The following is a 214,045-nucleotide window of genomic DNA, read 5'->3' on the forward strand; positions in this document are numbered from 1 at the left end:
AAAACCCAGGTTTATCTATAAACCATAAAGCCTTTTTTCTTTAAAACATACTGTGGTAACTTTTCATTATCATTTTAAACTAGACTCACTGGGGGCTAGATTAACAATATACTCTAATTGGAAGAGGGCTGAATATGGAATATTCTGATAAGAATTTACACTGACATAAACATAGCCACAAAAGAAAATGTTAAAATATTCTCACAGATTGGAAGCCTGACCTTGGGTCTAGTTGTTCATTAACTAAGATAAATGTCTGAGTTGTATTGGGAAAAAATTTAAAAGTATTCCAGTAAGTGGACATTAATTCATTTCACAAATGTCAAAGGGTATCAGTTATATACTCATATACTTTGTTTTTCCTATGAAAGTAAAGGGAGCAAGACAGTTTTATATATGGACTTGTGTCTCCCCCAAATTCATGTGCTGAAGTCCTAACCCCCAGTGTGACTGTATCTGGACTTAGGGCCTGGAGGGAGGTAGTTAAGGGTAAACAATATTATAAGACTGGGACTCTAACACAACATGACTGGTGTCCTTAGAAGAAGAGAAGGTGACACCAGAGAGCTCTTTCTCTGTAAAGCCCAGAGGAGAGGCCATGTGAGGACACAAGGAGAAGGCAGCTGTTTCCAAACTAGGGACTGAGTTCTCACCAGAAACCAATGCTGGCACCTGGGTGTTGGACTGTAGGCCTCCAAAACTGTGAGAAAATAAATGTCTGTTGTTTAAGCCACACAGTCTGTTGCATTTTATTATGTTGGCCTGAGCAAACCAATCAAGAGTATAGCACCCTGGAAAGTCAGGATGAGAAGCAAAGAGGAAAGCACCTCAGAGCCAGTCCTTAAAGATGAGCAGTAAGCGGTCATGTTTGGGGAGGAGATAGGACCCTCTAAGCCATGGGAAGAGCAAGAACAGATGCAGAGGACTGAAAAGGCATTTGTGTTTCATGGAGTTTTGCAAAGAGATGTTTGGTCACAGAGTAAGACGCATCCTGAGACAGCCAAGAAGTGATGCTCTGAAATGAATAGAATCTGGGTGGTGAAGTATTGAAAAGCAATTCCAGGGAAGCAGAATTGACCTTGGGAGCCTTTGGCCTGTTTATAATCAGGGGAAGCCTGCCCTCATCTGTGTGTGGCGAGTGCTCAGCTGTGCTCTGAGAAGGCAGGAATGGGGTCAGGGGTCAAGAGCCAATAAGTCAGAATCATCTCCAGGTTTCTCACACCATCATCACATCATCTGTGGGATGATGACTTCTCCTGGACCAGCCCCCAGGTGATCCTGGTTGTTATGAGGCCTGGCTTAATATTTTCTGGTGATTGAAGACCTTGGGAGGGAGAAGGGAAGAGATCATGTTACACAGAACACAGTTTTTACTCATCTTGTAGCTCTAGCTCTCTTCTCAACCATCTTAATCATATTCTCCGTCCTAGACTTTCACCAAATCTCCATTTCTTCTCCCTAAATTATACAAAGCAAATGCCTGTGATGCTATTAGAATCACACACTGAACAAGTAATTTTGCTCCCCAAATGAACTCTCTCTACCACACAGAGAGGCCATCAGCTATTAAGTTACAAACGCTTCCTTTCCCCTGATAGCATTGAGTGTGAGCCAAAGAAAGTCACAGTGGAGGGAACCTGTTGATGCAGCCCCATCCTCTGAACACATCTTCTTGACTTCTTTTCCCTCCCCTGAGTGGCCAGAGAGCACAAGGCTGCTTTCCAGCGCCCTCAAGCATTTTCCTTTCCCACTGCAGTCCCTGGGCTCTCATGCAGCTGTCAGCTCTGAGGTTGCTCCCCACTGGGGAAGGGAGGTTTGTGCACAGGACCCTGGTGACTCAGCAGGGCTGTGCCAACCTGCTGGCACAGAGGTACAGGGCCGAGTCCCTCAGCTCCAAGGAGCTCACATTCAGCTCAGAGTGAGAGTCCTGGAACTGTTGTGCTGAGAATCTATCTGGGAAGTTGCCTTTGGCTCTTTGCGTAGTTTCATAAAACTCAAAGAGGAACTGAGGACCTTCCCTCAAGGCCTGTTGGTACCAAGATACACTGCGGTGCCCTAACACAGGTGAACATCTCAGCATCACTTGGTGTCCTCTTGCTTTAATGAGGTATCTTGGTGTTTGAGTGACTCCAGAATCCACTGGACCTGTGAGGGAAGGACACAGGGGCTGGAGACAGAACGTGGGAGAGAGCCCAAAGGTGCCTTGGATTCAGGCACTGTCAGGCTTAGAACAGTGATGTCTGCCTGTACCAAGGCCTGTACCAAGGACCTACCTGCTGCCAGGAGACACAGAACCACACAGCAGGGGAGGCTGGAGCCCATGGCAGGAAGGGGCAGAGCTGGGCAGGTGTCTCCTTGCTCAGAGCTCTGGTTCTATGAGAGCTGAAGTTCTGGGCATCCTTTCTCTGGAGGCTAGGTGGTGACATCACTGCTCTGATGTCATTGCCTCTACTGGTTCCCATGAGCCTGGCCTCCCTTTCCAGGTCAGCTGATCCAGGAACCCTGCTTTGTCCTGCAAAGCCTCCTATGTGAAACGTGGGATGGACTGGGCTTGTCTATCCAATGCTGGGTTTAGGCCTCGTACCCATCCCACACCTCTTTGTTTTCCTATGAAGCGGGTGTTTCTCTACCTGTCCCTGCACAATCCCAGCTCCACACCCTTCACTTTCCCTGGTAACCTCAAAGACTCCCTCCTCCGTGCATAGTTGAAGGTCATGGCTCCCAGCTGGCACAGGACGCCTGCAAAGTAGTGTCTATGCTATTAAGGCTTCTAGAGGATAAAAGAACCAAAGTTGTTTTTTAACCCTCCTGGTGCCAGGGAACTAGCTCTGTCAGCTTGCTCTGCTCCAGAAACTTCTGGGGCTGAGCAGTTCCACAGCGCCCCCATGCGTTCTATGGGTGGGAACCAAGACATTATATTTGCACTGATGTGATAATTATGGGATGTGTTTAAATTAGAAACTATTTCACTGTTTGCCTATTGCACTGTGTTTTTGTTTGTTTTTTGCTCTGCTTTTGCTAAAGGGACACATACACACACCCCAGCCCTACCCAATTTGTGATTTTGTATTTTAAGAGAAAAAAGAAAACGTGGCCATGACGGAAACGTTTTGACTTTGAGAAGATTTTGATGAGGGAGATGGTACAAACCTGGTGTAGGTTAGGTGAAAGGCTAAAGTTGTTTTTCCTCTGATGACCCAGACAGCTTGCTCCAAGCAGACCACTTAGGCCTATTTGCATGGTTCCCACAAAGGAGTTTACTGAAGAGTAAAGAATATAATACTCCCTGTCTCTGTACTGATGGAGAATGTCTCTATCGTCTCTCTTTTAGAAATCCTTTTTGCCTTAGTTCATTGATGGGAATATTTCATGCATTTCTCCATATATGAGTAAGCATGTATGCAGATAAATTATAATATTTCTCTAGGTTTTTCTTTGATGCCCATGTAAGAAATAAAATATTCTAACCTTCTGCAATTAGTATGCTAGAAAGGAAAGGCCTGTCTGGATTAACGTGGGATAACAAAATAAACAGAGAGATTTGGGCAAATAGAATCTGAGAAGGACTCAATTCCAGAACCAGTACCTCCCATTTGCAACTTCTGACTTAGTTTACTTCCAATCCGAGTTTCTCCATCTAGTTATATTTGACTTACCTGTTATTCAGTTTTACATAGTGCATTAGATAGCGTGAATATAGATATTCTAATGGAATCTATTTCTTGACTTTCAAAGTCCACAGGCAGCAAGCCCATCAAATACCACTGAGAAGAGATCGCTGAGCCAGGGGCACGTGAGACTGAGCAGTGCACCAATGTCATCAGTGACCAAGGAGCCAAGAGTGACCAGCACCTTTTCTTAGATCCCCCCAGTGGCGGAAAAGTCCACCCTGAGTGATGGTCCATGGAGATAAACTAGATATTACTTTCTCAAGCCCAGATGGAAATGTCCTATAACTGAATATTTTTTATGAATTTTATGCATATTTATAACTCAAAACCCTTCACCATAGTAGCTGATGTGTCTTGTGGAGTTTCTGATGGTAGAGAAGAAGTTTCTACACAAAATCATACAAATATTAACAATTATTAAGGAAAGTGTATTTCTCAGTTTAAGGAACACTTGGCATTTTTTTAGCTTCAATTGGGTAAAAGTGCCAGATTGCCAATCAATACTTAACTATTGATATTCAGGAAAAAAAACCCAGAATATCTAAGATTGCTTAAGAGATGCCTGAGACCCCATGATAAATAGCCATTACATTTCAGACAAGAAGAGCCCAGACGATATTATAACAACTGATATTATAACGATGAGTGAAATACGAGGGCACTGACTTCTGGATCCTTCTAAAGTTGCAAACTAGTATCATCTCCTGCCTCCTTCTCCAGGGGAACCTGATGAGGCAAGAACCAAATATGAACACTAGAGACTCAACAAAACCAAGAGAATATTCTGGAAAGACTGAAGCTATTTGGGGCTGGAATGTGAGTAAGATGAGGGGTGACCCCAGGATAGCAGTGAGAAAACAAGATGATAAAAATAACCAAAGCTCTGCTCTTACGTAACCCTTCTTTGCTTTGAGACAATCTTACCTGCATTTTTATTGCAGAAATCAACAGCAGGGTAAGTGATACCACTAAAGGAACGGGGGAAAAAAAAAGATAACCAACTGGAGAGTATATATCCCCAGAAAGTGAATTATTGAACCCGATGAACCAAGAATTTATAACAAGCATGACAAATATACATGAACTCTGCAATAGAAACAAGAATATAGATGTTACCACATAAGAAAATTTAAGGTCAACTTATTGACGATATTACTAGCAGCCCACCTAATATATTTTACATCAGCATTTCAAAGTGTTTTATTATGGGGAAGAATATTCACGTTATCTAATTCTCTAAGAGAAGCCAATGTTTCATATAAACACTGTTTTCCTTCCAATAGGAACAAATATATGTTATCCTTTCCTTAAAATAATGACTCCTATCATCAGGCGATTTTTTTCCCCATTTTTACTTGTATAAAAGCAAGATTTCAGCCAATATATTTATCATCCAGATAAGATCTATGAAGCTTTCTCTTCTTTGAAAACCAGGTGAAATTTCCCAGAGCTTATAAATTCCGAAAGCTATGGAAATGCGAAGCCCTTCCAGAGATCTCTATCCATGATCATGACATTTGTATTCTCCTGGTCTTCTCTAACCCTGTCTCATGACCTAACCAGACAGCTAAGACCTTCTTTGCTTTCCTCCACAAAATTATGTACATCAAGATCCAGTGAGTTTAGTAGAATCTAATGAAGATTTGAGTGGTTCTGTAAAGGAATCATATGATGAATAACACCAGTTTTCACCATTTCCCTCCCATTCTTACCCATTACACCTGCTGCCAAGACTTTCCAGAATCTCAAATTATTCTACCTGAATTGAACAATGCCCTTGGAGATAACCTTCCATATCTAGCACTTATATTAAAATACTCTCATTAACAATACTTTCCTCCCTAAGAAATAGGGTGTAAGCTCTCAAGATGCTAAAATTTAATGTTCCTGCCTTCAAAATTATGGTTAACCAATTCTCCTTTTTCTAGTGGAACTCATCTTTATTCAAAGATTGTCTGTTTCTAAATTTTACTTTAAGCTGTTCTTTCATTTTATTATTGTGAGAAAATATATTTAACACAAAACTTACCATTTTAAGTCTATAGTTTTAATGGCATTCACATTGTGCTACTATCAGCACTATCTATCTCCAGAACATTTTCATCTTCCTAAAATGAAAATCTGTATCTGATAAATACTAATTCCTCATTCCCTCCCTGACAGTGGCTCAAAGATCAGCAACCAAACTGCCAGACAAAACTACAAAGCTTTCTGAACCCCTCTCCCTATTTCATGTAGCTTTTTCTGCCCCTCCCCACACCATCTTTGTTGCAACAAAAATAGGAATGAGGTTTTTTTCCTCTCCTGGTAACCAGGAAAGGGAACAGTGAACAGGCTAGAGAAGAAACATAATCTGTCCTGAAAGAGTTAATCACTCCTTTTATTTTAACTTTCACTAATCTGTAGTGTCTGTAACTAGATTTGTACTTCACAAAGCTAACCTCATTCCCTGACAGTGTGCAAATTACATTCAGCACCTATCACCCCTAACTCTGTGTGAGTTACATCCTGTTCCTCTCACTCCCTAACCTTATTACATCCCAGGGCTTATATTCTCTATGCCCTCTTGTAACAAATCACCCCCTGTAGCTTTTGCATTTCAGAAAGAAGGTCACCAGCCAATAAACCAGAAGCAAATGGACCCCAATTACTGAGCAGCCTGATGCCAGCTATGACTTTTGAAATAATGCAAAAGAAAAAGAATGCAAGACCTTCACGACTTTGATCTTTATGGTATACCCCAGACTGCAAGCCCACGTATAAAATCTTCTCCGATTCCCCAAGAAGAGGGGCACAGTTCTTGAGGCGCTAGCCTACTGTGTCTTTTCTTTGCCTGGCAAAGAAGATGAAAAGCCTCTCTATTTCTTATCTTCCAAAATCTCTGTCTCTGTATTTTTATTTGGCATCGGTGCACAGGGAGCCAGATTTGGCAACATCTTGTGTCTCAGTGGAACCACAGCGCCTCCTTCTAATAAATTGGAAGTGTTTACATCATCAGCTGGCGCAGGAAGGTTCCCAGTGATTTCCTGGATTTCTTATCTCCACCCTCTCTGGAGCCCTTCAGATTTCCCGTGTGGTCGTTCCCAGCTGAGTGTCCTACTAGTCACAGATCCTCTGAATCACCAATATTGACTTCCCTTCCCCCCCATCCTACTTTTTTTCCAGCACAAACTGAAACAACTGAAACTCACCTTCCTGGTAAGAATGTTAAATGGTAATCACCACTTGGGAAAATAATGTGGCCACTTTTTATGAAGTGAAATAAGTACTTACCATACAACCCAGCGATCTCCTTCCTGGATATTTCCGGGAGAGAAATAAAAGTGTATGTCCCCATAAAAGTCTTGTCACAGACACTAGCCAAAATCTAGAAACAACCTAACTCTTCATCAGCATGGAAATGAATATAGAAATTGTGGTAGGGTCACACAATAAAAATACATACTATATAAAAGAATGAACTACCAATAACAGAACAGGATGAATAGGATGAATAACAAAAGCATTATGTTACATGAAAGATGCTAGTCACAAAAAGTGTGTGATTCCATTTATAGGAAATCCAAGAACCAGCAAATCTAATCTATGATGATGGACATCAGAATAGTGCTTACCTATTGGGGGGGGGGGTATTGACTGAAAGGGGACAAAACACACAAAGGGTGATGACGTGTCCCTATCTTAATTGGAGTAATATTGCTTGAGTGTGTCTATTTGACAAAATGCATGTAATCAACAGTTAATATTATGCATTTCATTGCATGTAATAAAAAAACATATCCCACCACCTAGAGTCAACAACCATTAAGTTTGTATCATCCTTTCAAACAGTGTTCTTTCTAAAGTTACTTATGAAATATACATGTTATCCGATATTCAGAGTTCCCTACTCTGTAGTTACTGTTGACCTGAAAGAGACTGCCAGGTATTTGTCCAGCCAAAGAATATCACTAAATATTTCTGCAGCTGAAGAATATCCCTCACCTTCTGCCTCTACAAGGATTAAGTCCTTAGCCACTGCAGCTTCTGACCTTCAATACCCCCTGAAAGGAGTTCAGGGCAGAGATCAGGAATGAGGCACTCTGTGCTCTGGGAGAACTGGCAGAACAGTCTTTCAGATAATTAGATATTTTCAGGAGAAACTTTTAAGAACCTGGATTCTTGCATCTTCCCATATGTAGAAAAGCACTAAAACAATTAACTAAGATACCTGTTCCTGGTGACTAGCAGCAAACTTTTACCAAGAAGTGAGCTTGGTTGCACACACCCCCTTACCAGAACCACATATATACTGACTCCCAGCCCCCACCCTGGATCTTTCAGGACAGCTTCTCAGAGCTATCTCAGAGCCTGCCTCCCTGGCTGTAGCCCTCAGTAAGACAAGGAATACACCTGACTCACAGCTTTTCTGCCACCATGGTGAGCCACAGGCAAGTTCCTGCACGACACTTTTATACAGAGGAAAAGGGAGATGGGAGGGCTGTAGTAACAAAGGGTCCTAGGCTTTTCACTGGCTGAGTCCTTGCCAGGAAAGAAGACGAATCTTTCTTCTTCCTGTTGGGCTCTGCTACCATCATGGGGCTTAAGAGTTCCCTCTTCTGGTCTCCCAACTCTATCTAATTGAGGTTTCTCTTTATTAACTTTTTACATCACAAAAGAAGGTCACATATTCATGAATATCCAAAATGTGCTAATTCTAAGCCCTAAGTACCCACATCACCAGAAAGTCCAGCCTTACAGGAAGGTATAGTTACTCCTTCCCTATAAATTCCTAAGGAGTCCCAGGGTTGTTTATTGTTTGTGAATTACCTTAAGCTTTAGGCGGAACCCAGCAGGGGTTGATTCTTCATGTCACCATCTTTCAGGGTGGCCTCAGGGATTTGTGTTTCTTCCCAGCTGCCTGGAAGACTGGCCCTGTCTGCTGCTTCCAGGGGTCAGGATTGGGGAAAACAGGGGGCACTTGCTACAATATACCATCCCCAGAGCCCTGATCTCTGCTTTTGTAACCACAGGTACAGGGCTCTGCGGCATGCTCCAGCTCTTAGTGGTCCCTCGAGGAGGAACGGTAAGTGCCCCTTCACTCCGGGCCATCCTGTCAGGGAAATCCACCAACAAAGTCCCGTGAGCCACCACAACCACCGCTCTTAGCAGACGTGTCTCTCATTCAGCTGTTTTCCCAAGCCTGAAGCCCCTTCCTGCTCAGGACTCTGAGATGAATCCCAGGTTTGGGCCCCAGTTGGGGTAAACATAGGTTTCACTTTGTTATTCAAGGGTAATTATTAACGCACCACTCTCACTCCCCTAAAATATGAGGATACACATCTCCTCCTCATTTTGCATGTTCTCTCTATGGTGTTTCTGTCTTAGCAGCCCCGGCACACCTTTTCTAGAGGAACTGGTGATTTCATAACACGAAGGAGAGTTCTTTAGTGTAGGTTGACCCCTCATCATACGTGACCCTGGATGGATTCTTCCTCTGAGATGTATGGGGTTCCTGCGATGCACTAGCCATAATTTCCATATCTTGGGGTGAGGAATCGTTTGTCAAAAGGAGGGAAGGAAGGGAGGAGGGAAGGAAGGAAGGAAGAGGGGAGGAAGGGAGAAAGGGAGGGAAGGAGAGGGAGGGAGGGAGAGTCAGAGGAAGGAAGAAGAAAGAAAGAAAGAAAGAGGAAAGCAAGCAAGCGTGTAACCAATACAAAATGCTCAATTCACTAGCACACCAATACCAATTTATTTCTCTAACTGAATATTTGAGGTCCGCCTGCCTGATTAGTGGGACATCCAGTACCTCCCCTGGGACACAGTCCCTGCATCATCCCTGCGGCCAATTGTTCAGGAACCCTCAGGTCTGAGCCTCTGAGACGTCAGTCCTGTCTTCTCCCATCGTGCCCAGAGCGAGCAGTTCACGCCGGGTGTGGGCACAGGATGCCCTGTGGGCGTCTGCTCTTGCCCAGCGTGTCCTCTGTGGAGACCTTCTGTTGGCCTGGATCCCTGCTGACCAGAGAGCATGAGGTCAGATTCACAGGGGCGACCCCTGTTCCCCAAAGAACCTCCCTGCCCTGGCTGGCAGGGTCCTGAGGGGCTTCCGCCTCGGCTGCCTACTGTCCCAGCACATCCCTCTCCCTCCAGTACTAGGCTCTGGTGTTGAGATCCTTCACCTTCTGGAAACTTCTTAGCTGGGGCTCCTGTGTATCCCCATGCAAGCCCCTCCCCTTCTCTCCAGTAGCCAGTCTCCACTCACAGATGGAAAGAAAGCAAGTTTTGCTAAATAGGAAATAAACAGAGACCAAAAGAGAATACAAAGTCTTCTCTGCAGGCTCCCAGGTCACTCAAGGGCCACGTCTGTCCCATCAGGTGGTGCCTGAGAACGTTTCCCGAATACCACAGCCCCAGGCATCCTGTGCAACATTTCCTCTTCTGCAAATTAAAGTTAATTTTGGCCTCTGCTACTGGGAAGCAGCTGCAGCCCCACACACATCCCCCACCCGCCTCGAGCAGGGCAGAGCTGCTGAGACCTGGGGAGAGCAGGGAAGCTGTAGAGTTTGTGTAAGGAGAGGAGGTGTCTCTGCCAGGCTGTGGCTGAGCTGCTGGCACAGAGGAACATGGCCGAGTCCCCCAGCTGTGCAGGCTGGATCTTCAGAGTGAGGTACACGCCGTCTGGCATCTCAGCTGAGAAGCGAGCCTCCAAAAAGTCCGCCTTCTCTGAAGGCGCTTTGTTATAGATGGACATCAGAAACTCCATGCCCTTTCCCGGCCTCTGTCGGTACCAGCAGAGGTACAAATGACCAGGCACGGGGTCACATCTCAGTGTCACGTTCCGTCCCATCTCTGTGATATAGTGGCTAGGGCTTTGGCTGACACCAGATTCCATGTGTCCTGTGGGAGGACACAGAGGCCAGAAAGAGAATGAGGTAAAAGTCTGGAACCTGCCTTAGGTCAAGGGAATGGGATGGGAGTTTCCCACACACTCCTGGGACTCACCTACTCCCAGGAGACCAAAGATCGCCCAGCAGAAGAGCCTGCTATCCATGGCAGGGGCGAGGCAGGGCTGAGGCCTCTCCTAGTGGGGCATCTGGTCTTTAGCAGCCCAAGGGAGGAGGCCCTGTGATGTCACAGACTCAGGAGCGCCCCCCACAGGATGGAGCAGGCAGCCGTAGTGCCCGCGTGGACTTGTGATGCTCCAAGGCTCAGCCCCCACGAGTCCTGGAGGATTCAGGCTCCCAGGCCCTGAGGGAAATACTGCAGCTGCAAAGGGACCCTGGGAGAATACAGGCTTCAGGACGGCTAGACAAGGTACAGAGACCTGAACAGACAGGGGAGACCCACTTCCCTCTCTAACGGCCAATTCAGAGCCACAATCCAGAGGCGTGGACTCTGTGTGTCCTAATTCTGAGCCTGATAATTAAAACATTAGAATGAAGAGACCAAAGGAAAACAAAAAATAACCCTGCAAGTGTCAGTATGGAGAGGAAATTCAGTGAGAAGTTGAGACCGGAAACCTAAAAGGACATCCCCATGCAAGGGAAGGAGAGTGGAGGAGAAGGTAAGCACCAAGCCCAGTGATCTCAACTGAGGGGCGCAGAGGCCCACTGGCTGCCTGAGCAAATGCCTGTGCAGATCTGGGGCTTTGATCAGGGTGGGACTTAGGGTCTAGCTGTGGGTGGGAAAAAGAGAAATCAGAGAAAAGAGTTGGATTACAGAATAATAGAATTGGTAAAAACAGAATAGAAGAGACACATACTCCTCACACCTGTTTCCCAAAGGGTGGGTCTTTTACTGTCCTTTGAGGGGACTCCAGCCTGGGACCTCTGCCTGAAAGTCCCTCTCTGATTCCCCAGATCTCCATGCTACTCGGCCCTGGGCGGCACAGCCTCGGCAGCAGGGGTTACCGTAAAGGAAAGGCTCAGAAGCCAGGCACCTGCTGAACTCCAAGCAAGGCACCTTTTCACAGGGCGGCATCCTTCTTCTGCACTGGTCCCATGTAGGGTGTGAGTCCTGGGGTGCAGGTGTCTGTTTAGAGGATCCGTTATGAAACCTTAAACCAAACCATACACTTTACAGCAGGCTTGTTTATTTCACGATAAATAAGGCATTAAAGTACTAGATCCGGATGTGTTTATCTTTTAACCAATCGACAGGACAGAGTCACACTCAGGTGAAAACACACACACAAACACACACACAATCTAAAGACATAGAATAGAGAGGTTGACTTGGCTGGCGGTACTATGGTTTGAGGCTCTTTCAGGGGTCCCCCTGTCCCTGGAGCACCCTCTGTAGGAGAGAGAAGGGAGCCTTTGTGTCCATGCAGACAGCTGATCCTCCAGGACGCAGGGCTCTGCACTTGGCTGCTGGTATGTCCAGCCCTGAGGGCCATTACAAGGTGCAGAACTGGAAGATACAAAGTTCAGCAAAGATAGCCCTGGTACAAAAAGTCCTGCTCTGAAATAACAGAGGTTGTCACATCTCACTGCCCGTTATAAGCAACAATCCGAGAGCATCACACTCAATGGCTGGTAATGCAGGATGAGAAGACCTGAAGAACTAGAGTTAAGGAAACTGAAAGAAAAAGAATCAAGCCTGAAAGCCTGGAGAGGAAGAGAAGCCAGCGAGGGGCTGAGCCCCTGAACGTGCAGCCCGGAGAGTGAACTAGAGAACAGGGATATCAATCGGATAGGGGATCTGTGGTCCTCAGGGGTAGGAACGCACGGACGGAGACCCTGGTGAGGGAATGGGGTGCTTTGAAAAAGGTCTGAGCATAGTTGCAGCTGGGATCTGGGCTGAGAGGCAGGGTCTAACTCAGATGGAAGGAGAAGTCAGAGAAAGGCATCTTTTAGAGAGAGGATTGGTAGGACTGCTGTGGCCAGAGGGTCAAGTGTCTCACGAAAGACTTTCTAGGGGTGCCAGCCAACTGGAAAATGCTTGGGACAACTTAAACTTGAACATCTGTCCTACATTCACCCATGGGTGCAGACTTGTTCAGAACGAGCTGGGCACAGACTGTTGGTGTTTGTAGAGAAAGTCAGCACCGCCATGCCCTGTGAACCCACAGGCAGATAATACTTATGGCCTGAGATTTCTGTCTAGGGTCTAATGGGAAATAAACCTAGCCTTAGTTGGCCCCACAGCTTCCTGGCTGGACCCTGGAGGTTTGTGTACAGGAAGGAGTTGGCTCTGCAGGGCTGTGTCTTTACTGCTGGCACAGAAATAGACAGCAGAGTCTTCTGGTTTCAGGGCATCCACGTGCAGGTACAAGTGGGAGCTGTCTGGACATACAGGCCAGAAGCGACTTGGAACCGTCTCATTTTCAGCGAGTTCCTTGTAGTTGTAAATGAACATGAGCTCCAGCGGCTTCTGGGCACTCTGTTTATACCAGTACATAGAATTATGTCCCAGATGTTGTTCACATTTCAAAGATTTATTATTTCTTGTTCCCATGACTAGGTATTTTGGTATCTGAGTAATTCCAGTGTCCGCGGAGACTGCTGGGAGAAAAGGGCAAAATTCAGACAAAGCCCAGAAGGGAAGGAAATGGTTCGGGGTCCAGGGGCAGCCCATGTGAACCCAAGACTCACCTGCTCCCGTGAGACAGAGGACCAGACCACAGAGCAGCCCACAGCCCATGGTGGAGTCAGGGTCGATGTGGCGTCATCTAACTAGGATGCCCTGGGTCCGGGACCGCAGTCGGGGAGGGTGGGGCGCCGGGACGAGGCTGGGCTCTGGTCTCCTCAGCCTTGGTTGGCGGTTTTGCCAGTGATGTCAGTGTCCCTGTCAGTTTCCCCAGATACAGGGGATGTTTCTTCCTCCCCCTTTCATGCCTTATATAGATGCCAATAGAAGGTGCATTTCAGTTGACTGGGCTGCGATAGTCCTCCGACAGTGGCTCTTTTGCTATTAGCTGCCCTCCTCATTACATAGATTCTCCCTCTGACCCCTCCTTTCCAAGACCCCCTCTCAGCAACAGACCATACCCCCTTCAAGAGAGCTCCATCCTCCCCGGCTCAGTCAGGCAAGACAACACTTAATGCGTCCTTTCCCTCGGTGTCTAAGCTCCCTGGAGCCCCTTTGCCCAGCTGCATGGAGGCAGGAAGATTGGAAGGCTGCGGTCCTGTTCTGGACAAGTGCCCATCATTAAAAAGGCACGACCGTGATGCCAGCCAGGAACCAGCTGTTGGGAAGAGTGCTGAGAGGACCACACAAGGGATAAGCCATCCTTTGCCCCTGTATCAAGGGTACAGGGCTTGGCTGGGCTTAAAGGTTGTGGCAAGAAAACAACACAAGACATTCAGTGCAAGACAAACGGAAATCAATTTGAAAATGACTTTAGTATCTTTGAGAAGTCTACAAGTGATGTACCCAACTGATGTAGGGACGGATCCCCAATGGGGCGCTCCCCTCCTCACCCCCTCCCTCTACTCCCTCCCAGCTCCTCCCCCACCCCAATCTCAGAGGTTTCAGTGGAACCACAGCTCCTCCTTGTGGCCAAAGCAGCACATTTCCCAACTCACAGGCCTCTTAGCAGCCAGCCCAGATCTCACTCATGCCACAGACCCGGAGCAGCTGTGATAGATACGAAACTCCAGGGAATCATGAAGAAGAAAGAAGCCCCTGAAACAACCAACACAGTTGGCAACAATCCCATCCATCCGCTCACCTAGGACATTCCATTTGCACTCAGCAGAGATTGGTTACGTCCGGATTCTTAGAAATGAACAAAAATGCAGCCCTGCAGATATTTCCCTAGACCCTGTGGAGCTTATAGACCACCTTGATTTGTGCAACAAATACTCACTGAGCAACGGCTGGGAGTAAGCACAAACCTTCACCACCTCCACCCACAGAATCCTGTTGTGGTGGGTGATTAAGCACAGCCACAGACACCTGCTAGGGAATCCAATGCAGCTTATGTGAAGTTCAAGAACTGTGTCCAGTGTTCCAGTATTTAACTCACTTCATGAACGTGACAGCATATTTCCTCAGCTATTACAACAAGAGGGCTGAACAGAAATGATCTCCAGAGCCCTGTGCTTTTGCAAAATGTTAGAAACCAAACCAGGCCCATTGGTCCTACTGACAGTTTTCCAATCTGGGACTAGCTTAGATGAGCTACTGTGAGTCATTCCTACTTCACACGATAAATTGTTTATGCTTTTGGTCCACTTAGTTATTGGAATATCATCCATTTTCTTAAAACATGCTGTTATGCCAGTATCGCGTTTTCATTCTAGAAAATTTGAGGATATGAATAAACACAAAACTGAAATGATCTATAGTTGCCAAGTATAACATTTATTTGTTATGTTAGATATTTATTACCAAGTTGGAATAAGAAGAATCTATATAAGTCTGTGTTGGGAGCAGGGAGGGTGAATATCCATGTGTAAAGTCAAGAGTTGATAAGTAAAATGGTTTTCAACCCAGGGATGTGCTGGGTCAGGAAGAAAATCTTAGCGTTTTTCTAATGTGATAGATTTTATCAGATTTTCACTGTGGCTCATAAAACAAAAAAATGTAAGAGTATGTGCATTAGAATTTTAGCAAAGTGGGTCAGATATTCTCCTCCTGAACAGCTTGCATGTAGGATAGACCTTAAATCCACTGCAATTGGAGATATTCCATTGTTAGTTAAGAACCGAAAATTAAGCCTAGTTAAAAGGCTAACCTTGGTCCGAGAAGATCCCACGTGCCACGGAGCAACTAAGCCGTGTGCCCCAGCTACTGAGCCCGCCTGCTTAGAGGCCCTGCTCCGCAACTAGAGAAGCACTGCAGTGAGAAGCCCGACGCACCACAAGGAAGAGCAGCCCCCACTCGCGGCAACTAGAGAAAGCCCGCGCACAGCAATGAAAACCCAATGCAGCCAATAAATAAATTAAATAATTAATTTCAAAAATACCATTAAAAAAAGGGCAGCACTGTTACTGTTAACATTATGATGGCCATTCCCTGGAGTAAGAAGACACTGATTGGCCCTTCTACAACAAAACAGAAAAATGTGAATAAATAAAATTTTATTGCGTTGTTAGGCCCTTGATACATAAGCAAAATCTCACAGGTGACAATGGAAAACAATGGAATTTAAACCAAAGCCTCAAACAATGAGTAAACGTGAAAGGCTTGGGTGCCCTGAGACCATTAGCTAATATAAGCATTTCCCACAGCAAGGAATGGGGTAAAAGGTGAGTTTAAGTTACCTGAATTAGGGATGTAACTGAAGAAAGAAAATGATCTAAGGACAGTCTGCATTGAAAAAAAAGGAACAGTCAAGTGGAATGGTAAACATGTAGGTGAATTCAAACACTGTCCATATCAAATAGTAATAGCATATGTTCCTTGACAATATATAGAAAAGACATAACTGATTCAAGACAGCTGGGATTGGGGTTATAAGAGCCCTAAGAATACATGAAGGGAAATGACCTTTTTTCTTAGCCAGTTGTGTCTATCCAGGGTGGGACTCCAGGAGGTTCTGGAAGGCTATAGGACTGAGCAGAGATTTCAGAAGGCACTCAGCAGGAAGACACTGGCATTCAGACCCAGTTAGAGTAAGAGATATTGGTGAACGTGCTGTGATTCCCACGGAGACCCCAGAAAGGCTAGGCACTGTAACAGTGAACCCACATGGTCCCCAAGGGATTTGCTCCCAGCAAATCCTACGTTCAGACCTGCCAGGACGGATCCAGAGCTCCTGCTCTATATCATCCACAAGACCCCACATCATCCCCTTTGTAATCTTTCACGTAGAATATTTCAGTAATCTTCTAATTGTACATTCCACCCAGACTCTATCTCCCTTCTGATCCATACTGCTACCAGTGTTCTTGTACCAAAACACATATTTGATTTGCGAGAGAGCCTATCTCGCTTAAGGTAGGACCACCAGCTAGCTCCTGCCTAGAGACTTGTGGCCAAAGTCCTTTCCGTGCCTCCTAATATACTCCATCATCTGGTTATTGCCTGCTCTTGAGGAAGCTTCAAAGATGACACTCAATCAGAATTGGGAAGAATGGCACTCGTGCCCCTTCTTGGAGGGAGGAAGTCTGCAGTGCGCAGGTCTACCTCGACTGGTGCATCTGCCCCACCCTTTCTTTCTAGTTTACCTGTTGTTGGGCTGCACCCCACGGGCCAGCAAGCCTTGTGGTTGCCCAGCCTCGAGACCAAAGAATGAGCCTGGAGACAGTGACAGAGGCATCAGTGGTTTATTGGACAGGGGATTATACACAAAGGATTCTGGAACGACACCCCATCGCATGTAGGCATGACATGGCAGCAATCTTATCTACTCGGGGAGAAGGAGGCTACCATTTCCAGGGGGAATTGATGTCAGGTGGGCTCATCAGTTACCAGGGACTGATTGAGCCCTATAATTAAGTGGATTGGATAGTCACGTGAGTGAAGCAGGGCCTGATTGAGCAGCAGATGTACAGACAACAAGAGAACAGCTACCTTAAATGGTCTAACCATGCACCTGTCACCCTGAACTTTCATGCTTCTCCAAATATTTTTCCATTAAGTGGTGAACTCACTGACAATCTGAATTTTCTTTTGGTCTTAGAAATTTTATCTTCACCTTACCTTCTATTAGGCTTTTCCTCAGCCAACATCCTTAGCAAATAGTGTGTTTTCAATCATAATGTTATGTACAGTACGTACCAATGTGTACAGCAGAGAAAGGCAAGGAATGGCTTCTTCCATCAGTTAAGATCTTCAAGGCATGAGCCAGGGTCTTATTTGTGGAGTCCTGAGTACTTCAGTGAAACTGAACCCCCTGCTCTAGCTGAGAAGTAGAACTCTGTAAGACTTCTGTGTGTCTAAATGTAGAACTGCCCCATCAGGTGTGCTGGCAGGCTGTGCTGGAGACTGAAACTCACGGTGGTAAAGGGAGCCTTGAGTTGGGTGAATCCGTTGCCCTACAGCTTCCTGCCTAGGCCAGGGGTTTGTGCACAGGGAGGCAGTGACTCTGCAGGGCTGTGTCTTTACTGCTGGCACAGAAATAGACAGCAGAGTCGCCTGGTTCCAGGGAGTCCATGTGAAGGTTTAAATGAGCTTTGTCAGGAGATTCCGGTGAGAAACGACTTGGCACCGTTTCATTTAGAATGAGTACCTTATTATTGTAGGAAAACATAATCTTCAGCAACTGCTTGGAACCCTGCTTAAACCAGGACATAGTATCATGGTTCAGCTTTTGTTCACATTTCATGGACTTCTTAGTTCCCATCTGTGTGATGAGATGTTTCGGAGTCTGGAAAACTGCTGTGTCCCAGGCACCTGAGAAGGAAAGAGGCAGAATTCAGATGAGGCCCGGGAGGTAGCCTGTTTCTGGAGGCCTGATGAATGGGCTTAGAGACTCGAAGAGGGATCCAGCTCCCTGGACGCAGGACTCACCTGCTCCCAGGAAGCAGAGGGCCACACAGCAGAGGAGCCTGGAGCCCATGGCGGAGTCTGGGCCGACCAGGCCAGACCCTGGCCTGGGACGCTAGTCCTCAGTGGTGAGAAGACCAGGCTGCCGTGCTCACTGCCCAGCCAGGTGCTGTGCCTGTGACGTCACAGCCCAGAATGACTTCCTCACCCTCAGGCCTCCGCTAACCTGCTCTCCTCCCTCCGCCTGCCCTGCCCTTGCTCTATCCAAAGAAATGTTCATTTCTACTCCTTTCCAAGGGGTCTGGAGTTTCTGGGCACAGTTTGAGTATGGCGAGCGTGTTGCCTCAAGGACGTTCCTCTGATGGTCATTCTGTGCCAGCCGCTGCCTCCCTCCCCTTTCCCTGCCCCAGGACCCTGCCACCTCCTCCCTCACACCCCATTCCAGGCCCCTCTCTCGGAATCGGGCTGCTTCCCCTCCTCTGGATCTTCTGCTTCTCCATCACGACAGTGCAGGACGATCCCACTCAGATCCTGGGTCCCCTGAGTGTGTGGTTTCCACGGAGTGCCCCCCTTGATTAGTGCAGTTCTGGTCAAGAGGGTGACTGTGAGGTCTCCCCGAGAACCAGCTGCAGAGCGTACATCTCATGCATGGCTCTTAGGAGCACACTCCGTTGATGGGCCTTTGAGGGGGGACACGCGGCGGTCCCCCTCCCCGTGGCGCTCTTTCTGTCCGAGAGGCAGAACCACAAGGCAAATTGGAGGAAATAGGTCAGGATGTGAGAGGAGCGATGGGGTTACAGAGGAGAATAATAGCACGGAGTTGGGGAAATCCAAGCGGGACGATTTTACTGCCCTTGCTTTGTGTACAGGTCACCTTCCCTTCTGGTGTAAAGTTTACAGCTCCATGCCTAGCCCCGTGGTTCTCGACCTCGGTGCTACTTACCTACGGCACGGATAATTTTTGGTTGTGGGGACTGTAGGATGTTTAGCAGCATCCCTGGTCTCTGTCCACTGCCTGCCAGTAGCACTCCCCACTGCCGCTGTGACAACCAAAAATGTTGAGAACCTCCCTCCCAGGTATTCCTTCCCACAGTCCTTGCTCTTCTTCTCAAGCAGCCTCTGGGTTTCCGCGGGGGTGGCAGCGCCTTCTAGTGGTCAGGAAGGCACAGTACTCAGATCTCAGTGCCCCCCGGCTCCCGCCCCAGCCCTTGGTAAAACCCAAGTCATCAAAGACCCAGAGTAAAACCAGGGCACCAAGTGCCACGGAGGCATCTCCCCCTCTCTCTCTTCCCCCCCCCCATACACACACACGCGCACGCACAAAATACTGCAACACTGTCAATTACTGGTGAGACCCCTTCAGAGACAGACCCAGTGGTTCATTTGTTTTTCGTGGAGCACAGAACAAGCCCTAGAGACACAGCAGTGAACAAAACAGAAACAGCCACCGTTCAGGAACTTCCTGCTGCTTTGTTTGTTGGCAGTCATTGAATGTCTGCTTAGTGCAAAGCCTAAGATAATATTCTCACTCTCATGATGTTTACATTCTGATAGGAGCAAAAAGAAATTTACTGATGACCCTAGACCAGAAATAGAAGATAGATGTTATACAGAAATATAATCAGTTAGAATATGTTAGAAATATAATCAGTATTAATACAGTTAAATACTGTCCTGCACACGGCTTCCCATGTTCTCATCTACTAAACAATGGGCTGAAATAAATAATGTCTAAGTCTCTTGTCCAGTTTTAAAGTTGTATGATCCTAACCAGGGCACCCATAGGTGTTTATTGGCTGGTGTGTCTTGTGTACACAATATCCCAAGTATCTACCTCATTGTACCACACAGCTTGCATGTAAAGCTTTTCAAAAAAAAGAGGTAGGGAAGAAGGGAGAGAGGAAAAAGGATAGAAGGAAAGAGTCAAAAATGAAACTGACAGGAGGCTACATATATTAGTGATTCTGAGCATACAAAGAAATAACCATTCTTAAAAAGTAGATTTTGAATGAATTGTTTACATTAGTATTTTATGCACGTGCTCTTGAAAAATCAGGTGCACATCATCCAAAGAGATGATGGAATGAAACTGATGGAGAGAAACGTGCCTCACATGAGGTATGTCAGTTCTGGGTGTTGTTTTCTGTTTTTCACAGGAGAGTTTGAAAGCACGATTTTTTTTCATGTCTATCAAGAATTGTCTAAAGAAAAGACAGGAACAAAGAAATAGCTTCTTTGCACTTCCTTTCTGACAGGTCCAGCTAAACCAGAGAAGGGGAAGCCTCTGCAGAGAGAACAGGAGGCTGATGCTGGGATGCCTGGGAAGCGCCAGGTTTAATTACAGCGAGAAAGTAAATGAGGGAAGAGAAATACAGTGATTTTATAATGAAGATAACTGTATCCACAAAAACGTGAAGAGTCATAGGACTCTGGTGATGAGGCATAATGCTGGAGAAGAACTAGAGTAAAAAATGGGAAACAGGCTGAAATGATATCAGGATGTATGTTTTGGACGTTGCTTGTATTTTTGACTATTGGATATTTAAACTCCTTCTCATGTTTGGACATTTTCCCAGAGTTTGGGTGTTAGTGGGAAGAGGCATGTGTTAGTATGTTTTGGAAGTGAAAACTTCCTCCCATTCTAGAAATAAAACTTCCACCACTGCCTCTGCTTTTTGTGAATTTCATGAGACCAGTATTCCTCCCTGACAGAGCTGTCTTTTTACCAGCTCCCTAAGAACTTGGAAGTTGGCATGGGGTGGGGGGTACTGGGCTATGCCCTTTGGCAGAATGGGATGGAAGGACAATCTCTTGATCCCAGTTCTGTCCAATTTAGTTACCTGGGCACAGGGTCCCATGAAGATTTCAGTTTCATCAAATTTTATCTCTTTCTTTACTGGTGTTCAAAATTGGTTTCTCAGGTTTGTGAGGTTGACAAGGACCATGATTTCCCTTCCATTCTGCTCACCTGGCTGCTAGTTGCTGGTGGCTCTGACCTTGAAAAAATCCCCTTTCTTACTGACAAGAAAATACAAAAGCCGACGTACATATTAACTCCTGCAAACATATGCCTGCAGGTGGACCAAAGGCCATTGGTTTTCCAAATGAAAATCCAGATCAGAGTCAGATGGAACAGTCTGCACGTGATTCACCCTTCACCTTTCAAGTCATCAATTCATGCTATTTGCCTACTTAGCCTTTGAAATCTCATCTAACTTAAAATATTTACATTTACTATTTCTATTATTATTTGGATCATAAATGTTTAATCTTTAAGTCATTTGAAAGTAATGCAGCAACAATTGACAAAAATTAAGTGTACTACTATGATGTGCAGGCATTACTTATTAACTTTCAAAAATGATTAGATGTCACCTTATTTTTATTTTTAGGAAGAGGCTGTAGATGTTTTGTGGAGGTGGGAATGGGGAAGGTCCAGGGGACCCTGACTTCTCAAGCCTTAAGTTAAAGGTAGTCACTTAGAATATTCAGTACTGAGCTTAGAACTGTGTGTCTCTGTATTTTCTACTGTTTATAACTTCCAACAGATTTCAAAAATGGCTTATAATAAAATTAAGACATTTATATTTGAGCATGGACAAATGAGTTGGCTTTCTTTAGCAGGTTCCTCTATTCCATCTTGAGATGAACTGCAAAATTAACCTTCACCAAAGGGCTAACAGTTTTTCTGTTACTGTTTGGCCAACCAGACTTTCACTTCAGGCAGAATGGGAGACTATATACTGTAGAATACATAGATATTCTGAAGCTTCCTCCTGCTATATACAATTAGAGTTTACACCAAAGGGAATTTTATGGCATTCTCGGATTTCCAAGAAGAAAGGGAAATTCCAAATGTTTTTTAAAAATGAAACAGGAGCCTCGAGTTAAAACAAAGTGAAAAGTCACATTTAGATCTGTCTTTGGGATGCCTGTCTCTTCTATCTCTTGGTGTTTTGGTATCAGGTGTTTTTGTGTCTGGGCAATTCTAGGTTCCATGTGTAGACAGGGATGGAAGTTGGAGGCAGAGTTGAGGAGGAAGTTTGTTGCTGTTATTTTGCTGGAACCTGTTTATCAAGCCCAGAAGAGGGGTTTCCTATTGTTGTTCCCCATGCTTTTGTTCCAGGAAGGAAGAGGACTACCCAGCAGAGGGCAACAGTCAAGCCCTTTCTGCTGTAACTCCCTGACACTCTGGAGTGAGAGATGGGGCTCCAGGTCTCCTTTGGCCTGGTAGGCAGATGTCCCTAGGTTATTACTGTCTCTGCAAGCTCCCCAGGAACCCTCTGGCCTGTCAGGCGTCCTGCCTGAGCCCCAGCAGCCCACAGCACACACTCTCCTGTTCCTCTCTGACCGGGCCCTGTGCCTGCACCTGCCTAAGGGCTCCCACCCTCCCCACCTCATAACCCTGTCCTTTCTACTCCCATGCAGGCTCACAGGCAATGAGTCTGACAGTCCAGGCCTTCGCTGGGACAAAAACACCTGCAGATCAACACAAAGCGAAGAGTCTGTGTTTAACCCCTCCCATTTCAATGCTGACTCACAGCCTCTGCAAACCACATTCTCCTGTGTTGTGAACAAACCCAGACTCTCTCTTTACCCTCTCCCATCCTGCGAGTTCTCTCAACCCTTCCTCCCTCTTCTCCCTGAATCTCAGGAGAGTCCCAGTGCCCCCTTGTGGCCAAAGGGAAAACTCAGCTCTTCTGTCCTGGACCAAGACAGGAAGGCGGTAAGAGGTCTTAAGGGGCCTGATGGTCAGAGGTTGGGATTAGCCCCTGGCCCTCCCATCTCAGACTGATCTCTCAATCTAGATGAGGCTAATTGTTAGAAAAACAGGTGCTCCAGTGATTTCTCAGCATTCTGTGTATAATGTATAGAATTACATCTTAGATGTTGTTCATATTTTAGGGTCCCTTCGCTCCCCATCACTGTCACCATGAGTTTTGGGATCTGGGTAATTCCAGTGTTCATAGGGCCTGTGGGAGCAAGAAACCACATTGAGGGAGTCTTCTGAGGCAGCTCTGTGAAAAAAGCTAGAAGTCCAAGGACAAAGATGTCCCACCTGTTCCCAGGTTACACCTGCTCCCAGGAGACAGAGGACCACACAGCAAAGGAGCCTGGAGCCCTCCTCAGCTCAGACAGCATGGGACCCGGGGTCTTCCTGCCCAGGTCCCTGTCCTCTGAGTGTGTTTCCCCAGTCCTGAGGGGAATTTGCTTAGGGAGTCCCTGCCCCGTTAGTTTCTGTGGCTCACATTCCCTCTTTCCCTCTCATGCCCTGCGCCAGAACCTCAAGAGGTGAGTCGGGGCTGGCTTGGCAGGACTGGGTGTACAGAGGCAGGGTCAGAGGAAAAGACCCACCACCAACCCCCACAGCTTCTCAAGGGGGTTTCTCGGCTGCTGTTTTTTTTGCAATTAGCTCCCCGTCCCGAACAAATAACTGAGTCTTTCCTCCCTCTTTATATTATATAGCTCTTCCTCCTCCCTCCCACATGCATCCCCTCCCTTTGGGAAGAGAGCCTCCCCTGCTGCCTCTCAGGGATGCAGGGCAATCCCCCTCAAGCCTCATCCTGATTTAACTCAGTCTGCCTTGCTCAGGTCCTCTGAGCCCCTCCCTGCAACCAGCTGTATGTCATTTGAAGACCCAGGAATTTGGGGCTAACTAGGTAGGAAGCACCCCTTAGTGGGTGCTGGGGGGAATATGAGACAAATACGCTGCAACCTGTACCCCCAGGGAGCCTCTTACCTCCTTGGGTTGCTGAGCCTGAATATGGAGCAGATGCATACAGAGGAAGATGTGGGGTTGAGGGGGGAGGGTGGGCTGCAGACAGTGCTCTTCAGGCTGGGCAAGTCCCACATGCAATGGTCCTTAGTGCTCTCAACTGTCCACACACCTTTTCCCAATGCCCTCCACCCCCACCCCCAGCCACCACCCAGGTCTAGCCAGGAGTTTTGGTAAAGTCACAGCTCCTCCTAGGGGTCAAAGAGGCACATTAACCTCATCTCAGTCATGGGACCCCGGTCCTCCTGATAGAGCACCGGGAGCAGAAGTGATGGACGGGAGCAGAAGTGATGGACAGGAGTGAAGCAGAGACTTTTAAGGCAGGGAAATACACAAGCAAGGAGACATTTGAAGCACCAAATAAACCTTTAGCAACTATTCCTAACACCTGCTGGTGAAACACCACCAACCACCACCACCATATACACTTGCTTAGCATATTCTTTTTTTTTTTTTCCTGTTTTTCAATAAGTGTTTGTTGAGCATGTACTACATATGCCAGGTATTGTTCAAGAACTAAGAATAGAGAAGCGAGTAAAACAGATCCTCATGGAGCACACAGACTATTTTAATTTATTCTACAAGCATTCGTGAAAAAAGACAATGTTCTCAACCTCAAAATGCGATGAGTCTTAGAGGAGCAATAAGACAGGTTTTTCAGGTAATGTCTAGTTTGGAGAGTTTTAAAGCACATATTTTAGGAAGGTTAAAATATAATTGGTTTTTAGATGGCTCAATCATTTCATTTTCTCACCTCCTCATTTCCTCATCCAGGAAACCTGATGAGGGGAGAGTCAAATAATTGTCTCCAAGCCTCTGTCCAACTCTGAAACGGCACGAGCTGATCAGGACAAACCCCCATCCAGATGTGTACAAGGCTTCTGTGCCCGGATCCCCCCTGTCCTCAGCTCATCTAACCACTCAGCACTTCACAGGTACTTAATACGTGCTTATTTAATGAACACATGTATAAATGAATATAATGGAAAAAAGTAAGAGACCACCTGTAATTAGTCAATGTAACTACTTTAAAAATGTGTTCTAAATGTGGTATGGTTAGTGTTAGTGTATTTTTACTGGCAGCTTTACAGAAATCAGGGTACAAGGCTGAAATGTAAATGATAAAAATTAATTTGTGTGGCATGAGGTGAGCTTTGGTACTACTTTTAAAATTTTTAAAGGATAGGTATAGAATAATAATTTTCCAGTGTGTATCAAGTATTACCCAAAGGAGACGAGGAAATAGGGAAATTGTTTCCCTTCTTAAACCGTCCTTCCCGTCAGGGTCTCCATTGTTCTTTGAGTATTTCCTTCCTTTATGACACAAGAAGACATTCAAGTCTCATCTAGTCTTTTCCCTGTCCCCACCTTGGTATCAGCTGTTTCTGCAGAGTCCTGGTTCCTTTGAGTGGATTATGGTATTTATTTATGTTTTTAAATTAATTAATTTATTTAATGTTATTGGCTGCATTGAGTCTTCGTTGCTGCACATGGACTTTCTGGAGTTGCAGAGAGAGGGGTCTACTCTTCGTTGCAGTACACAGGCTTCTTATTGCAGTGGCTTCCCTTGTTGTGGAGCATGGGTTTCAGTAGTTGCTGCGCATGGGCTCAGTAGTTGTGGCTCGAGGGCTCTAGAGCACAGGCTCAGTAGTTGTGGTGCACAGGCTTAATTGCTCTGAGGCATGTGAGATCTTCCCGGACCAGGGCTGAAACCCGTGTCCCCTGCATTGGCAGGCGGATTCTTAACAACCGCTCCACCAGGGAAGCCCTATGGTATTTATTTTTGTGTGTTTTTTATTCCAGCTTTAGTTAGATATAATTGACATACAGCACTGTGTAAGTTTAAGGTGTACAGCATAGTTATTTTATTTATATACATCATGAAATGATTTTCACACTAAGGTTAGTAAACATCTACCATCTCCTACGGATAGCAAATAAAAGAATGTTTCCTTGTGATGAGAGCTTTTGGGATTTACCCTTTTAACAACTCTCATATATAACATAGAGCAATGTTAATTAACATTCATCATGTTGTGCATCACAGCCCTAGTGTTTGTTCATGTTATAACTGGAAGTTGGTACCTTTTGACCACCTTCATCCAATTTCCTCTTCCCCAACCTCTTGTCTCTGATCTCTTTTTCTATGAGTTTGTTTGTTTTTTCATCTGTTTGGTTTTGAAGTATAATTGACCTACAACACTGTGTTATTTCCTGGTGTATAACGCAACAGTTCAATATTTATGTACATTACAAAATAATCACCACAATGAGTCTAGTTACCATCTAGCACTGTACAAAGATATTACGTTGGATAACAGTATTTAGAAAATAAGACATGAGCACTAGATCTGGGCTTTGGGGGTGACTACTCTCAGGTCATCACAGTGGACAGAGCTAGGGAATACACATATGTATATATGTACATACATGTACACACATTTACAAGTATCTTTAACTCTATATTTAGCTATATATAATGAAAAAACCGTGAGTTTACAGCTTCCAGTTCCAATGCCAATATTGCAAGGTTCATTCTAGTGTCCTGCCTTTCCATATTTGCAATCCCCTTATCCAATACTGAGAAACCTGGTTCCTGTTATCCTTCACAGGTTTACATATTTGATCCTTGCAGGTACCCAATTGTCCATCACAATGGCCACCTACACTCCTTTGTAAATACCCTTCTCCCCCTGCTTGGATCTGACACCCTGTGTCAGAGCATCTACCCATGTTGGAGCCCTCCTTACCTCAGTCCCATTTCTGATACCCCACAACAGGCATGCCCTGCCCCTCATGGATGCCCTTCTCAATCTGCTGGGGCTTCACCAGCCTGCTGTTCTTACCCCACTTGGGCTCTGACACCCCACTCACGCGGGAATGCCCTCCTCACTTGGCATAGTCTCTGTTGTCTTGCACTGGGCCTCCTTCCTGCACAGGTACAAAGAAACGCACCAGTTCAGTCCTCTGACAACAGAGATATTTCACTTCACAGGGTGCTTATTGCATGATTTGAGGAACCTCAGACAGGCCTTGTCTGTCTCCCACATGCTCTAGACAGATCCAGACAGGGTGATGACTGTGGCTAACCATATATGCACTTAACTTACCTGGGCTTCTCTGAATAATTTGCATTTCTCATTTTTTCACACCCTCTTCTCCAGGAAGCAATGCCAGTTTCTTGGTTCCAAAAGTCCTAGATTTTCCCTTTTTTTCCCCTCCTATAATAACACATGTTTGTCACGTGGGTACTTGTCTTCCCTGCTGAGTTTGCTCTTTTTAAGGTCACAGGCTATATCTTTTATTTCCAATTCCTTCTTAAAATTTCCTGCATATTGTTTCCATAATTTGATTGACTGACTGACTGATTGATTGATTGATGATTGATTGATTGATTTGGCTGCACCACACAGCATGTGGGATCTTAGTTCCCCAACCAGGGACTGAACCCACATCCCCTGTGACCAGGGATGGAACCTGTGTCCCCTCACTGGAAGCGCGGAGTCTTAAACACTGACCACTGGGGAAGTCCCTATTTTATTTATTTTTAACAGCTTTATCGAGGTACAATTGATATGGAAAGAACTGCACACATTTTCTGTGTACCATTTGATGATTGTGGACATATGCAAATACCCATAACACCATCCCCACAATCTAGATAATAGACATATCTTAATTAATTTTTTCCTCCTTCCTATCAAAACCCCTCTTTGTACCTGTCAGTCTTGCATGGCATATTAAAGGTGTACTCCATTTGCCTGAAACAACAGCTGTTCCTAAGAGCCCACCACATGCTTCTCACTATTCCCTCTCCTAAAAGTGGGAGCTTCCAACATCTGCAGACGAGCAAACAGTCTAATCACCACCCATTCATCTTGCTGGGATCCCAGGCTTTAGAATCACAACCAGATGCTTTTTTCCCAGCATCTGAGAGCCTGCCTGAAGTCTCAGCTTCTCCAAGGACTGGTTCCATACTATGTTCTGGTCACCAAACAGCCACTGACTGTGAATCTATAGAATTTCCCTGATAGCAATGGGTTCTGTGTGGAAAGGAGAAATAAAACAGTAAAACCCCCAAACTGTAGAATATACAGCTTTGTTTTTGGTGTGTGTGAATATTCTAGAGAGTAAGATGGAGCCAATATCAAGATGAAGCACCTAAAGGAAGAAATAACTATATATTTCATCAATCATAAAATAATGGGGTATATAATACATCCTTGTTGCTTATCTAAATATAGTCATTATTTTGTAATAACTTCGAAAGGAATATAATCTATAAAATATTGAAACATCTGTACACCTGCAAATAATATAATATTGTAAATCAACTATATTTCAATATAAATAAATTAAATTAAATAATGGGGTATAAACTGTATTTACCAGCATTGAAAGGATATATAGAAAAAGCAGTTATTATTTGAGGTCTGCCAGAGTTGGAAAAGGTTTTTCAAAGGAGAGGAGTTTAACCAGATCTTTAAGCTGTCTAACTAGTCCCATACCAATTTCTTTTTTCTAAGAAATAGCTCTACTAAGTTGTCTAAAATAAAGCTAGCCTCTAGTTTCAGCTAGTACTATCTGGCATGCTTTTCTCCAGCAACATGAAACAACTTTTGAGATCACCTTTAGAGATGTGTTCCTGCTATATAAAGAGGTAAGGGAGTCTCTAATGGACTGGAACCTTGGCTTATCTTGACTGTCCTGTGTACTATTCTAGAACCCACAATCTTCTGCTGGCTTTGGCCTCTAGTGACCACTTTTCTTACTATGACTTTCCTGGTTCTATCTTTCCAAGTGGCAAGACTAAGAAAAAAATGGTCAGATCTTTAAATGGACAGATTCCTGGTGCAACACAAGGAAGATTTTTCTGACTGGATGTTTGAGGAGAAACCATGATCTCCTCTCTGCAATAGAGGCAGGATGAACTTTGGTGGGGATATTGGGGATATTGTCAGCAGGGCTAAAGTGTCCAAGGGGCAAAGAGGAGCTTCACCATCTATTCTGTTCCAGAGATAGAGTTACAGACTGGGGATTTCAACACAAAAGGTCTGCTTCAGGAGCTCATGATCTAGTTGTCTTCATGACAAGGAAATCAAATCTTGCAACAAAATTCTAAAGTTATAATAGTGATATAATTCCAGTGTCCATAGGGCCTGTGGGATCAAGAAACCACATTCAGAGAGTATTCTGAAGCAGCTCCATGAAAAAGCTAGAAGATCAAAGACAAAGATGTCCCACCTCTTCCCAGGACTCAGCTGCTCCCAGAGACAAAGGACCACACAGCAGAGGAGCCTGGAGCCCTCCTCAGCTCAGACAGGAGGGGATCCGGGGTCTCCCTGCCCAGGTTCCTGTCCTCTGAGTGTGTTTCTCTGGTCCTGGGGGGGACTGGTGTGGGGAGTCACTGCCCCTGTTAGTTTCTACAGCTCACATTCCCGCTTGCCCTTTCATGACCTGTGCCAGCACCTCAAGAGGTGGGTTGGGACTACTGTGGCAGGACTGAGTATACATAGGCAGGGTGAGAGGAGTAGACCCATCCCCCAACCCCCCAGGAAGATGGATGTCAGCCTCAGAGGGACGGGAAGGAGGCAGTCAGTTGTGCTCAGGGATGACAGTTTGGCTTCTGACTGATGAAACTGAACATTTTTCTAAGGAGTTAGGATACGAAGCAGGTACTGATGCAAAAACCTGAGAACAAGAGGAACCCATTTATTAGAGATGATGATCAAATGGGGACTTGGTCAGAAGGAAATGGTGATCACCAAGATGCTTGAGCAGAGAGGAGACGAGAGCCTGGGGGATGACTGGCCAACATTACTTGAACCTCTGTCATTGGCCTTGATCTCTTTAAATTCCATTTGTTCAGGAATGCAATTACATCAAATTGTGAGCCAAAGTTGAGTCTGGTAGTAGCACTTAAGTGATTTAGATGATTGGAGAGCTATTCGGACAAGCCAGGGAGATTTTTACACTGAATGCTATGTCTTTGGTGCCCTGATTCAGTCATCTGTGATGTTGATTCTTCTCAGCTCTGGGTTATTAGCAGATCAGCTACTTGGCTTTCTGTGACCTCAAATTAGAGACCTCAGGGACTTCTTGCTACATTTCATATGGGCTCTGAGACAGCACTTTGGAGAAAAGTTATTAATCAGCTGGGAATCTGCCTCAGAGTGCAGCAGCAAGAGCATGTATCAACTCCTTACCAGCAAAAATACCATGGAAACTGCAAAAATATCATGGAAACATTGTCAAGTACTTTGCTGAAAACAAGACATGCAAGGTTCCAATTTTTCTCTAAACTCCTCAATCTAGTGAGCTCACCCAAAGAAAATAGGGTCAGCTTGACATGACTTGTCATATGTGAACCTGTCTTCTCTACTAAGATTGCTAAATACTTTGGTGACCGTCACTCACAAAGATGAAGTAGGAAAATGACAGTGACTGAGTTCTGAGGGTTACAGCACTTGTGAACGGTTGCTCACCAACCTATGTCCCAGGACCTATGTTCTTCCTCCTAGAGAGGAATCCAAGGCCCCTACTAGTTTTCTTTTCCTAATCCCCCAAACTGTAGTTTCCAAAACCAGAATAGAAAAATATTTCTGAGTTAAGTTGTGGATCTCCTTGGGTATCAATTTACTTTGATTTAGGAAATATATCCCATAAAAGCAAGCTGTGTATATTGAAGGGGCTTGGGATGATGGATCTTAAGACAAATCAGCAAAAAACAAGTTTTCTTGACTTCTTACTGTGGGATCAGCATGCTTGAAGATATGAACATATGTGACAGGGAATTGTCTTTATCAGAACAATGAGGTGGGGTGTGCACTAAGTTTTCCTTGTTTCTCATCATTTTCTATTTATGATGCTCTGTTTTGACCTTTAGCATCACTTTTACCTCCATCCATCTCTGTTTCTCTTCCTAATCTCCTTTCCTTACAATCCAGTAGGATGCTTTCTCTCCATAAATGACTCACCAGGCCATCATACTCAAAGTGGCAAGTTTCCAAATTATTTCATGGTGGCATTTGTACATGCTCTTCTGACAGCTGTGGGTCTCAGGCTACATACCTGAGAATCTCTATGATAAAACTTAATTGTCCTTTTACCAGCTCTGCTTTGCCAGCTAATCTTGTGGGGCAGAGGTAGGATGTGACTGAAAATGGGAAGATAGAGCAATGAAAACACAGTGATCCAAAACCTATGGGACGTAGCAAAAGCAGTTCTAAGAGGGATGTTTATCATGTTAAAAGCTTACCTCAGGAAACAAGATAAATCTCAAACAACCTAACCTTACACCTAAAGCAATTAGAGAAGGAAGAACAAACAAAACCCAAAGTTAGCAGAAGGAAAGAAATCATAAAGATCAGAGCAGAAATAAATAAAATAGAGACAAAAAAAAAAAAAAAGAAGAGATCAATTAAACTAAAAGCTGGTTCTTTAAAAAAGATAAACAAAATTGATAGACCTTTACCAGACTCATCCAGGAAAAAAGAGAGGGACCAAATCAAAAAAATCAGAAATGAAAAAGAAGCTACAACAACACCACAGAAATACAAAGGATCATAAGAGACTGCTACAAACAACCATATGCCAATAACACGGACCACCTAGATGAAATGGACAAATTCTTAAAAAGGAACAATCTCCCAAGACGGACCAGAAAGAAATAGAAAATAAGAACAAACCAACTACCAGTAATAAAATTGAATCAGTAATTAAGACACTCCCGACAAACAAAAGTCCAGGACCAGATGGCTTCACAGGTGAATTCTGCCAAACATTTAGAGAAAAGTTAACACCTATTCTTCTCAAATTATTCTAAAAAATTGCAGAGGAAGGAAGACTTCTGAATGCATTCTCTGAAGCCAAAACCAGACTAAAGCGATCACAAAAAAGAAAATTACAGGCCAAGATCATATATGAACATAGACATGAAAAAAATACTAGCAAACTGAATCCAACAATGCATTAAAAGGGTCATAGGTCATGATTAAGTGGGATTTATCCCAATGATACAATAATTTTCAATATCCTCAAATCAAAGCAATTAGTGCGATATACCACATTAACAAAGTAAAGAATAAAAACCATATGATCACCTCAATAGATGCAGAAAAGGCTTTTGATTAAGTTCAATACCCATTTATGTTTAAAAAAAACTCTCCAGAAAGCAGGCATAGAGGGAACATACCTCATAATGTAATATGAGAATATAATAAAGAGCATATATGACAAATCCACAGCTAACAACATACTCTATAGTGAAAAGCTGAAATCATTTCCTCTAAGATCAGGAACAAGATAAGAATACCCACTCTCACCACTTTTATTCAATATAGTTTTGGAAGTCCTAGCCACAGCAATCAGAGAAGGAAAAGAAACAACAGGAATCCAAATTGGAAAAGAAGAAGCAAAACTGTCACTGTTTGCAGATGACATGGTACTATCATAAAAAATCCTAAAACACCACTAGAAAACTGTTAGAGCTCATCGATGAATTTGGTAAAGTTGCAAGATACAAAATTAATATATAGACATCTGTTGCATTTCTATATACTAACAATGAACTAACAGAAAGAGAAATTAAGAGAACAGTCCCACTTACCATCACAGCAAAAAGAATAAATTACCTAGGAATAAACCTACCTAAAGAGGCAAAAGACCTATATTCAGAAAACTATGACACTGATGAAAGAAAGTGAAGATGACACAAACAGATGGAAAGATATACCATGTTCTTAGATTGGAAGAATCAATAGTGTGAAAATGATCATACTACCCAAGGCAATCTACAGACTCAATGCAATCCCTATCAAAATGTCAATGGCATTTTCCACAGAACTAGAACAAATAATTTTAAAATTTGTATGGAAAAGTGAAGTGAATTCTGACAGAGACATAATTTAGTAATGTTGGCACTTTAACAAAACTCTGATACGTGGATCAAAGATCATGTTAACCTTCTATTTCCCTTTTATTTTCTGTGGGTATTCATTTTACCCATGTAGATATTAAAGTCTAGAAACAAAGAAAAAGGCAAAAAGCAAAAAGCTAGTGACCGAATGAAGGCTAGAACTCTGGTCCCAGATCTAAAGTTTCTTTCCCAGTATGTTAGCAGTGCTCCTACTTTGGTACAATTGTCTGTCTTTGTCAGACTTTTCTTTTTCTTGCACTGCTTTCTGTCACTCCAGTATGCTGCCCCTAAATCCCAACCCCTCTCTTCTTTTCTCCCTAAACATTGTTTGAAGTAAAAACAACAGTGAGATATTCTCTTGAGATTTCTAATTTTATTTCAAGCCATACCTGATCATTGAAAATGAACACCATTTAATTTCAAGTCTGGGGGCTTCCCTGGTGGCACAGTGGTTAAGAATCTGCCTGCCACTGCAGGGGACACAGGTTCGAGCCCTGGTCCAGGAAGATCCCACATGCAGTGGAGCAACTAAGCCCATGTGCCACAACTACTGAACCTGTGCTCTAGAGCCCTCGGGTCACAACTACCGAGCCTGTGTGCCACAACTACGGAAGCCTGCGTGCCTAGAGGCTGAGCTCCGCAACAAGAAAAGCCACGGCAATGAGAAGCCTGCGCACTGCAATTAAGAGTAGCCCCTGCTTGCTGCAAGTAGAGAAAGCCTGCCCACAGCAACAAAGACCCAATGCAACTAAATAAATATATTAATTAATCAATTAATTACTCTTTAAAAATAATTCAAGTCTGGATACAGGGCATTTAAATGGTTTTCCCCCTATCTTCTAAAGCAGGGTTGACAGGCTATGACAAAACAATGACAGTCTGGCCTACAGCCTGTCTTAGTAAATGAACTTTTATTGCAACACAGCAGTACTCACTCATTCACACACTGTTTAGGCTGCCCATGGTCAAGAGCAGAGTAGTTGTGACAGAGACCATATTGCCTGCAAAGACTAAAGTATTTATTATCTAGCATTTTACAGAAAAAGGTTGTTACGCTGCAAACAAAATATGGGGAAAAGCACATGCAGCTAGATTAGAAATGACCCCAAACTAATGCCACCCTCGAGCAGGTTTCTCAAGGAAAACTCAGCCTGGTTCCAGGGTTCCCTTTACCAAGAAAGAACATCCTGTTCACTAACAGTGATCTCCTCTATGGCAAAGATAGAAATTCAGTTTAGCACAAACTCTCAGGTCAGCATCAAGGGTGTTACACAAGCATACGCTGTGAACCTTGAACTTCTTATATTTTTATCACCCTGATTGTTTACTTCCATTTTTTAGTAAGTTTCTTAGAATAACTTTTTTCAAGGAGAAGAATTTTTATTTAAAATTTCCCTATACATCATAGTGGTAAAGAGCCGGCACAGCTTGGTCTTGGTGACTGGTCACATACGAGGGTGAGTCAAAAATTATCCGCACTCTGGCTGTGGAATTTATTTGAATTTACTTTTAGAAAAGACAAATACATCATTTTTCGACATACTCTGCTTGCTTTTCAAAACACTTTGTCCACCTGTCAACAAGCTTTCGTATTCCCCCATTAAAAAATGTTTTAGGCTGAGCTGTGAGCCACGAGTGCACCACTTTCTTCACTTCTTCATCAGAAGTGAATCCGGCTCCTTCTTCATGGCTAACACTTATGCGACCTTCCTTGAACTTCTCTATCCATTCATACACAGTTTTCTCAACAAGACACTTTCTCCATACTGCGCACAAAGTCTTCAATAAATAGCAGCACCAGGTACACCCTCAGACCACAAAAAACAAATCACTGCACGCTGCTCTTCTTTCATGCAAATCACAAGTGGGTCATCCATTTTTGCTCACACCACAGTTACAAATGAACTGATATAACATGTTCGCCCTGCACAGCAGTGACTGGGGAGACAGTAGCCTTGAACAGAAAGCACTGATAAGACAGTGCGGCCAGCAGAAGTTTTAATAAAACCAGAGTGCAGATAATTTTTGACTCACCCTTGTATTAACCAGGAAAATAGCTGAAGAAGCCAAGGAGAAGGAAAAACAGACTCATTGAGGGAAAATTTCCTTTACAAGCCGGTGACTCTTGCTCTTGCCAATATAAATATCAACGTGTTTGCTGGAGGCCAGTCAGCACCCAATTTAGATACGAGTTTAAATAATCCTCCAAGGCCACTAAGCCATGTGCGTGGAAAAGAGAAGTGACAAATACAGGTAGATGAACATAGACACATGCTTCTGGGCCACCATATGTTTGAAGTTAGGAAAAGAAGTATAGGTACCAACCCACACTTTGAGGCAAAAGGAATATGGACATTCCCCATACATAGCTCATGGCTCTTTTATGGGACGAGTCTGAGGAAGGAGACCCACATATGTTGCGGCATGTTCTGTGTTGATTATAAATGAGAATTTATCATTTTCAACCCAATCTCCAGGGTCAAATTTCACAGAAAGTTTTCAGTATCTCAGAAGTATAAGAAATTTTGAAGGTCCATGCTCCCACACAATCATGCAAGGATGTCTTATTCAGATTTGCTCACCCACCTTATGTAGATGACAAACAAACACACATAGATACAGAGACACGTCACACTGACCCAGTATCCCACTGGCCTCTTCAACAGGGAGCTTTCTCCTAGTGACTTGCACTTAGAATACAAAGCTCTTTTACTTAATACAAGACCTACTCTGCTCCCTACCCCTTCCACTCACAGCCACCACCACCATCATTTATCCTTGATTTTTCCCACCTGAATGCTGTCCAACCATCTGTCTGGTACCACGTTCATATGTGCATCATTAGAAGACTTCAGCATGATTTTAGCTAATTCATGGGTGACTATTTTTATTTAAATAGATTTTTTAAAGAATAGCATGTGTTCATTTTAATGTGTATTAGATTAAAATTCACCAACACATAAAATACCAACAACTTATTTAAGAAGGGATTCAGGAAAAGAAGTATAATTTGAAAATAAGAATGTAACTACAGTACAAGCACTGTGCTAAGTGGTTTCCACACAACATGTGAGAGATGCGTGGGAATTACTGAAGTCTGGAAATCATCACTTGGCATTTTCCTCCCATTCCCGCTACTGTGTTAGATGAGTGAAGAGTCATGACACTGCAGCCAGACAGGTCCACGTTCTTTGGTCTCATGAGCATAATTTATACCTATCTGACCTTACTATTTAATTGGCTCAACATAATCTTCTCACGCGAGTGAGATTTCATTATTTACAAAGATAAGTACTGTACACTGTTATTTCAGCACCTTAAGCCTCTTCATTACAGAGATTATATTCAGCATTCATTGTTCTCTTCCAGAGTAGAACACACAACCTTAAAAACATCATAGACACCTATCAGTCGCTTATTGATCAAGACTCACCAGCAGCTCCCAGGAGAGCAAGAAAGATGAAGGACTTCATGGTTGCTCACCAGATCTGGACCAGGGACTAGACTGAAGCGTTTCCATTCACAGCTATTTCATTGACACCCATGGCCACAGGTGCTGGCAATGTGATTTCACTGGAAACTCACAAATCCAAATTTAGAATTCAATTCTGTGCCACATTGAAGATAATTCAGCATCCAATTTAAACATCCACCTTTGTCCACTTTTCTAAAAGGTTATGGGAATGGAAGAAATGAGCCCATCTGGTGGGCACTGTTCCCCATAATAGAAGAGTAAGTTAGAGTAAGGTCACAGAACAGGGCTACAGGTGTCATGATTCCCAGTCAAAAAATGTAGGTCCTTGGTTGTCTCAAGTGTGAACTTTTACCCTGAGGACTATCTTGAGAGCTACACCCTTGAGGTTTAATAACATTGCCTATTTCACAATTATATATTTTGTCTTGTGGTGACTCTGGCCTTGTATACCCATGTTAATGTCTCATTATTAAAAGGAACATTTGCTCTTCTAAGACAAGAGAAAAATTTCTGATTTGAAACCACAGGAGTTCGAAATAGGAAAGGGAAAGAATGAGCATAATTATACTTACCTGAACTTGCTATTTACTAGGCTTATGCTGAATACTTAGCCTATGTTAAGTTACTAAATCTCAAAACAAACCTACAAGATCCCTATTATAATTCACATTGAACAGATGAGAAAACTGAGGTTTACAAGAATACAGGGAACTTTACCCAAATCACAAGGCAAGTCCATGGTAGGGTCAGGATCCCAGCCCCGGGAATCTGGCTTCAGTGTTTGTGCTCTCAACAGCTATGAAACACTTCCCTAGACAGTTCACCAAAGTCTGGAGACCAAGATAATACAGAGCTCTTGGCCAGTGAAAAGCCAGTGGGCATTTACTGACCTCAACATGTATCAGACACTGTGGGTGGGATCCCCATACATCAATGCATTCACTCCTTACAAACAACTTTATGTGTTGTGCTGGGGTTTTTTTGTTTTGTTTGTTTTTTGCCATTTTATACATGCTGCCTTGGGCAATTAACAATTATGCCACTTTTCAATCTCAAAAATGTCTCGATTTGATCGATAAATTGCATCTTTACACTAGTCACATACCACAGTCTCAGGGAATCCTCAGAACTGGATGAGGACAGGGAGGATTTGAGTTTGCTATTTCCTGTTGCATGGCCTTTGCCTCCTGTTAGATACTCTTGAAATTCCCGTGTTGTTTTTGTGGAGTAGAGAGGCCCACATGTTGGCTGCTCAGCTTCTGACCTACACAGGAAACTACATTTCTTGAAAATTAGTTTCTATCCCTGTCACTTCCTTCAATATTGGATAAAAAGATAAAACATCAACAATTATAGGAACATGAGAAAGGTGATGGTCTTCATGGTGGTTCTCCGAATGCACTTGGGGTGATGCAGTTGAATGAGGGGATAGTCTCCTTTATACCCTCCTGCCCCAACCAACAAATCTTATCTCTAGTGCAAGGCCTCTGGGCAACAGGTGGAGTACGAGAGGAGAGACCAGTCATTCATCTGGAGGGGCCTCCATTGCTCAAGTATGGCAGATATTGTTGCTGGGCTGAATCATAAACAGGAGGACAAACGGGAACTGGAATTTACAGAAGTAGAACCCAGATGGTTAAGGACGCCTCAGGGCCTTCTTGGTTTCACACGTTACTGTAATGATGACACAAAGCCCTGTTGAACAGAACTCGACGTCACTTGCACAATGCACTACTTCTAATAGATGGATGTATAGTTTCTGTTCTCAGTGTATATACTCCATCTCTTTGATTTTTCATAAACTGATTTCTTATAATAGATAAATTTCTCTCTAAAGCAAGGCATCTCAGCTTCCTGAACTGTGGAAAAGTAACATTTGTTGTGTAAGAAGCCTAGTCTACATTTTTGTGTTATAGCAGCCCAAACCAACTGAGACAATACCCATCCTTCAGCTTGTCTCTCGGGTGGTAAACACTTTCAAACTTCTTCCATCTGATCCAATGATTTCATGCTCAAACCCCATATATTTTTCCCTGGATCCATGCCAGATGTGCACAGGAATCATGTGCTCCCAACATTCTCTGCAGGATCCAGGGAACCATGGAGAGTTCGGGGAGGGCTGTGGAAGAACTAAAGGGGGGAGTCTGTTCTGCCTTTCGGGATAGGGCTGAAGGAACAGAGCACGCCCCTGCAGCCAAGACCTTTATGACATCAGGGTAATAGATCTATTTGCAGCCAACTTTTCTGCATTTGCACCATTTTTTTGCTAACAATTCAAAATAGTACATACTTTGGGCTGGGTTTGGGGGACCTAGTGTGGGAGAGGGTACAGATTGCTGGCAGAAATCATGCCTGCTCTACCAATAAAACTCCAGGTGGAAAACAAGAATATCTTGGAGAATTAAAGAAATTTGTAGGTGAAACCTTGGAAATACAGGATCTGTAATTTTTAAAACCTTCCCCATCTAGCCTTTCCCCTAGCCCAGCCTCACAGAGTTTCAGGTGGATTAGATACAAAGGGAGAGCACGGGGCCACAGCAGGAGCAAAGCGAGGGGCTGAGGACAGCAGGGGCTTCACCTCAGCTTCCCTGTGACCTAGTCCTGTGACTTTGGGCAGTTGATTCTAACGCTGTGCATTTTAGTGTCATTATCTGTGTAAAAATGTGATGGTAACAGAGACCAATAACCTTGTTCATCTTTGTAGCCTCAACATCCACACACGGTCTGGCACACAGCAGGTGAGCAGTGATGTTTTTTGATGAGGCTGCATGAAGGACTAAATACCCTCGCAAATTCCACCTTCATATAATAGCTCACCTCTATGTGCACCGTCTTCTTAGCCACCAGAATGAAGAGAAAGTACATGAAAACCAGCTAACAACACTTGAACGTCTTTGGCCCAGGAGAGAAGGTTTTTATTTAGGTAGTGTTTGCAGGATGGGAGGAAGGTGAAGCTGATTGACAGGGAGGGTCATGAAGAGCTGTAGCTGTTCAGTTGGCAGCGATGGTCTGCTGGATCCAGCTCACGTAGTTGCAGACCTTGGTGTAGACACCAGGCTTGTTTTTCTGAGCACAACCTTCGCCCCAGGAGACGACACCCTGGAGCTGTCCGTTGCAGACCACAGGGCCCCCAGAGTCACCCTGGGCAGGAAGGAAGAGCTGCTTAGAACTCGCTACTACGCCCAGATGGGAGAAAGGCTCAAAGATGTTGTCCTTCACCTGGGGACCACCTTCCCAGCCTGCCGATCCGCCACGAAACCCTCCTCTTTCCCTGGAAAGCCAACCCTCAGTCTCCACACTGTACCCCTATTCTTTCTCCTCCCTCCTCCTAGCTCCCCTCTTTCCTCACCTCCCCTTGGCCTGTAAAGCCAAGAAGAGGTGAGGACTGGGTCGTGCCATGCGGCCCATCTAGCCAGCATCTTTCAAAGTTTCCTTCTGCTATAGCCCTCCTCAGAAGGGCACCTGGATGTACTGTTTGAATATGATCTCCTGTGTACCTATTTTCCTGAACCTTATCCATTCACACAGCAAAAAGAAAATGTATTATTTATCCCAAATCTATCCCTCAGCCCTCAGGATCAGTCCCAGAGACAGCTTTTCAATGTTCTGTGTTTCAGGAAATGGGAAACACAGTGGAGATACGAGAGGCTGAGCTGCAAGGAAAAGGAGGGCAAAGCTGCTGACCTGGCAAGAGTCCTTTCCGCCCTCCAGGTAGCCCACGCAGATCATGTTGCTGGTGATCTGGCCTGGGTAGGCACTGCTGCAAGCGCTGGCAGATAGGATGGGAGCTTTCAGGCACTGCAAGGTGTCAGGGTAGCTGGCTGTGGGGTGCAAGATTAAAAATGGAAGAGGATTGGCCATACAATCTGGGAAATTTCTTTCTCCATCTCTCCCCCCGCTTCCCAATATTCCCATGCCTTCTCTCCCATTACCAGCAACTTCTCTTCTGGAAGCACAACTTTTATCTGGAGGGTCTTCCAAAAGGTTTTAATCACCAAATTGTTCTCCCTCTGACACTAGCATCAGTGACCACAGATCTCCAATCTAGAGACTTTGTTTGTGAAGCGGGGCTATACTTTGAGAAGTTCCAAATCTCTTAGTCTCTGTTCTGTGTTCCTCCTCGCTTTTTGGTTCCCTGCAAATCACGAGTCACATTTTAGGTGCATACCTGGCAACTTTATCATGGTCCTTTTTTGTTGTGTTCTCCAGCAGAGAAATGTTACCCATTTCGGTTTGTATATTCTAAGGTGCCCTAGAACGCCTCTATACCCTGGGAGCATTGCCTTGAGTGACAGCTAGGGCGAACTGAGGCTCAGCATGCTCTTCACCTCTAGGATTCTGAGACCTGGTGCTTCTGCTCCAGGTGAGACTTACAGCCACTGCTTTTGGTGTTGCCCCAGCCGGAGATGAGACACTGGGTACCAGCAGCTGCACAAGATGTTGGCAGAGAGATAGTGGCTACTCGACTGTTGAGAGTGGCAGCTGATTTCAGTTTGATCAGCATGATGTCGTTATTCAGGGTGTTCTGGTTGTAGCTGGGGTGGCGGATGCTCTTGGCTGCGCTGATGTACTGCTCATTGCCCTCAGCGACGTTGATGTTGTATTCTCCCAGCCGCACCTGGATTCCGCTGGATGAAAGGATGACAAGTTCTTTGAGTCTCCAACGTGAGCTCCTTCCCCTCCCAGCACAGCCCAGTCTGGAGCCTAAGCACAGACACAAGCCCCTTGAAGCAGGCGCACGCGCACACGTGCGCGCGCGCACACACACACACACATGCACACACAGGTGATTGTGCACTTGAGGTAGTCCTACTGCATATGGTGCCAGTTAGAGGATGCCTTAGGTAGGTGTCACTCCAAGGCCAGACTCACAGCCCAACCTCTGCTAGATTCTTTAGGTATAGGGATGGGAACCAAATGATGCCAATCACACAGGAGATGAAAAGGGAACTGGGCTTGATTAATCTGGTCGGGATTATCAATTATTGCAGGGAGATGTGGCAGGCCTCAGAGATATGACCGCGTCTTAAGGGAACAGAATGAGTTGTGTTCATCTTTAGGTTGTGCTGGGAATTTCCTTTGTTTTGTTACTTCCATATGCCAGTTTGTTCCTGGTTGAGCTTTAATGATTAGAGCTCTAAGGCACTCCAGGTATGTCTAATCACTCACTATTTTTCTCCCTACGTCTTTATTTTCCTCATTTGGAAGGCCATCAAGGAACTCTAAGGGCATCTTTTTGTGGGGAAGTCCCCTGATGCACACAAAGCCTAGGGCCAGGGGGCTAGGGGTGGATGATGAGGTCTTGGGATCTGAATCCCCCCGCCTCAAGCATAACTCTATAGCTGACCCTGACTGTGCTTTGGCAGGGCTGGGCGTGACCTGACCTCAGAGAAGAGGGCTGCGCGTCCGGGTTACTTACGACTTGTAGCAGTGAGCCGCGGACACCACCCACTGGCTGTTGATGAGGGAGCCCCCGCAGAAGTGGTAGCCGGCGTTCAAGGACACCTGGTAGGGGACGGAACTCGCTGAACAGGTGTAGCCCCCGACGATCTTGTCATCGTCGTCCGTAGGGGCAGCAACTGACAAAGAAAAGTTGGAGAACCGATTTACTGTGGAATTTCTACTCAGCAGCAAGGTTTTGCAGATTAACCAGAAAAAAAAATAGGTCATGTTTTTGTGTCATGTATATTCAGGAAACAGTGATTTTAACATAAATATTTTCCAAATCTTATCGCCCTATACATTTGACACATATGGTACTTACACTATTGTACGTATCTAATTATTAATTCCTGCTTTAAAAAAAAAAAGAAATAGAGTGTCTTTGCCTATTAAGATCCCTCTTAAGATGCCCTTTAGTATAGAGGAGACTCAGGCTTTGAGGCTCACAGCCTCTTCAAGGAGCACAAGATTAGTCTCTAGTCCGAATTATTAAACCAATTCCTTAGAAAGGACAAAACAACATTTCCTTACTGTTGACTGTCTTTTCTTTTTACTGTTTCTTCATAGATTATACCTTGATGTTCAAGGCAAATTCTTCCCCTTAATACTTTCTACACTAATCACCTCTGTTCACCATAATCTTCTCCAAAAAGTGAGATTTAGTTACCTACAGACATATACCATGCACTATTTCAACATCTTAAGCATCTTGAGTACAGAGATTATATTCAGCATTCATTGTTCTCTTCCAGGGTAGAATGAGCAGCCTTAAAAACATCACAAGACACCTACTGATCACTTACTACTCAAGACTCACCAGCAGCTCCCAGGAGAGCAAGAAAGATGAAGGTCTTCATGGTTGCTCACCAGATCTGGACTAGGAACTAGGATGAAGGGTTTCCATTCACAGCTATTTAAATCTCCAGGTTTGTCATTGACACCCATGTCCACAGGTGCTGGCAATGTGATTTCACTGGAAACTCACAAATCCAAATTTAGAATTCAATTCTGTGCCACATTGAAGATAATTCAGCATCCAATTTAAACATCCACCTTTGTCCACTTTTCCAAAAGGTTATGGGAATGGAAGAAATGAGCCCATCTGGTGGGCACTGTTCCCCATAATAGAAGAGTAAGTTAGAGTAAGGTCACAGAACAGGGCTACAGGTGTCATGATTCCCAGTCAAAAAATGTAGGTCCTTGGTTGTCTCAAGTGTGAACTTTTACCCTGAGGACTATCTTGAGAGCTACACCCTTGAGGTTTAATAACATTGCCTATTTCACAATTATATATTTTGTCTTGTGGTGACTCTGGCCTTGTATACCCATGTTAATGTCTCATTATTAAAAGGAACATTTGCTCTTCTAAGACAAGAGAAAAATTTCTGATTTGAAACCACAGGAGTTCGAAATAGGAAAGGGAAAGAATGAGCATAATTATACTTACCTGAACTTGCTATTTACTAGGCTTATGCTGAATACTTAGCCTATGTTAAGTTACTAAATCTCAAAACAAACCTACAAGATCCCTATTATAATTCACATTGAACAGATGAGAAAACTGAGGTTTACAAGAATACAGGGAACTTTACCCAAATCACAAGGCAAGTCCATGGTAGGGTCAGGATCCCAGCCCCGGGAATCTGGCTTCAGTGTTTGTGCTCTCAACAGCTATGAAACACTTCCCTAGACAGTTCACCAAAGTCTGGAGACCAAGATAATACAGAGCTCTTGGCCAGTGAAAAGCCAGTGGGCATTTACTGACCTCAACATGTATCAGACACTGTGGGTGGGATCCCCATACATCAATGCATTCACTCCTTACAAACAACTTTATGTGTTGTGCTGGGGTTTTTTTGTTTTGTTTGTTTGTTTTTTGCCATTTTATACATGCTGCCTTGGGCAATTAACAATTATGCCACTTTTCAATCTCAAAAATGTCTCGATTTGATCGATAAATTGCATCTTTACACTAGTCACATACCACAGTCTCAGGGAATCCTCAGAACTGGATGAGGACAGGGAGGATTTGAGTTTGCTATTTCCTGTTGCATGGCCTTTGCCTCCTGTTAGATACTCTTGAAATTCCCATGTTGTTTTTGTGGAGTAGAGAGGCCCACATGTTGGCTGCTCAGCTTCTGACCTACACAGGAAACTACATTTCTTGAAAATTAGTTTCTATCCCTGTCACTTCCTTCAATATTGGATAAAAAGATAAAACATCAACAATTATAGGAACATGAGAAAGGTGATGGTCTTCATGGTGGTTCTCCGAATGCACTTGGGGTGATGCAGTTGAATGAGGGGATAGTCTCCTTTATACCCTCCTGCCCCAACCAACAAATCTTATCTCTAGTGCAAGGCCTCTGGGCAACAGGTGGAGTACGAGAGGAGAGACCAGTCATTCATCTGGAGGGGCCTCCATTGCTCAAGTATGGCAGATATTGTTGCTGGGCTGAATCATAAACAGGAGGACAAACGGGAACTGGAATTTACAGAAGTAGAACCCAGATGGTTAAGGACGCCTCAGGGCCTTCTTGGTTTCACACGTTACTGTAATGATGACACAAAGCCCTGTTGAACAGAACTCGACGTCACTTGCACAATGCACTACTTCTAATAGATGGATGTATAGTTTCTGTTCTCAGTGTATATACTCCATCTCTTTGATTTTTCATAAACTGATTTCTTATAATAGATAAATTTCTCTCTAAAGCAAGGCATCTCAGCTTCCTGAACTGTGGAAAAGTAACATTTGTTGTGTAAGAAGCCTAGTCTACATTTTTGTGTTATAGCAGCCCAAACCAACTGAGACAATACCCATCCTTCAGCTTGTCTCTCGGGTGGTAAACACTTTCAAACTTCTTCCATCTGATCCAATGATTTCATGCTCAAACCCCATATATTTTTCCCTGGATCCATGCCAGATGTGCACAGGAATCATGTGCTCCCAACATTCTCTGCAGGATCCAGGGAACCATGGAGAGTTCGGGGAGGGCTGTGGAAGAACTAAAGGGGGGAGTCTGTTCTGCCTTTCGGGATAGGGCTGAAGGAACAGAGCACGCCCCTGCAGCCAAGACCTTTATGACATCAGGGTAATAGATCTATTTGCAGCCAACTTTTCTGCATTTGCACCATTTTTTTGCTAACAATTCAAAATAGTACATACTTTGGGCTGGGTTTGGGGGACCTAGTGTGGGAGAGGGTACAGATTGCTGGCAGAAATCATGCCTGCTCTACCAATAAAACTCCAGGTGGAAAACAAGAATATCTTGGAGAATTAAAGAAATTTGTAGGTGAAACCTTGGAAATACAGGATCTGTAATTTTTAAAACCTTCCCCATCTAGCCTTTCCCCTAGCCCAGCCTCACAGAGTTTCAGGTGGATTAGATACAAAGGGAGAGCACGGGGCCACAGCAGGAGCAAAGCGAGGGGCTGAGGACAGCAGGGGCTTCACCTCAGCTTCCCTGTGACCTAGTCCTGTGACTTTGGGCAGTTGATTCTAACGCTGTGCATTTTAGTGTCATTATCTGTGTAAAAATGTGATGGTAACAGAGACCAATAACCTTGTTCATCTTTGTAGCCTCAACATCCACACACGGTCTGGCACACAGCAGGTGAGCAGTGATGTTTTTTGATGAGGCTGCATGAAGGACTAAATACCCTCGCAAATTCCACCTTCATATAATAGCTCACCTCTATGTGCACCGTCTTCTTAGCCACCAGAATGAAGAGAAAGTACATGAAAACCAGCTAACAACACTTGAACGTCTTTGGCCCAGGAGAGAAGGTTTTTATTTAGGTAGTGTTTGCAGGATGGGAGGAAGGTGAAGCTGATTGACAGGGAGGGTCATGAAGAGCTGTAGCTGTTCAGTTGGCAGCGATGGTCTGCTGGATCCAGCTCACGTAGTTGCAGACCTTGGTGTAGACACCAGGCTTGTTTTTCTGAGCACAACCTTCGCCCCAGGAGACGACACCCTGGAGCTGTCCGTTGCAGACCACAGGGCCCCCAGAGTCACCCTGGGCAGGAAGGAAGAGTTGCTTAGAACTCGCTACTACGCCCAGATGGGAGAAAGGCTCAAAGATGTTGTCCTTCACCTGGGGACCACCTTCCCAGCCTGCCGATCCGCCACGAAACCCTCCTCTTTCCCTGGAAAGCCAACCCTCAGTCTCCACACTGTACCCCTATTCTTTCTCCTCCCTCCTCCTAGCTCCCCTCTTTCCTCACCTCCCCTTGGCCTGTAAAGCCAAGAAGAGGTGAGGACTGGGTCGTGCCATGCGGCCCATCTAGCCAGCATCTTTCAAAGTTTCCTTCTGCTATAGCCCTCCTCAGAAGGGCACCTGGATGTACTGTTTGAATATGATCTCCTGTGTACCTATTTTCCTGAACCTTATCCATTCACACAGCAAAAAGAAAATGTATTATTTATCCCAAATCTATCCCTCAGCCCTCAGGATCAGTCCCAGAGACAGCTTTTCAATGTTCTGTGTTTCAGGAAATGGGAAACACAGTGGAGATACGAGAGGCTGAGCTGCAAGGAAAAGGAGGGCAAAGCTGCTGACCTGGCAAGAGTCCTTTCCGCCCTCCAGGTAGCCCACGCAGATCATGTTGCTGGTGATCTGGCCTGGGTAGGCACTGCTGCAAGCGCTGGCAGATAGGATGGGAGCTTTCAGGCACTGCAAGGTGTCAGGGTAGCTGGCTGTGGGGTGCAAGATTAAAAATGGAAGAGGATTGGCCATACAATCTGGGAAATTTCTTTCTCCATCTCTCCCCCCGCTTCCCAATATTCCCATGCCTTCTCTCCCATTACCAGCAACTTCTCTTCTGGAAGCACAACTTTTATCTGGAGGGTCTTCCAAAAGGTTTTAATCACCAAATTGTTCTCCCTCTGACACTAGCATCAGTGACCACAGATCTCCAATCTAGAGACTTTGTTTGTGAAGCGGGGCTATACTTTGAGAAGTTCCAAATCTCTTAGTCTCTGTTCTGTGTTCCTCCTCGCTTTTTGGTTCCCTGCAAATCACGAGTCACATTTTAGGTGCATACCTGGCAACTTTATCATGGTCCTTTTTTGTTGTGTTCTCCAGCAGAGAAATGTTACCCATTTCGGTTTGTATATTCTAAGGTGCCCTAGAACGCCTCTATACCCTGGGAGCATTGCCTTGAGTGACAGCTAGGGCGAACTGAGGCTCAGCATGCTCTTCACCTCTAGGATTCTGAGACCTGGTGCTTCTGCTCCAGGTGAGACTTACAGCCACTGCTTTTGGTGTTGCCCCAGCCGGAGATGAGACACTGGGTACCAGCAGCTGCACAAGATGTTGGCAGAGAGATAGTGGCTACTCGACTGTTGAGAGTGGCAGCTGATTTCAGTTTGATCAGCATGATGTCGTTATTCAGGGTGTTCTGGTTGTAGCTGGGGTGGCGGATGCTCTTGGCTGCGCTGATGTACTGCTCATTGCCCTCAGCGACGTTGATGTTGTATTCTCCCAGCCGCACCTGGATTCCGCTGGATGAAAGGATGACAAGTTCTTTGAGTCTCCAACGTGAGCTCCTTCCCCTCCCAGCACAGCCCAGTCTGGAGCCTAAGCACAGACACAAGCCCCTTGAAGCAGGCGCACGCGCACACGTGTGCGCGCACACACACACACGCACACACAGGTGATTGTGCACTTGAGGTAGTCCTACTGCATATGGTGCCAGTTAGAGGATGCCTTAGGTAGGTGTCACTCCAAGGCCAGACTCACAGCCCAACCTCTGCTAGATTCTTTAGGTATAGGGATGGGAACCAAATGATGCCAATCACACAGGAGATGAAAAGGGAACTGGGCTTGATTAATCTGGTCGGGATTATCAATTATTGCAGGGAGATGTGGCAGGCCTCAGAGATATGACCGCGTCTTAAGGGAACAGAATGAGTTGTGTTCATCTTTAGGTTGTGCTGGGAATTTCCTTTGTTTTGTTACTTCCATATGCCAGTTTGTTCCTGGTTGAGCTTTAATGATTAGAGCTCTAAGGCACTCCAGGTATGTCTAATCACTCACTATTTTTCTCCCTACGTCTTTATTTTCCTCATTTGGAAGGCCATCAAGGAACTCTAAGGGCATCTTTTTGTGGGGAAGTCCCCTGATGCACACAAAGCCTAGGGCCAGGGGGCTAGGGGTGGATGATGAGGTCTTGGGATCTGAATCCCCCCACCTCAAGCATAACTCTATAGCTGACCCTGACTGTGCTTTGGCAGGGCTGGGCGTGACCTGACCTCAGAGAAGAGGGCTGCGCGTCCGGGTTACTTACGACTTGTAGCAGTGAGCCGCGGACACCACCCACTGGCTGTTGATGAGGGAGCCCCCGCAGAAGTGGTAGCCGGCGTTCAAGGACACCTGGTAGGGGACGGAACTCGCTGAACAGGTGTAGCCCCCGACGATCTTGTCATCGTCGTCCGTAGGGGCAGCAACTGACAAAGAAAAGTTGGAGAACCGATTTACTGTGGAATTTCTACTCAGCAGCAAGGTTTTGCAGATTAACCAGAAAAAAAAATAGGTCATGTTTTTGTGTCATGTATATTCAGGAAACAGTGATTTTAACATAAATATTTTCCAAATCTTATCGCCCTATACATTTGACACATATGGTACTTACACTATTGTACGTATCTAATTATTAATTCCTGCTTTAAATTTGATAAGTATACTGATTTTTTACATATGTAGCATGCGTGCACACACACACACACACACCCCCACACATAGACACAAATCAGAGACACCTGTCATAATAAATGCCTTGAAGCCCACTACCTGAGAATATGAATAGTTTTTACACAAAGCCCTGCTACAGAGACATTTAAGTATGTGTTCAGCAAAGCTTTGCAGTCAGCATTATTGTATTTATTTATAAAGTTCAGTGTAGGATAAACACCACATGAGATAACAGGTAAAGGAAACTTTTAAATGCCACCTGAGTTGTTCTGGCCTGGAAAAAACGGGGAGTTTTGTATTTTTGTTCCCCTAATCTCTTCTTGGTTCTCACCTAAAATGTTCACTAAATAATTTCATAGAATATTTTAAGGTTTCTCTCTCCAACCTTTCCCCTCATCCCAATTGTCTTTCTAACATTTTAAATTTATTCAATTGTGAAGTCAGGACTACTGACATGTTACGTTTTCTAAGGACTCCAGTGTCTGAGATATCGTTGCCTGTGCCCTATTGCTCATGTATTTTCAAGTAATTTTAGGAAAGCCATCTCCAGCGGTACAGATAGGCGTATTCAATTTACAACTATCCAATTTGGGAAAACAAGGTAGTAAGTATGAATTGTGTTAAAATTGGTAGTATAAAAATAGATATAGTCATTTTTCTATTTTTCTTAATTGGACTGGCACATTATATTACATCAGAGAGATTTTTATTAGTGAAGATGTGATAAAACCCAGGCCGTAGCTTTTAATCATAAGAAATAGAGTGTCTTCTCCAATGTTCATTGCAGCACTATTTACAATAGCCAGGACATGGAAGCAACCTAAATGTCCATCAACAGATGAATGGATAAAGAAGATGTGGTACATACATACAATGGAATATTATTCAGCTGTAAAAAGCAATGAAACTGGGACATTCGTAGAGACATGCATGGACCTAGAAACTGTCATACAGAGTGAAGTGAGTCAGAAAGAGAAAAAACAAATATTGTATATTAACACATATACGTGGACTATCGAAAAACGGTGCAGATCAACCAGTTTGCAAGGCAGAAATAGAGACACGGATGTAGAGAACAAACATATGGACACCAAGTGGGGAAAGCGGGGAGGGTTGGGGAGGGAATGAATTGGGAGAGTGGGATACCAAATTGTACACTCTAAATATATGCAGTTTATTGTAAAAAATAAAAAAGTAAAAAGTTAAAAAAAAAAAGAAATAGAGTGTCTTTGCCTATTAAGATCCCTCTTAAGATGCCCTTTAGTATAGAGGAGACTCAGGCTTTGAGGCTCACAGCCTCTTCAAGGAGCACAAGATTAGTCTCTAGTCCGAATTATTAAACCAATTCCTTAGAAAGGACAAAACAACATTTCCTTACTGTTGACTGTCTTTTCTTTTTACTGTTTCTTCATAGATTATACCTTGATGTTCAAGGCAAATTCTTCCCCTTAATACTTTCTACACTAATCACCTCTGTTCACCATAATCTTCTCCAAAAAGTGAGATTTAGTTACCTACAGACATATACCATGCACTATTTCAACATCTTAAGCATCTTGAGTACAGAGATTATATTCAGCATTCATTGTTCTCTTCCAGGGTAGAATGAGCAGCCTTAAAAACATCACAAGACACCTACTGATCACTTACTACTCAAGACTCACCAGCAGCTCCCAGGAGAGCAAGAAAGATGAAGGTCTTCATGGTTGCTCACCAGATCTGGACTAGGAACTAGGATGAAGGGTTTCCATTCACAGCTATTTAAATCTCCAGGTTTGTCATTGACACCCATGTCCACAGGTGCTGGCAATGTGATTTCACTGGAAACTCACAAATCCAAATTTAGAATTCAATTCTGTGCCACATTGAAGATAATTCAGCATCCAATTTAAACATCTACCTTTTCCCACTTTTCCAGAAGGTTATGGAAACAGAAGAAAATGAGCCCATCTTGTGGGCACTGTGCCCCACGATAGCAAGGTAAGTTAGACCAAGGTCACAGAACAGTTGTCATGATTCCCAGAAAAAAATAAAATTTGAGTACGTGATGGTCCCAAGTGTGAAATTTATCCTGAGGACTGCCTGACAAGCTGCAGCTGGTGGACGTGATTGCTGCTGGCAATCTGTACCCTCTCCCACACTAGGTCCCCCAAACCCAGCCCAAAGTATGTACTATTTTGAATTGTTAGCAAAAAAATGGTGCAAATGCAGAAAAGTTGGCTGAAAATAGATCTATTACCCTGATGTCATAAAGGTCTTGGCTGCAGGGGCATGCTCTGTTCCTTCAGCCCTATCCCGAGAGGCAGAACAGACTCCCCCCTTTAGTTCTTCCACAGCCCTCCCCGAACTCTCCATGGTTCCCTGGATCCTGCAGAGAATGTTGGGAGCACATGATTCCTGTGCACATCTGGCATGGATCCAGGGAAAAATATATGGGGTTTGAGCATGAAATCATTGGATCAGATGGAAGAAGTTTGAAAGTGTTTACCACCCGAGAGACAAGCTGAAGGATGGGTATTGTCTCGGTTGGTTTGGGCTGCTATAACACAAAAATGTAGACTAGGCTTCTTACACAACAAATGTTACTTTTCCACAGTTCAGGAAGCTGAGATGCCTTGCTTTAGAGAGAAATTTATCTATTATAAGAAATCAGTTTATGAAAAATCAAAGAGATGGAGTATATACACTGAGAACAGAAACTATACATCCATCTATTAGAAGTATTGCATTGTGCAAGTGACGTCGAGTTCTGTTCAACAGGGCTTTGTGTCATCATTACAGTAACACGTGAAACCAAGAAGGCCCTGAGGCGTCCTTAACCATCTGGGTTCTACTTCTGTAAATTCCAGTTCCCGTTTGTCCTCCTGTTTATGATTCAGCCCAGCAACAATATCTGCCATACTTGAGCAATGGAGGCCCCTCCAGATGAATGACTGGTCTCTCCTCTCGTACTCCACCTGTTGCCCAGAGGCCTTGCACTAGAGATAAGATTTGTTGGTTGGGGCAGGAGGGTATAAAGGAGACTATCCCCTCATTCAACTGCATCACCCCAAGTGCATTCGGAGAACCACCATGAAGACCATCACCTTTCTCATGTTCCTATAATTGTTGATGTTTTATCTTTTTATCCAATATTGAAGGAAGTGACAGGGATAGAAACTAATTTTCAAGAAATGTAGTTTCCTGTGTAGGTCAGAAGCTGAGCAGCCAACATGTGGGCCTCTCTACTCCACAAAAACAACATGGGAATTTCAAGAGTATCTAACAGGAGGCAAAGGCCATGCAACAGGAAATAGCAAACTCAAATCCTCCCTGTCCTCATCCAGTTCTGAGGATTCCCTGAGACTGTGGTATGTGACTAGTGTAAAGATGCAATTTATCGATCAAATCGAGACATTTTTGAGATTGAAAAGTGGCATAATTGTTAATTGCCCAAGGCAGCATGTATAAAATGGCAAAAAACAAACAAACAAAACAAAAAAACCCCAGCACAACACATAAAGTTGTTTGTAAGGAGTGAATGCATTGATGTATGGGGATCCTACCCACAGTGTCTGATACATGATGAGGTCAGTAAATGCCCATTGGCTTTTCACTGGCCAAGAGCTCTGTATTATCTTGGTCTCCAGACTTTGGTGAACTGTCTAGGGAAGTGTTTCATAGCTGTTGAGAGCACAAACACTGAAGCCAGATTCCCGGGGCTGGGATCCTGACCCTACCATGGACTTGCCTTGTGATTTGGGTAAAGTTCCCTGTATTCTTGTAAACCTCAGTTTTCTCATCTGTTCAATGTGAATTATAATAGGGATCTTGTAGGTTTGTTTTGAGATTTAGTAACTTAACATAGGCTAAGTATTCAGCATAAGCCTAGTAAATAGCAAGTTCAGGTAAGTATAATTATGCTCATTCTTTCCCTTTCCTATTTCGAACTCCTGTGGTTTCAAATCAGAAATTTTTCTCTTGTCTTAGAAGAGCAAATGTTCCTTTTAATAATGAGACATTAACATGGGTATACAAGGCCAGAGTCACCACAAGACAAAATATATAATTGTGAAATAGGCAATGTTATTAAACCTCAAGGGTGTAGCTCTCAAGATAGTCCTCAGGGTAAAAGTTCACACTTGAGACAACCAAGGACCTACATTTTTTGACTGGGAATCATGACACCTGTAGCCCTGTTCTGTGACCTTACTCTAACTTACTCTTCTATTATGGGGAACAGTGCCCACCAGATGGGCTCATTTCTTCCATTCCCATAACCTTTTGGAAAAGTGGACAAAGGTGGATGTTTAAATTGGATGCTGAATTATCTTCAATGTGGCACAGAATTGAATTCTAAATTTGGATTTGTGAGTTTCCAGTGAAATCACATTGCCAGCACCTGTGGACATGGGTGTCAATGACAAACCTGGAGATTTAAATAGCTGTGAATGGAAACCCTTCATCCTAGTTCCTAGTCCAGATCTGGTGAGCAACCATGAAGACCTTCATCTTTCTTGCTCTCCTGGGAGCTGCTGGTGAGTCTTGAGTAGTAAGTGATCAGTAGGTGTCTTGTGATGTTTTTAAGGCTGCTCATTCTACCCTGGAAGAGAACAATGAATGCTGAATATAATCTCTGTACTCAAGATGCTTAAGATGTTGAAATAGTGCATGGTATATGTCTGTAGGTAACTAAATCTCACTTTTTGGAGAAGATTATGGTGAACAGAGGTGATTAGTGTAGAAAGTATTAAGGGGAAGAATTTGCCTTGAACATCAAGGTATAATCTATGAAGAAACAGTAAAAAGAAAAGACAGTCAACAGTAAGGAAATGTTGTTTTGTCCTTTCTAAGGAATTGGTTTAATAATTCGGACTAGAGACTAATCTTGTGCTCCTTGAAGAGGCTGTGAGCCTCAAAGCCTGAGTCTCCTCTATACTAAAGGGCATCTTAAGAGGGATCTTAATAGGCAAAGACACTCTATTTCTTTTTTTTTTTAAAGCAGGAATTAATAATTAGATACGTACAATAGTGTAAGTACCATATGTGTCAAATGTATAGGGCGATAAGATTTGGAAAATATTTATGTTAAAATCACTGTTTCCTGAATATACATGACACAAAAACATGACCTATTTTTTTTTCTGGTTAATCTGCAAAACCTTGCTGCTGAGTAGAAATTCCACAGTAAATCGGTTCTCCAACTTTTCTTTGTCAGTTGCTGCCCCTACGGACGACGATGACAAGATCGTCGGGGGCTACACCTGTTCAGCGAGTTCCGTCCCCTACCAGGTGTCCTTGAACGCCGGCTACCACTTCTGCGGGGGCTCCCTCATCAACAGCCAGTGGGTGGTGTCCGCGGCTCACTGCTACAAGTCGTAAGTAACCCGGACGCGCAGCCCTCTTCTCTGAGGTCAGGTCACGCCCAGCCCTGCCAAAGCACAGTCAGGGTCAGCTATAGAGTTATGCTTGAGGTGGGGGGATTCAGATCCCAAGACCTCATCATCCACCCCTAGCCCCCTGGCCCTAGGCTTTGTGTGCATCAGGGGACTTCCCCACAAAAAGATGCCCTTAGAGTTCCTTGATGGCCTTCCAAATGAGGAAAATAAAGACGTAGGGAGAAAAATAGTGAGTGATTAGACATACCTGGAGTGCCTTAGAGCTCTAATCATTAAAGCTCAACCAGGAACAAACTGGCATATGGAAGTAACAAAACAAAGGAAATTCCCAGCACAACCTAAAGATGAACACAACTCATTCTGTTCCCTTAAGACGCGGTCATATCTCTGAGGCCTGCCACATCTCCCTGCAATAATTGATAATCCCGACCAGATTAATCAAGCCCAGTTCCCTTTTCATCTCCTGTGTGATTGGCATCATTTGGTTCCCATCCCTATACCTAAAGAATCTAGCAGAGGTTGGGCTGTGAGTCTGGCCTTGGAGTGACACCTACCTAAGGCATCCTCTAACTGGCACCATATGCAGTAGGACTACCTCAAGTGCACAATCACCTGTGTGTGCATGTGTGTGTGTGTGTGCGCGCGCGCACGTGTGCGCGTGCGCCTGCTTCAAGGGGCTTGTGTCTGTGCTTAGGCTCCAGACTGGGCTGTGCTGGGAGGGGAAGGAGCTCACGTTGGAGACTCAAAGAACTTGTCATCCTTTCATCCAGCGGAATCCAGGTGCGGCTGGGAGAATACAACATCAACGTCGCTGAGGGCAATGAGCAGTACATCAGCGCAGCCAAGAGCATCCGCCACCCCAGCTACAACCAGAACACCCTGAATAACGACATCATGCTGATCAAACTGAAATCAGCTGCCACTCTCAACAGTCGAGTAGCCACTATCTCTCTGCCAACATCTTGTGCAGCTGCTGGTACCCAGTGTCTCATCTCCGGCTGGGGCAACACCAAAAGCAGTGGCTGTAAGTCTCACCTGGAGCAGAAGCACCAGGTCTCAGAATCCTAGAGGTGAAGAGCATGCTGAGCCTCAGTTCGCCCTAGCTGTCACTCAAGGCAATGCTCCCAGGGTATAGAGGCGTTCTAGGGCACCTTAGAATATACAAACCGAAATGGGTAACATTTCTCTGCTGGAGAACACAACAAAAAAGGACCATGATAAAGTTGCCAGGTATGCACCTAAAATGTGACTCGTGATTTGCAGGGAACCAAAAAGCGAGGAGGAACACAGAACAGAGACTAAGAGATTTGGAACTTCTCAAAGTATAGCCCCGCTTCACAAACAAAGTCTCTAGATTGGAGATCTGTGGTCACTGATGCTAGTGTCAGAGGGAGAACAATTTGGTGATTAAAACCTTTTGGAAGACCCTCCAGATAAAAGTTGTGCTTCCAGAAGAGAAGTTGCTGGTAATGGGAGAGAAGGCATGGGAATATTGGGAAGCGGGGGGAGAGATGGAGAAAGAAATTTCCCAGATTGTATGGCCAATCCTCTTCCATTTTTAATCTTGCACCCCACAGCCAGCTACCCTGACACCTTGCAGTGCCTGAAAGCTCCCATCCTATCTGCCAGCGCTTGCAGCAGTGCCTACCCAGGCCAGATCACCAGCAACATGATCTGCGTGGGCTACCTGGAGGGCGGAAAGGACTCTTGCCAGGTCAGCAGCTTTGCCCTCCTTTTCCTTGCAGCTCAGCCTCTCGTATCTCCACTGTGTTTCCCATTTCCTGAAACACAGAACATTGAAAAGCTGTCTCTGGGACTGATCCTGAGGGCTGAGGGATAGATTTGGGATAAATAATACATTTTCTTTTTGCTGTGTGAATGGATAAGGTTCAGGAAAATAGGTACACAGGAGATCATATTCAAACAGTACATCCAGGTGCCCTTCTGAGGAGGGCTATAGCAGAAGGAAACTTTGAAAGATGCTGGCTAGATGGGCCGCATGGCACGACCCAGTCCTCACCTCTTCTTGGCTTTACAGGCCAAGGGGAGGTGAGGAAAGAGGGGAGCTAGGAGGAGGGAGGAGAAAGAATAGGGGTACAGTGTGGAGACTGAGGGTTGGCTTTCCAGGGAAAGAGGAGGGTTTCGTGGCGGATCGGCAGGCTGGGAAGGTGGTCCCCAGGTGAAGGACAACATCTTTGAGCCTTTCTCCCATCTGGGCGTAGTAGCGAGTTCTAAGCAGCTCTTCCTTCCTGCCCAGGGTGACTCTGGGGGCCCTGTGGTCTGCAACGGACAGCTCCAGGGTGTCGTCTCCTGGGGCGAAGGTTGTGCTCAGAAAAACAAGCCTGGTGTCTACACCAAGGTCTGCAACTACGTGAGCTGGATCCAGCAGACCATCGCTGCCAACTGAACAGCTACAGCTCTTCATGACCCTCCCTGTCAATCAGCTTCACCTTCCTCCCATCCTGCAAACACTACCTAAATAAAAACCTTCTCTCCTGGGCCAAAGACGTTCAAGTGTTGTTAGCTGGTTTTCATGTACTTTCTCTTCATTCTGGCGGCTAAGAAGACGGTGCACATAGAGGTGAGCTATTATATGAAGGTGGAATTTGCGAGGGTATTTAGTCCTTCATGCAGCCTCATCAAAAAACATCACTGCTCACCTGCTGTGTGCCAGACCGTGTGTGGATGTTGAGGCTATAAAGATGAACAAGGTTATTGGTCTCTGTTACCATCACATTTTTACACAGATAATGACACTAAAATGCACAGCGTTAGAATCAACTGCCCAAAGTCACAGGACTAGGTCACAGGGAAGCTGAGGTGAAGCCCCTGCTGTCCTCAGCCCCTCGCTTTGCTCCTGCTGTGGCCCCGTGCTCTCCCTTTGTGTCTAATCCACCTGAAACTCTGTGGGGCTGGGCTAGGGGAAAGGCTAGATGGGGAAGGTTTTAAAAATTACAGATCCTGTATTTCCAAGGTTTCACCTACAAATTTCTTTAATTCTCCAAGATATTCTTGTTTTCCACCTGGAGTTTTATTGGTAGAGCAGGCATGATTTCTGCCAGCAATCTGTACCCTCCTCCACACTAGACCCCCCATAATCCCGGTCAAAGTATCTAACAATTTGATTTGTAAGCAAAAAAAAAAAAAAGGTGCAAATGGAGATAAGTTTGTGGAAAATTGATCTGTTACCCTGAGATCATAAAAGTCTTGAACATAAGGGTGTTGTTCTCTGTTCTCTACAGCCCTCTCCCGAGAGGCTGCACCAGACACCCCCCTTTAGTGTCTCAGTATCTTTCCTGCAACTTTTTCCTTTTCCTTGTATCATCTAGAGGATTATTAGGAGTACAGGTCCAGTACATGATTCCTATGTGTATTTGGTATGAATCTAGGGAAAAAGATACAATGTGGTCTAAGCAGCAAAGCATTGGAATAGGTGGAGAAGATCTGAGAGGTGAAAATGTTTGTAGTCCCAGGAGGATAAGCTGATATGGTAAGGGATGGGTGTTATTTCAGTCAGTTGCTGCTCTAAAACCGGAAAACCACAGATTGGGTGGCTTAAACAACAGCAATTAATTACAGTTTTTGAGGCTAGAAAGCCCAAGATCAAGGTGACCCAGGAAGCAGCGGGGGCCCCATTCTGACTTGTAGACAGCTGCCTTCTTGCTGTATCCTCACATGGCTGAGAGAGCTGACTCTAGTATTATAATTGGGCTGCGGCAGGCGTGCAGCCAATAGCATCGGCCGTCAACCCGTTACTGAGCAACCATTACTGGGAGATCATTAGCAGGAGACCCTTCACCTGGCAGGTGGAGGTTGCCCTTGGCCAATGTCATGGTCCTCGCGGTGGGGAGTGCGATAAGAGGTGAATCAAGGTCTTCCCCCTAGGCGTCTCCAGGCCCTCTAGCTTCGGGTGGGCAGGTGAGCTGGGGGTGCCTGGGAGACAGGCTGTGTCCTGCAAAGCTCCAGAGCCCTCACCATGGCCACCCACTGGCCAGGTCCAGGCCATGAGTCAGGGGGGACCTCTCCCCCATCCCCACTTCTGCGACCTAATGGCTGTGGCGGTCTGCATGGGTCCACAGGAGCCACCCCCCCATCCTTTGGGTGGCCTGAGGAGCTTGAGGGCCGGCTGGGTCCTGGGCGCCTTTCTCCCTCAGTGACGACAGCTGAACAGGGTCTGGGGATCTGGCCCTGAGGGCACTGCCAACTGAAATCTGCCTCTTCAGATGGGCCTGGGCACTGGCATGAGGACCCAGACTGGGTGGTGGAGGAACGTCCTGGGCAAGGTAACCTGCCCGTGCAAGGACCCGCTCCTCTTAGCCAGGGCCTGGACCTCGGAGGGCGAAAGTCAAGCCTTGGAACCTTGCCCTTTCTTGTCAGAACAGAGAATAACGTTCGTTTTGGTGGAGGTTTACAGGAACATCACCCCTAACCACAACCTGACCTCAAGAACAAAGGAACTGACAGCAAGAAATTTGCAACAACTAACCACACCCCTCCTTCACCTTTCCAATAAAAGGGCTTTCCTGAAAGCTTTCAGGGAGTTTGGGGTTTTTAAGGCATGAACCACCCATTTCCTTGCATGGCCCTGCACTAAACCTTTCTCTTCTCCAAACTCCAATGTTTTGATATCGTTTGGCCTCACTATGCATTGGGAACACAGACTTGCATCCGTTAACAGTATCTCCCTCTTATAAGACCCCTAATTTCAACATGGGGGCTCCACTTTTATGACCTCATCTAAACCTTCCAAAGGCCCTACCTCCTCATACATCTCCTTGGGTGTTAGGGTCTGAACACATGAATTTTGGTGCTAGAGGACATGAATATGCAGTCCATGACAGGTATCTTAAAAGAGGAAGGTACAGGAAGATACATTCTCCTATTACCAATTTTCTATCCCTTTGTATACCTCTGGATGGCATATTTGTAGGGAGCAGTCCTGAGCCCTTAATATTGCCTTCTCATGCCACTAGGATGCAGCCCAAATTCCTTTGCCTTGTGTTCAAGGTTATTAAATATTCAGTTATAACTAATATGTCCTGTGTATTTCCTTAGTCCTTATTGAATTGCTTTTGTGTTTGCTTATGGCCTGAAATAATTTCACATATAACTCATCTTTTTTTTTTAAAATGTCACCTTATATCTACCTTAACTAAACATCTCAGGGTTCTCTACAGAAACAAATGGATTTAAAGATTTCCTTGTTTCCTATGAAGTGTTTTTCTACCCCATCCTTCACCACCACCAGTATACACCTATTCACCTAATCACCTCAGGTAGAGGGAACATTCAGAGACCTGAAAACACAAGTGAGATTCATAAACGATGAGAGATCAGGGCAGGCCCAAAGTAAAGTACGGAAAGGGCAAATAAATCATTTTTCTTGATGTCATCCAATAGTCCCTTTTCAGCATATCTTGGCATTTTCTATCTCTTATTTTTTTTTAAAATCTCTTCATTATTTGTAAATTTATATTAAAATGTGAAATCTCTATGCTCCTTGGCCCAGCAACTAAACTTCTGGAATGCTATCCTATTAAAAGGTACATATAAAAACGAAAATGTATAAATGTGAATGTACCATTTACAAGTCATTCAGTTGCAAGGAACAGAATGTCCAACTCATGCATTTAAAATGTACTTTAACATGCACTAGTGGAAGCTTAGAAATAGTGAGAACTTCAAGGATGGTTTGATTCAGCAATTCGAAAATGCCATCAAGGACCCAATTAATTTCTGTCTTTGCCCTCTGCATCACGTCTGTTTTAACTTAAGGATGAAGCCTTGTGATCAAGATAGCTGTCAGAGCAATACTCTCCCTTGCCTGTATCTAGGGAGAGAGAAGCTTTTTCCCCAAAAGCCCCTGTCAAATATCACACTGTGTCTCCTTAACTGAATTGGTCTCTTGCACCTCCCTGAGCCCTGAAGGGGATGGTGCTGTTGAACTTATAACTAAGTTACATGGCACATTTCAGAGCAGAGAGTAGACTTTTCATTTTGCAATAAACATGCCCTTCTTGGTGTACATTTGGTTAACTGAGTGATTATAAGCTTAGCTATCAAGAAAAGGAGGTGTGGAGGTTAAGGAGGCACCCACAGTCTCCACTAGAGTAATCAAGGATGCTTATTGATGTATTGTTTATATAACACTGAAAATCTAGAAATAATTCAAATATTCTTTAATAGAGGGTTGATTAAATAAACCTGGTATGTTGTACAGTGGAGACAAGGTAACTCTTCTATTCATTTATCCAACCACTTACTTAACTTATTGGGGCCTATTATGTGCCTAACAATGTTTTATTCACTAAAGACACAGCAGGGAAGAAAATAGTTTAAACCTTGCCTTCATGGTGTATTTATTCTGATTGGGGAAACAGAAAACAAATAAATAGAGACTACAGAATATAATGCTAATTAATGCAAATGCCACAGGAAAGGAAAACTGGATCCAAGAATGGATAAATGGAGGGCAAAAATCTGTTTCCAAAGTATAATCAAACATCAAAAGACCTATGAAAGCATACTAAAATTTTAAAACAAAAACCCAGTTTGTAGAGTCAGAGAGAGATCTCTCACCAAAATACATTTACTACAAACAAATGCCTAATTCATGATTCAATAAAAATCCAGGAAGACATGACATTTCATAGCAAAAATAAGGCAATGTAAAGAGATTACAGTCTGAGATTAACAACCTCATTGCAGTAACAGATAGTTTTAATTTACTTATCACTTGCTCTGAAAACTCTGAGATGGCTCTCAACTGTCAACTTTATGGTTAGGACCTTTGATAGCTATGTAAAATAAACCAATATTTGCGCTTGGAAGTTTACCTACTTGTATAAGTTTTTTTCACGTGCGATTTATAAGCTGGGTAGAAGTAATTTCACTTCAAATTGGTACACTCCGTAATCTGTTAGTTTTCCCATTAACAAGCAAAGCATTTCAAGGTATACTCAAGATGAATTTATCTAAGAATATTTGCTTTAATAAGACAAATGGAAGCCTCTTTTTCCCTAAAAATCTTATTTAATTCATTAAATGAAAATTATTCTAATCATTTATCTTTTATGGCAACAAACTTTAGTATTAAAATAAATTTTAAAAGACCTTTAAAAAATAAAGATATTCACTATCTTGGCATGATTTTATCCTTACTTTTAAAAGTCAAGTAAGAATGTTTGCCTTGTTGAAAAAAATGCAAATACTAAAGTCTTTATTTAGTCTTCAAAATATCCATTCATTCTGAGTAGCTCAGTCTAATCACTTTTTTATTTATACTCCATCTAAGCTGTGGAAACTTTCTGAACATACTCTTGCTATATGATCCAGCAATCACACCCCTTGGTAATTACTCAAAGGAGTTGAAAATGGATCTCCATATAAAAACCTGCACATGAATGTTTACAGCAGCATTATTTATAATTGCCAAAACTTGGAAGCAACGAAGATGTTCATCCTGTGAAGTAGGCACTAATATTCCTCCCATTTTATAAATTAGAATACTGAGGCTTAAAGAGGTTAAATGTTTTTATCAGAACAAGGCAGCTAGATAGTCCTGAAGCCAGGAATTGAACACTAGGAGCTTTACTCCCAAGTCTGTGCTCTTCATTGCTCTTAATAAACATGGAAATGTTACAAAGATTTAAGGACTTACAGTGATATTTGGACATAAAGATAAAAAGGTTATCCCAGAAGCCTGGCAAATATGGGGATCCTAAGGTTATAGTTATTTAACAAGCATTTATATAGCATTTATTATTTACCGTTAGAACTTGCTGTCCCCAGCACTTTATAGATAGGAAATCTGAACAGACCAATAATGAGTAAAGAGATTGAGTCAGTAATCAAAAACCTCTCAACACAGAAATCCCCAGGATCAGACAGCTTCACTGGAGTATTCTACCAAACATTCAAAGAATGAACACCAACACTTCTCAAACTCCTCCAAAAACTGAAGACAAGAGAATAGTTCCAAATTCATTCTACAAGCCCAGCATTACCCTGGTATCAAAGCCAGAGAAAGACAACAGAAGACCAATATCCATACTTGAACCCATTATTTGTTACATATCCCTAGGGGAGACAGTCAGAAAGTTAAGGCTAACATAAAAAGGAGTGGGGTGCATTAAAAAGAGCAGTAAGTGTCAAAACTGAACAGGTAAGGAGATTGATTTTATTCAGATTATTGCAATAAGAACATCCCAGATCTGAAGATCAGAGTGTCTCAGAAGGATGGTTTTGCCTTAAGATTTTTGTAGGGAGATATAGACAATTTACAGGTGTGGAGACTAACAGTTGAGGTTGTTTTGCAATCAGGGGAATTCTCAGTTAGTCAGCTGAGCAGGAGGTGTTTATCTCTAGTTGTAGTTAGATTCGAAGGGGAAAACAGTTCTAAGCTCAGCTAATCATTGATGAGAGGGAGAATGGGGATCTGGAGGGTCGTGTCTGGCCGTGTCAGTGGGTTCAGGCAAAAGGGGAAAGGTCTGTGAATGACCTTGTCACACATCAACAAAGGAGTCATCTAAAGTCTTATGGGAGCCATGAGAAAGAGTGGATGGAGGCTCTTCAAATTCATGTAGGGAAGGGCCATTTCTCAGAATACAGAATTCCCAAGAATTTTTCACCCGCCACTGTTTTCTGGAAGCCCAGGGCTCAGGTAAAGTTCAACACATCAAAAGAAACCTGGAGACCCAGTTCCGCGTCCTGAGGATCACAGCATCCCTGTCACTAAAATGGGGAGAGGAGGAGGATTTGTTAAATTTATCTCAAACCCCTATGTTTGATGAGTCTCTGGGAGGGGCAGAGGGACTCTTGGGGCAAAGGGAGATGGCAAGTGAGGGCAGGGAGAGAGGTTCACAGTCACAAAGGGAGGAGTGGACAACAAAGAAAGACTATGTCACAGAGAGGGGAGGAGAATGTCAGCAGGTACATCAGGACTCCTGAGATTTTTAGGGTCAGAGAAGAGGCACCAGGGCTGGACTTGGTCTGCCCCTTCCTCTTTCACCCACATCAGAGACAGCTCCCAGCTGTGCCTTCCATAACTGGATTTTGATAAGAGCTAGTCTGAAGACTGCTGTAGAAGCCTTGCTTCTCCTTTACCCCCCAAATTCATATTTCTCCCCCTGCTGTTCTTGCCAAGGACACGTGGACTAAAAATTGAGACAACTGACACCTTGATCTGATTTATCTGCTCCTGGTGAAATCCCAGCCTGCCATGAAGAGTTGTCTCATCTTCGCGCTCATGAGCGCAGCCGGTGAGTCTGGGGTCTTGTTGCTGTTTAGGGAGAGATGTGGTGGTGTACAGGAGGGTCAGAGAGAGAAGCAGCTAGCCCCAGTTGAAGAGAGAGGAGGTGGTGGGCATTTCCTTCAATTAACTGTTGATGGAAATGAAAGGAACCACTCTCGATGCATAGCTCACCCCATCAGCAGGTCTCTCTGAGCTTCTCCCGTGCCTGTGAGCATGTTAGGATACATCATTATAAGTCCCCTGCACTCTCCCAGGACTCTTGAGTATGTGATTTCCTAGAATGCTACTTCTCCTGACAGACACCTGAAAAGTATATCTTCCCTCCCTCTGGGTAGATGGACCTTGGAGGAGTGAGTGCAGGAAAAGAAGGGGGACTAGGTCAAGGGTCAAGCTCTTCCATTCCTTTCACCACCAAAGTCAGGTAGTATTTAACTTTTCACTTTCATTCCTGGAAAAAGTTAATTTAAAATAATATTTTTAAAGTAGTAATTCTTTTTTTTTTTCATTTTTATACTACACAGCACTGCCAATCAGCATTTTTGTGCAGCCTCAGATAAGCCTTTGCATTAATTTCACAGAATTTTAATATACCTCCATCTCAAGCAAAGATATGTCGGTTTTCTTAATGTGTAGAGCTCGGGTGACATGCATGATTCCCCTTTGATTTAAAATAATATTTAAAATAATTTGAAGACCTTGACATTGTCTTTGAAACCCTTAGGGTGGGAAAAACTAACCTAGCCAACTCTCACCTCTTGCCCTGTCTCTTTTTCTATCTGTGACCCCACTGATTCTTTAGGAGTCATGCTGGCCAAAGGTTCTCATGCTGAGATGAACACAGCAGAAGATTTTACTATTCCTTACATGGTCTATCTGCAGTCTTTCCCAGAACCCTGTGTGGGGTCTCTCATTCACCCTGAGTGGTTACTGACTGCTGCTCACTGCCCCTTACCGTAAGTATCCCTTTGCTCTTAAGAGCCATGAGGGACCTATTGAAACAAAAGCAGGTCTGGTGAGGCATCTCACCAAGTTCTAATGGCATCCTAGGGAATTAGAAGACCCAGGAAGAGAGAGGGTCATCTTCCCAATGGAGAAAAGACGCGTAATACACATTTGGGCAGTTTAGGAGGAGATGAAGAGGAAGGTGTCAGAAGACTCTTTCTCATGGAGAGTACATAATATTCCTTCATTCAACATACTCATTGAACATTTACCCTATTCCAGGGACTGCTTAATGCACTGAAAAAACAGCACGGGAACAAGATGGAAGTTAGTTTTCCCTCGTGGAGTACACATTCCTGTAGAGGAAGTAAGCCAAAACAAATAAATGTGCCAAAATAAAATAGTAAAAAGAGTGACAAGCTGTAAAATACAGGAATAAGACAAGATAACTACTTTAGTTAGGGTGATCATGTCAGGCTTATGTGAAGAGAGGAGACCAACAGGAAGAGGAGGATGCAACCAAGTGAATAAATTCTGGGGAAAACTCCAGGCAGAGGGAATAGTATACATGGAGTCTCTGAAGTAGTAAAGATAACTGAGTGTTTGCCAAACTGAGAGACCAATGTTGAGTAAGTGTAATGAGTAGTGGTGGGTGTTCACAGGCTGAGGTTAAAGGGTTAGGCTGAAGCCACGTGATGCAGGTAACAGGAGAAGGGCGAAGGAGCTCTACACGAGATGATGCTGTCCCTTTCAAACCTCAGGGTCACTCTTGTGTGTGAGAAAGTGTCGTATAACTGGCGCCTAGTCAGAGATTCAAGAGTGTACAGGGTCATTTCTAACTCAGAACTCTCAGCCATCTGGTTGTTCGAGACAGTTCACTTGGACACAGATTGAAGCCCTGCTCTTTGGATTAATGAGAAATGCAAAGGAAATAAAGACAGTTCATCCCCTCCAAGAACTGGAATTGGTAAATTGGACATTCTTCTCTCAGCCAGGTCTAATGCATGAACGGTTTTTGGTAGGCAGTGGCTCCTGTATCTGTTATGTGACTGGACTCCTGGCAATGGAAGTGGGAAGGTTTGAATCTGTCCAGGAAAGGGGTAAATGGGAGTCCTGATAGACTACTAAGAGTCTAGTGAATCTATGATCCGTGTAGGCAGCACATACAATGATAAGGTCCCCAGAGGACCCGGGAAGGCCCTAAGAGTATCCAGAAACAAAGGGTACAGTATGCTTGCTCAAGAGTTGCTTGAGACAGTGTGGTATAGGCAAAGGCCTCTGGAATAATGGTTTCTGGTGCCATCTCTGTTACCTGTTCATTCAGATTATCCAAACCATCACCATCATCACCATCACTGTCATCACAACAACTAAGTTGCACTGAGCATGTTCTAGGTGGCAGATACCACATAAGGTTTTGTGCATATACATTGACTCTAACACAACAATCCTATAAACCATTGTTACTAATATTTTACAGACCAAGGCAGGTCTCTTCAGTTCTCAGGTCTAAGAGATAAAAGTAAGATGATTAGATGATTGGGGAAAGTCACCTCTGACACTTCTGGCAGTCCTGACATTCTGTGACCCTGTTCTTTTCCATCTCCTTGCATTCCTTCTTCCACAGAGTTAAAATCCGATTGGGAGTTTATCAGCCCAACATCAAAAATAAGAAAGAGCAGACACGGAATTACTCAGTGACCATGCCATACCCTGAATTCAACGCACAGTCTCTGAACAATGATTTGATGATGATAAAGCTGTCCAAGCCTGCTGCGCTCAACAGCCAAGTGGGAACCGTAGCCATAGCTATGGAACCCTTACCATTTAATGACTCCTGCTTTATCCCAACCTGGACCTGGAGTAAATATAAAAACTGTAAGTGTTTGACTCTGTGTTCTTCAACCTGAGAAGCTTTGGGCACTAGGGAAAATGCGGAGAGATCTATCTGAAGGAAATAGCTGCTTTACATTTTACGGTTAAACGTAAAGATGAAGTAGGTGCCAAAAATGAGTCTTTCTTGGGCTTTGTGTGTCTCTTCTCACAATCGTTGCTAATGTTCCTGTGGGTTTTTTAAGCTTTCTAAGTAATGCACAGTACAGAGAATTATAGATCTGATGATATCGCATGTAAGGCTCACGTAATGCTTGAATCCACTGCTCTGACACAGAGATACTGAACAAGGGACTCTAAGAACGATGGACTGTTTGATACCTGCCATGAATATACTCGGGGATTAATGTATTCACAACAGAGAGGCTTATCACAAGAGTATACGTGCTGAGAGTAACCCTGGACTTCATTTCTCTTCCTCACAGTTAGTGACCCTGACATCCTGACTTGGATAAACCAATATGCACTTCCCTTTGATGAGTGCCAGAATATGCAAGATGAAAGAGTGGCAATAAACATCATGTGTGTGGGACAGCCTCTAAAGACCCTAACTGAAAATAAGGTATTTTTCTTTCCCCAGACAGGAAGATAGCAAGGGGTCCATGAGGCAGAGAGGTGCCCATAGGAAACCAAATGGTACCCAGCCAGAAGGCCTGGAGTCTTTCTCCTCTTCCTCCTCAGTCTCTGCAGTCTCTGGATTTGTCATCAACTCCCTGCCTTCCTTTTTTTTTTTCTTCCCTGCCTTCCTTTAGAGTGGGAGAGATTTGAGGGAGAACCATTCATCCTTTCTCCTCCTACTTGCACTCAGGTTGGTCAAATTCAAACCAAGAGAGGTAAGCCCTACATGGATGTGAAGAGAGGCTTGTCACCTCTCAAGAAAAATGTTTCCAGCCCATTAGATGCTTCTGCTATGATAATGTGCCACTTCTTAGAATTAATTCTTGTTCCACAAGGACAAAGCAATATTAACCTCCTGTTCCCATTCTCTGGCAGGAAGTTTCAGCAGCTCCAGCCATCTGTGGTGGGAGGCTGCATGGAATCTTGACCTGGGCAAGAGGAAGCGTCACCCTGGGAGGTGAAGGATTCTTCACAGAAGTTGATCCTTATGCAAGGTGGATCATGAGTGTCATTGAAAGCCACTGAGGCTCCTCTGTTTCTCCATCCCTTCAGTGCAGTATCTTCATGATTTCTACACGGCATCCACAGCTCTATCTTCCTGTTCTTAAACAGAATTCATTAAAAACAAGCGACACTAAAATCTTGGGCTGTGACCCCTAATCTCTTTATTATATAAACTGTAAACGATGAGAAATTTAGCAACATCCCCACCATTTGTTCATTCAAAAATTATTGAGATATCAGTTATTTGATAGGTAGTGAATATGCCGGGGATACCTTAGTGAATATGACACAGGCATTGCCATCAATTAGCCAATACCTTGTGACTACTGCTACAATGGAATGAACAACAAGTTCCATGAAAGTATAGAAAAAAAAAAAACCATTAGCGTGTCAGAGTCACGGAAGGTACCACCCAAGAAGCAGACAAATTAGGGGAGAATATTGTAAAACTGAGGTATAGTTAAGCAAAAGTAAGAAAAGCATGAAAACTGTGATGTGTTTTCTGAAAAATATGTGTAACTAAGTAATACTGGAGGGTAGAAAATAAATTGTTGGCAGAGGGACAAAGAGAATGTGATAAAAGAGTATTATTTATAGAGGTAAGTGTTAGATAGCAAAAGGTCTGACCTGTTTGTTTGGTAAAGGAATTTAGATTTTTATCTCATAGGCATCAGAGAGTGTGTCATTAAAGCCACTATGGTAAATAGAACATCATCAGATATCTGAATTGGGAGACGTAAGGAAGCAGAGTCTGAACATTTTAGACATATTGACTGTGAGTGGAAACCGAAGGGACAGAGTCATGATAGCGCCTGAGTTTCTGACTTACACAATGGGGTAGATGGTAGTTCTAAATGGTAATGTAAAGAGAACCAGTGTTTTCACGTGTAACAGATCAGGAGCATGGTCAGGAATCAGGAGAGATGGGGCATGTTATATTTGAGACCCTGGAAGGAACTAGAGGTGGTCGTTTCTAGCAAAGATCTGGCTCTCAGGTGATATCCAAATAATAACAGCTAGGAAGCTGCTGCTGAGCACAGGGAGATCAGCTCAGTGCTTTGTAGTGAACTAGAGGGGTGGGATAGAGAGGGTGGGAGGGAGGCTCAAGAGGGAGGGGATATGGGGGTATATGTATAAATACAGCCGATTCACTTTGTTGTACCGCAGAAATTAACACAACATTGTAAAGCAATTATACTCCAATGAAGATGTATATTAAAAACAACTGCTGGAGGGGGGGGTGGTCTGTGTTTATAGGTAGTAGGTGCAGACTTTAATAAAGCTCTGTGCTATTGGGAAGAGATTTGATAGACCCTCAATGCCTCTCTCACACTGGCATAAAGTGAGGAAATGTACAGCATCCCAAACCCATTGACCAGGATACCTAAAAATAGAGAATTTAGAGTATGCTGAGTGACCCAAAAGTAGGGGTTCAAGTGATATAGGAGAGGCTATGGAGTTACGTGTAGGGGAGGCAGTGTGACATGGGATTATCTGTTAAAAAGGAAAAGAGGCACAGAGAGGGCCAGTGAGATGAGCAGATAATCGTGCCACAGGAGAAAAAAGACTCTGCAAAGAGTGGAGAGATTTGGAGCTTCATCTCATGAGGGAGGTGGTGAATCTGTGTGTCTGTAGAGATTGCTGAGGTGGGTTGGTTTTTGGACATTGATTTACTCTGAGCGTGGTTGCTTCTTCTGTCCTACCAAAGCACAGCAAAACAAAACAGTAACAAAACAGAAAAGCCAGCTGGGTTATAACTAAGACCACAGCTTATCCTGGCACCTACAGAAAACCCAAACTCTCAAATTTGGACACTAAGCCCATTTAATTCAACTGTGTTTCTTTTTCTTGTAATCTTTGACCCATCCAAACCACTAGCCCCTCTGCTTGCCTGTCTTCTCCAGTGGGCTTGTCCCTAGTTAGGCCCTGCTTCCTGTCTCTGATTCACTGACCAAAGCTCGCGGCTCCCTTTTTTGAATCACATATTTTTTCCAGAGTTTTTAATAAAATGCTCATCTGATCACTTCTTGTACCTTTTTTTTAATTGACATATAGTTGATTTACAACATTGTGTTAGTTTCAGGTGTACAGCAAAGTGATTCAGTTAACCTTGTGTAACTCTTAAATTATGTCTTCAGCATTTATTGACAATCCTATATTTTCCCAGTCAATCATCTATCATTCTCCATAACAACCAGTTCAAATGTTCTCCTCTCTTCCTCCAACTTCCAGGGCTCACCTTCAGCAGATGACCTCTGATTTGGGAGGAGAGAGATTGAAATCCTCAAAAGATACCTCATTCCACTTTCCACCCCCAACTGGAAAACATACCTAGTTTTTTTCTTATTCATTTTTTTCCCATCCTTTCTGGAAATAAAGCTTTATTATCAACAGCTTTTATCTCCACTTGTGAAATGGATCTCCTTTCCTGACCCCTTCATGGAGTTGCTTTATTGATTATTTCAACTTTTCAGTATTTTTCAACTTCCCCTATCAATTGGGTGCTTCCTGTCACCACTTAAGCAAGACAAAGCCTCTCGCATCTGAAATACAGCACCCTTGGACACGTTTCCTTGATCTGCTCTCTGGTTGCCTCCTTGTCTTCTTTGCAGGCAGTTCTTACTTGGCAATTACTGAAAGGTATGTTTTGTAAGATTCTTCTGTGCCTCTCTCTTTGTACTCTCGTGTGTGTGCTCTGCTCTCTTTTGAGTCCTTGTTCATCTTCCCAGAGATTTCTTCCCCACCTTCTCATTTGATTAACTTCTCCTCATCCTTCTAGCCTCAAACATCACTTCCTCAAGAAGGTCTTCTTCTGATCCTTGCATTCGGGTCCCAGCTATGTGTTTTTCTACCTCCCTTTACTTCCCACATTGTGACATTTATGATGGCAAGTCTTACAACTTCTGTCTCCCCTGTTAGTCTTTATGATCTATGTGGGCAAGATCTTCATCTCCCTTCTCACTTACTCATCAATATCTAATAAAGTGCCAGCACATAGTGTACCTTTGTAATAGTTTTCTATTGTTATGCAAAAGCATTACTGAAAATTGTACAGCTTAAGGCAGCCTTTATTATCTCATGGTTTCTGTGAGTCGAGAGTTCAAGTTTGGCTTAGCTGGGTCCTCTCCTCAGGGTGTAACAAGGCTTCAGGGGAAGCATTTGCTTCTACACTTATTCAGGTTGTTGGCAGAATCCATTCCCTTGTGGTTGTGTGACACAGGACCATTGCTTTTTCCCCGGCTGTGAGCTGAAAGCTGTCATCAGGGCCTTGAGCCTATACTTGGTACAGGTAGGTCACCTGTTCTTCGCTATCTGGGCTTCTCAACGTGGCTGCCTACTTTGTCCAGTAGCACGAAGAATCTCTCTTGCACATGCTAGCAAGATGGATATTTACACAATGTTAATGCTATAGATTAGCATAATCATGGGGATGACATCCCATAACTTTGGCCGTATTCTATTTGAAGCAAGTCACAAGTCCCACCCACACTCGAGGGGAGGCACTTGGGGATTACGTAGGGTGTGAAATGGGACATGGGTCTATCCTCTACAATATTTATTAGAACTTTGTGAAATAATGAACTTCTTGGTTCCTTAACTCCTACACCATAAAAGACATTGCAAGTCTTATACATATAAGACTCCAAAGATAAGGTTTTTCATTCTTTAATTCCTGCTTATGTCTCCACCTAGCTCTTAACCCTCCCCCATAATACTTTCCATTTGTGTTTGTTCCACAAACACACCACATTGCTTCACGTATTCATGCCTTTATAGAAGGCTTTCCCTCTTTTTGAGATGTGTTTTCTCTGCTTTGTCAGACAAGCTCCTTCCTCTTCTCTAAGACCCAGGTAAATTTTAACTTCTGGCTAATCCTTCCTGGCACATAATGTAGAAGTGAATGTCTTCACTTCTTATGGTATGCTCCAAGGCACGTACCTCAATTTTTTTAAATGTTTCTCTGACATTTTATTATGAAAATCTTCAAACATACAACAAAGCTGAAAGTATTTTACAGTGTATACCTGTATATACCGCTTGTATTATACCATTGAGTAGTCTACTTCCATATTAACAGCTTGCATAGGTGTGGTACTTTTGTTACACCTGATGAACCAATACTGATACATTATTAACTAAAGCCCATAGTTTACATTCAGCTTTGCTCTTTACGTTATATAGTCCTGTGGGTTTTGATAAATACATAACATCATGTATCCACAATGTGTATCATACAGAAAAGTTTCATTGCCCTAAAGATGCCTTGTACTCTACCTGTTTATCCCTCTCCCCTTCTCCTAAAACTTAGGCAACCGTTGATCTTTTTACTCTCTCTATAGTTTGCCTTTTCTAAAATGTCATGAATTGAAATCATGCAATATATAATACTTTTAGACGGACTTTTATCGCTTAGTAATATGCATTTAAGATTCCCTTATGTCTCTCATCACTTGATAGCTCTGCTCATCATTTCTTTGATTGCTGAATTATATTCCATTGTGTGGATGTAGCACACTTTTTAAAAAATTGGAATATGGTTGTCATACACTTATGCTAGTCTCAGGTGTACTGTGTGATGATTTGACATGTGCACGCTTTATGAAACGATCATTCCAATGTGTTTAGTAACCATCTGTCCCCACACAAACCCATTACAATCTTATTGACCATATTCCTTATGCTGTAAGTTCCATCCGTGTAACGTATTTATTATATAACTAGAAGTTTGTACCTTTTAATCCACTGCACCTATTTCCCCCACTTTCACCCCCCTCCCTTCTAGAAACTACCTGTTTGTTCTCTGTATCAATGAGTCTGTTTTATTTTGTTTGTTTTGCTTTTTAGATTCCACATATAAGTGAGGGCATGGTATTTCTCTTTCTCTGCCTGACTTATTTCACTCAGCATAATACCCTCTAGGTCCATCCATATTGTCACAAATGGCAAGATTTCATTGTTTATGGCTGAGCAATATTCCATTGTACATACAATATATACCACAACTTCTCTATACCTTTGCCTACTGATGGACACTTAGGTTGCTTGTATATGTTGGCTATTGTAAATTATGCTGCAATGAACGTTGAAGTGCATATATCTTTTCAAATTGGTATTTTTGTGTTCTTCAGGTAAATATCCAGAAGCGAAATTGATGCATCATATGGAAGCTCTATGTTTAATTTTTTGAGGCACTGCAAGACTGTTTTCCATACCACATTTTGCTTACCATTCACTTATTTAAGGACATCTTAGTTGCTTCCCAGGTTTGACAACTACAAACAAAGCTGCTGCCAAATTGATGCGTAAGTTTTTTGTGGACATAAGTTTTCAACTCATTTGGGTAATGCCTAGGAGTGTGATTGCTGGGTCAATTGGTAAGATTAAGTTTAGTTTTTTAAGAAACTGCCACGCTGTCTCCCATGTGTCTGTACCATCTTGCGTTATTCCCACCAGCCGTGAATAAGAGTTCCCATAGTCCCACATCTTGCCAACATTTGGTGTTCTTACTATTCTACTAGGTGTATGGTGGTATCTCATCATTGTGTTAATTTATATTTCCCTAATGACATGATGAGAATCATTTCATATGCTGTCTGCCATCTGTATATTTTCTTTGTCATTATGGACTGAATTGTGTCCACCCAAAAGTCACAATGGGGCTGTATTCGGAGACAGGACCCATCAGGAAGTAATTAAAGTGAAATTAGGTCATAAAGGTGGGGAGCTAATCTCATAGAATTAGTGTCCTTATGAAAAGAGATGCCAGAGAGGAAGGGCCACATGAGAACACAGTGAGAGGCTGTTGCCCACAACCTGGGGAGAGAGCTCTCATGGGAAACTGAATGTGCTGGCACCTTGATCATGAAAGTTGAGCCGTTTCGGCTGCAAGATAATAAATGTCTGTTGTTTAAGCCATCTGGTCTGCGGTATTTTGATACAGCGGCCTGAGCAGACTAATGCATTTGGTAAACTGTTCAGATCTTTGGCCCACTTTTTCATCCGGTTGTGTGTTTTCTCATTGTTGAATTTTAAGATTCCATTACATGTTTTGGATACAAATAATTTAACAGATATGTGTTTTGCAAATCTTGCTCCCTAGACAGTGGTATACCTAGATTTTTAGCTCTGAATACTTTATTTTGTAATTGCCTGTTTATGGACCTCTGATTCCCACTGGTCTATAAGCTCTTTGAGGTCAGGGAGAGTGTCTTCACATTTGGGTACCTTTTACAGTGAGCATACAGTCTAGCACACGTCAGACATAATGTAAATCATTGGCTGGCTGGCTGAGTGAATAGATTGATGAGTAGTGACAGGGAAGAAAGGGCTAATACATCTCAAGGAGGAGTGTAGCAGCAGGCAGGTGGGTCAAGATCAGCACCAGAGGGCTGGGTTATAGTCACTGGAGATAAATGTCAGGGTCACACAAACAGGGGTTAGCGTCACAAAGATGGGAGGGGTCAGTACTGTGTGTGTGTGTGTAGTTCAGAGAGGCACATGGTGTCTGAGATTTACAAAGCAAGGACCACTGTAAGCTTCAACATCTCTCAAATTAGGTGCTTCCTTCCCTGAAAGGGGGGGGGGGAGGGCGAGAGAGAAACGTTGAATTCCAGACCATTCTCCACTGTGTCAAGGACCAAGTCACCTGAACTCTGTTCTTGTTCCTCTGACACCTGCACCAACCCCTACCCTGCCTGATGGACGCCTCTTCTTGAACTCAATCCTGCAACTGAAAGAACTTACATGACACATTTTTTCCAACCCTAGAACCCCTTCTTGCGTCGTCGTACTTAGTCTTTTTCTCTCCTTCCTTGCCACCCTTTCCAAGGCATTGAACCTCATCTTTTAAAAGGCTTTTGACATGATTATGAAGTTTATCTTCCTGTGGGCTCTCTTGAACCTGCCTGGTGAGTATCTGTATATCTTTCTCCTCAATTGCCCAAGAGACATCCTGGGGGAGTCATGAGAAATGGGTAAAGACAGGAGGCAAGGTTCCAGACGGCAAGTGCAGGATAGACTCTCTCCTTCACCACTGCTCTATCCCCACCAGCTTTCCTCCTGTAACTTTGCCTCACGTTGATTGCCTGTGTGCTTTTGGGGGAGGCATGGACCTTGAAACCTGACACCAGACCCTCTAAGGGAGACAGTGGCCTGATTCTGGGCCTGTGGAGAACAGGATTGGTGTTGGCATGAGAGAAGGAAAAGTAGAGTCCAGGGTGGAAAACAGGGGTCCCACTAATGGACACAGCAGAGCGTTCAGGGGTTTTGGTCTTGTCCAGACATGGGTCCCGTCATTCAGGCAAAAACCCTGGAGGTATTCATAAATCCCCTTTCTCTCACACCCCATATACATTCTGTTTGGAAAATGTTGTCTCTGTCTTCTAAACAGATCCCAAATTCAATCACATGTCACCACCTCCACTGTACGCTCTGGCCTAAGGCACCATCTCTTGTCTTGATTATCAAATTATGCTCCTAACAGGCCTCTTTGCTTCACATGCCTACATGCAACACTTCTCCATGAGGAAATTATCACCACTTCTTTACACAATGCCCTGAAGCACTTCCATATATCACTCAGAAGACGAGTTCACATCCTTACAACACTACACAACCCTGTATCACCTCTTTGACCTTCTTCCCTTCCCCTCCGGCCCTTCTCCCTGTCACCCACAATGTTAACCACATTGGCCTCTGTGATGTGCCTTAAACAGAACTTAGGACTCTTGTTCTAGCCATTTTCTCTGCCTGGAATTCCTTTCCCCAGATAGCTCATTATCTAACTCCCCCATCTTCATTTCATTGTTCATCTCTCACATTGGACATGAGGTCCACCTGACTGCTGATGTAACACTGCACAATGCCCCCTTCACATACACACGTGCACACACACATGCATACCCTGATACTGCCCTTCCCTCGTCCCCTGCACTAATCACCACCCAACATAGCATATCATTGACTTCTATGGTGTATTTATTATCACTGAACGTGTCTACTCATTAGAATGTGTGAGAGAAGAGATATTTGTCTATTTTGTTCACCATGTAGCCCAAGCCCTTAAAGCCTCACACACTAGATGCTCAATATTTACTTGTTGAATGAATGAATAATTTCCTCCTTTCTCAGACTCAGTTAGCATTTGCTCTGTTCTTTAAATGGCATATATCACTTGGCCTCACATTGTCAGCGGAAAGGGTTAAGATTGGTCAAAGCATTCTAAAAATGGTAAAAATAGTAAGTTCTCCATGAGTTGATTTAACATGTCCACTGAATTGCGGAAGGTATTTAAGGAAGGTTGTTTCTGAAATACGACAGTGAGTCAAAAATTATCCGTACTCCAGTTATATTAAAACTGTAAATTCTACAGCCAGATGCAAATAATTTTTGACTCATCCTCATAGATATATTTCTATCATTTTCCTCATGTTTTAGGACAAAGTAATCTAGTTTACAAATTCAACTTACAGATAAAAGTTCTGGAGAGAAGGGTGGGGGAACTTGAGTCTATTGAGTTATCTTCCTTTGTTTTTTCTAATGATACCTGAAAAACAATCTCAGAATTTTTGGTCTATGTTTCCCTCTCTAGTTGCTTTGACCTTCGATCCAGATTACAAAGATGCCATCACTCCCCCATACATGGTCTACTTGAAATCTGATTACTTGCCTTGTGTTGGAGTCCTGATCCACCCCCTTTGGGTGATCACAGCTGCACACTGTAACTTATTGTGAGTAATAAGTCCCCAGTTTCACCCTATACTTTGGATTTCTCAGGTTGGGCACAGACCAGCATCATTCCTGGGATCCACCCAATTAAATGGGATTAGAGAGCCCTTTCTGGAGATGTTCAGTAGTAGAGAAAAGCTTCGGGGAAAAGCTAATAAAAGCCCATAAGGGTGGATAAGCCGTGTCTGTTAAGTCCTCTCATGAGTATCTCTATTGCTCCAGGAAGCTTCACTTAATCCTGGGGGTTACAAAACCATCAAATCTAAGAGAAGAAAAACATGTACAAGTGGTTGGCTATGAGAAGATGATTCATCACCCACAATTCTCCATCACTTCTATGGAGCATAATCTCATGTTAATCAAGTTGCAAACCCATATTGAACTCAATGACTATGTGAAAGTGGCCACCCTGCCCAAAGAGCCTGTCCCTGAAGACACCATGTGCACTGTCTCCACCTGGGCCTACAACGTGTGTGATCTCTGTGAGTAGCTTTCAGAACCAGACTTGCATCTCTCCCGCCTTCACTCTTGGCTTCTGCAGTTCTTCCCAATGAGCTTTCTTCTAACATTTTCATTCATTCTTTCATCTCCTTTCCCTTCCCCAGAGCCTCACTGCAGGAGTCCTGCAATCTTTGTTCCCCACTGCATCTTTCTACATCTTTGCTTTCATATCTGATAGACATTGTGTTAGTGGAAACAGGGCACTTGTGTTCTGGTCTTAATTTGCTATGTGACAAGTCAGTCACTTTACCTTTAGATCCTTAATTTTCTGAACTCTAAAATGTGGCACAAACTATATCAGATGGTTTCAAACCATTACAGGCAATAAAGAAATTTGAAGCCCTGAAATAGCATGAAATATGTTTATGTATTAAACGTAAGATAAATACATAATATGGTGCTAAGTCATGCAGAACTTCCTTATGCAAAGTTGTGATCACAGATCAACAAAAGTTTAAGAAAATATTTCTCAGGTATTTTTAACTGGTAACATTCTGAAAATGAATATTCACTCACTTCTTCAGGAAATTGGAAAACAACTATTATGATTTTTTTCAGTGGAAGTCTTCTGTATGTAATTTGAAACTACTGGATTTCATGTTCTACCTAAACTTTCATCTACGTCATATGTTTCAGATTCCACGAAAAAACTTTGAGCAAGTGAAGGCAGCTTCCTCTTTTCTGTCTTGTGCCTCTCTTCCCATTATCCCATTCCATACTTTTCATGCAATTTCTAATCAACTATCTGTAACTATTAATCAAGTTGAGAGTGAGTACTGGAGATGTGGGGAGGTGAGTAACAGTAAGAAAAAACTATGATAGAGTCCCTTAGAAAGAATTAATACATTTTTACTCATGAGTAAGTTTGAATTTATTCAATATACAGCATATACTAGACATCATAGTATGGAAAGGAGATTAAGTTTAGACAAGTTTTTCAGATTACATTTCTTCATCTACCTCCACTTTCTTTTACAGAAGTCAAGAGGTGGCTACACACTTATCCTAGCAATCTGCCATCAATCAAACCTTTTTTAAACTACTTTTTGGTAAATACCTTCAGATCTTGGGATACATTTTCTTAAATATATCATAAAAGTAGAATTTTTTCCCCGGCTTTAGTGAGGTATAATTGACAGATAAACATTGTATATATTTAAGGTATAAAAAATCATGTTTTGATACGTATATATTGATACATTGTAAAATGATGGCCCCAATCAAGCTAATTATTCATTGTATATGTGTGTGTGTGTGTGTATGTGCTGAGAGCACTTAAGATATATTCTCTGAGAAAATTTCAAGTACACAATACAGCAATATTACCTATAGTCACCATGCTGTACATTAAATCTCCAGAACTTACTCGTCTCACAACTGAAGGTTTGTACCTTTGATCAACATACACCTATATCCTCCATCCCCTAGTCCTTGGTAACCAGCATTCTACTCTCTGTTTCTATGCATTTGGCTTTTTTAGATTCCATGTATAAGTGAGATAGTATTTGTCTTTCTGTTTCTGGCTTATTTCACCCAGTATAATGTCCTCTAAAACAAGAAAAATGGAGCAGAAGGAATCAGGCTCCCTGACTTCAGACTATACTACAAAGCTACAGTAATCAAAACAGTATGGTACTTGCACAAAACCTGAAATATAGACCAATGGAACAGGATAGAAAATTCAGAAATAAACCCACACACCTATGGTCAACTAATCTATGACAAAGGAGTCAAGAAAGTGGAGGAAAGACAGTCTCTTCAGTAATTGGTGCTGGGAAAACTGCACAGCCACATGTGAAAGAATGAAATTAGAACACTTCCTAACACCACAAACAAAAATAAACTGAAAATGGATTAAAGAACTAAATGTAAGGTCAGATACTATAAAACTCTTAGAGGAAAACATAGGCAGAACACTCTCTGACATAAACTGAAGCAAAATCTTTTTTGGTCCACTTCCTAGAGTAATGAAAATAAAAACAAAAATAAACAAATGGGACCTAATTAAATTTAAAAACTTTTGCACAGCAAAGGAAACCATAAACAAAACAAAAAGACAACCCTCAGAATGGGAGAAAATATTTGCAAATGAAGCAACGGACAAGGGAGTAGTCTCCAAAATATACAAACAGTTGATGCAGCTGAACAGCAAAAAAACCAAAAAGCCCAATCAAAAAATGGGTGGAAGATCTAAATAGGCATTTTCCCAAAGAAGACAAATTGCCAAAAAACACAAACAAATGCTTAACATCACTAATTATTAGAGAAATACAAATCAAAATTACAATGAGGTATCACCTCACACAGGTCAGAATGGCCATCATCACAAATCTACAAACAATAAATGCTGGAGAGGATGTGGAGAAAAGAGAACCCTTCTATACTGTAGGTGGGAATGTAAATTGGTACAGCCACTGCAGAGAACAGTATGGGGCATCCTTAAATTACTAGAAATAGAGTTACCATATAACCCAGCAATCCCACTCCTGGGCATATACCCAGATAAAACCATAATTCAAAAAGATACACACACTCCACTGTTCATTGCAGCACTATTTACAATAGCCAGGACATGGAAGTGACCTAAATTTCTATTGACAGAAGAATGGATAAAGAAGACATGGTACATATATGCAATGGAACATTACTCAGCCATAGAACAGAAAGAAACAATGCCATTTGTAGCAACGTGGATGGGCCTAGAGATTGTCATACTGAGTAAAGTAAGTCAGACAGTGAAAGACAAATATCATATGATATCGCTTATGTGTGGAACCTAAAAAAAATGGTACAAACTTATTTACAAAACAAATAGAGTCACATATGTAGAAAACAGTCTTAAAGTTACCGGGGGGAAATGGGGGGAGGGATAAATTGGGAGGTTGGGGTTGACATATACACACTACTATATGTAAAGTAGATAACTAATAAGGACCTACTGTATAGTACAGGGAACGCAACTCAATACTCTGTAATAACCTATATGGGAAAAGAATCTAAAAAAGAATGGATATATGTATACGTATAACTGATTCACTTTGCTATACAGCAGAAAGTAACACAACATTGTAAATCAACTATACTCCAATAAAGGAAAAAAGAAATTCCTTGTCCTTTGAGAGACGATTTGCGGTTTAGAAATAGGCAAACGTCCTTCTGTTAAGCAGTATGTTTGATTCATCTGGGTTATGTCACTTGAGTCAAAAAAAAAAGATGTAACTTACCAAAAAAACCTCAGTTTATTTTTATCTGGCACATGAAGTCAGTATTTCCTAATAAGGCATTCCCAAAAGAAGTGTTGAGCTATACAAATTATTGCTGGACTGGAAAATAAGGCAAAGAATCTCATTTTCTTTCAATTCGATGATGGGTGATGACTTAGAGGGCTGAGATAGGGAGGGTGGGAGGGAGTCACAGGAGGAAGGCGATATGGGGATATATGTATAAACACAGCTGATTCACTTTGTTGTACAGCAGAAACTGGCACAACAGTGTAAAGCAATTATATTCCAATAAAGAGCTTAAAATTTTTTTAAAAAATAAAAAATTTAAAAAAATAAAAAATTAATATATTACAGTAAAACCTTGGTTTGTGAGCATAATTTGTTCTGGAAACATGCTTGTAATCCAAAGCACTTGTATATCAAAGCAAATTTCTCCATAAGAAATAATGGAAACTCAGATGATTCGTTCCACAACTCAAAAATATTCATATAAAAATGATTACAATACTGTAAATATAAAATAATAAAGAAAATACAAAATATAAAGAAATGTAAACAAATTAACCTGCACTTACCTTTTAAAACCTTTGTAGCTGGTGTGAGGGAGACAAGAAAGAGGAGGGTTATTGTATAGGACGACTTTCACTATCACTAACGGAATCACTGCTATCTATTGGCTCAATGGAATCTTTTTCTTTTTGTGCAGCTTTAACAAGGAACCTATCTAATGACACTTGCTTTTGCCTCCTTTTGAGGATTTCACGGAAATGTGACATTGCATTGTCGTTAAACAGATTCATCGCTCACACTGCTACAGCCTTAGTCGGGTGGTGATTTTCTATAAAATTTTGCACTGTTTCCCACATTTTACACATTTCCCTAATTTCTTTTGAAGTGAGGGATTCCTCCGCCTTTTTCTCCTCCTCTGCAGACGAGATCTCCTCCATAACTTCTTGCTGTTGCTTGCGATGCAGATCCATCAGTTCGTCGGTGGTCAGCTCCATTGGCTCAGTTGTGATCATGTGACATTCGGCGTCACGTACTACTCTTATTGCAAGACATCACTTGTTTATCAAGTTAAAATTTATTAGAAATGTTTGCTTGTCTTGCGGAACACTCACAGAACAAGTAACTTGCAATCCAAGGTTTTACTGTATTTTCAAATAAAGACATTCAAATAAACACACCGTCATTTAAAAAAAACAAAATCTCAAAATAAAACAATTCCTCCAAAAGAAGAATCCTTGGCAAGAACACCTAACATATGTATAGATACTACTTTGTTCTTGTTTTTTTTGTTTTGTTGCAGATTGGAAAAATTTTGTTAAGGGTCTGCACAGTTCATAGTATGTGTCAACCATTGATATAAAGGAAACAACTTGAAGTAGGAATGAGGAGACTTAGTTTCAAATCCTAGTTTTGTGGGTTCAAGAAAACCACTTTTTGAGTGAGTTTAAATGAAAAACTAGGCTTAGAGCTCTCTAAATTCCTTCAAAGTCTCAAAATAGGATAGACCTTGTTTAAAGGTACAAACTTGAAACTAGTACATAAATAAGTTCTGGAAATCTAAGACACAGTATAGTGAATATAGACAGCAATATTGTATTATAATCAAACTCACTGAGGGACTAGATCTTAATTTTTCCCACCACAAAAAAGAAACAATAATTGTGTGAAGTGATAGAAGTGAACTATTGCTACAATGGCAGTCATATTACAATAGTCAAATGTGTCAAATCAATATGCTGTGTACAGTGTTTCATGTCAATATACTTCAATTTGAAAAATTAGAAAGGAGTCAGTGATGAAAGTAAAAAGTAGGACAAAAAAGAAACATGGAAGCTCAAAAAGTAAAATAAAATTGAATTGAATAAATAAAAATGCCAACTCAAAGGACACTTTTAAAATGTTTGAATTGCCAGAAAATGTTTAAGTAATTTACTTCATTTCATTGCAGAAATATCTTATATTTACATCTAACTTCTAAGAATTTAATCTCTTTTGTAAAGTAGAGAGGCACATTGTATCACGAGAAATTGTTAATCTGATCGTTTCTTATTGTCTTAGTGGTCATGGTTCTGATTTCTCTCAGTGTTTGAACTCTTTTCCTTTCTACCAGGAGATGAAATATGTTGAAAAAAGGAAAAGGAAAAAAGAAAGTTTGGTATCTCATAACTCTTAAGGAAGTTCTATTTCTTTCTTTCCTCTAGACAGGGACCCCGACTCACTGCAGAGTGTGAATATCTCTGTAATCTCCAAAACTGAGTGCCTCAAAGCCTATAAAACCTACTACATCAGAGATAGTATGATGTGCTTGGGCATTGTGCCAGGAAGGAGGCTGCCCTGCAAGGTAATTTACTCTCAATGCCCTAATTTTCCCATGTTATTGTGTCCTTTGCCAGAAAGATAACCCGGTTTCCTTTTTCCTGGCAGGAAGTCACAGCTGCCCCTGCCATGTGTGATGGGGTACTTCAAGGAATCCTGACTTTTGCAGACGGATGTGTTTTGAGAGCTGATGTTGGCATCTATACCAGAATCATTAACTACATACCCTGGATTGAAAATACCATCCGGAAGAACTGAGCTCTCATGACAGGAATTCTAGACCATATGACACCATCTGTCCCCAAGTCCAGCCTCAGAATTAAATCTAGTCGGTGTCCTAAGTTGCACCACACACACCTGTCTCACTCTGCCCCACAGAGTGGGTGACTGGTACCTACCTGTACTGTGACTATAAATGGCAGCCCTTCCTCCCCCTCTAATGATGCTGATGGCAAACTCCATACCCCTTAGGCAGTTGGAATTTATGAAGTGGCAATTGTGTTCTAATGAATTGATCATTGACTTACTGGGGAAAAAAAAAGGCCACTTTTCTTGCCATCTTGGACTTCCAAACCCCTACTACTTGTGCAGAATTCAATAGCCTGTGCTTTGGGCAAGTTACACATGCCAACAGGAAGACTGAGAAGGATCAAGCTACAAAGAAGTCCCAGGGAGGGGAGAGGGTTTAAGGAGGGATGCTGTTGGAGGAATGGCACTTGGTTTCTCCTTGCCCACACAACTCTCAGCACCAGACACAGATTCTGGACATTCATTTTGCAGGATTCTCAGTAGGGACTTGAGCTCAGAGAGGTTAACACAAATGTTAATCGGGGCTTAGGACACAGCAGATGAACAGGGAGTCCAGAATGGATTTTGCCAATATACATGCACGTGGACTCTTTCTATTAAGCCAGCTGCCCTAGGAACTCTATTCTCCACCAGTTATCACTCTTGCATTTTTTGTCCTTCCTTCTTTTCCTTTCATCTCACCTCTGCAGCTCCAGTTACCATCTGAGAGTTTTAATTGATAGTTTTCTATGAGGGGCGATGGTGACCTTTGGCCAGTTAACTGAGGAGCAAAACCACAAAAACAAAACCAAGTTCTAGAGAGTTCTGCCTGTGGCCATTACCAGTGGACTATTACAGCCTTATGGTCCAGCTAGACAAGAAGAGAACTCCTTCCAGAAAGCAGAGGTTCCAGCAGTAAATTGTGTCCTGGCTAGGGTTCTAAAACCTGTAAATCAGGAAAGCCTAGCTTGTGGTGTTCAACAGCAACATTGTGTGTGCACTATTCAGTGCCCTTGTGAGCACTTCACCTTCATGTATGTTATTAGTTGAATTTTTTTGCTGTGGGAAAAACAGATGGATTTTACAGGAGAGCACCTCAGCCTCTGGAGATATCTCCCAGCTTGAAATGGTGCAACAATTTCAATAGATCATACTGATGTCTTACAAAGCCAACTGATCCTAAGTGATGAAGCGGGTAGTAAGGTCACTGAATTCCATGGGCATCAGCCTACTATCTCGCCACTGTCACTGTAAGGTAACTTTTGTGGACTATATAAGGAATTCAAGCATGGTGGTGCTGAGAATGATGGTTGCAAAGGAAAAAAAATCCAAATCTAGAATATGTCAGGAATTCCCTGGCAGTCCAGTGGTTAGGACTCCACGCTTTCACTGCCGAGGGCACAGGTTCAGTCCCTGGTTGGGGAATTCAGATCACACAAGCCTCATGGCACGGGCAAAAAAAAAAAAAAAAAGAATATGTCATGTCCAATTAGAACAAATAGCTACTCCCTCCATGACAGAAAGGGGCTCATCTCCCACCAATGGCTGGCGGGAGACCTGGGATACAGTGATATATCAGTATTGTATTAAGGGTGAGATTGGTCACTGACATGGGCAAATTGGGTCTTTATTAGAAGTCTCTGTGTACATTCCATCTGGTCCCATTGCTCATTTTGTTTGCGGAGGCATTTAAAAGCCACTCAGAACGAGGAAGGACTTCAGAACAGACCAGCTTTTCTATCTGATCATTAACGTCTTCTGCAGTGAGAGCATGTTGCTGAGAATTCTTGTGGGAGATCATATTTTCCCGCTCCAAGCTGACCTTGAAAAACCCTTGTAAATAATTCATCCTCAAATAACTTATCCTCATTCCCCCCATCTTGCTCTTTTTGAGCACCTACAAAGGCAGACCACCAGCCACTCCCAAGAAATTCATATAAATCTTGACCTAAGGAAAGAGAACTAGATAATGTTGACTGAACTTCTGTCTCCCGAGAAGAATTCAGCTCTCTTTTGTCCTCCATGGTGTCCCTCTGAAGGGTTTTAATATCACAACAGTACCTGTGCAATTGGACTAATATATCAACCAAAGTTATGCCAAATCAAGGTAAAGTCTTTTCACCCTCAATGAACTGTTCAGGGAGAAATCTCTTTGAGGTCATAAGTGTGGATTGAGGAAAGACTGCCCAGAGAAATTCCTTGTGTAACTTATTTGGACCTTCGGGGCCTGGTTTACCTCTGTTCCATTTATGTTCCTAATTGAGAATGGAATGCTACTGAGCAAATTCAAGTTAATGACAAAGAGCAGCAGATAGTCCCACCTAGAGCAAGAGTCGTGGTCCACCGGTGATCTGCAGTCTGGCATTTAATCTTCACCTGACCCTAGTCACAAACCAGAAGCTATTTCCCAAAAAGCTACCATGACTTTGCTACCAAGTTTAGGGCCCTCTGTATTGATTTTCTTATTAGGCTTTGCCACATGCTTCATTTAGGTTGCTAAAGATACTGTTAGCACTATTAGAGCTACAGAGTTTAAACCTAAGAAACAGAACCAATTGCACTTCAACTTGTGCTGGCTGGAGAGTCTTTTCTGACTTAGTCTCACCCTAAACTAGCAACTTTCTAGATCACTCATTAAATGGCTCAGAGGATGATATCCTAATGAGATATGCACTGCTCATAAAATTTAGAGAGCTTCGGACATCATTCTTAACAGAGAGCACAAGTTTCAACAATGCTTTCATTTCAGTGGAAGAGCCCACCATATACCCACGAGTTTCATTGCAGAAGCAGGTGACTAGTTTTACTGGTTGTGTCACCTACTCATTACCACACATCTATCTTCCCAAGACATCTGGGAGACTTGCTACTTCTTGTAGTCTGGTCCTATCTGCGTGATATCATCAAATACAGCAGACTAGTATGGTACCCTTTAAAACTGCCAAGTCCCTTAAAGACTACATTCAGGTACAGGGCCAGAGCAATGATGTTTTCCTGAGCACCAAGGTAAAAATATACTACTGTTTCTGCCAAATAAAAGCTAAGTAATTCTGAGCTTCTCAAAGACAGTGTACAAAAATGCACTTACTGTGATCATAAATGGGTAGATTAAAAAATATTGTGGTATATCCATACAATAGAATTCTTCACAGTAATATAAAGGAATGAACATTTGATACAACTAGCAACATGGATAATCTTAAAATAATTAAGCTGAGTAAATTAAGTCAGACAGGGGCTTCCTATGTGGCTCAGTGGTTAAGAATCTGCCTGCCAATGCAGGGACAAGGGTTCGATCCCTGCTCCAGGAAGATCCCACATGCCATGGAGCAACTAAGCCCGTGTGCCACAACTGTTGAGCCAATGTGCTGCAACTACTGAAGCCCACGTGCCTAGAGCCCGAGATCAGCAACAAGAGAAGCCATGGCAATGAGGAGCCTGCACACCACAAGGAAGAGTAGCCCCCATTCACCGCAGCTAGACAAAGCCCGTGTGCAGCAACGAAGACCCAACATGGCCAATAAATAAATAAATAAATAAATTTATAAAAAAAAATATAAGCCAGATAAAACGAACACATACTGTATGACCCCAGTGTTATGTAAATGCACACTGATATGCAGGGACTGAAGGCAGATAAATGGTCATCTGTGGAGGCAGGGATGCAGGAAGTGGTGTGAGGGAGAGGTATTGCAAAGGAAAAACAATTTTTTTTAAGCTCCTTATTGGAATATAATTGCTTTACACTCTTGTACCAGCTTTTGAGATACACCAGCGTGAATCAGCTGTATTTATACACATATCCCCATATCCCCTCCCTCCCACGACTCCCTCCTGGCTCTCCCTGTCCTGGACCTCTAAGGCATCACCCATCATCGAGTTGATCTCCACAAAGGGAAAAATTTTTAGGCATGATAAATGTGTTCATTATCTTGATTGTGGTGACGATTTAATCGCCTGTTTAACAAACCTGTCAAAACTTATCAAATTGTACATTTTAAATATATGCAGTTTATTGTAGGCCAATTATACTTCAATAAAGCTGTTAAACAACAAAAATGCACTTGCTAGATGAGTAGTTGCACACCAAGTATGAAGGATTGTATTTATTTCCATGGAACAGTGAATATAATTGGCATTACTACCTGATTACCCAATAACCAAACACTATCCCTCCCCACCGCTCTTTTGACTTGGGCCAAGCGGAAGAACTGAATGGGATTATAATTGAAATTATCACCCAGCACAGTTCAAGTCTGTGTTGGTAGTACTGATCTCTGCAATGTGCTCATGCTTTAGATTTACTAAAGGAAATTTCTATATCAACTCCCTCTCAGCCCTTTCTACAACAAAAGCCCTCAGTTCACAGGCCAGGGAGAGATTGTAATAGTTGTATCGATTCTACCAGATGTAGATAAGAAATTGCTCTTTCCCCGCAACAGGACATATAGGAAATAGGGAAATAAATTCAGAGCCCCATTGAATTGTTCTAGGAAAGACTCAGGTTATAAAAAAATTCATGAATCCTCAATGTTCATAAGCCCCACTCTGATCAGAGGACAGCATTGACAATGTCTTCCCCACCACCACAAATTAGTACTAATTCAGATCCAGCTTCTCTCAAAAAATTTAGCTATGTTCTTGTCTGCAGAGCACAAGTTGCCAAGTAAATAGACGCAGGTCACTTTTATATAAGCTCGAAAGAAGCCTCTCAATGTTAGAACAGGGTCCATTCTCCAGGGTACCCAGGCTCCCTTTCACTCAAGGTGGATTGAATCAGTTAATACAACTAACAGCTTTGTGAGCAAGGGAAGAGGCTGTGATATTTTAGCATACTGACTCAGGTCAGTCCACTGTTATCAAACCTGTTGGTGTTTTTTGGTTTGATTTTTGGTTAGGTTCATCAAATAAGAACTTGAACTTCCAGTCAATTTCATTCCCAGGGATCCCATTTTTTATGGAGAACCCTTGAGAGAATCCTCTTAAAGGCTCCAAAACATCATCATGTAATATCATTCATTTCCATTTTAAGAGTTAGAGGAGGCGAAATTAATAATTTGACATTGTCTATTTCCCTGTAGCAAGTTACATTAAAATGTAAAAAGTTCTTTAGTGGGAGATGACACTGAAGGAGGAGAAAATGTGGCACCTGAAAAGTTTTTCAAGGCTTCTCTGTTCATTTGCATTCTGTGTTTTTAATAGAAAATATGAGAGCATCTACCCCTCAGTATCCTGAAGGGTGGGATAAGTCTAATTTTAAGTTGCAGCATTGGGAATCTTGTTGTTGTGCCATGTCTGAGCCACATTCTCTATCAGCTCTGTAAGTAACATTGCTAGAAATTCCCCTCTTCATCTGCCTTACTCTTTTACCTCTCTCAATGTGTTCAGAATTTGCGTAAAGAAAATAGGTGTCACTCATTAGCCTGCTCAAATCTTAATAACACGTTAGGATTTAGAGAGCATGTTGTTACACAGAGTAAAGGGATACTCCCTATGCCCACCGTTCATTCTCAAGGCTGAAAAGCTATGATCCCCAAAGCTAAATATGAATGGATAGACCAGGATCTCACAAAAACTAGGTGAAGATTAGGCTACAGTTTGTTCTTGTGCACAGAAATGAACACCAGCTACTGCATCAATAAGACTTTTAAGACTTCTTAGAATTTAATTTAGAATGTCTTCCTTTGTGTATTTTCTTCAAGGATGGGAGGATTTGAGAACCCACACAGTGAGCTCTGTTCAACAGGGAACCAGGGTGGGGAAAAAGCCCTGCTTTAAAGTCACCGGCTGTAACAATTGGAATAGAATCAAATTGCCCAGTGGAAGCTAAAGATGGGGATTAGAGAAGCTGGGCCAGGGATTGACACTGACAAGGAATACCAAGGTCATTGCTCCCGGGCCCTTTGAAAACTCACACAGTACTAGGCACCTTGATTATCTTACTTTGGGGTTTCTGGCAGCTACTCTGACCGAAATTAAAAACCAATATGCCATAGAGACAAATGTCTTTCCCTTTTCTTTTTCACAGTTTATACGTGCTCATCCCTGGCTCTCTTTGAAGCCCCAAACCCCTATCTTAACCAATTGAAGCGGCACATCTATAACCTGTAGAGTCCCATCTACATTAGCAGCCCAAGACGTGGATCCAATACTATCCTTTGTTGAAAGGAGTTTAAACACCCTCCTTACTCAAGTGACTCATCCCCAGGTCAAACTTGCTATTACATTTTTCTACCTTAAGAGTCCAATCCTAATGACTGGGCTTCTGTTCTGTTCCTCTGATGAAGTCCCCCTTTGTATCCCAGTACCATTAATGCTGTCTTTGACTTAACAACCCTGTCTGATTCTCTGGCTTCTATAATCCTAACTCTGCCTTACTCTTCCTAGATGGTGCTGGAAACCGATCGGAGGCCAGCTTCTTACTGTCAGAACATCCTGCTGCTACATGGCTGCCAGACACCTGGTTTCCCTGGCCTGCTGCACCTCTACCGGCCACCTGGCCCCAACAGCCTGCCGGGCTGCCCTTCTACCCTCACTTTAATATGCTTTGGTGTTAGCTTAGCTGACTCCCTCCTGATATTACTACCCCCCCCACCCCGACTCCTATCATCAGCCCCCCACTGTGAGTTCATCTAATTTCTAGATCCCCCAAAGAGTGACCTAGGGTTAGTGTAGTTGAAAGAGCGTGGATTTGGGGTCCAAGTTGGTATTTAATCCTAGCTTCAACAGCTACTAGCTGTGTGTCCTTGGGCAAATTAAGTAATTTAACCTCTCTTGCCTTAGTGTATTTCTCTCTCAAATGGGACCAATAATACTTTTCTGGATCGTTAGGATTAAATAACTTATGTAAGGCATGTAGCGTAATACTTGGCACATAGTAGGCACTGGAGAAAGGATAATCCCACAGAAGTCTTTACCAAGGGATACCTGGGAATCTGTCACCATTTCTTTACATCTGTGCTTATCTTTCTTCATTTAGAATGAAAACTAATTTCATGTCCACACATGTCAGGATTCATCCCAAACCCAGTTTATCCAGTTAATCCCAGTTGATCATCAACAAGCACCTACTAGGGCACTCTGTGTGTGGACCTAAGCTCAAGGGATCCTTGGGTGGATACTGAAGCCCCAATAATTATGAACTTATTATCAATGCCCCTCTCCCCAAGCCCACCTGTATCTGATCCCCTACCTTCACATTAGACCCCCTTCTTGTTCCCCTACTCAGAGGCTCTGAAACAATGCATATGGGCCTTAAAGACAAGCTGTGTTTCTGCTTGGGGCTCAGGAATCTGAATTACAACAAAGATGTTATACAAAGACATATAACTCCTTTCTCTGCCTCTCAGAACTGCAAGTGAAATTTTGAGCTCATGCTTTCTGCTCTTTGGGGAATTGCTAAATGAAAGACTAAAGAAGGAAAGAAGAAGGGTAAAATTTGGAGGAAGTAAAGAGGAAACATGCCTCATATCTCTTGAAAGTCACACCCTATCTAGTAAAATACTGAAAACTGAGCAGGCATTTTATACACTGATTGACTGATTGATTGAGAGGGCCACTGAGACAAAGGAGAACAAATAGACGTCTGTGTCTGGTGGCTATATTCACGTGCCAGTCCTACAATTCCACAATCTTCAGGCCAGTCCAAACCATGGAGATAACTATGGGGTAGAAACTGGTTTACACAATCAGAAAATAGATTACTTCTCCCTCCAAGTGATTAGATTTAATCAGCACAGTTTTGTCTATTCCCATCTGGTCCTGCTGAATCCCAGGGTGACTAGCTTGGCCCTTTCCTCTCTCTTCTTCTCAGGCTGCTCACCTGACCTGCTCTACATGGTGTATAGATTTCCCTGTGCTCTCTGACCACGTCCACCAAGCAGCCTCCTCTGATGGCATCACCAGCAATGTGTGTTTTTGGTTTTGGTCGTTTTTTCTTTTTTTATTTGTTGGTGCTGTTGTTTGTCTGTTTTCTGTGCTGCGTGGCTTGCAGCATCTTGGTTCCCCAGCCAGTGTTCAAACCTGGGGCCCCGGCAGTGAGAGCACCAAGTCCTAACCACTGGACCACCAGGGAATTCCCACATCATCAGCAATGGTAGGTACATTGTCTTTCCAGAAGGGGGCAAAGATGCATGCCAGGCACCTCCGCCATCCCAGTAGTAATGTATTCATCATGCAGAAAGACAGCATAATGAGGTGTTGAGAGTCCTAGACATACAATCAGAATTTCTGTTTTCCTGAGACCTGGCTCTACTGCTATTAGCTATGTGACATCAGGGAAGTCATCCAAACTCTTGAGCATTCATTTCCCTATTTTTTTTTTTTAAATGGTGGTATGTACTTGCCTAATAGAGCTTTTGAAAATATTGAAGGAGAAAATGAAGTTAAATATACTTTGCAAAGACATGGAAGACAGGAGACTCACAGGACATCGATCAATATTTCCTATCTGAGTAACCAGGGAATAACACAACCCATTCAGTCACAAAGCTTTGTTTGAACCCCCACCATCTGCCAGTCTGCGAGGGCTAGTTTCATCACCATGGAATCAAGGATCCAGGCAAGAGTATTAAGGCATAGTTCATGGTCTGATTGAGCAGGATTGCATCCAAGAAGCCACCAGAGAGCTCTCAGGGACTGAGGTTGAAGGGAACCCATTAGAGCAATGGTACTTTCCATTGCTCCAGCTAGATGCTTGGTTGTAGTTCTTTCAAGAACTGCCAGCAGAGAGCCTCAGCTTTCCTTTAAGAGCCAGTGGCCCAGGGCCTCCCCTGCCCTATCAGCTCCTCTCCAATAAACAACCTCTTGGCCTCTGATGTTCTCAAACAGAGGTATCCTTCCTAGCGAAATGAGAGAACACAGGTATCCAAATGTCCCCAGGGCTCTGGGCCACGCTCTCGACCTCCTCCTCATCCCTGGCCTTTGCCCCAACACCTGAGAGGTGCCAAGAGAAGACTAACACAGCTGCTGTCATGCCCTCTGTGCAGGTTGTGGAGATCTGTGGGCAGATGGCACCCCCTAATGGAAGAAACTTCTCACGCCCCACAAGTACTGAGGAAAGAGCAGGTGCTGGTATCTCTGCACCGCAAACCACCCACTCACCCACCCTGCCATCAGAAACGGGGCTGCCTTTGAAATGCCTCCCCATTCACTCACTCCCACCCTGAACCCCAGTTACCTGCTCATGTGGTCCACACTGCTGGGATGGAGAAGCTCCAAGCTGGAGGCAGAGTGGATCAGCTGCAGTCCCATCTCCCATCTCTGCAGGGGTCTCAGAATGGGGTCTCTCTCATAACACTCCTCCCGCTGGTTCCCGGCCATTTTCCTGGGGCCGAGCCTCCTCTTTCTGCCCTCACTCCACGTGTGCCCTTCCTCGGGCTGTAGACCCTGTTCGAAGCCATGGCTTTAGGTCAATATTTGGTAAGCCCTCCACTGTGGAACACAGACCCTGGTCCTTTCTAGGTCAGGCCCTCTCTGTGGATCTTACTTTTAAAAACATCAACTCGAAATTGAGGCGGTGAGAAGTTTAGGCAGTGCCGAGTGCTGAGAATGCAGATCTAACTGGAAAAACGTGTGCTTGTTTATTCCGGGGTGTGAGTGGAGGTCATATGTTGAGATATTCCCTCTACCCCTTTTCTGAGCTCCCAGAATTTCTCTGAGTTTCTTTCCAGCACACCTCTGGCCATTGATACTGGTATTGAAATGCAATATGCAGTTTTTATACACATATAGTTTGGAGAAAATAGCTAACAGTGACTAAGTGCTTCCTACGTGCCTCTGTATTTTCCTAAAGGCTTCACCCGAACTGTAGTGTTTAATCCTAGCAGTAACCTTCTGAGTTGGGTAGAGTGACTGTCTGTACTTTGCAGACACAGAAACTAAGTTTCAGGGAGATGAAATCTTCCCCAAAGTTACAAGTGGCAGAAGCAAGGCTTCCCCCAGCCCTCCAGAGCCCGCTGGTCAATTGCTGTGTTCATTCAGTGAGTGTCCTCTGAAACGCAATGGGAAAGCGGCAGAGAGTCTGCTTGTAGTAGAGAGGCCAGAAGGGGGGCTCCAGGTGGGGAGGAGGCAGGCTGGGGGGCGCTGTCAGGGCAGAGGAGGAGGAGGCTGGGTCTGTGGTTGGGAACCAGGGGTAGTTTTTATTCTTTAGTCCAAGGAGAGTGTCTCACTGTGTCTTTACTGCAGGTGCAGAAGAGGGTTCTGCCCTGGGTCACATTGGCCACGTGTAGTCTCAGCTCACTCTCACTGACCCGCGTGGCCCGGTAATCTGCTCCGGGAAGGGATATGACCTCCTTATCCCCGGTACTCCGCAGACTGGCCAGCACCTGTAGTTGCCCCTGGAGATCCTGTTGGTACCAGCTCATCCAGGGGTACTGGGAATCCCTCAGGATGCAGCGCAAGGTTTCAGCCTGTCCGCGAGGTACCAGCACCCATCTGGGGCTTTGCTCCACCAAGCTTGCAGCAGCATCTGAAACACACAGGCAGGCCAGGCTAAAGGTCCTGGGGGTAGTGGTCAGCGTCAGACATAACTAGTTACAGCCAAATCCTGAAGAGGGGGGTCCCATGAGTAAGGCCGAGAGGAAGCCGCTGGGAACAGAAGGGGTACTCTCACAGCGTGAGGAGACATGCGGGAGGATCTTGGCAAAGCTGGCATCAGGGAGCAAGACCTTCTCTGCCTACAGGTGTCCCAGTGACCCAGTCCCTTTTTCCCTCTCTCAGTCCACCGAGTGGCTGTCTCCACCTGGCCTCTGACCTGCGCTCACGGCAGCCGTGAGCACCCAGCCCCACAGGATGAGAAAGGGACTCATCCCCTGGCCTCTCCAGCAGGCAGTGGGGTGGGGGCCTTGGGATGGGGCCACCAGGCAGGAGAGCAGATCCCGGCCTGTGAGGCAGCGATCAGTGGCTGAGACTCGCTGGGCCTGACACTCAAAGGGGAGGGGCTTTTGCCAGAAAGTCAGTATCTCATCTCACCTCCTGGCTGAGGCTCAAACCTCAAACTGGAGTTTCCTGTTTCATCACAAGAACATGCGCGGGCACCGGCACTCACACACACACACAGTCCCCACATCACTGAGGGCCTTAGTGAAGGCACCTGGCCCTGCACCCTCTCAGCTGCTTCGCAGAGATTCCTAGAACCGTGACGCTGAATCTGTGCTTCAGATCTTTGCAATGAATTAACATATCTCAGTGTAACCAAGCCACACTTGCGGATTGAACAAAGACATCTTCACATATGCACAGAGGCTGCAGCAAGGCCATGTTGGGGAGTCGGCAATGGACACTCATCTACAGTGACCTGCGTTTTCCTCTGTAAAAGCAAATACAAACCAAACAGAAGAGGCTCAATTCTCCTGTCCCTCTGCTCCATTTTCTTAGAGCATTTACTTTGGAAAACTTGTCAATTCTTTCTCTGTCTCTTTGAAATGTATATACTCTGCTTAAAAGCTAAATCACCTCTTGCCAGCATTAAGACCCAGGAATGTCTTTCTCAAGGACCTGCAACCATCTCTTTGGAATATAAACATTGAGGAAGATGTGCCTAACTTAGTCTAGAAAAGAGGGCTGGTACCACGCTGCAAAAGGAATTCATCATAAAGATATGACATGTTTATTTTTCCTATGGCGAAGCCAATTAGCCAACACAGGTAGACACCCCACTTACCAAGGGACTTGAGCATGAACTGTGGATTAACAAAAAGCCCTGTTGAGTCCTCTTATTTGAGGACTAGTTATTGCTTATCTTGAGAACATGCATGTAGTGGGTTTGATCTGCTGGTCTGTATTAAAGGCCGACATTTTCTTCCTGTCTCTGCAATCTCTTAACAAGACGCCTGTGATGTGTATCACATTCTGACTTAATGCTTATTCAATAATAAAACTGCTTTCTTTCTCTTGTAACTTTGTGTAGAGCAACCCTGAGTTGGGAGGGGATTTTGTTTTTACTTGTATTTTCCCAACTCACAGTGCTGCCACTTGGTGGTGGTGTGACCTTGGATTTCAGTTTCTTTATCTATAAGACAGAGATAATAATGAAAGCCATTTCATAGGAGTAAGTGGATTAATACATGAACATTTCTGAGAATGAAGCTTGGCATAGACTCATTACTTAAGAAGAGCTGACCTCTATTATGGCATTTATAAACTTCTAAGTCAGTAAAAATATGACAGTTATAGTACCTTCTATTGGTCTTTCATCTCCTATCACTTAGCAATCAACTGAGATTCAAATCACAAGTTCTCATAACTTTTTAACATTGATAAGAGGCCTCATGCTTTGGGAACCAATGATCTGGGAAATGAGATTTAAAAGACCCACACCTACCATGGCTACAACCTCGGCATTTTATAAACGAAGCTAGGGAGACACAGAGCAGTTTAGCAACCAAACTACTATTTCAGGACCTGGGGCTGCACTATATTCAATTGGGGTCAGAACGTTCCATAAATGGAGAAGGGAATTGGAGGACGGCCAGCAGTGACCTGGCGTCCTGGGACTTCTGGCGTCCCAGAATCTCTATATTTTTTTTTGATCTGCTGAAGTGTCAAGACATGCAACAGTACGGTTCACCTGATTCTGGCAAAGGATAACAGTCACCGATGGCATTTGGCGACAGCAGAACACAGCACAGAATTCCCTTGGCTCGCTAACTTTGAAACAGCGTGATTCTTGATTTTTTAAAAATACAGATTTTCATTATGCACAGTTTCTTGTGTAAAGTGACTTCCTTAATATTTTCTATATCACACCATTTCAAATGTGCATGATCTAAATGTGCACAAAATGTCAATTACACTACATTCTAAGTAACATGTGATGATTCCCTTTGGGGGGAGGGCGGGAATCTGATATTTCTGCATGTCAGTTTCAGGTGTACAGCATTACAGTTCAATACCTGTACACACCAGGAAGTGATCTCCACCACGAGTCTGGTTACCATCCATCACGCTGCAGTTGACCCCCTCACGCATTTCACCCACCCCCGTGTCCCCTTCCCCTTGGGTAACCTCTGCTCTGATCTCAAGTGCTGAGTCATCCTTGCCTTTGGCACCCTTAGCTATTCCCAGCCTCGTCTGTCATCCAGAGAGGCAGAGAGATGAGCTCTGGGATGCGTTGCCCAAATCACACCTCTTGAATAACCAGACCAACAGACACCCCGAGATGGTGTGTCCTCTCCCTCACAAGCCTCACGCACTTAATCCTGAGGTTTGCTATAGAAAGAGTCAACTCTGGGGTTTGGATGATGAAAGAAAAGGGGCCTTGGAGAGGGGAGAAAACCATAACTTGGGGGAAAAAAAGGAGAAAAAGTAGAGAACAGCCCCATGGAAAGCCAGACAGAAGGGACCCAGGAGCAGAGATTCGCTGAGTTGCGGTTACTGCCTGTCCCCGAGGACAGCACTCTGGCGGGTGAGCGGATTTCAGGAAGAGGGATCCTGGGCCTGTCTTGGTTTACATGGCTGGCTGTCCTGTCTCCGGGCTCCCTTCTCCCTTCGCCTTAATCCCCAGGTGTGATTGGGATCAGAGTGTCTCTGACACCCCTGTTATCTCCTCCCCAGGTTCCCGTTCCTCAAGGTCGGTGCCTCCCCAGGCTCCTCCTCTGGACTTGGCCGGGCTCCCATCTGGGCCAAGGTAAGCCTCTTCTTTCCAGCTGGCTGCCTAGCTCCCTACCGTCTCTGCCCTGCTCACAGGTGGGCAGTATGGTTGCCCTCTTGGGAACGGTGTGTTCTCCCCACCACGTCCCAGTTACTACTCAGGGGCTCACAACAGCTGCAAACAGCCTCAGCTGGGTCCTTACCAGCTTTGCTGGGCTCAAGAGGTAATGAGAAGCACAGGCGTGCCCCGAATGGGGGTGTAAACAGAGGCTACAGCTTCTTTCCACCCTCACTAAGCTGGATTCCTGTGTGGAGATGTGTGGTCCAGAACCTGTGACGGACAAGGCCCTCCCGGCACGTATCCTTGTTTATCTTTCAGATCCTCTCCATTGTCTGATGGAGGAAGAACACGGAGGGTCGAATGATTATTGGTTCTGCCAGACACCGGGAGAAAGAACTCTAGGGTTAGAGACTGTGGTCCCCTCCCTAAGTCGCAGCCCGCAAATGACACCAGCTCCCTCCCTGGTGGAAATGCTTGCAGGGGCTGTGTGTCCTGTGGGTGTCTGTGACCCAAGGAAATAATGGAAAGAGCATGTCCTGGGGGCAGGGCCCCTGAGGTCTCCTGTCAGCTCTGCTACCGACTGAGTGGGGGATCAGCCACTAGGCCTATTTCTCCTTGGTGCTTTCGTTTCCTCATCTACAAATTAAGTGGACTGGGAATTTTTGAAAATCAAGTGGATCTAAACTTCCTTTTCACTCTGGTGCTCTGATATTTGAATATTCCTTCTATGCTTCTGTTGTTTGCATCATATAGAAGAGCTTGCCAAGAGTTGGCCAAGCCTCCCATGGAGGGTCCCTGAACGTGACTTCTCCTAAAGGGGAGAAGTCCCTAAACGTGACTTCTCCTAAATGGGAAGAAGGGCAGAGTGCAGGGAATCCCAAAGGCAAATTCACGTTTATTCCCCATTTTCTCCCTCTCCTTCCCCTCCTCCTCCTCTCTTCCTCCTCCTCTTCCTCCTCCTCCTCGCCCCTCCCCAGGATTGTGCAGAAACTCGAAGCTGCCCCAGACGTGCCCATCTGGAAAGCTGATTACGGCTCCTTCACCTCTACATGTCCTTCCAGGGATTAGTAGTAAAGACTCCTCCAGGAGATGGAAATCATAGACTTCCCCTCCCCACCTCCTGACACCTCCTCTCCTCCTCTCCTCCTGTGCTGTAGGGAGGCTGGAAGGCGGGGCCATGTGGAGTCCCACCCCCCCACTCCCTGTCTGTGCATCATTTCTGTTTAGAGACAAAATAGAAAACACTCATAAAAAATTGGGGTGAGAGACGAGCCAGAGGCCAAAGTGCTCAGAAGAACATCCAAGGATAAAGGGATGGTGGGGGCAGGAAGGGAGAGAATGGAGGGAGGAAGAGAGAGAAATAGAGGAAAGAGAGGTACGGAGAAACGAAACCTCCTTGATTCTGCAGGGTCCCTATGGGCAGGACACTGTCATGGGGTCGAGGTGGAAGAGCCTGAGTGATTCATTCCTGATAATTTCACGCCAGGTCTCCACTCCAGGACAAGAACAACCTCCTCTGGGCACCTTTCACCTCCCGAGTTATGTAAGTGGCACCACTGTGAACCCAGAGATAATCAGATCAGAAGAGCCCCAGCCTGTCCCTCCCCTGTGGCACGGTGCCTGGCACAGGGAGAGCTGCATATAAGTCCATACTTCTGGAGTGTCCATCTAAGGAGAGATGCTCCAGACCCCAGGAGCCATGGCCTGTGCCCTTCTCTTTCATCTCCTCCTACTTACTGCCCTGGCAACCCCCTCCCAAGGCAACCGTCTCGGCCCCACATCGCATCTGCGTTATTCCAGGTTCCTCGATCCTTCTAATGCCATTTTCCTGCGCTGGGACTTTGACCTTGAGGCTGAGATCATCACTTTTGAGCTCCAGGTCCGGACAGCTGGCTGGGTGGGCTTGGGTATCACAAATCGCTACACCAGAGTGGGAAGCGATCTGGTTGTCGGAGGAGTCTTGCCGGACGGCAATGTCTATTTCTCGGTGAGTGTGAGGGTGACTCCTCCCCAAGCATGAGGGTCTCTTGCTGGGTGGAGTTTGGCTCTGAGTCCAGGAAGGATCCACATTTTCCAAACATATCCAGGCACAGGCCCAGAATACCAGCCTACGGCTGACCTCTCCCTACAGAAACGGTCCATTGGAGAGTTTGAATCTAGGTCTTCCAAACTGCATGTCCCTAAGCTGCCAAGGGAGTGGAGCCATTGGATGGAAAGAGAGAGAGTCCTGGACCACAATCTCGGTGCAGGTCACTGGGGGAGAGTCAAAGCTGTTTGAGACAGAGTCCTCATCCTCAATGACCATCATTCTCAGTCAGACAACAATATAAAATAGTCAAGTAACGACATCAGCACCTGCAGTAAGAATAGCTTAAAATTGTTACGCACTTTGGTTAAGCAGGCATTGGTGCAAATTCTTTGCACGTTAAACCTCACAGCATCACCATGAGGTAGATGATTATTGTCCCATTTTACAGATGAAGAAGCCGCTCACCTGTCTCCCAGTCGTGCTCATTCTGAACTGCATTTATGTGGCAAAGTGTCAATGCTTAGAGCCCCAAGATAGGAGGAACAGCATAGACAGTTCAGAGGATACATGAGCTTTGAAGACTGAGGGATATAGGGTTATTAAGATTCATGGAGATGAGATTTGAAATGGGAGAAGTAAAGCAAGGTCAGGTGGCTAAACTCCATCAGCCACCATCCATCCCTCTTCCCTACGAATCCCCGCTTGATGCCATGCTCTTTCCTAGGAGCAAACTACATACCACGGACCTGGGTACTGCTAATTTGGTACCTTAGTGGGGCTAAAGGGGCCCAGAATACTCCAAAGCCGTGACCACGTAGGGCTGCCGGTTCTTACCCCTTGACCCTCCCTGGACCCCAGGATCAGCACCTGGTGGATGAAGACACCCTGGAGGAGGACAGAAGCCAGGACGCGGAGCTGCAGGCACTGACAGAAGATGCTGTCTACACCACCATGCGCTTCTCTAGGCCATTCCGCTCCTGCGACCCTCATGACCAAGACATCAAGGTAAGAGAGGGAGGGGAGAGGAGCATTTGCTCACAAGCAGACTTTCCTCCTGGGAGGTGAAGTCACCCCCAACCTGGAACGGCCATGCCTATCAGGCAGCCAGTGTCGGTTCCAGGGCCCCCGTCTGTCTCAGCCTCCCCAGGCACGGCCCCAGTCCTGCCACCTCTGATTCCACCAGCCCTCTGCAGGCGGCCTCCCACTGGCTCAGCCCCACACCACCTTCACTAGTGTCCCTCTTGAAGAACCTTGCCTGATCTCACGGAGCTTCAGAGCGTCATGAACCAGATGTTGACATGGGCTCAGGGAGGGGATTCGAGACGGGGTGTGACGTGCCCAACATCTCCAGCGAGTCAGCCTCTAGGCAGAACTGGAACCTGACGAGCTCTGATCCCCAGTCTGAAGCTCTCTCCATTCTGAAACTGCTAGGTAGCATCTTCGCGGGGGCTCTGAGGAGCTCTGGTTCTATATGTCTCAGCGCAGAAAGAACTCAGCAAGAGGTAAAGTGATAGATAAGAAGTGATTTATTACAATAGGATGCTTGTGAGACTTACTTCAGGCGGGCGAGAGGGTGCCGCCCCAGAGAACTGAGTGGGCTACAGTTTTATAATCAAGGGAAAAGTGGGGAGGGGAGAAGACCACCTTCTTCCTCATGCTTGAGTAGGCGTCACACTTCCATCATCAGCTCCTCCTCCGCTCAGGTGGGGAGTTTTCCTGTCCCTGTGCAGTCAAGCCAGGACTGTCATGGCGCTATGGAAAAATCATTTCAGGTCTCAGTACAGTGAGGGTCTTTCACTTTTAAATGTCACCTTTCCATAAATTATTGTTTTTCATGTGTGCAGAGAGCATGTCCTGGGGTCATTAACTTACTGAGCTCAGCTGGGCAGGATGTGGGTCTCAGGCCACCACTGTTTTATTGTTTGGGGGCCTGTCGCATGCTTCTGTTGTGTGGTTTTGTTGCTAAGCAAGCCTACTTGGTTTTGTGGTTAATTAAACCTGCTTTCTTGAGTGATCGTTAACTTACAGGGGTCTCCCATACTTTTTTCTCTACTTACAATCCCCTAGTGGCAGTAACTATTTAACCATCTACTTTGTCCCTTTCCTCTGTCCCTTTCAGTTCCACAGTGTGGACGTGAGCAAGGGGCTTGTGTCAGTGGTTGGGTGTGGGTGTGTGCAAAGTGCTGCTCGTGGGCTGCGGCACCTCGATGCCCTTGACACCCCCAGGGCGACACCATGAGGGTGCTGGCCACCTACGGCCCAGATGACACTCCGAAGCTGGACCGGGAGCGTACTTTTGTAAAGTCCATCTTCCTGCTCCAAATCGTCCACCCCAAAGATCTCGATGTCCCCGAGGACACCACCATCCATGACTTGGAGGTCACTGATGTAAGACCACTCCTCCCCCACCCAAGCGCCTCCAGCCCCCTCCCACCTTCACTCAATCCAGACCTTCCTCTTGCACCCAATGTTCAGTACACTCCTGGAACCGAGGCTCCTCTGACTCCCCTCCATCCCCCGAGGAGGGTCACACTGGCCCTCACGTGGCCACCCCTCCCTGACCTGTCCCTTCCCCTGCTTCTCCGGGAGCCTCCCTCCCACACCCACAGCCTCTGTGTGTCCCACGACAGTTCCTCATCCCAGACGATGACACCACGTACGCCTGCACCTTCCTCCCTCTCCCCATCGTTAGCAAGAAGCACCACATCTACAAGGTACCGTGAACCAGACGGCAGGACGTTGTCAAGGTGGTCGAGACAGGCAGTGGGCATGTTTGACTCAAGAGATGGTGTTCGGAAAGCTGCTGGGAGGATGCAGGAGGGAGGTGGCCAGGAGAACATGGGGGCCAGGTCCGGTTTGGTGGAGGTGGTAGTGTCATCATTCTGGAGCCCAGAACCATAGCTCCCAGCACTGTTTCATTCACGCCCCACAGGGCAGCAGCAATGTTGATGACGGTCACTGGCTAATAAGTATTTGCAAAGAACAAAGTATAAGCCCTGCCCTGGGCCCAGAAATGTGTTCCCTTAGCCCAGGAGGAGGTGTAGGCTGGGGGGACGGGGCCAAAAGTTGTCAGGTTGGCAAAGTCTGGCTAAAGGAAACTCAAATCGGTCACCTGATTTCACATTTGAGTGATGTAAATGTTGATCAAATAAATAAAAGTATGACCTTACAGTAAGTGGCAAATGTGTGGGAGCCATTGATTTCTTTAGAGAGTGAATCCAACGAGGCATTGTCACTTGCTCAGATACAGAGAAATAATGAGGTTATTAAGGGAAAGTCAGAAGTCTTGGGATGTTCCCAGCTAGCTTGAGTGTGCTGTACTCTCGGGAAGGGTTTTAAAAAGAGTGAGAGCTGGGAATTCCCTGGCAGGCCAGTGATTGGGACTCAGCCCTTTAACTGCTGGGGCCCAGGTTCAATCACTGGTTGGCGAATTACGATCCAGCAAGCCCTGTGGTACAGCAAAAATAATAAAATAAAATTGAAATAAAAAGTGTGAGGGCTGAGAGAGGAGTCAAACAGTGCAAGGGAAATGATACCTTGGGGAAGGAAAAAAACAGAAGAAACTAAAGAGAAAGAGAAGAGAGAGAATTGGGGACTGCGCATAGTTTTATTTGGGGAGGAGGAATTGGGGGGAGGGGGATAAGGACGTGGCCCAGAAGATCTTGACGGCACTCTGTCCTGCGTCCCCCACCCAGTTTGAGCCCAAGCTGGTCCATCACAACGAGACGTTGGTACACCACATCCTGGTGTATGCCTGCGGCAATGCCAGTGCTCTCCCAACGGGCATCAGCGACTGCTACGGGGCCGACCCCGCCTTCTCCCTTTGCTCACAGGTCATCGTGGGCTGGGCTGTCGGAGGCACAGTGAGTCGTGTGAGGAGGGAAGTCAGTGGCTACCAGGACGCACGTAGGCGGGCAGCTAGGATTGTTGGACTGATGGAAGGTGGGGAAATAGGGGGGGTCTGGGATGAGGGCCAGAAGATAAGGGTGGGCCCAGGGTCCCTGCACATACTCCCCAGCGGTTCTTGCTGCCAAATCTCCCTCCATCCAACAGAGTTACCAGTTTCCAGATGACGTGGGCATCTCTATTGGGACGCCCCTAGACCCCCAGTGGATCCGACTGGAGATTCATTACAGCAATTTTCACAATCTTGCTGGTGAGCATCTAGATCGTTTATGGAAGAGCAGCTGGTGAGGCTGGCTGAGTCCTCTAGGCGTTGGGAAGAGGCCGCTGACTCCTTTTCCTCGCAGCCCCACCCCTGCTTTCCCCCCACTGTGTGACCCGGTCTCCTGCCTCCTGTGATTGGTCCTTCCTGCACCAGGTGTGTACGACTCCACAGGGATGCGAGTGTACTACACGGCGCAGCTGCGCAAATATGACATGGGCGTCCTGCAGCTGGGCTTCTTCACCTTCCCCATCCACTTCATACCCCCGGGCGCCGACTCCTTCATGTCCTATGGGCTATGTAAGACTGAGAAGTTTGAAGAGGTAAAGCTGAGGTTCCTGGTTCCCCCGTCACAGATCTGGTGTGATCCACCAGCACCCAGCCTGAGCACCAGACTTGGAGAATGGCCACCACCTGGTGCTCAGGGAGACTGCTCACCTGGATGGTACAGGGAAGGAGGAGTCAGGGCTGTGGGGCAGGAAGAGGGACCAGGAGGGGCCAGCAGGGACTGAAGGGGTGTGTCTCAGTCATAAGACGAAGGTGTCAGATATTAAAAGAGGAAACCAAGGAGCGGGGCCAGATGAAAGTTCCTAACAGACCAGGTGGTCTCCTCTGTGCCACAGATAAATGGGGCCCCGGTGCCTGAGATCCAGGTGTACGGCTACCTGCTCCACACCCACTTGGCTGGCCGCGCACTGCAGGCCGTGCAATACAGGTAAGGAAAACGTGGATTGGAAGCTCTCCCTTCTGTATTTGGAAATACATTTTTGGGATAATTATTTATTCTGCAGCATGACGTTATGCTTGGTTGGGAGTAGGAGAAGCTAGGACTATCGGTAGAGATGACAGGTATGTGATGGTGGAGGGAGGAGCTTTTTTGTTTCACGGGCAATCTGTACCCACAGAATGACGGCACACGCTGCTTCTTTGGCGATAGACCCCCCTCCCTGCTTCATCCCCTCCTTATTCCTCTCCCCTCCTCTTGTCCCCCTCCAGAAATGGAACGCAACTCCGAACCATCTGTAAAGATGATGCCTACGACTTCAATCTGCAGGAGACTCGAGATTTACCTTCTCGCGTGACCATCAAGCCGGTGGGAGCCTGGCGGGGAGGCGTGGCTGGCGTCGGGGGGAGGCTGGGTCAGCCCTCACGGTCGTTCGCCGAGAGGACTGTACCAGGCCCCCTGCGTCTTACCTTCTGTCTTTGTTTTACCCTGCACAGGGAGACGAATTGCTGGTAGAGTGTCACTACCAGACACTGGACCGCAACTCCTTGACTTTTGTAAGTACCTCTCTCCCCACTGTGGTCAATGACAATAGCCTCAGAATAGAGCTTCATCCCGGGCCTTGGCCATCATGTGACTCAGATTACTTCAGCTGAAGCCCCTTCTTTCTCCAATGGTGTTACCCATTCACATGAGGCTTCCCATCCCCATGACTGTAAGATGGGTACACGGATTCCCATTTTCTGTGTTAACAGTGCACTAAGAGTATGAAGTGAAAGCATGTAATAGTGCCTAAGAGCATGGACTCTGGGCTGATTGCCTGGGTCTGAATGTCAACATGATCATTAATAACTTTATAACCTTAGACAAATTATTCAGATTCCCTGTGTCTCAGTTTCCTAATTCTTAAAAGAATTAGTACTATCTGTCTCATGAGATTTGAGGAGAGTTGATTAACACGCATAAGACATCTAGACCATGACCCGACGTGCAGTTGACTGTCAGAGTTAGCTGTTATCATTATGGTCACAAGGAGTGCTACCCATTTTGTGTGTCAGGAATGGCTCAGTGCCTGTAGGATTCAAAACGAATTGCATGCTTCCAAGGAAGAAAATACAGCCATACAAACGATTATAACACAAGTTAGAAAGTAAAATACACCGTTAAGAGAAGAATGGAAATAATGCACTAGGGGAATTCGCAGGGAAAACATATCATCAGGTCCTATGACAGCGAACTGAGCATGTGACATATTTGAGTGGGTCCTGCTTTTGACATGTAGAGATGGGGAATTCCAGAGAAGCTCAGCGGGAGTGGCTTTTTCGGGAAACTCGGGATCTTGTCTCATCTTCTCAGCCATCTTGTCTCAAAGGAGAGCAGTAGCAATGAAAATGTCGAGGATGGGGAAGATCTATGGGATATTTCTTCGGCAATAGTATCAACAATTGTCCACCAATTAGAAACAGAGGAGGAGAAAGGAAGTGTGGTGAGAAGTAGTAATAGCAATTAGTGAACTGGCTCAAGGTTAAGGGAAAAGGAAAACAGCCTCATTGGTAGAACGATTACCTAAACTAGTTTCTGCCTACCTTGTTCCCCTCTATCTGCATGCTTGTTTGTCTTTGTCTCTCCATCTCACTCTTTTTCTTCTCCAGGGGGGTCCCAGCACTATCAATGAGATGTGCCTCATCTTTCTCTTCTACTATCCCCGAAACAACATCTCCAGCTGCTTGGGGTACCATGACATCATCTACGTGGCCCATGAGCTGGGGGAGGAGGCATCAGAGTGAGTCTTCCTGGAAGATAAGACCCTCAAGAGTGACCTCTAGAAGTTAGATTAACTTGTGTACAAAGTATTTGTCTGCCTTTTTCTCATGCACTACCTGATTCAAAGACTATTTACTTTCAAGTCGTGACCCTTAATTACATGGGACTAAAGGTCCTCCCTGAGACTCTGATGAAAGTGCTGAAACTCCTTTCCAAGAAAAATGCACATCTTTGCAGGGACATTTCACATATAATTTCAGGACATTTATATGTTCCCTGAAGTTACCCTATCAACCTTCTTGGACTTCATGGCCCCCAGATTAAGAAACACTTCTTTAAGGAGTCAGAACGTTCTCTTTTTCACTTTTAAAAATTCTCATCTCTGAGTTCTAATGGTATTCCTCCTTCTGCCAAGCTCATGTTTGTCTCATTGAGTCATAAGACATTCCTTATGATTTATGCTGATGTGAAACTGATGCTAACAGAAGTGAGCCTATTTTTAATGCATGTTGTCAAAGCTATTAAGTCGATGCTAAACTAGTGTCTGTTCTTTCTGCCCACAACAGTTCCATGGAGGGCATGATGGCCATGAACAATGTGGAGTGGACACCAGAGAGCATTAAGAAGGCTGAGAAGGCCTGCAAGGAGGCCCAGCAGACGGTGATAATAAAAACCATTGATGTAAGTTTCCCAGGAGACACCACGCTCTCAGGGTTAGGATGGAGAGGTGTGGGATGTTAGATGAGGCTGGAAAAGAGAAGAATGAGGGGTGTGAATGACCATGGCAGGAACGCTGGGTCAGAGGAGAAGCTGAGAGAGCAGAAAGAGGGCAGATGCTGCTCTGGGTGTGGATTGGAGACTCCCAGGTAGCCTGTGAGGCTGCAAGGACCAGGGATAACCAAGTGAGGTCTTAGGAGAAGAAAGGAGGTAGTGATGCTTCCACCTTCACCCATTGTTTTCCCTTTCTCCTGCAGGAGCTAGTGGAAAACACAACAGGCTGGATTCCGGAAATCATCCCTACTCCCCGGGGTCCTTGCTTGGAGTCCTCTGGAGGCAAAGTAGAGCCCCAGGACAGGACCCCTTCAGGCTTCAGGGCTGCCCCCATGGCCCTCTCAGGCTCCAGCACTGCCACCCCTAGGTGCCTCCCCCTGGCTGCCCTCTTGTTTGGGCAGGGGTCCCTGTCTTGGCTTCTTGCCACCCTGTGGGCTGGAGTCTGAGGCCGTCTCCTCATGTCACATACTCAGGCCCCTCCCTGCTCAGGCCTCCCCTTATCACCAAACACAGAAACTTCCCTCTGCTTTGGCCCCCAGACGTGCCTCTTCCCATGAGCTCGGCCATAACATTGCAGGCACGGGCGTGACACAGAGTCCATAAGGCCTCTCCCGTGAGGAGCTCGGCAATCCATCCTTTAAAGCTTTAGAAGTATTGGTGGGACCACACGTTTTCTAACGAAACCTGGATTCAAGGCTGGGTGAAGTGATGGGTCTCTGAGCAGTCTGGTGCCCCAGCTTGATTAAAGGGATGCCTCGTGGGGAGGAGGGGGCTTGAATGCAGAGGGGGAGCCCTGTAAGCCCTCCTCAGCCCACGCTGGCCCTGCAGGGTCTCCTGTTTCTCTTTTCTTCTGACATTTTTGCCCAACCCTCCCTGTGAGGCAGAGGCAGGAAGCCACATGTGTGATCTGCAGTAAAGGGAGGGGCTCTGTTTATAAGGGACAAAGTTCAAGACACCAAATTAAATAGAATTCAACTCGCTTCCTGTTGCCGTCTCTTTCTTTTGAGCCTTTGGTCCAGGAGAGACAGCTGGGAGATCTCTTGAATGGCTCAGACTAAGGCATCCAGAGGTCATTTAAGGACCAACATCTAACACAGGCCTTGCTCACCTCACCTGTGCCTCGACCGCCAGATAATCTTTATTTACTCAACAAGCATCAGATTCTCAACACTCAGATCACCAGGTGTCAAGAGCCTACCTGGCCAGGTCAAGGGCATGTTAGTCTGTGAATTGCCTTGCTCATGGCTGGTGTCTTCTGGAAGGGACCCCTACCCTGAATATTCTAAGGTGTTTAGAGGGATCTTAATTCCCTAGAGATCAGAGATCTGGCCTCCGTAAACTCCTCCCCACTTTGAGGGGCTGAGCAAAGTGTCTGTGTTCACTGCTGCGCTTCTCTGTTGTCATCATTCAAGGGAAATGGAGGCTTTTCTTTAGGTAATAATCTTAAAACATGCTTGAGGCCCTGTGGCAGTGGTTTGAGGTACACAACTTACTTTCTACAGCATGAAGAAACAGATAAAAATTAATCTAGATAGACACTTAAAACTATCAAAACAGATCCATTCTTTCTGGTTTGCCCAATTAATGAATGTCTGACATTTCTATGCCAATCTGTGTTACTCCAACTCATCCCTCCTCCCCCCCCCCCCCGCCCCCGCCCCCAGGCAAAGATCAACCCTGATCTTTTAGGTAAAAACAAAAAGAAAAAAAAAGAAGAATCTCCTGGCTGGGTCTCTGAGGCCAAACCTCGGTCTATGCTGCAGCCTTAGTCTCAGGTCTGTCCTGACAAATTCAAATCAGCTGTGCAACTACCCCAAGGTTCAGCATGTAGTCTTCTAATGCTCCGTTTGTACAGCTCATGGCCCATATAGTTCCTCTCCTCGGTGCCCACTTCAATATCTGCTTCTTATTAAGCTTTCCTTCTCTCATTTTATTTTCCTCTCCATCTCCTGATCTCAGCATTGAGCCACCATGCACATATTCACTGAGTGCCACCTGTGAGCTCGACATTTGGTCGGACAGGAGCTACCAAAATGAACAAGAAATAGACAAGCAGCCCCTGCCCCTGTGGAGCTGCAGTCAAGCTCCTATGAGCCCCCGGCTGGCCGTTTTCTCCTTGGGTTCACAGCATCTGCCTCCGAGCCCCTCGCAGTGCCACAGATCATTCCGTACCCCATCCCCGTCCCCCCAGCTGCCTCCAGAGAGGAGCTATATTTATATCAACCTATGGAGAATGATTTGCTTCTATATTTAAAAGGGATGCATTTACATTGATATTATGTGTATATGTTAGACAGGGGTCTTAGAAAATACTCCTGGGGAAATGTTTTAAATCATTCCTACATAGGGTAGGAGCCTGAATTAGATGACCTCAAGGTTTTTTCCAGTTTATGCGTTTTGTGACTTCAGTTTCCAGAAAGCCTAACCACACACTTCAAAAAGAAGGGCTTAGAGTTGAGGTGGAAAGGGATAACCCCAACTTCCTCCTAGAATATTCTGGCAGTTGGGTCTCTGTCATTCCTCATCCCTCAGTGGTCTCAAAGTTCAGGTCAGCTCTGAGTGACTCTGAGACTGTAGCTCTATTTTTATCTCACCTCCTCTACTCAAATCTCCATCTTAAATGTGGAGAGTAAATAAAGGATTTATTCCCTCATTACTTTTTTTCTGTGATGACAAAAGGAGCTACAGGCTAATGTTTACAAGGATCTGGCCTTTCCTGAGGAATAAGTATATTTTTATACAATTTCAAATTTATAGGAAAGTCACAAGAATTCCCATATGCCCTATAATGAGCTTTATCCATTGTTTTTGTATTTTGCCTCATTTCTCTCTCTCTCTCCTCTTTCCATCTCTTCTACTTTTCTCCTCTTCCTCTTCCTTCTGCTTCTTCCTCCTTCCCCTGTCTCTCTGTCTCCCTCTCCTTTGTGAAGCTGATAATTTACTTTCTTACTCCTGTCTGCTGGAATTCTCATCACATCTAAATTCCTGCTATTCTTAGCTGAGACTGAACAAGAAAGCTCCCCAACTCCATTACTCCACCACCCTAGTGGCTCTCAACCTTGACAGCATATTAGAGTCACCTGGGTGATGGGAGCAGCATCCAGGCATCAGTGAATTATTAAACTCTCCAGGTGTTTCCAATATACATCCAAGACTGAGGACCACTGAACCAGAAGTTCAATTGCTCTTAACTAGTCTATATCCTGGATGGCAGGAATCCCATTCTGGCCTCACATATTGAAGCCACGGCACAGGCACTGACCAGTTCGAGTGAACACCAGTGAAGCCCCTTGGAAGTCCCCTGATTTCTAAGAGTTAGACTTTTAGTTGCTGGATTGTATGGATGGGCAGGGATCTCAGAGAAGGGGTGCATTTGGGGGAGGGGGCTCAGGAAAGTGGCTATTTAGCAACCATCACTCAAAAAATAAACAGCAAAGAGAGAAGAGCCCTTTTAATGCCAAGTAATGAATATAGAAAAATATGTGAAGTTAGAAAATCACCATTTAATAAATTTATAGTAATAAATTGAATCAGACAAGTATCACCAATGGATGACAAAATAGGAGAAAAACCCGATAGCCACATAGCCTCAAAGTATCTCCTTATTATATATTTATTAATTATGATGAGAGGAAGGAGTAATTTTACTATGGAGAGACCCGGCAGAGACCATCTCAACCAAGTAAGCCAATTAACATCGCCAGTTATGAACAAAGGGCCATCACATGCCTCCTGACAGGCGTACCAGGAAACACAAAACATCAGTTCTATGTTATATCTATCCAAGAAATGTACAACCTCAGTACAATCATGAGGAAATATTAGACAAACCAAATGGAAATATTCTACAAAGACCTGACTTGTAATTGCCCAAATGTCAAAATCAAGAAAGAAAAAGAGGGGCTGGGGAATAGTTCCACAGTAGACTTAAAAACAAACAAAAATCCAATTCAAGTAGATGCTACATGCGCTCCTCTTCTATATTATTATCTGTTGCTGGTGTCATTGTTGTTGTTTAGTGTTTTTTATAAAGAACATTACTGGGATGATTGGTGAACTTTGACTAATGTGTGTGCATTAGATGGTGGCGTTGTGTGAATGTTAACTCCCTGACTTGGCTGATTATATAGTAGTTATGTAAGAATATGTCCTTGTGTGATGTTGAGACATTGTGTCTACAAACTCTCAAATTATATAGGCGCACAGGCTGTGTGTGAGAGGGAGAGAAAGAGAGAGAGTGACTATTGTAAATAATTTATAATTTATGGATAATATCCGGGAAATCAGGGTGAAGAACATACTGAAGTTTTTAATACTATTTTGCAACTTTTTCCAAGCTCATTTCAAAATAAAATGTTAATTTTAAAAAAGAAACAAGCATAAGATCTATAAAAAGAGACTATGAAAATGGAGCGAATTTTTTTTTAAGGCACATAATGAGATACCTGGAAAAAGAAAAAAGTCAATTTAGAAAAATGTCAACTTTTCCAAGCAAGAGTTTTTGACTGCTCTGAGCAGGGAACTTGCAGTCTGCAAGCTATAGTAGACCTTGGATTAATTTCACTGGCAGAAAATATGTTTCCCATATAAAATAGTGTACATGAACTTACACACACACACACAGTTCATATGAACTCTACTGGCTATGTCAAAATTATTCTTGTCTGTTATTTGTTCATACATTTTGTTCTCAACTAGAGCTCTTTAGAAGGCAAAATATGAATATCAGCAAGTAAAAAAGCTAAAGAAACATAGAAAATATCATATTAGGAAAACTATATCCATTAACCTAATTATTTTGTAAAGTGAGGAAAGATGGACATTATGTAACAGTGAAACATTTTGTCCCAGCTCAAAAAAAATAAATAAAAAAACACAAACACAAAAAGAAAATCTTTCCCCAGAAGCACAGTTTGGGAAACACTGGAAACACTTCTGGGGAACATCTGGAAGACAGCTTTCCTCTGCAAAACTTCAGTTTGAAAAAGGAGACTCAGAATAGCCTTATTATAAAGTATCAGCATTGAGGAGAAATTGCTCTGCTATCAGGAAATCCAAGGGGAAGAAGAAGAAAATGTTTCAATAGATATAAGGACATTCAGGGGAATTATATAATAATAAAAACAATAATAATAATAACAACGAACCTTTGTATAGCATTTTAAAGACTGAAAATGCATGTCCACGTACATTGCAGTTCCAATGCTTACTCAGCCTTGTAGATGAGGAAACTGAGGCAAGTAAAGGAAAGAGGCATCCGTCTGAAACAGTGGACTCTGCGCCAAGCTGGTACCGGTGGTGCTCTTAGAACTGGTCCAGTGGAGGCAACCATATGCGTTAGCGCTACTGTAAGCACAGTTGCCAGCAAAGCTCAAGACTCAGAGGCAGCAAACTGATATTTGCTTTCACCTCTTCCCTCTCCCTGTTTTCTGAACCTGGTTCCAGGACCACATCTTGTGCAGGGACTGCAGTTTCAATTCTCAAGTCTCTTCACATGTCTGACGTAAGCCCAGGTCTTCTTTTTTCCTGTCTGTTGTTGTTGTTTGTGTGATCATGATTTTTTATTTTTTGTTTTATATTGGAGTATAGTTGATTAACAATGTTGTGTTAGTTTCAGGTGTGCAGCAAAGTGATTCGGTTATACATGTACATGTATCTATTGTTTTTCAAATTCTTTTCCCATTTAGGTTATTACAGAGTATTGAGCAGAGTTCCTCCTGCTATACAGTAGATCTCTGCTGATTATCTATTCTAAATTTAGCCCTGTGTTTGTTGTTTTTTTGTGGTGGTTGTTCTTTTTTCAGGTGTACTTACCTTTTCAAAGTTTCAATTACAATTGATTTATGTACACAGAAGAATTGGAGTTCAGTAACTATAGAACTATGGTTGTTTGAACAAATTCCTCCTGAGGGTTCCAAATCTCAGGTGCTTTAAGTGAAGTCTTTGGCCACTGAATCTGCTCCGTTGTGGTCGGCAGGCAGCAGGCTCCCATACGCCTAAGGACACAGAGCTCTTTGTCCAGGATTAGGGTTTTTGGTGCCAACAAGACAAGTGCCCTGGAGCTCCCTCAGTAAACTACAAGGGAGGGAGCCTGTGATCAAGTCCATTGATATAGTTTAGAATGATGAATTTTGTTTGGTTTTCACAGTATATGTTACCAGGACCTGAGAGTGAAACTAGGATATTGTTGTCCTTGGGAAGTGATTCTCAAACTCTTTAGTCTTAGGATCTCTTTACTTTCAAATTTAGTGAAGACCCTGTGCTTTGTTTGGGTGGATTATATCTAATATTTGCTGCATTAGAGATTAAAATGGAGTCATTTGTAAAATATTTTGTAAAATATTTATTTCTTTCTTCATTAAAAATAACCATATATCAAGTACATGCTGACATAAATAATATATTTTTAATGAAAGACCACTGTATTTTCCAAAGCAAAAAAGTTAGTGAAAACAATAACATTATTTTATAATTTGTAAATCTGTTTAATGTCTGACTTAAAAGAAGACAGCTGGATTCCTGCATCAGTTTCTATATTCATCTATTGGGACACCACAGAGCATAGTCTCTGGAAAATGGCACTGACTACTGATGAGAGAGTGAGTGAAAAAGGCAAAAACAATGTAATATTAAGATGAAAAGAGGCTTGACCTTGTGGACCCCAGAAAGAGTTTTGGGGCCTCCCATGGTTCTGCATACTACCTTTTCAGAATACTGTCCTAGGGTTAAGACTTCAATGGCACCCAACTGGCAGTATTTGGTTATGACAGTGAATCTATTCACAGGGGCCTAAAAGTAATAGACAGGAATAAATGGCACATTTGGATACAAAAGACCAAGAACATGCTGAAACTCTTAAAACACTGAAGGAGAATCTAAAAAGTAAAATAAGAAGGGAAAAGCTGGTAAGTAAAAGAAAAAGCAAACAAAAGTGTGAACTCTGATCCCAGGGCAGAGACTGTCTCTGATATGCCATATCTTTACATACTCATCTCTGGGTGATTCTGGTCTGTAGAAGAGTTAGAGATTTGTAAGTGAATGCAGTCATTAACAGAAACAGCAACAGCCTAAGATTATCTCATAAATAAGTACTAATAGCATCAGTTCTTGGAGAAGAACGAGTACTCATAAGGAACAGTATCACCAGTGCTTGTAGCACTCATACTTACAGAAAAAGGAGTAGTCCAAGAGAAAGAATATTAGTGCAAGTAGCATGAGTATCTGTAGGAGAAGGAGTAGTCATTGTGGAAAGAGTATCACTAGTATTATCATCCCCAGACATTGTAAGGGAAGGAGAATTTGTAATAGAATCATCATTACTAGGGCTGGCAGGAGGAGACGTGGTTACTGTAGGAGAATTGGTTACTATAGCAATAGTAGTGTTCGTAGCATAAATACTTTCAGAGAAATTAGTCATAATAGAAAAACTATTGCTAGTAGTATCAGCACCAATATTTGTAGGAAAAAAGTAGTTTTAATGGACCAGTATTATTAGTGCTAGTAGCATCAGTATTTGTTGAAGAATGAGTACCAGCAGCACCAGTGCTAATATCAGTAGTACTTGTTGGGAAAGAAGTAGCTGTGATAGGAAGAGTAGCACTAGTCCTAGCAGTAGCAGTATTTGTAGGGAAAAGTGCAGTAGTATTAGGAACATTAGTACTTGTAATTTCAATAGTAGTTGTTAGGAAAGGCATGGTTGTGGCAGGAAGAGTAACATTAGTGCTAGGCAGCAGTAGTATTTGTAGGGGAAGGTGTAGTGGTATTAGGAACAGTAGTATCAATTGTAGCTTCAGCAGCACTTGTTGGAGAAAAAGAGGTTGTGACAGGAAGAGTAACATTAGTGCCATCAGTAGTAGTATTTGTAGGGGAAGAGGCAGTTGCATGAGGAACCATGGTACCAATTGAAACTTCAGTATCACTTGTTGGGAAAGGCATGGTTGTGACAGAAAGAGTAATGTTAGTGCTATCAGTAGTAGTATTTATAGGGGAAGATGAAGTTGCCTTAGGAAAAGTAGTGTCAGTTATATCTTCAGTAGCATTTGTTGGGAAAGGAGTGATTGTTACAGGAAGAGAAACATTAGTACTCTCAGTAGTAGTATTTGTAGGGGAAGATATAGTGGCTTTAGGAACAGTAGTATTAGTTGCAGCTTCAGCAGCACTTGTTGGGGGAGGCATGGTTGTGACAGTTAGAGTAACATTAGTGCTATCAGTTGTAGTATTAGGGGAAGAAGTAGTTGCATTAGGAACAGTACTATCAGTTATAGTTTCAGTAGCACTTGTTGGGAAAAGCATGGTTGTGACAGGAAGAGTAACATGAGTGCTAGCAGTAATAGTGTCTATAGGCAAAGATGTAGTTGGATTAAGAACAGTAGTGTCAGTTGTAGCTTCAGTGTCACTTGTTGGGAAATGCATGGTTGTGACAGGAAGAGTAGCATGACTGCTAGCAGTAGTAGTGTCTATAGGCGAAGATGTAGTTGCATTGAAAACAGTAGTGTCAGTTGTAGCTTCAGTATCACTTGTTGGGAAAGGCATGGTTGTGACAGGAAGAGTAACATGACTGCTAACAGTAGTAGTGTCTATAGGCGAATATGTAGTTGCATTGAAAACAGTAGTGTCAGTTGTAGCTTCAGTATCACTTGTTGGGAAATGCATGGTTGTGACAGGAAGAGTAACATGACTGCTAGCAGTATTAGTGTCTATAGGCGAAGATGTAGTTGCATTGAAAACAGTAGTGTCAGTTGTAGCTTCAATAGCACTTGTTGGGAAAGGCATGGTTGTGACAGGAAGAGTAGCATGACTGCTAGCAGTAGTAGTGTCTATAGGCGAAGATGTAGTTGCATTGAAAACAGTAGTGTCAATTGTAGCTTCAGTATCACTTGTTGGGAAAGGCATGGTTGTGACAGGAAGAGTAACATGAGTGCTAGCAGTAGTAGTGTCTATAGGCGAAGATGTAGTTGCATTAAGAACAGTAGTGTCAGTTGTAGCTTCAGTATCACTTGTTGGGAAATGCATGGTTGTGACAGGAAGAGTAGCATGACTGCTAGCAGTAATAGTGTCTATAGGCGAAGATGTGGTTGCACTGAAAACAGTAGTGTCAGTTGTAGCTTCAATAGCACTTGTTGGGAAAGGCATGCTTGTGACAGGAAGAGTAGCATGACTGCTAGCAGTAGTAGTGTCTATAGGCGAAGATGTAGTTGGATTAAGAACAGTAGTGTCAGTTGTAGATTCAGTATCACTTGTTAGGAAATGCATGGTTGTGACAGGAAGAGTAACATGAGTGCTAGCAGTAGTAGTGTCTATAGGCGAATATGTAGTTGCATTGAAAACAGTAGTGTCAGTTGTAGCTTCAGTATCACTTGTTGGGAAAGGCATGGTTGTGACAAGAAGAGTAGCATGACTGCTAGCAGTAGTAGTGTCTATAGGCGAATATGTAGTTGCATTGAAAACAGTAGTGTCAGTTGTAGCTTCAATAGCACTTGTTGGGAAAGGCATGGTTGTGACAGGAAGAGTAGCATGACTGCTAGCAGTAGTAGTGTCTATAGGCGAATATGTAGTTGCACTGAAAACAGTAGTGTCAGTTGTAGCTTCAGTATCACTTGTTGGGAAATGCATGGTTGTGACAGGAAGAGTAGCATGACTGCTAGCAGTAGTAGTGTCTATAGGCGAATATGTAGTTGCACTGAAAACAGTAGTGTCAGTTGTAGCTTCAATAGCACTTGTTGGGAAAGGCATGCTTGTGACAGGAAGAGTAGCACTAGTACTCTGAGTAGCAGTATTTGTAGGGAAAGATGTGGTGGTATCAGGAGGCTTGGTACCAGTTGAAACTTCAATAGCACTTGTTGGGAAAGGAGTGGTTGTCATAGGAAGAGTAGCACAAGTGCTAGCAGTAATAGCACTTGAAGGAGAAGAACTAGTGCTAATAGTCTCAGAAGTTGTAGCTTTAGTAGTAGAAGTAGTAGAAGGATGTAAAGGACTCATTGGGAATGTACTCATCATAGGTGTAGTAGAAGCTATAGAACCACCATGAATCCAAGTAACCTCAGTTAACTTTTGCAGGCTGATAATCTTGTCAGTCAAGTTAATAGTTAGTGTCTGCCAGAAAAGAAGAAACAAAGTTGGTATTTTAGAAATTAAATACATTAAATTAAATTATACCTCAAATTACAATATAACAAAAAACAATGTATTCATTATTTTCCCAGAGAGTAACAGAAGGATATGAAGATTCCATTTCAGGCCCCACTGGTTCTGACAGATAAATTTGGAGACATGCTGTGCATATAATCCCTATGCTAGAATCTGTTTCTTTCCACTTCTTTTAATCAGAACCACACTGCTCACAAGTATTTGAGGTTTTGATTTAAACCAGTGTTTATAAAAGTCTCTTTATTTTGCCAGTAGTTTTAACCTCCCTGTTTTCATGTTTTACCATCCCAACACCTAGTATAGTATCTGGCATATAGTAGGCACCTGATAGGCTACAGTGTCCCCAAAAGAAGGTATTAAAAGATTTTCTGCATAGTCTTAACTGGAAGTACTAACTTGCAATGGGGGGTCTGAATTCAATATAGTTCAGGAAAAATGTTTTGAAGTAGCTACCGAGAAGAGACTATGGAGAGAAAAATCTATGTGCGTATTCGAGTTATTTTTCAAAATCCAAATATGAGCAGGACATTCTTTTTTTCACCTTTTAGAAAACAGGAACTAATCTTGTCACTTTTCTAAACCACCCCTGTGTGTTAGGAACCATATTTATAACAGGTCTAGTGTTCTGTAGTGGGGTACTTTTACTAACTCTGTGGTTACTCCTGCTACCTCCACGGATAATTCATCTTCCCATTAGTTGGCTCTGGTAACTAAAGCAGACACTCCTAGAGGGTCTAGTAGGGTCTGCTTTTTATGTCATTCTGTTTTACCAACCAAATAATCTTATCTCACACCACTGGTGAAACATACTCATTTTGATGATTACCACAATTTACTGCCAATTTTCACAAAACTACAAGATCTATCAATTCGACCAGGAATATGAGTAATTTTAGAAAAGTAGGGGGAAATCTCCAACAATCTCAGAGGAGCACTCTTTCTTTGTTGTAGCCTCTGTCACAGAAATAAATGTTGTGTTGCACTAGCCTAGGAGACCATCTTAACACCCAGCACAATTTCTTTGGGAAACGCATGGAAAGGATTTTATCAGACCATTGATCATTTATCCCTGGACTATTCTGGGAGGATCACTAATGTGCATTTTACAATATGATTCAGTACTTGCAGCTTTTCAGGAACATATCTGTTGCACATGTCTGTAACCTTTCAAATATAAGTAAATATAACAATGGCAATAGTGCTAATAACTTCGCAGAAAAATAAAGTTAATGTATGATATGATAACATTCCTTTGAAACATACCTGATTGTAAGGGTCACTGTTGAAATTCACCACGGATTGCTGGTTGTCATAGGTGACAGTGACTTGTGCTACATAAGGAGAACTTATGCCCCAGATTTTAATATATCCAACTTTCAGTGGATTAGAGTCACTCAGATACTTATTGTGTATGGTCTGGATTTGCAATACGTTCTGCAAAGAATGTATAAAGAGGAAAAAATGCATAATACATCTGTTGATAGACTATATTCCCCATTAAAATGTTTTTAAAAATCTCAACTTACTACTGTACTGGCCAGCTGCTTTTATTCTTAAATACTTCATGAAGACATACTTCCTATTTGTTACAATAAATTTGAGGTGCCAAAAATAGGTTTGTGTATCAACATTATGAAAGTTATTTTACCTGTATTATCACTAATTATTACAATGATTTTGAAAAGAAAGCATCGTTATTTCTGTTTTACAAATGAGGAAACTGAGGCTCTGGGAAAGGAAGTGAGCAGCTCAAGACCACATTAGCTAAAGGACATACATGTGGTTGGCATCAAGGTGGGCCTATGTGCATAGTACCGTATAAGTTAACACAGCCTGAACAAAGAATTACGGCAAACAGTCCCTAGACTAAAGACGGTTTGCAACTAATTATAGGAACTTATCTCAATCACGAGCTCTTTTTCATTTCATGATTTCAATCATGATAAAATCATAATACTTTTTAAGTATCAACACAAGGGTTACAATAATGTGAGAGAAGTCATGAGGTGGTATGTGATTAAGGACCGAACGAAAATCATCGTGAATATTTGTTACGGGTGTTAAGAGAAAGAGAAAAGCACTGTGGGAATAGGGTAGTCAAGAAAGGACTTAGGAAGGACATGAAACTTGAGAAGACTTGGGAGGATGGATGGAGCTTATAAAGGCAAAATGGATAGCAAAGGGAATGGGGTGGAGGGAGGCAGGGACACACTGAACAAAGGCACTGAGTTCAAGGGCAACTGTAGCTGGTGCTAAGCAGAGAAATTCCTGGTTAAGTATGAAAGATAAGATGAAGATTTTATGCGATCAGTCAAGGAGACAGTTGTAGTAGAGTGAAGCTATAAACGCCTCCACTCTGATAGCAACAGTAGAAAGAAAAAGATGTTCCGTTGGCATTGTGGAGAATTAACAAGACTTTTGTGACTGATTGAGCAAGCAGGACCAAGAGAAAATGAAGAGAAAGGAAAATAACATGAAGTAAATGGGTATGCTGGAGCTAGCTCTTAGTGATTTGGGAGATCCCATTGTTAAATTGCCTGGAATTTTGCAAGCTAGTCAATAGTTGGAAATTGGCTAAAATGATGGGATTATTTACACCATAGAAATTAGTGAATGCTGCAGATCAGCCCCCAGCCCCCATAACCTCATACCAGACAGAACACCATTGATAAAAATTACTCCCAGGGGAAGTTCTCTTTCATTTCAAGCCACTGATCCTTAGGAACAATTCCATCAAATATCACATAGAAACAAGAATCCATTCATCACTACTTTGGAATAACAGGAGGATGGAACTTCAGAGTTAAAAGCTGTTTATGGGGAATCTAATGTTTTATAATTAAGAAACAGATTAAACAGGAGAAATATCTTCCCTAGGTTGAATAACTATTTAGCAGTAGAAACAGAACTAAAACCCAGGACTTCTAGATCAACGATGTCATTAAAAAGCAATACTTTCAGAGGAAAAATATATAATCTTCAATTCATCTTTTCTTAAATTAGGAATAGAGAAGTTATATGCTTAATGAGTACACAGAGTCTTACATTTATTTTCAAAGAGGCAAATGCAGAATGGAGATGGCATGACCTAACAATCATGTCTATGAAACTAATGTGATACATGTGTTTAAAAAGTTAACATAGAGTGAAGCAATAACAGTAAGAAAACAGAGTCTAGCTAAAAGGAGCTTTTTTTAGTTTTTAGTTTTAGTCTATGAACTAAACAGGTGTTTATTGTTGCATGCCACTGAGGTTTTAAGGTTGTCTTTTTTGCAGTAGGAAGTCCACACTGTCCTATAGAAGTGTCATGCAAACCACATAGGTAATTTAACATTTTCTCATAGTCACTTTTTTGAAAAGTGAAGAGAAACAGGAGAAATTGCTTTGAAAATGTTTTATTTAACCCAATATATCCAAAATATGATTATTTTAACATATATTTAACATAAAATATTAATGAGATATTTTATAATCTTTTAAATATTTCAAATTAAGCTAGTCATACTTCAAATGCTCAATGGCTACATGAAGCTAATGGCTATCATATTGCATACCATAGTGCAGCTCTAAGATAATCTCTCAATCCTGGGCACCATGCTTTAAGAGAAATCTAGAGTAATTGTAGTCCAAACAGAATAATCAAATCTGGAAACCAGTATAAGCACAAAACAGAGGAAGTATGAATTTAGCCTAGAGATATATAATTCCAAGAAGAGAAGACAGGAGGAATATATGACAGATACCTTCAAATACTTGAAACACTGTTATGTAGAAAAAACACAATAGATTTGTGTCATACTATTCTCTACTTAAAAACACAGGTAAAAATTACAGAGATGCAGATAATAGGTTTGACAGAGAATGATCCTCCTACACTAATTAGAATTATATAGATTATCCATGGAATCATTTAACACACTTGGTAGATTGATTGTATTATCACCTCCAATAATTCACCCCTCCCTATCCATACCATTTTCTATGTAATTTTGTAATGTCCTCCCTCTCTGGATGGGGTATTCTACCCCACCTCTGTTGGGGTTGGCGATGTGACTTTGCCTATTTTCAACTTAATGCAAATGGACATTTTAAAAATCCCTCAGGCATTTTCACTTCTGTTTTTGCCCAAATCATGAAAGTTCATGCCCAAACCTGCCCATAAGGCCATCTTAGATCATACAAGAGCCAGCTCACCCCCCAGTATGTGACCGACCCTCTCCAGATATGTGACCATCCAAGCAGCCTAACATTCCCATAAATGACTGCACATGGATGTGAGCCCATCAAGATCAGCCGAGTCCAGCTTAGATCATCTGAACACTGCAAACTTATGAACTAAATAAGTATGAACTGTTACATGCTGCTGCAGTTTTGAGGTTGTTTGTTATGCACCATTGCTGTGCAACAGATAGCTGATTCAGCATTTATTCGTCAAAATTTTATCAGCCAGAAAATGTCTCATCTCCTAAAAACATGTCATACATTTAAGAACTTGTTTTTCCCTAGTATTATATGAATTACAGGTTTCTTTTTATAGAGTGATGATATGGTGGACAATTGTCAAAATAAGAACTGTGTCTTCCTTACTTTAATATCAACAGAACTAATTTATAAATGTAAAGGCAGGAAGATGTGGGATACTATATTTATACAGTTCACTGATAATATTCAGTCTGTGGCTAACTGGGAAAGGATTTATAAAATTCAATAAAACAGTCTTACCTGAGCTGCTGTAAAGTTTGCCAAGAAATAGTTTCCATTTTCATAGGTATCTGCCAGCAAAAAAAAAAAAAAAAAAAAAAAAAAAAAAAAGAATAAGCAACTACTCATTATTTCAACAATAGCAGATAATCCTGCATACAGTCAGAAAATACTTCAGTGGGATCACAATTACTGATCAAGATAATCATGCCCTCTCTGAGGAACACTAAAGATAGTAGCTGAGGGAATACTTCACCCCAGGTTACTGTGGGGATGTACATATGGAAGAGGGTATTTTGAGGTGAGCATCAGGAGGTTGCAAATACAAGAGTAACTGGATTGAACTAAGAATAGACACCATAGGTGAAGAAGCATGGAGGCTACTGATTGCTTTTTTTCTATGCCTACACAGCAAGCACATAGCCATGAGAATTCACATGGCTGTGATGATAAAGGCTCAAAGCTGAGGACAATGGTTAGGAATTCAGGCTCTCAAGTCAGACTGACACGGATTCAAATCTCCACTTTTGTATTATTGTGCAAACTCAAGCAAGTTACTTAACACTTCATCATCTGTAGAATGGAGATAATAAGGGTACCTAGCTCATGACAATGAGGTCCACAACAGGCGATTTGTGCAGAATAAGTGCTCAAAATTTGTTGTTCACGATTATCATCAAAGTCATCACCATCTTCATCTTCCTTATTCTTCTCTCCCTACCCTTAGCTCATCCTTCCACAGTGCTCCAGATCCTAAGCCCTCCTGCCTGTATACAGCTTATGCCATCAATTATTCCTCATACTCTCACTGCTCTCCCAGGTCCCAATTATACTCCAGCACATTCCATTCTGATTCTCTCTACACCAAGCTACCACAGCATCTCCTTTTTAGTGTCATATGTCTCAAAAAAGGTAGCCTCTGCTTGTTAACATCTGTGTGCTTAACTCATAATTCAATCCTACACACACCACTCTTCAGCTCCTGTGTTTCTTTTTTTCACTGAATCTGGTCCTTTCCAAATCACCAGTAACATATTACATTAAATTTAAATATCTCATCACTATGTTCAAGATTTTTAGCCTCTTTGCCTACACATCTCCTTGAAATACTCCTTCACTGATGTCTACTTTACTTCTTCTCCTCATGTGGATTCTTTAACTCCTATTTCTTAAAAATCAGTTTCATTTCATATTCTTTTCTTGGCCCTTGTCAACTTTTCATCTCTAACCAATATTCTAACATAGTCTCTCCTTGAACCAATAACGAGCTTTGTTTTCTAAATTACCTATACTCTTGTGGAAACAAACAATTATAAACTCATATTTTTAAATTTAGCTTTGGCTAGACATTGTAACCTAAGCAAACACCATAGCCTCTTTTAGCAGTTTTGATTTAAATCTTTTTAAGAATGGTATTCTGTTAATATAGGTGATTTAAGATTAACCTTGACCTAGCTACTATTGAATCTCCTTAAATCTAAGTAAAGTTTAACAAGTAATTGCAAAGCAGTTAAGAGAAAAATTAAATTAAATCTATACTCGTATCATCGTATTCAAATTTTTAATTTCTAGGTCTGATGGAAAGGGGCATAGTGCTTCTCTATAGACAATTTTTAAGTGTAAAAAGTTTAAAACTTTCAAGGACTATTGATTTTTATCTTTGAGGCCAAAATATATTTGTTGTAAGAATGAAAATTTTATAGAAAATTGTTTTTTTCCCTCATATTTTTGAAATATATTGCTCATAGGGAGCTGATTTTACACACTAACTGTGGTGCTATAAACCCAGTATGATATCTATGCCCTAGTCCTAATCAGCTCAAGTTGTATAAAAGGACTCTAGATTCCCTTAAAACTTTGGTTCTCAACCAGCAGTAAGTCTGTTGGTGAAACAATTAGCAATACCTAGAGACACATTTCGTTGTTATATCTTGGGGCTAGGGGGCATGCTTTCGGCATCTAGTGGGTAAAGAGAGGGGGTATTGTTAAACATCGTATAATTAACAGTTCAGTCACTACCAATAACAAAGAATTATCTAGCCCCAAATGTCAATATTTTCAAGGTTGAGAAAACCTGCTCAAAAAAAGGCACTTTCTTAAAAAAGAAGAAAGTTAGAGAACACTTGCTTCCTGATTTCAAAAGCAACCGTAATCAAGACAGTGTGGTACTGGCATTAACTGCTTTTGCTATAATATTTTGCTCACGAAACAAATTCTTGATTGAAATTTCATCTTTCACATAGACTTCATTTAAGGAAAAAATATGTACTTCCTAATATGTTCCTAATGTTGCCAATAAGAACATCTTAGCCCGTTAATAAATATAGTTTTTAAATTTAAGAACTGGCATTGTGGCATATTATTCTCTTATAAGGTTTAAGTCCCTCTCTCTTAAAACCTGGTTTGGGTGGCTGGTTAATCTCCTTTCTCTGATTTTTTGGGCATTTTGTTGTTACATTAAGCACCAATGTAAACTATCTTATCTCAAAAGCTTGTAATGGAATTTTATTATCTATCTTGCACGTTAATGATGCATTTTATAACCATGTGCCAGGAATTCTCTCTCTATATTAAATCAATTAAATCTGCATAAAAATCTACATGAGAAGTAGTATCTTGCAGATTTTAAAAGATGAGGAAACGTAGACAGAGATTAATAAACCTATAAAACTTTCCAAAAGACATACAACTAGTAAATGACTGAAACGGTATTGAATTCTAACATACCATATATCTCTCCATAGAGTTTACTTAAAAAAAAAAAAAAAAAAAGCCCAAGACTGAATGGAACAATGAAAACAGAAGTAATCTATCAATAATTCCTTCATAGGAGAGAAAAAGATGGCGGCGAAGTAGAGAGACGTGGAGTGCATCCCTCTCCACAGATGCATTGGGAATGCACGGAAGGACACAGTCATTCCCACAGAGAACCAGCTGAACACCAGCAGACGGCCTCGGACACCGGAAAGGGCTGCGGAGAACCTGACATAGCCGACTGAATATTCGTCTAATCCAATACTTGGACATTAGTCTGAGGCTTGGACAGTCTTCTATAAACACCTCTATCACCAGGACAAGCAACCCCAAAAGCTTGGACAACCATGAGGAAACAAAGAAACACCATGCAGGCAAAGGAGCAGGAAAAAAACCCACAAGACCAAATAAATGAGGAGGAAATAGGAAAAATGCCTGAAAAAGAATTTAGAGTAATGATAGTAAAAATGATACAAAATCTCGATAACAAATTATAGAAAGTACAAGAAACAGTTCATAAGAACTCAGAAAAACAAACAGCAATGGATAACAAAATAACTGAAATTAAAAATACTCTAGATGCTATAACCAGCAGAATGACTGAGGCAGAAGAACGAATAAGTGAGTTGGAAGATAGAATGGAAGAAATAAATGCCACAGAGCAGGAAAAAGATAAAAAAATAAAAAGACTAGAAGACAGCCTCAGAGACCTCAGTGATAACCTTAAACGTACCAACATTCGAATTATAGGCATCCCAGAAGAAGAAGAAAACAAGAAAGGGTCTGTGAAAATATTTGAAGAGGTTCTAGTGGAAAACTTCCCCAACATGGGAAAGGAAATAATGAACCAAGTCCAAGAAGCACAGAGAGTCCCATACAGAATAAACCCAAGGAGAAATACACCAAGACACATATTAATCAAACTAACGACAATTCAACACAAAGAAAAAATATTAAAAGCAGCAAGAGAAAAGCAACAAACAACATATAAGGGAAAACCCATCAGGATAACAGCTGACCTTTCTACAGAAACTCTGCAGGCCAGAAGGGAATGGCAGGATATACTGAAAGTCCTGAAAGAGAGAAACCTACAGCCAAGAATACTTTACCCAGCAAGAATCTCATTCAGATTTGAGGGAGAAATCAAAAGCTTTCCAGACAAGCAAAAGTTAAGAGAATTCAGCACCACCAAACCAGCCTTACAACAAGTGCTAAAGGAACTTCTCTAAGTAGGAAACACAAGAAAAGGAAAACACCTACAAATACAAACCCAAAACAATTAAGAAAATGGTAATTGGAACACACATGTCAATAATCACCTTAAATGTAAATGGATTAAATGCTCCAACCAAAAGACACAGACTGGCTGAATGGATACAAAAACAAGACCCTTCTATATGCTGCCTACAAGAAACCCACTTCAGACCAAGGGATACATATAGACTGAAAGTGAAGGGATGGAAAAAGATATTCCATGCAAATGGAAGTCAAAAGAAAGCTGGAGTAGCAATACTCATATCAGACAAATTAGACTTGAAAGTAAAGACTATTAAAAGAGACAAGGAAGGGCACTACATAATGATCAAGGGATCCATCCAAGAAGAACATATCACAATGGTAAATATCTATGCCCCCAATATAGGAGCACCTCAATACATAAGGCAAATGCTAACAGCTATAAAAGGGGACATCGACAGTAACACAATTATAGTGGGAGACTTGAACACCCCACTTACATCAATGGACAGATCATCCAAACAGAAAATAAATAAAGACACACAAGCTTTAAATGACACATTAGACCATCTCGACTTAATTGATATTTATAGGACATTCCATCCAAAAACGACAGACTACACTTTCTTCTCAAGTGCACACGGAACATTTTCCAGGATAGATCACATCTTGGGTCACAAATCAAACCTCAGCAAATTCAAGAAAATTGAAATCATATCAAGCATCTTCTCAGACCACAATGCCATGAGACTAGATATCAATTACAGGAAAAAAACTGCAAAAAATACAAACACATGGAGGCTAAACAATTCACTCTTAAACAACCAAGGAATCACTACAGAAATCAAAGAGGAAATCAAAAAGTATCTAGAAACAAATGACAACGAAAACACAACAACCCAAAACCTATGGGACGCAGCAAAAGCAGTTCTAAGAGGGAAGTTTATAGCAATACAGTCCTACCTTAAGAAACAAGAAAATGATCGAATAAACAACCTAACCTTACACCTCAAACAACTAGAGAAAGAAGAACAAAGAAACCCCAAAGTGAGCAGAAGGAAAGAAATCATAAAGATCAGAGCAGAAATAAATGAAAAAGAAAGGAAAGAAACCATAAGAAAAATAAATAAAACTAAAAGCTGGTTCTTTGAGAAGATTAACAAAATTGATAAACCATTAGCCAGACTCATCAAGAAAAAAAGGGAGAAGATGCAAATCAACAGAATTAGAAATGAAAAAGGAGAAGTCACAACGGACACCTCAGAAATACAAAACATCATGAGAGACTACTACAAGCAACTATAGGCCAATCAATTGGATAACCTGGAAGAAATGGATACATTCTTAGAAAAATACAATCTTCCAAGACTGAACCAGGAAGAAATAGAAACCATGAACAGACCAATCACAAGTACAGAAATTGAGGCAGTGATTAAAAATCTCCCAACACACAAAAGCCCAGGACCAGATGGATTCACAGGCGAATTCTATCAAACATTTCGAGAAGAGTTAACACCTATCCTTCTCAAACTCTTCCAAAATATTGCAGAAGGCGAGCACTCCCAAACTCATTCTATGAGGCTACCATCACCCTGATACCAAAACCAGGCAAAGATGTCACAAAAAAAGAAAACTACAGACCAATATCACTGATGAATATAGATGCAAAAATCCTCAACAAAATACTAGCTAACAGACTGCAACAGCACATTAAAAAAATCATACACCACGATCAAGTGGGGTTTATCCCTGAGATGCAAGGATTCTTCAATATACGCAAATCAATCAACGTGATACATCATATCAACAAATTGAAGGATAAAAACCATATGATCATTTCAATAGATGCAGAAAAAGCTTTTGACAAAGTTCAACATCCATTTATGATAAAAGCTCTCCAGAAAATGGGCATAGAAGGAAATTACCTCAACATCATAAAAGCCATATATGACAAACCAAAAGCCAACATTGTTCTCAATGGAGAAAAACTGGAAGAATTCCCTCTAAGAACAGGAACAAGACAAGGGTGTCCACTCTCACCACTGTTATTCAACATAGTTTTGGAAGTGTTAGCCACAGCAATCAGAGAAGAAAAAGAAATTAAAGGAATCCAAATTGGAAAAGAAGAAGTAAAATTATCACTCTTTGCAGATGACATGATACTATATATAGAAAACCCTAAAGACTCTACCAGAAAACTGCTAGCACTCATTGATGAGTTTAGTAAAGTAGCAGGATACAAAATTAATGCACAGAAATCTCTTGCATTCCTATACACTAACAACGGAAGAGCAGAAAGAGAAATTAAGGAAACTCTCCCATTCACCATTGCAACCAAAAGAATAAAATACCTAGGAATAAACCTGCCTAAGGAGGCAAAAGATCTGTATGCAGAAAACTTTAAGACATTGATGAAAGAAATCAAAGATGACATAAACAGATGGAGGGATATACCATGTTCCTGGATTGGAAGAATCAACATCGTGAAAATGACTGTACTACCCAAAGCAATTTACAGATTTAATGCAATCCCGATCAGATTACCAATGGCATTTTTCACAGAACTAGAGCAAGAAATCTTACGATTTGTATGGAAACGCAAAAGACCCCGAATAGCCAAAGCAATCTTGAGAAGGAAAAATGGAGTTGGTGGAATCAGGCTTCCTGACTTCAAACTATACTACAAGGCCATAGTGATCAAGACAGTACGGTACTGGCACAAAAATAGAAAGGAAGATCAATGGAACAGAATAGAGAACTCAGAAGTAAGCCCAAACACATATGGGCACCTTATCTTTGACAAAGGAGGCACGAGTATACAATGGAAAAAAGACAGCCTCTTCAATAAGTGGTGCTGGGAAAATTGGACAGCAACATGTAAAAGAATGAAATTAGAACACTTCCTAACACCATACACAAAAATAAACTCCAAATGGATTAAAGACCTACATATAAGGCCAAACACTATCAAACTCCTAGAGGAAAACATAGGCAGAACACTCTTTGACATACATCAAAGCAACATCCTTTTTGACCCACCTCCTAGAATCATGGAAATAAAATCAAGAATAAACGAATGGGACCTCATGAAACTTAAAAGCTTTTGCACAGCAAAAGAAACCATAAACAAGACTAAAAGGCAACCCTCAGAATGGGAAAAAATAATTGCCTATGAAACAACGGACAAAGGATTAACCTCCAAAATATACAAGCAGCTCATGCAGCTTCATACCAAAAAAGCAAATAACCCAATCCACAAATGGGCAGAAGACCTAAATAGACATTTCTCCAAAGAAGACATACAGATGGCCAACAAACACATGAAAAGATGCTCAACATCACTCATCATCAGAGAAATGCAAGTCAAAGCCACAATGAGGTATCACCTCACACCAATCAGAATGGCCATCATCACTAAGTCTGGAAACAACAAATGTTGGAGAGGGTGTGGAGAAAAGGGAACTCTCCTGCACTGTTGGTGGGACTGTAAGTTGGTACAGCCACTATGGAAAACAATTTGGAGGTTCCTTAAAAAACTACAAATAGAACTACCATATGATCCAGTCATTCCACTCCTGGGCATATACCCAAAGAAAACCATAATCCCAAAAGAAACTTGTACCATAATGTTTATTGCAGCACTCTTTACAATAGCCAGGACATGGAAGCAACCTAAATGCCCATCAACAAATGAATGGATACAGAAGATGTGGCATATATATACAATGGAATATTACTCAGCTATAAAAAGGGATGAGATGGAGCTATATGTAATGAGGTGGATAGAACTACAATCTGTCATACAGAGTGAAGTAAGTCAGAAAGAGAAAGACAAATATTGTATGCTAACTCACATATACGGAATCTAAAAATGGTACTGATGAACTCAGTGACAAGAACAGGGAAGCAGATACAGGGAATGGACTGGAGAACTCGAGGTATGGGAGGGGGCGGGGGGTGAAGGGGAAACTGAGAAGAAGCGGGAGAGTAGTACAGACATATATATACTACCAACTGTAAAATAGTCAGTGGGAAGTTGTTGTATAACAAAGGGAGTCCAACTCGAGGATGGAAGATGCCTTAGAGGACTGGGGCAGGGAGGGTGGGGGGGAATCGAGGGGGGGGCGTCAAGGAAGGGAGGGAATATGGGGATATGTGTATAAAAACAGTTGATTGAACCTGGTGTACCCCCAAAAAATAAAATAAAATAATTAAAAAAAAAAAAAATAATAATTCCTTCATATCCCTCCATTTATCCAGTTCCACCTATAAATGAGCAACAAAATCATTTGAAAAACATCTCTCTTATATACTATGTTAAGTGAGTATAGGTTTACAATGTATTATCTATACATTAAGAAATTTAAAGTGCCATTTGCAACATCATCAGAAACTTAGAAATACTTGGGATACACTTAACAAAATATGTGTAAACCCCATGCACTGAAAATTATAAAACATTGCTGAGAGTAATTAAAGAATACCTATGTAATTGAAGATGATTAGATGATAGATAGATAGATGATAGATAGATGATAGATAGATAGATAATCCCCAAATTTATCTTTAGAATCAATGCAATTTCAGTTAAAATTCTTTTTTTGTTAAGTATTGACAAGTTGACTAAAATTTTTGTGAAATTCAAAGGCGCTACTAAAATAGACAAAACAATTTTGAAACTACATTAGTCAAGACAGTATGGTATTGGCATAAGGATAAACATATAGATCAACAGAACAAATAATCCAAAAATAAACTCTCAGCCACATATAACCTATTGATAGCCAACCACATATAACCTATTTTTAGTTAACAAAACTGTCAAGATAATACAATAGGGAAAAAGAGCCTACCTTCAAGAAGATGGTGCTTGTTCAACTAGACAAACATATGGGAGAAAAATGAACCTTGACTATTACATACATACAAAATTTAATACTAAAGAGGTGATGGTCCTAAATGCAAAAGCTAAAACTGTAAAACTTCCAAAAATATAGGAGAAAATCTTGGTAAACTTGGGTTAGGCCAGGTGATGTTGTGATTTATGATAAATAATATATATCTGGTCTTCACTGGAGTTTCTGATACAGAGCCCTAAAACCCTTGGAATTTCAAGTGATGAGAGCAATCAAGGTGTCTTTTGTTATGTTAATGAGGTGACTTTTGGAAAGCATCTCAGGATGATGGCTGGTTGCCAGGAGAACCAAACATGTGATTTGAGGGTTGAAACTTTCAGTCCCACCCTGAGATCTCCCAGAAGGGAGATGGGCTGGAGATTGGATCAATAGCCAGTGGGCAATGATTTAATCACCATGCGTATGTAAGGAAGCTTTCAAAAAGCCCCAAAGATTGACATATATACACTACCAGGTATAAAATAGGTAACTAACGAGAACCTACAGTATAGTACAGGGAACTCTACTCAGTGCTCTGTGGTGACCTAAATGGGAAGGAAATCTAAAAAAGAGGGGATATATGTATATATAAAACTGATTCACTCTGCTGTGCAGCAGAAATGAACACAGCATTGTAAAGCAACTATACTCCAATAAAAATAAGAATAAAAAGACCCAAAGGATGAGATCCAGAGAGCTTAGGGGTTGGTGTACCCGTGGAGATGTGGGGAGAGTGACACACCTAGAGATGGCAGGGAAGCTCTACAACCCTTCCCACATACCTTGCCCTATGCATCTCTTCTATCTGGCTACTCCTGAGTTGTATCCTTGTATACTAAACCCATAAACAAGTAAGCATATTTTTCTGAGGTCTGTTAGCCACTCTAGCAAATTAATCAAACCTGAGGAGGGGGTTGTGGGAACCGCTGATTTACAGCCAATCAGTCAGAAGCACAGGTGACAACCTAAACTTTCAACTGGCATCAGAAATGGGAGGGGAAGCCAAGAGGAGGGAGTCTTGTGAAACTGAACACTTAACCTGTGGGATATGACACTATCTCCAGGTAGTTAGTGTCAGAATTGAGTTGAGTTGTAGTACACCCAGCTGGTGTCCCAGAATTGCTCATCGGTATGGAGCAAAGAGCACTTCGTTGCTCCATACCAACACATGCTGGAATTGGTACCACACACGTGCTGGAATTGGTACCCCACACACATGCTGGAATTGGTACCACACACACATGCTGGAATTGGTACCAGAACCCTTTCCCATCCAAGACACAAGAAGCACAAATTACGAAAGAAAAGCAGGAATAAATTGATTTTTATCAAAATTAAAGTTACTCTTCACAAGACACCATCATGGAATTGAAAGGGCAAGTCACAGATAGGGAGAACAAATCATATATTTGATAAAAGACTGGTATAATACATAACTTGCAGAACTCAATAATAAAAAGACAAATGACACAATAAAAATGGGTGAAGGACTTGAACTGATACCTCACATAAGAAGGTATACAAATAGCCAATAAACATATGATAAGATGCTCAACATTAAGGAAATGCAAATCAAGTCCATAAAGAGATGCACTGTACACTTCCTAGAATGGTTAAAATTTTAAAATCTGACAACAATAAGTGTTGATGAGGATGTAGAAAACTGGAACATTACATTATTGTTGTACAGCCACCTTAGAAAATAATTTGGCACTTTCTTCAACAGCTAAATATATATTTATCATATGACCAAACCCAGCAATACCACTTCCAGGTTTTTACCCAAGAGAAGGGAAAACATATAATTACAAAATGGCTTGTACTCAAATGACCATGGCAGATCATGCATAATGATAAAAAATATGAAATAACTAAGCTATTTATCAGTAAGTAAATGGACAAATAAATTGTGGTCATTCCCCAAGATGGAATGTTATTCAGGGGTCAAAAATAATGAACTTTTACACGCAATAATATAGGTGAATTAAAAAAATATATTTTGCTAAGTGAAAGAAGCTAGACACAAAAAGTGCACACTGTATGGTTCTATTTACATAAGACCTAGAAAAACACAAATCTAATCTATAGTGATAGAAAGCAGATCAGGGGTTGTCAGGACCTGTAAATGGGAATTGAAAGTGGTTGGCAGTTTGCTGGAAAGAAGCAAAAGGGGTCTGTGGTTATGAAAATATTCTATATCTTTATTTGGTGGTGGCTATACAACAACTGTGTACATTTGTCAAAACATAAAACTGTATACTTAAAATGGATACACTTCATTTATGTAAATACAACTCAATCAAGTTGATTAAAAACAATAATTTTACTTTTAGGAATCTACCCTATGGAAATAATCTGACATGTGAAGAAAAGTTAATACTTAAGGATGTTATTTATAACAATAAAAACTGAAAACATCCTGTATGCTGTATGGAGAATAACTATAGAAAGTTAGATAAATTATGGTATAGCCTCTCAATGAAATAAGATAATCACAAGGGTATACATAAGGTATGTAAAACAATATCTAGACACATTTGTGTCATTATGTTAAGTGCAAAGAAACAAGATTCACAAATTAAATATGCAGTATATTTTTAGAAACATAAAAATTAAGCATTATTTTAGGTAATATGAAAGCAAAAGACAATACAGCAAAAATATTAAGTGGTTATGATTCTTTTCTATTCTTTTATCTTTAAAATGTTTTCTCTAATGAGAATATAATTACCCTTATAAGGACGAAAACCAAAAGGAAGAAAGCTTTAGAAATATTTTACTATTGAAAAATAAGCTATACATTCAGTAAATGCTACCTGTTAAAGATTAGAATGTTCTGGTCCACAGTAATAAGTATCGGAAAATGGACATCAGCTGGTGACAGTACACCCGTAAATCGAGAGAAATGCTTGAGGAAGACAGTGTTCTGACTATAGTGACAAATACCAGTTACCCAAGGAGAAACTATCATATCCCTAGGTTGGGGAAAGAAAGCATGCAAAGCAATATTTCATTGATATAAGTATCCTTTGACAATATTAAATTCCCTTTTTGGGGACACCAAGAAATTTGCTCAGCTCTGATTTGTCTCCTGAGGGGGCCTACTTAGGAGGAAGAGGGTGCCTGATTATATACGGCTGGCCCAAATAGTCGAGGCAGGTCTACGAACCACTGAGAATGGATGATCAGCTTGATATTTGCACGCACACTCTTTCATCAGAGCGAGACAGTTATACAGAGATAAGTCACCCTGGCTGAATCCATAACATCAGATTGATGAACCTACAAAGCTGGGAACCATGTACCCTTCTATCACAACTGCAGCGTAATATAAATAAGCAGGCAAAATTGCAAAAATTCTCCAAACGCCATTGCTTTATTAACAGTAGTAGAAATAGAGACAGGTTTTCAGTTCATGCCAGTTATATCCTGAGCCTCTATGGTATGGTTTTCCGGAATGCTATATGGGGGTCCTGGAAAGTTCAGACTCACCAATGCTTTGTCCATCATCCCAGAACAGCTGACCCTCAGCTCTCCCATTGCCATCCAAAGCAACAATCAATCCCATATATTTTTGTCGGCTATAAAAAAAAAAAAAAGTTATTTTTCTCTAGATTGTAGGTTGTAAGAATGAAGGACAGCTTCTGCTGAAAATATTACTTGTCTAGGAAAAAAAGTAAATGCATGAAAAAGACACATAAAATTCTAAAAATAGGTAAGATGAGATCAAAGATACTTGAAAGCTAACAGGATAAAACATTTACACTGTAATGAAATATTTTATAAAACTTCAACCTGCAAAAATCAAATACATACACATTACTTGTATACATATTATAAGTATTATAAGAAGCTACTTCTCCTTAGGAAGAAGACACTTTCCCCGCTAAAAAAAATCCTTTAGCAGCTTCCGGACTGCTAGCGAATACAAGGCAATGGACTTCTGTATTTACAACCCTCCGTGGCCTGATACTAACAGGCTCAGATTTTATTTAAATTATTCCTTTCTTTTATCAGCGCTACAGTTACACTGAATGGTTTACTAGCCTCTCAATTCAACTCATTTTTCACCTTTAGTTCTTTCCTCATCCCAGAATATCTTTTTCTCTTGTCTTCATACCTTCAAATTTTGTTGATTATTCAAGACTCAGCTCTTGAGAAAGAGAGCCCTATTTCTTATGAAACCATGGTTTATTTCCATCACAAGGGTGAAAGTTAACGTCTCTCTTTTTGAGTTGCGACTGTTCTTGTCACGTGTGTCTCTCTTGATGTAACATGTTCTCTTTACTGTAATATGTATGAGTGTGTGTGTGTGTGTGTGTGTGTATAATCTCTCCTTGAGGTCACCAAAGGAGACCTGGGAATAGCACTAAAACCCTGGGTAGACATTGTTGCAATATAAATAGAAATGAGAGGTTTTTTCTTCATTCTTCTTCTCCTGAGAGCAAGGAAAACAAAAGGGAACAGCAAACGGGCTAGAGAAGAACATAACCTGCCCTGAAAGAGTTAATCACTCCTTGTTTTACTTTAACTGTCACTAATCTGTAGTAACTAGATTTGTACTTCACAAAGCTAACCTCACTGCCTGACACTATGTAAGTTACATTTTGCACCTATCACCTCAACCCTGTGTGAGTTACATCCTGTGCCTCTCATTCCCTAAACTTATTACATCCCTGAGCTTACATTCTATAGCCCCCTTGCAACAGATCACCCTTTGTAGTTTTTGCATTTCAGAAAGAAGGTCACTAGCCCGATAAACCAGAGGCAAAGGGATGCAATTACCAGCCTGCTGGACCCCAAATTACTGGGAGGCCTGACATCAGCTATGACTGTTTCGAAATAATGCAAAGGAAAAAAAGAATGCAAGACCTTCACTACTTTTCGTCCTCATCATATACCCCTGGACTGCGAGCCCCACGTATAAAATCTTCTCCGATTCCCAAGGAGGGGGGTCATAGTTCTTGAGGTGCCAGCCTGCTGTGTCTTCCCTTCTGCCTGGCAGAAAAATAAAGCTATCTCTCTCTTCCTCCAAAATCTCTGTCTCTGTACTTCTGTTCAGCATCGGTGCACAGAGTAGCCAACATTTCAGCAACAACATCACAAATCAAAGACCTCATTAATATTCCCAATTTTTAAAACAATGTGGAAAAAGGCACATGCTGCTACCCGCAGGAAAATTTTTACCCTGGACCTTTAACACAAAGCTACAGGTACAAGATCTCCCCCAGACTGACTTCATAAACTCATTCTACTCCAGATTCCATTTGGAAGGTACTCACAGAATCAGATCAATGAAACTGTCCATATTTAGTTTACATACAGAGCCTCCATCGAGGTGGGCTGTTTCTGGTAAGGCTGCTTCATTATGGCAAAATGAGGCCACAAAACACTGCCTCTCTTCCTTACCTGAAGTGAGTGTTCATTGCAGGTTCTTGCCAAGGCAGGATGTAGCCTCCTCTGATGTGAAGGTTGATATGGTCAATGGGAGCCTCCAGGATTTTACGCCCACCAGTTGATTCACTGCCAGATTCCTAGAAGGGAGAAAATAGGCAAGGAATGATGACGCGGCCCCCCCCCACCCAAAATAGATAAAATGAATGCATGCTTTAAGTCCTTCCTTTCCGAGGAAATGTGCTGGAAAATCAGCAAAATACTGTAAATCTAAGGAGAAAATCTCTGATTTTCAGCTTTGCTAAAACCTCTGAAAATCTAGTCTTTTCTCTGTATTCCCCAGAAAAGGTGAGCAGTTGTGGAGAAGTCAATGTAACATGGGTGTCAGATTTTACCTATTTATGCTTTTATGAATACTTTTCTTTAAGCAAGCCTTGCATGGCTGAAAGGTTGAAAATTATTGCCTTAGAAAATATGTGCCTAGAAGTCAGGAGAAAGTTCCAGACACCTCTCCCTGCCTGCATAGACCAACCTGGTTCTTCACAAACAATGTTAGTTCTTACCGTGCTATAGTCATACCAACGGCCTCTGGGAATATAAGCATGGACTTGGGAAGTGTTCTGAAACATAAAATCAACATGTCATTATGAATATTCCAATAATTTGATTTTAATTTTTAAGATTATCTCTGTAGAATTAAGATTAAAAAGATAATTTGATTAATGACTTTAAGAGTTTGAAAAGTTTTATTGAGAAAGATCCTAGGAAATTCTTTAAATACACAGAAGAATAAAATTTTAAAAAAAGGTAGATTTTGCAAGGATGCAAAGTGATAAGATACTAAAATGAGAATCAATTGTGGTTGTAAAGTTTCCATTAATGGAGACCTTGAAAAAAAGATAAAGATTTCCCTTAGAAGTTCTAGAAATGCATTTGCCTGAAAATAGAGAGCTGTATAAGGCCATCTGTAAAATGCCCTTCCTGTACTTTAGATTATGTGATTGGAAGCTGTCTGATCTGTGATGGAAAACTCACACTTTCCAGCACGGGGCTGATTAAGATGGCAGGGCCCAGCATAAACTGGTCGTCTATATCCCATGTTCTGTTGTCATTTATAAACCTTAAAGAAAAAATATGAAAAACCCACCCATACTGTTATGACAGGTACAGAGAGTTATTCTCAAGACATCCCAGACCTGCTGCTTGGGGAAACAGGCTCTACTCACTCATGGAGAAGGGGTCGGACAACAGTGCTGCCCTCAACGTGAGCTTTATGCATCAGAGTATAGAGGTAAGGCAGCAGGGTGTATCTGGTCTCGAGGACTTTTCTTGAGAACATCTCAAAATCTGAGCCCCAGGCCACAGGATCTTGTCTCTAAAAGGATAAAGGAGCATGTGAAAGGTCACCTCCTCTTTCCTCCATCCTAGTAGTATGAGAAAATGACCAGTAGGCACATATCCTGTTTGTAGGTTACACACCCTTTCTCCTTTAATTTCTACCTTCCTCTTTCCCTACATCTGTCTTCTTTCTAAACTGGAGTTTCTCGCTTCCTCCTCTTCATCATGGACCCCTCAGTAGCTGCACAGGTCTAGCCTTGCCCCTGCACATGTGTAGAACGATGCGTGTCTTTGTAGCACTGAGGTAACTTGGATAGATTTAAGTAAAATACAAACCCATTATTCTTAAAAGCAGAGAGAGGACTTCCTAGATGGCACAGTGGTTAAGAATCTATCTGCCAATGCAAGGGGCATGGGTTCGATCCCTGCTCCAGGAAGATCCCACATGCTATGGAGCAACTAAGCCCGTGCGCCACAACTATTGAGCCTGCGTTTTAGAGCCAATGAGCCACAACTACCGAGCCCATGTGCCGCAACTAATGAAGCCCATGTGCCTAGAGTCTGTGCTCCGCAACAACAGAAGCCACCATGAGAAGCCTGTGCACAACAACAAAGAGTAGCTCCTGCTCACCGCAATTAAACAAAGCCCATGTGCAGCAATGAAGACCCAACACAGCTAATAAATAAATTAATTAATTAATTAATTAATTACTTTTTAAAAAGAAGAAGGAGCTTCTTTTATTTTAGCCCCATAGGGAGCCATGAACACTTCTCTCCTCATAGGCACTAATCCCCCAAGAGATGAGAAAAGGTATATTCTTGAAAATTGTTGATAATGCTGGTGTTTTGAACTCTGAGGGTTTTCCAAGCAATGGAGTTGCTGGTGATTTTTATATTTTTTCATCGTACAAATAAGAACGATGCTCTTGAGGGTTGTGATGTGAGGACACAAAACACCTGCAACATAACCTGCTTCCCTCACCCTTGTCCCGAATGTGTTGTGGTTCCTGGAAAATGGATAAAATGCCCCCAGCTGCATCCAGCGAATACACATCTCATACACAGCATCTCCGGAGAATCCGCAAATGTCCGCTCCTGTCTGAGGAGAGGCAAAATCAGAGCACATTTTAGGTGGGACTTTTGTGGGTTCAGACACACTGACATCTGACTGGGGAATCAGTAATGGCCCCAACAGGACTTACATAAGAGATTCCAAAGAGGCTGAACTCCATCATGCCTGCAATGAGAAAATACAGCTGTGTTGGACACAGAAGAGCAGCCCTTTGGAAGGGTAGGTTTGACCTGCCTCTCCTGCACCACATTTGAAAGCTCTGGGCCACTCATGATGAAAATATCAGAAGATGGGTGTGGATTAAAACTCACACCCACAGAGAACTCAGATCCTATTGATTTTACTGACCACGTGTATGATAATTAGACACAGTACCATGACCACTGAAGAGCACACAGCCTAGTCCCCTCCCCACCAGGAGAGGCCCCTGGGATAAGCCAACACACCAATGATAGATTTCTTCAGCTGGTCCCATGCGGCCGTGTTGTCACCCAGCCAGTGTCCTCCCCAGCGGCCAGAAGAAGGGAAAGTGGAGCGGGTGATGACGATCCCTCGCTGTCCTGTCACCTCCTGCACAGCTCTGCTCAGGGGGAACAAGGGGTGAGCTGAAGGTGAATTTGAGGCTGGACAGCCATGGAACTTTATCACAGAGTGTAGCTTCAGCCTGGAGCATGAGACAGTAGTGATGGTCCATATTGAGCCAGAAAGCATCCACCACTTAAAAGTGATGCTCAGTCCCAGTGAACATCCCAGCAGGACAACTGGAGAGAGAGCATCACCTAAAATGTGGATTTCTGTTCTTCTTCTCTTTTAATGTTTAAATTTATTTTAATTTTTATTTTATATTAGAGTATAGTTGATTAACAATATGAGGATGCCTTCTTTAAAAAAAAAAGTCTGATTATCTGTCTGCTTCTAGGTAAGAGGAGGGGTGGGGTGAGATGTAGGACAGATATTTATATATATATTTATATAGATTACTTTCTCCCAGGTATTATACTGGTCACGTTCATATGTACTGTCTCACAACCTTGGCCTCCTTTTACTGTCAGAAAACTAAGACTCAAAAAAGATAGATAATTTTTCAGTCATTTAAAAAGCAAGAAGGCAAATCTGGGACCCAAATAGAAGTATATATGACTATAGATCTTTTTGGTAATATGCTCTCTACTAGGCTAATCCTCAAAAAGTAGGATAAATTTTGCACACAGGGGCAAATATACATAAAAGATGTTTAAATCTCTCTTGATGGAAGGTTGGTCTTCTGTATGCAGCTTCAGCCAGAAAATAAAAATAATGTGTGAGAAAAAAAATCAATGGAACAAAAGGGAGAATCTATTGACAGATTCTAGTATATGATGTAATCCAAATATTTGCTAAAGAAAGCATCATAAATCAATAGACAGAGATAAATTATTCAATAAGTGATGTCAGGAAAATAGCTAGCTGTAGCGGAAACAAATCCCATTTTGATTACGTCCAATATTTCACACCAAGATAAATCCAAAAATAGACAGACATGTGTGCGTGTGTGTGCGCTTGCATGCACACACAGACACACACACACATACCAGTGAGGGGTAATGAAGCCCTGAAGTAAGGCAGGGATATAGAGTAAGAGTGGATGTGAGTGATGCAAAGAACTTTGTCACGGACCATGTCAGAACTCTTGAAATGTACCAGCCATAGAAAGAAATGAAAATTATCTATCCAAGAAAAACTACTAAATCTTGCCAAGATAGTGAGGGCTCTGGGATTTTAACATGGGGCTAGTCCCAGCCCCACCCCCATTCCTAGCTCACTGCACCAAAAGCCAGCAGCCAACAGTTTTGACCTCTTTCGGAGCTCTGTTAAAAGCACTATCCCAGAGCACAATGAATCCTTTTTTTCCCCTAACTTCCAGTCCCCAGGAAAAATCTCTATTTCCAGGGTATTATGGCCACTTGATTTGACTCAGAGCTCAACACAGTAGGGAGAAAAAATTCCAACCAGGATATGACCAAAACCGTAACCATGTACTGGCAACAACATCACAGGTGCTCAGGCCGTGGCTTCAGTTGAGGCAAAGAAAAGTATGGCTGGAAATTTAAAAGAAAATCCTAGAAAATTGGAACCATGGAGAACTTGAAAAAGCTCATACATATTCCTGGGTTTCTAAGAAACTAAACAGCCACAAGGCTGTGCACATGCTCGGAAAAGAACCATGAAAGAAGAAGGTTCCAGGACCTACTTTTGGCTGAATTTGAACCTCTGAGTGAGGAGGAAGTGAAAGGTAAGGCTGTCTCATGGACTTCCCTAAGTGTGAAGGTACATCTTCTCATGGAGGCAAGATATACAGGCAAGGCATTTAAGGTGCTCAAGGTGGCCTTACTGTTGCTCTCAGCTTGACTAAACTTTAAGCTGGGTGCTTCCTGCCCTCCCTTTTCTTAGAGCATTAACTTTGGATACATGTAACTGTTAATTCTTTCTCTGCCCCCTTGAGATGTAAATCTTTTTAAAAGCCTCTTGCCTCCCCAGTTTTCCAGCCTTTGGATATCTTTGTCACAGACTTGGGAGCCATTCCTTTGAAATATAATCAGGAAGGAGGACAGTGTCCTATCCAGAGACCCCTAGGAGGCTAGGAGCCTAACTTCAGTGGGGTCTCCTTGCTTCAAGTTGTAAAACTATCTCTTTTACGGAAGATGAGAAAAATTTACTTTTTCCTCTGAGTAAGGCCCATTAGTGAAAGCATACATGGCCTGAGAACTCTCCACCCAGCTCTCAAAAACTCTCCAGACCTTTGTTTCAATGGAGTTGAGCTCAGGTCTCTTTCCCTCTTATTGTTGATTGTATTAATAATGCCTCCCTTGCCTGTTCAGCTTTGCCCAGTGTAAGTTTTGCTTTGACGAAGGAAATGTTCTGCGTGAGCATTGACTGACCACTGAACAGTACTGATCCAGGAGTATTGCCAAGGAAGCCAGGCTTAAAAATAAAAAAAGATCTAAGAAAGAGGGGCTATCAGAGAACTCAGTGGCCACACACTGCAGGAGAATACAGAATCTACGAGACAGAAAAGTTCCTAAACAAATAAACAACAATAAAAACAACAAAAATTGCGACCATGAAAACCCAGCAACAGCAAATCTGCTGGGAGTCAGGGAGGGATTTTATGTCAGAGTTGTTACAATTTATTTTCCAAAATGTCCAGTATACCACAAAAAATTAAGCCATGCAAACGAACATGGAATTATGCTACATATGCAGGAAAAAAAAGCAGCCAACAGAAATGTTACTGAAGGCACTTAGAAGATAAGAACTTAAAATTAGCTATTATAAATATGTTCAAAGAACTAAAGGAGAGTATATGTAAATAATTAATGAAAAGTATGACAATGTTTCACTAAATGGAGAATTTCAATGAGGGGATGGAAGTTATTTTAAAAAAATAGAAATTCTGTAGTTGAAAAATACAATAACTAAACTTAAAAATTCACTAGAGGGACCAGGTTCAACATCAGATTTGAGTTAGGAGAAGAAAGAGTCAGCAAACTTGAAGATAGGTCAATAGATATGATCTAGTCTGAAGAACAGAAAGAAAAAAGAATGAAGAAAAGTAAACGGAACCCCAGAGACCTGTGGGACACCATCAAATGTACCAACGTACACATAATTGGAATCTTAGGAGAAAAGGAAGAGAAAGAGGCAGAAAATATCTGAAAAATAATGGCCAAAAGGTTATTCTCTGAAAACTATAAAATGCTGCTGAAAGAAATTGAAGGAGATCTAAAGAAATGGAAAGACATCCCATGTTAATAGAAGACAATATTGTTAAGGTGTCAATACTCCCCAGACTGTTTTATGGATTCAGTGCAATCCCTATCACAATCCCTGTTACTATTTTGTAGAAACTGATAAGCTGATCCTAAAATTCATATAAAATATGAGACGCAGAATAGACAAAGTAAAATTGAATAAGAACATGAAAGGCCACATATTATATGATTCTATTTTTATAAAATGTCCTGATTAAGCAAACTACACAGACAGACGCATGTCAGTGGCTGCTGGTGCTCCAGAGGTGGGGACAAGGTTGGGGAGTGACTGCTAATGGGTATAGGGTTTCCTCTGGGGATGATGAAAGTGTTCTAAACTTTGATTGCAGTGATGGCTGCAGAAACCTATGAATATACTAAACACAACCTAAAAAAATTCAGTACATTTACATGCTGCAATACATTTGCCATTGTAGCAATAAACAACACCTGCTCCCTTTAAATAGGTGAAATTAGCAACTTACTGGATCAATACATTTAAAAGGATTTTGGTTGCTTGGGCAACTGTGCCTGATATTTTGACTGGCATCGTAGATACAAGCACAACATATATGACATGGCAAAAGTAACAATGTGGAAAATGATCTCGCTGCCAATGAGAAAAACACACTCACTCATACGTGGGTCTGGCCTGGGCCCACCCGTACAGGCTGTGCACGTCGTAGTGCCGCACCGGGGAGCCGTCGGGCAGGAACTGCTGGCTTTCCATGCACAGGGTCTTGCTGATCAGGCCCTTGTCCCTGGACTCCAAACCTGGGAGGAAATGCTGAGTTACTTCTTGAAAAACTTGGTTTGCGCGTTCATCATCTTGGCATTTCTCTACTTTAATCAACAACCTTGTTACCAGTAACAGCTTCAATTTCAAGAATTTTTTGTCCACAAAATCAACGTCCTGGGGCTTTTTAATTAATGAAGGGTATGGAGCCCAGAAAGGCACCCTTCTTTCTGCTCCAACACTAACATTTAAGGAGGGCTGTCATAGCCCAGTTATGACATGATAAACTCCTTTGTTGTTTTGACCGTCTCTTCCACTAGATGGTAATGTTCTTAAGGTAATGTTCTTAAGGTCTGACTTCAGCCATTGTATTGATACTCATGTTGCAAAATCTTTCTGCTTTGTTAGCACTTGCCTGGTACACAAATATTAAATTAAGGAAAGATGGAGAAAAAAGCAGGAAGGGAGGAAGGGAGGGAGGGGGAGGGAGGGGAGAGGGAGGGAGGTGCTAGGAAGCCTAACTGCGACCCACACATCCAGAAACTTGGGTTCCAGAGTCCATCCCACGAATCACTGGTACAGCGCTTTTGTTTTGTTTTGTTTTGTTTCTGTGCAAAATGACAGGAGGTACAGTGCTTTTAATAAGGTGAGTCACTTCCTTCGCTAGGTTCTATGAGGTGAGAGAGCTCAACATTCTAAGACACCTTTGAACCCAAGGTCCTATGATTATTTCTGTTTGTACCACAGGACAACCAGGGAATGTCTTCACGAAGTACCCGTGAATATGGGCAGAAGGACTGCAGGGACTAGATTTCCATCCTCTAATCAAAAGAGTATGTGTGTGTAGGGGTTGGGGTGGGGAGCAGGTGTGTGTGTGTGTGTGTGTGTGGTTTGTGTGTGCGTGGTGTGTGTGTGCTCTGTGTGTGTGTGGCGTGTGTGGCGCGTGTGTCTGTGTGGTGTGTGTATGTGTCTGTGCTGTGTGTGTGTATGTAGAGGGTGTGTGTGGTGTGTGTACGTGTGTGTGCTGTATGTGTGTGGCTGTGGGTGGTGGGTGTGTGGTGGGTGTGTGATGTGTGCATGCGGTGTGTATGTGTGGGGGTGGGGGGCTGTGCAGGGGGTTATTTGGAGTTTAGCAATCAGTTCACAGTCAACACTCTGATCAGATGCACATCATGGCTTGGTTTCTTGCATACCACATCATGTCGTTATTTCAATGCTTGATTAGTTATTGATTTGCACTTATTCAAGGTTATTCTATTTGTGATTTTATGTCAGGTTTAAGAGTCTTTTCTTGCCAAAATCATGCTTCACTTTGACAAGAAGAGGAAAATCTGCCGGGCTGTTGAGCAGGGAATTAATGTGATGAGGTCGTCGTTTTACATACACGGCACATAGGGTGGGTTACTAAGAATGTCATCGCCGCAGCCCCTGACAGATCCATCCACAAAGTTTGATGGTTCATTCATGTCCTGCAATGAGTCAGCAAAAAAGATTCAGTCATGTCAGAGGCAGTATGGTCCTTGCTGTGGATGCCACTGACCTCACCGAGACGAAGTCAACCTCGCATCAGCTGGTTGCTTCACTGACCCTGTGTAATCTCAGGCATCGAGCCAAATGGACTCTAAGAATCTGTTTTGGTTTAAGAAGAGCCTTAAACTCCTAGTTTACTTCACATTGTTGGACTTTTAGGATTGTTTGGCGAAATATTGAAATTATGCGGGAATCACGACCTAAGAAAATCTCCTCTTGATTCCTCTTCCCACACAAAAAGCCCATCTCTGTTTTTCTCTGCGTGGATGACTCACTTTTTATCTGTGGCCTGTGGTGACTATGACCTACTCCTTATCAAGAGCTTAGACTAATTCTGATATCAGCATAGCCCCAACACAAGGAAGAGTCTCTTACTTTCTGCAGTAGACACAGTTCTAAAAAGTTGTAGGTAACTCAGAAACAAATCTGAAAATCAAAGAATACCTGCAGGGATTTATAACTTAAATGTAAGAAACAACAATTCCTGAGGTGAAGGTTCACTGCCTACCTTATCAATGGAAAAGTTAAATTTTGTATATTAGATGATCTTAAATAGGACATACAACAAGACAAAGGCAAGTATTTGGAAGAACTGTTGGCTATTGAGTTATTCAGCTACAGCTCTCCCTCCAGTGGGACAGATATCACAAAGCTATCGGGGTCTGTGTTCCTCAGAGCTACCCCCATCTCCTCACAGTTTGGGTTAATCTGTGCCCTTTTGTGTGCCTGATCTGTGCCTACCTATCCTGAAGGTCTAGGTGGCCAGGGTCAGCCCCAGGGCTGCCAGTGGGCTGAGCGATTTGTGTCTGGGTGAACCGCAGGCTTCTTTCAGCCTGGCCCAGAGCCGAGAAGCATTTCAGAGCTGGCCCAGAAATGCTTGGGATCTCCGGCCACTGGACAGTGGAAGACGGAATTGGGACACTAATATCTTCCCATCCCTATAAAAACACAAATAGAGGAGCTTATGAACATGTATCCCAGAGACATGTCAGGGAGCCCTGCTCTAAAGCCCAACTGGCTAGCATAACAAGCATCTGAACAGACCTTTGAAGCCATTTCCTCAGGGGAGTCTTAACCAGCGCTTATCAGAGGAACATCTGTTTCCTCTGCTTCATGCCCTGCCCACCCCAGGCTCTGCCCTGTATCACAGGATGGCTCTCAGTCTCCCTTAGCACTGGTCTCCGCGTAGGTCTGGCCAATGGGAAGCACCGGCAAGAGGTTAGAGGGTGGGAACTAAGAGACGCCTGGGTATTTGTCCCTCTTTCTTCCTCCAGCAGCATCTCCAGGGGTGGCGCATCACCTCCATGGGCTCCAACTTCCACCAGGCAGAGCGTCCCTGGGCAGACGTGCGATTCTCTCTGCTCTTCCTGCTGGGCCCAGCACCTCAGTTCTATAATAGCATCCCTCTCTTCCACCCCTCCAGCTCTCACTCGCTGCTTTGCTAGGCTCTGAATTGCCTCTGTGTTTTGACTACTAATATTGCTGAAAAAAAGCACGAAGGGTAACTTACAATCCACAATCCATCGAACTTCAAGCTCTTCTCTGGCTCTCGGGGGTTTTCATAGAGCTCTTCTATTTCCTTCTTCCACCAGGCAGCCGTGCTATTCCGCAAGAAGTCAGGGAAAGCAACGTGGGCTTTGTATAGCTGTAAGGGTGACACAGGCTCTCACGTGGGGTCTCAGTCTGTCTTGGAAGGGGAGTGTGGGGACTGGGAAGGGGAGATGAGTGGGTATTTGTGCAAGGCACTGCCCACTCAGTGGGTACCCTAACCTTAGGTCTGTGGCTACAGCTGCACCAAGTTAACTGTGGCCACAAAGACATCAGGGAAGTGACTTCATTCTCTGTTTTCCTAGAAGGTTAGATAGTCTTAAGCCCCTTTTAAACATGGGATTCCTTTTATGACTGGGCATTTCATCATATGAACTAGAAAATGAACGGTCAGTGTCTAGACAATCAAACTTCAGAGCACAGATGCTTTTTCTACACTGGCCAAATAAAGGGGGTCAATCGCGAGGAAACGTGAATTGCAGTGTAGAGGGGATGCTGGCTGCCTGGGCAGATGTGGCATCAAGTGCTGAGTCAAAGCCATTCCTCCTTTCAACTGGCTTACATGTTCTTTTACATGTAGACAAGTTCATTAAAACCCAATCTGTTCACAGCCTCTCCAGTGAAAATATGCTAGACTCTCCTTCATCACTTTTCAAGCAACATTCAGTTCAAACAAAACACAACCCATTGAAGGTGCTCATGTGAAGGTTTTTCATTTGTGATTTCCTTCTGCACATTTCCAGTTCAGTTGCATGTTGAGTTTTCCATTTGAGGATCTTTTTCTGCCAACGAATTACTGGTTGACAAGTGCACTCAACTTAGAGCTATTTAACCAAACATCAGGATAAAACTCATAAGTATCAAGATATTTAGGGCCATGTAGGCAAAAATCTGCATGTAACTATACCTTAACCTGAGTTTCATGGTCAAGGGATCCATCCACGTTCACATTGGGCAGATCTGGCCAAACCTAGAAAAAAAGTAGAAAAATTAAAACCTTTAAAAGGCGTTGCACACACACCATGAGATGTTTCACATTAGACTCTAATGACATGCATCTCCATACAATTCTGGGTGATATTTGCACTATTTAAGTTGTAAAGTCTGAATATATGAAATTCTGTGAGGTGAAAATAGGTGGGAGGAGGGGGTCTCTCGATTCATTCCATAAATTTTCAAATTTTTATTTCTGAATGTAATTAACTAAATCCATTTTAAGCATATCCTCTGTAAAATCACCTTGCAAATGATTATTCAGTTCTCACTGATATGCCTATCATAGACCTCTAACAAATTTCCCCATATAAAAAACAAAAGTGTGACTCTAAAGGAATACGATTGATTTCCATTTACAACCCATAAACTTAGCCTCAATACTTTTAAGCAGCATCATGACTTACTAGGGATCCCAAGTATATGCAGCATTAAAAAATCCATAGTATCAACCAATTTCATCTATAATTAGGACATTAACTATATACATTAATTCATTCATTCAGCAAACACTTAGCATTTACTATATGCCAGGCATGCTTCTACAATCTGTATCTGCTGAAGTTTAAGTAAGAAATAGTCCTTGTTTTCTCAGAGTTCACAGATGGAAAATAAGTGCTAGGCTGCATGCTATACTCTCTAAGGGCAATACTATAGAAAAGAGTCTGTCATACAGAGCGAAGTAAGCCAGAAAGAGAAAAACAAATACCATATGCTAACTCATGCATATGGAATCTAAAAAAATGGTACAGATGAACCCAGTGACAGGGCAAGAATAAAGATGCAGATGTAGAGAATGGACTTGAGGACAAGGCGGAGCAGGGGTGGGGGTGAAGGGGAAGCTGGGATGAAGTGAGAGAGTAGCATTAACATATATACACTACCAAATGTAAAATAGATAGCTAGTGGGAAGCTGCTGCATAACACAGGAAGATCAACTCGATGATGGGGGATGACTTAGAGGGCTGGAATAGGGAAGGTGGGAAGGAGTCGAGGGAGGGGATACAGAGATATACATATAAATACAGCTGATTCACTTTGTTGTACAGCAAAAACTGGCACAACAGTGTAAAGCAATTATATTCCAATAAAGAGCTTAAAAAAAAAAAAAAGAAAGAAAAGGGAGAATGAAACTAGTCTTTGAATGCTTCCTAAGAGGGAATATTTAAGTTGGTCTTGAAGTGCAGATATTATTTGGGTAAGCTGGGGAGAAGACATTCAAAGGCACAGTGAGCAGGGCATGTACCCAGGGCAAGAGGAAGTAGCATTGGATAATTACAGAGCAGTCTGAATCCTGGCTAAGAGCTACTGTCACCTGAGTCAGGAAGTTCACTTAAAACTTTGTTGCTGTCAATTGAACAATGAGGATGAGGACTGAGGCCACAAAAGGGAATGACAGAGAATATAGCACTTAGTGATTTATTTAGATATTGATTAAGCATCCTGGGTCAAAGATGAGAGTAGGTGACTGGGAGACAGATTTCAGAGTCATTCTCAAAGGGATCCTTTGTGTTTCTTAAATGACTAGCTGGAATACATAAGGGGTGGGGCACTGGAAAACTTCCAGACAATGAAACAAAGCTTACCAGTACTTTACAGGATTAGACCTGAAACCTTGGTCTTATTAATGTTTATTGAGCTAATCAGTATCAGACAGATTTCTACTCATTTGTAATTTATAAATTACCCAATATATTTTGCCAAGATATATTGAACCGCTTTTAATCAAGACATTGTGATGCTGATTAATTATAGGCACCTTCTCCCAAGCCTTACCTTTCCCCAGACAATATCACTGTTGTCTGGCCATTTGATGAACACGTTGTTTTCCTGCCCTCTGGTGAATGTGAGATACTGGGTCTCATTGCCAGAAATGGCTGGGTCCTGCAATGAAAGGGTTTAGAACAGCAAACATGAGAAGAACATCCCCAAGAAAATTCCTCTCCAAGTTTTTAACAATTCACAGTGCAGAAAGAAATGGTAAACCTCAATATAACACACCACACACACACACACACACACACACACACACACACACACACACACACACACACACACACACCCCATGGATAATTGAGAGCTAAAAGAATATATTGGTGTTTCTCTATAACATTCTTAAGGAAAAACTATGCCAATGTTTGAATACAATTCCTGGAGATAACCAGGTTAATTAGACATTACTCTCAAGAGGAGAAAGCCAATTTATTGTGTTTCCACAGTGTAATAGCAATAGTCCTTAAGAACATGAAAACTTCTTCTATTCTGTGGCCCAACTTGGCCATCTAAAGTGGCTTTCCCTGTTAACTCCACTCCATACTTCCCCCAGCTGCTCTCTATAATAGTATTCTATTTTACAGCTGTCACAGAAATTGTCACTACCTATCTGAAACTATCTTTTTTTTAACGTTTATTCATTGGCTGTCTCCCTCCAACAGAATAAAATCCCTATAAGACAAAGGACATGGTCTTATTTATTTAGATTATAAATACACACACATTTTTTAGAACAGTGATTTTCAAAGGCCCAGTGTTTAATTAATACTTGAATAAATGAATGAACAGAAGTCAGAAAATAATGCTGTAGCTTTGGGAAGCTAGAAGGGAAGACGACTTGCAGGTAACTACTTCTGTGTTTGCCAAGATATAGCTTCCAATATGAAATAATAAACTGGTATTCCAGATCTTAGATCAGTTGTTTGTGAGATTAAGAAGAAATAATCTCTTGCCATTGCTGAGTCATGGTAATGGTAACTTAAGAGGTTTTTGAACCCCTTAAGGTAAAGATGAGACTAAGATACAGATATTCTCTCTGAGGCACAGCCTAAAACAGTGAGACTATTTTTGTTTTTATTTTTTTGCCGTATTTAGTGTTTCGGTCCATAGTTCTTCAACCAAAAAATAGTAATAATTAATTATATACCAATGATGTTCAGTTATGAAAAATAAATACTGCAATCATCTTTTAAAAGCCATTTTCATTTGTTCTTTCTTCCTTTGTTTATTTGCTTTTTAATACTTTTTTTAAAAAAATCAGATTCACAGGAGGTTGCAAAAAATGTTCAGGGAGGTCTTACATACTTTTTATCCAGTTTCCCTCAATGGTACTATTTTTGAACCGTGAGCACTGAAACAGAAAATGGGATCTAATCTTCCTAAATACCTACCAGAACGAGAACAAATCTCATGCCATTTTTCTTCATTCGCTCAATCACGAGGCTAAGATTTTGAAAGCTGGGGCTGAGGGTGAAGTCCAGCTTCCGGTCCATGTAATCTATGTCTACATGCTGGATGTCCTGTGGGAGGGAGCAAGCCAGATGCTTGGGATCCTGCAGCAGGAGCCCCTCAGGGCACATGAACCACTCAGCCAGGCTCCAGTCCTGCTGCTAGCTGACCCCAGCCCAGGCCTCCCTGAATTTCTTATCTCAGTACTTCCCTGGACTGACTTTTCAAGTATGCTGATGAAAATTGCTTTCTGATTCCTGCATCCAGCTCACCTGCCCCCATTCCTTCTCTTTCTGCTCCTCCAACAAGAATTCCCCCCATTCCTTCCCTCAATTTATGTCTTTCCACCCTTCAAATCTCAAACTTGGTGAGCCTATCAAACAAAGGGCTGGTTGAATGTTGAAGAGTAGAGAGCCAGACTCGAGGTAAAACTTGTTTGAGGGAGCAGAGCTTTGTGCAAAAGCCAAAGCTTCGAGAAGGATGAACCGACACATTATTAACAGTCATGGTCTCAGGGAGGTAGAGCGATAGATTTTTGAATCTTTTAATTTTCCTATCTTTTCTAATTTGTGTTTAATAAGTATCTAGGATAGTAGTATATAAAAAGAAAAATGAAGCCTGGATGAATGTTCCAAATTATCTTTGATGAGAACATCATAACACTTTATTTTATTCTCAGCTTCCAAAATCTTAGGAGGTGAATTGAGAGCAAAGAGAATGCATGATGAAAAACTGATCATTATAAGAGGAGAAAGAGCAGGCTATTTATGGAATTCTGCCTGTTGACAGCAAATGACTGCACTTTTAGGGGCTCATCTAGGGGATAGGTTTTTACTGTAGGATATGCTTACGTGCATGTGCATGTTTAAGAAAAAGTGAAGGCTTGCTTTTAGCTGCTTTCCTTCATATTGTCACTTTATATCCATCCTCTCCAGGAATAGCCACAGTACAATTTCTTAAAATGGTCATAATCTTGAGATGGTTTTCAAGTTCCCAAAGTCATGCCTTAAAGCCCAGCCATGGCTATTGCAGGATACTCCTGACAAGAGGCAGATAAATATCCCCCAAGCACACCGGAAACTGCTGAAGGATTTATGCAACCATCAATGTTGAACACTTGATTTAAAAGGATAGCATGAAATAAATTTAAAAAGCCATGGTACCTAGCTCCACAGCTACATTTTCTTTATATTGAAGTAGTCATCTGTAATTTCTATGAAGATTTTTCCATCTATAACCAGCCACAAATTCCCACAACTAATTAAACCACAGACTGTGTAAGGGTTTCATACGTAGGGAATCTGAGCTGCTCTCATTGCATCATACAAATTGGAGATTTCAGTATCATTCTGGTATCCATAGCGACTCAGCTGGAATCCCAAGGCCCAGTAGGGAATCATTGCTGGCCGACCAATCAACTAAAATAAAAAAGAAAAATGGATCTAAGTAGACTTCTTTGGGAAGAGAAGATGATTAGCTTATGCTTGAAGCAATTTGAGCTCTTCTTTGGAGTACTGTCTGACCTAAGGGCCCTCACTCAAGAAAGATAAGAAAGGCAAATAAATATGGAATAATCAAGAGATACAGAATGATAGAAAGTCTCCCTATATCCTAGAGCATTCACTCTAGGAAACCTGAGAACTCAGTGATTGTTATTGATTACAGATTCTTAGAAAGGCTATTTAGCAAATAGTTAAGAGAAATATGGGCTATCAAGATGCCTTTATAGCCCCTAAACACTAAATCCTGACTTTCAGAAAAGAGAGCAATAAGGGACACCCAAGAGCCTTAAGGAAAAAAAAGGCCTTTCTCAGTGCTAAACACATGGCAATACCCAACAAATATTGGACGATTTATCAATGGATAGAATAATTTCCAACCTCAGTGTATTGCTGAGTTACAAGCTCAGGGGTTGGCCCCAAAACCACATAAAAGTCCAAAATCCCTCCTGTGGTGCGGTATGTCAGGGCAGGAGTGGGCTGGAATGCCACATCTGTAAAAAAAAAAAAAAAAAAAAAGAAGAAGAAGAAGAGAAAAAAAAGAAGAAGAAGAGAAAAAAAAAGATAGAAGGTGAGGAGCATCCTTGGAACTGTAAATCACCTAGAGAGGGAATCTGCCCTAAAATTTGCTATTTTCACTCTCTTACTTTAATGCCCACCTCCTCTAGAAAGTCCTTTCTCATGCAGTGGACTCAGTGATGGATTTTCAGGTAGCTCAAATATAATCTCAGTCTCAACATCTGATATCATTCTGTGAAAGAGAGCTAAAGTGTCATAGTAAAATAAGGTCATACAAGCGAAGGGACCATGTTTAGTGAAAATTGTACCCCTAATACCTGGCCTAGCACTCTGAGTAAAACTTGAATACATAAATGAATGGTAGGTCAGTTTCTTTATCCCATTTTCATTGCCCTCAACTTCCTTTCATTGATATTCCCGATCCCGGAACAAGGGGTCACAGCTGTTTATGGTGGTACACAGGGAATGGGCCTCTGTCTTACCCATGGCGTTGCTGTTCAGCAGGAGCACTCCATGGGCACTGCCGTCCTCCTCCAGCGCCATGTAGTAGGGGTGGACCCCATAGGAATTCTTCTTGTACTGGGGAGCGTCGTGGGGGGGAGGGGCAGGAAGTTAAAAGACAAAGGTGGAAAAGAGACAGGGATTGAGAAACAAACTCAACAAATTGATAAGCTGTGTCTAGTCTTCTCTGTGACATAAACAGATAAGAAACAAAGAAGCCCGAGGATTGGCCCACTTGTCTAGAAGCAGAATGTGACCATCCAAGTGGAGTGTGGGAAGATGAAACACGAAGTATACGCAGTGTGGGTGGACGGAGGCACACACAGATCCCACACCCTCTGCCCTTACCCCCGGGGGTTCATCTCGGGCAAACATCCCCCACGTGTTCCAATTCAAGTCTCTTCGAAAGGCTGTGTGCTCAGTTTCCCCAAAGCCATAGAGGTACTGGGAGGGGAGGCGCGTGGAGATGGAAAGGAACATGTCGTTGAAGGTGAAGCTGGGGAGCTGGGAGTCCCAACTGCAACACACAAGGGCAGACCTCGGTTCAGAGCTGGGCACAGGCCAGTGAAAACACAGGCTACATGGGGCTGTCAAGTTGATTCAGAAGCCTCCTGAGTGATGGCACATCTGGTTCCACGTTCAAATACTGTGAGATGGCCCAGGTCATAGCAATGGCCATAACTCACTGCCAAGGTTCTGTGTTTCCATTTTTATTTGTTCTTTCTCTTTTGCAAGCCTGAGACCTCCTTTACAAGCCTGAGACCTCCTTTACTGGGTCATGGTCTCCTTGAGGACAAGGACCACGTCTCCCCATCTCTGTATTTCTGTTCCTCTTTGCCTGCCATATGGGCTTGAATAAATGTATAAATAAATGGATAAGGTAGAAGCAGATTTTCCAATAGGAAATATGCAACTCTTAGAATGACTTTTCTGGATTGACCAAAGAACTTCTTACTAAAGAAGGTAACAGACAGAAAGTCAGACATCCAGTCAGAGAGAGCTGCACACGGCTGCACACATGCACACACAGGTGACAGTTTCTACACGGATGGGGAACTTCAGCCCCAGGCAAAATCCAGACCTTAACTCCATTCCACTCAGCAGCAGGATAAGGGATGAGAGATGACAGCTCCTTTTGTGCTTAACATTGTGAAAAGGCTTCGAGTCTAAAGTCTCAGTAGATGCAAAGACTGTAAGAAGACATTGCACTCTCCTCAGAAACGTTTGCCCTTCTCTCCGGACTCTGTTATTACTTCTTAATGAGGGTATGTAGAACTGATTTCTATCATAGGTTATCTGTTGTATTTATTAAATATAGTTTCCTGTTCTATTTAACAAGAGCAACTTGCAAATGTATTTTCCTTTCCCTAAAAGCAAGCATCACTTAATTCGTTTTTTTTTTAAACGTTTGCTTGATTAATTTTTCTCGTTAAGGACTAATAGAAAACAAAATCCTTATTGAAGTAGGGCCAATAGATACACTCTCTGTTTAACATATTTATGTAGAGTCTCTAAGATTAATATTTCACTTGCATTAATGAGAGCCACTGTAATTAGATCTAGAACCACTCTAAGTAATACCAAATAAAAAGTGCTTACATCACAGTGCTGGAGCTTTTTCGTCGAATCTGGATCCCGAAAGGATTGCTCTGAATCTTGACATCATACAGACGGTTTTCAGGGGAACCAACTGGAGAGGGAGGGGTGTTCAGAGGCACTGGGACCTCGTACCTTTTATTAGTGGGGTCATAGATCTGCCAGAAGAGAGAAGGAAACTTTCTCATGGAATCTCACACCTACGATCCCTCGTGTCAGCTCATACAATTCAGTTCCCTTGTTTTCTGGCCAGTCTGAATCATATCAGGAGGCATCAAATATCCTGAAACAAACAGGTGTGAGGCTGGGCCCAATACAGAGCCTGAACTCCCCAAATGCCTCAGTAAGACCTATTCAAAGCCAGCAAAGTCACTACCTCTAAAAAATTTGTGATTTAAGGGTATGGAATCTCATGGATAGAATGTATGTGTGTGTGTCTATGAGTGTGTGGTATGGGAACATGTATGTGTATATAAGTGCTTAAGATTATGCGTCAGCATGTGTGTTTATATTAGAAATTAGAGAATGGAATTTTCATGTGGTCTGTAAGATCTTAGTGGTGGAACTTCCAGATGTTGTGCAGTTTTTCCAACCTTAAGATTGCTCTTTTGTACTTACCACTTGTTCCTACCTACCTCACAGGTTTGACGTGTGAGAAAACTGAGAGAAGTGAGAAGTGTTACTGGAGGCCAGGGAGTATTACCAGGATGAGCAAGCATCCTCTTCCTCATCATATTATTGGTCCACATATTACACTTAAGACAAGTTTTGTCTAAAGCCTTGCTTCTCAAAATTGTGTTTCTCAGAACAAAAGCAGCTTGCACGATGTTTCACAGTGTTAAACAGGATCTTCTGGGAGCTTGTTAGGGCTGCGGACTCTCAGCCTCACCCCAGACCTTCTGGATCTGAATCTTCATTTTCACAAGATCCCCAGGGTGATTCATTAAACACTACAGTGTGAAAAGCAACCTCTAGAGCTGAGTTGTCCAAGGTGGTACCCACCCCAACCTGTTGCCATTAAGCATTTGAAGGTGTTGTATGAACTGAGACTCACTATAAGTGCAAAATACACAGCAAATTTTGAAGATTTAGTATGATTAAGTTGTATTTGGATTACATGGTGAAATGATAATATTTTAGTATACTGGCTAGATAAAATGCTACTAACATTAATTTCACTTGATTTTTTTCAAATACATTTTAAAAAATATGGCTCTTAGAAAACATATGCGGTTCACACTGTATTTCTATTAGAGCACAGCAGTGGGTCTCAAAGTGTGGCCCCTTCACTTACAGCATAGCAGCACCTGGAAACTTGCTAGCAGTACAAATCCTTAGGCTGGAAACTGGGGTCAAGCCCAGCAATCTTTTAACAAAATCTGCAGGTGATTCTGCTGCGTGCTAAAGTTTAAGAACCACAGCTAGAGAAATAACTCTGATGTCAGAAGTGGGTTGTTGCCACTTACATGACTTACCACAAAGCAGACACACTTTTCTCACGGCGAAAGGATGACTCTTTGAGGATGTTCATGACTTAGAGTACTCATCATTATAGGAAATTCACCACCCTGGTGGATCTAAGGTCACATCCCAGCTCTATTCTCTCCTAACTTTCTGACCTTCACCTCTCTGGACCTCATCAGCACCACTAGTAAAATGAAGTATTCAGACTAAAAGATGTTTCAATGTCTTCCATCTGCATGGAGCTATAATTTAAGAACGCCATCCATGGAGGCTCAGAATCTGCAACATGGGATTACCTTGAACTGCAGCATGTTTTCTGTGTGGTAGATCACGCTCAGGCGGAGAAAGCTGATGGCTGCAGAGAGAGTATCAGAGGCAGCGGCGGCCTCCGCTGCTGCTGCAGGTGAGGGTAGCTTGCCCCGTGATGATGGTGGTGGTACAGCAGCTCGTGCTGATTCAGGGGCTGTCAGGTGGGTGAGGTCCATGGTGATGCCCGTAGGCAGGTACTGAATATTACTGCCGGCATAATTAGGGATGGTGTCGTAGAAACAGGTAGGCACGCCAGGAACAGCTGTGGGCTGGAACAAGAGGAGGACTTCTCAGCCAGCCTCTGACATCACACTCTGAGGCTCTAATTACTACAGAAGGTGGTTAATGCGGGCTAAGTCTCTTAGTTGTCATGAGTTGTTATGAGTTGAATTGCGTTCCCCAAAAGAGATGGTAAGTCCTAACCCCTGGTACCTGTAAATAAGGTACCTGGTACCTTATCTGGAAATAGGATCTTTGCAGATGATCAAGTTGAATGAGATCTTCAGGATAGGGCTAATCCAATATGACTGGTGTCCTTCGTAAAAGGGGAAATTTAGACACAGAGACAGACATGCACCCGAGGAGAACACCATGTGAAGATGAAGGCCGAGATCAGGATGATGTTTTTATAAACCAAGAAACACAAAAGATTGCCAGCAAACCACCAGAAACCAGGAGCGGGACACAAAATTGATTTTCCCTCACAGCCCCCAGAAGGCACCAACTCTGTTGACAGCTTGATCTCAGACTTCCAGCTCCCAGAACTCTGAGAAAAATGTCTGTTGTTCTAAGTCCCCCAGTTTGTGGTACTTAGTTATGGCAGCGCTAGCAAATGGATACATCCATTTAAACACACACACACACACACACACACACACACACACACACACGGGCCTCCTCTAATGGGTGAGTGGTGAAGTGGCAGCAGGAGGCCTGTCTGGAGACCGGGTCCTAAAGGCAGGGCTCTGTTCCCTGTGTCCTTACCGCCCCTTACTGTGATCTTGAGGAAATCACTTATTTTCTCTGGCCTTCATTCTCTCTTTCTCAAATGGAGAGAAACAGTCTTACCTTACCTTTCTGCTTGGACTCTCCAATAGATAAAAAAAAAAAAAAAAAAAAAAAAAAATCCCTTAAAATATTCAATGCATTCCCAATGCATTATTGCTATGTTAAAAAAAAAAAAAGTAGGGTTTTTAAATGCTGTGGTTGGAGGAAAGAGAGAGCCAATGAGTTTCTCGTGATTCAGGGTATCTGGATGCAACACTGACCGCCTATCACATGGAATCAACAAAATAATTGATGGGTTAGCATAGCATCACTTGCTTCCGGGAAAATGGTTACCGTTCAACCCATCAATGTTTGGAAAGTGTCTCCTAGGTGCCTGATAGCTTGTGGGACACTTTTTACCACTTCCTGCTCACTGTAGTAACCTGTTCCTGGTCCTTACCTCCCAAAGACAACCCCGCTGCCTGCAACTCTCCTCGGAGACAGTAGGGTCCTCGGGGTAGCAGTTGAACTTCTGCTCGTCACTGACCAAAAATCTCCACTCAATGGAGAAGTTCTGTCCCAGGACCAGTCCCTGGAGACCTGTGATGCTCACTGCCTGAGGAAAGAGAAAGGAGGCCAACGATGACACCTGAGGCGACGTGTAGCTGTCTGCATGATGTCCTTTCCTGATGGTCTGGAAGTCAGGAGCGGGGGAGCTAGCCCTTTGTCCAATGCCACTTTGACGTGAGGTGTTTCTGATATTATTTTTTTCTCCTCTGGGCTTTTGACCTGCCTGTCAGGAAAATGAATCTGGCTTATTCCTGCCCTTTCTCACCTCACGGCGTCACTGTGGAATATTGAACGGAAAGAGCTTTGATCCTGTTAAGGAACACAGAGCACAGGCAGGGCTGGCATTTCCTGGATATGGTGCGCTTATGCTTTTTTTTTTTAAGGTTATGGACGGCAATTTACATGCATCGACCGCAGCATCCAGTTTATCTCTGTGTTTTGCTTTGGTTGCACAAAACAGAGAAATCTTGATTTAATCCAGCGAAGAATTTGCAAACAGTGTCAGTTTTGGTTTAAACAGCCCTCCTCCCAATCCCAGATAGCCAGATGTGACAAGGACTCTTTATCCTGAGGTCTACACAGACGGAACAGCCCTGGCAGCGCAGGTTAACACACCAAGGGTCTGTAAAATCTTATACTTTGGTGCTCTTACATTTTAGTAACAACTGCAGTAATAACAAGAGTGAAACTTTACTAGGCATCTCTATGGCTCAAGCACCATGATAATCACTTTATATGCATCCTCTTTATGAATCCTATAAAACAGTCCTCTGCTGTGAAGAATATGGCTGTCTCCATGTGACAAAACAGAACCCCGAGGTTCAGAGAGGTTTCATGCTTCGCCCAAGGTCTCACAGCTAGAGCACAGTGGAGCGAGGATCAGAACCCCATTCTGCCTGGCCCTAGAAACCCAGCTCTTGTCCTGTGCTGTATGTGCTGTCAAAGTCGAAGGGGGCTGCCCTAAGGAAGAGTGACTTTCCCAGCGCTTGAAATATTAACTAACAATTGGAATCGTCTGTCACAGGTTATCATGTAAAGGAATCATTCCCTAAGGGCAAAACCAGACTACCCCTTATGCTATATTAAACTCTCATTTTCTGTGATGGTATAAAAACAGCTTAGAACACTAAGGAAAAAGAGCAACTGTGTCTCAAACAAAGTCTTTAACTTAAATGAGAGAACGCAGGTGTCAATACTCTCTAGAACTAGGCCACTGTACTGAATCATGTTTCCTCTATATCACCCCTGGAGTCAGCATGCCTACTTTTAAATTTGCCCAGAGAAGAACTGTCTTCTTCCAGGTTCCCAACGCCTCAGAGTCTAACGCAAACAAAGCCCCAGGGCTCATCTCGAGCGCACACACACCTTTCTCCTCCTGCATCCTCCCTGTGATTCCCCAGCAAGCCAGTTGTCTCTGTGACGGCCCAGAGTCGGCAGAGCAAGGGGGAGCTGGCTGTCAGAAGCTCAGGCCAGGGCTGTCGGCAAGGGCACCACGGGAGGGAACAATATCCCACCTTTGTTGAAGGAGTGTAGACGGCGTTTGAAATGGGGGTGGCAGTATCATCAAAGAAGACAGTGAAGTTAGTAGGTTCCTTGTCCATTCCCAAGATGATGATATCTGTAAATGTGAGGTTGTCGGGGTCCATATAATTACTATTTATGATCTTTGCCTGCAGACGGTTCTGGGGGAAAAAATAGTCAGTTTAGAGACCAGGTAAATCACATCGTAATTGTGCCCAAATACCACTCAGTGTCTTTCTGTCTGAGATCCTAAGAGATCCTTTGCCTCTGAGGTTCTAAATGGTGCCAGATGACGGTCCCCAAGGAAATTTTCAAGAGAGACTCAACAGTCTTTTAGTAATGTTTTAGTAATATTATGTGCTTGCTTTGGTTTACTGGTTATTTATTGGTTCTATAACTCAGAAAATATGTTCCTGACATCATGGCATTTTCAGCAGACAAGATGGGTACTCACAAAGCAAATAGAAAGACACATGTACACATAGAGACCTATGCGCACACAAAGGTATAGACACACACATACACACAAAAGAGTGCCCAAATAGCTATTCTTTTAAGGATACTGACGATAGCTGAAATGTGTAGAATGCTTACCGTGTGCCAGGCACTGTGCTAAGTAAGCATTTTACACTCCTAATCTCATTCAATTCTCACAGCAAACCATGAAGTTGAAGCTGTAATGGTCCCCATTCTTCAGATGAGGAAACTGAAGCCCAGATAAGTTAGATAACATATTCAGCAAACCAGAGCTCAAAAGTGACAAAGTTGAGCTTTGACAAAGAAGGTAGAACTGAAAACCGAAGAAAAAAAGGGACACTTTGATGCTTAAAAATATTAGGCATCCCACAGATATATGCCCAGCTGATTTTTTGCAAGAGCACTGCAATGGAGAAAGGACAGCCCTTTCAACAGATGGTGCTGGAGCCATTGGACATCCACAGGCAAAACATGAAATTCAACCTAGACCTCACATCTTAGAGGAAAATTAATTCCTCCCTGGCGATCCAGTGGTTAGGACTTGGTGCTTCCACTGCAGTGGCCCAGGTTCAATCCCTGAATGGGGAACTAAAGATCCTACAAGCTCTGTGACATGGCCAAAAATAAAAATTTTTTTTAAAAAAGTTTAAATAACTCAACATAAAGGCAAATGGTAAGACTATAAAAATTGTAGGAAAAAACTAGGAGAAAATATTGAAGAGCTATAAAGAGTTCTTATACCAGACACCAAAAAGCATGACCCATACACAGAAAAGATGATAAACTAGACCCATCGAAATTAAAAACTTTTGCTCTGGAACGACTGTGCTCACTGGATGAAAAGAGCAGCCCATAGACTGAAAAAAATATTTACAAAGCATATATCCAAGAAGGGACTGGTTTCTAAAATACATAGAGAACCCTCAGAACCGAACAGAAAAATAAGCCAAACAATCCAATTAGAAAATGGGCAAAAGAACTGAATAGACATTCTGCCTAAGAGAATATATACAGTTGGCAAATGAAAAGGTACATGAAAAGACGGTCAACATCATTAAGCACCAGAGAAATACAAATTGAAACCACAGTGAAATATCGCAACAGCTTTATCAGAACGGCTAATTTTTTTTAATGTGACAACATCCAATGCTGGTCATGATGCAGAGAAACTGGGTCACTCTTATATTGTTGATAAAAATGTAAAATGGTACAGCCATTCCGAAAAAGAGTTCGGCAGTTTCTTATAATATTGAACATGCAATTGTATAATACCCAGCAACTGCACTCTTGGGCATTTATCCCAGACAACTGAAAACTTATGTTCACATAAAGACCTGTCTGTGAATGTTCATAGCAGCTTTATTTGTGATAGCTCATGACTGGAAAGAGCCCGGATGCCCTTATTAAGTGACTAGTTAAACAAAAAGTGGACATTTATATCTTGGAAAGCTACTCAGCGATAAAAAGGAACAGACTTTTGATATGCAACAACCTGGATGAATTTTGAAGGAATCATGCTGAGTGGAAAAAGCCAATCCCCAAGGCTGCATGCTGTATGATTACATTTACATAACATTCTTGAAAGGACAAAATTATAGAAATGGAGAACAAATGATTGGTTTCCAGGCGCTAAGGAAGAGGTGGGGGGTGGAGGCAAGTAGACTGGACAACAGGAGGGATCTTTGCGGTGATTGAAATACACTATATCTTGATAGTATTGATGTCAATATTCTTGCTGTAAAATTGTACTATAGTTTTCTAAGATGTTCTGATTAGGGGAAACTGGGTAAAGAGTATAAGGGACTTCTGTATTACTTCTTACAACTGCATAGGGCTCTATAATTATGTCAACCTAAAACGTATCATTTAAAAGCAATATGAAATTAAAAGAAAGGAGAAATAAGGGAGAGAGAGCCCCACACAAGAAAGCTCTCCCCATGCACAATCAGACTTCTAAGAAAACCAACTTAGAATTCTTCCACCTGGCTGCCATTCTTCCTCTTGGTCCCCTTGGGAAGCGGAGATGGAGCAAGTGATGTACTGTGCCTCCCAACCTCTCAAAGCCACCACTTAGTACCTGTGCCCAAGGCCAAGCTTTAGGAGCTGGAAAGGAAGGCCACTACGGAAGAACCTCAAAAAAGCACAGCATACCTCATCACCCCCTACGTACACCCCCCACCCACTTGCACCCCCTTAAATAAGGACACACCTTGGAAGTCCAGACTTATCATATAAAACTCAAAGGCAATGATTTTTTTTTCAGGAAAACGAGTTCTTCACCAAACTCATACTGATTTTCTATAGGCTTATGTTTCCAACACAGGTTAAAAACTTTCATTTTAACTTTAATCCCCTTTCTGGGACCATGGCAGTGAGGCACCACCCCTCGTCCACAAGACCAAGCATCTACAGCAAGCCCAAAACTCAAAAAGCAGTCACAGAAAAGGACGTGCCCTGTGGTTCCTCAAAAGCAGTACTTACCGAGGTGACAGAAAACTCATACAGAGTATAATTCTTTTCAGTTACAGCATCTAAAAGAGAAGGATGGAGGAGGGTCAGTTACTACAGGAAGCAGAGCAGCTGGGCCTACTATTCTTTTACTGGGAATGCCTCTGCCACCTGGTTCTGCTTACCAAGTTCTACCTGTTTGCGCAAATCTCCACAGAGGTTTCCTGGACCCCTTCAACCCCCAGCAACTGCTCCCTCCTCTGAAACCCATGGCACTTATGGTACCATTTTGTTAGCATTTAAAACATTCTGACTTTCACTTGTAGTCATCCACATGCCCTCTATCTTGCAGGACCAGGACTTGCTCAAGGGCAATGCCTGTGTCTTATTCATCTTTATATGCCCTGCACGCAGCACAATAATAAATAGCCAATACTACTAATAAATGCTAATTCTATGTAGGGCAGGAATTTTATACAATGAGACCAGAAGCTTATGTGAGGTACTTATATGGAACTCTTACAGTGGAAATACACACTGCACAAATTAGATTCTTGCCCCTCGATAGCAACCAAGGCAGGTTTTTACAAATCTATTAATAAAATGTGTTGTTTGGCATTAATAATGACACCTGGAGAAAAGAATAAACTAAACTAAATCCAATAATGTCTTTTGCTTTGATAGAGTCTATAACATACAAGTTGCTCATTTGAAGTCTATTTTAATGCATGTGCTTGTCTAACTGTACTTTAAGAATAAATTGATTCTAAGCTACAGAAACAAGCATTGGTGATAATAGGGTTAGTGCTGTACTAGGCAGCCTGTGAAGACTAATTTTCACTGAGAACTGCCTTGATGGCACTGTCAGGAAGTGTACCTTTAGAGACACCATCATCCCAGTACAGCTCTCCCTTTGCTTCTCTCTTATAGTCCAAGGCAATGATCAGTCCCAGGGAATTCTTCCGACTGTGAAAGAGCAATTCTCAGTTTCAGAGAATGAAGAAGAGCTAGGACGATGTTAAACCAGCCCGCTTCATGCCCCAGGGATAGACAATCTCAGAGTCAATCCCAGATACTGAGTAGATATTGACACTGCACACACGGCAGCAGGGTGTGGGGAGACAGCAGAGGTTAGTAGTGAACCAGCATAAGAAGAACCGTAGAGGCGGCAGTCCCTGCTGAAACCTGGGTTTGTGATAATACTAACGGTTAGCAATTACTGGGTGCTTACCAAGCGGCAGGCACTCTTCCAAGTGTCCTATGTACGTTCAATCATTTCTGTATTTCATTTGACCCTCTTAATAACTCTAAAAAGTTGAACTACCATCATCTCCAGTTTACAAATGATGAACAGAAACACAAAGTAAGTTGCCCATGGCAACACATCTGGTACATAGTAGAGCTGAGGCCTGAACCCAAACTTTCTGGCTCTTGACCTTGAACCTATGTTGACTTTCAAATGGTAACACTTCTCTCCTGTTTAACTTGCATTCCCTCATGCATAAGGGAATCTACTTGAGGGCCATTTCTGACCCCAGGAGAATCCTCATGCTTGATTATTTTGACTGTCCTTATAATCTTGTTTGGACAGATGAGTGTGTTTTAATTTTGAGCCAAGGGAGTGAAATATTTTTCATGTTATCAAGAAAAGAATTGACTGTTTTCGAGTCTACCGTACATGCTGGACCACATTCACAAGCAGCACGAAATACATCAGGTTCTTTACAAATGGTATCTTGATAGATGCTGGATTGCGTCGGTGCCATATTTGTGCCCACTCTTTTAAGAACAATGTAGCATTATGTTCATTTGGATAAATTGTGATTGGACAACTGATTTCAATAAAAAGTTTGCTTCACTTAAAAAAAACAACAAAAGTGAAAGATGATGGGAATGTAAGGGAACTGAGGCTACATTTATCCCCTGCTTAATGAAGACTAAGATGCCAATTTGGGGTCGACCTTGAAAGGAAGTGAGGAAGATTACTGATGGAAGATATTTTCCCTTAGTTTATCCACTTTTAGTTCCCATTTTCCTCTCCCATAACACTCTGCCCCTTAGAACACCAGAGAAGAGTGAGGAGCTTACCTGGCCTCCGTGGTTGTGTTTGGCTGCTGCGTGGGAAAGATGTAGCCTCCTCGCAGGTGGAGTCCTATCTCATCGTCCGCCAGCATCATCTCCACGAATTGTTTCCTCCATTCTACAGCTTGTCGCTAACCAACAAAAGGGGGAAAAAAAGATCAGAAAATACACTGTTTGGGCTAGCAGTGACCTTGGAAATTATCTAGTTCAGTTGCCTCATTTCAAAGAAGCGACATACAGAGATCCCCCCACCCCACCCCCACCCCCACCCCCGCAAAGTGAAGTGACTTACCCAAGGCATACAGGTAACAGCAGAGCCAAGACTCCAACCTACCCTATTTCTTTATATTACACCATGCCGTGGGTGACTCCACAACTGGGCCTTAATTCTCTAGGTCATCACAGCCTTAGTGATGTCCCGATAGCTGCCTAGTAGCCAGGTTGATAGAATGAAAATTACCGTACACCTACCCCAGTTATTCAAATTATTTCATTGTACCTCTGGAAAGGCTTTCTTCCCAGGAACGTACCCACAAGCAACTCAGTGTAAAACCTTGTCCTATTATCGTACCCCCAAGCTCCCAAGACTGCTGCCTTAGAATTGCCCTCTGCTAGAGGCAGGCCTCTGAGCCAAGCAGGGGTGCCCCACTCACATTCTCATAGTCGTACCAGATGGCGTCCGGTATGTATGCCTTTGAGCGGTTCATACCCTAGGGAAAGAACAACAGTGAGCAGCACTGGCACAGCCCTTTACAGTTTGCACAGCCCCTCCCCACATGGTAGCATGTGCTCATCTCAGCAATCCTGAGAGAGAGCTGGGATCATCCCATCCTATGAGTAAAATACAGATACTCAGAAAAATTGGGCAGGTTACCCAAAGCAGAGCTGTTCCTAGCAGTGAAGTTTGGTTTGCTTTGAGGCTGCTGAGAGAAGCAGAGAAAGTTCATTCCCTGAGTTACTTGTGTAATCTGACAGCTGGGAGGAGACTGAAGCAGCTAGGACCCCAGGAGAGCCTCGTAGGAGGACTACTTGCTAGGTAGCAGGACCTACCATGAGATGCTGGGGCTGAAACGTCAGCTTCAGGGGCCTTTGACATCAGTCCATGGGCCATCTTTCACGTTTATAAACGGACCAGCATAATCCTCACCCCTCCCCTACTCTTCCCCACTCACCCCTGCCCCAAATCATACTTAGGAAGGGTAGGTATGGTCCTTCACTCTGGGACTCCAGAGTAACAACCTCCCCTTGTCCAACACCCCTCTCTTCCCTTCACGCTCCTCTCCCCACCTCTTCTCTTTCCCCACCCCTACTTTAGGAGCACATCCCCTCTGGTTAAAGGGAAGCACAGACAGATGGTCAGCCCAAACCCACAGGCATTCAAAGCTCCCATCAATACCATGGCCACATGCTTAAGGAAACAAGCTTTAAAGTAATTTTGCAAAATTGAGATTGTTGTGCTTGGCAAACAGTGAGATCAAGAATTACTATTTTTCTAATTTCCAAACTTTCACAATCTCTCTCTCTCTCTCTCTCTCTCTCTCTCTCATTTATACTCATATTTATACTTAAATGCAGCCACGGATACTCAGGACCCAGCTTATTCAGCTATAGAACCAGGAGACCGAGTGTGAGAGTCCACCCCGTTGCTTAGATTATAAACACACTTCATATAAAACAGGCGTGATGAGGAGTCCAGGTCCCCAGAGGAACTGCTCGTGTACCCCCCAGGTAGCTGGGTCCTGGTAGAACCTGGAAAACAGAGAAGGCAGGTGAAGCCCCAATATAGGGCAGCAGCACATTCTATGGCAACAGGGTCCTAACTAACCTGTTGCTACTAAACAAGGTAAGTGAAATTATGATCTGAAAGGGATTTTTTGCAGGTCAGGAAGCTTACTCATGGACGAGGGGCCTTGCTACGGTCTCCCCCAGGGTATGAGCTCGGTAGAAAAGGGTGTAGAGATAAGGCAGCAGGGTGTAGCGGATGTTCAGATAGCGTCTGGAGGAATTCAACAGCATATAGTTGTTCTCACTAAAGGCAGCAGGATCCTGGTCCTAGAAGGAAATGTAAGCAATTACTAAACATTTCCATCACATTTTTAAAGTTCGCTTATGATAAGAAGACTTCTCAGATCAAAGTAGTCATGTTTTCCAGTTTGGAGGATGTCAAGGCATTTCCAGAACTGAAACGATCTCCGTTCTGCTCTTTTCATTTTACAGATGAAAAAATAGTATCAAAGATTACATGACTTTCCCAATGTAAAATTGCAAACAAGCGGCTGGGTTTAAACTTGACACATCTGCCAGTCTATGGCAGCCCCAGGATGATGAAGAAGCCCACAGAATTTGCTACGGAGATAAAAGAGCTGTAGTGGTCCCCCTAGAGCTGCTCCAATTTATGTTATTTATTAAGGTTTCTGATAATACTTCATTTGGCATATAATACAATAAACTTGACTACTACTAAAAAAGAATTTGAAACCCATCGTCTTAAGCCACCAGATGGACTGATGTACACTCCATCTCTCCCTTTCCATACACTTTTAGAAATTTACTATTTTAAAATTTGTCTAGTTTCATCTGTAATGTTTTCACTATCAACATGTGTTTTATTTTCTCTATTCCAAAGATAGTGACATCTCTGTTCTTTGATATACAAGTACAATGTACAATGTGTAAAAAAAATCATAGGATAGTTTTTAGCAGATTTTATCAAAGAGCAAAGAAAGAAGCTTTTAGATAGGAAATCTAATTTTCTTAGGACCCAGAAACAGAAATTTTCCATTAATGACAGGCGGTCATTATGTTCATTTTCATTGTAATTGGAAAGATGTAAAAGATATACATGCCATATTTAGACCTGTCATCCTGTACTGTATTACTAGAACAGAACTTTAGAGAAAATTGTCTGAATTTATTCCTTTTTTCTTTTTTTTTGTACCATAAGAGGCCCATTTCCCCTCTCCACATAGAACTATTCCATGAGGCCAGTCAATGTCCCTAGTGTGGGATTCATGAGAACTCTGAGGCCAAGGCTTCCCTAGTGGTGCAGTGGTTAAGAATCCACCTGCCAACACAGGGGACATGGGTTCGATCCCTGGGCCAGGAAGATCCCACATGCTGCAGAGTAACTAAGCCTGCAAGCCACGACTACTGAGCCCACGTGCTGCGACTACTGAAGCCTGCAAGCTTAGAGCCTGTGCTCTGCAACAAGAGAGGCCCCCCAATGAGAAGCCCATGCACCGCAACGAAAAGTATCCCCCACTCACCACAACTAGAGAAAGCCTGCGCGCAGCAACGAAGACCCAATGCAGCCAAAAATAAAATAAATGAATAAATGATAAAATAAATCTTAAAAAAAACCAAAACAAAACCCTGAGGCCAAACACCAAAGAAAATAACACTCCACAGCCTGCATCACTTTGGTCTCCAACTGAGGAAGTTCAGAGCTGCATCGTCCACTATGGTGGCCACATCGTACATGAGGCTATTCAGCACTTGAGATGTGGTTAGTAAGACTGAGGAACTGAACTTTTCACTTGATTTGATTTAATTCAATTTAAATATAAACCTAAAAACAGAATCAACATAAAATATTTTTTCCATTAAACATTACTTTATTGTTTTGGCAGGATTATATTTTACTCCAACTGCTGAAAGTTTAGCATCCCAACTGATATGTATTGTCAGTATAAAAGGCACATTTAATTTTGAAAACTTAGTAGAAAGAAAAAAATATAAAATAGGTCATTAATATTTTGTATTAAACCCAGGTTAAAATGATAATGTTATGGATATATTGAGTTACATAAAATATATTAAGAATAATTGTTCTTGTTTCTTTTCATTTTTAGAATTTATACTTAAACTTACATATGTGGCTCTCATTATTATTCTATTGGATAGCACCAGTAGAGAGGAAAGGAAAACAGGCCCTGTAACCCAGCAGCCTAAGTGATCTGAATGCGCTAGTCTATATCAAGTGCTTTCAGGCCATCTCTTCAGGAAGTGCACCTGCCCTATCTGCTCCCAGCCACTTGCTTAAAAGTTCAGAAATAGTTCATCTCTCTCTAGATCACCAATGGCTAGGAAAGCCCAGGAATAAAATATCTGACTGTGAATCTTTCCCAGGTTAGAGACATGTCATTGGATAAAGTCAAGAACTTGAGCTAAAATGGCCATCAGTAAGTTACTCTAACGAGCCTATGAAAAGCTAAACCCTTCAATAGGAAACATTTCAATTGCAGATTATGTTATTAAAAGAAAGGACATCCCACCTTACTCGCTCCTGCCATCACCTAAAACATCTCCTTAAGAGGGACTTCTACTAAATGTCCATCAACAGAGGAATGAATAAAGAAGATGTGGTACATATATACAATGGAATATTACTTAGCCATAAAATAGAATAAAATAATGCCATTTGCAGCAACATGGATGGACCTAGAGATTGTCATACTCAGTGAAATAAGTCAGACTGAGAAAAACAAATATCGTATGATATTGCTTATATGTGGAATCTTAAAAAATGGTACAATTAAACTTATTTACAAAACAGAAATAGTGTCATAAATGTAGGAAACAATCTTATGGTTACCAGGTGGGGTGGGGGAGGGAAAAGGATAAACTGGGAGATTGGGATTGACATATATACACTACTATATATAAAATAGATAACTGATAAGGACCTACTGTGTAGCACAGGGAACTCTACATAGTATTCTGTAATGACCTATATGAGAAAACAATCTAAAAAGAGTGGATATATGTATACGTATACTGATTCACTTCGCTGTACAGAAGAAAGTAACCCAACATTGTAAATCAACTATACTTCAGTTAAAAAAAAAAGAATGTTGGGAAAAAGGAAATTCACACTACTAGGTGAAATGTCAATTTTATAGTCTTTCTGGAAAACAATTTAGCAACATCTAATAAAATTTAATATATTTAAGAAAAAAGAGGGACTTTGAACCTACAGCTATATACTTGCCTATCAAAAATATGACTTTATATAGTAGAGAATAAAAGCATGATGAGTCATGAAAAATAGTGGGGGTGATTTCCCAAACCATTCATAGAAAGCTAATGTGTAACAAGGCAAAAAAAACATTCAGATCACTGGCCTGCCCCTCCCTAAATCCTTCCTTCCTGTTCTCCCCTCTGCTGGAGGAGTTTCCCTTGTATTCACTGAAGTAAACCAGGGGAGTCCAGAAGAGATAGCAGCACCACAGACACTTTAACAACACTTCTCACCTTTGCCGGTGAGTTTCCAACAATGAAACCAGTTCTATACATACCGTTCCCCACATACCCTCATCCTGATATCCTGCTTTCAAAGCCTATCACCCAAGATTCATCTATTCTCCTGCATTTAGGGCCACACTGTAGGATTTTCTTCAATCCCTCTTTGAGTACAAGTAGATACAATTCGAGAAGTTTCCATCACTTCTCTTGGGACCTTACCCTGAACCCAGGCCCATTGTGATTCCTTGATAGTGGATAAAATGCTCCCAGCTGCATCCACCTTCTGCAGAGTTCCTCTGTGACATTTTCTGTATAACCACAGATGTTGGCACCTACCTGGAGAATTAGCACACACACAAGCACAGCAGTCAGTGAGAAAGGAGAAAGCACTAACTGTGTACCTATATGATAAGGAAAGAGAGCATCTCTTATTCCCATGCTTCCCTGTTTAAGGAAGCCCCAGGCTTTCAGGGCAAGCCTCCAGCCAAATGGGAAAAAGAAGCAAGTACGCACCACGAATCTACTGACAAAAGGAAGACAGATGGTTGTATTAAGGGCTCTTCCTCATATTCAGCTTCCGCTTTCAAACTTTGGTATTTACAGATGCTTTGCCAATGGGATTTTTCTGTGATACTAATACATTGTACTCAAGGTGTCTCCTTCCTAACTTCAGAGTTTCCGTGGATGGCAATCCAATGATAAAGTTTTACCGTGCTACCTTCAGAAGGCAGCTCACACGACAAATAAAAATTAGTTTTTCCAATACATATCACGGTGAAATATATGCTCCTTGGTTTTCAGACACCCTCAAAGACTGGTAATGAAAACAATGTCAAAGAACAAAGGACAAAAGCTCCTTGGTTGAGAATGAAACTCACCATGGGGATGCCGAATAGATTGAACTCCAGGATACTGGGGATGGACCATCGGAGATCATCCCATCTGGCCACATTGTCCCCCAACCAATGAGCAGCAAATTTGCCAGATCCAGCAAAGGTAGAGCGGGATAAGATGAAGTTTCTTTTATTGTGGAAGATATTCGCCATGGCCCTGAAAAGGAATACACTCAAGTGAGCTGTGAATGTCTAGGACTCACCTATAGCCAGGGCAGTAATGCGCTTTCCAACCAAACTCAGAAAAAAACACCAAAGTATCATGAATCAGGTCAGCAAACTAGCTCAGCATTTTTAAGAGCTTTTTTCCCACATCTGGATAAAGTTTCAGATCTCACGTGACAGTACAAACCTCTACAGTCCAGCCCTCCACAGAACTTCTCTAGGCCCCTCTCTTCTTGATTATGTTTTCTCTATTGGAGAATACAATAGATACTGGATCTTGTTGGATCTGGTTGTGCTCTGCCCTTGGAGTCAAAAATACCCTGGAACCATGTTTTGGGTTCTTGGCCCCATCTTCTATTCTCTAGACAAAATTTTTCCAGTGTCCCTTGGCTCCCTGCCTTGCTACTCACTGATGACCCTGTTCAGCACAACACCAGCTCAGACTGGAACCCTGGAGCCCTTCTTGCCCAAGAAGAGAGCTTGTACACCAGCTGGGCTCCAGGCACCTGGGTTCCTCTGAAGCTTCAGAACTCACTATTAGCAATCCCCAATATTAGAAAATTGTAATTTATGCAAAAATATCAAGTACATTAATTGAAATGAGAATGACAAGTGAAATGTCAAGTGAAAAGACAAGTGAAATGTCAAAGATGACCGATGACACCCTTTATGAAATTAAAAACAACTAAACTAAAAATATTTTCATTGTATTACATACAAAATATTACATGTCAAATAAAACTATATAGAAAGGAAAGCCAAGGGATTAAAAACAGAATTCAGAAAGATAATTGCTTCAGGATTTGAGGATGGGGTGGGATAACATAATAGCTAGATGTAGTCTATTTTCTTAGGTTTTATTCTGCACACTCTTTTAAACGGGTACTTTACTAAAAGACTCTGCTACCCTTCTCCTTCCATACTAAAGAATTCACACCTTCTTTTAGATTCCCAAACAATAATATAACTACAAGATAGTAACACTTGATCCACAATTGCTGCTAGCTCTTTGCAGGCAAGCTCTTCCATCTTTCCTTTTAATACATGGTCTGAGAAAAGGGTACTACCAGGCACCAAGTAATTCTTCACAGACACTAGCACAATCACCAAATGCTTCCCTACTTCATGTTTCTAAGGATTTTATGGAGAGCCTATAAATGCAGAATGACTTATGATGACAAAAGGGAGAAAATTCTGAATTAGAAGGCTGGTCTGTGAAAGAGAAGTGCTCCGTTCTGACAATTTAATGATCAATAAATGGGGCTGCGTTGGAGGAGAAGACTCACTCTTCAACTCCTCCTTATCTCTCCGTTGCTACAGACTGGCAGATACTTTGCCTTTATGACTGCTGGCTAGAGGGTTTACTGCACTCTGCAATCATCAGTCATGAAAGAAACACATTCAGCTTGTAGAGTGAAACTGAAACAGGGATGAAGTTATCTATGGTTACAGTTTACCTAGAGGTGGGCCATATGGTAACACAGATGAGAAAATCATTTTTTCCAGCTCAGAGATAAAATCTAATTCAGAGATCCTGAAATTCTTCTTTTTCATCCCTCAGGTTTGACCTATTTATGATCAGGTTCTGATCTCTGAGAGAATCTGGTCTTCTGCTTTCAGCCTAGGCAGGGCTGAATTTCCTCCTTTGGGTAGATCAGTAACCACTGTCCCCAAACGGGACTTACAGCTAAGTTGGAGCCAAACATTCATCAGATCTAAGACTTAAGTTCTGCTGATGCCCAGATCCCACTGAATGAAAGACTTATCTGTTTTTTAGCCAACTCTGCCTCCTGCCCAAAGGCCAAAGGCCAAGTTATGGTTATTTTCACTGTTCGCTGGAAATTTAGGCCATTCTGCCTGACCCAGGAAAGTTAGAAGGGTACCTACTCCTTTCTCGGTCATAGTTACCTTCTAGCTATTAACCATAGCTAGCAGAATGTACTAATCAGCCCCATCGTGATATTATAACACTTTGCCACACAGAGACACTAGCAATAAAGCAATTTAAACTCTCTTTCCCTCCTCCTGCCCTTTCTTACTTTCCCTTTCTGCCCTGGCCATTTATCCACTCTCCCTCTTATCTTCCATTCTTAGATAGAAGCATCTAAGTGTCCAGATAGATCAGAACAGGAAGGGACCATAGAAAACATTAGTCCAAGTCTCTCATTTGAAAAAATGAGGAAACTGAGTCTTATTCACCTACTTTATTTCCCAGGAAAGGCAGAGTGAGAGAGAAAGAAGCCAGAAAAGACAAGACAGAAAATCAGAAATGTGTATCCTTCTTCCTGAAGCTTTTCTTTCATTGAAATAAAAACATTTACATTTAATATTAGACAAGGATTCTCTCTCACCTGGATGATCCAGCATTAACACAAAGTCATGAGGGGAAAACAGTACTGGAAACCAAAATCGGCACAGTCTCTCCCTATAGAATTAGGTCCCCTGGGGCCCATCCTGCCCTTCTTCTCTTTCTCAGGCCAGGCATTTATTCAACAAGCATGTCTTAAGTTCACACACTGAGGATACAGGGGCAACTCTGCCCTCAAGCAATTGACAGTCCAGCAAGAAAACAAAATGAATACCTAAAAATTATAAGATCTTGGCATGTTAAGCCTATTGCACAATTAACAAAGGCAGCATCAAAAGAGAGGAAATGGTGTTTTCCTTGAACTGTCAGGAAGATTTTTAGAATTAACATCTGAGGTGAGGTTTTACTTTTCTTTTAATTTTTAATTAATTAATTAATCAATCGTTCATTTATGATTGTGTGAGGTTTTAAGGATAAGTGTAAGTCTACAAAATGGACAGGGCAGGGAAGGCCATCCCATGCAGAAAGCACAGCACATGCAAAGACAAAGAAGACAGAACGAACATTCAATTTGGGAAAAATAAGCAGGTATATATTAACAGAACATAAAGAGTGGCAAAGATAAAAGAAAGATTCTCAGAAAGCATTAGGTTATAAAGTACCTTACAGATTTTGCTAAGGTGATTGGATTTTATTGTATAGCAAATACCAAGACACAAATAATTTTACATCAGGGAGTAAAATGAATAGCCCTGTATTCAGAAAGATCACTTTGGCAGTAATATAGACGAGTGCTTTTTAAACTTTAACATACATTCAATACACCTGGCAATCTTGTTAAAATGCAGATTCTGATTTCCAAGGTCTAGGGTGAGGCCCAAGATGCTGCATGTCTAATATGTTTCCAGGTGATGCTAATGTTGCTGGTCCTTGGACCACAGTTTGAGTAGCAAGAATAGAGGGCAGATTAATGGGATATAAAGCTGAAGTCAGGGAAGGGAGAGTAGTCAGGGCAGTAGTGTAGTGTGTTATGTGAGTGGTGATGATGACCCTAACTAAGTGTCGGGGAGAAAGAAAGGAGATGGTTATAAAAATGTTTTAGAATAAAGGGTTCAAAGACCAATTGCATGTGAGGATGTGAGAGAAAGAAAGATCTCAAGGATGACACCAAGTTCCTCCCTTGGGAGTTGGGGTGATGGGGATGGTGTTGCTACCAACCGAGACAGGGAATTTAACAGCTTCAAAAATGATTAGCCAGAGTGTGGTGTCCGGGTGGAAACAGATAACAGAGTAAGGTGAATGGTATTGGAAGTACTTAGAGAAGATCAGAAGGTAGTTTTGGATATCCGGGTCTGAAAATCAGGGAGAGCTCTAAGTTAGAATTATAGATTTAATGAATAAAAAATCAGAATAAATTCCAGTAAAAACCAAGAGAAGAAGTGTGACCCCTAAGACTTATCAATAGTGAGATAGTAGATGAAAAAGATTCAGATCTAGAGGTTGAGAAGAGGCAGCTGGGAAGAGAGCAGGGGTGCCAGGATGGAGTGGTGGCTTGAGAACTGGAAGGGCCGAGTTTCAAAGGAGTGGTCAGGATACAGGGCAGTCAAGTAAGAGAAGGACAGAGAAACATCCCATGAGCACATCAAAGTCTCCCTGCCCTGACCCCCACCACGGAGTTCTCGAAACACCAAAGCAAAAGGAAAGAAACAGAGAAAGAGTAAGACACTCTTTCCTAAGCCACTGGAAGATTCCCGGCAATTCTTTGAACACTTTAGTTTTCCTGTCTATTTTGCAAACCTAAAATTTGAATCTGCTTAGCCCTGAATTTCTTGCTCTCTTAGGTATAATGATTGTACTTTATCACCTTCCGAGGAAGAAACTTGGTGGAGGGAGTTTGTGGGGAGCTATTCCTCAATTTACAAAGTCATCAGCAAAAAAATCCACATGGCAAAGTATGAAAAGGACTGAAGGGAGCATCTGTCTCTCTGTTAAGACTTTCCTACTGTGTGGCGCTGCTGGTGGTGGTGGTATGTGTGTGTTTCAGGACAGAGGGGAGAACTGAAGGGAGACTGGAGCTAGTAATGTGGAGGGGGAGGGGGAGGGAAGCCAGGATGGGGTGGTGTACCATTGCCAAATAAATACACGACACTCAAATAAACTTGAATTTCATCTAAACAATAAAACATTTTTAGTATAAATTATGTCTGGTGCAAATTTAACTGGGGGTCCTGTATTTTTATTGGCTAAAGCAGGCAACCCTAGTGTGTTGATCCTAGTACATTCAGTAACAGAGCCCAAGCAAGGACTGATGTCCAGCTGGGGGCTCTAAAGGCCTTGTATGTTATTGTTTATAAGTATCCTTGAAAAAATAAAGTCCCCAAGTCACAAGCCAATCAAAAATAATCCTACACAGAAACCAAAGGGTTATACGAGAAAATCTCTTAAGTAGCCTGTAAGATCTGAGTTTCTATATTCTATAACCACAAAAAAATTTGAAAAATATACTTACGAAAGACAAAAGCAACCCTTCACCTCCCACCTCCCCGAATCTGGAATTAGAAGGAAAATGAAGTGCTTACGAGTCTGTGGCTCTCGCCATGGTGTAGCCATACAAGCTGTGCAAGTCATAGTGAAAGCCCCCATGAAACTCTGCATCCATGCAGAGGGTTCTTGCAAAAAGCAAGCGGTCCAGAACTCCTGTGGGGAAATACCCATCCATGAGGCACATCTCTAATAACCAACTTTCACAAAATAACCACCTAATTCTTTGCTTCCTGGTTACATACCTTCCCCACCAGTCTCCACCCGACAAAATACTTTCCAGATTTTAAAACATCCTAAACACTACTCCCTACCTGGGGCCTACCCTGAGATAGATCATTAAAATTAATTTGCGTTTCCATGAGCTCACAAAGAATGCTGCTAAACGGAAGCAAGTGAGAAAACCTGTTCAGAACAATGGTTGATCTGAGACTAAATATAAACAAAGCACCTGCATTTATCTACATATATTTAGTCGAGAAGAGCTGACAACAGATATGAGGGCAGTGAACATCTTCACTCGTATGTTATGGGCAGTCACACCCGAATGAGACTTTTTTTAAAAAATGAGATAAGACATTTGAGTGGTTTCATGAATAAGAATTAAGATCCTGCCTCTAGAAATCACTGCTGTTACTGTACTGTCCCTTTCTCATGTCTAAAATGCTCAACGTTTTCTGCCTTGTGATCTGCAATTGCCTTTTTTTCTTTCTCTTTTTTTATTAATTTTTTATTGAAGTATAGTTGATTTATGAGGTTGTATAGTTTCTGGTGAACAGCAAAGTGATTCAGTTATACGTATGCATATTCCTTTTCATATTTCTTTCCATTATGGTTTATTACAAGATACAGAATATAGTTCCCTGTGCTATACAGTAGGACCTTGTTGTTTATCAATTTTATATGTAGTAGTGTGTATCTGCTAATCCCAAACTCCTAATTTATGCAATTGCTTCTTTTCTCTTCTCCTTGAAGACCAATGACTGGGGGCGTTCCTTCACGAAGACTTGTCTGTACATAGGACCTCAGTATAGGGCACAACTCCAGAAAGTGGTGGCACCAGGAAACACTGAGGGTGGGTGTCTCCTACCAGCCCCACAGAATCAGGGTTTGGAGTCAGAAACTAAGTTGAATCATAAAACATAAAGAAAATTCTGTTTCTGGCACAGTTTGGGTGGTGGAATGAGATTCACAACTACTTCAATTATAAGAAAAGACACTAAAATTTTCCCAGGGTCAAAGTTAATTTATCTAAATCTTTATCATGATAACGTATACTGTTCAATCCTGAAAATGTGAGAAGCAGACTAGCTATGAGGCAAGGCAGCTAGTTATTTATATGAGGGTAGAGAAAGTGCTGGCAGGTAGAGAATGGGGTGCGCGACAGAAGCAGGTAGAAGGTGATGGGATTGCAATTGTCTGTAGTGAAAAAAAAGCTGTTTTGGTTAAGAAGAAGATTAAGCGTTTAAAAGGGAAAAATCATAGGGTGATCCACAGTGAAAAAAAATTGAGGGAACACAGAGTGAACAGAGAAGGATAAAGAATAAGCAAGAGAAGCTAACAGTAGATTTTGCAAAAAGTTAAATGGTTTAAAGTTAAGATTCCACCTGAAAAATTTTTCCATTCCTGCAGTCACCAACAGGGGCTAAAGAAACAGCTAAACCTTGGTCCAAGAATGCACGTGAAGAGGACAAACCAGACTAAACTGGCAGAGATTGGCCAGATGCTCACCAAGCTTGCATTCTCTTCCTGGGAGTATATTTCATACTTTCACTTGAAATTAAGCTGTAACTATGTTATTGGATTCTGGCCAAAGGAATGTGAACATATTAAATACATCCCACTTCCAGGTGTGTCCATAAGACTCCCACTACCCGCTCTTTCATCTGGAAAGCTGGAAACAAAGGACTCCAAAATGGGAGAACAGGCTATGGAAGTAACTAGATCCCTGAGTCACTGCTTGGATGAGAGCCACACACCACACACTAGAGTATTCTGTGAGTAAAGTAAGCTTGTATTGTGTTTATCCCCTGAGATATTGGGGTTCATTTGTTTCCAGATTCCAGCATAATCTATTCTACACTACCCTTCCCCCCTCCACACACACATTCTTTCAAAATCAGGGATTGGAAAACTGACTAACTGACTGATTAGAAATGGGGCGTAAAAATAGGAAGAACCTAAAAGGAATCAATCATACTTTGAACTGTTGCTAATGAGCTTAAGAAAAAGAAAAGAAAAAGAAAAAGTTAACAAAATTAAAGACTTACTTTAATGGAAGGTAGTCTGTACCTTAATATATTCAGTTATCCTCTGATTATAAAGTTTAACATTGAACCACTAGTATGAGGGGTTTGGAGACAGTGAACAGGATGGAAGAATGTAAAACCCTCCAGCCACGGGAGGTAAGGCTGCCACCACGTGTTTACCCTGGGATTGTGGCAGCAAAAATGCAGTGGGGTCTCCAGGGGAGTGCTCAGGGGGGTCAGGGTGTTTGGAGGAGGAGTCCTTTGAACTGGGAAGTAGAATTACTCTTGGCCACACTGAGTACTCCCAAGGTTGTTTTAAACGTCCCATGCCTACATCATTACAATATAGGTGAAAACTTACGAGGAATGAAAGGAGGATAATTCAACTCGTTTATTTCACACTCATGATCAGAATTTTGGAGAAAGCTAGATACTTCATCCATTTCCTACAAAGACACAAAATACACAAAATGGAAGATGTTACTGATATACAGTTAACTGTTGAGAAATGTTTACCGAACTAGAATTTTCTGAACCTCTGTTTCATCTTTTGAGTCAGAGTATATCTAAGGTGCTTTCCAATTCTAAATGATATCAGGCACATTTTATCTTTTATACATTGATTTCAATCAGTTAATTAAGAACTACCATTCCAAAGGCTAATTCTTACTTTATAAATATTGTGAGTTTATTATTGCTGTTATTGTTTCAGTATTCTTTTTAAAAATATAAGATAGGGTAAGAGTTCTATTTTATAACTTCCTCTGTCTTTTATTCCACTCACTGTGGGGCAAGAAGAAGATGTAATTGAGATTGTATCTATTTCTCTAAAATGGATTAAAAATAGGTGGTGGCTAACTTTACTGAAAAAGAGTTAATTTTTTAAATTTCAAAGAAATATCCCCGCCAGCTATCCTCACCTAAAATATAAAAGAGGCTCATTAAATTATTCTCTAATGATTAACTTTAAATTTTAATGAGTCAATGTGACAAATAATAATTATAACTTCTAATAAAACAACATTTTTAAGTTAAAATATAGTTAATAAAGGAAAAAGCTGAGGTCATGAGAAAACAAAGGACTTCCTCAAAAAGAAATAACCAGTTAGTGGCAGATCCAGAATTAAAATTCAGAGTTTTGAAGAGTCTAATTTACTGCATAGCAATTCAGCATTAAGTAAAAGGATATTAAATACCACTATATCAAGCAAACTATTTTATTACAGATCAAGGTCAAAGTTCATCTCACAACCTGAAATGTCTGTTTCCAAAAGAAGTTTGATCCTGAAATAACTTACAATCCACACTCCATCAAACTCCAGAGTTTTATAAAATTCACTGAATTGTTCTGTCCACCACTCAGTACAAAGCGGATGAGTAAAGTCAGGAAAAACTGTCCATCCAGGGTATCCCTAGAGAACAAAGAAGGCTGTCACAGTTAGTCTGTTTGATGGTTCACTTATGGATTTACTGTTGGCTACCATTTCTTCTACTAGAAACTCCATGCATTTATCATTTAAGAATCAAAATCTGTGACTCTCTTCCAAAGATACAATAGTAAAACAGATGCAAGGAAACAAAGATAGAAAAAGGAAAAGGAAAAACAACTGATTAAATAGATAAGAAGCCATCAGATGTTTTTTTCCTGTTTAAAAAATATAAAATTTCATTATATCAGGCCAATTGGGAAAAGAACTGTTTAAAATACTGGAAATCTAAATATTTTAGAAGAGAGTGATTGAATTCGTTTCATTTAGAGTGTTGTGAATTAAAGGTCACCTAAAACCCACTTTGAATAATGTTGTGTATAAGTAATACGTTGGTTTTGGCATATAAGCAAACTTTTTTAAATGGTTAAATGAATTTTGTGCTTCTTACTCAGGTCTAATATTTCTACCCCGTCTTCTCTTCCTATCTATTTCTATCAGTGTAGCTTTTAACACATTCCACAAATAGCACAAAGATATAGCCATAGCCAAATTATTGTAAGCCCTGAATTAATGGGGTACAAGCTTTTGCGCATACTTTCTTGATCATTTTTCCAGAAAATTTATGGATTGTCACTTAGAGACAACTTTACGCTCAAGTAATATCATGTGTGTGTGTGTGTGTGTGTGTGTGTGTGTGTGTGTATACATACGTATATGCAGAGACTTTTTAAAACTCAAGATGAGAGCTTAAAGTTCCCCCTTTAAGTGACCTGAACTCCTGGTCATTTCTTTTAGGTGAAGGGACATCAAATAATAATCAGAGGTGATTTTGGACTTCAGGGAACAGGCATGTGGCAAAGAAGTCAGCTGCAGCAATATTCTATCCAGAGCACGGCCAGCAAACTTTACTCTAACCGAATGGCTTTGTAATGAACCCCAACCACCTTCATGACGACTAACTCTGCCAATATCTTAGATCAAATGACTTGTGTTATTTATTAGCCAGAGGAGGTAGCTATAAATATATGCAAATTCCTAATTATATACCACTCAAATATGAGTACTACTGGAACAATTCACAGGGCTGGCTAATCTACTTTTTAGATAACCAAAATAATGTGACCATGGCCTCTGATTTTGTACTTATACATGAATATCAGTCTACCTGATATTTTAGAAATTCAATTCAAACAGAGTTCACTTCCAACAAAACAGTGAAAGCAAAGAATTGGTTTGGGGAAATAAAGAAACCTCTATTGCTTCATGAAAAGTTAGAATCAATGAAAAAGAAACTAAATAGAATCCAGTATTGTAAACAACAAAATCAATGATAGGAATTAAGTGAGTTAGGTAAGAGTGCATTGATAGCCCTGAAGAGACAGTTTAGCAAAGAAAACTGCTCAGGAACAACAAGAATTGCAGTCACATAAATTTTATTACCAGTTTTAGCAAATCTCACATAATCCAATCATCTAGGGCTGACCCCACCCACAACTGAAATAGAAGTTTACCTAACCATGGTTTAAAGTACTCTCAGAAGCTCAGCTGCCCTAAAAATAGGCCCCTAGGTAGCCTACTCCAGTGCTTGAAACTGCGACCTTAGAATAAAGGCTGGGCTCTATCGAAAAGTCTCATGTAAATTAAAAATATATTACCTGAAATAGGTTTCACATGAGCCTAAGAGCAACTTACTACATTGTCATGGTTGAATTTTCTATCTTGGAAAAGAGATAGAAATTGGGAGCCAGGGGGACCTTAAGAATAAATGAATTTTCCTCTAATAATATATTTCTTCTCAATTATCTGTAGTATTAGAGGGTGAGAGTCTAGCTTTTTAGAGACTAGATCTTAATTTTTCCCACCACAGAAAAGAAATGTTAATATGTGACATGATAGAGGTGCTATTCCTACAATGGCAATTGCAATCATATTGCAATGTATATATGTTCCAAATCTACATGCTGTGTACTTTAAATTTACACATTATATATCAAATATGTTTCAATTAAAAAATAAATCTCAGAATTTTAATCATTCTACTATTGCATCTACTGGTCAAAAAATAATAATAAAACTGTAAAGTCATGAAAACAGTAATGATACTGTAACTTGCCTTCTACCCATCTTCATACCAAAAGTACAAACTTCCCAAAATGATTGTAATTTACTCTGATTTTCTTGAGAAATTACCTGTCCAACAACAAAGCCTTTGTCCCCCAAGATCCACACTCTCTTTTTTCTTCCATTCACATAAGGCTGGTAGTCAGAGTTATTTAAGATGCCAGGATTCTAATAAATGAATAAAATAATAAATACTATTTTGTAACTTTTTTCCACTTTGAAAGGAAAAACTAGGCAACAGAATAAGTGTTTGAACATACCATAATAATTACATATTTCAGTCCATATTTATGTAACTCTTTGGCAAAATCTGAGAGACCATGGAAAGCCACTCCGTCAATAGTGAAATCCTTCATTCCGTCCATGTAGTCTATGTCAGAGTACTGGACATCCTGAAAGATAGCGCTGGCCAGTTAGAACCAAAAATTAAGACCATGATGATGGAAAATATTACAGCTCTGGTTCTCGATCATTAAAACTGAAGCCATATTTCTTAACCATCCCAGAACTTCCCAGACTTGGCTACCTTCTAGGAGTAAAGAAACCCTTTTTGAAAGATACTGGCACTCTTAGGTTGCCAGTTTACCTTTTCATCCTGATAGAAGCATGTCATTGGGTATTGAGAGGAACTTGAGGTAGGGACTGGATCTTGTTCATCCTTGTAACTTGAGAGCTTGGATGCTTGACATAAAACAGATGCTCTTTAAATGTGTGTTTGAATGAGTATATTAGTAATAGTATAACCATGTTCTAACTTGGAGCCTAAACATCAAGCTAGACTAGACCATAAGAGGAGAAAATGGCCTTCTTGCCCTATAGAACTGCTAGAGTAATAATTAACAAAGATAAATAATAAAAGCACAGAGCTTTAATTAACCAAATTCTCATGTATACATATTTTTTTTAATTTTAATTTTTTTTATTTATTTATTATTTTTGGGGGGGTACACCAAGTTCAATCATCTGTTTTTATACACATATCCCCGTAACGTATACATATGTTTTGTGTTTGCATACCAGCCTGTGAGGAGTAGGTGTTATTCTTAATTAGAAGATGGAAGTGTGAAGGGGTTAAGTGACATTTCCCAGTGTCACATGCATGGGTGGGTGGGGGTTGACAGGCTTTGGTGACAGGCTCTTGGATTCCAGATGCTCTTTTTTTCCCCAATTTACCACATACTCCAAAGACATATGAAGGACTTCTAAGTAAGTGTTCCTCACGTAGTCATGTGTTCGAAGGCTCTAGCCTACAGACCTGAAGGAAAATGTGGCCTGCGGTGTGTTGGCAATACAGTATCATCTGTACTAATACTGGGCGGGCGTTTAGGACCCAGGTGTCCTCTACAGCCCTGTGGTGGGAAAGAGTCCATCCATGGAAGGAAAGCTCATTTGTTTCTGAATCAACAACACCTCCAAAAAGCCTTTCCCATCAGAAGCATCAGGACAGATTGAAACCAGCACCACATGTAGTCAAAAGAACTGCTTTTGAAATCCTGGTCCCGCCATTCAGCTAGCTGTAGCGACCTTAGAAGAGTTATTAACCAGGCAGTGTTTCCACTTCCTCACTTACAAAATACCAGTGCGTGGGGTTTAACTGCAAATGTGAAATCACTTCATAAAATAATAAAGATGTGGCGAGATTTGGTCTGATTCCTCTTGGAATTGGGTGTTTACAGATAGCAGATATGGGTGAAGTAAAATGAAACACATGGTCAATTTCCCCTTAACACCAAGACAACTCTGTGGGCATGTGTTCTCACAGGAACAATTCATCCTGCCTGCCCTCATTGCTACTCTAAGAAGGGACTGAAAAATCCTGAGATCAGGCCAAAGTCATTTCCACCCGTACAATCTTCCTTCAGATGCCAACCAGATTTGTGCTTACAACACAGTTCCAAAGATCTAGCCCCAAATAAGTTGTTTTGATAACTTCCTTAACCACGTTATGCATCTCCTAAAGAACCTTATCAAATACTGTACACAATAATTATCTATTTATTAGTGGACATTGAACATCATACATACTTTACAAGCTTAGAGCTTTCAAAATTACAGTTGCCTAGACCTGGAAGGAGTATACAAGGTCACTATGAGACACTCACTTACTGTAAGCCATTATGATCACCAGCAGCACTTAGTAACCATAGCTCCCCAGGTGTTGCTTTCTCATAAACTAATGGCTAACTTTGACAGCGTTCATCCTCTATGCTACATGCTTTCCATGCATAGTATAAGGCATTCTTCAGTACTAGCTCACCAAAGTTGTCTTACATTCTCATTTATAAAGGAGGAAACTGGCTCATAGGTATTAATTAACCAGCCCAATATTGCATAAAGCTAGGAAAAGTAAAGCTAAAATGCAAAACCATATCCTTCTGCCCATAAATTGTGCTCTTCCCATGATAAGATAGGTAATTTACCATGCAAATTTCTGATAGTAGATATGCCTATCTATCTACTTATCTATCTGTCTATGCATCCATCCAGCTATATCCATCTATCTGTATTTCTTCCTAATAAATTGAATTAGATGCAAAAAATAAAAGATAAGAAATGGTGTCTTATACATGATAAGAGAAGTTTCAACTTACATATGGGATCTCAGCGTCACGATTTCGGTTTACAACTTTTTTCAGTCCATCGATGCCACCATAATTCCTGCGACTAAGCTGAAACCCAAGACTCCAGTAGGGAGGCAAGAATGGCCGTCCAACAAGCTGAAAGGATAAATAAAGACGTGTCTAAGCACTGAGAATACACACTGTATCACCATGTCTGACACAGAAAACACTGCCTCCACTTCACTTTCTGTAAAGTCCTCAGATCTAAAAATGTCAGAGCCAAGAGTAATCTCCTAGGGTAATTTGCAGAATTCTACAATTCACATCTCTTTGCTAACTACCTAAATATATTCCTGACAACTGCAACATCAGAAAGTAATGGGATTTATAGAAAATGTTTGAATAACAATATCAAGCATTGGGGGAAGGAAAGAGGTAACATTCATTCACTCAATAAATCTTTTCTAAGTGTTGACAATGTGGCAAGGGCTGACGCAGGCACTTGGATATCCCGGCATAAAGTAAACATAGTTCCTGCTCTCCCATCAATGTCTAATATAATTTCAGACAGTGGTATGTGCTAAGCATAAAGGAATCAGGACTGATAGTATTAAGAGTGGGATGGGTGAAGAAATACTGGACGATGTTTAAAATCCAAGTCTGTGAGGTACTCAAGCCAACATTGAGAAGATCCCAGATAAAGCCCTGTCTTACATGTTCCCCAAGAGGCACCATCCTGTCCTCCCTTATGAGAGTCCCCTCAGCAGGGGGACTGTCTCATGCCTCTGAATCCCCATACAATGCATGTGCATCTCATTAATAGCATTTATTACAAGGTGTTTCCTATTATAATTATTTAAGGCTATGTCACGTTCCTCCTATGTGATTATAAATTCACTTGCAACTGGAATCACATTTCGTATGCTCTATTGTGTCGTCTTGAACAAATCACTTCATCTTTCTGTACCTGATTGTTTTCATCTGTAAAGTAGGAAGTTTAGGCTAAATGGTGTCTAAATTTCCTTCCCACCCTACAATTTAAATCAAAAAATAAATAGCATGGTCCCTTTTACGTAGTTTCTTTTCACTAAATTTTTATTTGTTGAATGAAGGAATGAATAAATTTTACTGCTCTGTGGCCTTAGAGCTTACCTTTGGAATAATTGATCAGACAAAGATGGACTATGAGTACCTTGAAAATAGGATGGCATCTAACTTATTTTTGCATTTCTCAAGCCTTGCACAGTGCCTTTGCAGCATGCAGAAGGCACTCAGTAAATGTGTAGAGAAGGAAACATACAGCTAATGAATGACTCACAATCCCAGCATTTGGAATCCATAGTTTACTCATAAATTTTATTTTTCTCTTGTTAATTTATAATGAGTGTATGAGATAACAGTAATGAGTAGTAATTATTTAAACACAAAGCCCACACCTCCAGGTATTCCTGAACCACTTGTTCTGGAGTGTTTCCCAGGAACACGTAGAAGTCAAGGATGCCCCCGATTGTGCGGTAAGTGACAGCAGGAGCGGGCTGAAGGGTGACCTCTGCAAGGATTAAGACAGAGTTGTTAGAACGGCATAGTTGGGAATATACTCTTCCCTGGAATATGAATACCTGAGTTCTCCAAAACAGGCTCAGTCATTATTTTTTTAATTTAGTTTTGTTTTATTTATTTATTTATTTATTTATTGGCTGCATTGGGTCTTCGTTGCTGCATGCATTGGGTCTTCGTTGCTGCATGCGGCCTCTCTCTAGTTGCGGCAAGTTGGGGCTACTCTTCGTTGTGGCGTGCAGGCTCCTCATTGCCGTGGCTTTTCTTGCTGCGAAGCATGGGCTCTAGGTGCGTGGGCTTCAGTAGTTGCAGCACATGGACTCAATAGTTGTGGCGCACGGGCTTAGTTGCTCCGCGGCACATAGGATCTTCCTGGAGCAGGGATCGAACCCGTGTCCTCTGCATTGGCAGGCGGATTCTTAACCACTGCACCACCTACGAAGCCCCAGTCTTATTTTTAAAGAGATGACAATCACACACGTTCCTTTTTTTAGATGACTGCTGAAGTTTATCAAACTGTTAAATGAGCAAAACACTAATGAAGAATTGATTTTTTTTAAGAAAAAGGACAAATTCTGTTTTAATCTGGCCATATAAAAATACAAATGTCCAGGATTCGCGAATGATTTAACCTAAAGGTAGAGTTTTTAAAACCTTATTAGATGAGTTTAACTACAATTTAAAAATAAAAATAAATTCTTAAGCACCATGAGTCCAAAAGCTGGAGGAGGAAGATTCTAGAGTGGGGAAGGGGTGGGCTATGAGAAACCCTACAAAATACAGCCTTGTTGCCTACAGACAGACAGCATGCTTTACATCTTTAAATCTACAGGTATCTTTGGAAGGTGTCAGCAATGGAGCCGATTATCTACAAAATATTATGGGAAACATTGCATCAAAAGAGACCCTGTAACAGTTTTCAATGAAAATAGCTTCCAGCATCAATTGGACTTGTAAACAGGTTAAGCTACCTTGGGGTTCCAGTTTCTACAGAAGCATTGTAGGTCCAATATACCTTCTGTTAAACATTGATCTCACTATGAAAATCGTTTTTATAAAGGCAGCATCCCATGACATTTTCCTGCCAAGAGAAAAAGATGCTTCCTACCCATGGCGTTACTGTTCATCAGAAAAACTCCGAAAGAGTTGCCGCTGGTGTCTTCGAGGCACAAGAAGAATGTGTGAGCTCCGTACAGATTAATCATGCCCTGACAACAAAAATGAAAAGAAATCATAGTAATATATGTTGAAAATGTTTTTATTCACCCTAAAATAAAGTCAAAAGCCAGGCACAACACATACTCAGTCAGCATGATGTAGTTGAGTATTGTACCAAAAAGGTTTTAAGACAGTAACATCAACTGGCAAATAGATAGACGAAATACAGTATATCCACCCAATGGAACACTAGTAGTAAGCTACATGGCTTGCAGGATCTTAGTTCTCCAACGAGGGATCGAACCTGTGCCTCCTACAGTGGAAGCGCCGAGTCCTAACCACTGGACCTCCAGGGAAGTCCCATCAACCTCATCAAATGTCATGGTAAGTGAAAGAAACAGACACAAGAGACCCTATATTACATGATTCCATTTATGTGAAATGTCCAAAAAAATTCAAATCTATCGAGACAGAAAGTAAATTAGTGATTGTCTGGGGTGGAGTAGGCACTGGGGTAAGTTGGGATTAAGTCAAAAAGGGAATGAGGGGATCCTTCTGGATAATAATGGGTGATGAAAATCTTCTAAAACTGGGTTATGATGATGGTTGCACAACTCAGTAAATGTGCTAAAAATTATTAAATTGTACACTAAACAGGTGAATGTTACAGTACATAAATTATACTTCCATCAAATTATTTTTATTGGGAAATATTTGCAATGATGATAATATTATGAGCAATTTTGAATTTCTTCTCTATGCCTAACTGTATTTTCTAATTTTCTATAATTAACATATAATAGGTAGTATAAAAGTCTAAAATTTTAAAAAAGATATTGATCTGTCACAGGGCTGTGATGAACACTGATATAAAAAGAGTGTGTATAAACATAAGTGCTATAAGAATAGAAGATATGGAGATCATAATATACAGAAGGCTTTACGAAAGATCCCTGTGTGATGTCACAAACTGAACCCTGGTACAGTGAGATGTCTTTAAAAATCAATATATTACTGATTGTGAGTTTAAAAAGCTTGAGAAAAAATATTCTCCCACACAAACAGATCTAAATTGGGCAAAATAATATGTACATGTAACTCTGTAGGCTACTTTACTTCATGGTTTACTTTACACTATAGGTTACTTTCTGGAAAGGAGAGAAGGGATTCCTTACTGTGAGCGATCAGCAGGAGGAAGGGAACCTCACCTCGGTGGGGGTGGCATCCCGGGTGAAGATGGGCCAGGTCCTCCAGGCCATGTTGTGGCGGTACTGCTGGTGCACGTGTTCTCCCAGCCCATACACGTTGGCACTGGGCAGTCGGATGGACAGCTGCAGGAACTGTTCAGCAAACAGCAGGGGCCCAATGCTGGTGTCCAACCTGGAGAAAGGGCCATGGAGTGAGAGCGGGAGTCACCAAACAGCTCTCTCTGCCAGCAAACTGTCTGCTCCTTTCCCTGGACATTCAGAGAACAGCTGTTTCTGTGTTAGCATCATCCACTCATATGTGACCTTCGAAGGCCTTTCTAGGGCTTCTCTGATTCTTTGATGCTAGAGGAGCACAGCACTGGAGATGTGAAGCCACAAACTCAAGTTGGATGATTGGGGGAAGAGAGTAATTGCAACCTCACATCTGCTGTCCATCTACTTCCTGCCAGGCACCGCCCTAGGTGCTTTACAAATATCATCTCAGCACACACAGCAACTGTGGATATTTTGATTCTCTTTCTATGTCCAAGGAAATGGAGACTGATGAGGTGAGGTAATTTGCCTAATTTCACACAGATGACCAGTGACTCACATGTGCCGGGATTTGAATACAGATTTCACTGACATCATCCTTGTATTTTCTCCAGCACAATTTATGATGTAAGCTTAAGCTGCTGCTAGGTGCTTGATGGTAAGTTTCTCAGGAAATAACACTTTGGAATGATAAACAGTGAAGCTGAGTTCCAGTATAAATGGTAATCCAAAATATCAATAATAAAGCTACCTCTTTCATAATATACATGAATCACAGGTGTATGTATATAACTGAGCAAATGAGCACATCACATTTTAGTATTCTTTGTTTTGCAGTTGTGATAGATTACCAGTGTTAGTGATTTACAGTAAAAGCTTTGACATTTTTTCAGGTTTAAACATTTTCCCAAGTCACACTTATCTCTTCACCCACCCGAGTTAAGTCAGAATGTACTGGGAAGTACATTTAAAGATATACAAAGAGCGTGGGAAAGCTCACAAGACTCTTTTGTTGCTGGTCCTCGTTAGTTTGATGCTGAAGGGTTTATGAGTGACTTCGACATGATAGCTCAAATTGGAGGTATCAGCGGTCCCACCAAACGGCTTAACATTTTCATGGGGGACTTCATAGCGCACGTTATTGAAATCAGTGATCTGTCAGATGGAAAACAGAAGGAACACTTCCTTGTAGAGCTTTTACAAAAGATTTTCACTCCCAAATAACCCCCAATAATAACAGCTTCTAATTTGTGACCCTGTGTTTCCTGATTTGTAGAAAGAAATCACCCAATCATGTGTCCCCATCAAATAAAATTTAGTCTGTCCATCCCATCAGGAGATTCCTGCAGAGAGAATCAGAGGCACCTCCTGCCTCCAGAGCTGTATGCAGTGCATAAAGAAGAAAGATCTGAACCCAGAGTAGAGACTCCACTTTCTGCAGAGATGTCTTCAGTGGGAGCTATCAAACTAACCTTAAAATGAAAACGATTGGATGTCTGATATTCAGCTGTGAAGAGGACGTTGATTACATCATTTCCAAACAGAGATGGGGATGGCAACCTTCTCAACTGGGCAGCGTATGCTAAAGGTCAGGGAAGGAGAAAGAGAGAGAGAGGGAGAAGATTTAGCCTTTATTTTGCAGTTAATTTATCTGGTTCAGACAGAATTATTCCCTAGGGCAACACTAGGGCAGTGCTCACCTGTGCTTTTATTTGTAACCCAATTGCTGATCTCATAGCCCCAGTTCTTGGGGAAGAAGCACCAGGGAACATCAGTATCTGGCACAGGCTTCCAGCAGCACTGATATTTCTGTCTGCAGACTTCCTGTAACAAAGGCACAGAATTAGCATTACATGAAATGGAGGAAGGAAAGTATTAGTTGTCTATTTATTTATAACCAAATTCCAAGAAGAATTTATGACAGGTCATAATTCTATTCAGTCATGTATTTATTCTTCTTTTAGTCATACATCTATCCAGACATCTGATAGGCATTTATTACCTACCAAGCAAGGAATTAATAATACAAATAAATAAGACACAGTTCTTGCCTTCAGCAAATTTACAATCTAGTCATAAATCCAGGCAATGACAGTATGATGAGTGCTGCAATGGAGTGTGCCCAGGGGCTAAGGGAACACACACACCAGCCATGGTACCCAGCCTAGAAGGCTGTGAGTGGGGTGGGGAGGATTTCCAGGTAAGTGAAAGGTAAGTCCAGTCTTAATGCACCAGGAAGGGTTAGACAGGTAAAGAGCAGAGCAGTACTCCAAGCACAGAAAGCAGCAATGCATGATAGACTCAGAAAATCCACAAGTTCATTGTGCTAAGAATACCCATGGAGAGAAATAAGATGGGAGGCACACAATATCCACACCACCAGTGAGCTGGATACTGGACCAAGCACTTTGGACTTTCTCACGAGGAAGAGTCATGGAAATGGCTAACAATATGGCATGAAGAAATGCATTTTTAAGAAGTAAGAAAAGGAAAGCAAAGGAAAACAGAGAAAATTAAGATCAAGCTGCGAAAGGTGGTGACATCAAAAAACCAATAGTGTCCGCAAGGTAAAAATAAACCACATGTGGTTTTTCAGAGTGCTTTGATTATAGATTTTTAAAGTTATTGTTATTAGGTGAGTTGTATTTTCTAAAGGTCCTACAAATTTCAGATTAATTTATATAAAAATTCATTTTGTTATAATATAATAAATTAAATAGACAGGAAATTGAACCAAAATGTTGAAATAAGCACAGGCATCTACCTCTCCACCCAACTAAATTTACATGAATTGACAGAAGTATCATTAAGAAGAAAATGACAAATCCATTATAAAACAGCAAAATATAATTCAACACAGCAGACCAGAAAAGTTATGAAATTCCTGAACCACAGAAAATCAACTTTATCAACTTCAGGGAAAACACACATTCATAGCCTAAAACACAGGAGAAGAAAAAGAACTGCTCCAAGTCAGGTAGGTATGGAGAAGTGGAAGAGAACCTGGGCTATAGTTGTGGATGATTAATTGGGAAGCTCTAGAATGAACATTTAGCTGGCCAATCAGACATTCCTTACAGCTATTGGTCAGCTCTTGCTAATGTGTAGGCATCCGGAAGTAAAAGGGTGAGTCAAAAATTATCCACACTCCGGTTATATTAAAACTTCTGTTGGCCACACTGTTTTATCAGTGCTTTCTGTTCGAGGCTACTGTCTCCCCAGTCACTGCTGTGCAGATGTGAATGTGTTACATTAGTTCATTTGTAACTGTGGTGCGAGCAAAACTGGATTCCCCACTTGTGATTTGCATGAAAGAATAGCAGCATGCAGTGATTTGTTTTTTGTGGTTTGAGGGTGTACACTTCCACACACTTCTGCCTGCACTGTTGACACTCTGCAAAACCTTCGTTTTGAGGTTAAAGCATCCGCCCTATAGTCCTGATCTTGCTCCATCAGACTTTCACCTGTTCAGTCCCCCTGAAAGCAGCCCTATGAGAATGCAGATTCCCTTCTGATGAAGAAGTGAAAACTGCGGTACATTCATGGCTCGCAGCTCAGCCTAAAACATTTTTTAATGAGGGAATATGATGCTTGTTGACAGATGGACAAAGTGCATTGAAAAGCAAGGAGATTATGTCGAAAAATGATGCATTTGTCTTCTCTAAAACTTAATTTAAATCAATTCTACAGCCAGAGTGCGGATAATTTTTGACTCGACCTCATAGCTGTTCACAAGCTGAGGGAGGAGAGATGCTGGGAGGCAGAAGGCATGGCAACGGCAGAATGCCCCTGCCCCCGCCTCCACCCCCACACAAGTGTCCATGTTTCTCTCTAGCAGTCCTTTCCTTCTCTCTAAATACTCAGCAGGAGCTAAAGTAAATAGGACAGGCAGTCGTAGATAAGGAAATAGAATGATGACAGTCGGGAATCACCGAACACTTGAGAGAAGCCAACATCATGATAGAAAGTCACCAAAGTTAATAAACAAACTGGAGGAAGCAGTTAATAGAAAAAAACATTACAAGCCTTCAGAATAAATATAATTACTACCTTCAGGAGAGACACACAGCTGCTGCTTCCATTAAGGAAAGTAACAAAGAATATTGAAAGTTAAGATATCTAACAACAAAGTTTAAAAGTCCTTAATATTTGGACTGAATAACAAAAAGGAAACAATAAAAGAAAAAAGAGTCAAGGCAAGAGAAATATTTTTAATTAAGTTTAGGATTATCCAAGAACATAATACACAGGGATAAAGACGTGGAAGTATGAAAGGGTAAGTCAAGTAACCAATGGACTCAGGCAGCAACATGCAACTGGAAGATTCCAAAAGGAGTAAAAGAGAACACAGGTGAGGGAAGAGGGAATCAGAGAGAAAGAAAGTAATGTTATCTGTCATGAACAACTCAATATACAACACAGGAAACTAGAAAAGGATAAAATAAACCCATAAAAGCTACATGAAAAACTAATGAGTAAAAGCAGTGATTAATGAAAGAGAAAAGAAGCAAGTATCTACAAGCAAGTATCTATCGGGAAGTATTTGTTCATAGGCTAAGGGAGTGAGGAGACATGCTGGGAGACAGAAGGTATGACAATGTATTTAATTCAGAACATGAACTTCATTGAAGTTCATGTGCTATGGTGCTGTCGACAAACATGGTAAGTAAATCAGACACCACCAGGAAATAGACCTTGCTTCCACTACTGATTTGAAATTCCACTTTTATTACAAACTAAATTTAAGTGCACAATATGTTTATGTGTTGGGAACTTCCTATTATATTCTAACAGCATGTATAAGAAATTTTTAATGTAAATCACAATTACAATTCCTGCTATAATTCCACACTGATAATTACTATAGTGTAAGGATATGTTTTGGTATAAATCTAAAGGAGACTCTTTGAAACCATCTAAGAATTTTCAATGCCTTATCAAGTCCTATTTTGACAAAAAACGGAAGGAGACAAATAAGATTAGGAACAAAAATGGAGAATGACAACAGATACATAAGATTTCTTAACGTATACAAGAATTATGAGAAAACTATTTATACAAATATTTACCAATGAATGTGAAACTACAATTCGAATTTTCGAATAGTAAAATATTAGATAATCAATGTTAGGTAAGAAGAGATATGAAATGACCATTAATCATTGAAAATTGTAAAAAGCTGTCAAAGACCTTTCCCTAAAAAAAAGATACTTTGCCCAGATGATCTGGAGAATAGAATATTCTCATATAATATGCACAGGTTTTCAGAACAAGGTGGAAAAAGAAAGTTTCCTGATTCATTTTATTAAACAAGAGTAATTCTGGCAACAAACTTAAACAAGGAAAGTCCAAGTAAACAGTCAAATAGAAATATATAAGCCGTCATAACAATGAGCACTTCCCAGAACCCCTGCCTCCAGTGCCCCTGTCTCCTCAGTGAGCCACAGCTGCCCCCCACCTCTGCCAGCAACCCTCCAACACCAGCAGACTGAATATTCGTTTAATCCAATACTTGGACATTAGTCTGAGGCTTGGACAGTCTTCTATAAACACCTCTATCACCAGGACAAGCAACTCCAAAAGCTTGGACAACCATGAGGAAACAAAGAAACACCATGCAGGCAAAGGAGCAGGAAAAAAACCCACAAGACCAAATAAATGAGGAGGAAATAGGAAAAATGCCTGAAAAAGAATTTAGAGTAATGATAGTAAAAATGATACAAAATCTCGATAACAAAATAGAGAAAGTACAAGAAACAGTTCATAAGAACTCAGAAAAACAAACAGCAATGGATAACAAAATAACTGAAATTAAAAATACTCTACATGCTATAACCAGCAGAATGACTGAGGCAGAAGAACGAATAAGTGAGTTGGAAGATAGAATGGGAGAAATAAACGCCACAGAGCAGGAAAAAGAAAAAAAAATAAAAAGACTAGAAGACAGCCTCAGAGACCTCAGTGATAACCTTAAACGTACCAACATTCGAATTATAGGCATGCCAGAAGAAGAAGAAAACAAGAAAGGGTCTGAGAAAATATTTGAAGAGGTTCTAGTGGAAAACTTCCCCAACATGGGAAAGGAAATAATTAACCAAGTCCAAGAAGCACAGAGAGTCCCATACAGAATAAACCCAAGGAGAAATACACCAAGACACATATTAATCAAACTAATGACAATTAAACACAAAGAAAAAATATTCAAAGCAGCAAGAGAAAAGCAACAAACAACATATAAGGGAAAACCCATCAGGATAACAGCTGACCTTTCTACAGAAACTCTGCAGGCCAGAAGGGAATGGCAGGATATCCTGAAAGTCCTGAAAGAGAGAAACCTACAGCCAAGAATACTCTACCCAGCAAGAATCCCATTCAGATTTGAGGCAGAAATCAAAAGCTTTCCAGACAAGCAAAAGTTAAGAGAATTCAGCACCACCAAACCAGCCTTACAACAAGTGCTAAAGGAACTTCTCTAAGTAGGAAACACAAGAAAAGCAAAACACCTACAAATACAAACCCAAAACAATTAAGAAAATGGTAATTGGAACACACATGTCAATAATCACTTTAAATGTAAATGGATTAAATGCTCCAACCAAAAGACACAGACTGGCTGAATGGATACAAAAACAAGACCCTTCTATATGCTGCCTACAAGAAACCCACTTCAGACCAAGGGATACATATAGACTGAAAGTCAAGGGATGGAAAAAGATATTCCATACAAATGGAAATCAAAAGAAAGCGGCAGTAGCAGTACTCATATCAGACAAATTAGACTTGAAAGTAAAGACTATTAAAAGAGACAAGGAAGGGCACTACATAATGATCAAGGGATCCATTCAAGAAGAACATATCACAATGGTAAATATCTATGCCCCCAATATAGGAGCACCTCAATACATAAGGCAAATGCTAACAGCTATGAAAGGGGACATCAACAGTAACACAATAACAGTGGGAGACTTGAACACCCCACTTACATCAATGGACAGATCATCCAAACAGAAAATAAATAAAGACACACAAGCTTTAAATGACACATTAGACCATCTTGACTTAATTGATATTTATAGGACATTCCATCCAAAAACGACAGACTACACTTTCTTCTCAAGTGCACACGGAACATTTTCCAGGATAGATCACATCTTGGGTCACAAATCAAACCTCAGCAAATTCAAGAAAATTGAAATCATATCAAGCATCTTCTCAGACCACAACGCCATGAGACTAGATATCAATTACAGGAAAAAAACTGCAAAAAATACAAACACATGGAGGCTAAACAATTCACTCTTAAACAACCAAGGAATCACTACAGAAATCAAAGAGGAAATCAAAAAATATCTAGAAACAAATGACAATGAAAACACAACAACCCAAAACCTATGGGACGCAGCAAAAGCAGTTCTAAGAGGGAAGTTTATAGCAATACAGTCCCACCTTAAGAAACAAGAAAATGATCGAATAAACAACCTAACCTTACACCTCAAACAACTAGAGAAAGAAGAACAAAGAAACCCCAAAGTGAGCAGAAGGAAAGAAATCATAAAGATCAGAGCAGAAATAAATGAAAAAGAAAGGAAAGAAACCATAAGAAAAATAAATGAAACTAAAAGCTGGTTCTTTGAGAAGATTAACAAAATTGATAAACCATTAGCCAGACTCATCAAGAAAAAAAGGGAGAAGATGCAAATCAACAGAATTAGAAATGAAAAAGGAGAAGTCACAACGGACACCTCAGAAATACAAAACATCATGAGAGACTACTACAAGCAACTATATGCCAATCAATTGGATAACCTGGAAGAAATGGATACATTCTTAGAAAAATACAATCTTCCAAGACTGAACCAGGAAGAAATAGAAACCATGAACAGACCAATCACAAGTACAGAAATTGAGGCAGTGATTAAAAATCTCCCAACACACAAAAGCCCAGGACCAGATGGATTCACAGGCGAATTCTATCAAACATTTCGAGAAGAGTTAACACCTATCCTTCTCAAACTCTTCCAAAATATTGCAGAAGGCGGAGCACTCCCAAACTCATTCTACGAGGCCACCATCACCCTGATACCGAAACCAGGCAAAGATGTCACAAAAAAAGAAAACTACAGACCAATATCACTGATGAATATAGATGCAAAAATCCTCAACAAAATACTAGCTAACAGACTCCAACAGCACATTAAAAAAATCATACACCACGATCAAGTGGGGTTTATCCCTGGGATGCAAGGATTCTTCAATATATGCAAATCAATCAACGTGATACATCATATCAACAAATTGAAGGATAAAAACCATATGATCATTTCAATAGATGCAGAAAAAGCTTTTGACAAAGTTCAACATCCATTTATGATAAAAGCTCTCCAGAAAATGGGCATAGAAGGAAATTACCTCAACATCATAAAAGCCATATATGACAAACCAAAAGCCAACATTGTTCTCAATGGAGAAAAACTGGAAGAATTCCCTCTAAGAACAGGAACAAGACAAGGGTGTCCACTCTCACCACTGTTATTCAACATAGTTTTGGAAGTGTTAGCCACAGCAATCAGAGAAGAAAAAGAAATTAAAGGAATCCAAATTGGAAAAGAAGAAGTAAAATTGTCACTCTTTGCAGATGACATGATATTATATATAGAAAACCCTAAAGACTCTACCAGAAAACTGCTAGCACTCATTGATGAGTTTAGTAAAGTAGCAGGATACAAAATTAATGCACAGAAATCTCTTGCATTCCTATACACGAACAACGGAAGAGCAGAAAGAGAAATGAAGGAAACTCTCCCATTCACCATTGCAACAAAAAGAATCAAATACCTAGGAATAAACCTGCCTAAGGAGGCAAAAGATCTGTATGCAGAAAACTTTAAGACATTGATGAAAGAAATCAAAGACGACACAAACAGATGGAGGGACATACCATGTTCCTGGATTGGAAGAATCAACATCGTGAAAATGACTGTACTACCCAAAGCAATTTACAGATTCAATGCAATCCCAATCAAAATACCAATGGCATTTTTCACAGAACTAGAGCAAGAAATCTTACGATTTGTATGGAAACGCAAAAGACCCCGAATAGCCAAAGCAATCTTGAGAAGGAAAAATGGAGTTGGTGGAATCAGGCTTCCTGACTTCAAACTATACTGCAAGGCCATAGTGATCAAGACAATATGGTACTGGCACAAAAATAGAAAGGAAGACCAATGGAATAGAATAGAGAACTCAGAAGTAAGCCCAAACACATATGGGCACCTTATCTTTGACAAAGGAGGCACGAGTATACAATGGAAAAAAGACAGCCTCTTCAATAAGTGGTGCTGGGAAAATTGGACAGCAACATGTAAAAGAATGAAATTAGAACACTTCCTAACACCATACACAAAAATAAACTCCAAATGGATGAAAGACCTACATGTAAGGCCAGACACTATCAAACTCCTAGAGGAAAACATAGGCAGAACCCTCTATGACATCCATCAAAGCAAGATCCTTTTGGACCCACCTCCTAGAATCATGGAAATAAAATCAAGAATAAATGAATGGGATCTCATGAAACTTAAAAGCTTTTGCACAGCAAAAGAAACCATAAACAAGACTAAAAGGCAACCCTCAGAATGGGAAAAAATAATTGCCTATGAAACAACGGACAAAGGATTAACCTCCAAAATATACAAGCAGCTCATGCAGCTTAATACCAAAAAAGCAAATAACCCAATCCACAAATGGGCAGAAGACCTAAATAGACATTTCTCCAAAGAAGACATACAGATGGCCAACAAACACATGAAAAGATGCTCAACATCACTAATCATCAGAGAAATGCAAGTCAAAGCCACAATGAGGTATCACCTCACACCAATCAGAATGGCCATCATCACAAAGTCTGGAAACAACAAATGCTGGAGAGGGTGTGGAGAAAAGGGAACTCTCCTGCACTGCTGGTGGGACTGTAAGTTGGTACAGCCACTATGGAAAACAATTTGGAGGGTCCTTAGAAAACTACAAATAGAACTACCATATGATCCAGTCATCCCACTCCTGGGCATATACCCAAAGAAAACCAGAATCCCAAAAGAAACTTGTACCATAATGTTTATTGCAGCACTATTTACAATAGCCAGGACATGGAAGCAACCTAAATGCCCATCAACAAATGAATGGATACAGAAGATGTGGCATATATATACAATGGAATATTACTCAGCTATAAAAAGGGATGAGATGGAGCTATATGTAATGAGGTGGATACAACTACAATCTGTCATACAGAGTGAAGTAAGTCAGAAAGAGAAGGACAAATATTGTATGCTAACTCACATATACGGAATCTAAAAATGGTACTGATGAACTCAGTGACAAGAACAAGGAAGCAGATACAGAGAATGGACTGGAGAACTCGAGGTATGGGAGGGGGCGGGGGGTGAAGGGGAAACTGAGACGAAGCGAGAGAGTAGCACAGACATATATATACTACCAACTGTAAAATAGTCAGTGGGAAGTTGTTGTATAACAAAGGGAGTCCAACTCGAGGATGGAAGATGTCTTAGAGGACTGGGGCAGGGAGGGTGGGGGGGACTCGAGGGGGGGCATCAAGGAAGGGAGGGAATATGGGGATATGTGTATAAAAACAGTTGATTGAACCTGGTGTACCCCCCCAAAAAAATAAAAAATAAAATAAAAATAAAATGAGGTAAAGAAATATATAAGCCAATTTCACTTAAAAAAACAAAGGTGTAAAATTTTAATAAAATGTTAGCAATCTGAATTTATTAGTTTATTAAAAGAATTGATGCATAATAGCCAACTAAGGGTTATATCAAGCGAATGCTATAGTGGTTCAAAATTAAGAAATTTTTTATGTAATTCACAACACTGATCAAAAAAAAATCATATGATCATCTCAAGCAATTTTTAAAATATAATAATGCTCAATTTAAAAAGCAAGTTATAAAATAAGATATATAGTACGATTAAATTTATGTCAAAACAAAGCAAAAAATATATAAATATATGTGGAAAATATATAAATATATACAAACATATGCAAAAGCATAGAAAGATCAAGAGAAGGTTACATACCAAGCTATTGACCTGATTCTGGGTAGGTGATTTGGAGGTAGAGAGAAAGCATTACGAATAAGGACTTAACTATTTTATTCCGTACATAACAATAATGTCTGAATCTTTCTTATTAAAGAATTATATCCAAGTATAGATTTTGTGATTTAAAAACAAAAGAAGATGTCACAATACTACTCATTTGGAAAAGGTAGAGTACTGACAAGTATTTTAGATGCTAACATCTAATGTAATTGCTCTGAAGAACTACAATATGAATATAACAAATCCATGTTTCATGCCTATCATAAACAAAGCAATTACATTACAACCCTACAATCTTCATAAATGTACTAAATTTATGAATTCTCCATATATATATATCAGTTTTATATTTATATATACAGAGAGAGAGATATACTGTATATATGGAGAGAGAGATATATGTAACTGATATTCCTGCCTCTTCCTCTTTAGATAACAAAAAATGGTGGAGGGGATCAGTGGAGAAAGAGTTTGGGGGTTCTGGATAACTTCTGGATAGCTGATTTTCCTAAATCTGAGTCAGACGTTTAAGTATCCCTGCTAACCTCTGGAACTGAGATCTGTAAAGTTCAAAAGGTCAGTTAGATTGCCATAAATGGTTCCAAAGTCTATCGACCTCTATAAAAAACAGTAAGACAAGAAATCCAATACAGTCAGGGAAACACAACACTTTCACGTGCAATCTGCCCTAACATTCTTGTTTCAGTTTTAAGCCATTACATACAATCCCAGACACCAAAATCAAACCTTTGAGATATACAAAACTCTTTCTTTTCCGTTTCCATAGTCACACAATAACACAGACCCTCATAAACTCACACCTGGATCAGGGCAGCTGACTTATAACAAGTCTCTTTCTCTACTCTTTCTTTAATACCAAACTTTTCTAAAGAGTATTCTCCAGCTGTCTTCCAAATAGATTTTTATGTCATTTTCCACTCAGAAATTACTAATAGGACTTGAGAATTGAAAATTGACTTGGAAATTATCTAATCCAGCTTCCATTTGATGCGAGGATTTTTTCAGTAGAGTCTCTAATGGATGCTTTAATTCTGTGAATGATGTGTAACCAACTTCAAAAATCAGAAATTCCTCTTTTACAGTTAATATTTTACTGAAAAGTTATTTCTGATGTTTATTTAAAATCAGTCTCCAGAAGTTTCCATTCTCTAAAACCTACTATAGTTGCATATTGCTTTTCAGATAAAGTATCCCAAAGTATACTGAAAAATTAGAAGGAAAAATTATCCTTTAGTGTTACAAGGGAAAAAAATAAAATGCACATTGGAGAAGATCTTAAATGGTCATTATTTGCAGGTAATGTTGTATAAGGAAAACCCAAGAATCTATAGACAAATTAGGAGAATTAATAAGTAAATTTAATATGATTTCTGTTACAAGATCAATAAATATTCAAAAAATCAATTTTAAACCTATATGCCAACAGCTAATGAAAACTTAAAATTTAAAAATAATATTTAAATAAAATCAAACATCAAGTACTCAGAAAAATTTTGGAAAAAATTTTCAAGTCCTCTATACCAAAAATTTCAAAAATAAAAATCTTTAGAGGGAGACATCATATTCATGGATTAGAATATTTACTCTTAAAAAGATAGCAATTCTCCCAAAATTAATCTGACTTTTATGCAATCAGAATTAAATTTCTGGTAGGTTTTATGAGGAAGATGACAGGCTGATTCTAAAATGTATTCAGAAATCTAAAGGGTCAAAAATAGGCTAGGCAATCTTGAAGAAAAATAAGAATAATTTGGAGAACTTACACAACTACACATCAAGACTTACCATAAAGCAATAGTAATGAAGGCAGTGTGGTACTGGCAAAAAGAACAGACAAACTAACAACGGAACAAAACAGAGATTCCAGAAACAGATCCACACATATAAAGACACATGATTTACAGTAAAGGTGGCATTACAGTGCAGAGGGGGAAAGATGGTACTTTCACCAAGTGGTGATAGGTCTATTGAAATTCAAGGAAAAAAAATGTTCTGGACTCCTACCTGATATATAAACAAAACCCAGCTCTAGATTGATTAAACATCAAATTTGGAAGATAAAACAACAATGCTTTTAGAGAAAAAAATAGGAATATATTTTTCTAATGTTGGAGTAGATGAAAATTTTTAAATAGAATACAAAATGCACTAACTATATAAAATTGTTAAAGTGAGTTTCTTAAAATTAAGAACTATTTTTCATCAAAAGTCACCATTAGGAGAGTTAAAATTAAAACCACAGCATAAGGAGATTCTTATAATTTATATAGACAAAAGATTTGCATCCAGAAGATATATATACTGCAAAGCAATAAGAAAAATATGAACAGCCCAATAGAAAAAACTGCACAAAAAAAGAAATGGAGAGGACATTTCACAGATATGATTATCCATCTAGCCAATCACATATGGGAAGGTGTTTAACTAAATTAGTCATGAGGAACATCCAAATTAAAACCACAGAATGTTTATGTTGAAAAAGGAGAAAACACCAAGAGTAGGTTAGGATGTAGAGCAAATTAACTCATATTTAATGCTAGAGGGAATGTAAATTGGCGCAAATACTTTGAAAAAACTTTTTTGCAATATCACCGAAGATAAACATGTACATATCCTACGAAATGAAAATTTCATTCTTTTTTTTTGGAAATTTCATTCTTATATATGATTATTTGCCTCAGATATAACTGTGTACTTAATAACGATAAAAAAGAGCTACAAAACCATTTTAGAAACAATAGAAAATTTAAGTTGGCCAATTATATAATTAGCATAATATAGTAGAATATAATATAAATTTATAAATATAAAATAAATATAAGATAATCATTAGTAATAAAAGAAGCACCAGTTAGAAAAATATAATGAATGGTATTTACAACAGAAACTGTGTATATGAAATATCTAGGAAGAAAACTTCATAATGCATATGTAATAAAATATATACAAAGAGAAACATAAGACAGGTGAGAAATATGCGTATATATAAAAAAAGGGTTGAAAGGGAGAGACCGTCTATGTTTTTAAGATGGGAAGATTTAAAATTATTATGTCATTATTACCTAAATTTAACTTAAAATTTAATGCAGTCCTAATTAATATCCCAATAGGATATTATGGGATATAGAATATACAATATGGAATTTAAAAATACAATCTAAATATGTATACCTTTCTGATAAAGTCATTAAGTCACAACTAAGCAGGGTTCAAATAGTTGATATTCTTCTGGAAGCTACTCAGCTAGAAAATCTATGTTTCTTAGCACATGTTCATTGGTATGGTGCCAATAACATGATTTCAGATGACTCTTTGTTATAAGAAGTCACTTGAGCTCTACAAGTGACTCAGCCATCCATATATGCTTGATGGCCTCTATTCTCAAAGAATGTATAGTTTAGCCCTCAAACACTTAGCCTTTCCATGGCTGTCCTTGGCATCACACTATATCACACTGAGAACTCTCCCTCTGCTCTGGACTTTAGACCCCACGGGCTAACACTTTTGTTAGTTCCGCCTCCTCCCCCTTTTACCCCAGGCTGCTTCCCTGACGTCCTTAGTGTTGCTGTTTATTTCATGAGACAAGAAAGAAGGAGCTCCAAACAAATTGGAGGCCCATAATCCACTCCATCATCATCGTCTCCCCACTTCACATACTCATTTCTTTTCAATAAAACCCAGCAGGCCTATAGCCTTTTTCTCTGACCTCTGTCACCTCCTGGCCAGGGGCGCAGTCTATCCTTTCTGATTCGGGGATTTCTGGGCACTCCGGAATAAATGAGGTATCTGCACAGAAATGAAAGGACAAAGTTGAAAGTTTGTAGTGTAATTACAATTCCAGGAAGGAAGCAGTTCCAGATTTTCAGCCAATTCTCCAGTCAGTGATCACTAGTAGCTGGTATCTACATTTGCATAGAATGCTTAACACTTCTCCAAGGGTTAAACACATGTACTTTTAGTTTAGTTTTTTCTTTTTTGAGATATAATTTACATACCATAAAATTCACCCATTTAAAGTGTACAATTCAATGGCTTTTAGTATTTTCCAAAGTTGTACAACCAATCACGACCATCTAATTCCAGAACATTTTCATCACCCCAAAAGAAACCACACACCCATTAGTGGTCACTTCCCAGTCCCCTCTTCTCCCAGTCCCTGGTAAACAGGACTCTATTCTGTCTCTATGGATTTGCCTACCCTGAGCATTTCATATAAACAGAATCTTAAAATATGTGGCCTTTCACATCTGGCTTCTTCCACCTGGCATAATGTTTCCAAGCTTCATCCATGTTGCAGCAGGTAACTGTACTTTATTCCTTTGCATGGCTGAATCGTATTCCATTATATGAATATAACACATCTCAAAATCTATTCATCAGTTAATTTACATCTGGGTTGCTTTCACTTACTATTATACAAAATTCTGCTACGAACATTCACGTACAAGTTTTTGTGTGAACATTTGTCTTAAATTCCCTTGATTATATACCTAGAAGAGGAATTGCTAAGTAATATAGTTAACTTTAACTTTTTGAGGAACTCTCAAATTCTTTTCCAACGTGGCTGCACTATTTTATATTCCAACCAGCAATGGACGAGGGTTCCAATTTCTTCACGTCCTTGACAATACTTGTTACTGTCTTTGTTTATTACAGACACCTCAGTGGGTGTGAAGGGTATTTCATTTTGACTTGCCTTTCCCAAATAACTGATGATGTTGACTATTTTTTTTATTGGTCATTTGTAGACCTTCCATGAAGAAATGTCTGTGAAATCCTTTGCTCATTTTAGAAATTCCATTATTTTTCTTCTAATTTTGAATTGCAAGCTTTCTTTATGTAGTCTGGATTCTAGACCATTATTAGCCATGTCATTTGCAAATATGTTCTCCCATTTAGTGGGTTGTCTTTTCATTTCCTTGCTAGTGTCCTTTGAAGCACAAAATGTTTTGATTTTGAAGTCCAATTTTCCTTTTTTTTTTTTCCTTTGGTTGCTATGCTTTTTTGGGTATCACATCTAAGAAACTGTTGCCAAATCCAAGGTCACAAATATTTATACTTATTTTTTTCTTAGAGTTTTATAGTTTTGGCTCTTACAGTTTGACCTTTGATCCATTTTGAGATATATTTTTCATATGATCTTACAAAGTCATAATTGTTCCTAGAAAGTGCCTTAATGTTTACTGTGAAGAGTGGTGAAAACAGACTGTGGAGGTAGGATTCTGCTACGGGTACCGTTTCTTTTCACTGCATGCTATATCTACATTTATAAAGTGAGCTTTATCAAGCAGAATAAACCTCAAATGCATTTTAAGAGTAGAATTTTGTATTGTATATATAAATAACATATGGATATACTCTAAATTATTATTTAGAGTATAATGTGTGCATGGAGGAGAAGACATTCTGTTTGATGTTTCTGTGAGAGAAGAGTTTCAAAAGTATCTATGAAGAAACCATAGTTATTTAATAAGAATACGGGCTGGAGGTTAATTGTAATTGACATATTTAGGCCAAGTTAATCAGTCCTTAACTTCCCTGTAACCCAATTTCCTTTTCATAATGTAAAAGGACTGGGCACCATTACTATTCTTTCTTCTTGAAGACTCTATCATTACATGACTCTAGATGGAGGGACAGGCTTCTAATGAGCCTCACTTTGCATCTTGTTAAAATTGCATCAAATGGGACTTGTGAGATCCTGAATATCACTAGCACTCAAGATTTAGTTGCAGAAAAAGAATACACCATTTGGAAATTTATTTAAATTAATTGTGGATGTATATTTTGAATAATGCAATGTCGTGGCATGCTGAAGAATGAAAAATAAAAGGATGTCTTTGGCATCCAGAGGGGACTTATGTTCCAATCCTTCCAATCTAGCAACCATAAGCATCTCCCTTACCTGAAGTTTTCTCCAACACAAGAAGCAGCAAGAGGATATCTATAACCAACACAATTACGATGAAGATGATCAGAAGGATTTCCAATATGCTAAGCCTCGTCGCCATCTAGATGGACACAGATAATAGGATTAAAGTAAGCTACAAAACCCCATCAATCCAGAAGAACAGATAGGCAATCCTGATTAGAACTTGAACTCCTTTGCAAGATGACTTGATTATCAGCATTACTCTTTATGTAATCCAGAGAGTATTTGTTTCCACTCATCACAGTCTCCAATTAATTTTAGTCAGTGCACCCAATACTGAAGGACTCTTGCCCTTTTCGTCTGCAGAAGAACTGAGTATTGTCTAAGGAAAAATATATCAGACATACAGAATTGAAGGGGGAAGGGAGGAACGGAATAGAGCACAGAAGAAAGAGAGATGAGGGGTTGAGATGGCTCACAAAGCCCTCCTAGATGCCACTTTGATCTTCCTGGGCAGAGAGGAAGGTCCACTCAGGGAGCAGGAAAGTAGCAAAACCTGAATCTAGGTCTTCTTATTCCACTTCCCATGTCATGAGGCTGACAGTTTAACTGTTTAGAGCTCGCTGATCCTTTTTGGAATCTGGTAACAAAAATGAACCTAATCCTGATCTTCAACATAATGCTTCCTTGTATGTTCACAGCACACAAATCCATATAAATTTTGTGGCTCATAGTATGTCTAAAGATCAGGCATAGATCCAAGTTTTAAAATATTTGGTATTTTGGAGGGTATGAACTGAACTGGGAATTGAAGAACTTCATGTCCTAGTTTTCATATTAACTGATGGGTCGTTCAACTATTTGGATGTGTGTTTCCTAATCTACACAATGAGGTCAGATTCTGGAGGTACTCTCACTTTCCACTCTAATTATAATTAATATATATAATTATATATATGTGCCTCACCATTCCATGACAGCCCTGTACTTCAGTGACTCCTCACTTCTCCATTCCCATCATCCCCATACATTGGCTATTCCCTGGAATTTATCATCCCCCAGAATTATTCCACTTCTGAACTTTGAAGCTCTACTTCCTATTTACTGGTCAGATATATAATGCATATACATATATACATATAGGTATATATATTACAGGTCAGAAGCTCGTGTCTTTTTAACCTCTTATTGTTTCCTTATTTTCTGATCACATTAAAGCTTCTCTTCTCTTTCATTTCCTTTTAATCTCTTACCCCCTCCTGGCTTTCACCCCAACTGACCTGGACCTCAGTATCTATTCTTGCTCTCAGCTTCCTTGCTCCCTCATCTGCTCTATGGCAATGAACCATCCGTCCAAACGTCGGCACTCTGGGTCTATGCACTCTGCCCAACATAAATGTCACTGAGTTTAGAATCTCCCACACATCTTGGGCCTACAGGCGGACAATCTCACTAGCTCCTCTCATTTTTCACAGCAGAAATTTCAAACACTGATCCTTCTTTTCAAGCCTCCACCGCTGTCACCACTCTTACTCACAGCCAATATCATCTCCAACATCACAGACAAGATAACTATTTTGGCAGAGACTATTTCATCTTCCTTCTTGTCAACCCAAGCTTTTCTATAAAAATTATCCATATTTAGGTAAATTCTAATCTTTTCCCCACTCTTCTCAATGGCAGAGTTTTCCCTCTTCTTGTCTAAGTATAATCCTAGTATCTATTCTCTAAATCAAAGAACCTTCGAATTTCTCAAAAATCTATTCTACCAATTATCCTTCTTCTCTCCTGCATTATCAACCTCTCCCTTTAAATTTGCTTTTTTGCCTCATAAATACATCCGGAGTCACCCAAAACTCTGTTGATGACTTTGTATTCTTCTCTAGACCATTGTAAGTTTTTCTTGGTAACTTTCCAAAAAGATAATCCCACACTATCTGCATTACCTTCCTCATATATTACTGGCATGGATCCTGTTTCTTGCATCCCACTGCTCCTGCCAAGATCACTAGTGGTTTAGCTGCTGAATACAACAGGCACTGTCTTAATCATCTACCCCTATTAACCACTCCCTCCTCTTTAACATTCTCCAGCTTTGGATCATTTGATATCATTCGATCTTCATTTTCCACCTACTTTTCTGGTTCCTCTTTAATTTTCTTTGTAGTCTCCTATTTCATGAAACGTTGACATGCCCTGTGTTTCATCATAGGTCCACGGCTCACTCTCCTTTAAACATCTCCACCACTCATATGACTTCATACAATATCTGAGGACAATCCAACCTGTATTTCTAGCTCATAGGTTTGGATTCATATATTCAACTGCTTATTACATGTCTCCCTTGGATTTCCCACAGACTCAACCAAATTCAACCTGTTTAATCATGAAATCATCTCTCCCCACAGCCCAGTCCCAGCTTTGACGAATTCTGCCAGAATGGCTCCTTCTCAAATAATTAATACCTTGAGGAACAGAATCACTATTTCTTCAAAAACCTAGATCTCTTTTTTGACTCCTCTCCTTCTGTTAGTTCTCACAGCCAGCTACAAGTTCAGTCAGATATTTTACCAGTATCTTTCAAATTTGTTCTTTCCTCTCCAATCCTACTGGAAACGCTTTAGTCACGCCATCATTTCTAGCCTGAACTGTCATTAGCTTCCCCACTGGCTCTCCACTTCCACTCTTCCTGCTCCTGAAATCCACTGAACACATCGCAGCTGGACTGATCTTCCTACAGCACGAACAAGATTGTTTCATTCTCTTGTATTCAAGCCTATGGTGGTTCCCCAGACAAAATATAAACTCTTAACTGTGTAACCACAGGTCTTCATGATGCTTCCTGTGCCCAGTCACTCAGCCTCTTCTACCTCTGTGTTTCAAACCAATATTTATGCAGTGACAATCTATAAATTGAATTTTTTATAGGACAAGGAAATGTCTGTCTCTCTCTCTTTTTAACTTTGCCTCTCCTTTAAGTTTCCATTCCCCGCACATCTGCTCTTCTCAACCCCAGCCCCATGCCATGACCATTTCTACAAGCACTTTCGTATGTGAATAGCTTCACTCCCCAACTGAGGCTGCCTTTAGGTTAATATTTAATAAGCCAAGAAAAGAAGCACCTTAATTGTGAAATGGGGGTGAGGAGCAAAGATCTACAGACAATTTTCCAATGTGGAGTTTAGGATTGGGGTTTGGCTTTGAAGTTGGAGTTTATTAGCTATTCTTTCCTAGCTGCCTAAAACTGTCAGGTGTCTCTGCTGTCCTAAATTATTCAAAGGTTTACTCTCATCCCCATGAGATACATACATCTCATGTGATTATGTTTCCATAAAATCCCTGTATCGAGGTTAATCAGGCAGACGTCATGATTCCCATTTTACAAATGAATGTTAGGGAATTTTGTCTAACCACAGATAGTCATGGAATTAACCGTGGTTAATTAGCAAAAATTGAGAGTCCCTGCTTCTTAAACTAGTACTCGAATATTCTCAGTCTCTCCACTATATCTCCTAGACTGAAGAGCTTAAAGAGCTAGAGGCTAACCCTCCGATGCTGGAATTTCAAGCAGTGAAAGGAATCTGAGAGACCCACCCAGTATGCTCGCAATACCTGACTAGTATCTCATCCATTCAGTCAATGACTCACTATCACAGTAAACACACTGTCCATCAATTAGCCTCTTTCTCCAAAAACTATTTCTTTCCATGGGGAGATTTCTCTTTCCAGCGTCTACAAGAAAACACCTCTTCCGTAGCTCCTTAATCCTCTTGGGGAATGTTCAGCACCTGTCACTCTGAAGGTTCAGGACACTGGGGACAACCCCAAGCATTTTCCTGCCATTGCAACTATTGTCATCCAGGCAGAGGGTGGGAGCGGGGATTACTGAAGGTAGAAATTCTTCCCTGCTTAGAAACCCTCCCTGCCCAAAGCTGCTTTTCTGTGTGAAACAAAATTTTAGAATAATGAAAATCCTGGTTATTATTCAAAAACCTTAAGGACTGGATAACCATCTCCCTCTCTGCCCAAAGAGACAAGTTCACCTTTCTCCCAATCCATTCCACATTCAGCTAGCTACCAGAAGGAGCCCATCTATTTATTCTCTTCTTGGTTTCTCTCCATGGGAGAGAAACATCTCACATGAGACCCTCCCCCAACACACACACACACACACACACACACACACACACACACACACACACACGTCTCTCCTCTCCAGTCAGCCCGTGACTCCACATACTATCTCATTCCCACTCCTCATTGTGGAAAGGGAAGAAAAACCCGGTCCAGGTCCAGAAAAACAGTATGGGTTGTCCAGATCACTAAGTGGAGAAGGAGACAGGAGACATTTACAAGAAGAAAAGGATACCACTTGTTCAAAAAGCCGTGCACATGGGGAAAGCACTCACCTCATAGCCGTATCTTTTTATGTGCTTTGTCTGTCCTTCAGTGGTTCTGCAGGAGCACTGAGCAAAGGTGACTGGACCGATGTAGTCAGCTTCTGCCAAGATTGATTTATTGCCCTATGAAATAAGTGGTAATGGAGGAGAGGAGTGCAGTTTCTAAAAGACCATAAAAGGGCCCTTATTTTCCTTGTGACCTGAGGAAAGCTTCATTTGCTAATAAAAGGGGAAGGCGGGGTTTTGTCTAATAGTTGTGCCTTTCTGTGTTCCTGTTCATATCCGATTACTTTGCTTGTCTCAGTGTATTATACTTGTTCGTCTGCCCATGGAGCCTAAAGAGCTCAAGAGCCAGGGTCTTAACCATCTTCTTCACCTCTGTATCTCCTGTGCTTAGCACTCTACCCCATGTCTCTCGATATTTTTAAATATATAGCTCTTTGTTGAATAAGTAAGTGAAAAAAATGAATAATGTTTGGTTCATCACATTGTTTCTTTCTCCATATTTATTTCCCCAAGTCCTCTTGGTATAACTCAGTTTTTCATTAATTCAAATAAGCCTCCCCACCAATTATCCTACTAAGAGAAGCACCATTAAAATGGAAATTCTCTTATCTTAGAATGGAAAGACACCTCTACTGGATATTTGTCATGCTCTCAGACGGCTCAGCATCTTTAAAAAACTTGTCTAGTACCTAAGGAACTTCCCACCTTGAGAATTCTACCTTGCCAAGGAAGAGGCTAGGCATTCTCTTTCACAGTCTTCCTTTCAGCCAAGATAGAGGCAAGGAGCCTGGGCGTGGCCAATGAGATATGCCTGTGATCCGAAAGAAAGTGGAGAGAAGGAGGAAGCGCCGTGTGGAATCCAGGGTGGTGGAGGGGCATCATTTCAGAAGCAGCAGGAACAGGGGACCTAGTAGCATCCTATGCTCAGTATTGGGGTGCACATTGGCAGACATGTGCTAAGGGAAGTGGCAATAGAGTATCCCACTGGGTAATCGTGTTTGGTCTCTGACCATTATAAACCTGATCCTCTAGCCCTCTTGGAGCTTCAATGAGTCACTAATATCTTTAAAAAAAAATTGTTTCTTCTTAACCTAGATAAAGTAGGGTTTTTTTTAATCAAAATATAATTTGCATACCACGACATTCATCCTTTTAAAGTCTACAGTTCAGTGTTTTTTGTTTTTTTTTTTAATTTTATTTATTTATTGGCTGCGTTGGGTCCTTGTTGCTGCACACGGGCTTTCTCTAGTTGCTGCGAGTGGGGGCTACTCTTCATTGTGGTGCGTAGACTCCTCATGGTAGTGGCTTCTCTTGTTGCAGAGCACAGGCCCTAGGCACATGGGCTTCATAGTTGCGGCACGTGGGCTCAGTAGTTGTGGCTCACGGGCTCTAGAGCACAGGGTCAATAGTTGTGGCGCACGGGCCTAGTTGCTCCATGGCACATGGAATCTTCCCAGGGCAGGGCTCGAACCTGTGTACCCTGCATTGGCAGGCGGATTCTTCACCACTGTGCCACCTAGGAAGTCCAGTTCAGTGGTTTTTAGTATATTCACAAAGTTGTGCAATCATCACCACTATCTAATTCCAGAACATTTGCATCATCCTCAAAAGAAGCCATATACGTCCCTCTCCCATGTTCGCAAAACCACTAATCGACTTTCTGTTTCAATGGATTTGTCTATTCTGAATATTTCATATAAGTGGAATCATACAGTACGTGGCCACTTGTGTCTGGCTCCTTTCACTTAGCATAATGTCTTCAAACGTTATTCATGTTGCTGTAGGTGTCGGGTACCTGCAGGTATTAGTCTGTTATTCCTTTTTATGGCTGGGTGATGTCCATTGTATTGATATATGATATTTTGTTTATCCACTCATCAGTTAATGTACATTTGGGTTGGTTACTCTTTTTAGCTATCATGAGCGATGCTGCTATGGACACACATGTACAAGTTTTTGTGTGGACATATATTTTCAATTCTCTTGGGGATATACTTAGAAGTGGAATTTCTGGGTCATGTGGTTACTCTAGATTTAACTTTTTGAGGAACTGCAGAACTGTTTTCCAAAGCAGTGGCAACATTTTACCTTCCCACCAGCAATATATGAGGGTATATAGTATATATAGGCTAGTGCACATTCTATACATAGCAATATATGAGGGTATGCCATCTTTTGATGGCATCTAAGTAATCGTACCCATAGTAGTCCATGTTTGCTTCAAATGCTCAGTGCATAACCTGTACACACACACACACACACACACACACACACACGCATGCACAGAAACTTGGTTTCTGCCTCTCTAAACTCCGGGAATGACATACACATTTGATCTTCTGCTTCAGTACAAGAGAGTCTTTGTTAGAGAGAAAATGCACCTGGATCTCATTTTAAATTGGGACGATATCTTGGCAGATGATCAAGAAAGGAGATTCATTATTTTATAAGATCTTTCTATTCTTTGCGCAACAGTTTACTCTTAACTCCCCACATCCCGTGTCCACTTGTGACATCGTTCACATTAAATGCTAACTGACAATCCCAGCTATAATCTGTTTCCTAAAGTGCAGAAAACAGCTAACATCACCACCCCTTCTTGCTAACTAGCAACTGGAAGATATTAGGTCACGTGTTTGTGTTGACCAATGAAAAAGTAACAGAGACAATCTGAACGGAAGAGACAAGCTTGTGAGCCAGTATCTTCCCAATGTTATTGGTAAGAAGGCATGGGGAAGTTAGCTGTTAGCAGAACTCATAAAGTGAGCAAAGAAAACAGATGATTGGAATCATCAGATCTGAAACCTATAGTACATATGACCCTTAACTTTCAGAGCACCACCCTCTAAGGCCAAGTGCCAAACTCTTAATGGCGTTCCCACAGTGACAAGGAGGGGATGTTGGTGCCACCCAGAACACATCTGCCAAGGCCAACACAACGTTGTCTTTGTAGGTACCTATGATCATTAATGTTATAATGAGGATGCTCTTAATAAGAAGAGGAATGGTTTTCTTTTTCTTTAAGTAGAAGTGTTTTGGATTGTTATTTTTTATTTTGGCATACCCATGAAAAGATAAAGTGAAATTATGTGACCTGGAGAAGAGAAACTATGTCAAAAGGATGCCAGGCTTTCCCCTCATAGCTGGCCAGGAGTGATAAGTGTAGGTCCATGTTTTGGGAGCTGCTCTGGGGTAGCCACAGATGGATGTGGCTCCACGTGTAGTGGTCCTCAAAGTGTGGGCTAGCGATCAACCTCTGGGAGGTCTTTATGACCTTTTTAGGAGGTTTGTGGGGTAAAACTATTCTCATAAAAACACCGAGAACCTATCCGCCTTTCTTACTCTCTTTCTCTCATGAGCATACAGTGGAGATTTCCAGAGGCTACATAATATGATAACACAAAAGACTCAATGTAGAAGCAGATATGAGAACTCTTTTTTTCTCTATTAAGCCAGATTTTGGAGAAATTTGTAAAAATGCAAAATAATGCAACTCTTCTGACTAAATGTTTTTGTTTTAGAAGATACGGTTACTTTAATTTTTAATATGATAACTATCAAATATGAGAGCTATAACCCCATGAACAAAAGCTCTTAGAATCCTCAATAATGTTTAAGAATGTAAAGAGGTGCTACGACCAAAATACTTGAGGACTGCTAATCTGGTGCACTGACTTTCAGACTTTTTACATATCTATGATTTAAGTAATGTATATGAGGATGTATACATATGTATTTCACTTTGAATAAAGAATTTTAAATATATATAATATATATACTAAATATATATATTTAAATATATGTAATATAAATACTTAATATGTTTAAATACATATTTATCTTTAAAATTCTTTCTTCAACTGGAATTGGGTTGGGGGCTCAGAACCCTGCCAGTCTGCCTTCTCCCCACTCTTAGAGGGTAACGAAGAGCCTGGGGACTCTGCACAGTTCCTAGTTTGGAAATCACAGCTTTAGTCTGACATCAGCATTTTGCAGATCAGGAAACATGATCCCAGAGAGACAAAGTGACTTAACCAAGTCTCCTGACCCTAAAGACTGCTTCTGAGTTTCTCACTCAAACAAAAGCAGCATACCTAACCAGCAGACCTAACACCTGTGATGGAGCGAGGCAGGAGCAACCTGTACTTCGAAAAGGACAGCTCTGCTCCAGAGAGAGAAAACTAAGGGAGTCACAGACCCAACTCCTCCACTGAACCCCTTTCCCAGAGCTGCTCAGAATCTTTCTAATTCTAGACTAGAGGTCTTTATGTCCCTGTGGAACTGCCTGCTTAAAAACCAGAAGGATGAATGAATTCAAGAGAAGGTGACAGACTGAGGCTTGGGAACTCTTGCAGCAGTTACAACTACATAGGGCCTGAGTTGCTAAACTGAGGCCTGGGAAGCTGACATGCCTTAACCTAGGGGTTCTTGAACTAGGGTCCGCAGAACTCCAAAGGGTATAACTTATGTAAACACAGATTGGGAACATGTATCTTTCTTCACTAATTTCTAACTGAAATCCCTTAGATTATGTATGTAAACAAAAGAGCACAGTAATTTTAGTAGTGCGCATGAGGTTTTCAAAAACAGAATCGACGATATTTTCATATCACATTAAGAAATCGTAGTAGATATCCCAGAAGACTGTTTATGCTGCTCATCACATTGAAGTTTCGATATTATCAGCCCCATGGTTAAGTCTTGTTATTTAAGGTGATAATTTAAAAAACATCTCATGTATTACTAAATTTTTATTTTTTTTACATGATAATTCATTTTTTTCTATTTTATACATATTAGTGTATATAGGTCAATCCCAACCTCCCAATTCATCCTTGCTCCCGCTTCCCCACCCCCATGGTGTCCATACATTTGTTCTCTACATCTGTGTCTCTATTTCTGCCTTGCAAACCAGTTCATCTGTACCATTTTTCTAGATTCCACATGTATGCGTTAATTTACCAATTTGTTTTTCTCTTTCTGACTTACTGCACTCTGTATGACAGTCTCTAGATTCATCCACGTCTCTACAAATGGCCCAATTTCGTTCCTTTTTATGGCTTGGTAATATTCCATTGTATATAGGTACCACATCTTCTTTATCCATTCGTCTGTTGATGGACATTTAGGTTGCTTCCATGACCTGGTTATTGTAAATAGTGCTGCAATGAACATTGGGGTGTATATGTCTTTTTGAATTATGGTTTTCTATGGGTATATACCCAGTAGTGGAATTGCTGGGTCATACGGTAATTCTATTTTTAATTTCTTAAGGAACCTCCGTACTGTTCTCCATAGTAGCTGTATCAATCTACATCCTCACCAAGAGTGCAGGAGGGTTCCCTTTTCTCCACACCCTCTTCAGCATTCATTGTTTGTAGATGTTCTGATGATATCCATTCTAACCTGTGTGATGTGATACCTCATTATAGTTTTGATTTGCATTTCTCTAATAATTAATGATGTTGAGAATCTTTTCATGTGCCTCTTGGCTATCTGTTATGTCTTCCTTGGAGAAATGTCTATTTAGATCTTCTGTCCATTTTTTTTATTGGGTTGTTTGTTTGTTTTTGAAATGGAGCTGCATGAGCTGTTTATATATTTTGGAGATTAATCCTTTGTCTACTGATTCGTTTACAAATAATTTTTTTAAATATTTGCAAAAGTGTATTTTAATATAATAGGATTCCTTTACAATAGTATGCATTTTACTTTATGCATTTAAGAACACCATTCTTAGGAGGCTTCCATAGGTGCCACCAGACTGTCAATAGGGCCCTTGACACTACGAATGTTGTAAACCCTTTCATGCCTCACTCAGAGACTTGGCAATCAGGATTGTCTAGTTAGAAATCTCCTGCTTGAGCATTTTGTAGCAACCAGAGCCAACTTCTACCAACTTGATGATAATATAAAATATTTCTCAAATATCAAGTAAATAACTCTTTGCTCCTGGTAGCTTTCCTGGGTTAATCAAAAGATAGCTGACAAGTTTCCCATCTTTTTGACCAAGGGATTCCTGTGGTTGTTTTCCCACATTTCACTAGTTGCCTAGTTAGTGCAAGCCCTCATCCAAAAGCCTCTTATTTTGACAAGTAGGACAGTAAGCCAATGTAACAATATAATTGTTCTGTAGCCTTGTGGAGGCATTGAGACATGAGTATACAAGTAGAAACTGGCTTCCTGGTGAAAGAGAGAGAGAGAGAGAGAGAGAAAGGAAGGAAGGAAGGAAGGAAGGAAGGAAGGAAGGAAGGAAGGAAGGAAGGAAGGGAGGGAGGAAGGAAGGAAGGAAGGAGAAAGGTGGGGGGAGGATAAATTAGGAGTATGAGATTAACAGATACATGCTACTATATATAAAATAGATAAGCAACAAGGATTTACTGTACATGTGTTCTCTGTGTGGGAACAATATTCAACATCTTGTAATAACCTATAATAGAAAATAATCTGAAAACAATATAGATAGCTGAATATACATATATACATACATCAGTTCTATATATATACATCAGTTCTACATATATATATCTGAATCTCGTCAATCTATATCTGAAACTAACACAATACTGTAAATCAGCTATACATAAATTTAAAAAAAAAAGAAAAGAAAGAAAAAGACACAGAAAGTAAACACATTCACCTCTAATATACTCACTTTCAAGTAATACTAAAAGTAAATACCCCTGTTGAACATCAGTATATAGTTTCTTTACCCCAAATTCTAACCATCTAG

At 41.7% G+C, this 214,045-nt stretch overlaps 7 protein-coding genes and 1 gene segment (V, D, J or C); 4 read left to right on the forward strand and 4 right to left on the reverse strand.

Annotated features, from left to right (window-relative positions):
• Nucleotides 1–39,105: 39,105 nt before the first annotated feature.
• LOC130851626 (serine protease 1) lies at nucleotides 39,106–42,528 on the reverse strand. The gene is made up of 5 exons (XM_057732185.1): nucleotides 42,457–42,528; nucleotides 41,617–41,776; nucleotides 40,572–40,825; nucleotides 39,882–40,018; nucleotides 39,106–39,338 (listed from the first exon to the last, which is right to left on the reverse strand). Exons 1-5 carry the CDS (start codon nucleotides 42,494–42,496, stop codon nucleotides 39,189–39,191), a joined length of 741 nt encoding a protein of 246 aa, XP_057588168.1. The 5' UTR covers nucleotides 42,497–42,528; the 3' UTR covers nucleotides 39,106–39,188.
• Nucleotides 42,529–45,509: 2,981 nt separating this feature from the next.
• Nucleotides 45,510–50,039, reverse strand: LOC130851741 (serine protease 1). The gene is made up of 5 exons (XM_057732432.1): nucleotides 50,000–50,039; nucleotides 47,932–48,091; nucleotides 46,893–47,146; nucleotides 46,203–46,339; nucleotides 45,510–45,659 (listed from the first exon to the last, which is right to left on the reverse strand). The coding sequence occupies exons 1-5, from the start codon at nucleotides 50,037–50,039 to the stop codon at nucleotides 45,510–45,512; spliced, it is 741 nt and encodes a 246-aa protein (XP_057588415.1).
• Nucleotides 50,040–52,812: 2,773 nt separating this feature from the next.
• Nucleotides 52,813–56,120, forward strand: LOC130851706 (serine protease 1). The gene is made up of 5 exons (XM_057732386.1): nucleotides 52,813–52,852; nucleotides 53,533–53,692; nucleotides 54,484–54,737; nucleotides 55,291–55,427; nucleotides 55,971–56,120. The coding sequence occupies exons 1-5, from the start codon at nucleotides 52,813–52,815 to the stop codon at nucleotides 56,118–56,120; spliced, it is 741 nt and encodes a 246-aa protein (XP_057588369.1).
• Nucleotides 56,121–62,933: 6,813 nt separating this feature from the next.
• On the forward strand, nucleotides 62,934–66,944 carry LOC130850849 (probable inactive serine protease 58). The gene is made up of 5 exons (XM_057730244.1): nucleotides 62,934–62,973; nucleotides 63,766–63,919; nucleotides 65,536–65,786; nucleotides 66,227–66,363; nucleotides 66,795–66,944. Exons 1-5 carry the CDS (start codon nucleotides 62,934–62,936, stop codon nucleotides 66,942–66,944), a joined length of 732 nt encoding a protein of 243 aa, XP_057586227.1.
• Nucleotides 66,945–73,791: 6,847 nt separating this feature from the next.
• On the forward strand, nucleotides 73,792–82,024 carry PRSS58 (serine protease 58). The gene is made up of 5 exons (XM_057733867.1): nucleotides 73,792–73,831; nucleotides 75,514–75,652; nucleotides 75,873–76,132; nucleotides 81,586–81,725; nucleotides 81,809–82,024. Exons 1-5 carry the CDS (start codon nucleotides 73,792–73,794, stop codon nucleotides 81,956–81,958), a joined length of 729 nt encoding a protein of 242 aa, XP_057589850.1. The 3' UTR covers nucleotides 81,959–82,024.
• Nucleotides 82,025–91,961: 9,937 nt separating this feature from the next.
• Nucleotides 91,962–92,796, reverse strand: LOC130851834 (T-cell receptor beta chain V region E1-like). The segment is given in 3 exon segments: nucleotides 91,962–92,071; nucleotides 92,169–92,456; nucleotides 92,742–92,796. Coding segments are annotated over 3 exon segments (453 nt in total).
• Nucleotides 92,797–97,338: 4,542 nt separating this feature from the next.
• LOC130850825 (putative DBH-like monooxygenase protein 2) lies at nucleotides 97,339–105,538 on the forward strand. The gene is made up of 13 exons (XM_057730205.1): nucleotides 97,339–97,626; nucleotides 98,527–98,673; nucleotides 99,895–100,056; nucleotides 100,299–100,382; nucleotides 101,364–101,531; nucleotides 101,722–101,824; nucleotides 101,990–102,156; nucleotides 102,457–102,548; nucleotides 102,830–102,926; nucleotides 103,055–103,114; nucleotides 104,210–104,340; nucleotides 104,888–105,002; nucleotides 105,296–105,538. Exons 1-13 carry the CDS (start codon nucleotides 97,339–97,341, stop codon nucleotides 105,536–105,538), a joined length of 1,857 nt encoding a protein of 618 aa, XP_057586188.1.
• Nucleotides 105,539–111,022: 5,484 nt separating this feature from the next.
• LOC130851835 (probable maltase-glucoamylase 2) lies at nucleotides 111,023–203,045 on the reverse strand. Its single transcript, XM_057732546.1, has 51 exons — nucleotides 202,940–203,045; nucleotides 200,741–200,820; nucleotides 187,590–187,713; nucleotides 187,362–187,471; nucleotides 186,890–187,044; nucleotides 185,857–186,028; nucleotides 184,599–184,698; nucleotides 183,370–183,482; nucleotides 181,964–182,089; nucleotides 179,633–179,764; nucleotides 179,442–179,540; nucleotides 177,120–177,233; nucleotides 176,183–176,267; nucleotides 173,611–173,728; nucleotides 168,544–168,715; nucleotides 167,885–168,001; nucleotides 164,316–164,473; nucleotides 164,086–164,170; nucleotides 163,075–163,131; nucleotides 162,428–162,552; nucleotides 161,217–161,305; nucleotides 160,373–160,422; nucleotides 157,408–157,575; nucleotides 155,784–155,939; nucleotides 154,468–154,605; nucleotides 154,324–154,413; nucleotides 152,567–152,721; nucleotides 151,316–151,484; nucleotides 150,949–151,045; nucleotides 150,329–150,441; nucleotides 149,741–149,866; nucleotides 148,391–148,519; nucleotides 147,003–147,110; nucleotides 145,141–145,203; nucleotides 144,196–144,330; nucleotides 142,540–142,624; nucleotides 141,055–141,193; nucleotides 137,075–137,208; nucleotides 136,759–136,793; nucleotides 136,539–136,655; nucleotides 135,445–135,593; nucleotides 135,254–135,338; nucleotides 134,782–134,838; nucleotides 134,234–134,358; nucleotides 132,317–132,405; nucleotides 119,961–120,010; nucleotides 116,502–116,672; nucleotides 114,689–115,184; nucleotides 114,569–114,628; nucleotides 113,658–114,268; nucleotides 111,023–111,088 (listed from the first exon to the last, which is right to left on the reverse strand). Exons 1-51 carry the CDS (start codon nucleotides 203,043–203,045, stop codon nucleotides 111,023–111,025), a joined length of 6,603 nt encoding a protein of 2,200 aa, XP_057588529.1.
• Between the last annotated feature and the right edge of the window lie 11,000 nt (nucleotides 203,046–214,045).

The sequence above is a fragment of the Hippopotamus amphibius genome, chromosome 4 (genome assembly GCF_030028045.1).
Source record: "Hippopotamus amphibius kiboko isolate mHipAmp2 chromosome 4, mHipAmp2.hap2, whole genome shotgun sequence".
Classification (NCBI taxonomy): Eukaryota; Metazoa; Chordata; class Mammalia; order Artiodactyla; family Hippopotamidae; genus Hippopotamus; species Hippopotamus amphibius.

Excerpts from the sequence above, each read along its gene's own strand:
- LOC130851626 (XM_057732185.1), bottom strand. The coding sequence starts at position 42,496 with ATGAAGACCTTCATCTTTCTTGCTCTCCTGGGAGCTGCTG. Across the intron at positions 40,019-40,571 it reads CAACACCAAAAGCAGTGGCT|CCAGCTACCCTGACACCTTG; the intron begins GTAAGTCTCACC and ends TGCACCCCACAG. Across the intron at positions 39,339-39,881 it reads GCGGAAAGGACTCTTGCCAG|GGTGACTCTGGGGGCCCTGT; the intron begins GTCAGCAGCTTT and ends CTTCCTGCCCAG.
- LOC130851741 (XM_057732432.1), bottom strand. The coding sequence starts at position 50,039 with ATGAAGACCTTCATCTTTCTTGCTCTCCTGGGAGCTGCTG. Across the intron at positions 46,340-46,892 it reads CAACACCAAAAGCAGTGGCT|CCAGCTACCCTGACACCTTG; the intron begins GTAAGTCTCACC and ends TGCACCCCACAG. Across the intron at positions 45,660-46,202 it reads GCGGAAAGGACTCTTGCCAG|GGTGACTCTGGGGGCCCTGT; the intron begins GTCAGCAGCTTT and ends CTTCCTGCCCAG.
- LOC130851706 (XM_057732386.1), top strand. The coding sequence starts at position 52,813 with ATGAAGACCTTCATCTTTCTTGCTCTCCTGGGAGCTGCTG. Across the intron at positions 52,853-53,532 it reads TGCTCTCCTGGGAGCTGCTG|TTGCTGCCCCTACGGACGAC; the intron begins GTGAGTCTTGAG and ends TTTCTTTGTCAG. Across the intron at positions 53,693-54,483 it reads GCGGCTCACTGCTACAAGTC|CGGAATCCAGGTGCGGCTGG; the intron begins GTAAGTAACCCG and ends CCTTTCATCCAG.
- LOC130850849 (XM_057730244.1), top strand. The coding sequence starts at position 62,934 with ATGAAGAGTTGTCTCATCTTCGCGCTCATGAGCGCAGCCG. Across the intron at positions 63,920-65,535 it reads GCTGCTCACTGCCCCTTACC|AGTTAAAATCCGATTGGGAG; the intron begins GTAAGTATCCCT and ends CTTCTTCCACAG. Across the intron at positions 66,364-66,794 it reads AGACCCTAACTGAAAATAAG|GAAGTTTCAGCAGCTCCAGC; the intron begins GTATTTTTCTTT and ends ATTCTCTGGCAG.
- PRSS58 (XM_057733867.1), top strand. The coding sequence starts at position 73,792 with ATGAAGTTTATCTTCCTGTGGGCTCTCTTGAACCTGCCTG. Across the intron at positions 76,133-81,585 it reads CTACAACGTGTGTGATCTCT|ACAGGGACCCCGACTCACTG; the intron begins GTGAGTAGCTTT and ends TCTTTCCTCTAG. Across the intron at positions 81,726-81,808 it reads GAAGGAGGCTGCCCTGCAAG|GAAGTCACAGCTGCCCCTGC; the intron begins GTAATTTACTCT and ends TTTTCCTGGCAG.
- LOC130850825 (XM_057730205.1), top strand. The coding sequence starts at position 97,339 with ATGGCCTGTGCCCTTCTCTTTCATCTCCTCCTACTTACTGCCCTGGCA. Across the intron at positions 101,825-101,989 it reads CAATTTTCACAATCTTGCTG|GTGTGTACGACTCCACAGGG; the intron begins GTGAGCATCTAG and ends TTCCTGCACCAG. Across the intron at positions 104,341-104,887 it reads CTGGGGGAGGAGGCATCAGA|TTCCATGGAGGGCATGATGG; the intron begins GTGAGTCTTCCT and ends TGCCCACAACAG.
- LOC130851835 (XM_057732546.1), bottom strand. The coding sequence starts at position 203,045 with ATGGCGACGAGGCTTAGCATATTGGAAATCCTTCTGATCATCTTCATC. Across the intron at positions 176,268-177,119 it reads AGTTTGATGGAGTGTGGATT|GAAATGGATGAAGTATCTAG; the intron begins GTAAGTTATTTC and ends GTGTCTTTGTAG. Across the intron at positions 168,716-173,610 it reads ATGGCGAGAGCCACAGACTC|GGCCATGGCGAATATCTTCC; the intron begins GTAAGCACTTCA and ends ATTCCTTTTCAG.